We start from the raw sequence: 205,843 nt of genomic DNA, 5'->3' as shown, positions 1-205,843 counted from the left end.
TAAAGCAGGTCTAGGTTCTATATTAATACTGTGAAAGTATAAAAGTGCTCAGTCCACAGAGAAAGGCATACAGCCTGTACTCAGAAACTGTGACTCAAAACAAGATGTCAGGACTTCTGTAACATTATGATGTCACAACAAAGTCATCGCTCTTAGCCATGACCACCATCCAGCCCTGGAGGATTTGGTTTCTCTGAGTGTTTACCTAAAATCTGCAATATTTTTATTTGATCACTCAGATCAACAGCCAGCCAATCAGAAGAGAGGCTCAGAGCCTCATAACCAAAGCACCATAACCAAGTAAATTAATGACTCACCAAGAACTCACCAGAACTGGCAGCCTCTACGACCTCAAAACTGTGTTTAGGCTCCTCATAAATGCAATTATGTGATTCTACTTGTTCTAGGGTTCCCAAAAATAAAAGCACTGAGAGGCAATTTGCCTTCAAGCGGTTGAAGGGGTGAACATTTTAATTAAGCAAGAATTAACACAGTAGATGTGAGATAGAGACTAAATCATTGATCTCCCCTGTTTACCATAAATATAGAGAGGTCGTGTAACTGATATGGGGATGAGATACAGATGCTCAACTTTTATCTAACACAACAGCGACGGAGGACAGAAGCAGTGCGGATGTTGCCATCAGTGACTGGCTTTGCAGCCTCTTGTTGTTGCATCACAGCTTCAAAACACAGCCGTGTGTAATTCAGTCGTAGCTTGTGCTCACAGTCCTGTGTTCGTTTACTGTCCCTGAGCTGGGACACATGAAAGTGGGGGTGACCGGGTCTTTGGCCGTGACCCTGGCGACAACACTCCTGCCTCTCTTTCACTCCTGCACACATACACAAACACACACACACACACACACACACAACTGTGCCCTGTTCTTTCGCCTCAGGATGGGAGTCACGGGACTATGCTTTGAAGAAGCGCACAGCACGGCCACATTCAGACCAGTGAGAGTGGAGACAGTGCTCTCTGTGTGAGTAATGATTGACAGCATGTTGGATTACTCACACAGGCATTAGTCACGGTGAATTTGTTACATGTTCTTGTCCTCTATTCTGTTAGTGTGAACAGGTCTGTCTGTCTCTCAGGTTCATGGATTTGGTCGTTTGCTGGTGTCAAACCTGGTCATCTTCAAAATGTTTGGCAAAAAAAAAAGTCTTCTTCAGTTTATAATATTCATTCATAATCATGGTAAACAAGTGAAATAAATACACATCTGACGATCACTTGTTTTAAAAAAAAAAAAGCTTCACTAGAAGACTTTGGAAAAGAATTCATTTTCATGCAGGAATTTAAAAAAGGGCAAAGAGTTTTTCATGTGAGACTAAAATCCAACAACAACACAGGATAAATCTGGTCATTAGTGACACAATTCGGAAATTACTGAACGTGCTTGTGTTTGGCCCAGGACTCTGTACAAAGTGTTCATACCAGCAAAAGCAAACATGTTTCTGCTGGGAGGAAAAGCTTACACAATGAAGTATTGCAGCCACACGCAATACTGTACCAGCATTCTGGGGCACCATCGGGGGGTCCAACCTTTTCCAACAGTGTGAGGGCAAAGCAGCTCCATCATTGGCTAATCTTTGGCCGGAGAGAGCCAGTAATGTCTGTGCGCTCCTCTCATCCCACAACTATCCAAACACTGTGTTGATAGCGTCTCTGCTATGCTTGGTTTATCAGGCCACCTGGATGTACATCTGGTCAGCCAGGGAGTATGCCTGTCAACAGCAGTGTCAGATGGACGTGCATTCACAACTGTGCCTTACAGGATGTGTCAAAAATCACGAGCAGCAAATGCTGCATTTTTTTTTTTTGTTTTTTTTTTTGAGGCGGTTTCGAAGTTTCTGAAGCCCTGTGTTGTGTGTCGGGTGCACCGAATGAAATGCTGATTAGGATGATGGGAACAGCAGAGAATCAGAAAGGAAAATTAATTACTGTGCACTTGTGTTTCAGGTCAGTACTTCACAGTGTCTCCCTTCCTGTGCTAATAGACAAATTACATAATAGCCGTCAAAGAGAGAAGGGTTTGACATGAGGTAACCTCTCCAAATAACAAAAGCAATGTGGAGAAAATAATTACGAGCTGCTCTGATATGAGGCAGGAGATGTTTGAGCTTCATAATAAGATGGATAGAGCTTAAATAATGTCTAATTTTTCTAATGGGCCTAATAAGAAATATGAGGCGTGAGAGAGATGAGTGGCTTAATTAAACCAAGAATTTGGCTGAGGTGTTGAAATCCAGAAACAAAGTGTTGTCTAAAGACCACATAATGACAACAACTCGATTTCCAGGGATAAACACATCTCCTCTTGCGGAAAGATTGCGTTCAATGTTTAACAAGGGGGCAGGGCGTGAAGCAGATGTTCATGATCGGCACAGTACAGCACAGTTTGTGAAATGAAGAGCCTAATCAAAACAGATAACACATTAACACTGCACGCCTTAGAGTGTTCTTACTTTGCCCTTTAGTGGCACAAAGTCCATTATCTCGTCACTGATTTCCTAACTTGCTATCGGACAGGACGTTATCTGTGTGGGAAGATTACTGCTGGAAAGTAGAAGTAGGCATTTAGCCTCAGCCACAGCATTCCTGGTAAAGAAATATACCTGTAGTTATAAAGATTTTTGTTTTTTTTTAAAGCTCAGAGTGTTTTAAAGTCCCCCGAGGCTGCTGTTTTGTCATTTTAGATCATCTGCGGTAACCAGTGTGGATGGTTGAGTTGTCCTACTCACTATATAAATCTCCCGTCCTTCCTCCTCCATACACAGTGTTTTGCTATTCATAGATGTGAATTGTTCGAGTGGAAGTTGACAGCAGTGACAGTAGACCTGAGATCTTCACAGAAAACTGAACTAACCCGATGTCAGGATTTGTCACTTAATAAAGCAAGTTTCCCATATGTATGCAGACGACAGCGTTTTATCCGCGTATTTCCTCTTTTTCCACACAATCATCTGGAGTAATAATCTGTAACTGCAAAGCTAGAAAAAACTCATGTCTACGGCAGCACAAGATTTTATAACTGTGAAAACATGCTTTTGATCCAGAAGCTTGCCAGATGCTTGCCAGAAGCTGATAAAATCAAATTTAAAAGTTAACAGACAGTCGGTCTTGTGCTTGTGGTCTTGTGCTTGACTACCATTCAAAATTTAGTTAGATGTTAGATATCTACATTTAGACTTGATCAGAAACACCTCCCCAACCACTTCACACTGTGAAATACACCAGGTAACGTGCAACTTCATGACCTCACAGCAGTTTCTACAATTCACACTGAAGCCAGGAAGATATCGTCACATGCGCTACAGAAATCAAATATTTGGAGTTGTTTTCATGATCTAAATGAATCAGTAAAAACGCATCACTATGTTGTAGCCAAAAAAACCTTCTCTTCCTAGTTACCAAGTCCTGCTTCGAGGAGAAGATGAGTCATGTCCAAGTCAGGAAGCAGCACATGACATTTCTAAGTAAAAACGTGAAGAAAGAGCAACATTATTGCAATAAGCATGCAGTAAGACGTGTGATTACCACAGCGCATTCGTTTGAGTCATTCTTTCTTTCTAATTTTCTGCTGAGGCAATACATAAGACTCAAGTTGTCAGCTGTGGATTGCCATTTACCGCCAGCCAGTGGAGTGCAAGATGCAAAAAAAAAAAAAAACCCAAAAAAAACTCAATATTGCTGCTATTATCCTTTAACCCAGATTCCTGCTGGTCTCATGCTTCAGCAGGCAAAAGCCTGACGACCGCTGTCATGTGGAGCAAATGATGGGACGAATGTTTGCCACCCTGCTCACCACTACCTGCCTCTAAGTGGTGACTCCATCACCTCTCACATCTGCTAACTCATTAATACGACCACTGGCAGGAAAAAGCCCTCATGTGCTGAGCTGTGCAGACCCACATGTATCCACGCACAACTGATGTGCTGGTCAGTTTGTGAGGGTGCGCCCTGTGTGTTGTTATTCAATAATCTTGCTTTTCAAACATCATCCCACTTTATGCCAGAGAGTGCTGAGTAAAAACACTCAAGAATCCAGCTTGTATCAGACCGGAGCCAAGCAGAACTGGAAGAGAGAGCCGGTCTATTTAAAGGACTTAAGAGTGCCGTCCAGATGCTGAACTTTGTGGAATTCCATTTATTCCCAGTACTCAATGTCCTGGCCAACGATATCCGAGTAACATCCGGTGAGCTGGGGAAATCCTGGGACTCAGTGCTGGCAGTGCTGCCAAGATCAGGCCTGCTGCCATGAACCTTGATGTCAGATAGCAGAAATGAAATGCTGCCTCAGGCCTGAGACCATTACAACAGACAGGATCAATGTTCACTTTATCTCCACTGTTTCGGCAGTGTTTTAGCAGGGATTACGTGGGCTGGGTCGTGTCAGATTTTCAGATATTATACACACACCATGATGTCGCTTGTGTCCAATACTTTGGGAAGGCTGTGGTTCAGGAGGTAGAGCAGGTCGTCCACCAATCAGAAGGTGGGTGGTTTCATCTCCGGCTCCTCTAGTCGAGTGTTGAAATGTCCACGGGCAAGATACTGAACCCAAAATTTTTGGATTCTGTAGATCTCAATTTATAAAAGCTGAAGATTATCTTTGTGAAACCTTTTAAGTTTTTTAAGGAGTGTGTCAACAGTCAGCGCTACATTACTTTGTCCCAGTCACCACTGAATTACCTAGAGAAACATTTTCATGAACTAACACATCACAAGACAAGGTGTATTATGTGTAAAAGACAACACATGGTGAGAAAGGTTAGCTCATAATGGGTTTAATGCTGTGGCAATAGAGAAGAAAAACATTTACCCCTCCTGACAACACCATAATGACTTTTAAATGGCCAAAGATTCATTTAAAGGTAGAATTTATGGTAAATGACTAAATCCGGTCTCATTATAGTCTTGTTTTCATATCTTAGTCAGCATGGCAGACATTGTTTGAAAAGCCAAACGAGATGGTAAGACAGACTTTCCATTTTATCCCGACAGCTCAAAACAGTTGAGATTAAAATAAACACAGCGTTTGTGCTGAAGCCTCTGAGGTTCTTCTTGTGGCTGAATTTTTCCCAACCACTTTTAAGTGTGGAAAAATAAGACAAGCATCATTAATTTAGTGTATCCCTTTTGTTTTATACAATGGTCAGTGTTTTCAATAAAAAGACATTGTTTTTTACAATTATGGACACCAAACAGAGCACATGGTGTGAAAGCAGACAAAGAAGGAGACACGTGAGCTTTACAGAGAGAAGAACAAGTCTTCCGCCTGCAGCAGTGAAAGTAAAAGGATCATATACATATAATGTTTGTTCCTCCCTGTGCACAGGAAGCTCTATATACAGACATGTCTCTCTCTGAGGTCAGTGACCCACATCCCACATTTCCCACAAAGAACCCCACCTTAACAACTACTTTTATATACATTTGTGTTATTATACTGTACAAATTACACAGCTCTTTAAATAACCTGCAGGCTGTGGCACGCTGGGTGCTTTGGAGATCGACCAGGTGTGACAAAAGTGTCTCTCAGGACAGCAAGGTCTGAACCTGCTGAGGGGATCTGGGCAGCAGGTTCTCTGGGTCTTTGTAGCCGTTAGCTGGGTTGGTCAGCGCTGTGTAAACCTCTCCATAGGCTCTGCACACCAGCTCTGTCGACTGACGGAAAATCTGCTCCCTGCACAGACAGATAAAATGCTTCAGGTTTTTATATTCAAAAGACAAAAAGGCAGAAGTGAACCAGTGGCCTTTTAAGTTTCAGCATTTCTAACCTAAATCAGACACCCAGGGCTATACTGTAATTAGTCACCGCTCAAGAGCTGAAATAAATCAGCCATGAGTAAGGATTTGTCCTAATTACTTTTTTTTTTGTTCAGTGACCATTGTGTGCCCCTGCTGAGTGAAAACAAAGAGTGGCAGTATGTGGTGCACACTGCCATCTATGGATACATATTACAGCATTAATGCCCCAGCATCAGGTGTCAGCCTCAGCAACACATTTGGCAAAGAAAAGACTCTTTAAATGACACACTTGTAAACATCTGTCAACCATCTGGAACATGTGAAGTGCTCTTCTTCTAATTTTACTTTCTGAGGATATTTATGCAATAAAGATACGTCTTTGTTTTCATCTGGATTTTTGTTGTTTTCTTTTGGAGCTGCGACGATTAGTTGATTAACAGATTAGTCAGCTGAAACAAAATTGCAGCTACTTTGATAATACATGAATTATTTAAGTCATACCACATATTTAACGGTTTGAAGATCTCAAATATGAGAACTTGCTGCATTGCTTGGTCTTTCGCTGTATTAAATTGAATTGAATATTTGGGTGTTTTGGACTATTGGTCGAAAAAAAACATGACATTTTATATCGAGGGTCTGGCAACGATTACATATACTTCCAGTTTTGAATATACACATAACTGTTTTTGAACTTCCTTAACAAGATGTACAAACAGCAGGAGTCACAACTTTACAAACACGATACAAAACACATACACACATAAACACACAGACAGACAAACACACAGACAGACAAACACAGAACCAGGCTGACATAAACACTCAATTTACTAGGGTATGCTGTAGTCAGATCCAAAGTTGTTAATCAGGTAGAATGAAGTCCACTCCAGAGGGGTCCACTATGTCCAAGACTAGTTACCATATCTTCATAAATCCCTCGACAAGTGTGTAGGGAGTATTCTCCCTACCTCCTTCTGGTCCAGAGCAGTTATGTGCTTAGAGAACTAGTCGTTCTGACTATATATTTTAATAAATATAATGCTCTGGTTGCACTGGCCAAAACACACTGAAGAGGTGATAGCTCCAAGTCACATCCAATCCAGGTGCCACTTCATCTTTCACTTCTCTCCAAAACAAGTCTGAGGCCACTTCCCTGAAGTGATCTCAGACTGATGGACCCCACTGTATCAACATATGTGACAATTACTGAATTGCATTTATTACATCTAGAGCTCAGACCAAGCCTGCCTCTCAATGTCAGTGTGCAATGAAGGTTGTGTAATATTTTCAGTTGTATCTCTTTATCAGATCACAGCTCAGAACAGTAAAATGTATTTTCTATAGCTGATCCTTAAATATGTTCTTTTACCTGCCATTCTCCATCCATGTGCTGCTGCTGCTGCTGTCGGATGTGATCAGCAGATTTAAACCAAAGGTTTCATAAAGGTTTCAGTGGGAATGGTTCGTTTAGGAGAAGAAGAAACACACATTTGGAGCATGTATGTTTTTTGGTTTATAATGTCTTTGAAATGCTTGGTGCTCTAAGATACTGTGATGGCCACTGTTTTCTGACAATTTAAACTGATTACAATTTGAAAAAAAATATTCACATTTTATTTCAGTTTATTTCTGTTTTCTTTGACATTTACTTTTAGGCAAGACTGATTTATAAAGTAAAAAAAAAACTTCATCAGAAACATCTCTTGTTCTGCTTCTTTTGATTTCATTTATCATTGTGGTTTCAAAGTATGATGTATGTATATACTGTTTTATCATAGAAAAACCAAACATATGAAGTTGAAGAGAAGGATATAGTGTGACTCATATTTCTTGCAGTGGAGTATGAATGGAGGATGCAGCAGTTGGACCAGAGGAGCCCAGTGAGAGGACTCAACGACACAGTGGGAGCACCTCAGTTGAATCCCACTCAGGCTCTTGAGATCCATATTTTTAATTGGCCCACAGAGAGCACAGAACCACAGTGCTGTGTATAACACCTCACTCCACACCAAGTGCACTAACATGAAATTTGAAACGAAGGGAATCTAAGAGCACATTCCCATTATTTGTGCACTCCAAGAGTGTTTTCAGAGTGCTGGCGGGTGTTTTTTGTGTATCTAGGTGAGCAGAGAAGCAGACGTGAGAGATAGTGGGAGAGAGAGAGAGAGAAAAAGACAAAGAGGAGAAATGATTTCAGGGAATGAGTGTGAGTGAGAAATGGACCAGAAGCTAATTAATGGCGTCCTGCCCATCAGTCCTCCCATGTCCATTAATAGGGAACATTAACCTGAGGTACAGAGTGCTCCTCAAGCCTGCTGCACTTCCCAGTAAACGTGACTCATAGAAAGAGCCCTCAAATGTAGCAGCTGGATTGAGCTAAAAGCATGTGCATTTTCTGATCAGTAAGACAAACATAGGCAGTCCCGTGGACCACTCTCTCGCTGTGTTGGTGGCTTCAGCAATTTAGCATCCAAACTCGCTGTGCATTTAGTCGAGTGTTTTGTTTGGAATGCAGTAATGATCATATTACATCGGGGAAACTAATGAATGTTGAACATTATTCGGTCAGAGCTCCCGTTCTATTTTTATCACTCTGAATATGCTCTTTACCCTGCGATGATGATGGTAAACATTTAACTAGATGCCTGACTACATGCAAGACTCAGAGAGAGCTACTCTCATGATTAGGGACAGGAACTCACTTGATGGCCGCACTGAGCAGGAAGTTGAGCTGCGGCACCACAAGAGTGTCTGGCGACGACAAATACCGATCAAACTGGACCTGGTGTTTGTGGGAGAGAGTTTCACAGCAGGTGATAAGTCACACAGAAACACCATAATTAAATGACAGTTTATTATTCCCTGCAGGAAGATAAGGTGTACAAACACATGAGGTGTAACTCACCATTGCTGCTTTAACAGAAGAGCTGTCCATGCTGGGGAGGAGGGACAGAGCACCCTGAGACAGACAAGTGAACATCAGCTTAGAATCCAACTCAAGGTCACAGTGTTTGAACAGCGGCAATGTTGAATCTCAGACCTGAGCAAAGGTCAGGTAACTGTGGACCTTCATTAATTCATGTCTGCACACAGCAGGTTTCTTCCTGTGTTATCTGTATACATTACTCTCAGCAGATGCTAAAAATGGATGAAGGGAGGGACACAGTGATGCCTGAGTGAGTGATGTTACTCCGGCCACCTTAGCCTATAACAAGGATCATTTCTTTTTCTTTGGTTTAGGAGGAAGTTTATGAGAAGGTTTATTAAAAAAAACAAACAAAAAAAACCAAAGCACACATCATCATGTGCGCGGCTTACTCCTTTCTACTTCTAATGAAACAAAAAGATGGTTTACATGAGGGCTGGAAAATATGATCTATGATCTGTATGATAATAAAACGCCACATGTTTCTTGATAACTACAAAACACTTCCCTTCTCATGCTGGCTCACTCTTCAAATATCTGATTGGTTCAACATCGCTTTGATGTCATGGGCTGTTGTCGATCTACGGTTTAATCATGTGAGATTCAGACTACTCATATACTGAAAAGTGTGAAAACAGTACATTTAACAGATTCATAATGTTTGTGATTTGATAGCTGTGGTTTATAATTCAGCACTAATTAATGCCACTGAAGAGACTTAGTGAGAATCTAATTTAATTCAGCATTTTTAGAAAACTGAACTTGGCCATGTGAGCGTTAACTGTGAACAGGAGACGTTCCCTCCCTAAATCTTGGCGTTAACTAGACAGAGTAAATACATGAGTGACTTTGAGAACACTACAGCAGGTACCTTTAAGGCAATTAGCCCACACTGATTATCCAGAATGACAACATTAAGTAAAGCTTAAACGCCTAAATTGCTAACATTAAAAGCAGCAAACAGAAGGCAGTGCAAGGGTCAAAGCAACTTTGCAGTGCCTGGAGTGATTTTATGGGGATGTGGGCACATTAACCAACACGCCATGAGCCTACAAACTCGCTAGCTGCTAGCCTGTGAACAGTGTTGCTTTAATCACTGTTTTCTAGCTTCTGACTTGTTCATCTGATGTATCACAGAAAATTACAGGGATAAAATGTTAAACAGATAGTAAAAGTAAACCTGAAGAGTCTAAAATAAACTTGGGGATTCTTGTCAGTCATTGACATCTGGGATGCTGTTGAGTGTAGACAGCCAGACTTAATCTTTTCAAACAGAGGACTATTTAAGGAAAAACCAAGACAGGCCACCCGAGGAGAGACGTAGTCTGCAGAAGAATGACAGCTCTTGATTGAGCTTCGCACTGAGCTGCAGCAGCAGCAGGGTGTGGTGTGTCCTGACATGACCCAGGGTTTCAAGACTCACATGCTAAACCACAACTATGGGTCTCAGTCAGGCCAGTGGCAAAGTGTGTTAGAAAGACGGAGGAAGGCTCCAGGGCATCAGCTCTCTCATCTGCACAGGACACTTCTGCACAAGGTAATATATTCTAATAGAGCATAATATGATCTTCCTCTGTCTGCCCTTTCCTCATCTGAAAATCTGACAGAAATGCTATTATAGCTAATAAAGACATTGGTCATGTGGTAACCATAGCGATAGCTATTGTAAAGCCCAATTAGGTAGTGTAAACAATACTGTTATGGCCTGTATAATATAAAAAGAGGACCATTAGGGAGTGTAACAGCAGGGATGTGAGAATTACAAAAAAAAAAAAAAATCCAGTGTTCTATAACTTCACGAGTGAGTGCATGTGAGAGTGTGGTTGAATGCTCCATGTGAGACCTGTTCAGCACTGTGCTGCTGGACACAGTTGTAGATATAACTCAGTCCGGCTCTGGTCAGCACATAGGACGCCTGCTCGTTGATCAGAGTGTCAAGGTGAGCCTCGATCTAGAAAATGTGGGAGAGAGTGATTTAAAATCCAGCCCGAGCCTGCATTGTGAGCCAGTGGTACTTGTGGTTAATGGAGAATCACTGTGCTATTGATAATGAAACTTCTACAGGAGCTCTTGTGGTGCTCGATTACAAAAGATGTGCTAAAAATAGAGGGATAGATGGCGCACTGAACAACAATACATGACGCACACCCTTCTATGAGACAGCAAATTAAATCTTTTTAATAAAAGATTTGGGCTCTATGGGTTTTAATGAAAGAAAAAAAGAATAATTAACTGTTTTTTAAATGAACAATACCCTGATGCACAGACAATGTGGTGACTGTAAGCTGAGCAATCACGATGGATAATATTTATGTTTCATGACTCAGTTTGTCTTGTGCCACTAAGGTGTGTTATGTTGTCATGACCTTGACTAATTGTAATTAAATACAAACAGGCATTTAAGACATGACACATATTGTAATTTGTTGATAACTGTTTATAATGAAGGCAAACCTGGAACTCGAGCATCTCAAGTCTCTTGTCAGTAAACTCAAAGAGAGCCAGCGTTGTCTTCATGACATACAGTGAGTTGACCATGTAGGTGGCCATGTCAGCTGTGCCGAGGTTACTGGCCGACACAGTGCACAACTGTAGGAGAGGATCCAAGATGCAAGAGAGCACCTGGGGGAGAGAAGGTAAGACAGATCCTTATAAGATGACTGAATAGAAGCGGCTTTTATGAACAGGCGATAGAACAAATATTGACACGTTTAAAGCTCATAGACTGAACTGAAACAGCAACAGATCGGCCTTTCTCTCAATCTGATCATATTGTAGAAATGTGTTCTTACCTGGGCAAAGTCAGCCTGGCGGGCATCCAGAGGAACCACTGAGGAGTCGTGGGAGGCCAGCACCTCCCTGAGGAGGGACAGCGTTTGAGTGAGGGAGGCTGTAGGTCCCAGGTCTGCAGGAGGCAGCTCCACCTGTAAGAAGACAAAGCGTAGTAGAGGGAGCAAAGGAGCAAAGTAATTCTCGCAGAGGTTAGCTGTGTGTGGGCTGCAGCTTTCACAAAGACAAGTGGTCCTCACAGCATTATCAAAGCATTTAACATCCCTGATGAGCAACACGAGACACTGAATATACAACTGCTCCCTGCTGCTGCTCTGAGCCTCCACTTGTTCAGATTCAGTACAGCTTTTTAATGAAGAGGGTTTTGATTTCATTGGCCTCTGGATATACAACACAGAACTGAGCCTGGTCACCTTTGTCCACCTAATCGAGCAAATTATGAGAAGGCTGTGTTCATGGCATTAGCTGGAATTGACACCAAAACCCTGAGGGCCTCCAATTTGATTAACACCAAGCTACAGGGACAATTCTTGTAACTGCTATTGATCACTCAACAGCGAGCATGTAATGTGGAAGAGCTCCTGCTCGTGCTGAGGTATATTTGGATGCCAATTTAACTAAACAGTAACAAGTTTGGTGTTTTTTGGCAGCGAGCGCCATTTCGATGCTGCGGCCGGCAGCTTGAAACTGTTTACAAGCATAAGTGCTTCAGAAATAGCCTTGTTGTCTTTGAGGGTTTCGACGCAGAGCTGAAATACACAGTGTGTGTCCGCAGGGTGTAAAACTGAACTTCTGCACTGGCATTTAAGCGTTTTTATGAAAGAACATTGCGAACTGTCTCTATTTTAAAAAACAAGGCTTCTTCCTCTATCTCTTTCCTTAGGTGATGGTAATGTCTGCAGTCACTTACTCTGACGTGATCTCTCGCCATTTATGGAGATTTTGTTATGGCCACTCAACTTGGACGCGATTTGTTCTCATTTTTGATTATTAAGGATTTAGAGAATTTTTGCTGAAAGATAAACTTAATTTTTTTTTTTTTACACGTAAACGGTACAACAACCGACTCAAAATACATCACACATGCAAATGACATCAGGTGGACAGCAGAGAAGAAACTAGAACAATATTGTGGAATATCCTCTTACTCTACCTTGTCCATGAGTCTGCTTGCATGAAGGCTCAGGCTGTTGAAAAACATCTTTTTGCTGAGGATGTGCATTTCCTCCATAGTGATGAGCAATGAGGCCACACTGGTCCCGATAATAGAGCTGGACAAAGATCAGACAAGTCAATAAGGCTGCATACTGTGATCATTTAGATAATCAATTCTCTTTTTTTTTTTTTCAAATTCATTGTCTAATTGAATTTTAAAATGTCAAAATATAGCAAAAACTGCTCATCACGAGCTTCAATAGCCCAAATTGGCTTCTTGAAATTCCTTGTTTTGTCCAACCGACAGTGCAAAACACAAAGCTACTCTGTTTACAATAAAACATAGAAATCTGAAATTTACAGAAATGGAGCCTAGGTATGTTTTGCTCTACAAATGACTTTCAGCTGTTAACTCATTGCGAATTATTGCCACGCTGCTGAGTGAGCTAAAATACCTGATGGTGTGGTGGTAAAACTTCAGCAGGTTGGACAGTTTGTAAAGCAGCACGGCTCCTGGCTCAGCCACAATGACCTGTTCTATCCGAACCTGAGGGACAGATTCACAGCACATGATACATTCAACACAGCTGATTAGTAATTTTTTTGATTGATTTGATTGCTTCTTGAACTGTTTTGGTTGCTCACTTTCAGCGGCCTGCAGACTCCCTCTGTGATGTGTCCCACCACCTCCTGCATGTTCTCCTCCACACCTGACAAAAGAGGAACACACACACAAATAACAGTCAGGACTATTTGGGATCATATCAGCTGTTTGGAGGGTATCGTGAATATTAGCACAGTAGTAATGAATACAGCACTGGGATAAATCTGCAGCTAACTGAGAGTAACATAGGGACACAACAATCCTAATTCATCCCTGTGTTAGACTGAGCATACATTCACACATTCGTGCTCACTTAAACTTTTACATTTATTTTCACTGGTCACTGTGTTTAGGCAGGTTACAAGTGACACAACATAACCACGCTGACAACAGCCGGAAAATGCTGAAACTTTTTCCAAGTCGGCTCTCATGTGATTTGTTAGGAGTGAGATGACAATCACAATTAGCAGAAAACTACTACAAAGGAGATAAATGTTGACATCTGACGGCCTGGACGTATCTTCGCCTAACAAAATGGACTTAAAGCAAACCCCCTGTCTCCACTGCCGCTGGGCTGTCATCATTCTTCACTGCTATAAGAACCAAAGAAGTCAAATTAGGGAAACAAGCACAGGATTAGTTCATCAGGCTGAACAAAATGTACAAGAATTTGATTTGTTCATACTCTCTAACTGTTGCCAACATATTCAACCTCATTGAATGGCTGATTTCACAAACTCTGTCCAATAAACAACAACTTGTGAGTCCATGTGACATTTGTTTACAGACCCTGGTTTACTTGTAAAATGCACCACATAAAAAAAACAAACAAAGCAGACTTTTCCAATAAGCATAAGATTAAAATGTATGTGATTGTTTCTAATTTTAAAGTGCGGCATGAACCGGAGATGATGGAGCCTTGCACACTGTGTAATTAGCATTAAGGAGGCATCATACCTTGCAGAGTGACTTGTTTCAGCAGAGCTTCTAGATGCTCTTTCTCTGAAGCTGTGGCTTGGTGCAGCCAGGCCAGCATGTCCCCAACATACCTGAAAGAGCGACAAAACAGGCTGTATTAACCAGCACGCCACTGAGGGGCCACCCGAGGGCTAATCTTACCCCGCCACGACCACAGCTACAACGAGGCACAGGTCATCGTGTTTCACTCCCCTCACACACACACACACAAACACACGCAGCTTTTGGTGTTACATAACAGGGGAAAACAGCAAGGTTAAACTTGAATTATTATGTGTAAGCCTGTGTGTGCGCGTGTGTTTGTGAGCGTGTGACAGAGTGTGAGGACATAGGGAGGTGAGAAAGAACTTGATGTTCTCAGAATTGCTGATGCCTCCTATAAAGTGGAGGTGATTTTGTGTTCCACATGGCTTGTATTCTGAGAAAATCTCCCATTTAGCTCCTGGGCACTGGAGGAAGAGGGACGAGAATGTGGCACAGCAGGAAACACAGACACACTCACACACTACTTGACAAAATAGACATTTAACATCATTTTGAATTTGGGATCATGATAATCAGCGCATGAAATGTGATCTTTACAACCGTACAACACAAACACTGTAGAATATTTATTTTAGTTTTCCCGGTAGTATCCATTTGAATGTTTGTGTGTAGTTTCAAGTTCTGCTAAATAGCGAGTTTAGCCTGGAAAAATTCGGACAGTTTAAATTTGCAATCACTAGAAATGTTTTGACGAGTTCATGCAAAATCCTAATAACTGCAAACCAGCTGGAACTACTTTTTTTTCTTTTCTACAAAATATATATATAAATAAAGTACTACTATTCATCAGCTCTGGGTATGAGCACAAACAGGAAAAAGGTTTGATAGAATCTAATTTCTTAGATAAAAGTGAATGAAATACATAAATTAAAACTTGTGGTTCAGTTCGACAAGCCTTTCATCTTTTGAGATGCATAAATGTACGTGTTCATATTTTTAAGGGGAGATTTTCTTTGATTCTGCAGATGTCCTTTAATTGAGCTAAGCTACACTGAACTCATTACTCAGCACACCTTCGAAATTAATGCAGAGTTTCTCCAACCCTGGGTATACGGAAAAATAGCTAAATTCCCATCAGAAGTGAAGTTTCCTTTTGGTTTTTGACAATATTGAGCTCTTAAATGGGATTTGAGAAAGCAGCGTCATATTGCAACAGGGTTGATTACCTCATGGGGTCATGTGAATGCATCTCTATGGGGCGGGGAGTTCCTCCTGGCCCGCCACGGGTGAGAGCGTCGATGAAGCCTCGGACCACCGCACACCTGCGAGCGGTCCCAAACTCATCCAGAGTGTACCTGACCAAACGGAGGAGAGAGAGAGAGAGAGTGGGCAACGTTCAACATCCAAAACCTCATGTGAGAAGACGGTGGTCACAGTGTTTTTTCGTGCAGACTGTGCGTTGGAGGTCAGTCGCTGAAATGCATCAACAATGCAGGCAGCTTTTCCAGAAGGAAAGAGTTTGAGGTTGTTTTGATTACTTGGCGGTGGCAGACTCTGTGACAGACTAAACACAAGATAGCGCTGAATTAAGATTCCGGGAACATCGGTCTCCGCTCTCTCAGCCTAAACATCCCCAGCCAGTGCACGACCTTGGACACTTTCTGGGCACCGAGACAGGTGCATTTCCGAGAATGCAGAGTGACAGGAGGAGGGTCAGCCATGAAAACATATCTCGGGCTAACGTGTGAAATGTTCCATTGTGTTGTTTTGTTTTTTGGGTACAAAGTTAAACTCAGGAAGCTTTGGGAAATCTGCAACATGTAGAGCATGAGAAACAATAAAAAAATAAAACTTAAAATTATTCAAATCAGTCTTTTTTGAGCATTTTTATAAAACTCAGAGGGAATATATTTGCATTAATTCATGCTAAATATACACATAAAAGTTGTAATCCTTACACAGTGTTTGCCAGAAACAGTTGGCCGTAGCTTGTTATAATGCTGATTGTTCATGATGAATCTTGACAGTGATTGATTTTGTGGATCTGTCATTTGTACTGCTGGCTGGATGGCGTTGACATTTTCTGCTGCTTCAGGCTGTTTGTTCTGTTGCTTTCTAATCAAGAACCTCTTTGTTTGAGACAAGAATCTCCTCAGCCATAAACTCACAATTCACCTGCGAGTGCCCACTGAAGACAGCAGCGGAGTGAAACACGAAGCCTTATAACTGCCACATCATTCTGAATTTAACAAGCATGTTAGATTCAAACAGCCCCTTTGATATCAGACACTACACAAGCTGCACAAGCTGACTTCTACTTGTGGTTAGCGCTCTTACTAAACACTGCCTGGAATGGAAAGACAGATGAAGGGACAGAGCTTATGGTAATTTATTCAGATAAATACATTTCTGTTTGTGAGCGTGTGTTTAAATGTTACTTGTAAAGGACGGGTCGGTCCTGTAGGGCCTCCATGGCTTGAGTCAGCACGGGACTGATATCACACGTCTCCTGGGTCAGTCCCCTGCATTCATCTATGTAGAAAGAGGGAAAACAGGACAAGAAATATAGTCTATATAACATGTATATGAGTAAGACACCATCATCTGATGGCTGTCTTTGTGTTACGATCCATTCATTGTTGCTAAATGTTTTTGACCATGGCAACCCTGTCAGCAAGAAGAAAATCAGAGCACCAAGAAAATTCATATTTTCCCATGAGCTTTTACTAAGAAGTCAGTTGGTTCGCTTATGCTTCAGACAATACAAACAATGAACAGGCAGTGGCCAATCTTCCACACTATGGAGAAAATGGGCCAACACACTCCACTTTTGTTGGACCTTATGACAAGTGCATGTCTTCTTCACAGAATGGGCAATAATATTTTTGCTAAAATGTAATCCCCCCCTCCCACAAATGTCTGACTAATGCATGTAAAGAAAGAGACCATTCACAAAATAAACAAACTTCTGCAACATGCAGAGAAATTGCAAAACATCATAAGAACTTAGAGCTCTTTCATTTGACCAATACCAAACTTCCACTTGCCAAATTTATGGAATTGGTTCTTTTGGCAAATCTAAACCACAGCAAAATAAGAATCTGTAGAGCAACTCACAATTTTGTTACTGTATAATTACACAAATTAGGTCTCTATGATCTAAATAGTATATTTCCATTTCCATTTTCAATGACAAAACACTGACAAAAACTTAGCATTCATCAGAGGTTATGAGTCACATGTATTCTCAAATGACTCCTCCATTACTGGATATTTATGGTGACAGTTTTGTCTTTTGCTATATCCAATAAAAATAAAGACTAAAAACTAAAAGATCCATCCCACAGGAGCAACTGTTTGGAAACACATGGAAGTAAACTTTACAAAATACACTGGCTTAATTGTCTGTCTTTGACAGCACAACACCAAAGTTCAGTATGGAGGCCGTGTGCAAGGAGAGTCATGGTCATTCAGTTTTATCCCTCGGTGCGCTTGTGGTATTAACTCTGTGTACTGTACTCACTCTGAGCCCAGCGGTAGAGCTGCTCATATGATGTCTCCTGTAACACGGCCATCTGCTCCATGATCTCTAACCTGGAACAAGCACACAAACCAAGACCACACATTACATACTCATGACCTGCAGCATAGTGTCAGATCCCTGACAGTGACATAAATACCCGACCTGGATGTTTTTCTCCTACTTAACTGTTCCACCTCTCCGGCTCAAAATAAAGGCCATGAATTTAAAAAGGAGAATAAAATCACCATAAAAGACACTCTTGTGTTTTTTTTTTTGTTCTCATTCTGTCAGAGGACGTGGAGCACAGACTAACACTATGAAGTCAGATGTGAACCTTACCCTGCAGTTTGCTGGTTGGTTCGCAAGAGGATTTTCACATCCTCGTGGATGTGCTTCACTCGGCTGAGCGCTCTGAAGAAATCCTGGGAAAATGAACGACACATAAATGGATAAAGTGGGGTATAGGTGACAGATTTCATCAAATAAGTCAATATACATTCATGGAAAAAGACCAAAAAATTACAGCTTTGGTAAAAAAACAAAAAAGTTTACTGGTGTGAACAAGGAATACTGAAAGAATGAATCTGACAGATGTACGGTGGTATTTGACATGCAAAATTATGTATGTGCATATCATAACCATGTAATAAAAGAGTGGTTTTTTTCTTTAGATCATTTAGATTTATTTTTAACATGCTTAAAAGTTGGTACACAGTACAAAGTCATGGGGAGGTCATAAAAGGTAAAAATCAGCTAAAAATCACTTTAGTTAATGGATCTAATATCTTTATAATATTAGATCTAGATATTATCACATCTTACAACTTATTAGTTACTGTGGCAGCAGAGTCAGTGGATGGGTCACCCTTCAACTAAGGGATCGAGATAATGGAGCATCTCAAGCAAAAAACTGACGATAAAAGCAACAAGTCAGCAAGAAACATACAGTACGTGTATGCCCCTTTTAGACAGCCTGTTCAAGGCGGGTGTGTTGCACCGTTATTCCACCTCTGTGTAAAAGGTATGAACATGGAAGTTGTTGTTTTGCCTTTAAGCTGGTAGTGGAGGTAGTCACAGAGCCAAAGTGACACCAATGCAGTAGTGTTACACATCACACCTGTGATTCCAGACCCCAACATGCTATCTAAACATCACACATGGGGGCGGCTTTATTCGATTTAGTGAAAACAAGCAAAGGAGGTATAATGAAGGGTCTTCTTAACAGCAATAAGCGGGACATTTTTTTTTTTTTTTTAACATGATTTCATTCATTAGCATAGATTATGATTTAAATTACCTCAGTAATGGGTGCATCCCGAGCCCTTCGCAGTGTGGCCATCTCATCATGAGATAGCTGGAACTTGGCAAGGAACGCCTGAGCAACCTGTGCTCTCACCTCCAGGCGGTGACTGAGGGGAAAGAGATAAATGGTAATTTCCTTCACTTGTCATTGTTGCCCTTTAATATATATATGTGTGTGTGTGTGTGTGTGTATATATATATATATATCTATCATAAAGAATTACTTTCTTTTCATAATTCTTTGTTAATTAGTTTTTTTGTTAGTTCGGCTGTCATCATGATTTCTTTTCTCTGTCTTCAGGGCCCTTGAGGACTTTTATCTCACAACAGTGTTCATATTTTTCCTTCTGTCTTTCATCATGTAGTTTTATCACAATATTTTGTCATCCCCTTGTGTTTTCTCACTGTGCAGATAAAAAGAACTGTCAGTGTTGACTGCAACAATACGTTATTCCCTTATTTCACTTTAAAAATAATGCATGCTGTCAACAAGCTGTAATGTTCAAAGTCCTACAGCAGATGGCAGTCATACTCCTCTCACACAAGCGCACACACACACACACACACACATGCGCACACACACAGACACACACCTTTGCACACAGTGAGACAACAGGGTGGGACGCAGAGTAAAGATATCATGTGCAGCATTCAGAAAAGAAAGACAGGAAGACAAGAGAAACAAAGAACACGGAGCCGGATACTGGCCAGGTTTTGTCACTATCAATAACAGCAGAGTGATCTCTATCCGTGTCACTATAAATGTCTCAACACAATAGTGACCATGGCAACCGCCCCAGTCAAACAGGGAACTCTGTCATGGGATAGCAGAACAACAGCGAGTCCTCCCTCTGTCCCCGTCTGATCCGTCCAAACCACCTCATCTATATTCGCTCCCTCTATGTGGAGGCGAGGCAGGATCAGTAAATCACCAGGTTGTTTTGGTGGAGCAGAGGAACACAACATTATCTGACCATTGTCACTCACACAGCTATTACCAGAGCTCAGTCAGCTGAAAGTAAAGGGCTGTAAATCTGTTACAGGATTCTATGATTTAGCATTTCTCTGTGCTGAGCCTCACACACACACACACACACACACACAGGACCTCGAGGTGTCTTTGCCCTTTACGTGTTTTGTGAAGTCAGATTTTGTTGCAACACACGAAGAGGACAACTTGGCTGCACCACAGCCTTGAATTCCTCACACAGAAAGGCTTGGGTGGCATACTTTAAAAATTTAATTTGAGCAATCTGGCAATATCGTCGAAATCCTACACAGTGGCAATTAAGACAATACATTTTTCATTTGACAAAGACACAACAACCTCAGCTTTACCTAAAAAACACCTTTCGGGGTTCATGCTTTCAGTGGGAGATTCTCAAAAGCAATCTTTTAGTCAGTCATAAAATCAGCAGATTATTTAATTAATATAGCAGAAGTCAGTGATATTTGTGTATTAGAAGTATTTTGTCGCTGCCAAGTCCTGAACATGCCTGTACAGAAACACACTGAACTTCAAAAATAGAGAAAACTGAATGAGAATTGGTTGGAGAAAGAGAGAACACATCACGCTACCGAGGGATAACAAATTAAAACAACAGGCGCTCGGGCCACCTGACATCCCAACACAATTACAATGATATATATAAAACAACAAGCTATGCTAATGAGATCATCAATTAAACTGAACGATGCATAAATTAGAGAAACTATTTCCACTGGAACATGCGTGTAATTCACACAAACATGAGGGACATTAATATGAAGTCTGTGAACTCTTGTGGAGGGATGAGCTACAGTCGTCTCAAGAAAGACGATTTTATCACTAATATGCAAATCTATGCAGCAAGCTTTTACAAAAATCTAATTGGATCATCTGTTCTGTAGAGAGACACTGTGGATCATTAAATGTTGTTGTGTTACTATCTTACTAAGAGGAAAGAAATTTTTTTTTTTAAAAAAAGGCGCACAAACACACACAATATTGAATCTTGGAAAATCAATGTCCCACATACCAATCTGATAGGACAAAAAACTGATTGGCCACCCGATGATCCTAATTTTCTTATTTCATCGGTCACATTTTACATCCCACATGTTGGAATCTGATTCATGAAGCAGTTAAGCTGCAGACTGCGTGTCTACCAACAGCCAGTGGATTCAAATGAAGCCGTGGTCAATGAAGCAAGTTGACTAAATGACCCACTCACAAATTTATAAGAGAGGCCGAAAGTTAAACCATGCGACTGGCTATTATATCATTTTACTTACTTCCCATGTCAAAAATATGACCTCATGAGATTCATTTTAAGGCAGCAATTGCTCTCAGTCCCTCGCTGATTAAGGTTTCTGTCTATGGACATGTTGAACTCCACAACATGAGAGAGAGAAGAAGAAGAGAGAAAAGAGTTCTCACATGGAAAACTCTGAAACAGATTAACCTGTAGAAGATAAGAAATGCCCCCAATTTTTCATGTCCACGCCAAGAGTGACAGAATTTTTTCCTCCAGAATGTAAATCACAACAAAGACACGGGCTGCACGCGCCCGCACAGGCTGAGCACTGCAGGTTTTCTGGGAGCCGTGGCAGCAGAGCAAAGGAGAGCAGGGGAACAATGGAGCAGCAGGTTCGTTGTCTACAGCGCTGTCAGGACATGACACATTCTTCTCCAGACTGCAATTACCGAATACCAGAGAGAGGCAACATATTTGAGTGTGTGTGGCAGTGTCACACTGTAGAAGCAAAAGTGTGCAGAGACTCCGGTTGTGTGGTTCCAAGGAAAATGAACTCGACGACGGAAGGCTTTTCTAAATCCAAACAAAAAGCGCAATGTTAAATTAGATCCGGGTCACATAATGATAGGTGATGGGATGGAGACAAGTTACAGTGTCAGCAGTGCGTCTCTTTGTTTGTGTCTGTTTGTGTGCGTGCTCAGATTTCTCAACAAGGCCCAAATGATTTTGTCTGTTCGAGCACAAAAATCATTTGAGCAACATAACACAGCACAATCTCATAAACAGCTTCGTCAAACTGAAACACTGGAATTACCAGCACCTACTCAATTACCTCAAAGAGCCGGGCCAATAGTGCAGCACAATGTTTGGGAAACTGAGAGTGACCCACAGTGACCAACATTCATCTAGCTCTCTATCCAGTGTAAAAGTAGCAGACTTAAATATGTTACTTCTATGAGGAGATTTGCATCTTTCATCGTTTTATTTTGAAAACTGACCGGTGATCATGCAGAATGAATGGCAAGGAGATCAACAAGCGAACGTCCAACCCCCTCCTGCGTTGTAAACCATGTGGGTCGATTATCCATTAAAATCTATTAGGGGCCATTTCAAAGGCTTGTGTGGAAATTTGGCATTCACAAAGCTGTTAGTTAGCCACGTGCCAGTGATCACAGAGCGCAGTCTCAGCCAGTCACATCAGACAACACAAAGGCAAATTCACAGCCATACCCTCATTAGCAGCCAGCTGAGCATTAATAAGGCTCAAGTGTCATTTTACACAGGTTGTCATCTACACACTGATGTTCCTTATTGTTCTTGTAAGGGTTTCAGAGCTCTTGATTTATTAATGACCTACATAGAAGTCCTACTGAGAACATTTTCTTTACTTTCAGGACACAAAACTGAATGAATCACAGAGCTTCGTGTCTGATTATGCATTATGTGCTGTAGGAAATTACTGTGGGAAATGAGTGGCTGCCAGAAGCCAAATGCAGGCAAATTTTGGTTGTGGTTACTAAATTTAAATACGTCGCACTTTGGCGTGCAGCCATGTAGGCCTGCTGTAGCTGCCTGAGCGGCTCAGAAATAGCTGGGGGAACTGAACAGTCTAGCCCCCTTTCAGCTCCAGCTGCTCATGAGGTCAAAGTCCACACAAACATCCGTTCGTGAGGTGTCTCAACTTGTTCGGCGTGATAACACGTCACGCTAATGCAAAGATCACACGGCGCAGGACAGGTGGGCAGCGTACCGTTTCATTACGGAACAACACACAACACCCATTTAAGTGCTCTTGCTGACAATGCCTTTGAAAAGCACCAGCCCAGAACAAAAGAGCAGCGTGTCTGAAAGCCGGCGGACAAATACAGGTCGCCTGCTCTCATTGGCTCAGGCCTCCAACCTTTGCTTCTGCACACTGTAAGCAATCCGCTGTTCCTTTCAGTTTCATTAACGCTGACAAATGACACAGTGCCAGTGGCAGATAACATAGCAAACAGTTCAGGACAGGTCCACTGTGGCGGGTAAATACACATCAGGAGCATCAGCAGAGCTTTGACTCTACTCTCTCAGCAGAGCTGCCCTGCAAGCACAAAATGTGAGATTATGCTGCAAATCTTTGCCTGGCTATAATAAGTGTCAACACGAGACACATGCAAAAAAAAAAAAAGACAGTGGCCTGGGACCGCAGAGGATTGTGTGACCTGAAATAGATCTGACTGAGAAGACTGGAGTGGTGTGGTGTGCAGTGGGCTGACTGGTGGGTGGCTGAAGGAGGACAGCTTGCGTGCACACTTTCCTTGGCAGCTCTTCTAAGACAAAATTGCTATAGACAAGGTCAAAGCCCAGCGTGCAGACACTTTCCCATCTGGCTGTGGGGTCATTGTGGTTCTGCGAATGAAAATGTCACACAGACGGACAGCAGGTCCCAATGGGACCACTATGCAAGGCAAAAAAAAAAAGACAAGGCACGAGGCCACTCAGAAGGGCATTCATGTAAAACCTCTGACCACTTACCTTCAACAAGGCCCCTGCACAAAGCGTTACGACTTTTATTAATTCATTGCCTGCACATGTTCACTGGTGGCTTTATCCCCACTGGTGTCTTTCACTGCTCTCACATTCAGAACTGTACAATCTCACTGTCTCCTGTCACCTTTTTGTCAAGCAGGTCCTGAAGCTGTGCCAGTGGAGCATGGAATTGCGGCGGTACATCACAGCTGTCAGCAGTGTCTTTTGCCAGAAATCTACATTATCTTTGCCCGTGCCCCTGCCTCCGTGTCAACTCACAAGGTCACCGAGCACCGAGGTCACAGCCGCCACAAATGCTAATGAACCCCCACTCCAACCCCCCAAGCTATCAGCAAACAGGAACGGGTGTTTTATTTTCACACCCCTGTCAACACTCTGCCAGCCAAATTCATAGATACCTTGATTAATTTTAGTGGCAGGCTTACAACCAAAAAAAAAAAAAAAAAAACAAACAACAAACATCCATCAGTGTTCCAAGAGTGGGAGAGAACCCAAGAAACATCTGAAAGACCTGACTCCACTCATTATTTCATGTCATGGTGAGCTGTATGTACTGGATCTGCATATCTGAAGGCTCTTAATATGTGTTGTCAGCAAATCTCAATGCATGCATTCAAATATAAGAACACCCTGATGGGCTTCTCTCCAGTTGTAATAGTGTGGCCTAATAAGATCAGGGAGTCGTGCAGCATAAACAGGAAACACTTTGATGTGTATCTTCCCAGGACACGACGAATAAAACAAATAAAGCTCCGTTAAAGATGATTGCTGCCCTCCTTATGCAAATAGACAACTGCAAGAGAAATATTCATCAACCACATGAATCATTCATCTCTCCTCATCAAAAATGTGCTTGCCAGGTCCTCCTGCACCAAATCTCTCCAACTTCTGACAGTAAAGAGAAGCAGCATTTCACCGCCGCAGAAAGCTACTCTTCAAAGTATTAATGTTTTAACTTGGCAGGTCATGTCTTTATTTGTACAAATATTTTTAAATTATCAGTGTGTAGTTTTTAATTCAGTGGCTCAGTTCTAATTGAACTGAAAAATCTCCTTTGACTGACAAATAAGGAAGTGCTAGCATATTTAGCCAGGCCTTGATTTCCATACACCATGTACTCAGTAAAAGCTTAAGACTTGCAAAGTGGACCATGTTGTTCCTGCCTTGTGCTTTGATTGAAGTGCTATTTGCCCGGGGACTTGCCTGAACAGAAAAAAAAATGTAATTTCTCAGTGGAAATGAAACACCAGGGAGAGTGAAATTATGGTGTCTAACTTTGGACTGATGAAGATGCCTATCAGCTACGTATGTGACAAGTTTCCAAAATGACTTGTAGCTTCTGAGCAGATAAGGGTAGAAATGGCGGTGGGAAATTTCTGCAGATAATTCAGAGTAAAGTTGCCATCCTATCTCCATGATCTTCCTGACATTCTGAGATGGCAGTTTAAAAGTTCAGCGTGGCAGCCTCGTCATATGGCCTTACTTTACAGTTTGGTGACAATTTAGTTACATTCAGGTTGAGAAACAACTTGTGGTAGGAACAGCAGTTTATGGTTGATCTTACAGACTGACGTTCACTGCAACACTTGTATTAGACTAAACAATGATCAGTACAACACTTGTTTGATGTAATGCATTGTAACAGCTTGATAATAAACAGACATAAAAGGTTTTTGTTTTCTGGGTGTTCACTTATTTCAACAAGGTATAGTGTTATAGTAAAAGAAATAACATGTTGTCCACCAGATTTATGGAGTGAACTATCATAAAAATCTTACAGTATAATGCAGTCAAATACGAAAATACCTTATGTTTCAGTAGACATGAATAAAAACCTTTCTGATGCCCAGTCTACCACCGTTTAACAATTAGAATGATGTGTTTCCCAAAGGCAGTAATAATTAGTGTGTAGTGGATTACATTACACTGGGCAGTTACTACTTTTCTGGTCACTCTGGGTATCTGACTCTGGAAAAAAGTCACAGTGAATATGTAAACTATTAACTGCAACATATTATTTATTTTAGAAATGTCCATGAAGTTTCTAAGTCAGAGAGTTTGTGGGATTCCAAGACATTCAAAGAAAAAGGTAACTGAAACTGCTACTGTTATTCTTCAGGACATTTATGTCAGCCTTATTTCAAATATACATGTATATGTTAACTTACACACACACACGCACACACTTTTCATTTTTCAGATTGAACTCACTTTTCTCCCTGCAGCTTGTTGGTTTTTACTATGAGGTCTTGAGTTTGCGCCTTGGCAGCCTGTTGAAGAAAAGTTACTGTTTTTGAAAATATTACCAGCAACCATTACATTCTCTAAAAACTTTTAATAAAATCACTCAAATGAAGTGATTAACGGTGAACATTTGTTCCACACCAACTCTAATACCAACTCTACACTGATACATTCTTAAAGTTTAGCTTTATGTAATAATTGTATGTACAGGATACGTGACATATATGGCCATATGGAGATGATCATCGTACCTTTAATCTGTTGGTCATTTCTTCACAACATGTGCTCATGGCCTGGACATCCTCATGAACACTTTCAAGCTCCTGTGGAGAATGTGGATTCACAGTTAAAGCGCCACCGAGGCAGATCTGGAGAGGCATGTCTGTATGTTAAAGATGCTCATGACAGAATTTTGAAACAGTAATGATACAGTTTGTGTTAAAGTATTCTAATGTTTCAAACAAATGTTGAGAAGTGGCCTACTTGAATCACAGATTTTCCACTACAGTCTTTGTAACTGGGATTGCTAATGCAATTTGATGTTGCAAGAATCCCACACACCCCACCCTAAAAACTTACACTAATGTGGATCAAAGCATTTTTATCTCACTCCCTGCAATTAAATATGCATTTTTACTAGATGAGATCTGCTGAACCAGCTCCCAGATCTGCCTCTGGGAGCTGTAAAACCTTTCATTTCATTTTTTTTAAATTCATTTTTTTATTTTTTTTTAAAGAAACCGCAAACTTTAAAGTAACGAAGGTTCTTCATCAATCTGCTTCAAAGGTGCACCTGTTTAACAGTCTGGAAATGTTTTCTCACCCAAAATCACTGCCTCGTCTTGCCTAGGTCGGTTTTTCCATCTGTACAATTTAGTTGTGTTTTAAATAATCGGTAGTAATCGGTTATTGCAACACTGCATCTTACCTCTTTTACTTCTTTAAATATCTGTGCGAACTCCTCGTTGATTGCCAAGCTCCGTCTCTCTATGTCACCGCGAAGATTTCTCCTGCTGCGCAAACTGTTTTCAGTGAAGAACACGGACAGAGCCTTCAGAGCCTCCAGCATCTCCTGAAACCACGAAAAGGACATTATAATGTTAGTGGATTTTTTCATAGCTTGCATTTCTCAATTGCAGAGCAGGCAAGGTAAACTGCTCCTGATGGGAGCTACAAATAAGACTCAACACCGGAGTCTACGCAACACTCACTTCACGACGGCAGCAGTCTGCTAACTATTAAATACATATTATAAATTTACAATATTTTTGTTGGCGTTGTTACGGTGTCTTTCTTTTTTTCTAGCTGGAACGCGGCTAGCTTGCAGATTTAGCAACAGTTAGCTAGCTAGCAAGAAGCTAACCTCTTCCAACTTACCTTGTCATTGTCAAGCCTCGTCTCCAGTATTTTGTTCAGCTTCCTTGACAGCGGGTTATTGGGTTGAGAAGGCGCATTTGGATTCTGGATCACGGCGGAGCTATCGGCGGATATTTCTACTTTAATTTCAGCCATTGTAGACAGACACCTCCACGTCAACTTTTCTTGAAAGATGTTTTGGTCCGTCTGAAATCAACGTCCGGCCGGCGTGAAGATTACCGAGAAGGAACGATACAAGGTTCCGCTATGGGGTTATTTACTTCTGCTCTTGAAGTTGTCAGTTTTTTGTTGCTTTCACACAAATATAATAATTGCTCACAGTCTAGACTACTCATTTCTTCATTTAACTAGAAAGCCATTAGGCAAAACATTAAAATTGTGTTGTTGCATTGAGTAATTATAAGTTTCTGAATAACACACGTCCTGAAACATGTTAATGGGTTTGCAGGTCATATGCTGTATGCAGAGCTCAGGTGGGCTCAAGCGGCTTATTTCATTCCAGTTTATTGGTTCTGCATGTGCGTCAGATTGATTTTTAAAAGAGAATAGAGACCATTAATGTAAAGTGATCTCCAGGCAGCACTTCCAATACAGGCTGACTAATTTCCTCTATCTATCTCTGTCCTCACCACTTTATATCCAGTCTATGATCATCACACACTAACACAGGAAAATATTTAACATAGAGAGAGAGAGAAAAAGAGAGCAGAGAACAATGCTGCGTTTCAGTGCCGTTGGAAATATTCCATTTTTAAATTATTCCAGCAGCTAAAGCATGTAGGTCTTTGAAATTTATCAGCTGAAATCAACAGTACACACTATTGCTCACTTGAAGCTGTAACTTAGTAACAAAGTTCATGACTGCATCTTTTTTTTTAATTTTTAAATGATTTGTTTCTACATAATTGAACCCAACTATTTTCATGCAATCCCTATGTTCTATACAACACCTATCTAAGCATGACTGATAAGCAGAAACAGAAACTGACCTGACCATGGGAATCTATATAAAAAAACCTCACAAAAACATTTTCAAAGATAGCACATTTTTGATAGACATTTTTGACCAAACACTCAAAATGTAAAGGATTTAGGTCACTCAGCGAAGGGTAAAAACAATAACAACTTGCATTGGAAAAAGAAAGGAACAACATGAACAGCTGATAATGTATTCAAATCCATCAGCTTTTTGTTGCCATTTTACTCTTTACTTTTTTGCATGGGGCTTCGTACAGGCAAATGTAAATGTACATAGGTGTATGCATAGTGTTAAGCATTGAATCCAACACACATTTCCAACGCTGTCTCGAGAGGACAGATAACATACAATAACATTAGAGAAAAAAGTCTTAAAACCCCAAATTTCATCAGCACAAAACTAACCCCCAGTGCAAATATGTGTGAAAATGTTAAATTACAGCAATACCAAGCATTTAGTCACTCAAAAAAACCATTGCAGTCTATCAATGAAAAAACATGCATTAACATCTCATCGCCTTGCACTGCAAAAAAGCCCCGGCTTAGTCTCTAAATGTCCCTCTTGAATTGGATTTTCAAAATTGAAATAAAGACCTTATTAATATGTATTAGAGTCATCGTAATGATCTCTAATAAGCCTAAAAGACTGAATGATAGTTATGTCGACCATATGCTAATACCACAGTAGATTAATGACTTCATCACTTTTAATGTCCCTCACTGTCACCGAACCTCAACTGAGGTTTACTAGACTCAGGATTATTATCAAAAGCGTTTTAGCAGTTTCCGAGGCATCCATGAATGCACCGGGAACATGTAGGGAACGATAGTAGCGGTGAGTCCAGCCCCTGGGTGGGGATTTGTGTGATTGATGGTCACCTCCCGAGAGTGTTTCATGGACTCGCCCCCTCTCTCTCCCTCTCTCTCTCTCTCTGAGCAGGAATGTGAAAACAGGACTCCAGGCAGGCAGCGCCGCATGTCTCTGCGCCGCACGGGAGTGAATAATCGATCATCGCCTCGGTTAAATGCATTGATTGGGAGGAAGTGATTGGTGTGCGGAGTCTGCAGTCACTTTTTGGATTTACACTCTGAGGTCGATCGCATTTCTTTTCTGTTTCCCCTCGACTGAAGAAAAGTTTGCTTGGAGAGCCAACATAGCTGGAGTCCGCGGATGGAAATAAGCTCTCAGTGTACTACACCGAGCGCACCTCATTCCGGGGCTCCCTCAACATGTAAGCCTTCTTCTTCTTTTTCATTTTCTGTATTCACAATCCCGACAGTGGGAGCACTGCGATAATACGACGTGTTTCTTGAGGTCACCCCTAACGAAATACCACTGTCTGTTCCTGGAGTGATTGTTTCTGCGGGGACTTGAAGTGTGTCTCCTCAACTCAATGTCCAGTGTAGTGGTACTTCATGGGTATTTCATCATAGTCTCATAACATGTCATAACCTGTGTTGTTTGTAGTTATGCTGTGGTCATTTTAAAGTTCCTTATATGATTGATATTGCTGATGTCTTGAAGGACTAACACTGCCTAATGTTAAATTCGCAGCAGCTATACTTAATAATACTACTTCTTCCAGTAAAAGGCTGCTTGTAAAGGATTACTAGTTCTTGTTATGCATATTCACTGCTGCCTTAAAGGTGGTGAATTTTTTAACCCAATGACTTATATATAAATATATATTTTATCATTGCCTAACATTTCTATATGATAATGGATTTGTTTACTATTATTTAGTAATCAAATCATAATGGTTCTGTATCTATATTAAAAAATTATGTCTGTTATTGAACCATGACCACTTTTGCTTGTTTGTTATTCTGCTTCTTTCATCATTTAAGAAAAGTCTAACTAATCAGCAATCACTCACAAAACCACATAAGGCCACACTTGACTGATCATGATATTACTGAAGGTCTGTTAATGAGTAATACGCTCTTACTTGGATACTTTCATACCTATGATCCTTGTTATCGAGTTATTGTGTTTATGCTGCATCAATAAGGATGGGTGACAGGTTTATGGTTTCGAACTGTGATTTTTCACATTATTCCAAAAGCAAACAACTTGTTCCTGTGTAGGATTTCTCTGTCAGTGCTCAGTCTGGATGTTTCTCTTCCTTTTGACAGGGACCCGGAATCACTGAGAAGGTGAAGACTGCAAGTGTTAAATGCTCACTGCAAGGCTTCCCACAACACAGCGACTACTCATATAACTGCTGTCAGTTCAGGGACTGTGTGAACCATTAGCAGACTGTTTACAATGGCGTCTAGTCTGACGTGCACAGGTGTTATCTGGGCCCTGCTGTCCCTGCTGTGTGCTGCAGCCTCCTGCGTTGGCTTCTTCATGCCCTACTGGCTGCTGGGGACACAGATGGACAAGCCCGTGTCCTTTGGCACGTTTCGGCGGTGCTCCTACCCGGTGAGGGATGAAGAGAGGCAGGCCACGGTGATGCTGGAGCAGTGTGGGCGCTACGCCTCCTTCAACGGCATCCCAAGTCTGGAGTGGAGGATCTGCACGGTGGTGACGGGCGTGGGATGCGGCCTCCTCCTGCTGGTGGCGCTCACAGCTCTGATGGGCTGCTGCATCTCTGACCTCATCTCACGTACTATTGGCCGTGTGGCCGGTGGCATCCAGTTTGTTGGAGGTAAGATCACGTTTTTCAGTTTTTCTGTGCATGTTTGTGTATCCAAGCAGCCCTGACACTTGCTTCACGGTGTGGTCAGTGGGTGGATTTCATCTGACTGAGGGAGTACAGTACAGAGGCTGTGATTACAATCATGATGAGCTCTGGGAATATGAAGTTTTTAACAGTCAGGTCACATACTCCTTATGCTTTGCTTTGCATTTAAAGACTACCGATTCTCTCTAACCCCTATGATATAGATGTTTGTATAGATTTGGGAGGTTTTAATGTATGTAATTAACTTTTCATCCAATTAGTTTGGAACACTTCTACTCTTTGTGTCGTTTATGAAACAAAATTACATTGCCGGGGGAAATAAAAAGACACAGAATTCCTGATAATCTTGATAAATTTTACCTCTGTCCAACTTCTGCCGTCGGCCCTGTAAAGCCATAATTTCCTCAGATATCCAGGCTACACAGGAAATGAAAACTCTTCCAGTAAGACGCTGGTCGTCTTACTCACTTAATGATATTGGGTCAGTTTACATTTTTTTCTGTAACTCATGACCACATTTTTAAAGCAGCATCCACAGTGCTACAAGCTACAAAACTTGGTACAGTCACAAACTGAATTGTTGATTTCACATCAAGTGTGCAGGTATTCTGTGAATGGCGTCTGTTTAATTAAGGCTAATAAAGACAGATGGGCTCACATACTCTAAATATAGTGGAACATATCATTTGTTGAGGAAGATCTCTTCAGAGCAGAGCCTCAGAGCTTCTTAGTACCTTCCTGCAGTCTCTTTCTTATGTCCTGCAGACTTTTGGCATAAATCCATATCTTTTGTTTTTAGTTTGACTGATGACACGATGGAAAATCGAGCTTCATTTGTGCTACAAGCATTCCCAAAGCCAGTCAGTGTGTTTTTCTACTCTGGGTTTGATCCAGAATGTGCCTCTTAAAGTTGAAAAAGAACCCACGCCCTTTCTCTTTGTGAAAATAGACTTCTGTCGACGCTGCAGCTCTGGCCATGGAAATGTCTTTTTCTTTGTTTGTTTGATTATAATAACTGGACACAGCTCTGCAGGGTGCAAGCTTTGTTTATGTGTACTCTTGGTTTTTGCACATGTGTTCTCCTGGGACACGAGGTCTGAGGGAAAGCGTCCACTGAAGCTCCCAAGTTTCTCTGCCCTAGTTTAAGAAGCTGCGGCGCTCCAGCCCTCTCATTAACTCAGAAACGTTTGCTTGCATACTGTGGCTCACCACTCTGCTATTTACAATCCCCCCCCATCACTTCAGTTTGGCTTTAAAAAGTGATGTGACAGGAAAGCAGGTTGCAGGCAGATTTGACAGAGCTGCCAGGTTTTTCAGAAGGATAAATCTTCAGAGGACCACCACAACGCGCCATGTCCTAGTTCTAAAAGGCTTAGCTACTTAGGAACATCAGTATTAATGATGTATAATATGGAGGATGATTAAGGTGAAGTGTGGCTGGTTTATTCAGAAATGTGCACTTCTATGTAAGGAGAGCTCCTTTTAAGCTCACAGCAGCCATATACATAGAGCATTACAGCAAGCCTCTATTTTTGGTTATAGGATTAAAAAATCCTTGTCTGTCTTTCTTGCGATTTCGCTCTTTCATAGACTCACAATTCCAGACCCACAGGCATTTAGATCGAGGGAAGGCAGGGTCCAAAATACAAGGGGCACCGCTCAGATCTTTAAAGTTGAATGCTGGTGAGCCAAAGGGCAGAGATGTCTCAGATGGGCTAATTGGAAGTGACACAATTGGTAAGCTGAGTGGACTGCTCCATGTATTCTTCTTCTATCATTTACAAAGAGAGAGGAAATGTCGAGGCAGGCAGGGGGAAGTTGGGAGAGAAGAGAAAAAAAAAAAACCCAACTAAAAAAAACTACCTGATGATTGAAACGTTCAGTATTCTCTTCTTATTAACCGAGAACTTCACAGAGAAATAAGGATCCACAGGGGGAGAACCGAAATGTGTGCCCAGAGATACGATCACATCTCAGCGATTAGCAGGAACAGGGAGTGGGAGCAAATGAGGTGTACAATTGGTGAGACGCCGCACGCAAGTTCACCAGATGCAAAGGAGCCTCATGGTTCAACGTCTGATGCCCGTGTCATCCTCCTTTTGTGTTTCCTCCTCTCCTATTGTTGTCCACTAATGAAGAGTGTCTTGCCAGAGAGGCCAGGGCTTCTGAACTGTCACAAATAAAACATGCACTTTATGCCTCCCGGTAATTTATCTCCATCCCATGAAATAGATTAAAGCTGAAAGGCTTTATCAGCACTTTATCTCATTAGCTGCAAACCTGACTCAAAGAATAAGTTTTAACATTGACTATTATTGTTGTTGTTGGTGTTGTTGTTTACCTCTTATAATTCTGTTCTCTCCCCTGTTTACTGCCGGTAAGTTGTTCTAGAGCTGGTTAATTGCTAATGGCAAAGGCCCAGCTTTTCCTCTACAGTTCCAGAGAGTTAGAGTCTGAGTATGAGGGTATGAGACTGTTCTGGCTCATAAATCAAAGGCCCGGGATCTCTGTGCTGCTTACATTAAACAACTGCCTTCGCTGTAGTTCCTTGTGTTGGTTATGCAGCGGCGCAGATTCTGAGCGGCTGTGGCACAGACGGGAGGTTCACACATTGAAAGATTCTTGACTTGGATTTGGTTGTTAGGGATTTTGACTCCCCCACTCCACCCCGCTTCCCCACCGCACTCCTCCCTCCTCTCCACTCCTCCCTCCTCCCTCCTCCTGCAGAAGCATTACCATGTCTCTCTATGGGTGCCCACAAGCAGAGCTGCACACAGCAGGAAGAAAGCTATTTAACATTTGTTTTCAAACCTTTTGTACCGCTTTACATATGTGGGTTTCCCGTCAGCACAATAACCCACCTTAAATTTATGCTTTCTCTTTCCTCACTGCATCTGACAGGCAGTTATGTTTTGACATTTGTCTTGACAGGCTCCCGTCACTGGATGACTGGTCTGCTCCACCACCAGCTAAATATTAGGGACAGTGATGGGAGCCTGGGGCCTCTTGCATTCAGTTTCTAATGGACTTTTTTCAGACTGAGACACCCCTGCTTATAAAAGTGAGACGCCTGATGTGCTTATGGGGCGCTTCAGGAAATCTTCGGTTATATCTCACAGACACAAACCTAAAACGTAGCTTTCTCATGTCACGGTGGTGCAGGTGGAGCTTGAGAAAGAAGATGAGATCCCAGCAGTCTAGCTCTGATTGAGTTTGTCAATCAGAGCTAGATGCCAAGTTTGGAAGAGAGAGTGGTCAGGAAATGCAGGTTGCAATGGTTGCGCTTCCTACAAAGGAAGCCAGAGATGAATTATAAAGGCCCACTGTAGCTATACCCAGATTGTGTACTATTTGATGTTCTTAGTTTATATGTATATATATATATATATATATATATATATATATACACACACACACACACACACACACACACACACACACACAGTATATTATTGTCTAGGTAGAACTATTACATAACCTGAACTCTCTAAACATTGACTTTCTGCCTTTTCTGCTTGATTTTCTTGGCAGGAGTCACTGGCTTTGCTCATTGTTCTCCAAACTTGCCTTATATCTCATTCTCATACTACAAAAGTTGTGATGATTCTGCGCTGAACTTCAAACACATTTGAAATCTGCGGATGTCTGAGAGGGCTCAGGTCCTGGCTCAGGCTGTCTCGCTGATCTGATTGAATTTACAGGTCTCAGTGATGGCTGCGAGCGGCAAGTTGGCTCTGACACCAGGATTTTGTTTCAGATCTTAAAACCTTGTCTGAGATGGTCTAATTCAGACACAGTGCGACTGACTTTAAGGGATTAATAGGCTTATGCCAAGCCCAACCATAGCTTTAAAATGAAACCACTAAATCATTTAAAATCTGGAAGAAAAACAATGCAAAGATGCCAAAAGCAGACTAGTGTGATCTAATTCTACTCATACCTGATACAAACCTTGGCGCTCTGTCTTCCAAGACAATAAAAGATGAATCTTTTTCCACAACCAAAGAGCAGCTGGATTTCAGAGATGCCTTTGTTGTGGAATAAAAGCTGGAAAAGGAGGTTGTTTTTTGAAGAATCAGATTCAACACATTGTTAAGGCCAAACACACTGAATAGTAAACTGTTAATTTTTTTTCATTTAGTAACATGAATTGCAAATGTGGAGCCAGTTCATTTCACTGCCAACTGTACCCTGTTCTTGCCCTTTCAAGACAATCAATCAATTTAAGACTGTTGTGATCCAAAAAAAACAAAAAAAACAAAGGTCCTTAAGATTGATTTGCATCATTTGAAGCCAAAATAACACCACTAGTCACATTAGAGAAGCAGTCATAAAGCATTGTTCCGAAACATACCGGAAATCTTTCAAACGTATTGCTTTGACCTGCGGAGAATGTCAGCTGGATTGAAATAATTTTAACGCTTGATAAAAATGTCACGAGATGTAGCTGCTCAAGGCCGCAGCATATAGGCTGTTTTTTATTGAGAAGGCGTTGAACTGCCTTTGTCCTTGAAACTGAAGGCTAAATAACAAGACAAACAATATGATGCACTACGGGCCTTTTTCGGGGAGTTTGTTGGGACGGTATGTAGGGTACAAGCAAGAGGACTTGATATAGTAGTAAGCTGCTGCTGTTTCAGAGGAGGTGTAGACCTATGTGGTGTACTGTCCCATAGGGATGTGAAAAAAAAAAAAAAACACTTTGAAACCGCTCAACGCAGCATATTTCTCTGCCATAAGGGAAGGTTATGGTCAACAGGGAATCTATGGAGTCTAATTTTGTCTGTCATTGTTGGGAGAAGTACCAAGGACTCTTTACAGTTTTTGGAGGGAGATTAGATGCCATCAGTGCGTGATGGGCTAAGAGCAGTTACTATTGATTAGAGACATTTAATGTCTATTACATTAAATATTACCCCACGGTTCTGACAGTTTTTGATGAAATGAGATCAGACAACTATGGGTTTTGACATGAATCTCTGCTTTATGACGCTCCCCTGTGAGGTCTTTTAGAGAGAAATGACAAACTTTAAATGTATTTGACATACATTTTTCTTTTGACCTGTTGCAAATCTTGTGGTTTTGATTTTTTTTTATTTCTTCAAAGCAGAATAGAAGAAATAGCTAAAGCTTTAAAGACAGTGAAAGCAGAAACACAATTGATGTAGATGAAACTGTATTATGATGCTTTGTCTGAAAATAAAGGACGTGTTTGTGGGGGGAAACAGTAAGAATGCGACACATTGGCTCAAGCCTCCGCAGTGTACACCAGCGTGCTGGCCACGCTGCTTGAATACTTCCCACACCAGCCTCTGCTAAAGCTGCAGTTGATCTGAAATATCAAATAATTGGCTGTGTTGCCTTCTGGGAAAGCTTCTCCGTTTCGTTTTCTGGTTGATTGGCTCTGTTTACACCTCTGTGCCAGCATCTCGTTTGCCAACTCTGGTGTGGAATGTCAGTAAATGAACAATATGAAGCCACAGACAAGATACACACATAAAATACGTTCAACTCTGGGCTTATATCCGTTACGTTTGCCTCCATTGTAAGTGTTTCACTTCTTTGAGTAACTAGAGTTCCCCCAGAGGTAGAACCTGAAATACAGTATCCAGGTCATCCAGGCCAAATGAAATTCAATTTACCACATCTGTCTGCACTACTCTATAGCTGAAAGTGTAGGTCAAAGGCATGAGCATGAACAATACATTTAAAGACATGTAAATAAATTACAAATGGGCCGCCATTGTGACTTCCAAAATATTGCCAAAGGCCATTTGGCACAGGAGTGTGTTGTCCTGTTTCAGAGCCATACCAGCACAGCCAGGAGCTTTGTCCTTGTGTCAGCTTTGCAAGTTCTTGCCAGCTGGATCCCACCCAGTCCCAGAATGTGTGCTTCCACTCCCCTCTCACCACCAGCACTCATTTTCAAGAGGTACAACAAAATGAAATCACATCCATATGAGGAAGGCTTTGGGATGAAGAGCTCATGTTTCCACGGGAGTATTCTGTCTGGAACAGTGTCTCGTGACAGTCATTGTTTAATGGTGTCGGATCACAAGACATTTCCGGGGCGATGGGTAAATATTCCCTGACGTGCCGTGTTATCCCTTCTACTTCCAAAACCCTATCTGTATTCCTTCCTCCTCGAAGGCCTGCCAGGTTGATGTGATGATGATGAACTGCACTGTCTCATCTGCCATGTAGGCATTGCATAAAACTAATGAGATAGCACCGGCCCATATGTTTGAGAGAAAGCCAGGCCTTTTCACTATGGACAGGAGCCTTGTGTAATGGTTTTTAGAACGTTATCTTGCTCTTCATTGCTTACATTTCCGGCCACTGATGGTTAGAAAGCGAACATCTTTTCCTCTGGGTTGATTGATCACCTAAAGTGCAGACCACTCTTGCAACTCTGTAATGCGCTATTTTTGCTCAGCATACAGTTCCGTCAAACCCCCACAACCACCACCACCACCACGAGGGTGTTTGGAGTCAGAGAGCAGCGAAACGTAGCCTTTGCACCGTAGGCAGTCGTTTTTTTTTCTCCAACACTCTGGTCTATCTTTGTCCTTCACCCTTCACTCACTTCTCCTTTCCTGACCATCATTTTTCAGTTACTTCAGGTTACCACTCTTTAACTCTCTATTTCTGACTTGTTTCACCTTTCCCCTAATTTTGATTTCTGTGCATCCCCCTCTGTGTCCTTCCCCTCTCCTTCTCAATCTCTTTCTATTGCTCTCCTCCTCATGGTGCCTGTTCACATTGCTGTCTGCAACAAACAGAAAAAAGTGTGGATTGGGCCAGTACCCAGTGACCCGAGGAGTGGACGTGGGCTCGGCCAGAAAGACAGAAAGAAAGAACAGATGAAAAAGAGTGAGACAGAAACGGAGAGAAACAGGGCGGAAAGCCCAGCATCAACAGGGATTTAGTTTTTGTCAAACAGGAAGTCTGGGAAACCAAAGGACAGACAGAAAGGTTATTTCAGTCTGTTCCTCTGTTAAGTCATTGTTTTCACTGCCATAGTAGCAGGCGTGCTGCATATTGTGTTGTTTTTGTCACTGGGAACAGAACTGTTCCAGAAAACGTGTCTGGTGTATCTGCAGTTGTGTCTGGCATTAATGCAGCCAGAGCAAGGGAGCCTGCAAGTTGAGGGGAATGAACACATTTGGGAAATTAATTTGGTATTGCTGGAACTATTGATGATTAAATGCTTAGTCAATTGATAGAGAATGAAACAGCCCCAATTTTGATAGTCAACTAATTGCTGATTTGTAGGTAATTTAACAAACAAAAATGTCAAACATTTGCTGTTTCCAGCTACTGAAATGTGGATATTCTGTGTTTTTTATAATTATAACTGAAGTCGATTTTGTTTTGGAGGCTGATGGTCAGACGGAGCAAACAATTTGATTGTGGCCTCTGGGAAATCAGAATTATTCAACAAGAATCAGCCATGCTATTTGCTCTGAGATGCTTTGCTGAGCCACAGCAGTACTTTGAGAAAATGCTAACCTCAGCATGCTGACATGATCACAATGACAATGCAAAGATGCTGATGTTCAGCAGGTGTAATGCTTATGTGTGTTGGCCATCTCAGTTTAGAGTGTTAGCATACTAATTTTTGCTAATTAGAACACAACACAAAATGCAGCTGACCCTGATAGGAATATCATTAATTTTACAGAATTGAAATTTTGACTTTTTTTTTTTGTGCTAGATGAATCAGTTAATCTTCTCAACCAAATTTCATGATAGTCCATCCAATAGTTGTTGGATCACAAATGTGAACCTGCTTTTGGCTCAAGAGGAAAAGCCAGGGGATCAATGAAGTCATTAGGATTCAGCTTCTAGGTAACGTGAATGTCTGTGTGAAATTTAACATCAATCTATTCAATAGTTGTTCAGATATTTCATTGTTGACCAACGCGGTGGACAGCCTGAGTGATGCTGCCAGGCTGCTAGCGTGGCCGCAAACATAACTGACACATGCACTGATTATGAAAAGAATAGTTAATTGTAGCCCTCGACCTCAGGAATTTCATTAATGTCTTTGTGAAGGGTTTTAGTTCCTGAGATGATTACTTTAACAGAAGGAGCGAAGCAGACAGAGAAGTAATTGTTAACGCTCATCACGTCTTTGCCGCTGACATCTATAACATTGAATATGTGTGAATGCATGAATCACGGCTCAGACAGATGCTTAACAGATGGCGGGGGCTCTGCTGCTCTGTATCACTGGTGACACACATTGCGGAGGGCATGTTTGATGTCAGCGCCCCAGCCTGTACTTACAGTGAGCAATACTTTAGTCACAGGTAAGGAAACAAAAATAAACCTCCTTCGTTCAGTTTGTGTCGTCTCAGTCCTTGTTTCCGTGGCAGAGAAACACAAAGAGAGAACAAAGGAAAGAAAAAAAACTGTTTTCCTGAACCTCACCACATGTTATGGCTAATTGGGAATGAAGAAGATGGAAAGCCCACATTTGACCCATTAGACATCTCTGACAGAGTCAGAGGCCATGAGTTGGCTGAATAAATGAATAAGTATGGATTGGATAGATTGGGTCTGAGCCCTGTGGGATAAAGCAGTTTGCTCAGTATTCATGCCCTGTTTTACAGTCTCAGAGGCGCCGAGCCTTTAACACTACAGTTAATTATAGCCTGTTCTTCCTAGTGAGGGGGAATGTGGGGTCAGTACTCCTTTTGTGCTGCCTTTTCGTAGGTCAAATAGCAGGCCGGCAAGGAAATATAATATGGGCTGAATGTATGGAAACCAATCTTCAAATAAAATGACAGCATGGAACAGCCGAGCGAGGAGTCTATACTTGGTAAAGGAATCCACAATAATTGCTTGTCTTAAGTCTCTTTACCCTCAAACCAAATATACAATATGCTGCAAACATATTCCATATTCCAAAGAGGCAACATGAACATCCATTTGGTAGTATGTTATTTATGTCCTTTTCACCACTTAGACTCGTGGATGTCTCATTTAATTTGTCTCAGCGGGTCCAAGTATCTCTGTGCGTCTTATTTCCCAAAAGGCCAGGAATAGCTGTAAGAGCTGCATGAGGAGACGGAGCTCTCATGATAAGTAATGTGTGGAAAAGAGTGGCCTCTGTCTCTGGGACAATTAGATCAGGGTTGGCGTTCCGCTCTGGGAGAGAAGCTTCGTCCCTCAGTGGGTCACTCGAACACATATGGACGGCAGGGACAGGTGATGGTGGTGTAAAAGGCAGCTGAAGGCCAGATCAGAGGAGGACAGGGGTCACCTGCGCACATGCATTTGTCCGTCATGTCTGTTAATGACATGATGGCGGCAGTTGAGTGTGTGAAAGGGACATGTGCTCTGGTAAAGTGTGAATTCGTTGCTCCTTGCATCTCTTTGTGTTTTCTCCGAGAGTGCCCGTAGCTTAGCCTGAATGTGGCTGAGTGTATTAGTGTCCTGTGTGCTGAGGCCAGAGCCTGCGTTTGCTGTCTGCCTTAAGGAATGCTGGGAATTTGGGGTAAATATATTCCCTTGCCCCCTCCCCTCCCCTCTCTCAACTTCCCGATCTCAAGCACCACTACATGTTTAATATGAGGGGCTTTTAATGAGCATGTGTTGCACAATAGAAAGTGTTTGAGCTGAATAAACTGTACAGCTTTCCTTTTGTTGTCTTTACGGCACTGGGCTAAAATCTATATTTAGCCTGGGATTGTGAATGATAACAGAGTCAAGGATTTTTCTGTTATGAATTCAGCTTATATAAATTAGAGGCGGCAAAAACCCTCGAGAGAACGAGTGTTTGTGTGTTTAGTGATCAATACAATTATGACTTCATTTGAAGGAGTGGTGTGGGCTTTTTTTTTTTTATTTTTTTTTTTAAGCCTTGCAGAAAATGCACCTTCAAAGGCACCTTGGTGTAGTAATAAGCAAAATGTCACTCCTGTCATTATCATAAAATGACAACCCTGTAATTGTGCTGGATGAAATTATGTCTCAGGGAAAAAAAAAAAAATTGTGCCATGCTTGAGTTTCTATAACGCTGTGACAAGCTGAACAATAATCTCTATTTTGTGGCCCACAGCCGTACTTGTGGAGACTGGGAAAGGGTTTAATGTTTGGGTGGAAGGCGTCGCAGTGTGAGTCCAGTTTTGCTTTGCTTCCCAGACTCTCATTCCAGCTGGTCAGCAGCAGTTGGGTGGGCTCTTCCCATTATAGGATCTGGTTTCCACAGCAGCAGGGGGTGCAGACCCAAAGGAGAGGCATGGAGAGACAGAGAGAGAGAGACAGAGAGAGAGGGAGGGAGAGAAAGAGGAGGGAAGGTCAACATTTGGAGAAATCCCTGGAGTCTTGTCAAAGTCACTGGTGTGTTGCTTAAGATGAACAAGTTAAGTTCATCTTTAGGTTCAAGAAACAACACACCACCAATCTGCTGAGAGCCAGTTCATCTCCCAAAGTCTATTTTTACCCTCCACGAGCGTAAGAAATGACTGTAGTCAAGCATCAACAGTAAAAAGGCACTTTGTTGACTGGCCTTCCCCTGAACCCGAAAGGGAAAAACAATCAGCGACAACAGCGACAACTGCAAGATGTAAACAAAGAAAGAGCTTAAAGTCAAGCATTTACCTGATCTAGCCAGCGGGCGAAGGCTGTGAGATTGTTCTGGAATAAGAGGCCCCAAGATGGGACGCCCATTCAATCCGGTGTAAGACAGAGTGTCTGGATGTATTTCGAGCCGGTCCAAAATGCAGCTCCTTGAAACCATAACACAAGGTCTCTGGAATGCACAAAGTGAGCCTCATCCCAGGGAAAGCTAGAGGAGGCTATAAACAGGACAGAAGAAGTGCTCTATCCATATTTGTATGTGTTTATGAAGATGGGCAAGAGCCGCTGGCCATATATAGGATTGTTGTTGGAAAACAGCGTGGTGGAAGAGCTGCACGGAGCTGCCCGAGGCTTGGAAGCTATTATTGAATGCCTCGCAAAGACAACAGTTATCATAAATAAATTGGGAGTGGAATAATGTTGGAATCTAAATCAGAGGAGCCTGTTTTAACAAGCTGGGTCAGGTGCGGTTAACAAATAGGTGTATGCTAGGTGGGGATAATGATATCAGCAGTGATACCTTATCTCGTTCCTTACCTGTTATAAGAGCGGAGAAACATTAGCAAGACAGTCTGCCCTCCATGCCCGTGCCGCCTCTTCCTCTGCTGCTTTCATGCACTTTATTACCATTAGTCACATATTCTCTTTTCTGTTTTCGTTTCCTTCTTGCTTGACTCATGTGTATGTTCTTTTTTGCTCGAACAGAAACAAAATGTCATGGAGAGCTCAAAGGAAAAGCGAAAGCTGAGAGTTCTGCTCCCTTCCAAAGGCAGCACAGGAACAAAGGTAGTCTTTGATCCAGCACACTGACTTTGCTCTCTGCTCTAATTCTGCTTCTGGACCAGTCTGAGCCCCGTGTTGTTGTCCTCCCAGGCCTGACAAGCCAGCTACACCCAGCTCTTGGTCCCTAGGCTTGCCATGGGTCCCCATGGTGACAGCGACCTGGCTCTTGTTAGTTAGACCATAATATTACAAAAAAAGTTCTTCCGGGCGTGATTTAGAGTCGTGCTGTGACTGAACCCGGGGCTTCTTAATCACACACTCCCGCTATTGCTGGAGCTGGCTCATGAGTTGACGTCTCTAGCGGGTGGTGTTGTGGATGAATCGAAATGATTAGATATGAGTTATTCTCTGGCTTTATAGACTCGCAAACATAATGAAAACACCAATCTTCAGTGAATAGCTCAAAGATAATGCAAACACTGACCACCATCATTTGTCTGCTTTGTGTCGGTGCTTTCATTTTACATAAATCGTCGCTAGACAAAGCAATCTAAATCCATTCAATAGCAAAAATGGGATCAATTTATAATTTTTTTCTGGCAGCATCTGAACCGTTTTAGTATCCCAGATCTGGAAAAAAATATTGATTTTTCTATGAAACACATGAACCCCATTACAGTGTTCACACTCTGGTGTTATATAGTCTAACTGTAGGCACCATTACTTGGGCAAATTGGAAGGAAACCAGAGAGGGTGTTACCTGTTAAGGTGAAGCAGAATGGAGGATTTGTAATAACAGAGTGATTATATGTGGAGCCAAGCCCTGAGGAGCTGAAGAGTATTGCTCTGCTGCCATTGATATCATTCACATCTAGTTATCTCCTGCACCGCCAGCTAAGAATTGATAATTAGTGAACGTGTCGCTATCATGACTCTTCTGATAGTGCTACTCCAGTGCTGGTCCTTTGTTGGCATTCCCCTCAGGGAAACTCCTTTTCCCTGCTTCCTGATGCCTCCCCGTCTCTCTGCTGGAGCACGTAAACACAAGAAAAGTGAAGATACGGCTTTCATTAGAAAATTGTCAGAATGGCTTTTCAAATTGAATTTGGCTCATTCACAAGGCAGGCATTTGATGTGACTATTTCAGGGTAAAATTATACAAATAAAAAGGAGATTCAGCTGATTGCCTGTCATAACAACACAGTTTCAGTGGCTGGCTGGTGGAGCTGTCCTGATAAAGTGAGAGCAGGTTAGAAGTCGACGTTGCTGAATATCTGTGAGAGCTGCTGGATCTGAAAGTGAAGTCCTCCAGAGCCGTTCTGCCCGACGCGTTTCAGCCTGACCATGATGTGCCTCGCCATCTGACATTTGAAGATAACCACAAAGTAAATGGCTAGCTGGTATGTGTGTGTGTGTTTGTGAGTGTTTTTCAAACAGAGAGCATAGATGCTGAATGGCTCATCATGTGCAAAGAGGGAGATAATAGAAGCCAAGAAGTCACAGGCACTCAGGCCTGCTGATAATCCAGTGCAGGCTGTCAGTCACACAGCAGAGTGGACAAAGCGTAGGTTGTACTATGCTGATTGCCTGCTTGATATCTGATGTGTGCTTTGATGTTATACCCATGTCTTTCTCCGACAGTTGACTGGGCCTGAAATAAATTGTTGGCCATTATTGTTTTTTCCACCTCTGTAACAGCTCTCTGGTGTGAGGTGGCAGAGGTGGCTATTACAGAGGTAGGTGGGTTTGACATCCGTCACTCAGCGGTCACACCGAACATCAAACGCAAACAGCAGTGACATCAAGGTTAGTCTTGAAGCCATCCGGCAAACTGACCCATGCTGCATGTAGACAGTGTCAATAAAAGCACAGAGACTCTGCAGTACCCTGCTGGGTTTTGAGCAGTAAATGTCCATTATTATCTCAGCATCTTCCCCCTCCAGCCTCCACTGTGTCTGGAGCTCTGCGATCATTTAGCTTCCGCTTCCTCAGGCAATGCAGTTGAAGATGAGTTATCCATTATTTTGCCTGTCAAAAAAGTAGAGAAACAGCCGAAAAGCATGTGGACTCACCGGCTGCTGATCTGTGCTAGAAATGTCCTCCAGGAAATGAGCAGGGTTTTATTATCTATCTGCAGCGGATGCTTCCAGTATGATTAAACCAACTTTTGGATCCGACTGCAAAGCAAGCGCTGCACCCCTTAATGAAAATCAAGTGGCTGCTCCGTTGGAGAAACGAGCACATCTGTCTGTTCTACAATGGTTTTCTGTGTGTCTGTAGAAGTGCTGCATGCTGGTGCAAAATGTCCAGACAGGAGCTCTTCATCTTACACTGTTGTGCCTGGAACCAAAACCCAGATGTTTACCGTGGATGTTTACATTACTGAGGACTTTTCTGCTCTCAGCATAACTGCACTGAATGTACCTTCATGTGCTGATCGCTAGTTATCTGCAGGAAAAAAAATGACGCCACCTGAGCTCAACTGAAAATAGTTTTTTTTTTTTTAATTTCTTTACAGCAGCTACTGTAAAGTCTTTCTCTGGGGAGGTTTCCCCTTAAATCTGCCAGCAGTCATATAACTGAGTTAAGTATTAATATGACTGTATTCACAGTGAATTCATGATTACAAATCCGTGGTTTAGAGAGACAGAAAAACAGTGTGAAATGAAACCTCTAGGGTTTTAAAGGAAATCGGACAGCTTATTATTTTAAAGGTCTGCGTTCCCGAGGGTTGTGCTGATGTGAATCTCACACACTCTGCCTCTTCTTCGTGCTCTCAGTCCAGAGGAAAGATGAAAGAAAAATGGCAAATATATGGCTAGTTGGTCAATCCACAACTTTGTTCTCTACTCTCCAGAGATAGTTACAGTGAAAGACTTGAGAGGAGCTAAGCACTTATTCCTGAGCAGCTGTTGGCCAGCTACAGGCAACTGGTGCATGGAGATCCCCCCCTCCCCTCCGGTGGCATTGCATTCAGTTTGAAAAGGCGCATTCATACTACACACACACTACTCCAACAAAAAAGGCACTGGTGTTTTACAATTACTTTCAGCATAGTCATGGTGAAACAGTTTTCGCTTCTGAAAGATGGGATAGAGGGATAACCAACAAAGCCAAATGTAAAAACTTGTGTAGTTTGATAAGAAAACCAGATACATAAATGGGACGAAGTAAGTGGGGTGTGGTTCCTATAAACTCTGTTGGGCAAGACTGTATGATTTCCTTTATAGAGAGAAAGAGTTTCCTTTCTGAAATCCAGTCAGAAGCTCCCCTGGGTTTTCACAAACATCCTCTTTCTTGGAAAGCAACTGAACAAAACAACAATTCAAAGCAGACAGCTTGTACAGAGGTATCACGGGGATTTAAAGGTGTGTTGTCGTTGAGACAAAGTATTCAAACAGCCATCCTTCCCACTGCTTATTGATGGGCTCTCAGCAGGGCGTCGTGAGTCAGGAAGACACCTGCCCCGAGCCACATTAATCTGTAATCACGATCAAAGCTCAGATCCATCAGCTGGAAACCTGCTATAGTGTCCTTGCTCTAAGCTTTGTTGTTTTCAGCATGCTCTCCTCCCCTTGGTGAGCCCTGCAGGCAGTTACATAGACGGCAAGTGGTCATCGTGGGGGCGCAGGGTGGAGACGCAGACAAAAGCAAGCATCAGGCCCGGGCTTGTGACAGGGGCGTCTGCAGGACTTATTGATCTTTGAAAAGAGATCTTCATCCTCTCTTGAGCTACCGTCTGAACACAGTTTGTCTCTAGTGATGGTGAGCTGCGCACTCTGGATGTGTTTGATACTGTTTCTCCACAATCTGCATTCTTCATATACACCACTTAATCATTCTCTCTCTGACATCCAGCCATTGACCTTCTTTTGTCTTCTCTCTTAAAAACCCACCAAATGATTGAGCCCACACCATGTGCCTGGCAATTAAGGAAACCCCCCCCCCCCCCCCCCCCCCTCCCACACACACACACACACACACACACACTCTCACTCACACACATCTCGCACCTTGGCTAAACATATCCTCTAACATCCTCTTCTATCTCAGTGCCTTGTGATAATTACCCCGCTGTTAGACCTTGAGCTTGAGAAGTAACACCTAACCAAGGGCAACGTGTCACGTGCAGAGCAGGGCTGTGATTCATTGGCATGTATATGGCTGGCTGTATATCTTCAAGGAAGCAGTAATAGGTGGGGGCGGTGAGGTGAACCTGGGGAAAATGGGCTGCTGTTGCTTGAGTGGCTGCTAATGTGAATCTTTCCAGTGATACTATTAAACAGCTAGAGAGACGATCTGTTATTATTATGTTCTAATGGCCTGAGCAATACAAATGAAAAGCCTAAAGCTGTACATGGGTTTTTCATGCTCAATACTGACGTGTGTAGGGGCACAGCTCATTTCACAGAGGCCAAGGTGACACCTTCAAATTGCTTGTTTTTGTCCAACCACCAGTCTAATACCGGAGGATATTTAATTTACGATGATACAGAGCAGAGAAAAGTGGCAAATCCTCACATTTAAAAACCGGAACTAGTGAATGTTTGCTTAACAAATGACTTAAACAATTCAATTTGAGTCACTATGGGATAGCTGATTTTTTGTTTCAGCAGTAGATGTGCATGTCCTCTATCTCAGACGCTGGCTCTCATGTTGGCTGCTCCACTTTTGAACTAGAGGAAAATACTCCACGCTCTCTCTCAACCCTTCCTTTCTGCCGTGGCATGTCAACTGTGATCCAAACCTAATCTACCAGCCCAATAGTGAGGTCCCTGCAGGGAGCCCGGGGGCCCCAGGCCCAGCAACATTGCATCATTCGTCTTCAAGACAGGCAACAGGCAGGGGCCAAGCCTCGCGCCATTCCTGTGGTGCTCGAATATGCAGAGCAACGAGGGGACGCTGAACCCCGAAGCCTTCATCTGGTGACCAGGTGGGCATCGGCGCAGTGGCCTGTCTCTTCCCCCGCACACTGTCACTGAGCCTGGAAATGAAGAGCAGTGAAGACGACCCTTTTTTCCCCGCGGGGGAGTCTCAAGCCTCCTCAGAGGCGACAAGCAGGCGTGACCGTACTCGCCCGCTGAGGTGCCGATGAGCAAATAGCATGGGAAGCTAGTTTTAATAGCTGTGCTGTTTGTGCAGTTTCCTGTTTCCTCATCTGGCCCCGTGCTGTTTTGGAAGCTTCTCACATATCGCACCAAGATGTTTGCTGGAATAACATTTGATATTATTGTTTTCTTCCTGTCAAAAGCTTCAGTCGTAGCTTTGTCACATCATCAGGTTTGAACAAACAATCAGTCTCGCTGTTATGCAAACACATGCACATGGTGCTGAAGCAGCCAACAGCGCTCCCCATCAGCGTGTTTGTTCTCCATTACGCCAAGATTTGAGGAGGACAAAGAACTGTTTGTGAGTCATTTGTGTGCTTGTTTGCTTGTGTTTTGTCACACGATGCAGCAATCCAGCTGTAGTCCAGAGGCTTTACAGCCGAGTCTTTCATTTTCTATATTGAAAGTTCTTTTTTTTGTGCAGAAAATGTACTATAAGCATCAGTTTTACAGAAATCTCAGTGAATAAAATTGAGTCCGATCCTGTTGACATTCAGCATTAAAGCTCCACCATCCTGCAGCAGACAGACAGCCTTATGGTGAGTTGTTTACTCTGGCAAGTACACTCAGAAAGTCTTGCAATTGCGGCAAAGTGAATGACACGTCGCCCCTGACAAAGCTGCCGGAGGCTGAGCTCCTCGTTTGTTCCTTTGGAGAGGAAGTCAAATACAGCTTCAGCAAACTTCATCTTAACATTGACGTGAAGGAGACAAACGACCTGTTTCAGCTGAGGCCAGATGATGATTAATCATGATATTAGAAATTACCCAATTTTAACTTTTTTTTTTTTTTTTTCCCAGCAGAAAAATAACCCATGAAATGAGGCATTTTAGATAGCAGCTCATCTTTACCCATCCCTTCCCTCATCTCTCCCCACTTCTCTCTGCACCAGCACACTGAGTAAAGAATACATTAGGGGGTAATGAAATAAAGGCATTTAAAGAAAGATTTGAATTGAGTGTCAGTCATGGGTAGGCGATCACATTACCAGTTGTCCGTTGCACTGACTTTCCTTCCCATTTAGAGGTATTATGAAAGCCTCTAAAATGTAATTACAGTGAAAATGGGCTCATGTCTGTGCTGCTGAAATGTTCAGGAATATACAGAGATTTTTATTTTGCTGTTCTTTTTCTTGTTGTCAGTGCCCGTACACCGGCATTTGGAGACTTCATTAGACTAGAAAATCAATCCCTTGGCAGCTCGGCTATCCTGCCCTACATTTCCTGTGGAGTGCATTTACATGAATTGAATCAAACAGCACCCTACACTTGGTCCATTTGTAGGTACAAATCCTTTATATTGAGGTAAAAGGAGATTCAGACGTGGAAGTCAGATGGTTTTTGATCAGCCTCTTCCTCCTCTGTGCCCCCCCCCCAAACCCCAGATCTGTTACCTCCACTTTTCTCCACCTCACTCTCAGGGGCTGCTGAAGGTTGATGGGGGTAGGGTTGTGGAAGGAAAGGGGCTCTGGAGGCCGCCGCGGAATCTCTGCATACCACCATAGGAAGTGGGGGGGATTTTTATACCTCTGCAGGCTCCAGACCCCCCCTTCTCCCAGTGCCTCCCAGTCAGCATCATAAACTGCAGCAGCAGCTGGTGTCACAGAGAAAGATGGAGACACAGGAGTGACGCCCTGCTATCTCACTTACCATCTTCTTTAAATAAAGGCCAGTAAGCAGGGTGTGTATTTGTGTGTGTGTGTGTGTGTGTGTATGTTGGGGAGGGGGGGTTTCAAACAGAAGAGCGGAAGATGTGGCACCCATCCCTACAGCGAATCACCAGATGGAGCAGATCTAAATCAAGTTTCCCCCTGCTATAAATACAATGGAAAACAGGCAGACACCGGGAAATAATAAGTGGCAGCATATGCCGTGGTCAACCTCTGTGGGTAGAAAGGAGTGCTATTCCTCCATGCTTTGCATTTCTCCCCTGAATTCATCCATGAAGGCGCTCAGTTTAGCACGCACCACAGCAGAAGAAGCCCTGGCAGCAGGACATGTCAGTCACACCAGCGGCTCCATTTCCATGTTTTCTCTGCTGAGGACATACAAGTTGTATCCAGGGAAAAATGAATTGAATGTGATAAAACACAGCATTCCCCTTCACGGGCCGGCAACTGTTTAATATTACAGGAGACACGGTGCCTTACAGCTCTGTAATTAAATGCTGAACAAGGTGCTAGCTGGGTTAAAAGTGGTTGTGGTGGTTGGTTTTTTTTTTCTCCCTCCTATTGGGTATCATAATCTTTGGATAGGTGGAGGAGGGTTATCTTTGTTGGCCCGTGAGGATCAATTAAGCCATCAGGAGGGAGAGACAGCAATAAGACATGTAATGGAAGGTCTGTGTTCCTCGGGGAACAGTGTTAAATTCATCACCGCCTCGTGTTCACACATTTATCACTGGCACATTACAACTTGTAATCAGTCACAGATGTCAGGGGTGGTGCTGACTTCTCTGTCACCGATCACATCTAGACACCAGCATCAGCTACCATATAATGCATTAAATGTATGTTCCTTCAAATTGTAAAGGATCTCATGTGGGTAGATTAGATTAATTAGGTAATAAATTACAATACTGGAAGCATAAAATCTTTATGGTATCTTTGATTCATAGGTGGAAGATTTTCATCACAAAAATTGCAGTGGTAACAACTTCCCATTTGAAATTGAGCTTCCAGTTGAGAGTAACGCACTCCACACATGAAGTGTGATCCCGGGGTATGAATGTTTCATCTCCACCCTTATAACACGTCTGTCTGGCAGGCAGAGTTGGCTAAATCTATTTGCAGCTTTCTCTCCAGACTTGGATTCACACTTCCTTCCACAAGTTGGTTTGATCCTAACACTGCCGGTGCCAAAATGGGGGGTGGGGAATAGTGGAAAGGTATTTGTCAGACTAAGGTGCTTGATGTGTGTATTCCTCCCAGCCAATCAGACTTCCACGCTGTGGAAGCCGATGGGTGAGTTTCACATGTTCCGTTGCCAAGGTATAGTGCAACAACAGCCTCAGTCCGTCGGTTCAGTGCGTACTGACAAAAATACTGCACCTTGTAATTTCTGTGTTGTTTTGGAATAAAACTGGTTGCACAGCCAGTCCGCAAAATTTAACTTTTGCTCTTTGTGGTCTGGCAGGAATTTCTACCACGCTGTGCAACAGTTGAGTGACAGCCCTCTGCTTCGCTCAAGCATCGTTAAAAACTCTTTCTGGGCCTGACTGCATGAACACACCACTCAGTTTGGCTGTCATGGGTCTTTCCATCTGATTTACATATGAACTTCACACTGTTCAAAAGTTCAAAACTGTTCAAAAACAGTTTTTTGTCATCGTTGTCAACTTTCTCAAATATTAACCACCAAAACTGGTCAGAAGTGGGCAAAGAATCACACTTCAGTTTGTATCCGCTAAAACCTGGCTGAAGTAGTTATTCCCCAGGTTTTGGAGTTTAGACAGTTCAGAGTCACGTCGTCTAAACTGCTTCCCACAGTTCAGTGATTGGTTTGCCAGCTGTCAGGCTCAGTCCGTTCTCAGTGGATGTTTTCTGAGTTTACAAGCTGTATGGTGGTGTCAGGATGACATGATATGTTGATGGGTCATGTACCACCCCAGTTTTCCTGTCTGAGTAGAAAATGGATATTAAAGATACAGTTTCACAGGCCCTTAGGTCTCCCATGATATTCCCAGCCCCATGATACTTTGCATGAATCTTGAGCATGACCTCTTCTTACCAACACCTCTAAATCTCACAAAATAAATCCTTATATCTCATTTATTAAATATGTATGTATATGTATGTATATGTGTATATAATATGTATTTGATAGGTAAAGCATTGTGCCAGGATATAGCATGGATACATGATACCTATTCTTGTTTTTGATCTGTATGCAGATTTTTAGAGGGATGAGCAGTCCTGATAGGCCGAGCCCAGACATCAAATACTTTAAGTTGCAGCATATTTCAGTGAGACTCTTACCTAAAAACTTTCCTGAGCTCAGAGGCTGAGTCCATACTATGTATACACTCTGTTCTAGTAATTGCATCCCTGCCTTGCTGAGTTCACGTTGTTTAAGAGTTAGCAGGTATCTGTATTTTCATTAATAAGGCCCTCTGTAAGCAAAGAAAACATGGAGACTGGAGACGCTGTGAGAGTCTTGCAGAGCACTGCCTGCCTAGTTGGACTTTGCCATATGGTGTTGGTGGAGGAGCCAGCGCCTGGGGAGGATGCGGCCGTATGGTGGCAGGAAATACACAGACACAGCAGTATGGCAAAACAAGACAGCAGAGGAATGCAATTCTCTTTGCTGCAATGCAAACAGCAGACCGAACATGAGTACATGCAGGATGACAGAGACAAATGAATGAGAGGATGACAATGGAAAGGGTCAAAAATGACCTTCAAACTAAATTTACAGCAATTCATCTGTTCTCAGCGAAGCCATGAAGACTAATGTGTTTTACTGCATCACTCTGCATCTGTGTCTTTTCCCCCTCTTTCCTCCTGTCGTGTTTAACATCTTCACAAAAGAGCTCAGATGAAATGTGTTGTCCTCCAAGGCACTGCAAGTTTCTTATTAAATTCAGCCTTTGACACGATCTCATCAGTGACACGGCGAGTCCGGTCCGCTGCCGTTTGACATTTTAAAGGCCCTTCTGTTCCGCTCTCTGTTACACACTTGAAAAGAACGATTGTGGAGCATTCAGAGGATTGATGAGGAACTAAAAGGGCTAAAAACCGGCCCGATGAATCAGTTAGCGGCGGTGAATGGGCGGGTGAGTTGGTGGGGGTGGCTCTCCTGTATTTTGTGTGACCTTTTCAGAACGACTCAGAGGATTTCGGTGCCATCTGTACCCTCCGGGTACCAATAATCCCATTGCTGCTACACTCAGCAGTAATGTGTATCTTAAACCTTTGCAACATGCCCCTAATATTAGTCTCACACACACACTCACAGGACCACACTCCTTTCTTTGTTGCAGTTTCCACTGAAATACATCTCATATATCTCCCTCTGTATTTTTGTTCCTCCTCTTGCATTAGTGTCATTGTGTTCTGTTGTGATTAATAGTTAATGCTTACCCTCTGCATTTCTGTGAATATTTTGTCAAACCAAAATAGTGTTGTTTTTTTTTTATGAGGGAATCTGCCAGAAATAATATATATCACTTTGCTATTCAGAAATACCTACTGCTCAAATACTGAAACGAAAACACTCAAATTTAATTAACATAGATGCTCAATTTAGACACACCAAAAACAGCAAATAGGTTTTTTTCTCCTTTTGACCTGAGCTTGAATGCACTACTAGATGTATTTATTGTAGTTATTGCCGGTGCCCTATCAGGTTTTCTCCATCTTAAAATGCAATTTCAGCCAGCGCAGATTGCTCTTTATTCTTCCACATTCTCTCTTAACCCCATCACCTGAACTTTGAAGTGGTCCTAAATGAAAGCGCACTGTGTGGCTGTGTTTATTGACTCGGTTGTTCTGTCTCTTTTATGCTTATGTGCCTGCTATGCCTGGGCTGTGAAAGCAAAAAAAAAAAAAAAAAAAAGCATCTTTTGAGACTGAATACTGTGGTCTCTGCTGAGAGGAAGCCTATTTTAGCTTTGGCTTCATGACAAAAACTGAACATGTTGCAAAAAATATCAAGAATTCCAGTCCTGCTGTGGACGAAGGAACTGCAGAAAAAAAAGCCAAGGATTTATGAATTAATTCTCAGATGTGAACTGAATCCTCGTGAGCTCACTCATGCACACACCTCACCACTGCCTCCAAAGTCAGCATTATTCTCAATGCTGGTGATCTATCCTTGGCATCTTCTGTCTCTGGCAACTTAATTTCCACTCTTGTCGTGACAGTCTGGAGACTGCGCCGTGTGTCAGAAAAGGTTTAGCAATTTGTTTTTGTTTGACACTTGCTTCAGCTGCTTGGTTTCCTGTCAGATGTGTTGCAGCTGCTGGAGGTTCTCTGCTTTTCTTTTCATGACTGTTCACCTCATTTTCCTCTGCTCTGCATTCCCCTGTGTGGAAAACCCGAATCTTATGCCCTGACTCTGTTTTCCTGAACTCCTGGTGAGTGAGATACAGTGAATGATCAAAGTTTTTCTTCCTCATTGTGGTGGAAAACAGAAAGAAGCTTCTGGATATGGCACAGATTTCTCTCAGGGATATACGCTGTAGACTGCCAGAGCAGCTCTTCATATTATTTTTCTTTTTTTTTTAAGGGTAATTAGTCTCACTGTGAACACCTCAAAATTGGTGCGGCCTAAAGATCTTTCCTCAGTCATCAAGAGACCACTTCAAGAAAAACAGAGATGCATAAGTTGCAATATTAAACCCAGGGGAAAATGTTTTTGCCTCTTGTTTAATAATCTTCTCATAACTTGAAATCATTGTCAGAAGTAGGAGGTGATGATGAAGAGATGCTGTAAGTCAAAGAGAGAGCAAAACTGCAGGATGGAAGAAGCACACATGACTGACAGTCCAGCAGTAAGACCAGGGCAAAATTGGATTTGTGCATCGTGGCCGCGTGCAAAATTTTGTCCTTGCCTATGATTTATTATCGTGAAGCTTTCATGCAGGACAGGTTTTTTTTTTTTTTGGTGTGTTTTTTATTAAACTGGGTGAAGTGTGTAAAGTGCTTCCATGAGGAATGATTCATCACTGGTTTGCAGGGACGCAACCAAAGCTCACCTCCCCCAAACATATGAACCACTGGAGCAGCTGGAGGAGTTTTCTGCCCGGTGTCCCCCTGGTGTCTGCTGTTCATTCATCTCAACATTGATTTTAATAGTTGGCGAGGTGCGGGTGTGGGGTGCAACTTTTGAGGGATGGATGGTCTGTGGGCTGCGAAGTCTGATCTCATTTATATTTTTTTTTCATAGCTTACAAGCAAAAACACTATATTATAACGCAGCACAACAACCCTCCCTCCTGGGTGATGAATTGCAGATGATTGCCTTTGGGGACAATCGAGCCAAAAGTCTCATGTTTACCTTTTTTTTTTTCTATCACAGCCAGTGCAGATCTTTGCAATGCTGGCAGAAACACAGTGTGTGCAAATAAAGATCTTAACCCCCCCCCCCCTCACAACCGCTGTTTGCCTGTGATCATCAGATCAGTTGCAGAGTAGGGACATGGTGACCTTCAGGTTTGGGGGATGGGGCATTTTTCCTGTTGGGACTTACCCAGTGGGCTGAACTCAACCTCTCCTCCATCGAGAGTTCCCATGTTCCCAGACACCAGCGATTGTGTCTTAATGAATTCGCTGAATACTAATCAGGCAGCCTAAGTCCAGGGGGTGGGGCAGGGCTTGACACAGACTAGGTCCTTTATAAATATACAGAGGAATTTTTTCTCCCGCTGTCATCACGTTCCTTCTTATTTAGAAAACTGCAAAAATGAAATTGGAGTTGTTCCCTTAGAGATATCTCTTTTAGTCTGGTCTGTTTTGTCACTTGCGTTGCTGTCCCACTTCATCTGTCAGTTAATATGCTTGTTTGTCTCATTATGGAGTTGTGACAATTTCGCTTTGATTACACTTGTGTCCCGGGGATACCGTGTGATTGTTTCGTCCTCGCTGACTTCAACTCGCTCCACTTCAGCATGCGTATATTTCTCTGGCGAGGCCCTGTTTATATAAATCTTTCAGCACCACTGGCCAGAGGTTATATCCTCCAACATTAATCAAGACTCAACAGACTCCTAATCTTTTATCCAAGTCCTGTTAGCCCCATGGACAAACTCTTTATGGCTCAATCAATCAGACTGACTAGCTCTGAAATGTCCAGTGGTTCATTCTCGGCAGCCCTTGGCAGGGTATTCCGTCACTGTGAGGCTACCATAACAGAGCTACAGTAATCAACATGAAAAAAAAAAAAAAGATACACGAAAAAAGAGTTCACGCATGCAGTGGCCCATGATCTTGGACAATCCAGTCGTGATTTGTGAGCAGGAACAAGCCCCTCTAAGAGCCACAGGCACTCAAATTGATTCAATCAGGAGACCTATTGTGGACGAGAGCTTTTGACAGTGAATGGGAGTCTTTGTGGACACATGACATTACAGAGGAGAACTTTTCTGCCTCGTCACTGAGAGCGCTGTAATGACACAAAGTTAATTTCGCTGTGAAGTTTCACAGTTTCATCCTACAAAGTTGATCTCAAATATGTCGTCAGTGCAGCAGACCCAAGTTTTATCTCGCATTTTAAGCTTCTGAGGAGGCTCGTTCATGTTCATGAATACTGATGAAATTTATAAATTGTTATCTGCATGGAACTAATACAACCTGAGGTTGGAAAGTGATTTGTATAATTGAGGGGGATCACTGATGATTTTAATCCCGGCGCGAGTCTGCCATGGTCATAATTTAAGTGAAATTTTTTAGAGCAAATTATCTGCCCCATCTTGGTGGAGTCAGAGGTCCCAGGGTAATGCTTACTAATCCTATGTAAACTGAATTTGTTTCTGGGATCCAGTGGTGTCTTCGTCTTTTATATGTAATATTTTGTTCTTTGTTGTAAAACTGGAGGCAGCAGTGGAAACTGTAGAGAAATGGCTTTTGGGGCAGTTTGAAGCTTTAGTTTTGCTTAGTGGCAACTCTAAAATCTTTGACTTTACCAAATTATATCCAATACAATGCAGAAAACACAGAGATAAGGAGCTAATTGGTGCTGTGCCATAAGTCTTGTGTCATCGGAGCATAGAGCAATAAGAGCTGAAATTCACTCTTCACACTGTTGGAGGAAACCTCTGAGCATTGTTCTCTCATCTTATTGCATCTATTTTTCTTTGGATTTTTTTTCTCTTTGAAACATCTTGGTGAGAGGCAGTTTTGCGACGACTCGGGGAACTATTGATTTTCATTCGTTCTTGCTCCCCTGCTATAATCTGTGGATTCATGCGATCCATTGACTCTTATGACATGAATGCCTGCAGCTTGATTGAAGCCATATGTTTGTGGGAGGCAGTAGTGTAATAGAGGTGTTAAGTCTGGATTGTCTGAAGCATAGTAAAAAGAAACTTGGCCAGGGCACCATCCTGTTTTAAAGTCTCTCAGGTTACTGGAAACACACGCTGAATGACTGCTCCATTGTTCATACTGCTTTGCGTCATGGTTTTTCACATTTTCCTAAATGGACACAGCAGTAAATAAAGGAAAGCATTGGATTTATTTCAGATGATTATGGATGTTTTTTTCTACTCTCCATAATTACCCATATAAACAGTTTCATTCTCAGCCCACCTGCTAGTGCTCAGCGCTTTGGGTTTTCATTTTGTCTGGGGTCACACTCATCCAGCTGGTTTAATATCTTCACCTTAAATGTTTTTGATTTAGTCTGCTTCAGGGCTTAACAGACACAACACTAAGTGTTTATCAAGATGAAGATTTAATGAACGTGCCTGTCAAAACAACCAAGTCGTCACATTTAACCAGCGCTCCGACCAAGAAGCAACAATAATCAGTGGTTTGGGAAAAGCCCTCAGGCGCTCCGCATATTTCATCATGTTTTACCACACCAGACATTTTTTTTTAACACCAAAGTGAAATAAGCAAGTGTCACTGTCATGTCTCTTTTCCACACAATCAGCATGAGGAAAGTGCAGTTTATTCAAGATCTTATTTTATTACCCATGGGTTCAAAGGAGTCCCTACAGCGTTGTTAAGAAGAACAGGCTTCACTGACAGGCTGCAGTTTCATCACTAACATTTATCTCAACATAATAGTATCTGCCTCAATTTACCTCAGTACTTTTTACTATCCTGTCAGAGATGCCCCGGCAACATAAAAAGCAAGATAATAGTAAATCTTCATATGAAATGGAATTGGTAGCCTTTGCTTGACATCTGTTTGGTTTCAATCTGCGGAATCATCGAAGCAGAAATAGCTTTTCATCCTTGAGCGGACAGGATAGACCAGATATTATACGATTATGTAGGATCACAATACCAATTCAGTGTCATACAAAATGTCAGGGGCGCACACACAGTCCTGCACAGCCTCTCCATTGTATTGCCCTATTGTATTGCTCGCAGATTTCTTGACGTGTTACATCATGTGTTCTCATTTCGGCTATTTCCCCTTTCCTGAGGGGCACTCAGATGTCATGATAACAGTGTGTGATGAAAGAGGAAAGACACTTGTGCATCCTCACCTAACCTTTATCTGTCAATCTCTACAAAAGTAAGAAAGAAAACTTTACTAAGAAAAGCTGAACTTCCATGGGCTTCACCATTTTTCAAAGCATCACCACGCACTACAGCCAGCAGCTGCTTATCTTAGCTTAGCATAAAGACTGGAGAAAGGTGGAAACAGCTTGCTTGACTGTGTCCATCTTGTATCTGTTTGTTTACTTATGAAAACTTGAATGAAATGTCCTCATAATGTAGACACATACTTTCTAACAGTGTTTTGGTTTTATGCTTTGATTTGAGTGTTTGTAAAAGTTATATTCTGGTGTCATTACAACCTCCCTGGGCTTTAAATTGGGCCTCATGTCCTCCTCAGATTTCCACTCTCACTGAATGGTTTTTACATCACACCCACACAATGAAATGCTGGGAGCAAAAATGGCCTGTTAGTTTAGGGAATATTTGATTTTTGCAAATTAGGAAAGGCTACTTAAACTTCATCCCCAAGGGTAATAAGCTAGCTTGGTGTGTGTCCCAGAAGACAGCATGAATGCAGTGGGATGGCACTTTAATATGGAGTACTTTGTACACTTGCCAGTGAGAGTCAGTTTTTCCTCAATCCCTGAAGCGTTGCATTGTCTTTTGAAAGGAGGCTCTTTGTGTTTGCAGTATGGAGCTGCTCACATGATGAGCCCCAGTACTGTCAGCGAGGCATTTTGATGTCTGGCACTGTCTGTGTGGAGGATACTAAAACATTCATTGCATATTTGGATGCTATTAACATAAATATTAAAGAGTAGATAGCAGTGTCTTTGATTTCCCTCTCCCCAGAAGGCCTTGCGTTAGCATGTTTACTGCTCATTGTAAAGGGTAATTAAGGCAGGAATGCATTGCTGTAGGTATAGGTTGACTTTTGGACACGTGGCTTACTGTCATGCCTCTCTGTCAGTGGGAGGAGGGTGCTGCTCAACACATCAGACATGACCCAGTTAGAAGAGCTACACTTGTAGGACCCTATAAAGTAGATCCTACCCTGAGGAGGATTTCCTTACCCTTTGGCTTTGTTGTTCTCCTCACACGTTTTCTTCTTCACTCGACTCTCCACTCTGATGGATGGAACAGCCATCACTTTTTAAATTGAAATTCCAGCATAGCATACTAATAGACATTTGTATAATGGTTTGTGGAAGATGCTCGCATTCCTTTTAGCATGTTTTTTTCCTCCTACTTTGATTTTTTTCTGAATTGCTAAAATTTCAGTGAAAAAAGGCTGAAAAACATTAATCTGGCTTTGACTCTATCTTTGTCATGTGCAAGTAAAGTAGCTTATTGTCAGCACCCTTCCACCAAGCCCCACAATGATAATACAGTAAGTCATTAAAATATTGCAAGATATTGCAAAAGCTAATCTTCCCTTTGACTTTGGTGAAAAAACTGTGGCAGCAAATAAATACCAGTGCAGCATTTTAGCAGTCAGGTGATCTTGACATGGCAGGTTTCTTCAGATACTACGATACTCCAAGCTCATTGTCTCTGCTTTTCCTCATGATTCAGATTCATGGCATGGTTTATCACAAGAATGACTACATTTGCAAGAGAAGGTTAAAATTGTGCAACATTTTAGAAACGCTAGAAGAGGAATTTCTCTCGGATACTGCTGAATTATTTCCCTTGTGCTTTTTGCCTGCTTGTTATTTGACTTCTTCTCTTCTCTGCAAGAAGGGGGAAGAATGTCCAATTTGCAATGTGAGATCAGAGGAGACATGGCTGAGGTCGCAAGGAGGCGTGGGTTTGTTGCTGGAAAGAGTGAGACATACAGAAAATATCTGCGCCCCCATGTGAAAAGCTCATTCTCCGCACACACCCAGAAGATGTTCTCTCTTTTGAAAGTGATTTGCTACATATTCAACACACTCCAGCTTCATCTTGTGCACATTATATGCACTGTGTTGTGTTCCTCAGCTGTCGACCCAATACTGTTTTTTTTTTCTACTTAATACATGACCACTGCGTAATGAACCAGAGGTTCATTTTGCTCTTGTAATTGGTGAGTTTATTAATTACCGGTTGTAGTCGGAAACTGTGTGACAAATGAATGGTGTGATTAGATAAGACCAGCTCTTGACAGAATGCCTGTAGGAAAAGCACTGAAACAGATCAATATAACACAAGCTGCTCTTTCTGCTCAGGGCCAGTGATGGTGACTGATGGGTGGAAAGAAATGAGACAGAGTAACAGGAGAGTGGCACAAACCAACAAGCCAGCGCATACTATACATTATTATTTTTGGCCTGTTCCTCAGGAGCATGTCATTTAAACTGACAATGTAACAGTGAAAGTAGACCCACTTTGACAGTTTAGCATTACCGCAACCTGAACCTCTCCGTACTTGTTAAGTCCTTGTTAGGCTTTGATGCACACAAACTGAGAAGGTGGTTCCAAAAACAGCATCCAGCATGTTGTGTTGCATCATGTTTTGCAGTTTGCTTGTACCTGCTCGTACCTGCAACCCCTGCAACTTTTAGCATTCACTTTTGATTGACCAGTAACAGTTAACAGTACTGCTTACTCTACCTGAAAGCACCTGGATTTAAGAAACATTCCATCAGATAGTTAGTTCCAGGAAGCTCTCTCCAAATTATGCGCATAACAACTGCAATAAAAACAGAATGAATGACAACAGCTACTTTACATTCTCCTGTAGTGGAAATGAGCAGCAGTCAGACCTATATTATATAGCAAGAGAAAAGACTATTATTATCTGGTTTCTTTCCAATTAAAGTTGTGGCATTAACATCAAGATACAGCTCGAAACCATTTCCCAACCTAAACCTCACTGAGAAGAGGCACCATCATGTGATTCAGGTAAGTTTTCCCGCAAAGGGTTTTCATCAGCATAAGCCAGTTCTTGAATAGAGAGCTGTGCCTCAGTGAAGATGATCCAGGGTGGGAAGAAGAAAGAGGAGAGGGAGTGGCCAGCCGCTGCTGACATATATCTCATGTCCTGCACGACCATTCATTTCTTCTTCTGGGCCTTCTCTGCAACCTTGGTTGTCTTTTTTGGAAACTTCCTTGGTCTCGACAGCCTTGACGTTACTGACTGCCGCTGTCTGCCTCATGTCACGTTGAGGAACTTAGGGTGGTTCTCAAGCTTCTTGCTGGAACAATGGTCGATCTTCTTGATGAGCTCTTTGAACTTGGAGGCAATGTGTGCAATATCAGCAAAGCAAAAACCTACAGCAAAACATCTTAATTTCAGATCAAGATGTAAAGACCTTGACGGACCTCTACTTAATGGTGTTGATGGATGTTTAAGGAACTGTGGTTCACTTTATAAAACAAATTAGTCCCAAAGGGAACTCATAGCAAAAAGCCAATACATGACAAAATAATAAGTAGAGGTAAATTAAAAAATTGTCAACGCTTGTAGGTTTGAAGGCTGGCATGCAAAAATAACCATGCAGACCTCACATGATCCCCAGAGAACAATGTCTCTTATTAAGTCATTAGAAGGGTGATGGGATAAAGGAGTGTTTGCAAATGTTTGATGTATTTTTGGGCCGGCAGTGGCAAGCACCGGAGGGCAAAGGGAGAAATTCATCATGGAGTGTTTGGTCACACTCTGAATAAAGTCCAATCTGATGTAGAGCTTGTTTGTCACAGAGCTCTGATCTTATTGGTCTGGTCAACAGTTTCCTGTGTTTGATATTCACGTTGTTGTAAGCCATCAAAACTCACAGAAACTGAATCAATGCAAGACTGTAAGACTGGAAGATCTTCTGTGCAGCCACCCGTCACACAGGAGAGGGGAGGAAACATATTGTTCAACCAGAAAAACATCTTCACCATGAACACACCTCTTGTCTAACTGGATGATTGAGGTAAGTGAAACAACAACTGTAGTGTTTCACACAGGAATATTAATCAAATTGGAGACTGGTGTAGCTTTCTAAACAAGTACAACAGCAATGAGGAGACTGTTGGCTAAGTAACGCTTGAATGCCAGCCATGGCAGCAGCGAGTATTTGTATGCTTCACTGTGCACATCACATATCAGCCTTATACTTCACAAATCCCTCCTTTCTTTGCATCTCCCTCATCCTCCATCTCTCACTGCTCCAGAATCGAAACGTTTCAACTGAATCTCCAGATCCTTCTCTCACTCTCATATAAAAAAATAAAAAAAAACACCAGCTTCGCCAATGAAAACGCTCACACAGGAGTAAGCCCTCTGAAAACGACTGTGTCGATCTGACTTGAATGACAAGAGAATCAAAACGCCATACGAAAAGCAGGCATGCAAGGTGTACATGTTGATGTGTGCCTTGGGTTTCAAGTGAAGGGAAAAAAACATGCCTCAGCATGCAGGGATGGGTCTGTTGACAGTGTAGTCACACGGGCTGTTGAGGCTGAAGGTACACTGGGAACCTGTCATTGGCTGTGCTTGAAGCTCAGAAAATTAAACGGCTGCACATTAACATGTTAAGAAAATCATCTTAATTAGACTGAAGGCGAATCTGTTTATCAATCCGATAAACTAGCCTGAGCGTATAAGATATGACGTTTTGTTTAACGGAGGACAATTGTGCACAGATTTTAACAGCGAGGCGACACTGCATGAAGTGTTTTTATCTTTACCATTCATCTATTATCAAATCTTAAAAATCTTGTCTTTTCTCAAGAATTAAAGCGAGATAAAACAAGATAATTGCCCCTTTTTTGCTGATTGTTTCATACATTTTCTGGAGTAATGAAGCATTTTATTGATCCCGATGCTGGCTTATTCTTAAAAAAAACAAAAAACAAAACAAAAAAAAAACATAGTGTATGCTATACTTGACCCCTTTGGTGTTTTTTTTTTTCATCTCTTTAAAGACAGGATTTTAAAACAGAAGACGATATTATTATTGGCTCTGCACAGGCCAGCTTCACCAGGTGTGGTTGCTCTTACATTTCCTTCCCTCTTTCAGATGATCCTCCAAGCCCAAAAGGGAATGTCTTACATTAAGCCGGCCCATTCAGGCACATCCCCACTCCAATTCCCTAGCCACTAAAATTCTCTCCAGCTTAGCAGCAGCCTTTTCTCCTTGTCCTCTTTGGCCTTTTGAATGATAACCTTGAATAGTATTGTCTGGGGGCATGAGGGAGGGTAAAGAAATTCCTTGGTTCTTGACAGAGAGCAGGAAGGCTTGACAAAAGGCATCAGCACTCCCTAAATCAGAGAATGTGGAGGATATGAAAAGGGGGCAGTTTTTCTTTCAGGTAAAAAGCGTTGACAGAAAAGGATGGGGAACAATAGCGCTGCTCTGATGGAATAAAGCACTTCTCTGTGTGCGTCCTTAAAGCACTGAAAATGTGATTTCAAAAGTGAGCTCAGCTACGATGATGAAATCTGAGGCAAGGATATGCAGAAGGAGATCACTATATTAGAGCAGATTTTATGGATTGGACGCTGACATGTTGGACTGATTGTATTTGATTAAGCCCATTTAACTGAACTCTTTCCCAGTTCATAGAATACCCTTTCAGAGAAGCCATTAGGCCTGAGATAGTCATTGTGATAACGACCACATGGAGATCAATTGAAACTCGATCTGTGAATAAGTTGTCTGGCCTCTTATATTCTGCACTGCTCGCTCTCTCCGACCCTTTCCCCTTCCTCCTCACCTCCTCCGCCAGAGAAGACGATTAGGCATCGGCTTGCTGCCATGGCAACTGAAACAAGACTCCACAATGTGATAAGGTTTTACAAACAGTGGTAGCTGGCAAAAAGCAGTAAGGTAAACAAACAAACCTCCCAGGCCTTTGCGGATAGAGCAGCACTTGAACCTCTCCTGATCTGCCAGAGCGATGGGGGCATCTTTAAGTTTGACCTGAGGGACCCGACTGATGCCGCTGAAGGGAAACTTGTTATTTTGATTCTTAATAACCTCTGTTAGAGGCACACAGAGTGACTGTGGATGTGGTGGTGACTCCAGATTTCACACAGATTTTACGATCTTTTCCACCCATCTGTCCTACCATGTCATGCAGTCGCTTGCGTAGCTGCTGTAACAGCCTTCTGGTGACTTCCACCAACTACCCTCATGGCAGCTTGGTGGAGTCCTACAACGATTTCATCATGGGACGGCCACCTGCTCACATCAAAATGAGTCGCTTGTTGAAGATGATCATGTTGCCTGTAAGAGAAATAGACCTTTTTGTGGTTTGGGGAAAGAAATGAAAAGACCTCATCAGAACTGAAGCGACTCAATTCACAGAAGATTTTTTTAAGAGTTTGAATTTAAGGAACACACTGGCTGCACGGCGTGTGTGTGGCGGCTGCGGAACATTTTGGTTTTCATTACGGCGCCCATGTCAACTTGTCTCACACCTCACAGCTTTGTCTCGGGATTTGCCAAAGCAAACAACCAGTTGATGGTCAAATTTACACCATAGACTGCATATAAAAATGGACGTAGACTCCGGGTCTGAAAAGTGAAGCCAATGCAGAAGTGCCTTAAACTTGCAATATATCTATTGACCATCAGGGGGCGACCCCACTGGTTGCAAAAACTGGTTGCAAATATATTGAAGTCTATGGGAAAATGACCCTACTTCTCATTTGATTTATTACCTCAGTAAATGGTTTCCTAACGTGTTTACGGTCTCAAGCTCTAGTTTCAAGTCTTCTTCAATACAACATGATGTTCATTTTTTAAGTTGTGGTCCCGTTTAGAGGAAAATAGACAATAAAGCAGGATATGCATTAAGGCGTGGCTACTGTGTGATTGACAGACTGCACCACACACAGCGACCTGCCTGACAATCAGGATAGAGTACAGAGCAGGTGAGATCAACCCCCACTCTTCCTCAGCTCAACCTTCTCGTCCAAATATGGTTTCTTCTAATTTCAAAAAACCAAGATGGTGACGGCCAAATTACAAACTCAAAATTACAAACACAAACCACTTGGTGTGAACACAATGACCTACAGCAAGTCAGCAACGCAGCCACTTAGCACACCCAATGCAGGCAATGTGTTCCCGGCATTAGTCTAAATGCATCACCTTGTTTTAATCCAGTAAAATGGTATTTATTATTTATTGAACATTCTATTATGCTGTAATTCATATTTTCCATAGAAAACAACATTGAAGAGTTAAATCTATTAAATTCCTTTTGTAGTGTTCTTATTAACTTTAGTGAACCCATTTTCCCCAGGGAATAATTCCGTTTTAACTTATCCAATGAAGCATGTGGTTTATTGCTTGTGATTGGAGCGTGTGCACTAGCTCAGCTGTTCTCAAGCCAGCGGCCAGGACTTCCAATTTAGGTCAAGAAATTTGGAGGAATTCACAAGATGATTTTTTTAGAAAAAACAGATAACACAGAACGACTTCATATGCAGGCTGAGAGAGGAGGTCACGAGAAGGCCTTGCTTCAGTTTAAGACGGTCACAGTTCAAAAAGTTGAAGCACTGCTGTAGCTGACAACCACATGCTAAACGGCACAAATCCCCAGCTGTGTGTTTGTGCAGATCGGGGAGCATCGGTGTCAGGAAAACAAGAAGGACAGGAAGTATCTGTCTTCAGCAGCACGCGTGGAGAATCAGAGCCTGAGGTAGTTTCCTCTCACAAGTCCACACTTATTTCAAGCAGCTCGGCTCATGAACGTTATGTGAAAAAAAAGGGTTTTTCATTCTTGGTAATCTTTCTCCCACATCCCAGTCACCAGCTTCCCTACCTCTACTTCTCAATAACCCACATAGTGAGTGTGGAGGATGGGATTTGATGGAATTAACTATCCTGGGAAAAAATAAATAAATCAAATAAATAAAAGCAAAAGAGAAATGTTGGACCACATACTGTATGATACAGAACTGAATTACACCTCGGTTTTGTGTTGATATTTTTGTTCACCTGCTCCCACAGCGATTTGTTTTCACAGTATCCGCTTTAATGGTAACGTGTGAGTGCTCAGACTGATTTCACCCACTGCTGCAGTGTTGCAGGCTCAGTGAGTTTATCCCCAAAACCAACAGAAAACACTGACAGTTCACCCAGAAACCTTTTAATTTTTTTTTCGTTGTTGGTTACACAATGGAACTGAGCTCTTGTCTTTCTCGTGGCAATAACTTCCCTCCTCCCTGCACTCTAGAGCAATTTTCAGCGCTCATGTCATCATCATCATCATCATCTGACCTGATGTGGAAACTATGCACTGAAATCTTTCTTTGCTCATTCTTCTCTCTGAGGTGCCTGCCACAAAGCAGCAGCAGTTTACGGTTTTTGGCCATTTTAACAAACGTGTTAATCAAAGCGTGATCGAGAATCCCCATAAACCTTGATTTTTCTCTAATGCAAATTGTACAGTTTGCTAGATAGAATAACAATGTCTTTGTGAAACAAAACCACATTTTGCCTATATTTTTTTTTTTTTTTGTTCCCTTCTGCTGCAAGGAAATTCAATTTGATTACATGCTGCTGTATCTCGCTGCATTACACAACACTTGAAAGAGAATTTCTGATTTTGTTAAATATTAATCATGAATACATTATCATGCTGGCATGCTTTACAGTCTTTACTGTTACAAATCTGAATCAAAACACATTTAATAACATTATATAGCAGAATATTTTTAATGACTGTGTGCATGCTCACTTGCTTCTGAACGCGTTTTTGTACCTTGTAGAATAGTGGGTTTTATGTTCATCAGGGGTCCACAGTGGCTGCTTGTACAGGGATTCACATCAAATTCTCCTATGTTTCTTTTGCTGCACTGCCTCGCTGAAGGTAGTAATTTTAGGTTTGAAGCAGAAACTCGTCTGAAGTTCTCTTAAGGGTCTGAAGAAGAAACGGCTGAGTTGTTATGTATGAAAATCCCTGGATCCCCTCTGATCCTGAGCTGTAATGACACAGACTTGGTCAGAGCCTTTTTATATCCCTTCATTCTCATCAACATGCCAGAGTTTCACTGAATTGATTTTCTAGCACAGGTGCCATAATCAGCCAGTCTATTTTCCTCCCAGAACCAAGCCGATGACATTCACCGTCCTTTTCGCCTGCGACTGGGGAAAACACACACACGCACACATCTTTTTCACTTCTCCTGTTCCACCTTAGATGTTAGCCAGTTTGTCTAGCCTATCTGCATTAGCATGTGGATTAATTCCTGCTTGTTATCTGGCCTAGATGTAATAAGGCGGTCCTGGATGGCAGGGGTAATCAGGTTGGAAGGCAGAGCTTTCTTGCCTTCTCTTCCTCTGCTGCCATCCTCACATCCCAAAACTGATAGCAGGGCAGACATATTGGAGGGGATTAAGCTAATGTGATGGCAGAGCCACCTACCAGGGGCCCCCACAGGGTAATTTCAAGAGACAGGCCTTGGCATCCAGGGAATAACTTGTCAAGACCTGGCTACAGGCAAATATTGAGGATATTAATCCTTAATGTAATGGCCTTGACTAGATTTTACTCTTGTCTCTGTGTGCAGCTTTAAGCACAGTCATAAGTCTCTTTAATCACTGACATAAAGCAGTCCCTCAAGGATTTTCCAGAGTTTTACAGTAATTATTGCGTACCAAAAAATGCTGGGTTTTTTTTTTTTTCGCTGTTGCTCTCTGTGAGAAATTGCCAAGCTATTTGCATATGTTCGTTGTTCATTTGCTGTGGTTTTATGAGCTGCTGGCAGAGGAGTGCTTTGTTTTGTTGCAGTTAAAAAAAAAGTGTTAAAGTCAAAATCCGTGTCATTTTACAAAGGGCTGTGAGAGTTGTTCAGAGGTAAAACTGCAGGAACAGGTCAGAGCCGCCTGCCCGCCAGTATCTGCTGCAAATGGTTGATAAGGTGAAAAAAAAAATCACTCAAGTAAGGTCACACACATCACTCTATTGGAGAGCAGCAGCTTATTGTCTTTTTTTTTTTTTTTTCTTTTTAGGTCATTTTAATTAAAACATAAATGAAAGAATGAGGGGAAAGCCACACAAAAGTTTGGAATGATTTCACCTTGCTGGATATCTGGATGCAAAAAAGAAAAAAAAAAAAACAAAAACACTGCTTTGGATTTTTCTTCCTCATTAATGAAAAGATTTTTAAATTATGAAAACCCACAGAGGCGAGGTCTCAAGAAACAATGCAGACCTTCCTCAAAGAGCTGAGTGAACACCTTCATAATGAGAGTTTGTCCTTGCTGCAGTTTCCCCCTCAGAGACGGTGTCTTGTCAGCCGTCAGCCATGTTTGGTGATATTTTTTGAACCCCCCCCAGTGATTCCTACCCCAAGTCTGACTCTCCTTCTCTTCTCCTTCTTCTCAGGTCTGCTCATAGGGTCGGGCTGCGCACTCTATCCACTGGGATGGGACAGTGAGGAAGTGCAACAGACCTGCAACAACAGCTCAGACCAGTTTAAACTAGGTAAGATGTCTATCAGGAAGATCCATCACATGCACCTACAGCCTGTGCCTAAATTACACACAGACGCTCCAACCTTGACTGTGTAAATTTGTCTCGTGTTTGCTGAATGTTCTGCTCTCAGAACAGATAAATCTGTGAAAAAGTTGGAAACTGAGAACAGACTTTATTATTTGGCCTTTGACATTCAGCTTTTTTTAGGCACCAAGCAGACACAAGTCTCTGGTACTGTTATATACCATAGAGACATTATCCGTTGGTATTTAAAATGTGTAATAAAAAGTCAACAGAACCTCCAGTTGCTGTCAATTTCTGAAGTATTTTATATCTATAAATATGTGCTGAGAATAAGTAGGAGCTCAATTTGTGCTCTGTATTCTGCTGGCATTATCAGGGCTATCTCATAGACAGTAATATGCTACTGTATCAGACACCAGGTGGATGGAGAAGCTATTCATACTGCAGCTTCTCTTTTATTTGTTACCAATCAAATACTGTTTGATTGGTAACAAATCACATAAATTGATTTTTTTTACTTAATGTAAAAGATTTTTTTGGAAGCTCAAATTAATATTATTAACAAATATTAGAGCAGCATGTGAAGAAATCCATTTGGTGTTATTGGAATATTTTAATTTAATGTCACCGGTGGAATTTTGATAACCTCAATAATCAGGTGACAACGGGTACACTTTGCTCACTCTTTTAATTTACATCAATGTCCAACCGTGCTAAAGGTTCTGCCACATGCTATTGTTTTTGACAAGGACTTATGTTTTTTCTACTTTCTTCCTCCCACGTTAAGATGCGCAGGGCTTTGATGTGCTCATTGAACTGAATCACTATAATATCTAATAACTCCTGAGTGAAAAGCTGTGTCTTGTCACAAAACAACTTGTTAAGTCCTGCAAGAGTCCCATTTAGGATGTGATTTTCATTACACCTCATAATTACACAAGGAAAGGTTTTGACCTGACAGTGGCACCAGAGCATTCCTAGTTAATGAATATTCATATCATATTTCATGACAATCTAATCAGTACCTGTTGAGATATATTATTCTGGACACATGGATGGATCTCGATCTCTGAAATACCAACACCTCCATCCTCAGAAACCATCACCAACAAGGCAAAAATAACAACTGTCAACCAAGCCCAAGTGTACATCTATGTATTATTTTGAAGTTTGGAAATGCAAGTTAATGATCCCATATTGTATAAAGTCAGATTTGCATGTCTTTTTTGATTATAAAGCAGGCCTAGGTTCTACATTAATACTGTGAAAGTATTAAAGTGCTCAGTCCACAGAGAAATGCACACAGCCTGTATTCAGAAACTGAGGCTTAAAACAAGTCATCAGGACTTTCGAAACTTTGTGATGTCACAAACAAAGCTGTCATCATCCCACCTGGACCCACCATCCAACCTTGCAGGATTTGGTTTCTCTTTGTGTTAACCTGAAATCTGCTATATTTTTGTTTAATCACTGAGAAAACAGTCAGCCAATCAGAGGAGAGGCTCAGAGTCTCTCTTCTGATTGGCTGACTGTTTTCTGACCTGTTGTTAAAAGAGCTGCAGAGAGAAGCCTGAGAGAGGAGATGTAAAACTATATTGAGATGGTTTTGGAACTTAAAACCACAAATATATCCTCTAGTGGATATCAAAACTTCAAAGAAAACACAGAAAATGTGTAAAATATAGGAACCTTTAATATACGTGAAACAGCCATATGCTATAAAGGTTAAGAACTTTGTAACTCTACTGACATCAAAGAACAACAAAAGCTTTCAAAATGCAGCCAACACCAAAACACTTGCAGTCATGGAAGTAATGGATTCATAATACAGCTGATGCTATGTTAGCAAAGAGATGTGTGTATTTTAACAGCATCTAAATCTAAACCATCTCCATATAATGCAAACATACAGGAATCTGACTGATGTAATATCTTAAATACTGACATTTCAGACCAAGCCATCAGAAGTAATTGTGTTGAATGTCAAGTTTTCATCTTGTGAATTTCTCAGAACAGGCTCTTAATACATTGTTAACAAGTGCGTTTGCATCAGTGTGCTGTTCAGTGCTGCTGGCATGTTATGTTTGCTGACAAGGCTGTGATGTTCTCTCAAGAGAACAGTGGGTTTCACACAAATCATGCACTCACCATGACAAGGACTTTGAATCCCTCCTTCATAGACTCATTCATTAATCAGGAAGAAAAGAGTCAGTCCTTTAGTAATTCAAAGATAACCTTGAATGCAGCTGCAGGAGACATTAGGCTTTTCAAACTGAATATTTCCTCATCATGTTAATGGGTAAACTGCAGCCATGTTATAAAATGAGGGAAAGATCATTTTCATTAAATTTGACTCCAGAACAGAGACATACTATGCTGCATAAAATTAGTATTTTCAGTTTTGGCTGTTGAATCAGGTTTTCTTGCTGAGAAGACAGCTTGTTGTTTGTTGATTGTTGGCTGATTTGGTAATGAGATGCCTCCTCATCTTCCCACCCAGCTCATAATTAGATAACTATATTCAGTCAGATATTCTCCCAAAATGCAATGTGATGTTTAAAATGAGAAGTCTTGATGGTCATCAACAACATTTTCCAAAATTTAGAATCAGATGTAGGTCTTATCCTTGTTTAATAATGCACATAATCTCCTTTGAGGATTATAGAAGATGCATCTGAAGGGGCCACTTAATGTTTTAATTTGTGTTGGCTTTCAGCTCTTGGCTCAGTGTCTTTTTTTGCCACTGGTGGGCTTTCCAACAGTCTGCATTGTGAGAGTGCATTTGCCACATACCAGACTGTCTGTTGGCAAGTGAAGTCAAACTATGTTCAGTGCATTTGTTTCAACAACGCTGACTCTTTTTCTCAAGAGGAAGGGAAATGTAGTGGCTTGGGCAAAAATGTTAAGCAGTTCACAACATTTTCTGCTCTTAACACAAACATGTTAACCCTAAGACAAGAACAGTGTTGTATGATGCTGGACACACAAATAGATTATGAATGCAAATGTATTTTAAATGAATCACAACTGATCACAACAGTTATATTACCAGCATGCTGTCAACTTCATAGTCTTTACTACACTCATGCTCACTAATCCACAGTAAGCATTCAACTATAAACCCCTTTTCCACGGGTCGCAAAACCTGCTAAGATCCACTTTTGTCGGCAGTGGAAAAGGGAATAATCTGCATTCACACCTGGGTCAAATGAGTAGATGCAAGTCTATTATCAGCTCTGGCTCTGATCGGCGCTGATGTAAACACAACACACAGGTGAACCCACTAATTTTCACCCCCACAGACACCGTAGACAAACCTCTCACCTGCTCAGCACGGTGCTGTTAAACCAGGAACACTGGGGCTACAGCACACTCGAGGATGAAGCAGAGAGCTGCAGCCCCGAAATAAGTTTTAAAAACACACAATCACCAATTGAAGTGTCTCACACGGAGACAGATTCATTTTACCAGTTTCCACGGCAGCTAGCAGCTCACTCTATCTCCACTGCTTCTGTGTGTGTGTGTGCTCTGTAACTGCACGTGATGACATCACTCCTTGCAGTTGTGTCCTCAGTCTGAACAGAAATGCAAACTCGACTGGCGGTGAAAAAGGGTCAATTGGCTTTTATTAGCGGGTTTGCTGCGTATAAAAAAAAAAAAAAACTGCTTATAGTACCCACTAATTTTAGTGGAAAAGGGGTAAGATACTGCAAATATGTATTAACACTGAATAGTTGTGTAGCATTGTGTTATGACCAGAAACATTGTTCCTAGTAAGTTAAACAGATTTTTTAATTCTGCAAAGACACCCTTAAAAACTTGGAACCTTCTCATGACTACAAACACCTTGATCATCATTCATTCAGTGACAGTCTTGATTTGTACACAGGACAACAAAAGTATAGATATAATATTTTGAAACCGTGAGCACAAACAAGATAAGAACAATGTAGCTGCAATGTAAAATATAAACTAAACAGCAAAAGAGTATAGAGTATTAAAAGTAAATATTAACATAGCAGGGCTTGAATGCATTCAATTTTATATCCCTCTGCAGTCTATTTAATCTCAATAGAGTACACTGTTGTAAAATTCAAGTTTTTTCCCTTTATTGTGGAAGTGGATCTATGAATGTAGAGTAAACAGAGTGTGCCTCTTCTGATGCTCAATATTCCAGTTTAGACAAAACAAATCAGTTGTTCCTTGGCCAACGGCTTATCTGCCCTGATTTCACTGAAATCCTTTCATGGGTTTTTGGAGTTATCCTGCTGACAGACGGACAGACAGATAAACTAAAGGGTGAAAAATCATCATCCTGAATCCTCTGCTCTCCTCCGCAGGTTCCTGCCAGATCGGCTGGGCGTATTACTGCACAGGGGCCGGGGCAGCAGCTGCCATGCTGCTCTGCACCTGGCTGTCCTGTTTCGCAGGGAAGAAGCAGAAGCAGTACCCGTACTGAAGAGAGCATCAGAGAGACGGGGGACAGGCAGAGACCTCCGGCGGTACGACTAAAGGGAGAGGACTCTGTGGACTCACAGCGGTACAGCACACCAGGCACCAAAGACACCAAGTCATTCTGGTGCTCTGCACATCATGGGACTCTACTCATCTGACAACTGCAGGGACTGTTTCATAATGCACACACACATGGCTTTGAAAACTGGTTCGTCTCTTAAAGGCTGTTCTTAAATGAAAAATATATGGACCAATCTTATTTGTAAAATTGTTACATAACTATTTCTTTAACAAAAAGAGTATTCTCTTTTTTTTTTTTATTCATCTTCTTCTCCTTTGGTCATTGATGTTAATGTAATAGTGTGCCCTGTGATTAAGAGAAAAGTAATATTGCTTCATTGTTCCGTGAAGTGTTTCTGTCTCCTCTTCATATCTCATCCTTGCCTTAAACACAAACTGAAATGCAATAATCCCTATAACGTAAAGCAATCCAACACTGGCTGCCTGCTTCCTCAACTCAGCCTTCTCAGATTCCAAAAATCTAAGCATAGTTTATTTAACACATTCATAAGATGTATGTTGTGTATGATAATGTATTTTATCATATTAGCACATGTTTTGTATTCACTGTTCAAATTGTTCCTTGTCCTTATTTTTGTTTTGTAAATAAATGTTTATTGAAATTAATAGCTGTCAAGTGTTATTTCAGTCACAGAACACACCCCATGGGTAAACTGAACAAACCTGCACTCGCATTCCTAAAAAGCTTTTCCCATGACCTCTTGATCTCCGTGGTGTTCACTACATGTGGTGCAGTCCTTTCTTTCCCCCCACAATCGATAAAGAGGATAAGGATAGGCAGTGCTGTGAATTTAACTTTTCCCTCTTATTGATGAGGTAAATCCCGTGACTTCTAGTCAGATTATTTGCCTTTTGATCAGGTTACCCAGCGTCAAAGCTTCAGAGTCTTCCAGACAATGCCCGAGATGCAATCACACCCTGGGACACCGACTAGCTGTGCATCCATCAGCTTAATGTCAAGGAGTATCTCATAGTTCCTCACACCTGCCTTCATAGTGTGAATAACAATAACAGTAACCTTTTCATAGCAATTATCACAGCTGTATGTGTGTCGTCAGAGGCGTGAGCGGCACCCAGCTTCTCAGTTACTATTTTTAGCCGTTTTTTCCCTCTCTGTTTTTCCTCCTTTTGATTAACAAACAACACTTCAGAGATTCAACCAAGCCCAAGTGTACAAAGTCAGCTCATTTACAATGCAGCTGTTCTCGATGTATTTGGCCCTCATTAGCATGCCTATTTTCCTACAATGCTCGGCATCCCCCAGATAACGGCAACCCCCACTCCTCTCCATACTCACTTGAGAAATCTCTCTCAGTGCTTGCTCTGTTTAATGTGTTGGAATGGCTCCTCTGCATTCTGCTCTCGCTCTCTGATCCGCTGAGCTGATTGATATCACCAGTGATTGTTACAGTGTCAACCAGATGCCTCATCAGCAGACGCTGACACATTGGGGTCAAGTTGGAGCATTCCCTCCTTTTATATCAGTCCCCATACCTCAAACTGACAGAGTGCACCATGAAATCTGAAGTCCTGTTACTCGTGGGCGGCCAGTTGTCTTAAAACATGCAAAATGTGTGGTGCCGGGAAGTATGGCTGCTCTCATCAGCTGCTGAGTAAAGGGAAATCACTACTATTGGAAATTATGTGAATTTAGAACGGCCAGAAGGACTGTTTGCTGTGACCACACTTAAGTCTAATTTTTTAAAATGCTGTGAGGACCAGAAACTGATTTATACTCACCTCTGTTGTACTGGGGTAGAGGCAGGACTCTCTGACAGATATATCAATACCTGGGAAGATAAAGCCAAAACTGTCAGTGTGATCAGATAGCGATAAAGAAATGTGCTTTTTGCAATTTGGATGAACTGACCCTTTAGGAACACCTTTCGAAATTTCAATGGTTGGGCGTTTGACACAAAACCATTTCGGGTGGAGTATTACTTCATTTGGTCGAGCTAAGAAACAGCCAAAACTATACCAGTCAATATATATATATATATATATATATATATATATATATATATATATATATATATATATATATATATATATATATATATATATATATATATATATATATATATATATATATATATATATATTAATATATATTAGAAAATGACAAGGATTGACTTTTCTTTTTCATTTATGAACATAAATAAACCATTTAGGATTTGGGAAGACCAGCAGATGTATAATTTGATCTTGGAAGGTCAGCTAAAGTTGGGCTAACACATGGCTTCACAAGAGTGCATGGGCTGAATCCAAACAGTAATCAACAAAATATATATTTTTCTTTCTTTCATTGTTCATTTTCTTTAACCATGAAGGAAAATCCACAAGAGGAAGAAAACATGAGGGGAAATCAACAAAAACAATAAAACCACTGAGTGAATGCTGCTGACGTTCTAGGATGGCATCGGTTGACAACACCCAAATTGTGCACTGAATTTTTTAATATAGTTGGAGCAGGGATTATTTAAGGGAGAAAGAATCCAATCACCTTTGGAAAGTTCAGCCTTGGCAGCCAGTTTGAGACTTCTACAGCAATTAATTCTTTCTAATTAATTTTTTTTCCCGACACTACTCTAGTGAGATAATTACTGCCCTTAAGACCAACTCTTAAAAAGGGTTTTGTGCTACTATAACACCAATCTCCATAAAGATATTGCATAATTGATATTGCTGCGGGACAGGATGATAGGGAGCCATATCAAACCTGTAGAGCAAAATAAGAATCTGTCACCCTGGTAACCCATAGAAATAATCAGTAGCGGTTATTTTGTTGTGTAATACATGTGAAAGCACTGGCAGTGGAGTAGATAATGCTAGAATGAAAAAACTTCAAGTACTAAGGTATCAGCAGAAAAATAAGTAAGACACAGACATTTCACATTAACTAAAATACAAACAGTGTAGCCTTACTGATTAAAAAATAAAATCCCATCCACATTTTTTGTTCTTTATGTCCCACTGCGCTTAAAGGAACTGCCAATTAACCATATATGTCTATACTTTAGGAAGTCTGACCATTGCCAGGTCTTCACAGACAGAGAAATAAAGGGAATTCATGATAACAAACACCAGACAATCTGCATCAGCAGAGAGGATCAGAGACCGCTGCTCAAAAGCTCCCACACAGGAATAGACAGATTACAGCTAAAGGCTCAGTGGTTCACCTGCAGGGATACAGAGAGGCTGCGGTTAGCTGAGTTTTTGAAGTTAGCAGTTTGTTTGAACTCAGGAAATGTAATCCCCATACTGGGAGGGCATATTTGAATAAGGAAAAATGTCATAATCCCCTCAGTATTGATAGTGTCACTGTTTACCTTTTGAAGCCCATTCACACCAGCACAGATGTTTCCAGTCCTGGCTGAACACACCTCTACTCAGGTTTGAGAGTGGGTGGAGCTATCTTGGGAATTACACCTGATTCAGAAGCTTTTTCACTGCAGACATTGTAGGAAAAGCACAGGTGATACCAACAACATTCAAGTATCCCAGTAAGTATGAGAGCAATACCAGAACCCTGAAACCAAATGGAATTCAGACAGACTTCAGAAAATTATTTTATTATTTACATGTGCTTTTCCTACTGTAGCATGGCAAAATGGCTTCTGTGAAAAAAGGGGCTATGACAAAGGTGTAATGTGTCTTGTGCAACATGGAGAAAATATGAGAGATGTTGATCAATCATGATCTGCATGTGCTCACACAGTCCTAATCAGTCCAAATCATTCAAATTGCATCTGTGGGTTTAACATGGGTGTGTAAAATGTGATTCACAAACATCAGATAAAGACAGAAAAACTGGAGGGTGTAGCTCAAGTTTATATGTCATCTGCATGCAATAAACCTGCGGGCTACTGTAAATGTCTGGACCACTGCATTAATAACAGATGTCAGTTTTGCAGGCTAGAAAATGGATAAACATTAAAATCCCAAATGGCCTCCTCCTTCCCTCTCTCCTCCTCCTCCTCACCACTTTATTCAATCACCTCCTTCAGGTTATTTCCTGCTAATATAAGAGTAGCACTGAGGGATGACAGGAAAGTAGCAGAAGTTTAAAAAAAAAGCTTTGGTTTCCTCCCACAGATGTCTTCCTTGTGTGCAGTTAGCAACAACAACTGTAGGATGCAAGCCTTTCAAGCTACTCAAGCAGCAGGATTATTTCCAAGCCTGGGTGAGACCTGGCTACAGTAACTTTATAGTTTCTAAAGACCAAAAGTACTGCCTCACAAATTTCTAGAGAACTGAAATCATACCTCTGGGCACAGACTCAAAAAGAAAAAAAAAAACCATTGTGAGCTTCTCAAAGGTTGTGCAGATGGCAGTTTCCATTCAATGCTGACTGGGGTTCTTGAATGCAGTTCTTTTGCATGGTCAAACTTCACAGCCCTCTCTTTACTTGGGGAACATAAACCCCTGTAGAGATTGAGTATACCAGACAACCAACAGAGTGCAAATATTTGAAGACCCCATGGAAGACCCACTGCAATGAGAGATATATGCTAGGAAGATGCAAGAGCAGCTCCTATCTAAAAACTGTCACAACACTGAGGTACTGTTCAGTGTAATAAACTCTGCAATCAACCCTCTGCATTAGAGAAACCTCCCACGAGAAGCATACTGATTCTTTTATCCTTCACCAAAAGCTTGTGAGCACTAGACTCCCAGTCTGCTGCTGTTTTAATGTTGTTTTAAGTGGTTTTCTATCATGTTTTTTTGTTGTTGTTTTTTTTCAATAAATTAGTACATCACCTGTCCCCAAAATGTTGTCTCAGCTGAGCTCTTCTAGGAGGTCTTTGATAAAGTTAATCCCAACATCTTATCAGTCATAAACAGCTCTGTGGCCACTGGTATTTACCCAGTTTCAAGCGATCTGTAGCTCAGCTCCTATTTAAGAATCCAGCATCGATCCTTTAATCCTCACTAACTGTAGGTTTAACTTTAAACCGCTGCTTCTGTTGAGGTAGTTTGAGCCAAATGAGAAACCTTGTAAACTAAGACAGATGAAGATTGTTTTATTACTTTGAGTCAAAAATGTATTCGTAAGGGTTTTAAGTTGCAATATGTTTCATAACAACACTGAATCAAATATGCGATGTTAAAAAGATTGCTCATAGTGATTCACTCACAGATAATGATCACTAGCTCTGCTAAATCCACTGTGTCCTAACTGCCCAGCCTGGTGAGTGAAAATAAGTTAAAAATCAAGCAGCTAAAGAGCTTGATATTTTTCTGAAGAGTGAGTGAAGTCTAAAACACCCTTGCAAAAATTCCTCATGGTAAAATACCAACTCCTTTGTGGTTCTGCTACCTCAAGTTTTTGAGGTAACTTCCTCTGGCACTTTTTGTGTTCCTTTGGCATTTTCCTATGATATTTCTATGGTACTAAAGAGACTTGTGTGGTATTCTGGGACATCTACCACAAGATTTTACCACAGGTTCTGCTATAATTTACCATGTTTGCACATGTCTCTGAGCACTGGAATAGTTGCCTACCCCAAGATGGACACAGTAAGTATAGGAATTGTGGTACATAGGGTTACCTGCATATGATATTTTATCACATGGAATTTTTTAGAGGGAGGAACTAAAAGAATTGTGTGTGGCCAGAAATGTGACCACAACGGGATAATGCATATTACATCTTCATGAAGTCAGCTTGATTTTGTGCTCTTCTGCCGTCTAGTGGCCAAATTTGATGAATGCAGCTTTAAGATGCCTCCTTGTGAAAACATTAAATAAATAAATAAATAATAATAATGAAAATAATAAATGTTTTGGTTTTTTTTTATCCTCACCTAAATCAGAAAATCATTAATTGTTTCATATAATCTTGTTAAGTGTTGTAACCCTCTATCACAAACTGAAGTCCTGTCTTTAGATGTTGATTTCTGTGTACACTGAGGATTTGTTCAAATCATGTTTATTCTTCAAATCACATATCTATTATGTAAGCTTTTAAAGAAGCAGTCCATATTAAATTTCCCTCATCATGCCTCAAATAATCAGAGGCCTTCATTTTTGAAGAGCAGTCCAGTATCCAGCCACAAACAAGTCCAGACTTTGATGCATTCCAGGAGGGATTGAAGCTGCTTGACATTATTGGGTAACTGATAATCATATTGTGAGGCCTTTTTGTTTTTCATCTTTCTGTAGGTCTTATATTTGCTGCTAAGGCTATAGAAACTCTCACCCGGTAACATCCATGTCATTGTTGTCTTTAAAAGAAAGAAGTAAAGCCAGGCTGATCCATCCCCAAAGCCTATGAAGGATAAACCGATAAACAGCGTTGAAGACAATGAAGCGAAAAATAGAGGCAAGGTGACAGTATCCAAGATCATTATCCCAAGATCAACATATGCTCTGATGATAAAACCTTTATTTATGATGCTCAAAGGGACCTTAAAGTTCAGATTAACTTTTGGATCGTCCAACAAAGTGATCTTCACTGTCCACAAAGCAGCTTCTCTGACACAACACAACAGATTGATTGTTTCTTTGATGTCCAACTTTAACAGCCTGCTAATCAGGACCGAGTGCTGTTTCGTTTCAGTTCATTCATTCGTTCTATTTGAATCACTGAACAATGGAGAAATGTGGGCAGTGATTCAGAAGTTTGGAAGCAGGTTACAACTTTAATGTTTCCTCTAATAGCTTGTTTATTATATCAGTAGCAAAACGCTGAACTCAAAGTCTAATTTCTCACAGAGTATATTCATTTGAAGATTTAACACTGAAGTCCTAATTTTACTAAAATGTGTCGCCTGAATAATGATATATTGTTACAGTATATTCCAGCAGGATCCCATAGACCTACATATTATGTAAGTATTCACCCTCTCAGAGAGTGTATTTCCAACCATTCCCATGAAGCACCATTTGATGGCTTTTAATGTTAAGTTCAGATGATGTGTGGTATTTCACTGATAACATCAAACATAAAAATGTAAGTGAAGCTTAAAAATTAGCAGATCTTATGACATGGGCAACTTTCTCTGAAAACATCCGGACATCACAGAAGGTCATTCATGGAGGGTTTTGCTGCCTTTTTGGGTACTTGCCCCAGTTTTCTGCTCCCGAACTTCTCATTTGAGACTTAGCAAGCTGCCATGTGAATAAGGCATAGACCTACTTTTGTATTCTCTTTCAAGAACATGACTGGAGTTCAGATTGTATTATATAGAAGCGGTGATATCATTAAAACTGGAGTAAATTCAAACACATATCAATAAATAAGGCTCAGAAATTTCCCATGATGCCATCTGTATGTCAGCCAGATCCACATATGAGCCTGTCCCTGGATTGAGAAACCTTGACACTAGAGGCTCTTATTGTCATTCAGTTTGAATTTTTATTGCCCCCCAGCTGCTGCATGTCGGTCATATGTCATTTTTAAAGCAGCACAAACCAGAAAAGATGCATCACAGCATGTAGCTGATGCCACGTTATGATTCTGCATTTAAATGCCCTCTCAGCAGCACAATCACCTACAGCAATCTGCGTTCTGATATCAACACGATCTTCTCCTCATTCCTATCACTTCACAATTTATTTTACATTTGTTTGGTTAAAGCTCTCTCTCTCTCTCTCTCTCACACACACACACACACATACTTGCACAGCTCTGTCCTTTGGTGTCTGTCTTTAATAATCTGTGTTTAATGATTAGCTAGTTGGCCATGTGAAAATTCCTCTGTTATCAACTGAGCAGAGTGGGCCAGAACTAACAGCCCGACACTGTTGTACTGTAGCCATAAACTCTGTCTTGTACAACTTCACAGGAGGGCTGAGCTGCTGTTTGGGCTTAAAAAATGTGATCTATCGCATTGTGATAGGATGTAAGAAACAGAACATGCCTCCGCCCCCAGTTTACTGATGTATACTGGAATAGGTGAGGTCTAGTTGTATGCAGCTCTTTGTGGGTCTTCTTATTAACAAAACGTGTATTCTTAAAACTTTAAAAGTACAATTTTGTGTCTTTGTACAAATGACTTTGCCTCATGAAAATCGACAGCTGTAGGTTGTAGTTGGCCCACTTTTGGATTTATCTCTAGATTAGTATTAAAGAGCTTGTTGCTGTCTTGTCTCATGGAAAAGTTCACCCACACTGTATGAAAATACAGTCGACATCCATTTGTCAGTAGAAGCTCAGCTGAGGTTTGATGCGGGGCTTCTTCTCAAACTAAATTAACCAAGATGTCTTTTTTACAGTTCCAAGAAAAGGAAAAAATATCCATATTTCCCCAAACAGCTTGTGCAGCATAATCCAGGAGCTGTGTACAAACTGTTGCACCATGCCCAATATTTACCTCATTATTGCCTTTATTTTCCTCCTGTGGAAGTACTATACTTGCTGATAGGTGCAACCAGAACACTGCCAGGGAGCAAAAAACAGGAGGTAATGAGGCAAATAGTAGACATTTGGACCCACTATGCAGTAATTTGACCACGAAGCACTTAGTTGATGTTGCACAAGATGTTAGGAGAATTCTGCTGAACATTAAAGGAGCATACCGGAGTGCTTTCAAGTTTCATCTCCTTAACTACAAATCACATTCAATTTGCATTTTGCTGACTGTTAACAGATGCATGTTTTACATTTTTGGCTGGACCGCAGCAGGGCCAGCCCTATAATCATGAATGTCCCTGACTGACTGACTGACTGACTGACTATATTTCCAGCACTGGTCAGCCGAGTGCTATGTCACTGAGTTGGAGTTTCTGGTGCAAACAGGTCCTAGTAGGTGGTGTTTTGCACATTGTTGCTAGATTTAGAGATTTTTTTTCTAACAAACTCTGTATAAACCCAATATATGGCTGGACCGTGTTGCCAACCGGGAGCTTAAGGCTACACCTCTTGTTACAGGCAAGCTACGGAGCCACTCTGGTTTCCTGGCTGCTGGGCACTGAGGGGACGCAGAGGAGCGCTTCCAATACACACTGAGCCTTGCCTTGAGTTTGTTTTAACACATAATGCAATAACTTTAAAGCAAACAGGGGCAACTGAAATACAGCTAGGACCAATTCTATATATCAAACCAATGGACTTAGAAATAAAGACATGCTTCTAATAAAAACCTGTTCTGTTCTGGAGTTGGAAGTAAATAAAGACTAAACTATGGTGGATCCCAGAGGGAAGGTGTGTGAGAGACAAATTAGGAAAGATAGTCCGTCTCGGAAGCCTTCGAGTCCAACCTGTTTTATGATTTGTTTACCTTTGTAAGACGAAATTGGTTTTTTGGGGGGTTGTATTTAATTGTGTATTGTTTCATATTACTATTATTTTGAAGGCTTGAGGTTGCAAACGAAATAATGTCAGAGTGCTTTGGCGTGACTCACTGACAAGCAGCAAGCATGGACGTTGCTTTGAGCCAGTTAATAGACTTTAATGTGAATATTTACAAGAAAGACACAAAGACTTAGTCTCTCCTTTTGCAAAGTGCATCCAACAAGGTATTTGTTTTCTTTTGCTTTATTTTACTTTAGTGAAATGTCATCCCACATGCTGTGCATGTTAATGTTTATGTTGAGCTAATATGCTTATCCCATGGCCAGTTTTCCAAATATATCAGTAGCAAGAAACCCACTTGCGACTGAATTACATAGGGAATTACACAGCCTCTGGCCCTTTGCTGGTGTCATCCGCTCTCTCTCTCTCTCTCTCTCTCATTCTCACACACACTCAGTCACTATGAGTGTAAAGGCAAAAGATCTTTCTCTAACTTTCTCAATGGCTGATCATTTTAGAAGTAAATAGAGCCTAAATTGCAGCACAGTTTTTGTCTTTAATCTATGTGTTTGGTGATTTTGTCAGACGACGTCGCGGTTATAAAATCAGGGTTTCACCATAGGTGGTCCAGCCACATTCTAGGGTTTGACCCAGTCTTGTTTGGATGTATTTTTCCTGCTGTTCCAGTCAGCCAGTGGTCTCCATTCAGTGCTTTAAGCAATGAAAATCTATACATGGTCTTTAAACATTTATATTGAAACTGTATATATTACAATATAATTGCCATATTCATGCCACACCGATTTCAGACACTGCTAAAGTAGTGCCTGCTCTGCCTGCCTCACTCCATCTTTAGCTCACGTCCTCAAGCCCATGCAAGCAAATTGAGTCATGAGCATTGAGACAATGGAGAATTATTTGTTGTAGAGATGAGTTTTGACATCAATATAGAATTTATTACTTAATTTTAAGTCTTTTGTGTGGTTGTGGTGGTTTACCTCTTTTATTCTTCTAAAATTAGCTTTTAGGCACCTCCTTTGTTGGGTAGATGAACAATATTAAACTACATGTGTGCTGATAGCTAAGTAATTGTGTTACCGGTGGTAGAAAGTAATTAAGTGTATTTACTCTACATACTGTACTTAAGTACAATTTTGAGGTACTTGTACTTTATTTGAGTAATTCCATTTTATGCTATACATCTACTCCAGTACATTTCAGAGGGAAATTTGGTATACCACTACATTTATTCGACATCCTTAGTCACTAGTTAGGCTACTTTCAAAATGAAGATAGTGATAGTGATATTTCGCCTCTAAACTTATCTTCTAAACTTCTAAATCATTGACAGATATTCCGTTAAATAAGCAGGATACTGTGAGGACTGTACCATTGCAGTTCACTGAAGCACACACCTGCACTGTACTCAGTTCCCTTTCACCCTGGAGAATTAGTTGACCCCCTGATAGTCATTGTATAATTCACACTCTGAATAAATGTAGCACTTTGTACTTAGACTAAGATCTCCTACTGCACTTTGCTTGAATGTATGTTGCTTTGGATAAAAGTTTCTGCCAGAGCAGTAAATGTACTGACATGCAACTGTTTATGTTCATTAGATTTCTATGAGGCTCACACACTTTACCTACACAGTCATAGGGACCCGTCACTTTGCACCAGCGCCACCCACAGATCATACTCGGTTATTGTATAAGGGTTTCTTGTACCAGGGTGTTACTGTGCTTTGGGCTGGGTTAATGTGCTCAACTCCAGTAATAGTTTAATTTAGATGTCGCATTTAAGTGTCACCATTTCATTTTGCTCAAAAGTACTATCGCCCGAACAGGGACTTGAACCCTGGACCCTCAGATTAAAAGTCTGATGCTCTACCGACTGAGCTATCCGGGCTCTTGCAGAAGTCTCTAGTGGGTGCTTTACACAGCTACATCGCACACAGTGCTCGGGTCCTACAGAAGCATGAGAGGAGACATTTCATCTGTGTCACGCTGCTCGATTACTTTTCCATCATTTCCACAATTTTACCTCATGCTCCGCCATGCCGCGACCCGGCTGGCAGACACAATTCCCCCACTTCAGCTTGTTGTGTGTGATTTGTAGCCCTGTCAGAAAAAAAGCATCTCTCAGCTCGCATCCAGGTCAGCACCGTTCCACATCACCAGCACTGACCCGGACCACTGCGGGTCAGCTTTTCAATTTCCCTGGCAGCAGATTAGGTCAGCAGGCGAGGGAGGGACCCGGTGCTTGTCCGTACAGCCCGGGCCCTGTTCCTTCTACTGGGTTAACATTAGGCGAAGTTTGGGCTGTCCGAACTCAAGAGATTATTATTTAATCTTTTGAGCAGATTAGTCGAAGAGAAAGATCAAGGGGGAAAAAACAGCAACATCATGACTAGAGCCTGCAGTATATTGTAGATATCATGACATTATATAATAAACCGAAAACAGATGCAACAAATTAAGGAGGCAACTGTGAAATTTAATATATAAGCACTTAAACAACCAAACACTGCAATATGAAACCATTAGATTAACACGGCAAATTATTATGACTTTATGATCGTTAGGGACATTTCTGAGTCTCTCGAGCTGAGATTTACAGATTACAGTCTACCGTCATCTAGCGGCGACATCGCGCGGCACAGGTGTGCCTGATCTACGTCATGCAACAATAAGGAAGTAGCGGCCAAACAAACAGCACGGGTGTAGGTGTATTAGTTTTGTCTCATTGAAGAGTAAAGTGAGAAAGTCTTGATGTAAAGTGTCGCCTCCGCTCGGATGTCTCAGTCACGGGTGGTGTCTCTTTGTGTTGTGTAAAGGTGATCCATGGAGACATATTCACTCCTGAGAGTGATCGGTGAAGGATCTTTCGGCCGGGCTTTGTTAGTCCAGTGTAAAACCAGTCAGGAGAAGTATGTGGTCAAGGAAATCCAGCTGCCAAAGGTTTGTGCAAACACATGTAGTGATGTGCTATGAAGACTGTAGCTTTATGTTCACCCTTTCGTCGATATTTCTCTTTGGTAAATTACATTGTTTTTGATTTTTTTTTTTTTTAAATATCCTGTACGTGCTTTTATTGTGAAGCACTTAGTAACTTTTATTTTGATGAGTGATATGTAAATAAACCTTTGTTTACCTGTGTGGTGGAACAGGATTTGCCTTGGATCACCTGAACGCATCCAGCCGTTCTGGGAAAACAACAATCGTCATAATAATAAGACATTAAAATGCTGGATTTCTACTCCCACATATATGGAGAAACCAACATGTTGCAGAAGAGATTTGAATCCAGACTTTTATGTTATTGTCAGGGGTGGGATGTGGAAATGCATTCACGCTGTGCAGATACCCTACCAGACAGCAGCCTCTACAGATATGCGGAGGATGTTTGCTTGGAATAGTAAGAAATACATTCATGCTTGTATTTGCATTTTTATAGAATCCGTCCAAATTGGAGAAATCAAGGAGAGAAGCCATCCTGCTGTCCAGAATGAAACATCCTAATATTGTGGCCTTCAGGGAGGCATTCGAAGGTATTCACAGACGTGACCCTTCTTTCAAAAGCTATTACAAGACATTTTGGACTCTTGTGACATACAGTTATTATTATTTAGATTGCGGAATAGTCACTGTGATTGTGTTTGTTCAGCTGATGGCCTCCTGTGTATTGTTATGGAGTACTGCAGTGGAGGAGACCTGCTCCAGAGGATCCGACAACAGAAAACGACACAGTTTTGTGTTGATGATGTAGGCCTCCACTACCTGCAACTATTCTCACATTTTTATGTTTTTTTTTCCCCCCTTTTTTAAATTTTGTTTCACTGAAATCTTTTTTTTCTTCCAGGTCTTGAGGTGGTTTGCTCAAATGTGTGCAGGTGCAAAGCATATCCATGATAAACGGGTTTTGCACAGAGATCTGAAGTCCAAGGTACAGTAGTGTCTAGAGACGGTGTAGTTTATAATTACTATGGGTTTTACTTGATGCGATACATAGAACAGGTATTATGGACTCGTGGGGAAGATGAGATTTTTTATGTTTTCTGTCTGATTTAGAAGAAGTCAATATTTTGGTTTATTGGTTGGTTGCGTGTTGATAGAATCTCATCAGTGTGAGCGCTGTGGAGCGAAAGGAACAATGATGAAATTGCTGATGGAGATTCGATCACAACATTATCTCCCACTTAAAGCTTAATGTCATCATTTTGCCATGCTTGGGTGCTCTTATTCTGGCTTCATGTTAAATCGTCACCTCTCTGTCATTTCCTTACCCAGAACATTTTCCTCACAGAAAATGGGACAATCAAGCTCGGGGACTTTGGCTCAGCATGTATTCTGAACAGGTGGAGGAAGAGAGCATTTATAGCAGTTTGTCGTTTGCCTTTTTTAAATTTTTATTAGATTTGCTGCTGTTACATTTTAACTTCCACCCATTTTTGTTATTGTGTTGCAGCTCAAAGGCTTACGCTCATACTTATGTTGGGACACCATATTATGTGGCTCCAGAAATCTGGGACAACAAGCCATACAACAATAAGAGGTACGTTATCATGTGTGCGAGGTGGGTCCTTGTTTTGACACAAGGCACAAGATAAAATAAAAATAAACTGAAAGCTTAATAACTATGTATCAGTGTCCATGTGGGGAAATTGGGTCATTGCAACAGGAAGTGTTAAATTGATAAAGCAAAGAATATACACCCTCCCAGTCAACACAAACAGTGTATGAGTATATATGAATATATATTATATAAGAATACATGTAATTATATACATTGAGAAAAGCTATGTATACAAATTTTACACTTGTTAATATTTACAAATGTACAAAAACCTGTTAACCTGCAGTTTCCCTTCAGGCCTGATTTTATGACAGCACAGCTTGTGAACAGTGTTTTTTCTTAGGAGGTTGGAGTGACAGTCAATTCACCAACAATGAGGATTTTTCAAAACAGTCTGTGTTCTCACCTCAGCAGCGATTATGTAACTCGTGCGTGGGTTAACCAGCCTTGTATGTCTTTGACGATGCCGGTGCATGACGAATGTCTAGTGTGAATGAATAACAGCCTCTTGTGTTCCTGTGTTCTGCAGCGACGTGTGGTCTCTGGGCTGTGTTCTGTACGAGCTCTGCACCCTGCAACACCCGGTACTTCCCCTCCCTTCTCTCTCTCACGTACCACTGGTTTGAATGTCAGCGAGTCATTGTATGAAATTACTTTTGCTGTGATCTTACTGCACAGCAAGGGGCTGCGGGGCATTGTTGTGGAGAGATTAAAGCCGCGTATCTTCAGCTGAGTTTGATCATCTCGTGTGTATTTTTTGTGGCTCAGATGTTGCAGTGCAGTTTGTTGTCTCAGAGATCCTCACACCTACATCTTGTGTCCAGTTCCAGGCATCCAGCTGGAAGAGCCTGATTTTTAAGGTGTGTCGGGGCGCGTACCCTCCCCTCCCCAACCACCTGCCCTACGAGCTGCAGTATCTGGTCAAGCAGATGTTTAAGACAAACCCAAAAGACAGGCCGTCCCTGCGCACCATCCTGACCTCTCACCGGGTTTCCAAACTCCTGCGTTCACACGCTCCCTCCCAGGTAAAAACACTTGAGCTTCCTGTGTGGTGACAGTCACTTAAGTGGTTTTATGGCTGCCCCATCCATCAGAACAACATACTGTCAGGCCATGGTGTCAGAGTGAGAATTTAAACTCTTGCACAACTTCCCCAGCTGTGGTGACCCTATGTGGAATCTGACCTTTGACAAGCTGCTGTTAGTTCAGATGTCTGCAGAGCTCGTGTTATGCGTTTGATTTACTGCACTGCTTTAAATCTTTTACAGGTTATAGAGACGGAGGAACAGGGGAGGCGTGCGGGTCGATGGAACAGGGAGGAGGGGAAGAAGGTGGCTGATCTACTGGGAGAGAAGAGTTTAATAAAAACGTCAACATTTGAAGGTAGAGTCCACATTAAAGTCGACATCATGAATGAAGGATATATTGCTGCCATTCTGGGAGAACCGCAGCACTTGCATGTGGTTGTCAGTGAGAAAATAAGCACAGTTTTCAATGTTTTCACTTGTTTCAAACAGAAAATGACCTAAATAACTGTTCACCCCAGGCACAGAGTTAGCTGAGGGTCACTGTGAAGGCAGAGAGCCCGGCCATCGAAAGCAGTGGGCCGCTGCACCATCAGACACTGTGCTGCAAGTGTTGGCCAACGCCAGCCTCGTCTCATCTGACAGCATGGCATCAGCCAGCCAGGCCCTCACAGGTTCTACTCTTGGAAGTATGATATGCAGTGTCAACATTTTCATTTTCTAAAATATATATATATTTTTTTTTAAGTTAAATTTGAAGAAATGCAGTATCAGAGTTTTGTATCCCTGTTTTTTTTCAGGCGTGTCCGAGCAGCCAGAGGACAGCAGGCAGAGGAGACAATGGGAGAGGGATCCTCCCGAGAGGCTGCTGAGTCTGCTGGAGAAGGCTCAGCTGAGCAGAGCCTTCAGCACCTTTGTAATAAACAGAGGAGGTCTGTTGAAATAGCTGAATTCGTCCCATGTTATTTTAACATAAGAAGCTTGGCTGTAGAGCACAACAAATACACTGAAATTAGAGGATGAGTTTGTTTAATTTCCTGAAAGCGTCTTTTCAGTCATGATAGAATTATGTCAGTCACATACAGTAAACAGTCATCTGTGGTGTTGTGGTTTCCATTTATAGATGACAACCTGCTGGTGGGACCTCTCTCCCAGCCGCAGGGTGACGACACTGACGGTCCTGAGCCAGAAGTGGTTATAGACAAGGACCGGCTGGAGCCACGATCTGATGACGAGGATACGTAAGTCTGAAAGATAGTGATTTTTCTCATTTTATTTTTAACACTGAATGATTCCTAATGTAGCTTTAAAGGGCCAAGTACTCGTTTTGCTTTGGGTTAACCTTCTTTGTAAAAATCATGTAAAGATGCACAGGGCTGATGTGTTGGTTTAAAGTTTTTACAGAGTGTGAAGGGGTTTAGAAGAGAAAAAAGAACAAAAAACAAAATAACAATAAAATGCTTTGTGTGTCTAAAGCAAAAACCAAATATGACAAAATGAGCACTACTCACACTAAAGCTCACATTGAATATTAATGTGTAAAGAGAGTGCTGCAAGGATCTCTTATGAAGGTACAGCATGTAATGTGGATTTGTATGATGTGTGTGTGTGTGTGTGTGTGTGTGTGAGAGAGAGAGACCTCTTGTATGAAAACAGAGATAAAATATGTTGTACTGTATGTTCTCTCTTCACAGAGACTTTGAAGAAGAGTCTCCATGTGACTGGATGGATGAAGTAGAACAAATGTTCTCAGAACACTAAAGCCTCATTCCTCCTCAGCCTGCACAACCACAAGGCTGCCGTTGTTAATGTATACATTGTGCTTCAAGTGACTTTCACTTGAAGCATGAAAGTCAATGGTCTTTTTAATGAGGACCATTTTTTTTAATAACAGGTTATATCCAAGTTTACAAGCGTCCGGTTAAGCTCACGGAGTAAAAATGAGACACTACGTTTTTTAAAATTTTGTTTTATATTGTTTCAACCTCTGTGCTGATCTTTGGTGAACTTGATCACACTGCTGCAACAAAACACTAAAAGTTAAACTGAATGTTGTTCAACTTCTTGCTATTATTTATTTTTGTACATAAAGATGCTGGAGATGTGTCTGTGCTGTGTCTCTCATTTGATTTGAACATTGCTGGGTACTGTTCAGGTTCCCAGTGATAACATTCCCATTCGCTGGAGGCTGTCTGGAAGCTCCTGTTTGGCTTGTCGGGGAGGCAGGAAATATTATAGACTCAGAGCAGCTGAGTCTTCATGGGGTCACACCATTTTGAGCCCACCCCTCACCCCCCCACCTTTTGATGTCCATTTCCTGTGCAATATCAAAAGTAGACTAAACATGTTCAGTCACTGGTATTCTTTGTGTTTTATTCTTTTGGCGAGACACTGACAAAGCACACATCTGGCCCCTTTAGCTATTGAGTTATTTTTAATTTGCTGTGACCTCAACAGTGCAGACACAGAGAGACCACGGCACCGGTCTGTCCTACAGTGGATCTTCATTAGATACCACTAGGTGGAGTTGAAAACACTGGTGTGAACCTTGCAGAGTTGGGAGGAATGAGAAAAGCTCCATTCTGGTTTAGATAAAATTAAACCTAAAGCTGAGTATCTTTTTACTTTGAAACGTCAGCTGTAGTCAGATAAATCTGTGCCTGCCTATATGTCAATATAAGAGGCTATTCTTAGTTGTGGTTGCCCCAAAGAGTATAAAGACATTTAGTATAAGGGAACAAGTAGAGCCTGTTACGCTCTTTGTTTTTCCAAATGAAAACTTTGATATTATTATGAAATAAGCAGAAAAGAGCTTAAACTCGAGTGACAAAAGAGAGACCAAAACCAGGCCTCACCCATGACAGTTTGAGCTCAACAGGATACAGATACAAACCCTTGAGTCAACAAAACAATAATGGTGCTGATTCACCAACAGTCACACCAGGGATGGATTATCCTGCTGCCAACGGTCCTCCAGTACAGGACGCCTCCCATTGGCTGACAGGAGGACTCTCCACTATATGAGAGTCTTTTGCCAGATATCTGCCCATGATGTGTTTTATTGAGGAAGCTCGGGGCTGCAGCTCGCCCCTTATCTTGAGGCCACACTGACTCCCCCCTCCAGGGTTCATACTCCATCCCTTTTTTTTATTATTATTATTATTACTATCTTTCCCCTTGTACCTCCATGTCCATGTTCAGGAAAGATACAGATATAGTTGTGTAGCATAGCTGGGCTATAGTGATAGGAGGGTCTCCCATCTGTGTCCATGATGAACAACATGAACAACGTTGTTCAACGTTGAACAAAGTGTCTTTATAGCTGTTGTCTGATGTAAACTGGAGGAGTGTGTTATTTGGTGCTGTAAATAAATGTGTACATGGGCTTATGCCTCAAAAAGGGTTACGTATTATAAGTTGGAAGTTTGTTTATTTACTCTTTGAGCAGATATTTCCCAATTGGGATCAGGACACTTTTTATTTAGATTTAATTCTTTGGCACTCATGTATTGAGTAATTGGGCATATTTTATTAAAGTTGAAAAAAGAGGTTGAGACATGTTCATAACCCAGCCCTAATTCCAGGTGTGGGTGGCAGTTTTTTAATGACTGTTTTCTGTCTAATCTAAATGTAATGTTGGCTTTATTCTTTTTGTCCAGAAATGAAAAACCCTGTGCAGGTAGGCAACAGCCAACATACACAGCTGATGTACAGAAGGTGGTAAAAATAACAGAATATTATTTTATGCATAGTTTATATTTTCACTTTTTGTACTTTCTCCCTTCTTTCTGATTTCCATTAATACTTAATCGATGCTTAGTGGCACTTATATAGCGAGGCGGTAAATGGAGCAGCCTTGAGTTATGACTTCTCTTTTATTTCATTTATTTAGGATCACCTTGTTCTGTTTTTTTTAATGTTTTTCTTCACTGGCACAAACTTTTGATATATATACTTATATATTTATAAGCTTCTGAAAGATAAGATTCATTTCATGGTTGTGGGTTAGGGTTAAACTGTGCAGCTGTTCCTGTGACTACTAGGTCAAAGGTGAAGCCTGACTCGAAAAAAAAAAAAATCCTGACTGAACAGTTTTATGCAGTTGTATTTGAGAAATTGTAGAGGCAAACACGCAGATGAACTGGGGCTTCCTCTTGCAGGAAGGATGTGAAGTCGTGTCTGTTGTATCTCAATGGCTATTAATGAGTCAAGAGAGAAATTTCTCTTTGAATGAATGACCCTCTCTCTCACATTGTGCGTTAACAGCAGGGTCAAGAGGAGGGAGAAAATTCATTTTGAATCTTGATGTAACTCTTTGATTTAACCTTGACTGGTGAGAAAAGCGAGGTACGAGAAACACCACAGTGTCACGCTCAGAGGTGTTAAGTCCTCTGTGACCACGGTGTGAAGTTTTTTGTTGACAGGTACAAGCAGAACCACAACGCTTTGGTGTTCCTGTGCCTCCGCTGTGTGTGGAGCAGCTCACGCTAGAGAGAATCTGTAGAGCTCAGACACATCAGTGTAGCATTTCCTCTGTGTTTCACTGCGTATCTTACTTCAACCCTCTTCGTCTTAAAACATCCTGTATTTCAGCATACGCTCCAAGTCACAGTGAGGTTGCATCTTCAACCTCTGCTCGGACATCTAATCTGAAGTGCTTCATTGATTTTCTTCCTGCTCATCCTGGTGACCTGATAGCAAACAATCAAGTGACTTCCCCTCTTATCAAACTGATGCACAAAAGGCCTTTCATTTTGTGTCTTTGGAGGGGATTGTCCGCACACCTCGACCCTCAGCTGCTGTCATCACCCTTGATGAAATATTGACGCTTGTTAATCTCTGTTCCCCTTTTGTCTGTGTCACAGTGGCTGTTTTTGTGGCCTGCTTTCTGAGCTTCCCCCACTTCACTCAGGAAGAGCTCTGCAGATGCAAGATGACCCAGTGATCCCTGTCTGGCTACTGATGACGATACCGATCTTTCACTTTTCTTATTCAGGACAATTGGAGGGAGCCTTCACAATCCTATTGTGTTTTTTGGGGTTTTTTTAACGTTCAGCTACATTAGTTTCTGTACTATATTTGAGTTTCAGTGGGCATTTATAGCCACAGTGGTCTCTACCACACAATAAAGAAAACAATGAAACCTGTTACCATGACTCACCCACTAAAGAGAAGTGTTTCACAGGGAGCAGCTCTTCCCGTTAATAACAACGCACTTAGGCGCTGCAGTTGGGAGTCTCTCTGCTGCTATAAATATGGGAGCTGTCATTGTTATGATTATTTCAAGCCCTCTGTAGTGACCCTCCATTGTCTGCTGCCAGTGTTTTGTTGCTCTGTATTAGACAATAGAGGCTGGTGTGGCCATGCAGGGTTTGTCGTGGAACCGCGCAATTCATCAGCTGCTCAAAGTAAGAAAAAGGTCAGGAACAGTTAATTTTGGATCCCGGTTCACGCAGGACAGTGCCAGCCCTGTGCGTGCATGTTGCCGGGCCATTTACACTTTTAATCGCTCCCATTGTTTGTGGCTCACATGCCTGTTGACTCCTGATGGGCCGGTCCACCTTTAGGCAGGCCCCCTCGCCACCTTTTAGTCTGAGATCAATAGCAGATGAGAGTTTGAACAGAGATTTTAAGAGAGAGTTTTTCTTCCTGTAGCTTACACAGTAAGCTGCTTTACTTTTTTTTTGATTGAAGTAAACATGACATTGATCCATTTAAGTGTATTTAAGTGCAATGTGTATTTTGTTTTTAAGTTGTTTTAACTGTTGTGAGGTTGAACTTGTGCCGATTTCTTTATCCTCTATAGTGCACGCACTGATGTAATACAGGCTTTAACACCTCACCCTGTCAACTCATCGCTGTTTATATTCTACGCTAAGTTGCAGTTTTGAAATGAGTGTGATTTGTCTCACAGGAGCTTCACACTTGATGCAGAGAGAAACTCCTGAAATGAAAGCACATGCAACGAAGCGTGCTGCAGGCCTACGGCTTCGCTCTGTAGTTAGAAAAAGAATAGCAGTGACAGGTCGTATGTAACAGGTAATGCACACAAAAAAATAACTGTTGTAACCTTAAACTGAGTAGTGCTTCAGCTAAAGGCAGCATTTTCCATCTGCCTTTAAATCAGAATGTGTGAAGTGTGTTTCATATGAAAGGTGTTGGTGAAAGGTGAAATTGGTTCAGAGGAAAATAAAGCTTCATTAATTCACACTATGAGTTTGACATTGATTCATTCAAGCTCGACAAAGATACTGTAATAGTCCAGTCCCCAGCATGAATGAAGTCATTCAGTCTTGTGATTCTGTGCAGTTGCACAGTTAGTGTTTATATCTCATTGATCCACACACTGCACAAGTTCAGACAAGAAGGAAAGATCAATGAAAAGTTAATGGTTAGTGCATTTATCAGTCATGGCACTTGGACTTTCCGAACACACACATGCTGTCCAGTGTTAGTGTGTGCTGAAAAAGAATGGAGCGTTTGAGATGCTCATGATATCTCATGTTTTGGACCATTTACTTAATCACACATACTTTATATTTTTATTGGCCGCAATTTTGCCAACAGAGCTCCAGTGTTTCAGATTTTCTATATTTGTAAAAGGCAGCCGTCGCCTCCCATTTATTACCCTGTGGCACGGAAAACACTTTGTACCCTCTTGACGGTTATGATGTTATTTGAAAACAAGTAAGTCAATATACTGTATGATTATAAGATATCACACTGACTGATTAGCATGCATCTCTTGCTTGATGGCGCTTCTGATGGAAGTGAAATTATCTCGGCCTTATCTGCCTGCTACATGGAGCTAATTGTGTGGTTGGTTTTAGGAAGATGCAGATAACCTCGGGGGTATCAATGAGCTGTGTCCTTCACACCCTGAGGCGGCAGTTTCAATAAATGAGGTGTCTCTCCAAGACATGATCTAAAAGGATGTGGAGGTCGTATTTAAGTGTCCACTCTTTAAGCTTGAATAACAACTTGCAATGTTCTTTCGAGGGAGATAACTCCCTCTTCGTAAACAGGAACTTCTTGAGTAAACAACAAGCATGATTAAATTCTACTAAGAGCTGTGGTTTTGGGACAAGGGTTTGGCTTGAGCAGATGCTGACATCACCTCCCTCTAAACAGTTATTTTCTCTGGTTGAAGAAGACTGAATTCTGCTGAGAAAGAGAAGCAGAAGAAGAGGAGAAGTACTGTGTGGTCTGTGGAAATTCCTGACGGGGAACATGCTGACCTAAAGGCTGACCTGTAAGCGTCAGCTTTTATGTGTGGTTGTGCTGTAGAGTGTGCTACGGGCATTTGTTTATGAGTTTCTGCTGCAGCATTAGCGGGGGCCCGGGTATCACTAATCCTGCCATGTGTTTGGTGGAGCCGCCGTATAAAACTCGATAGGTGAATTTCAGACTTCAGTACGACTTGTCCTCATCAGCTCTTTACAGTACGACTTGTCCTCATCAGCTCTTTACAGTACGACTTGTCCTCATCAGCTCTTTAGTGACTTTACAGTTTAGTTTCAGTTTCAGGTCTTATTTTTACACTTCAGCACGGCTGCATGCAGGGAACACGCAGATAAATTGAGCATTGCACAAGAATTGTAGGAAGAGATAGGGGGTCTGATAGGGTAGTGACCTTAATGTGCCCCTCTGACTTGAAGTGAACTTTCTATTGTAATAAACTCAACCCAATTGCAACATTATTTGGTTAATTTCTTCTACAAAAGCACTTTACTAACGAATTCATTGTAATATAAACTAATAAAGTAGTAACTGAACTTATGAGAAACTTCTAGGTGCTCAGTTGCACATACTTCCTTAATCAGATTAAAGTATTTTACATCAATAATGATGCTACACACATTTTAGTGATATAAAAGGTTTTATCAGGTTTATATTATCATTCACTGCACAGATGCTGTGACAGGATATGTGGGAGATGTGGCTGCTCTGGGGTTTGACCCAGTGACCTTTCCTTTCTCTCAAGAGACTGTCAGTCGCACCACTGGGCTGTCCTCTCTGGTTAGAAGCTGAAGCTACAACAGAGGATTAATGTGTTCACATTGGCTGCTCGGACATTGTTTAAACCCCCCCAGGAGTCTTCAATGGGAGAACTCCCAGCTAAGGAAACCCCAACCGGTCCCTTCAAGCAGAACGCACCTAATCATAATGTTTTTTTTCTCCAACAGACTGTAACACTATGTTCAGCCAGGCCGAAACACAAAGGCAGAAGAGTGGAGGTACTGTTATATCTCACGTGGATGTACAGTGAATGTATTGGGGGGGTAGAGACAGCCTGCAGTGTACAGTGCTTTAATGATCAGAGGTGTGTCCAGGAAATAAATCTGTCAACCCCAAAAACATGAGTGCAACAGTGTGCGTCGATGTGTGTGAGCATGTGTGTGTTTATGGGAATTCCCTGTGGGATTCGCAGAAGGGATTTAGTCAGCACTTCTCTTCCCACAAGTCCCATTTCATGCTGGGACATGTGGTTTCTTGGTTTAACATGAAGACTTCTAAGGTATTTCAACATATTCAGGGATGTCATCATACCCCACACACTCACAGACCCACCCGCACATACACAAAGTGAAAGAGGTTAATCGCTCAATTTTCCCTTTGTTATCGATTAAAATCAGAGCAAACCGCACTCTTCTGAGTTTGAGCCTCAGTCTTGCTGCATGTATCATATTATCAGATCATATCAGATCTGTGCAGGTTTTTGCAGGAAGTTCTGAGCTGGTAAACCAATGACACATATGCTCCAGCCACTATCTTAATTCTTCCCTGAAGGTCAAGGCTCATCTGGTTGATGAAGAGAGGAACAGTGATGGGCACTGCCCACACACTCAGTCAATAAGTGGTTGAAAATGTCCCAGTTTCATTTCATGGCTGCATTGTTGAAATATATATGAATCCAGCATGGCCTCTGCTGTTCTTGACAGGCTGGGCACTTTCTGCATACGTGTTTTTGTAAATGTGATGGTAGCTCAGTGAAGGGAGTGTTTTATCAACATGCTGCTGATACTTTCTGTTTCATTCTGCAGATTATTTATGCAACCGAGAGTTAATCTGGTCAAATACCCCCTCCAGGAGCTGATAAGGCCTGTTTGTGGCTTGAGGCGACGGAGAGTTAAGGAGGATTACATGTGACTGTTGGTGCTGTTATTTAGTTTACCTCCCTCCTTGCAAACACTGAGCTCATTCCATCGCTGGTTATTAGCTCAGTGCTGCCTCTGATTTTAGAATAAGTGAGGCTGTTGTGCTAGCTCAGACAAGATGCTGCTTTTTTTGTCAAACCACTTCCTGATGAATGATTACTTAACGCAATGTTCTGTCTCCTGCATTGTGTGCTTTTTTTTTTAAATTGTCTTCTCCTTCCCAGTCACGAAGGTTGTCTTGCAAGCAACTACTCTTTGCCCCAGGAGAGTGGCAAACTTTTTATAGAACAATAATAATACCTGTTTTCCCTAAACACCAAGGTGGGACTGTAAAAACCAGAAATGTGGAATGTGGTTTTGGTGTTACTGTGGGAAAGTGGTGCAGATATCTAAATGGGCACTGGCTACATTAGTGTAATAACAGCTATTTCCTGATGAATTTATCCTGTGAGCCATGCAGGGAAAATGGCTGATTAGCCTCTGCAGAGACCCCCTTCCTCCCCAGATCCATTTAGTAGCACAGGCACTTCCCTTGTCATGTGATCCAGAGCTGTGGAGTGAGTCTGAGGATGTGCGCCTCACTCCCTTCACCCTGAAAGTGCACACACACTGAGGTCCCTGTCAGTGCCCCGGCAGAAATTACACCTGACACCAGTTCTCAACACACCAGAGGGTTTCTGTTCATTTGGGACTGACAGAACTTCAAAGCAGCCATTAAAAGGTTGTATGTAACACGGGGGGACAAGGAACCTAACGCTGTAAGTTAGAGGCTGGATCCAGGCTTGTTATTGTCTCCACTAAGACATGGAGGATGGTACTGACTGTGACGACCCTGATCTCAGACAAAACACTGGTGTTGTGTTGTGTTGTGTTGTGTTGTGTTGTGTTGTGTGACCTTGGAGGGCTCCAGCAGTCACTTAAAATGATGTACTGTATTTATACTATTTGTCCCCAGAGGCAGATTTTGTGGAAATGAAGTAGATAAAACCCCTGGAAAACTATTGTCAAACCCTCTTAGAAGTAGAGAAGTCTACTTGTGTGAAATTGCTACATTTTCTTCGCATCACTTGCACAATAAAATGTCACAGATCCTCGGTCCATCTCACACTGTACAAGAATGCTTTGATGCATCTAAAATTACCGGAGCGATGCAGAACAGAACGTATGTGATGACAACCAGTGCAGCATCTGTGTTTTCTCACCCTGCAGTCTGCTGGGAAGGAGAGGTCAGGCTGATTAGATAACTGTTGTGTACGCAGAGGAGCCTGCTGGGCTCACGTGAGGGGTCCGGGCCCTGATACATGTTTGCTTATACAACCATAAGACTTCAGCGGTGTACGCACAGCTCCATGTTCTTGACATGAAGCAACATCTTTATTGGAAAATGGGAACTATTGAGCAACTACCAGAAGTTACATCAGGGGGTTGTATAAGACGAAGGCACTGGTTCATTTTACAAAGAAATATGCAAATATTCAGTGAGAACAGTTTTTACATATTTCATTTATTTGCTCTTGGTTTAAAATTACAGTTAAGAACTTGAGATAATCAATGTATGTATCCTAACTGTGGTTAAACTGTTAATTAAGCTGTGATTTCTCATGTTTTTGCCCCTCTCTGCCTGACCTTTGGCCCAGATGACAACAGCCATGAATACCTGGTGATCAGATAAGGGTTATGTTGAATACACAGCCTGTATATTGACTGACTCATTGATCCAGTTGTGCATAATGATCAGTGGTGCGTGGTTACCTTCTTGACATGGCTCGTTAGGATTGGCCCTGAACAGGTTCTAGTTCACGGTGCTTCGTAAGCTGGTTGTCATGTTGCAGCTGCTCAGATGACGAAGATGAAGATGACGTGAACTCCCTCAGTGTCAAATTGTCCATGTTTGTTTTCACAACAGCCCAGGTCTTTCACCCTGTCCTTGGCTCGCCCGAACAGCCTCGCAGCCTCAGCATTCTTGGTGGGGCAGGAGTAAAGCGCCACTCACTGACTTTCAGGTTATGTCAATAAAGTTAGAGCACCATGTGCTTTCTGTTATTCACTCTCACGCTGTGCCGAGTCGCCTCTGATGCTATATCACTTTTTAATTTGTCCACAGCAGGACAAATATTTCACACTTTTTTTTTTCAGTAAACTGCAAACAGGACTTTTTTTTAAAAATTAGACTGTGATGTTGTTGTTGTTTTTTTTAAAACATATAAAGGTGTGAACAATTAAAATTATGCCGCATGACTGTTAGAATGGTATGACTTTGTGGTTCAGAGGCATCCTGATTAATTGTTTAGCTGTACTGACTGTTCTGCCCTGTTCTGGTGCAGAGGATCAGCCTTATCAGTTACCATATTAATGAAAACACCATGTCCTTGAGGGGGAGGAAAAACAAAATTTAACAGGATGATAAAATGGAATTCCTATCTAGGTCAAGTTAAACATAAAAGACACTTCACTGTTTCAGCTCCTGTCTTGTACCAACTCATTCACTCACTATGTTGTGGCACTGAGTCAGTGGTTCTTACACCACATTTACATACTTCATCTAAAATGTTTTTTTGTCAGTTTTATTTATAAAGACTTCCTCTTCTCCATCACTGGTTGCCACACAGGAAGTTGCCACAACACACCCCAGTGGGAGTAAGAGAGACTCCATCAAACACTCTACTTCCACTTGTTTACCCCCTCATTTGCATTCAGGACAAACATCAGAGAAGTTCAGCAGTGAAAACTGTTTGCTGTCGTGTGTCGCAGCACAGTCCTCAGCCTCATTTGGTTTAATGTTGTAAATATATAGGTGCTATGCCAAAATGTTGAGTGTTGCGTTCAAGTTCAACATTTTAAAATGAATTACATTGTCAAAAGAGCACTTTCCTAATTTAAAAGACAAAAGATTTCACTTGTTTTAGGCAGTACATGTCTTTTATTCATTACTGTGGCATGAGTGCAGTATCCGAAATTCCATGTCAGTGCATTTAATGGCAATTAACACTATTTAATACAGTCTACAATGAAATGCCACCAGAACAAAAAAACAGAAAAGGCACTTCTGTGACCTAGTTCACAATTTAAAAAAAACAAAGCCTGTACAATTTATAGCTTGATATAACTTTATGTTAATTTAATAGATTACTATTTTAAAGTTAGCACCACAACTTACCACAGAAATGTCCAGACATACAGGCACATGTAGCATTCAATATCATGGCTGTCCTGCTGTTCAGTGATCACATTCCCTTCCAGGTCACTGGGAGAGTAATTGTGCTTAACACAATTTCCACAGGAAAGGGAAATTAATAAGTAGTAATAAATAAAGCAATAAATCCACAGATGTGAACAAAGGGTCATGTAGCAGTAATACTGCAGAGCAGAGTCTGTCAATGACAGGTCCAAACATTTGCCCTGAGATCAAGACTAAGAACAGATAATATTTCTTTGGCAGGTGCTTCATCAAGCACTCCAAAAAAAAAGGTGGATTTTAAGAAAACCTCACAGTCTCCGTCACACTGAGGATTCATTGTGGAATACTTTAGCTTTCAGGTTCCTCAGGCTGCACTGCAGGTTGGAGCTGGTTTCTGACTGCAGGGCCTCGGAGAACTTCACATCACTTCTGACCGTGGACTTCCTCTTGATGGAGTTCTGGATGGTCTCTGAGGTGAAATAGTAAACAATGGGATCAAAGCAGCAGTTGGATACAGCAATGCAGAGGGCTACTGGGTAGATGGTTCGGACCACAGACTCCACATAGCAGCCTTTTAAAATTTTGGTGCGGACCAGAGAATAGAAAACCAAGTTTACATTGTAGGGGATGAAGCAAAAACAAAAAATAAAGAGGTGCACAATTATCATGCGCAGGATCTTTGTCTTGTTCAGCTTCCCCCCGCGGCTGATAGTCTGGGGGCGACGCAGGGTCTGCAACACCATTATGGAGCAAAATACGTTTAGTAGCAGCGGGATGATGAAGCCCACTGTCTCTATGAATATCACCACCTTGGACAGGTGAGCCTTCCACTGCTTGGAGGAGAAGTTCTCGAAGCAGAAGATGGCATTTGTCTTGTTGTTCTCTTTTGAGGTGGTCTCCAACATGAACCCTGTGGGGAGGCTCCCTGACAGCACCAGCACCCACACAGCAACGCACACTATCTTGGCATTGCGTTTAGTCCTAAGCGTCCTCGAGCGAAAAGGGTGAACAATGGCTAAGAAGCGATCCACGCTGATGCAGGTGAGAAAGAGGATGCTGCCGTACATGTTGGTGTAGAACAATGAGACGGAGACCTTGCACAGCGTGCTGCCAAAGGGCCAGTTCTGGTTGATGAAGTAGAAGACCCTCAGAGGCAGAGTAAATACAAACAGCAGGTCAGACACCACCAGGTTCATCATGTAAGTGGTGGTCTCGTTCCTCAGCTTCAGACTGCAGGTGAAGATGTAAATGGCCACGACATTGGTGATGAGCCCCACAACAAACACAATGCTGAAGACAGTGCTGTACAAAGGGTATTTGAACCCATCGTTCTTGGTGCAGTTAGAGCTGTTCGCTGTGATATTGTCCGCCAATGGTGTGGTTAAACCGTAAATCGAGGGGGTAGTGTTGTACATTCTGAGAGACAAAGAGTGGAGGGATGAGGGGTGTGTGTTATGTAACAGCTTTATAATGAAAGGGCTGCCCTGCACAACAAATCCACCATGAATGGAGAGAAAAGCACAGAACAGGATGCACTGAAAGGCAACTCAGGCCATTCGCACAAAGATTTCTTCCCAACACCACTGTCCACGTTAGAGAGGACTGCTGCACAGGATTCACTCCTGTGTCTTGATGTAAGTTGTTTTGGGGGGTTACCTCATGTTGAAAAGACCCCTCACAGAGCACAGAGATTCAGGCTGGAGCGTCCTCCCCTCCCCCTGCTCTATCTCTCTACCAGGCTGCACCCCACGAGTTGCAGACTGAGTTTACTTACTCAGATAAATCAGTCACGCAAATGTGTCCCCCTTTTCACTCAGGAAGTCCCCAACCACCACAAGCTGCTGGGTCCACAAAAGGAATGACGACATATCCACATTGATGTCTGTTAGAAATTGTCCTCATGGCATAATCCCTCCACTTTGTCAAAACTCAATCCGGTGTTTTTGTCCTTTTCAGCTCCACAGCAGCAAAGTTGTCTTCAGCTTTGTACTTCTCACAAGGTCCTGACCACAAACCACAAGGCTTCTCCCCAGGAGCAGAACTGAAGCTGAAGTTGAGCTCCCGCTCTCAGTGTGTGTGTGTGTCACAATGTGAGTGTGCTCCACTGTTTGTCCCCAGGGTCTGTTTCCTGCCCCCCCACCCCCTCTTTCTTTCTGTGGTGAAGTGACTGAGTCACTCAGTATCTACTTCTCTCTCACTCTACTTGTCTCTCTCGCTGACAGCCTCAGGGGTTTTGCTCAGCACGCATCATCCTCAGACAGAGTGCCTGCTTCTCCTTTGTGCCTGTATGGCAGACAGTTTTTGTACTTTGAGTGGTAGTAACTCCTCCCACTGCCTCCAGCCCAGCTCCTCCCACTCCTTTGTCTGCTCTTACAGTTGAGGAATCAGCCAGAACAGTGGTTTGGTGAGGGAATTCATCAAGACTTCATCATGTGCTCAACATGACAAAATCCTGATGCATGGATACATGTTGAAAAGAAATGTTTTGTGTTTTAAAATGCAATGAATTAATATTAAAACTGGAGCTTATTTTAAAGCAGCTTTCCATATCAACTTTAAAAACGGATGCCTTTATAAGACCAAAGACTACACTTCATTGTTAGATATTAAAGAAAAGAAAATGAAGGAAGAAAAAAAAAGTGCCTCAGGCTGCATTATGAGTAAAATATGAGTAAAGATCACAGGCCTTAAAATGTATTTTTGTGTTGTACAACCTCTCACAGCATCAGTGGTGGAATATAACTGCACACATTTACTCAGAAACCTTTTTATACTTCATTACATTTATTTAGCAGCTCTAGTTACTTTGCAGATCAAGTGACAAACATATGATGATCTCACTAATAATAGTACAATAATGTAATACTTGGTAACTTTATAAAACTGAAGCCATTTTTCTGCATTACAGTTACTTTTGCATCTGATATTTTAAATTTACATTTTTACCAGTAATTCTTATGTGCTTTCCCTTATGTAACTTTTTGAATGCAGGGCTTGTAAAGCAGCATAATGTTGTTTTATTGATACTTTTACAAAAGTAAGGAATCAGTATATTGACTAGGGAGAAATCTTGAAAACCAGATAATCTTGCTGGTGTTTGATTTGTTATTATCTTCATCAGTCGAGCTGTTACTAAAGACATGGGGTCAAAAGTGCCTGTGAAGGGGTCAGTAAAGCCCTGAGGTGACTGCCTCCACAGGTCTGATGGGAGGTCACAAGAAAACTCAACTGTCTCCTTGTTGTTTTTTTGTGCCTGCGTGGGCAGCAGCTCTGCTGAAGAAGAACAGTGTTTTATTCTGAGGGGGGACTGTGGAACAGAGAGCTTTCTCTATGCAGTGGTTTTTCAGCTGCCTTTGTCAGTCGTTGCCCACTGCTTTCTGTTCTCAGCGCTCTCTGTGAAACTAGCATTCAAGCTCTGCTTAAACAGAAGCTCTCAACTTGGCAGTCGGTGGAAACACTAGGGTTTTTGTAGCGAGTGAAGTAGCTTAGCAGGGAGGAATCTGAAGTTTATAAATGATTAGTCTCAGACAACTTAAAAGCGCTCTCAGCTCCTTGATCGGCAGCATGGTGAGTGACTACTGTAAAGCGTCTGAATGTCATTGTGTTGGATGGTTGCTACTGTTTCAGCTAGGAAGTACACTACCTTATTGGGTTTCCCGTCACTGAACAAATGCTTGTGTGGCAGATCAAACAAGGGTTTTTCTGCCAAATCTATGCTTTGTACTTCACATTCGCACAGAATCGTGCAAACAAAGATAACTTGTTCAGCTGCTTTTTATTGCTTCCAATAATATTTTCTCATGTGGGAGCAACTCCAGTGATACAAACGTGTGCTTTTAGTTTAGTAACACGACACTAATCCAGAGGCAGTTCATTTTGACTTCACAGAGTTACCAACAATAGCCAAACAAATGAAGGAAAAATCTTGCTGAGAATCAAAGAGACAGTGGGTGTTTTGCGGCCAGTGCGCCTCTCTTTGTCAGTCCGCCGCAAAATAAACACCATCAAGGCTGGAGTGAAATGTTCAAGAAAATAGAAAAACCTGTACTATTGTCTTTGACCCGCAAAATAGTTCCACCCAGCACATAAAAACAAGCTCTTCTGATGCAAGTATGTGGTTGCTAAACAAAAACGATCCTGGAATCCCTCAACTGTTAAATTGCTCACAATGCCAGGAAGTAGTCTGGCACCCTCAAGGCCAAGACTTGAATGCCTTGAAATGCAAGAGAAAAATGCCTGAGAAAGATAGTAGGTGACATAATGTTGTTGTGTAATGACTGTCAGCGTGTGGTGACGGTTTCCAAATCTGATGACGACTGCAGACTTTACAAACTGAGAACTAAAAGGAGAGTTGCAACATGAATTCAACTTTAACACTAAGTGTTTGTGACTCAACACGGATGTAAATTTACTTAATGTTTCTTTGAATCGATGCACACCTCAAACCCAAAGCAGAAGAGCTTTGTCTGGTGTAAGAGACACAGAGTGGGTAAACTGCACTAAGCTAGTGACATCCAACCAGCCTGGGGCACATTTTGGTCATGAGACCAATACAGCTAATTAAATCTGACTTAATGACTTGATCCCTCAGCATCAAACCTCATTGTGTTTGATCAGTGCAACATGAAAAACAAGCAGCTCAAATGAAAGCTGCTCAAGAAATGTCTAACTTGGCAAAAAGGACATTCTGGATTCACTGCGACTCAAAGGGCCTTCGGCTGATTCTCTCATGCTCGCCTTGGAAACGGAGGCTGCACCAAGGTTGTGTTGGCGTCTGCAGACAAACAAACGACGAATGGACCCAGCACAACCCAACACAACCGCGGGTCATACACAACCCCCCCCCCCCCCGAGGCCAAGGAAGCGCTCCAGCACTGCCACAGCAACAGAAACTCTTCAGGGAGTGTGGACCAGGCCTGACACGAATCACACACACAAAAAAAACCCGTCACACAAGAGGAGAGATTTATCCATCGTTCAAATTCATTCACAGTGAGGGAAAGCACACATGAAAATAAAAACTTTATTATCTTTGCCTTCATCTTTACTCGGAAAGCCAACTTGCACTTACAGTTTCATTGAGGTCAAAATCGAAACTGAAAGAGAGTCTTGACATTTGGAAAACACAAGAAAGAAAGAAAGAAAAAGAAAAAAAGAGTCTGCTGTGGGTCTTTGAAGGGCACAGTGCCCCCCCACAAGCCTTATCAACCCGAGGCTTTTGACTGCTTCGTAAAACAAACACTCCCCACCCACCCACCCACCCACAAACACTTCAACCTCCCCACTGGTACAAATGACTGAGCGTACCTTAGTTTAAAAAGCCCTTTTACTTGCATGTCTTATCAACTTTATGAGTCAGTCTCTGCAGAGCCAACTCCCCAACACCCCCTTCAGTCAGGGAGATTATCACAGGCTTTTTGGGTGCACCGGATCAGAGGGCTTTCCTATGAACCACTAAGCTACCAACTCATCTTCAGGCTTCTTTAACTAAGTGTCAAACTCCGACAAAGTAAAACACTTATTAATGATTATATTAATGATCCTTGATCCCATGTAAGTTGATGTATCATGGTATCTACGGCATCCGTGCCCAAGATTCAGCATGCAGTGTCGCATGGAAGTAAATGTTGTGCTTAAAATGTCAAAACTCTTACATGAAGCTCTACTTGAATGCAGTCGTCCAGTTTTCTGGCTCAGGAAAACTGTTTTAAAACCACCGCTGTCCTCCCCTTTTTCTAACACTTGGTTTATATTTATTGTGTCATTCATCACTTACCTGAAATAGTTATGCAGATGGTTTCTTTTCTGGCTTCACCGTTCATTTACATGTTTCAAAGCAGACTATGGTGAGCTGTCTGGTAGACCACTGATCTAGTTCTTTCTTGAGGGTACAAAAAGACGTCTCTGCTGCACACTTGAATAACTGTGCAGGTACTGAAGTTGTTTCTGAGGGAAAGACAAACCAGCTAATGTTTGTTTACTGGTTTCACAGAGACTGGGGCAGGAAACTCAAAAAAAACTGAACTAACATATTTTCTGTGCCAGAGTCTGTTGTGTCAGAGGGCTGTGGTATCATCACTCTGAGCTGATCTAGGACGAGTGAGTGAAGCCAACCACAGGGGCCACAAGCTAGTACTGTAAGAGCAACTTGTCAAAGCCATCTCTAGAACACATGTGCATCAAGGTTATTTTTAGTCTAAAAAATTATTCTTTATCTCAAATTACAGACAATAAAGTTGGTGGAAAGTATCGTAGGTGTCTTTTGTCATGATTTAAAATTGCTTTAGGATGTTTGCAGATTAAGATTTTACATATGTATAATGTACATACCCCCCCGCACCAACAACATTTAAATATTTCTTACGCATTAATGCATGTTGCTGTGAAGACTTTTCAACTTTTACTCAAGCTACATTTTGAAAGGAGAACAAGTGTTTTTACATTGTCACACGACTTCATTAAGCGTTCCTAATGAAATGATCACAATATTTCTTTCACCACATCTTTTTTTTTTAATCATTCAAGCAACAAGCATCATTGTGACCAAGGTGAATCCATAACTTGGAGGATATTTGTGTCACAGTGTAGTGAGGGTTGAATGGCAGAGTGCCAGTAACCGTTGCAGAGGTGTGTAGTTCCTCATTGCCATGTAACTTGTGTGTCAACTGTGTTGAGTAATTTTGTGCGACTGTGTGTTTAGTCTGATGTTATATCTAAATCGTAGTGCCTAATCTGCACACTACACTATTTAAAGGCTCCAAGAGAAACCTAATAAGGTGAAATGAAATGTACTTGTTCTATTACATTGTCTACAGTGTATTGTATTTGTGTCATGTAAACTTAAAGTTAATAAAAAAGCGAGTAATCTCTTTCTTGCAGTATTGTGGATGCAACAAGTAAGTGTAAAAGATGTTGCCCTTTCCACAAACACCAGAGAAATTTACACCTAATAGTCGTCTACACTTTACATAATAATGGTCCTTATCCTCAAAGCCACATGCACATAAATTTAACATCATTTGTTTTGGGAGTGGCCATTCACTGGAAGCAACTAACTGAATTATCGTCTGTGAGCTGCTGATCTGGTTTTCATCACAAAATGCCCAAACATACGGTCTGCCAGGACTTGGCATACTAACAGGCTTGTAATGTTTGGTTTTAGTTGAGACTGTATCCGAAACAAAATCACCACTCTTTGACAGAAAGCTTATCTTGAAGGTGTCCCTGTTATTCTGACCACATCCTGGCCAGTAAAATTTCACTGATGAGACATCGTACTGTTGCACATGAGGGAACAAACAGGTATACACGCAATATATCAAGAGCTTCCTCTTGCAGGAAGACTCAGAAACTGTAGCTGTTACATCTAATTTTGCAAACATGAGTCATATTATATCATGTTGGACGTATGTTCAAATCATCTTCATTTCCTGTTTAAATGACACAAGCAATGTTACCGGTTGTATGTCTCTTATGACGTGATTTTCCCTGTTTCGTTTGTTGCAATTCAGCCAGTTTAAAATCAAATGTTGCTTGGGATATTTTAAGAGGAAACACACGCATGAGTTATAGCAACACTTTATTTGCGAGTAAGTGAGGAGTTCATCTTTGGGTAAAAGCATTTGATAACAGGGGGAGGCAGGAAAAAAAAAAAAAACACAGCGTGCATTCTGGGTACTCAGCAGGCATTTAGCACAGAAAAGGAAGCGTATCCGAGTTCTACACACTGTGTTTTGATGGCTTAGATGTGCAATTAGAAAAACACAGAGTTATCGCGGTTTATGTGACGTGTAACTAGTAGCAAACTGAACATTTGAGCTGGATGTTTTCTTCACTATTTTACATGGATGTCAAAGTTGTTAATTATTCCACAGCAGACCTCCAATCACAGCAACAACACATCCCTCAAACTACGCAGTTAATCATTTTATTACATTTTAGATTGTCACTGTCAGCAGTGTGCAGCATTTTCCATACAAAATGAGAACGCACAGGCATTTTAAGTGATTATCAAAATGTTCCAAAAAAAAAAAAACAATAATAATTGGCTTGTTAAAGTAAAAGCATTTTTTTACATTCTATTTAGACAGATTTAATGTGGAATCATCTGGTAACTACATTTAAAGACTGCGTGGTCCTATACTGTATGAGGCTTGGGCTATATTCAACACGGTCACAGTTGGCATTTACACGAAGCTAGTACTGTTTAATTACCATGAAGTGCTACCAGGGGAAAGACAAAAATAAACACTTGTAAAAAGAAGCAGAAGTTTGCTGCCAACATATTAATAATAAAAAATAAAAAAAAACAACACAATGTCCAATCAAACTTGTGTAAACATACCAAACTGCAATGAAACACAACTGAAAAAAAACAAAATCAACATCATCCACAGGAATCAGTATGCTGAGAGAGACACTGTTTTCAGCTGCACAGAGAGGGTTATTCTGAACACAAGTAAACACGCAGTAGGATGTGTCCTCATCGCTCAGAGTGTAACTGCAACTTTTTTTTTCTTTTTTTTTTTTTTTCTCCATCAGTCTGTTGACGGTGGCCAGAGCAACTGTCTACACCAAAACAGTGCAAATGTTCAGTCAATACAAACATCAAACGGCAACCATAACTTTGGTTGGCAATGGTGAACAACCGCAATATAAAAACACAAGGTGGCAAAAAAAACAAAAAAAAAAGTAACAATGACTTACACAAGAGAACAGATATTATTATCAGATCAGATATCAACTAGATTTGTTCAGAAAAAGGTTAAGTTGCAGATTCATAAAAACAGGAGAACAGCTTGTGTGTTTTTCCTCATTAAATACTACTTCTCAATCCAGACAGTTTGAGAATCAAGGCTTCAAAGAAAAGCAGCACAACGTGAAAGGTCAATTCATGGCTGACTTGTTTGTGGCTGATCACTTCCTGTCACTACTGATCAGACATAATGTGCTATTCTTTTATGTACTGATAAAGGGCAGTGCTTTAAAAAAAAAACAAAAACCAAACACTTTAGCGTGCAGTATTTTCAGGTGTCCTCTTTGAGATGGTTGCTGCCCTGCACCACATCCGTCTGGTGACAGACTTGATCAGACACCAACCTCAGCCAAGCATACAGTCCATATCGCACAGACGACCACCGTGGCGCATCTTTCTATTCGGCCTCTGCACTGTCTGCTTGTGTCTGGACTAGTGGTGTAATCCAATATTTACCCCCCCCCCCCCCCCCCCCCAAGCAACTGATGTGTTTGGGTAAGGTTTAGGGCAGCAGCACAGAGGCATCACTTAGAAGGTGAAACCTTAAACCCTTCGCCTCTCCAGTGTTTACATCGCCAGTGACACGTCTTTGAAGTGCTGAGCAGCCTCGTGTTTACTTTGGTCTAGGGTCGACACTCAGCACCTCAGTGAGCTTAAAGCTCATTGTGTTGGATCCATCACCACTGAGGCGCTCTAGTCAGTTTTTGAAGGCCCCGTAGCGGCTGGCTTTGCTAATGAAGTTCTTGAGCAGGTCGTGGTCCATGTCTGCAAAGGCCTGGGTCTGCGTGACAGCTGTTAGGTGGTTGACGCAAAACTTGAAGCAGAACTCCTCCAGGTCCTAAAAATGAAGAGGGCTGTCTGGTCAGTGCTGAGGAGTATAACTGACTAGCTACTGTGAAGGCACCCACCACCACCACCACCACAGTGTCTGACTGTGTGTCAGGGGCTATAAGCTTACCCGCGCCTCATACTTGACAGCAGCAGAGAGCAGAGTGATGGCGTTCTCCTCAGAGATGCCTCTCTTGATCGTTTCCTGGCACAGCCTCTTCAGCCTCGTCTCCCGGTAGAAAGTGGCCAAATCCAGCAACCCTACACACACAGATACAGAAACACACACACACACACACAAACAACACACACAGGAGAGTGTGTTTAAGTCTTATGCACTGACTCTGAGTGCTCTGAGTGTGTAAAAGACTGTGCTTCATCCTTGGCCTTACCAATAGCATCCTCTGGTGGCAGGTTAATAGTGTCTGTGTAGAGGTACTCCAGAAAGGCTCTGTACACCAGGTACGAGAACTGGTGGATTTCTATGGCGTCATCATCCGTTTCGTTCAGCAGTGCACGGAAATGCTCGCACCTGAAGAGGAAGAAAAGGTCACCAACGTCACTTCCTGTTTTCACCTACTCATTGCACACTACTGCTATTTTGCTCATCATGTGGTAGTGATTCAAAAACAATCTGCCACTTTCCAAGAACTGAAACAGAGGTTTGCATGAATTTGTTGTCAGAGAGAGATTATCACTGTGAGGCAAAGCAGAGCAAACTGCATCACCACCCAATGAATGTGTCAGCAGCCAGTTATCCGATTTTCATACTGAATGGAAATCAGTGCCGATAAAGAAGTAAAAAGCATCTTTTTAAAACATTCAGCTTCAATATTAATTACTGTGTATATGATCAGTAGTCAAGTAGCCAAAAATCTGGCCATAATGTTCCTTCATTTCTATTCTATCTATCTGTTATATAAAGTATGTATGTTTGGCTGTTGTAGCCCACCGTGTTAATTATCATTAGTGTTCACTGACTGTGTTTTCTTCCCCATGTGTGATTCATCTGAATTCCATCACTACGTAATTTCCCCCAAGATTAATAGCCCTTATCAAGTATTATAGTAACAGCTATGGTTCTTTTTTTCAAGATACTGTAATAATTATTGTTACAGTGCATCAAACTGAAAAAACACATTTTACAAATTCATGCACTGTTAACTCAAGACTCAATCTTCAGGCCATTATACACTTCCTGAGGGAAAGTGGAGGCACTCTGCCAACAACTATAAACCACAGGCTTTTTTCATATTTGTTCCTTATGGCTTTCTGCATTTTAAATACTGATTGCCTTTTTTCTTTTTCTTGTTTTTCTACAAATTTCCCTTCACTGCTAATGTCCATCCATCCATTATCTATACTGCTGGGGGGGGGGGGGGGGGGGGGGAGCCAATCCCAGCTGACATACTAATGTGTACTGGCTCAAAACACTGCCTGTCTATCATTTGATTTCACGTCATGGCTGAACAAACAACCGAGTGGCTCATCCTTTAACTGCAACCTCAAACATATCATTGGCATGCAACCTCGCCAAAGCAGGCGATTTTGGCCGCTACATATCCGTGTGAACATGTGCACTAAAGGTTGATGTCGCAGACAGTCTGGCTCCTTCCTACTGACAGTGCAAAAGAGCAGGGGACCGGAACGCAGATACTTTGTGTCCAAGTGTGGTTATAAAAAGAAAAACGGGAAACAATAGGTCTGTCTTTGCTTCCCCGTGACATTAACAGGAAAGATGAGGAAACGCTGTTCAACAGATGGTGTTTAAATATGGGAAATGCAGCATAGTAGGTATTTAACATATATGCATCTTAAATTCACTATCAAAGAAAGACGGCTCAGTGCATTGTGGCCGTCATGAGGGCTGCTCAACTAACAAAATGATTTGTTTGTCTTGACGTCCTGTTTCTATAATTAACAATCACACAAGCGTGCAACATCAAAGTGTGTTTCTGTTCCCCTAAAAATCCCAGTGTGGCAGAGCCAGCACCTTCATCACTCATGACCAAGCACAACCTCTGAATGTGAAAAAAAAAAAAACACTCATGTGACTAAAATGAAAGTCTGGATGGAGAAGCTGAAGGAAGAAAGGGAAAAAACATCTCTTAAAAAAAAAAAAAAACACAAGTCAAGCAAAGATGAAAAGAGATGGCCGATCATCAGAGGAGAGGAAAACCTGGAGATTCGGTTTAAGAATCATCACGTGCACCCAAAAGAAATTTTTCATTTAGTCACTGTAAGGAAGAACCACAATGAGCCAAGACGGAAATCCTAAACAAGGCAAGTGCAGCTCAAAATGTTTGCACACACTGTCCACCTCTCCAGACACACTAGCTTCTCTAATGTCATGTGACTGAATTTGAACTGTGTGGTTTTTCTAAAGAGTCTATGCACTGAAATGTATTTCAAAAAGTTAATATTAAGGGTCAAAAACTAAAGGTGAGAAAATAATCATAGAGATGTGTAAACATTGTGATTTTTGCCAATATGCAAAATAATTACACTAACCAAGCAGCACATTTTCATTTTCAACTTGATGGGGCGTTTGTTTTCTGTACCTGATTTTCAGCAGCGCTTTGTGAACATGGATACACTTCCCATCAACCAAGAACTTCAGGTCTGAAATCTCGGGGCTGTCAAACTCTTTCTTCAAAGACTGGGCCACGGTCAGGTAGTCGTCGCCATCTGACAAAAATATACAACATAGGTTTTGTTAAAAGAAGAAAAAAAATAAATAACAAAATGTGTTCTGATAAATGAAGTGGTGCATGTCACTTTAAAAGGTAGAGCACCTCTGTACAGGGTACGCAAATACAGCCTTTTATTGAAATCCCAGAGATGACCATTTAAAACGATGCCTTTAGACCCTCCAGGTGTGACTCCCTCTGGTAGACATTGTAAAAAGGGAATCGCAGATCTAATTGGAATCACTACTTGTTCCTCGAGCACCACAGTTGAACAGGTAACAACAGAAGAAGACTGCATTTCTGAGAGGGCTGATGATTTCAGTTAAGAGAGGGATGTCATTAACTTTACAAAACAGAGCATAAACAATAAAACAAGATCTAAAAGTGACATGTTTATCGGATGTAGCTGAGCTCCAATAAGATCAGGAGATGTATGATTGTTTGACGTAGAGAGGAAACAGAGTTTCCTGTTTATTTCTTAGACCACTTCCAGGAATTTGTACCTTTGACACACAGACATGTGCCCACAGCATGAGATGATTACCTCTGACCAGTCACAAGATCAATGGGACAACGTGTCAAATGGTAAATTTTAAAAATCCTTGATCATTGGGGATGTCTTAGTTCTGGGGCTCTGCTTTTACAAACCTTTACATTCTTACACCACGCTTACCCACTGAGAGGAGGTGCCATGTGACTGCAGGTGTGGCGAAGCACGCAAACACGTCGTCTGTGCTGCTGAAGTGGGTGAGGTGGGGGCTGGCCACAGCCTGACCTCGACACTGACCCCACATCAGAACCTGCCCGCTCTGGGTCTTGGCAGCAGACGTGTGGCTGGTGTGACATGCAGCCACCTCCACCATCCTAGTGACACAAACGGAATTTAAACCTTGAAGTTCTACTAATGTATAGCCTCCTTATGCCCACTGCATGTTAAAATATGTTGAATATGTCTAATATAGAGGCAAAGAGGGTACTGTATTAGAGACAAAAAGAAGCAGTCTTCTCTGGAGACCACAATCAACCTCTTACTTCTCTGTGTTTTACCATATATGCTTATCTCACAGGATGTTGTCATGCAGCCCTGAGCAGAAAGCTTTCACTGCTAATTTAGGTCAGGGTAAAAATAAAATACTAACCTCTCCTTGTCTGTGTTTATTTGAGTGGGGAGAGCTTGGTTACTCTTATTGCCTGTTCCCAACTGCCCATAGGAGTTGGCTCCCCAGGCGTAAACAAAGCCCTCGTCTGTAAGTGCCAATGTATGTGCATATCCACAGGCAACCTGCATATAGAGGAGAGAGTTTAATTAAGTTGAACGTTAACTTAAATAAATAATAATAATAATAAAAAAAGACTGGGCTCCATAGGAATTCTCTTTCTCTCTAGGCTCTTACCTGGATGACGTTGACACCTTGGAGAGCAGCGATCCTGCATGGGGTCTGCTGATTTCCATTGTTGCCCAGGCCTAGCTGTCCATTGCAGTTGTAGCCCCAACCATAGATCTACAAAAGGGGGACAAATTGAGACAATGCACGCAACATATGTAGGCATTGATTCACCTTCTTTTGGTGGATGTACGTTCTGAGATGTCTGCATTGCATTACTGAAAAAATCAGAATTAGAATGAAAATACTTTATTGATCCCAAGGGGGAAATTAAGTTATATCGCAGTGGCTCCCTCAAGGAAGGAAATGTAACAGCGAAGAACGGAGAATAACATAACATTATAGAGGTAAAGATAAAATATAAATAAACATAAAATGTAAAAATATGTCCATGTACTCTAATATACAAATAAACATTATAAATATGAATGCTACAATATATTGTGTACCTGCACAGTTTAAAATTGCACTTATCAACAGAAAACAGAGGCACTGAAATATTGCACTCAAATAGCGGATACTGTCGTCTTGGTGGAGAAAACACAGCAACTTTTGCATTATATCATATTATTATTATTATAATTATTATTATTGATGACAGCATTATCATTATATCAGGGCAAAAATGAGATTTCTCCCATCTAAAGAAAAAAAGGTAAAAACCTCTATTGTACAAACTGCTTCACTCATTCAGAGTGACACACGTTTTTATTAACCTCCTCTTTAAAGAAAAAGTTACGGGCTGCTGACTGCCAAAAACTTAACCTACTGAGAGCACTAATTCACTTATTCATGTTCACATCTGCAGATTGATGTGACCCATTACCTCTCCATTGTCCAGAACAGCCATAGAACAGAGCTGACCGCAGGCTATGTTAACCACCACTTTGTTCTGCAGGCAGCTGCTGACCCGGCGCGGTGTCGGCTGGTTGGCAGTAGATCCTGAACCGACTTGGCCTGAGTTGTTGTAACCCCATGCATACACCTGAGCACAGACATTAAATGATCACCGTCTAAAGAAATATACAGCTCGAGCAGAGAGAAACTTACAGTAATTCAGAGGATAATTCACCTCTCCGTCAGTTGTGAGGGCGATGGTGTGGTGAGAGCCACAGGCCACCTCTGTCACTCTCTTGCTCAGGAGGTTGGTGGACACCAGGGCAGGGGTCAGTCCGTGGTTGGTGGTGCCGTTACCGAGTTGGCTGTAGCCATTGTGGCCCCAAGCAAACACCTCTCCATCTGCACAGCAGCAGGCAAACTTTTATTCATGTTGTCACAGTGGTTAATATTTTATAAAGAGATAAGAGGCAGTCACATCATTTACAGCACAGACTCAGGACTACTCTCATTAGAGATGACAAGGCAAATGAACATTTTTGTTTAATTGGCATTTTTGAAACTGATGACTTCAATGTATTTTCGGGAGAAGCACCATAATCACACACACACACACACACACACACACACACACACATATAAATAGAGCAGACAAATAGGTAGCATGCTAGCACAGATCACATCAGTGAGGTGGCAACTAGTATTCATCTTGTATTATCAATTGCTGCAATATTTTTGTTAAATTACTGTTATTTTTAATCTATTATTATGATATTATGTCAAACACGATGTTTTAGAAAATGGAAGCGATGGAATGAATTACTAACTGTCAGAACTGATAGGGAGTTGGTTAGGGGCTGCCCATTTTGCAACCCAGTGACAGTCCATGGAAAATGGGAGTCATCACGGGCTGCACTGTCTGCCCCATCCTGTTTATCATGGGAATGAATCTGCTCATAGCAGGGAAGGAATCCAGAGGGCTGATGACGGAGACCAGCACCCGCCAAGCTCCAATAAGAGGATATATGGATGACCTAACCATAACAACTTCCTTTCATGTACCTGAGGGCACTTGATGACTTAGCAACATGAGCAAGAGTTAAGTTCAAACAAAGGTAGTCTAGAAGCATTGTGAAATGGGAAAGTGAACAGCAAGTTCCAGGTACAGGTCCAGGTAGCGGTTGTACCATCAGCTGAGGGAAACCTAACAAAATGTCTAGAGAAGTGGTGGGGTGTCTCCCTCGTTGACAGAAGCAACGTATCCGGGCCAGTGAAACAGGTAGATGAATGGCTGTTACTGATACAGGAAACATGTTTACCAGGAAAATTCAAGGCCTGGACTTTTACAGCTACACCTATCATCAGTGGTCAAAGAGTTCAAGGTAGCAAAGTGAAGGGTTGAGATGATGTACAGCAATGAAAAGGCCAGAGGGACAAAGAGGAGCCTCCTGCAGCTGGCACACACTTGGGACATAAGGTTGGAACATGGTAGAAAACTACACTTTCCCCAGGTCGTCCAAACATCCTTGAAACCCAGTATAGGGCCTCATATGGTCTGAGGAGGCAAAGAGGATCATCACAATTGAACTGAAAGACCCATCAGAAGATGGAACAGGAGACACCTCGGTGAGGAAGGCCACCACGCGCTACGACCTGGTACAACACTGCAGGGACAAAGGGCAGCAGACCAGGCTATTTTCAGTTGAGGTCGGCTGCAAGGGTTTTCCAATGAAGTCCATGTGGAAGATCCTCAAATCTCTGGGAATAACAGGAAGGGAGAGGAATACAGCTGCTTGAAGGTTCAGGGAGGCAGCGGAAAGAACCTCTTGTTGGCTCTAGACAGGTGGGGTGAGTTGAGCTCAAAGCCAGGAAGAGATGGGCAGTGACTGGTTCAGGTTCAGTAGCATTGTTTCTACACCCTGATTGGACTCCAGTTGTACTAAATACAATCGATTGGACGTAATTTGGAGAGGCACACTCCTGTCTATGTAAGGTCTCACAGCTGACGATGCATATCAGAGCAAAAACCAAAGCATGAGGTGGAAGGAACTGCCTGCAGAACTCATCTGGGGAAGGCTGCAAAAACATTTCTGCTGCATTGAAGGTTCCCAAGAGCGTGGAAACCAGGACGCTTCCTTGAGCTGGCCGCCGGCCAAACTGAGCACTAGCTGGTCCTTAAAGGGTTATGTTAAATTCATTTTGTATTCTTTTTGATGCAAAATTTTGCTACCAGTTCACTATCAAATAAGCAGAGACACCGAACTGTTAAATGCAAGCGTACAAGCCACACACTTGTCATTTTTTTAATTTCTTAAGTAAAACTGAAAGTATCATGCTCCAATAAATATATTTATTTGACTTTTTGAAGTATTATATATTAATATGGGGATTTTTTTTGATGTAATATTTTAGCAGCAATGGTACCGCATCATCATAAACCCAGACTCTAGACATCTGCATCTGTCATCCTGTTTGTCTGTGGTGTCATTCTTCTGCCTCCTGAGGAAATGTTGCCCTTGGGGGACAAATAAAAGTTTTCTGAACTGGATTACCTGCAGTGGCGATAACCACATGTGGTCCTGTTCCATAGCTTAGGGACACAATCTTCTTTCCACACAAGACATCAATCCTGCGCGGCTCAATAGTGCTTTGAAGGTCTCCGAGCCCTAAACAGCCGCTGCAGTTTGTGCCCAGAGCAAAGACCTGCAAATACCAAACATCACTGCTGAAATGCTTCTGATATAAATAAATGAAACATAAATGCATCACTCTGGTGTTTACTGATATATGGTAAATATCTGGCGAGTAGACATGCTGGCAGCAGACTAAATAGCAACAGTCTCTGGTAGGACTACAACATAGCTTAAAAATAATGAAAAAACATATTTTCTTAATCAATTGTTGTTTGTATTATTTGTTGTCTGTTAATTCTCTAAAATGTCAGAAAATAGAGAAAATATCCCTCGTAACTTCCCAGCGCCAGTGCAGATATTTTTTGAAGATTAATTTTGTGTCGAGGGATTAACTGATTAATGGACTAATCATTCAAGCAATATTCACAGCCGAATTAAACTACATCTGCAGCCAAAGTATAATCTTTTGTGAGATTCTGTTATCAGAAACATTTAGTAGCATCTGAAGTGAAATCCATCATTACTTTTTTTTTTTTTTTACACTACATGCACTGAAACATAAACTGTTTGTGCTACAGGGACAAACGAATGAGCAAGGGTAGAAAGATGGAGGCACGCTCTCCACCTTTCCATGGGATAAAAATGGAGCTTGCTCGGGTATTAGGCCTGTATGGCTAAAGATAGCCTCATTCTATCTGCTTATCCCTGTGTCTGGAGCTGCACCTTGTATCAACCAGAGAGTGAGAGGCCTGCAGCAGTTTTCTATCAGCTTTTAAACAGAAAAAATAATCAAACCAGTATTATAAAAGGAAATTAAATCTATTGAGTCTTGCAAAACATCTTCCTGTAAACAAAAGGATTAAAGGGTCATTGCTGAAAGCCCAAGTGTTACCTCATCATTAACTGTGACATAGAGGGCTTCGTTTGCAGCACTGCCAAAGACACATGCCTGCCGGATAAGCCGTAGTTCCTCAGGAGGAAGGAGTGCAAACACTGGCCACTTCCCCACGTCCAGCATAATACTAAGCTATGAAATGAGGAGAAAACACAATTAAACTGATGTGAATGTGAGTCATTCAGATCTTTCCATTTCAAAATACAACGCACAAAAGCTGCACATATGGGAAAAGGCCTTAGTGATAAGCTCTGAATCAAAAATCTACCAGAAATGTTGTATTGTGTGTTGTCTACATTTATTCTTTTAACATGTGCATGTTCCTCATGCACCATACTTGGGTATTCTTGTAAGAATGAACTGATTCATACAGAAAAGTCAAATGCTGAGTCACAGTCAGGCACAACAGAGTTGTCATGTTAAAGCCAGTCCTGCTCCAGTTAAGAAATCCTTGACTGCATGTAAATCACACTGTTTCTTTTATATTACAGTTATTAAAATTCATCTGGCAAAATCAGAACAAAAGAAGGTCAAACTAGAGACATATTGGAAATTGGAAAGTAAGCATTGCACAGTCTGCAGCAATAAATGCATAAACTGAAACCTGAGTGGATAAATTATCCACTAGATTTTCTGCATCTCATAAGTGCCCAGGGTCACACACAGCCTCTGGGCACTCAGCCCAGAAAGATTAAAACATGTATGTGTATTGACTGAGGTAAACCCATTAACCTGTGTTTACTGACATAATGAGTGAAGTCCAGGTTATGTTGGACTCTGCTTTTTAATTTAGATCATGCTGTTTTCAAGGTGTATATATAGGGTGTAACCACACCACCCAAATGGATCTGAAATAGATGAGGTTGGCTCGGTTTTTTCCAGGATCGATACATGCTCATGAAACCTTCTTGCCTATTTGTATAATGCTGCCTCCCTCTCATCTCATCTCATATCACACTATGCAAAAAACCTATTAAGGGAATAGCACATTTAACATGACTAACACAGACACCGGGCCCGCCTGTTTGTCATAACTAATGAACTCCCAAGTTTAAAAAAAATATCTGTTTTACTTTAAGTCACAGTTGTATCTGACAAAAAAACACATTGATTGTATCTCATTGAGCAATTACATGAAGTTGCACCTGGCATGAACCCACGCCTTACAGTATGAACGCTTCCCCGCCCCAACCACTCGCGAAGCTTATATGAGATGTTTAACACTTCAGATCGACAAATGCTAATGAGGATACAAACGAACAACGCAAAAAAACTGGGCATGTTGCAGCCTGAGTTTGCAAGCTGGCCACATGAACATTAAAGAAGTACTAAAATTCGCAGTAATGATCAGCTAGAACAGTACTGTCCTGCAAAAACGCTGTCAAGCTAATTAGCCTAAGAGTGTTGCTGCTGCTAGGAGCCGCCGATGGCTCAAACTGTTGACATTACCTTGCTGTTGGTTCTAGCTAGTGTTTCGTCCGCGATGTCGTTTTCTAATTGACAGCGACACTGAGAAATTGTCAGCCAACATATTTGGCGAATCAAGTTGCTGATGAAATCATGTCGACAGTCTGATATTCTATAACTTCACATCAGTTGCTGTAGTTGCACCTTGTTATAGTTAGCTTTAATCGCTACACCACCGACTGTAAAAAAAAAAAAAAAAGAACAACACCACCTCCTTACTTCCTGTTGGTACATGGTGCGTTCACTGAAAGTCGGAACTTGCAACTTCCAATGTTTATTAGCGATTATTTATTTATTTATTATTCTTGACTTATTTCTATGCCTCTATAGACTCTTTGTATTGGACGCTGCATGGAAAACAAACTAACTAACTCAAATAGAAAAATGATAGGAGGGAAAGTAAGACACATACAGCAACCAGCTGTCATTAATCTGTCTCAAGGGCTCATTAGGAATTCATTCAGTTTTGAGGAAGAGGGCTGCTTTTCACTTCGAATACTATTGTCCACTGTGGCAAAAGAAACTTGGTACTCCTTTATGAAGTCCAGCAGGTGGAGCAATGGAGAAGCCTAGTCTTAGTATATGTCAATCCATGACACAAGCACTTGTTTGTCCCAAAGCTGCACAGACACTCATTTGCTCATACTTAAATTCAAAATAAAATCATATGTATTAATAAGTATCATTTGTGCCTTTGGAAATAAGCCTTGAAGTAATATTTCAAATACATTTCCATTTTCATGTGCACCTTTTGACGGATAAATAGTAGCTCAACCCTCAATCTGTTGTTTTGCTTATTTTCCTGTCCATATAATTGTGCATATATGAATGATTTTTGATTGGTTTAACAATTGTGATGCTAAACTGTCTATAAGTCTAAGTCAGAGTTTGGCACTGCAACATATCATGAAATGTAAAAGGATTCCCAGGACAGGGAAATGCTATAGTGGATTTGCTCAAAATTAGCTGCTGAGGTTCTGGATTGTGACTGGTGCATTCTTTGTGATGTTACCTGTCAAACCTCGGTATCAAATTCCTGAGACTTTGTAATAATTGCAAGGCAGAGCTATAGAAATTAACCATCATTCGTGTAATCAGGTTTTCCACCTTTGACTTTATACATTTCATTATACAATGTCACATATTAATGACATTAGAATTTCATATGAGACAGATGGATAGATTATTATTTTAAAAAATGTAATGTTAAAGACGGTGATAGTTTACGTATTTGCACTTATAGTAATTACATTCCCCGACAAGAAACACACTAAAAATGAATGGACAGTAATAATACCCTGTAAAAGCGATATGATGATGTTAAGGTGGACTGGAAATTTCCAAGTAGAAGCTGGCTACAGTTCAGCATTGTCTCGGTACATTTGTAACTAAAGTTCGTACTAAAATGACTCGAAAATTATTTCCCTCGATTGGCACATGGTACACATAACTCTCTGCAACTGACACCGTGGACGAACCGATCACAGACACGTCAACCTTAAGGTTTTCATGTGAGTCATGAAAATGTAGGTAGACTTATGAAGTTCATTTTAACCGTACTGGATATCGACCACGTCCCCGGTACCGACCAAATTAAACGAATGTGACAAATTAGAAATGTTTCTCCACACTATCTTGGAATTTGGGATTCGTCATGATTTGCTGTAATACGCATGCGCGCAGAGCCCTGTAAGCGATGGCGAAATTCCTGTGTTTTATGCAAGGAGTAGGGCTGGATGGAAAGTTATCTCGATAAAACTGGCAAATCGGCTGACGTTATCGATACTTAGCACCGTCACTGTCGCTCGCTACTTGCTTCTATTTGTTTTAGGTGTAGTTAAAACAAGCGATCGTCGTTCATATTACGAGAAGAGCACATCTTCATCTTGCTAACTATTAGCTGGACAGCATTAGGTAGCTAACGCTAGCATGTTACATTTTGCCTTGCCCTGTGTTTATCTGGGTAGCTAGCAAGTTATCCGTCTCAGGTGTTGCAGAAAGTAGCTGGTCACCGGAGCTCGCTGACGTTCAACATTTGGGGGAAGAGCTGCAGATCATCATCATCATCATCATCATCATCATCACTGTGCATCGGCTGTGTCAGTCCAGACTGCTGCTGCTGTGCCTACTGACTGAGTGAGTAACGTTAGCTGCGCTGTTGGTAATAACTCGCCTGTGTTGCTGACAGTCTGTCTCATAAGGAAACTCGAAATAAACGTTAAGGTTACCGTTTGTGAACGAGCTGACTGCAGTGTTATACCGCAGTTAGATAACGAGCAGCCATGATATAACGCCAAGCACACACACATGTAGCTAGAGTAAACAGTTGTCTTGGCTGCAAGGTAGCTAATCTAGTCAACTTCAGGAACATTATCTGTGAACGGTGACTTTCGTGTTAATAAAGCGACATGTTAAACACAATTGACAGAGCTGGTAACAATGATATTGAGTGACTAAGTTGAGCTACGTCAGACACATGCACTAAATGGACAGCCAGCTGTTGCTCAGTGTGACGCTGACTGACATGAGAAACATTTCTGTAGGTGTTCCAGCTGAACCCCCACATTAAAGTTTTGATAGAAAGCTGGATGCGTTTTAGGTTTTAATGCGAACTGACGACCGAAATGTCTTGCTCATCATACAGTCGAGGCCTTGTTTTTCCTCATCATTATCATTAGTTTTGTTTATACTTTTGTCTGATTCTTAACAATAGGGAATAAGCAGAAGTGTTGTCTGGACATAAAAAGCCTATTATTGTAACTATTCAGGGTGCCCCCCCCCCCCCCCCCCGTTTCACCAAAACTGTAACTGAGAAACAGCTGTTGTCAACTGCTCTCTTGGCCACAGTTAAATATTATGTAAAATCAGGGCAACAACAGATGTTGCCACAATTTCGATATAGAAGTGTTTACTGTACTGTAACAGGAGAGGCAGTGCACAGGCGTCAGTGTAATGCAACCACAGCTGGTGTTTTTCACTGGTTTTTAATAGGAGGCTTTGGTGACTTCTGATTATTCATCAACAACTTTTATAGCCACATATTTACCTAGAGGAGGCAAAGGAAAGAGAGGAAGTACCGGCACTGTGTATTCATATTTCAGTGACGGTAATGGGCACTCAGAGTATACAAACTATCTTAAAATCACCCACTCACACTCATAAAATGACATCATATTTGGGGGAAAAAAACCTCATTTCCTGTGCGAAAACCTTCATTTCCTGTGTTAGAAAGAATTACACTTTGGGCTTTACTAAAGTGTGTGAAAGGTGGGCAGTCAGGGGCAAATGGAAAGTAGAGATCTCCTTCTCTTTTGCTTCTTCTCCTTTAACTGACCCCTAGGAAGCTGCTGTGAGTGTGTTCACAGCAAACAATTTAAGACATGAACATGGATTTACTTGAAGTTGGCTTAGAGTAATATACCAAGTGATTGACTTGGAGGCCTAATGACTACAGAAGGAGGCTGCCATCATCTAAAGCCTGCAAGTAATACTGGGCTAATCTCATGTCAGCCCTCTACTGCAGCAATAGTTCCCTCAAATCCAGTTCATTGACCATCACACTGTAAACTGACTTTGTTGTTTAAGCTTAAGGAGGGGAGGGGCTAAAGCTGACAGATAAGCCAGATCACTGTCAGGTATAGGGGCGCATGCGCTAGATTGTAATTAGGTTCAAGGACACAAGTTACATTTCTCTCATGGTGTTCTGCTGTTTTTTGACCAAATTTTTCATAGCTATGTGATCCTGTTAAAACTTTTTTATCCCTGAGGGTGGCCTCCTTAGTCTTATTTCATTGCAAAGTCTTAAAAGAAACTCTATCTTCTCTGGATCTCTCACAGGGCTTGGTTTGAGCTTATGTATATCTCCCTGGCTGGTATGCACTTGTTGATTGCTTGAATTTAGTAGACATAAGCCACATGGTCAGCTTTTGGATATTCGACTAATGTGGGGAAGTTTCTTTAAGGTTGCCTCACCATGAGAGGACATGTTTGCTGATGTTCGTTGATAAACTCATCCTCTCTAGTAGGCTGCTTCAAACAAACCTCTTTTTGAGTATATCATGGCTCATGGCTTGCCATTTGATTTTGTGTTTTCATATGGACTATACAAGTACCACGTAAAGGGAGCATGCAACATGTAGCGTGGACAAGTACCCAATAGAAGTAATATACAACATAGACTCCCACGACGGCACTGATGGGACTTTCCAGTGACTTTTGCCTACATGGCATGTTTATATCCAATAAAAGAAAACACATCAACCCCCTGTTTGGGCTGTGATCAGGCCTGTTTAGTTTGGATGGAACAGCTGGACTGACCTGGCTGCTCACTGATGCCATCAGAAAATATCTTTCACAGTAAACAAGTGGGTAGCTGTGCCACAAAGTGTGCTAGTGCATGACTAGCTGTGGAAAACAATGAATGTGTTTAGAAATTAATTATGATGTGCATCAAATTCCCACTCAGTGAGATTCAGCTTGTCACTATGTTCTTACTGGAAACAACTGTGCATTTAGAGGTTTTTCACCTCATGTCTGATGGCTTTTATGCTAGAGGAGGCTGATTTTTCAATTACTAAATAGACCTTAATATCATAAAATAAAAATACAAATTTCACCAGTAATGGAGGATAGCAGATATGTTTACCCTGTCACCCACCTATCATATTCTAAAAGTATGTGTGTGTTTTTGTATCCAGTGTTTGTCACTCTGTCATATTGGTTATAATATTAACAAAAACACTTGCAGCATACTTAGAGAGCGATAGATATTTCTTAGTGATCAGTATGATCCTATCAATTTGCAACACTGAGTACAAATATCCACATCTATCCATCTCTTCATCCAGCCATAATTTCAACCATCCAGCCTTCATTTTTATAACTTGCTTAGATCCTAACAATAAGAATCCCTAGAATGTTACAGTTAAACAAAATACCTGCAAAAAATTGTTTCTCTCCAGACATGTTTTAAACTATGTAAAAAATACTATGCTATGCTATGATTAATATTTTGTTTAACATGGTTTGCCCACATAAAAACTGAAGAAGAAAAAAAAGACTGGAAAACTGGGGCTAGAAGCAAGTCCACGCTTACTTCCTCACTGAGAAATTCTGGATCAGGCCTTGTGCCCTGCCCACCACCGCTGCTTGAAACAGCAGAGTGTATCGAGATGGTTGGTGTTAGAGAAAACATTGAATCTGTGTTAGACTCAGGAGGTTGTTTAGGAGTGAGGAGTTTGTCTTGCACTAAAATCAGCAACTAGAAGATGTATTAGAACAGTAAGCATAGTTATTAGTTCATATTTGTTAGCCTGTAACTGGCAGTGGCTGACACAGTGTCAGTGGCAAACTCTTGCTCTCTGTGCTGAAAATGTTTCGGTGACCAGTGAAAGAACATTGTATATAGTTAGCAGTGGAAACATCAGAGAGACTCAGCCACATGTTTGAGCCTCAGTCAGACCCAGACTCAGAAGAGGGGTCTGTTGTGCACTAAAAGTGGTGACTAGAAGACATATTAGAACGCTTAGCGCAGTTAGCATCTTTTATTTGTTTATGTAGTTTGTTAGCCTCTAACTGGCAGTGGCTGACACAGTGTTAGCGGTTGTGCTAATGCAAACTCTTGCAATCTGAACTGACAACGTTTTGGGTTTTTTTGCCCATCCCCCCTGTCCCTGCAAGTTGGTTCTTTAGGTTATATGACATATGAAACCCTGGTTGTCTGAAACCGTTTTTATGAGACTGTCATTGGTTCACTGCAGTTTCAAAGTGGAAATGTGCAGTCATGGCGTTGACTGCTTATTTCACTCAGGATAGTTCTTGCATTATTTAAAAAAAACACCTTATGGACATGTTAACTTCATCGGAGAAAATAACCGGCAAGCATTGTTAATCATAATTTTAACACACATGTAACTGTACACATTTTTGTCTAGTTAATAAAAAAAAGCAGTCCCAATAACATACAAATACAGGTGGTCATATGTTCATAATGTACAGTGGTAGAGGAGAGAGAGAAGCCCCATCCTGTGGGCACTCTGGGTAAATGTAGGCTTCAGCACAGGTCTAATGATAAGACAATGATGCCACAAACTTTTGCAGTATACTTTGTACATTTCCACTGATCGCTGTGTCTTTGTTGCAGGAGTACCTCTTCAGTGGTGTGAATGAGGGAGACATGGCAGACCACACCCCACCTCTGGAGTCCGGCCAGCTTCTTAGCTCTGAACTCCCAATCTTGGCTTCACCACCACCCCCAGCCATGGTCAACGGGGATGGCCCCCAGCAGGTACGCTCAGACCCCTCTGCCCTTGTTGGTCACACTTGGTGCCCAAGTGTGACCAACGAAGTGTGACCCTCGTTGGTCACACTTGGGCAATCAAGTTATAGCCCAAATGGACTTTTAGCAATGCTACTACGTTCATGGACGTAATCGGTGCAAATTGGTGAGAAATTTTAGCGGGTGCACTTCAAGCACTTCAGCACTTACTCAACAAGTAACAGTAACGCTAGAGGCAATGACATAGTATATGGTTAGACCAGCACCAACAGGGAAACACTAATATGCCATTCGTCCTGATCTGTAGTCTAGCAGAGGCTGGAGCCAGGGCTCTGTGTGTCAGGCAATAATAAATCCAAAAGGTGTCTGAAACCCTGCACATAGAGTTGTGTGACTGTAGAAAAGAAACAGCACTGTGTGAATTTAAATTAAAATTTTTTTTAATTGATATTAATTTTATTAATGTCAAGATTGGAAGAATAATCAAGACTCCAATATCTTATTATCCAATATCTGTATTTTCAGAAAAAATTCTTTCACAATGTTGCGTTCCTGTAAACTCAATCTAACTTAGTCTCATAATTGCAAATCTGTTTTCTGATACATTTACATTGAGAACACTATTTCAGTATCTTCGTCTTCTGAAACCTAAACCGTTTTGTTTGTTTCAGATGCTAAACAAAGTATGCAGATATGTTTCTTACTCAGATAAGTATTGAAACAACCCCAGACACATTTGCTGTCCTTACTGCAGTTGCTCTTGGAACATATTTCATGGGCAACAGGTGCTTGTTAGTTATGAGCCACATATCTCTCAGTTTTCATAGCAGCCTTTCCTGAATGGGTACAGGATATGGAGTGATACCCCCTCCCCCCACCACCCCAATCATCTCTTGTCAGTATCAGAGTGAGGTTGAGAGGCCCTGACAAGCCTGGGTGATTTCCTTGTCATTTTGATGGTCATCAGTTCGATTTGGTTAAGTTTCCGTGACTTCCTGGGGGACTGCATGGAACCCACAGTGATATCTTTCCTGTCATTTCCTCAGTCTTATGCAGTTTATCCAGATAAGACTTGCTAATATTAGCACTGCCCTATGAATTGCCTTTCCACCCGTCTTGTCGTTTTCCACAGTGGAAAAACCCACACCTGAATCAGGCTTTGTTCACGTAGAGATCAAATTTTGCTGGTTGTGTTGGGCTGGGAGGTTGTTGTTCTCATGGAATTCAGTTACCTTACCACCTCCCACAAAGGTTACCTGATTACCTGAACATGTCCCATGTCAGTGTTTACAGTGTTTTATGAGCGCTAGAGGAATAAATCGTGGATGTTCCTTCCTGGCTTACATCATTGCCACCCTGCTGCTCTGAGCAGTTTGAGACGCTGCATGTTCATGATCACTGAAATGTACTGAAATGTGTTCCTGTGAGGAAGAATAACAAGTATCAGATAACACAGCAGTGTCTATGTTTTTCGAACCACAGCATGATGACTTTGTTTTTGTGTATCCCTCTCAGACATATCAATACCCACATGCGTGATATACAGTTAGATACAAAAACAATGGACTTCTATTGAGCTAACATTTGATCTTTTTAATTTTACATTAAATAAAATAATGGGGTTTGAATGGCAGTAGCTACAAACCAATATTATCGTAAAGAATATATTATTTTGAGCATTAAGAATCCAGAGCCAATGGAAATTATGACTGTTGTCACATTAATAGTGAACAATGGGCAGTGATACACATGACAACCTTTTGGCCGTTGTCCATTCTAATTTCTTTCACTGAAATGCTGCCAGAACCGGACGTCAGGCATTCAGTGTCATTTTCATCAATCTGTAACCATTATTTTCAACAAAGCTATATGCCCTGGCAAAAAACATGGTGTATTATTTCTATTACCATATGACCATGTTGAGGAGTGTGCAGTTGTTAATGCGTGGTTAACCTGCCTGTGCCGCCCAAACAAATACTCCATATGAACTTAGCAAAAACTGTGACTGGTTGTGACACAATTCATAAACAGAAGAGAGCATTGTGGGCGAAGTATTGGGGCGAACAGACAAACATCCGAAAGAAGCATCAAAGCGGTGGAAAGATGCAGCTTCCGGGTCGTGACTTTCACAATAAAATCAGAGCAGAAACAGGATTCAGATTGTGGATTGCAATTCTACCCAAAAAGTTTATCATATGATCTTTTGGCCAGATTGCTCTCCTCTACATATCGGTTCCTTTGTGCACCCCCAACTTCATAGTGTCTGTGATTTTGATTGTGTTAACCTTTTCATTGTACTAACATTTATGGTGTGTTAGTTTTCTCATTTGAAACTGGTGCTAAATCCCCTGCTTTCTACTGTTAAGGACGTTTTTAGTACCTTGTAGAAAGCGCAAGTAATTTAAAATGACTGCTTAAATGGTGTCAGACTCCTGATCACCTCTAATGCAAAAAAAAATCCCACTTCCCGTTTTGCATTATTCGATGCAGAGCTTTTCAAGAATTGTTGTTGTTGAGCGTTGCTGTGAGTAAGATGTAGCTCATGTGTGTTTTATGTCTGAGGAGGTGTGCAAATATCATGACAGCTGCAGAGTGAGGAGCAGGAACCACTGGAGGGGTCTAGGCCCTGACAGAGCGTGGCAGGGCTGTGGTGACAGTGAAGAGGATTCACAGCGATGGCTGACCCCTCTGCTTCTGACCTTTTAGCTGGAGAAGCTGCAAGGATACCTCGTTCTTTGTTCTTGGTTTCTTTCTCCCAGTCTTGGCTTGGTATTAACGCTCTGTTGGGCCAATTATTCTGAGTCACAGAGGAAGCTGTTGTCTTGGGGTCATTACCTGAGATGATTCCTTTTTAGAGATGACTTTGGGTACAGCATGATTCACTGCGTCTATCCATTTAAGCCCCCCCCCCCCCCCCCCCCCCAAGTTTTTTCCTGCTCTTGCAGTTTGGTTTGTAGCTAAATTGGTAACAGATGAATCAGCCTGTTTCTGTCAATGTTTAAGCCGAGCTAATGGCTTATGTACTTAGCTGTTGTCTGTGCTGATGGTTATGTATATTTTCTTTCATTTAGTTCATTAGTCTTTTTCATTAGACCTGCTGTTTAATGTCTTCATGCTCTTTGTGCTTCTGTTATGTGCCTCTGCTTTGATGGTTTTCAGCTCTGTGTTTGCAACCTGGCGGACTGTAAGTGATGAAAACACTTTTGAGAAACAACTGATGAGCTGTTAGTGGAGATGCTCGACTGGTAGTTATATTTCAGAGGCTTCTCACAGTGTCACTCCTCGGTACAGATGTCTTGCTGTGCAGCCTCTGTTAGAGAGACATCCAACCTTTTGGGAAATATGTATAATTACAAGAGCTTTCAAGACAACGTAGCACTTTTTCTATTCTGACACGCTCTTATTTAAACACAATCATGCTGGTTTTAAAGCCTCTCTGACATGAGCTGAGATTTAAAGATCAGAAACGCACTGTTTGCTCTGGTCGTGTGTGAGAACACTCTGCATTAAATAGTAACAACACTAATTGAACAGTGAGCACACAACCATGAGTGTGTGTGGTCTGCTTGTGGCGACATGCCATGCGTGGGCTAATGTTACAGTGGGATAGTGAGACCTCGCTCTCGACTCAGCCGTCTTTGGTGCTGGCCTTGTACGCTACAGCCAGACACAGGAGACAGGGCCCTGGACGTGTGCCCCCTCACAAGTTGCCAGAGGGCCTGAGATGTTGTGACAAAAATGCAACCCACTCTGCTTGTCTCCTGGTCAGCCACTGAACCATCTGTGAAAATGGAGGTGAGCCCACTATTTGTCAACTATTGTGAGGAGGTGGACAGTTCGTGACTCAGCACCGTTTAGGACACTTTCTTCTGAGCCACTGAGACAAACCATATCATTATTACTGCACCAATTTTCAGAACAGATACAAGTACTGAATATCTTATCCAGTGATTCAGTGGATCGATCTGAGCACCACTCAATGACCATTCACTTGTGACGTCTAGTACTGGTCTGTTGAAAGAGTTACAGAAACAAATACTGCGGGTGGTCAATGTGTGCACTGAAGGATTTAAGCTAACTCTGGTACAATACATCAAATATCAATATTTTGTTAGCTTAAAGGAGCTATTTGTAAATTTTGCTATTGCTACATAGCCAGCGTTAGCATTAACAGCCGTTTAATAATGATAACAATAATCTTTATTAATAGAGCACTTTTCAAAAGCAGCGTTACAAAGTGCTTGACAAAGACAGCAAAATAAAATCTTTTTAAATCAATAGATTTCAAAGGGAAGAAAAACAGATTCTTACTCAGCAGTCTAAAGGAAGCGTTGTGAGTTCAGCATCAAACATCATTCATTTACTCACCAAGAGCTGAACGTGGACTTTAAATTTAAATTTGAACGTAACTTCATTGCTTTTTCCGCGTAAAAATGACAAATCTGTATTCTTCATTTCAAATCTGAAATCTGAAATCATAATTTCCACTTTAATATTTTACTGCTAACTCTCTAAGACAAACCCTGGGAGGACACATAGGTCTGTGGAAAAGACATAAATTTGAATGAGTTGGAAGTCCAGGAGGAGCACACAAGACTTCATCATTAAAAATGGCCAAATGTGAAACTACCTGGACTTTTCCCAGAGCAGGCTGACTGACCAAATGGACAAATGCAGTGACCCAGCTAGAAGGACCTCGCCCAGGAAGGTGCACTGGAACCCAAGGACCACTCTGACAGAAGCACAAAGTGCCTTCACTATGATGAGAGATCGCTCTGGAAGGATTACACTCAGTACAGCACTTCACAAGTCTGGGCTATGTGGGAGAGGAGCCAGATGGAAGCTACTCGTGAGGAGAACAAAAGCACATGACAGCAAGTCTGGAGTTTTCAGAAATGTGAAATTTTCAGAGGGCATGAGCCAGAAGGTACTGTGGTCTGCTTTAACAAAAATGAATAGTCCAACTGAAGTGGAGATTGCCACAGCCTATCACCTATCTAACACCAGCTCCACTGTGACGCATGGGGATGTCAGTGGGTTTCTTTTTTTTTTTTCTTCTTTAATGGAAAATGTTAAAGGGAGCAGAGTATTGCCTAAAATCCTCTTGCCAGACACATCCGTATTTTTTGGGTGCTGATTTGACATTCAGGGGACAAAAATCCTAACCCAGACTTCGACTATGTGCTTAGACAATATTGTATGGTTGCTCTAACAAATACATATAACACATCTTCTCCCCTGTGAGTGAATATTGCTAAGAAAATAATGAATATTTACAAGGATGCAAGGATGTTCTAGAGCGTGATCACCTCTCAGAAAGATTTTTTTCCCCCCAGCCTGTTTCTCTCCCACTATCCCATCATTCAACGTTTCCCAGGGAACCTGGAGGGTGGAGGGTCATCAAATTGCCTTGAATTATCATTGCACACGTAAGCGTATGCCATCAGCTGCAGGGAGACTGTGTCAGTGCCTGGCTGGTTTCGACACCAGCAGGATTTTCCTTGTGTCATTTGGCTCCCGTTTCCTGTCCACCCAGCTGCTAGGTCACATCAACATCCAGTAAACAATTAAGAGGAACAAATAGTGAGAAACCTGAAGTCTGAGTCATCGGCGGCCGGAGAAACGTCAGAGCTAACAGCCATGAACGCACAGAGCAGGCCCATTCTCGCGGGTAATAAAACACAGCAGTGGCCACCTGTGTGACAGTGTGTGCTAATTGATCCTCACTCTCTTTGCATAGGGCTCCTACGTGGACGTAAATCTTTACGGCACTGGGAACGAGGCCTATTGTTTAACTTTGGGACGCACGGTTCTATAAATCTGATTTTCATTCTTCCTCTTCTGTGAATGCATGGTTTCTTACATTCAGTGCTCTGGTAAGAAGATCATCCGTGCTGTGAATGTGACCAGGAAACCTTTGCACATTGCAGTGCTTAGTCATCTGTGTGAAAAGTAACCTTTGCAGTATCCTAGCTCTGTTTCAGAGTCTATCCACTTCCAAGTCATCATACAGTTGGTCTGTCATGGCAGCTGCACACTCTGTGTGTGCGTGTGCATCTGTGTGTGTGTTCATGTGTGTTTGTGGGGTGGGGGATTCATCCAAAATGATGCTGCGGCAAAAAAGTTGAACCTGGTTCAGCTTTTGCTGCAAAGCTATGTTCTATTGTATTTTATCATGTCATAGGTACATGAACACACCCCCACTAATGCAGGCCCATGCATTGTTTTAGTGCAGGGTAAATGTCTGTGTGAATGCAGCCTCAGGCTAACTGTGACTGACAGTTGCCTCAGGCAGGTAGAGTTATCAGAGGAGCAACCTGATTAATCTAAAAAATTTTTCTTTTTATTACCAGCAATCTGTCTTTTTCTATTTTGCAAAACAATCCAAACCTGTGACAGCTGCCTCCGCTGAACGTCTGACATTGATGTAACATTATGAGGCAATTCTTTGAAATACAAAGCAAAATAGTGAGGATGAAAATGCCATACCATATCTTAGTAACCTGTCCATATTCTTAACCCAAAAACACTTACCACATCACAAAACAGCAGAATATTATGTCGCTGTAACTCTGGAAGGGAAAAAAAAAAAAAAAATTCTAACAACATTTTGGCCAAGACCTGGTTTCATTTCCAGGCTATTTATGCAAATTGTTTGAGATCATCTGCCTCCATTATTGCAGTAAATGTGGGGAAAATGGCAGTAAGTAATTAAAAAAGATGGGCTTGTTCTTGCTAAAGCACTGCATTGGGTTGCTTGTTCTGATGGAGCGGAGTCAAAGGTGTCAGGTTTATTTGATTCTGTTAGTTGCTGAGGCTGCTGGATGCTACCTTAACCATCCACAGTTGAATAAACAGAATCCTAGAAGTTGATGTGCCGATGTGTTGCTGTGTTTTTCAGTCACTATCAAATTACATAGCATTTCTCCATTGTTATTTTATAGTCTTGCTGAAGTTTTGCCAAAAACACATTGCTCAGTTTGTTGATTGCAAAAATGTATTTTAGATGTAAAGAAATAAAAAAAACTTGAATCGACCTGAAGGTGGCGCTATCCAGGTTCCACTTTGTGCCTTGGTCCATAACTCACAAATTAATTTAACTTTAACTCATCTTACTCTATAAGCCTATTATACTTGGGCCCTGATCATTTCTGTGAGCAGCTATATTTATCTAATGCCTTAAATCCAGCCTCTTTCATTCTACACAGTCAAATGAATCGGAGGATTTCATTTTGCGGAGGATTTGGATGTGCCCCTTGTGCAGCAGTATCGGTGACGCAGAGGATCTGCTAACTTGGCACATGCTGATCAAGTGATCAGCGCTGTCGCTTTAAGGAGTGATCCGTTCAGAATGAATGAGGACAGATGTTACAGAAGCAGTGAATACTTGCGAGCCCTGTTTATTGTGTCGCTGTACAAATAGTGTCTCTGTTTTGACTGTCAGTGGGCTGCTTTGTGATCTTTTGAAGACGGGAGGGAACTCGAGGCTGCAATTGTCGCCAGCGCTGGAGCTCTGCAATTGAACTCCCACAACCTCATCTCCTCTCGCATCGATCCGAGTATTAAAAGAGGCTGTACGGCATGTCGCTCTGTGAATGGGAGAGAGCGCCAGGGAGAGTATGAGGGGGAGGGAGAGGAGGGAGGGAGGGAGAGGGACTGTAGCGTAGTCGTGTATGTCAGGCTCAGAAGCTGCGTGGGTCGCTCGGCTCCCTCACGCCATTGTTGTTGTTGTGAAAAAAAAAAAAAAAAAAGGCAGAACAAAGGACTCCCCACGCTATGGAACCCTTATACCTTTGCCGGCTCAGCTGTGCTATGATCACACCCTGGTGGAATGCTTTTGAAATTAACCATATTAAGGAGCACAGCAGGCATTAACTGAGCCGGCACACAGTCAGTGACAGAGGCAAGGAGGAAACTGAACAGCAAAACTGAGGCATCATCCAGAGTCCCTTCTCATTTTTGGTCCTGATTTCTTGGGTTCATCCACCTCCTTTTCCGGAGAGTGGCCACTGCTGATAAGGTTTCAGTCCCTTCTCTGAGGGTTTGGCGCGGACGTCGCTGTGGCTTATTTGTTGAAGGGGTTGCTGTGGATACTGACGGCAGGGAGGCTGCACTGGAGCCAGAGGATAGAGTGAACGAGCCGCCTGCTGCAGAGAGTGCCGCTATGGAGCAGATGAGGCTGAACCGAGGCGAAGCAAACGCGAGATTCACGCCGCACTTTCTGTGAAGGCTACATCCAGCGCAAAGAGACTCAGCCCCATCTGCTTGCATAGCTCCCGCTGCACTCCACGCCTCTTGCCAGTTTCCTGCTGGATTTTCTGTGCAGGAGTTGGATGGAAGTGGAGGGTGTAAAGGATCAGATCAGCCAGATGTGTTAGCATCGCAGGTCATGTGATTTCTCATGAGGGTTGGGTGAAGTGGTGGAGGGTCCGGCAGACCCTTGAGCATCTTTTCCTCTTTCTCTGTAACTGCGTGAATAGCGGCGCCTGAATGAGAAAAAGCAATGCGGGCAACAGTAAGTAGCAGTCAGATCTTTTGCAAGCAAGATTTCTTTCTTTCTTTCTTCCTTTTTTGATTTCATTAACATGCAGTGAATGTCACGGGGTAGATATCAAATGTAACTTCCAGTGTAAAGATTAAATAGGAAAAAGAGAGAAATCATCCTGGGAGGGCTGTTTTCTTCACCACAAACATATACAGGCACCCGACTGTGAAGTGCCTAGACTTTGATTCAATCAGACCTCCCTTTGCCCCTGCACCCCCCCCCCTCTCCCTCTACCGTCCTCTCCCCTCCCCTCCCCTCCCCTCCCCTGCTTCCCACTCCCACTCCCACCCACCACCACCACCACCACCACCATCCACACTTGCTGCTGACGCTGCTTGTGTGGGTGTGTATGAACATATGAGCGTCTGTGTGTGGCAGTCAAAGGGCTCTTTCCTCTCCCTTCTGAGCACATGAATGGGAGCAGTGTCAGAGATGGAGGTGCTGATGATTTCTGTGCTTGAAGAGAACCATAGCCAAAGCCCTTTGCCAGGGGAGTGTAGATTCTATGACAACGACTTCCACAAGAGTGAGGTAACTAGCGCCCACACACTGTGCCGGGCAACAAAAAAACCTAGTTGTGTGTGTTGTTGTGGCATTGATAAGGTTAAGAGAATGATGAATGGGTGGGTTAAGTTTCAGGCTGTTAGGGTTTTTTTTATTAACATAATCTGACCTGTTGAGTAAGTGAATGGAAAAAGAAAATGTTTGTCTTCAGTTCTGTGAATAATTTTAACCTTACTGAGTTGTTAGTTATCAGAAGAAGGTCATGTTGTAGGAGATGTTAAACCGGTTTGAAAAGTTTGGGTCTTTTTTTGGGGCAGAAACACACCTTTTTTTTCTTTGTCTTGTGAGGCTTCTTCATCTTCAATTCTGATGCTCACATCTGTAATGACAGAAGAAGCATGACTCAGTGCAGAGTGGCAGTGTGTACCTGATATTTCCATCAGTCATGGTGAAGTCTGTGCTTGGTGAGAGATAAAGAGTTTTTAATTTGAAGTAATGATACAGTCAATACTTTTAGACATAGACGCTAATTGTTATTTTTAATTAAATAAATGAAGGTTGAAATAAAAATAAAAAATTCAGCCTGCATTTTTACTTGTTTCATCTGTTGCCAACGTCCTGTCAAACCTTCCTGAAATATACAGGTTATTGTTGTTTTGTAAAAGATAACTTTTGTATCACTTTTGGAAAAGAGGTAAATTTCCATTGAATTAACACAGACTTTGAAAGTTATCGCGCGGTTATTAAATTAAAACTGTGCACCTGTTTTGAAAAACATCGTTGTGGAAGACAGCCAAACCATCATTTCATGGGTTTAAGTTTTAGAGTGTTTCTTTTTTTTTTTTTAAATCATTGATAATGATTAGCTGTGGGCGGGGGTTGCCTACCAAACTGATCATTTTGTTGTCTTGCTCCAGTTATTGCTGCGGTTCAGTCATCCACCAAGTCTGTAATATGATTTGTACAACGATAAGAGACTGATAATACATATTTGGTGTAGAATTGAAACTGTATTTATTATGCCATACGTCTTCTTAACAATCAGTCTGAGATACGCAGGATTGTTTTGCCTGAAATTGGCACTGAAAGTTGATAACGACTGGGTAGAATCTGAGCTTGTGTATTGAATGTGTGTGTTACATTAAACGCTCCCTCTCACGTGTGTATTCAATTGTCCAGGTATGACAGTGGTTATTATTGTTATTTACATTTAGTCTCCCATATGAAAAAATTAATCTGTTGAAAAATGTGTAATTTTTCCTTTTTTTTTTTTTTTTTTTTTTTGTTGCTGTTTAATACTTGTTTATCCCCCGAGCTAAACCGAAGACCACAGTCTGGAGAAAGGCTTGCCACCACCTCAGCACAGCCCCCGGTCTTTTGCTCTCACTTAATTACCCGTGATGGATTTTTGTCCAGAAAACAATTGGTATGAAAGTTAAAGGTAATAAATGAATGCTGCACATATTTAAAGGCACCATAGCGGCAGGCTTTGTGTATTCTTTGTGTTGTTTGTTGCCTCGGTATCACAGACATATCAGGAATTGCAGAAACATAATGAGAGATGGGATTTGAAGTTTTCCCACTATGATGACTGTATTGCCAGTGTTAACACCGAACGCCATCAGTGTAACACCAAACACTGTCAGTGTTAAGACCGTTGTGTGTTTTTCGCAGGAATATTGCTGAATGAGCCACAGAGGAAAAAATTAACACAAATCTCGAGTGTGTGCAAACCAGAGCGACTTGTACAAAAACTTGACTGTGACTTCTGTTTACACATGCCAAGATGCAATGCTGTAATGAGCAAGTGGCTGTAGATCAAGTGTAAAATGTAACTTTCATTTAACGGACCAATGAAACGTGTCTTTGTTTCTCCACAGGTAATCCTGGTGCAGGTAAACCCAGGTGAGGCCTTCACTATTCGACGAGAGGATGGTCAGTTTCAGTGTATCACAGGTGAGAAAGCTGCTCTGTTATTGCATGAGTAACTGTTCAGTGTGATGAAGACAAGACTGTAGATGTCTCCCTTGTGGCACAAAATGTGATTCAGCCAGTCATATACTATGAGCATGTGTTTTAATAGAGTTAAACCATATACATGTGGGCCAATCCCAGGAGCAACAAGCTAGCTTCATTCAAGGCCATTTCCTAAACATGAAGGCTGTGAAAATGAATAACAGTATATTCAAAGTGCTACTGCAAAGCAGAGAGTGCTTCAGTGGGAGCAGACATGCATATATTTTCACTGTGTGAGGCTCAGGGCGTTGTGACGGCCAGACAAATGCCTTGTTGGCTATGCTCTTCACAGGGCTGCTGCAAAAATCTCCAGGAAATGTATGGCTTATTTCAAATGCTTGGTATTCTGCTTGTCCCCTGACGTCTATGGAAAGCTATGGGACCTGTCTAAATGAATTAATACAGTAAATATGGAAATTATCCAGGTAGAGCTGGGTAATGCAGTTGAAATGAATATCACAATTTGAATAATATTTTCCTAATACTGATGTATATCACAATGACATGCATATAAGGAAGAATGCAATCACATTAAAAGATTATCAAACAGATTTTTAGTGCAATGAATCATTTGTTTGGACAGTTCATTGGGTCACCTGTAAGAACACACAACCATACAAAGACATTGCCTCTAAATAAACCATTTCACTTTTTCGAGAACAAACACAGGCTCTGAAAAACAAGAGAAGAGGTTTTTGCTTTACATTTGGGTTTGGCAGATTAATCAAAATCGTATTAGCACATTTTTTTTCTTCCTCGAAAATGTACCCGCCTGTAAAAGGCAAAAAAAAATCAACCAAAGCTCAGAATCTCTGCACCTGTACATGCAGGAGACAATTATGACGAACCAGGAAGCAGGAAATTTAATGTAAATAAGTCTGTTATAAGTGAATAGGATTATAATAGGTCAAAGCATAATCTGATGGACAGAGCTGGATTTTTGTTTAGCCCCATCTCCCAAATTTATTCAGCTTCTTTCAGTGTGCAGTGGAGTAGGAAAGGGGGATTTGGCCAGGATGCACACTTACTCACACATATTTTTACAGAAATGACAACAGGATGGTCTCATAGCTTCCTGGTTATTTCAGTGACATAATTGCATCATATGGTTCCAGCCCATACAGAGGATAGTACAGCTAGAAAGACTGTCTGTCTGTATTTAAGTGCATCAATACGTTTTAGCGAAATTCGATGTAGCTGATGCATTTCGAGCCTAACAACAGACACAGAACATGTCGCAGGACCTCGGATGATTTACCATCAGTAACTGTGATGTTTATTGGTTTTTATTACAACACTTCCAGCACAGAATGTGTCATTACATTTTTTTTCCTGCACAAAGACTCAATCATTTTTTTTCCCTCCTCTGCTCTTCCTGTTTAATTTGACAGCTGATAAAATGAACTATGCACCGATAGACTATCATAGTGTAAAATAAACATATGGTATAATGGCAGTGTGTTGGTAGAGGAGTTAGGGCAGACCGGCAGTGTTGGAGTAGGATGTGTTACACATTCTTATTTGTCCCGATGGCTGTCATTTCCTTTTCCTCAATTGTTTGTGATTGCGTTGGCTTTGTGACAGCAACAATGCAGTCTGGCTCCAACACGTCGCTGACATTGTGAACGGAAGACAGCTGGAGTAGTTGTAGGAGGTAGAGCTGGGGGCTCGTAATTGTAAACGATTATGAAAAAAATGTAGTTGCCCGGGGGAAAACATTGATCTGAAAATGATTTGCTTTGTTTTGGCCTGCTCCGCAGACACCCCCACCGTGTATTGACATTTCTGTGAGCTCACAGCTGCTCTTCTTTTTGTTGTTGTTGTTATTGTTGTTTTTTCTCTTAAATTTTCACTATAATTTCATAAAGAAAAATAAAGGATATCAGCATGAATGTTTACTACCCTTCACAACAGGCAGGCATAAATCTAATGACCCATGTATAGACTAGAACTCACAGTTGAAAGAAATTTCATGTCTGTAGCCTTTGACTAAGCCTTGTGACGTGTGTGAATAACAATGGGACAATAGGCCTGTGCAATGGGCCTGAGGCATCTAGGTTTAGATGACAAAGGAGCAAAAGCAGTGATATAAAGTGATTCTGCCCAGGAAGGAAACCATCACACAGTTTGCTCATGCATAGGCTCTTCTCCCTACTCCTGTCTGACTGAGCTCCCACACTGGCCCCCCCATTATGAGCTGAGTAAACCTTCCTAAAAGGCAGCGAGCATACATAGTGTCTCCATCAGAGGAGAAACAAAGAGCTGAGAGGTGCCACATAGATCAGTGTGACTGCTACTAACTGGCCTGTCACAGGGTGCGCTCATCTCTCGGTGACGTGAATAGAGGGATGACTCACCGCTTGCGGTGCAAGGAGGGAGGAAGAGGAATGTTTGTGTGTGTTTGTACGTGCGGGACTGCATGTATGTATGTGCATGTGGTCGGTCAGGTTGATTTGCCGTGTGTTCACAACAACAGACTATCCGTGTTCACCTAAGGGCCTGCTGTGCATATGCCTGCTTTCACCTCTAACCCCAGTGTGTGCTGACAGGGACAGCGTGACACAGTTACGAAGCCAGGATGATCTGGTTCACGTGTGTTTTTTCAATCCTGCACCCATTTGTGTATTCAATCATGTATTTTTAGCAGCTGGATGTGCGTAATTGCTACGTGTTAGCTCATGACAGCCTGTTTAAATGCAAACAGACAATCTTGTAAAATGCAGTTTACAGAAGACATTTGCCTTTTTTGATATCTGCCTTTGAGGAGGTGCCTCTAGCAAGTGCAGCTAATTAGAGGGGCCATTCAGCATCTTCCTGCTCGCCATCATCCTCGCCATCACGACAGTACTGTTCGCGAGTGGACATGCCGTCATAGTCATCATAACCAGGACCCCCAGAGATCCCAGGGGTCATCCTTTCTCGGCGTCTGCCACTGTGGATTTGAAGACTGTATCTCCAGCACCAAGTGACAGACAAGTCGGCATCAGGACCATTATGTTGATTAGATCCACTTCTTTATCTGACTTTGGCTGTTGGTGAGTCACATCACATTGGATTATTCAGTCGCTGGTTGATGGCTGGAAGCACAGTCTGGTTCATCTGGGTTTATTGAGCCTGATAGAGATGGGCCTTCTCCCACAGAAGACAAGACAGCCCGGCATCTCAACAGGGAGCTAAAGAGAGAGAGAGAGAGAGAGAGAGAGAGAGTGAGTGTGTGTGTGCATGTGTGCATGTTAGTATGAGCCTGCCTACACTTGGCTCAGGTTGTGGCCATGTTGCCATTGTCCTCTGCCTTGTGAGACTCTGGTTGGTCAGCCGGCCCATGTGTCTACTTGTCCCTTATCTCTGATGCCGTAGCTGTGAAACTCCTCACATCGTTCCTGATGGTGCTGCAGATGTGCTTAGTCTATTTTCTATCAGGCAGACTTGAGGCTGTCACGTCCCCTGTGCCTAAAACTGAGCAGCCAGGATGTGCAGTGTTGAACATCTGATCTGACACTGTGGCGAGGGGGTATCCATATTGGCAATACACTGGTGTAGTCTGTCTTGGGGAAATTCCCCTGGAATTTACTGTTGGGAAGCTTTCAATTGATATTTTCCATCTTTTGTCTGTTCAAGACAAGTTAGAATTTTTAGGACTGAGTGAAAACAGTGCAAGTGGTATCATCAAGTCGATCTGCTTGAGACTTTTAGGGTCTGGTTTTGCTCAAGTAGCTCATACTTTGTTTTGTCCAACTACGCTGTGAGGCAAAAATCAGGTGGGAGATGCAATATTGTTTAAATATGAGGATAACATATTTCATATTATTACACTCAGTTTTACACATGGAAAAGAGACGTGAAAGAGAAGTTTATTCTCACCTCCGCACAGCTAGGCAGTCACAGCGTGAAGTGTTTGGGATTGTCGGCTTGGGAAAGTTGCAGACATGGCTGGACACCCACCCAAGCAGTTTTACTGGACTGGACTGCCGCCTTTAGAAGTAAATCATGTGCACAGTGCTGTGTCAGTGATGGAAATATCTTCTTAATAATTCTCAATTGGTGTAGTAAAGTGCCAAATCGCCCCTACCTGAGACATCATGTACCAGAATGCATTTGGCACATTTTTGGATAAATGATGTCATCTGTAAATGCTCAATATCTGGTCATTGTTTACTGACATTTCAGGAGCCTTTTTAAATAATGGAAAAAGAGAGATTTTATTTCCCCAGATGAGCAAAAATCCAGTCAGGAATTTGTACTTTATTTACAATTTATTTCTAGTTAAATGGTTATAGGTAAAGTTGGTAAATATTGACAGAAAATGCATCAAGATCAGCTTCCCTAAACCACATCCCTCCTTTATTCATCCTTTCACTCTTTTCTTTGATACTCTGTCCCTCCTCCTACCTGTTCTCATTGCCCACCCCTGTGTTTATCTATTTTACATAGTAGCTGGTGAGTGGACAGCAAGGACTCAAAGCCATTATGGAACAGTGGGCTTGTATTGGGGGACTAGTGGCACAGGTACTGTGCTCCCAGTGGTCAGTCCATTATTTTAACTGCGAATACAGCAGATAAAATTGCATGGGCTTGCATGATCATATCCATCAAGATTAAAGCCATGTGCACGATAGTGGTATTTCTGCATTTCTCACCCACCCCCTCCTCCAGCACCCTCGCCCCAACAAAACCCTATCACATATGGTCTGCATAATTGGGCCGCAAACATCAGACACATTAGCCATATTAGCACTTTATTTTTTTATACTCACAGCCCCCCCAACCTCACTAACAAGACATGTACACAAACATGCGAGTGTGGACGCACACAGGTGCGGTTCATTCACAGGTTCTGCAGTGAGTAGCTTTGAGAATGACTGAGCTTGTGACTCATTCTCCTGTTGCTGCGTTTGATACCAAGGGAGAGGGAGACGGGCTGAAAAGGATGATAGAAGATGATGTGAGGGAGGGGTGTTCCAGCTAACCTTTTGTTTTTTAATTTTTTTCTAAGTTCAGTCAGGGGTGTGATGTCCGGGGAGCGGTGATTTCATGTCCACTCAGCTGTTTTTGTCTTTGTTAAATTATCAACATCACTGGGTTTGTGAGGTTAGCTTCTTGTAACAGGAGGAGACAGTGGTTTTAGAGTGGAATCATCATTTCCTGAACGGAGCCAAATAATTCATTACTGAAGAAAAAAAAAGAGAAAGAAAATCCGGCCCCTGTGGTCATGGCCCCTCTCTTGTTCTGGGTTGGTCTGTCTGAGAGAAGCAGCAGCAGCAGCAGCAGCAGCAGCGGTGGTGTGTGATGTTCTGTAATAAGCACAGGCATGAAGGTTACTGATTCCCTCCCCTCCTGTAAACGTCACTCATGCCGGTGGGGTTGCGGATCCATGCGGAAGCCTTGAAATATCAGGAATTCAGAAGTTTGCTAAAACCTAAAAAAAAAATGTTCTAATTAAATCGTACCATTGTTTACTGTCCAGCTTCCTCCCTCTGGCTCTGGTTCGCACACTGATCAACAGAGACTGCCCTTTCCCTCTTTCTTCCTCTTGCCTCCCCTCCTCTATCTGCCTGGATGGGTGGCGTTTGGATGCTGACAGGCATGTTTGTGGAGTGGCACCCTGGCCGTGGTTCCTGTAATCTACTAATTGCAAATCATTGCAAATTACTACCCTCTTAATTGATGGAAGATCTTTCCTGCATGCTCAAAAAAAAGTGCCACGCCATGCAAAAAGAGAGAACCATTTGCCACAGTGTCATCACTAAAAATTAAGTTGAGGGTTTTAATGTAATTGCAGTTGTTATTATTATTTTTTTTTTTGTTTGTTTTATTGACAGTTCACCTCTTTGCCTTGCTTGGTTGTAATAATTAACTCCTACCAGTTAATGTGCTTCCCTTCCTTTGCCCATCCTCTCTATTTGTGGATGAAGACAGTTTATTAGCTGTGATTAATAATCAAGCCCGCTCCATCTTTATAGGCTCACATTTAATCATGTTACCATTGAGAGCTTATTGAGAGCTCCCATATGAAACCACACTGTCTCTTTCTACCTGTCTCACTCTTGCCCTCTCCGACACTGTGTGCCCGTCTTGATTTTTTTTTTTTTTTTTTTAAAACGCCCTCGTCTTAACCCAGCCAGCGTCTCTCTCGCCTGTCTTCTCTGCTTCTCTTTATTCTCCGGATCTAATTGAGGGTTCATTTGTACATCCGATTAAACCTGACAGTTTTGCTTGGATTGTTGCCCTTATTTCAGAGCCACGTCTGCCAAGTTTCCTCTGTTTGCTCTGAGCCTCGAAGACCTGTGCGAAGTCCCACTTGAGTTTCTTTGTTATGATCTCTATCCATTTTCAGAGGAGACAGGTGGGTGTTCAAAGTGGCCTTATCACCCCTTTGCACATCTGTGTATGTATGTGCGTGGACATGCGTTCTGGCCTTTAATAAGTTCTCTCCCTCTGCTTTTTCACCCAACCTCAACAGTTATCCTCGTCTCCCTATCACAACCTCCAGCTGCACCGGTTAAGGCCATGTCAGCCTGCCACAGGAAGCAGGGAGGTGAATACGGCTTATGTGATGTTGACAGGAGATGATGGTGCTCCCAAAGTGTTGCCTAGCCTCTGTTTACACAGCCAGAATGGGCAGCTTGTTTGTGGCTATTCTTGGCCCAGTGGCAGCCTGCCGTTTTGTGGAGGAGGACTGATGTTTTTCCCGTGGCTGCTTCCTCTGGAAGGCTGGCACTCTACAGCCACGTCAGCACAACTGATGCTCCAGTTGACTCAGGGGAGGGGAGGGGGGGGATGTGGCCTTTTCTATCTGATCTCTGTCAGCACTCGTGCGTCAGTCTGATGTAAAAGAGTGGGTGTCCCCCCCTTCTCTTCTCTCCCTTTCTCTCTCTTTCTCACTCCCTTAGATGTGTGTGGCTCCCTCGTCCCACCTCCCCTCACCCTATGCTTTCTGCTGGTCCTCTTCTCCCCTGCGCTCTCCCAAGTCGGTACACACAAAGCCTTTCACTCTAAATGGACAAACAATGGCATACAGACCGCTAATGTGATTCATTAGGTTTCCTGTTAGTCAGCATCAGCGGCTCTAACTGGAATTGCCTTCATCAGTCGTCACACAGGTGCGCAGCAGCTCCTGGCATAAACATAAAATAATTCATCAGCCTTAAAAGTGAGTGGAGTTAACGGTACACACTTTGAACTCCCACTCAAACGATGTTGAAATCTGAAATCAATGGGGGCTGAGCCAGGGTGGCTGCTTTCATTCAGGTTGAGCTTTCCCATGCTCCCTGGATTGAGATTTTTGTCCTTGCACACAAGGTGCTGGAGGACAAAAAAGGTAGGGAAATGACTCACTTCCTATCCCTCTGCTGGCTCTTTGCCCTTTTGCTTTCAGGATATGAGCCCTACTTGCTATCTGTCTTGTCAAGTGAAGTTTATTAGCAGGTAGAATAAAGTGGTAAGTTCCCAATGATTTTCACACCTACAGAAAGTAATAAATTGCGAACACTGTCTGCCATTAGATTGTAACAATTGGTGAGTAAGTTTGAAGAAGAGTGCATCTTCTATCCCACAGTAGACATTAACTTGAGTGCTCCGATGACAGTTTTGACAAATAACTCCCTGGCTAATGTATTTTGAAATGTACACATAGTTTTTATGTGTTTTTAAATGTGATCCGGTTTTAATATCTAATCCGGGGGTGGCTTGCGGGCTACCAGTAGCTCAACCAAAGGTTCAGAGAATATAGTCTGTGCAAATCCTGGATGAACTTTAAGCAACACAACTTCACTCAGTAACTCAACTCCAAATGCAACTAAATCACATACACAAACAGAACGGACAGAACCACCCCTTTTCAACATCAAATAATTATTTGTCAGTTGTCAGTCAAATGAGTTGCGCTGTCAAGTTTGTTCACATCAGATATGCCGTAGGCGACATGCAGCGATAGCAACACTTCTGGATGGCAGAGCAGTTATAAACTAAGCTTTTCCAAGAAACAGGAAACATGTTGTCATGGATGAAGGGAGCTAAGCTGTGGGCTTCATGTTAAGCCCTGTTTATTGTATTTTTTTTAGCCCATGTTTGTTTACATTTTGGAAAATGAAGTGTCCTGAATTAGCTATTTAAAGTTCCTGTTTGTTATGTACCTTTGGATGTACTGGCAACTGTCATTGGATTACTGTCTAAGGAGCTTTGTCAGTTTTAGATGTTCTTGGTACAGAATGTGAGTTTTGGATATTGGATATATCTTGTGTGATATGTGAATAAATGTAAGCAGTAATATAAGACACGAGGAGCTCTCATCCCCTTTTTATTTTGTCAAAGTAGTTCTTTCATTCAATTGATGCTATTTTTTGAAAAACTGAAAAGATAGTATAATGGTAACTTTACTGGTTCTTACAAATACATTACATTATAATGACAGAACATCAGATCAAATATTTCATCTGTATTTCCTTCAAGTCATCTCTGTCAAACTAATTCACTTATTCACCAATGGCAACCACTGAGCCACGAATCTAGGAAATGATAAATTGTGGACATTTAGCTCAATAATGGCTTTGTTTGTATGAAACCATGAAGTGAGCAGCGGCTTGAATAATGGCATTTGGTGCCTACCTGGGAGACTAATACTATATTTCCTGTAGCTCCTTCACAATAAAATCCTTATTGGTGGAAAATTTTAATATTATACAACAGACGTAAGCAGTGTTCCGTTTACGTCAGCGGTAACTCAACACAGTTGGTACATTTTTGATAGGATAACAGCACGGTGGCTGAAAGTAACAACAGGAATGCGAGAGTGGAGGAAAACTGCAAACCACAGATACTCCTACATTACACAAGAGGTACAAAAATACTTAGCAAAACAAGATGACTCGACTGAGAGTGGAAAGTGGCATCGTTTAGCCTGACAGTATTGGTGGTCAAGATAGTTACGCCCTGGTGTGAGGCCGCTGTCAAACCATATGGTCGTGGCAGTTAAAGCATGGTACGCTGGGCCAGTGGGATAAGGCCATAATATGCAATATTTTGCTCAGTGCTTGACAGCATTAAAGCAAATAAAGAAATCCAGGTTTTAACATGACAAATAAATATCATGGCATATTCATCAGCTGACAAAGGGTTGCTTGCCCCTCCAATAATAATGTCATGTTAAAAGACTCTATGTCCAATATTATATTTATGCAAGAGCTGATTTTTTGGGTTTTTTTTATTGTTGTATCTGACCCAACCTCCAGTACTGGGGGCAAACCATAATAAAAAATTTGATCAAAAAAAGAATTCCAGGTTTTGATTTGAGTGCAGTACATCACAACTTTAACTACAAAAGCAGCTGGAGCTATACTGCCTTGCAAACATAGCTTGTCCAGTCCAGCAGTAAATTCTGGGCCAGAGTCATTTTGTGTTGAGGTGTGCACTCAGCTGTTAGTTTATTACACCTAGAGAAAATGAATGCAGTCTAATCCACCAGCGCTTCAATAAATCCTCCCTTCATGGAGGTTACAAAGCAAGTGTTTTAGGAAGGTGTTGATTCAACTATATGATCATTCTGAAGCTTGTAGTTTATGTTGCTGTGAAAGGAACTGTGTAACCCTGAGAGGTGTTTCTGATACTTAGTCCACCTTAATGTAATAAAATTGGGGGTGGACAAAATTTTAAATGGGGTTTAATATTTGGATCTCTCAGTCTAACACAATACAGGACAACAGCACCATAAACATCAACCTCCAGAAAGATCATAAAGTTGAATCAACAAAGTTTCTACAATAACTCAACTTTATAACCTCAACAGAGGTGCAATTTAATGCAAGGCTATTGAGACTGCATTAGTTTTAGCTAGGTGTACATAACAAACTGGTAGCTGTCCATATATCAACACTCACTTACTGTAACTCTCCACTGAGAGGAGGACCCTGGACTTTAGCACCTGAAGGGGTGGTGCCAGGGGTTAGAAGTGGGAGGTTTCAACATATCACCACACAGGCCAGCCTCTGTAGACGTGGGCCCATTATGGCTGGTCATTTAGAAGAGCTGCCTCTCTGCTTCCGCCAGCCCTGACAAAATGAAGGAAAACTCTTCCTCAGACAGGCTGCTGGGAGGTCAGTGTGTGTTGTGGATCTTTTTTTTGCTCTCCTGCATGACATCTGGTGTTGGGGCCCTAGTGTTGATGTCTTAGGTTTGTAAGAAGAGAAATGTGCGAATATGCAAACTTGGCACAGAGGTCCCTCTCTCTTTCGCTCTCCCAAGCTTTCTGCTGAGCTGTCAGTTCTCTGAGCTGAGCTAAGCCGCTGCACTGGCCCTTACAACAGACGACGCAGGAAACTTTGTCGTTTCTCAGCACTTTTGTAAAGTGGTCCTCTTGCATTTGCCAGTATTTAAAAAAATGCATTTCTCTGCCTTTTCTTACTCATAGATATTAAAAAAATAAGTAGTCATAAAAAATGCAGCTGGATGATGAGATTCCCTCCCTGCAGAGACAATATTTTAGGGCCAAGTCTCATATGCCATAGGTGGCAAATGGGAGGAGTTATTACCGTTGTCTTGGTTACAGAAGTAAAAGTCGATTTATGATCTGGGTAGAAGGTTTAAGGTGACTGACAGTCACTGTCATGGCTTGGAAGGACAGTACAATAATACAAAAGATGCGCAATTGCACTTAAATAAATCTCTTTAATTAAAAAGTCAAAAGTTCTGTCAGATGACTGTGCACATAAAAACATAATGAGAGAAATCAATGTTAAATGAAGAAGTGTAGTTGTTTATAATTCTGCACATTTGGGATTCTGGATCAATTCATCAGCTATTATGTGGTGTTTTCATATGGTCCGAATTTGCTACAGTTCTGGTTTGTGCATCTGGCTGTCATCTTCTCCATAGCAACAGCCACTGAGGCTCCTGGGTACTTTACTGTTCAGAGTCAGCTGCTACACCAAACTGACGGAAAAGCTTTAACATAAAACTTCTTGCAGCAGTTATTACTACTAATGTTGAGCCACATTTAGGTTATCATATATAAAAAAAAAAACTCAGTTGATGTTAATGCGTGTGCGTGTGTGTGTGTGTGTGAGTGAGACATTTGTTGGCGTATGAAAACATTTTTTAGCTGTTGAGCTCAGGCGAGAGCTTGAATGAATGTGGTCAGAGTGGGGCTGAAATTTCAGTGCACTACTGTATTACTCTCTTACACATTACCCACAGATGAAATGGCTGTTTGCACTGAGGGAAAGCGTTTGATCCTGCTTCTTCCTTCTCCACAGGTCCTGCTCAGGTTCCCATGATGTCTCCAAATGGTTCAGTGCCTCCAATCTATGTGCCTCCTGGATACGTTTCACAGGTATTCATTCTGCACTCTGTCCACTCCAGTGTCTCTGATCGGCATCTTGTCGAACTTGGAGCAGCTTTGATGTATTTGCTTTCTGTGCTTTTTTTCCTCTTAGATCATAGAGGAGAACGGAGTGCGGCGGGTTCTGGTTTTACCTCAGCAACCAGAGTTCCACCCAGGGGGGCACTCCCCTCTCCACCACCCTCCACCTCCACCCCACGCCCACCTGCCTGCCTTCATCCCACACCCTGCCATGATGCCCCCGCCACCCCACCTGTACACAGGCATGGCGGGGGGCGTGGGCGACATGAGTTCTCAGTACATCTCCCAGTACCATCCGGCCCATATCTACTCAGAGCAGGGTGAGTCGGAGCTAGCGGTGTAACCTGTTGGCCATTTCCGGCCTGCTTCTCTGGCTGTTTGCGTCAGCACAAACTCAAGAGCATCGCCTTTTCGTTCCCTCAGTCTCTGCAGATTCTCACACCCAACATGGACGCCCGCCGTTTGTCCACAGAGACGACAGAACAAGCAAAACATACGAGCGTCTGCAGAAGAAACTGAAGGAGCGTCAGGGAGGCGGAGGAGGAGGGCAGGTGAAGGATAGCCCTCCCCTTTCGCCACAGAAGACTTGCAGTAGCCCCCCGACGGTGGACATTCACAATGGCGTCGGAGGGAAAGGGCTGGAGGCGGAGCAGGCGCAGCTGAGCCAAGCGGTGGCCGGCCCTGACAAGCAGGCAGGCAGGGGGAAAAATGGAGAGTCGGGAGGTAAGGAGGGGAAAAGGTGGAGGTTTGTCAAAATTTACAGTTGGGCTGACACGCAGCAGTTTCCGGATGTGAGGAGCGCGCTGTGTTGTGTTTAGGTGCTGAGAATAGAGCCTCATTAGCTGCAGCAGCTGGTGGCAGTGAGGGATCAGCAACACGGCCGACATTACTCTTGATTACATGAACTCTGACTGCTCATTAATCATGGAGTTTAACACTGCTCCTTGGTGACACCAGTGCATAATTAAGGAATTACTGTAAATTTTGAAAGTGAAGGAAAAAATAATTTCACCTTATGACCTCATGAAAATTGCAGGAATCTAAGAACACTGAAATATGAGCAATCTACTTTAACACATAATGGGGTGTTTAATTTAAAAAAAAAAAAAAAAAAAACACCAATCATTTTATTAAAGGGGGGCAGCAAGCATACGAAGGCTGATAGTGAGTAAACAAACTTTGAAATGTCCATGAGTGAGGCTGCACCCCATTTCTGTTAGCCACAATGCACTGGATTCAGGTCTATTGAGGCTAATGTCCTAACGGTGAATTTATACAGAAATTTCACATCTTTTGAAATTGAAAAGCTGCCACTAAAACATTAGATAGGTGATCTTTATTTTTGTGCTGTGGCCAGAGGCATTATGTTTTCAGTTTGCATGTCCATCTGTTCCATTCTCATGAACATGATGTCTCAGTAGCCTTGAGGGAATTCAAATTTGGTACAAACATTCACTTGGACTCGAGGATGAACTGATTCTGGTGGTCAAAGGTCAAAGGTCAAGGTCACTGTGACTTCACAAAACATGTTTTTGGCTACAGCTCAAAAATTAATCTGCTAATTATGACAGAATTTCACAAATGTCACAAACACTTCTTTGGCCATTATTCAGCGCTGTAACTCAGGAACAGAAGATCATGACCATATTTCACATTTGGTCAGATACTGAACCGGTGATACTAATCTCGGGTGCCCAGCTTGCAGCTGTGGTGACTCTATAGATCATTTGTGCTGCTGGGTTGAAAATGTGTGTGATGCATATATGAGTCTGGACAAACTTGCGTCTAAACTGCAGCTGGACCAGGTGTGAGAGGTGGAGCCACATGAGTCATTGCACTGTAGATGCACTGAAATTCAGTATAATGTCAGTGTTAGTTCAGCTTGCAAAAAGTAGTTATACCATGTCACATATTGCATAGATGGTGCCTTACTGTCCAGGAAGCAGACAGATATGATAAGTCAGATATTACAGTGCACACAAAGTCCAGCAGAAACAACTGCAGGCAGAGAATAAGTCAGTATTACTTTCAACCGGCTCGTTGTTTGTTACACACCTTAATTAATTATTAACTCTCAGTTTTGTCATCATTTCATAAAGATGGTGCTGTTTTCTGTCCATATTTACCTTGGTTTCTCTCCTCAGAGCTGGATGAGGAAGCTCAGGCCCTGCAAGCACTATTGAGCACCATCAGTAAACCAGTGGTTAGTATTCACTTCTGCTGTCTCTCTTTTTTTTTTTTTCCTTATCTAATTTATACAATTTGCATGATTTTATGTGACTCTATTAGCGCTGTGTTCATGAAAACTTGTAATGATGCAAATGTGTTGCGTCATTAAACATTCTATTAACATCCATGATGAATTCTTGCTGACATCTTGCTAATGGAGTCAGACCTGCTGACTAGCATCCATGTGGGGATTTGTATTCCCAAATGTGCCACTAAACAACTGTGCTTGCAGCTATTAAACGGTTTGAGCTTTGCTTTAAAAGGAGGACTGAATTTTAACTTAACAGTTACAAATCCATCACGTCTTCATTGTACTGTGCTTGGTGGCACAATTATTTGAATCCCAAAATATAAGATTACACATTAGATTTAGGATTAAAATCTCAGGTGTTTATTCTTTGAAATAATCCCAGTTTAATGGCGCCAGGTTCACAGCAGCATTATAGATATACGACAAGGGGAACTGCTGTTTTACCAGCAGCTGGTTGGGAATCAGTAGAACTAGAAATAGAATTTCCTTGACCTCATATAAAATGGGATTTGTCACACACACACTGTCGCTAAGCTCCTTGTAAAACTAGCAAAACAAGTCTATCGGAGAGAAGATGGATACAGTTAAGAGAGGGTGTCTAATACAGGAGAGGTTCATCTTCAGTGGACAGTTTTTTTTTTTTTTTTACTGGTTTGTGAAAGGACGGGGAATCGAACTGTGGGAAGTAAAGTGGTAAGGCCGCAGCTCCTCCCTTCTCACCAGGGCAGAGGGGGGAACTGCAGACTTGACCTGATTGAGTTCTTCCACACATGAATCCCCCTAACAGTGTAGCTCACGCTATTTTTAAACCTCCTCAGAACAGAAAGAAAAATCCTTTACCCAAAGTGGCCTCAGTTTGAATGACCCTCTTTGGACTTGGGTTTAAGGTAGTAAGATTCAGAAAAGTGACTGTGTCATGAGATTTGGCAGCTCGGGTGGGTAGAGGAAGAAAAGCTTTCTTTTCATGTCCATGTTTGATGATGTTATGAAGACCTGAGATTGACCCATGAAACTTTCATGATAGGTGTCAGACATCCAGGCCAGAGGAGTGGTGGTGAGCTGGAGTGCGCCCACCAGGCCAGAGAGTGAAAGCAGCAGTGTGGAGGAGGAGTGCAGCCCCCCGGAGCCCCTCAGCTACGAGGTCTCCATCTCATTCAGCGGCAAAGATGGGAAGTACAAGAGCATGTACTGGTGAGCACAAGCAGCAAGATGCCATGAGGCTCAACACCAACTGTTGGTGGAGATTTTAACATAGACATTTATTTTAAACAACACTCAGGGATGTGTTTTTTTTCCCTTTGATGCAGTGGGGAAGAACTAAGTGCTACTTTAGAAGACCTTCGACCAGCAACGGACTATCACGTCAGGTTGGCATAACCCACCGACTGCTTTTGTTTTGACCACAGTGTTAATGCACAGAGGAACATCTTTTTTGTAACTACTTTGTTCTCCTTTCCTCAGGGTCCAGGCCATGTGTAACTGTTTACAGGGAAGCCCGTCGGAGGCTGTGAGCTTCACCACTTTAAGCTGTGAGCCGGATCCTCCCAATCCTCCCAGGAAGGCCAGCGGGACCAAGAACACACTCGTACTCCAGTGGAAGGTAAAAAAAAAAATGATTGATGGAGTTATGGATTTAGGGCAGAGGTGAGGAGCAAGTGGCAACAGCATCTGTGTGACAGAAATAAAAGATTTACTACATGAAACCTACCTTGGCACAACAGTTAATTTAGTTGTAAGTGGTAACTATAACATATTTAATACAGGTGTAAAACCCTTAAACCAGCTGGGAGAAGGAGAAAAAGTGATTCAGAAACAGCCCCCCCCTCCTCCCGCCACCATCCTCATCCTTCCTCAACAACTGCTGCTGAGATCCCCTTCAGTGTGGAGCTTTATCTCCTGTGGCTTCATTAAAGTTGCTCAATTGCTTGCAATAAAACATAGTGGTTTCACAGATCATCTCCCAGGTGTGGGTGTAAATGTGCGACACATGCTCAGCAAACACTGAATTAATGACACCTTTAAAAAGTTTGCACATTTGGATGCACCTTATTTGTCATTGGTAGTGCTACAGATCGCATCTTTGTAGTTGCCGGCAGTTGCAGGAAGTGTTTAGTATTAGATTTGGAATGAAACATTGGTGGCACTTGAGTCATCAAAAAAAACTTCCTGCATTTATTTCACCATGTTTCCTGCCTCAGTATGCATCCGTTTTAAAGGTCAAAACAAATCAATAACTGGGAATTGGTGCATATATTATTAAAATGTGTAGTTATGTATTTATCTGAATGAAATATAATAATCAAACGATGTATGCTTTATTCACAGGCTCCATGTGACAACGGTTCCAAAATCCAAAACTACATTCTTCAATGGGATGAGGTCTTTTTTTTTTTTTATTTATCCTGAAAGAAATGTCAAACATTGCACCACACGCTCATGTTTTATGTGCAGGTGAGATTTCTTAACGACTTGTTCTCAAAACTGAAAACCTTGCTCTGTGCAGGGGAAGGGCACTGGAGTTTATGAACAGTGCTACTACGGACCTCAGAAGCAGTACAGAGTGACCAAGCTTTCACCAGCTTCAAGATACTCCTTCCGCCTCGCAGCCAAAAATGACATGGGCGTAAGGTAGGCGTCTCGACATGCTCGACTATTTCCTGGATGGCGCCCTCCCCGTTGTCCGTTTTTATGTCACTGTTTCCTCCATTCGCTGTCTCCATCCGTGTGCGCACGTGTCTCTCAATCTGTCTCTCGTGTCTCTTTCTCCCATCCTCTCCCATCCTCTGTCTCTCTCTCTCTTTCTCTCTCTCTCTCTCTCTCTCTCTCTCTCTCTCTCTCTCTCTCTCTCTCTCTCTCTGTCCTCCCCAGCGAGTTCAGTGAAGTGGTGGACCTGTTCACCTCATGCAGTGTGCCATTGCCACCCTTCCCTCCAGAGTTGGAGATGGCGGGGGTGACCTGGCTGTGTCTGAAGTGGCAGAGACCCACTAGTTCTCCAAAGGAGGATGACATCTACTATATTTTGGAGATGGAGGAGGAAGGCTCGGTATGTCTCTCTTAGTCTTTTTTTTTTTTTTTTTTTTTTTTTTTTAAATTTAAGCTGAAACATGAATGACTCAGCAATATCTGCATCAACTTCTGCATATTGTTTCCCCTCTATGTAAAGTGCTTGCTGCAGTTGGAAGGCCAGTACTCCTTAGAAGCCAGTGCTGCCAAGTGCATCTCTTTGACAGACAGCATTAAATACGACAGCATTAACAAAGCACACTTACACTTTTCACAGTTATAATCAATGAACGATAGACATCCATTTTCCTGATTGATATGCATCCTGTCACGGCTACTCAGAAGGAAAAATCAAATTCACATCTTATTTTGTGCGATGCACTTAATGGGACATGTATAGCTCCTGTCGCCTCTGCCTGCACCACCTCAAGCAGCTAGCTGCAGACAGCGGGCCTGCCAGGAGAAACACAAAAAAATTCCTTTATCTGCCTGTAGCTGTTTGTCTCCTGCAGACTGCTTTGTTTTCTGTGCCACAATGGTTGTCTTGTAAGTCATTGCTCACCTGGTTGTTTCCTTTCTCCCTTTGTCATTTGTCTGTGTCCCAGGGATATGGCTTCCAGCCAAGCTACGACGGCGATGAGCTCTCCTGCACCGTCAGGAATCTCCACAGGAGTACCAAATACAAGTTTAGGGTATGTTTGCCGTCAAAGATGGTGATCCATGGGTTTAATTTGGGCCGCAGCAGAGTGTATATGTGTGTGTGGGGGGGGGTGGGGGGGACAGGCTTTAGGCGGGGAGGCTGCAGAGGCCCACAGTGGCCCTATGACTCATCTGTTTGCAGGATTCTGCCAGCAGGGCGGTGGGCAACTGACAGCATAAACAGGAGGGACTCCACAGCTCAACACATGTGGGGCTCCAGTGAGAAACTAGTCAAGCAAAGCGTCTAAGCCACAGTGGCTTTTTTGGCTGACAGTAACATGACCGTGTTACAGGCAGACGAGTGTGTTTCTCCCACCCTCTCTCTCTCATTTCCTGCCTCTTCTCTGCTAAGACCTGACTGTTGACTGTTTATTAAATGACTCTGATGAATGACAAATGACCGTTGCAAGAAAGACACATGATCCTCGTAATAATAAGCAGATAATAAGTGGCACTCCAGTGAGATGAGCGGGCATTGAACAGTGACAAACTATCTACAGTAAATTGAAGTCTGTGTTGCATCTGCATGTGAATTTTTAAAGGCAGGGTCAGTGTAAAATGCCTGAATTTGTTGGAGACGGAATCAAATCATTATATTTGTATTTAATTTTCTTTTTTTTCTTTTTTTTTTCCTGACACCATCAGTTTTTCTTTCTCACTGCTTTCATTAGCAATGTTCAAACACACGTCAGCCTGTTTTGACAGGTTTGCTCCTGAAACCAGTCATTGTATACGCTCCAGACAGATCTATAAAGGTGTCGAAAGTCTTAAATTTGACTTTGCGAAAGCTGCACATAGCCATCTAACGTTAGAAGCTTGCAAATTTCAGATCTTCTCTTAGAAATGGGATTCTGACTCTGCTGGGGTTAGTGGTTCAGCTCCCACTATTCATGCTAAATTCATATACAATCATAACACTCAAAGGCACTTAAGATAAAAGTACCTTGAGGTTTTCAACTCTGCCTGCAGCTGGCACATTGGAGGCCCTGACATATTCAGATTCCAAGCCAACGTGTTCATACCAGGGCCTGTAATATAATTATTATGTGTTACAACTGGAAAAAAAAAAGCATGAAACATTATTGCCTTTTGGTAATTTTCTCTGTTTTTCTTATTGTCAGCAAATCCCATGGAAAGAGGAAAACAAACAATAAATTGATCTAATTAACAAATATTCCCTGGGTGTAGCGTCTTACAACTTCTCTGTTGTATTTAAAACATTTCAATGAGCCACACTGTTGCTCTGGGTGGCATGCTCCTTTGTTATGACGAACTCCACCGCTGGGTTTGAAGATGATCTCACATTTACCACATCCTACTTCCATAAATACTCACTCGTGTGTATTAATGCAGGGAAAATAGTCCCCAAACAAATGTACTGTTAACTCCTGAGTAGCAGCAGTAAATACAGTGCCCAGCCCTTTTCATGACATTTCATGACATTTCATAGCCCTTTTTAAAAATTGAAATTATATATTTGTAATCATTTTTAAAGATTAAATGTCTTCGGCAGGAACCAGTAAGCTTTGGGCTGAGTGGTACAGAGGGCATAGGAAAGTCAGAGAGTATGCAGGGACGGTCTAATTCTTTGTAGGTTTTGGTCTTTTTATGGGATATGTTGATAATAATAGAGATGTAGAATCACATAGGGGCGGCACGGTGGTGCAGCAGTTAGCACTGTCAGACTCACAGCCAGTAGATATTCGGTCCGAACCTGCCGGCTCGCTGGGCCCTCTCTGTGTGTGGAGTTTTCATCTTCACTCCATGTCTGCGTGGGTTTCCTCTGGGTACTTTGGCTTCCTCCCACAATCCAAAGGGCATGCAGGTTTAAATTAACTGGCAACTCTAAATTGCCTGTAGGTGTGAATGTCAGCCCTCTTATAGCCTGGTGACCTGTCCAGGGTGTACCCAACCCTTGCATAATGTCGGCGGCGGTATGGTTACTGAATGAATGAACATTATAACACCGGTGTCCTTTTTCTAATTTAGAGCAGAGTTGTTTTAATGCACAACTTATCTGCAGCTATTATATTTCACAAATTGGTCAGTTTGGCTAAATGGCTGTGTTGTACTGTTATACTGTTTTACTCTTAGCTGAAGCTGGGAGCTGCTTCACTGGCATTCAGAGTGGTCCTCTCCTCAATACTTATTTGTCTGCAGCAACAAGTGATCTGTCCAGCACTTCAGTACATGAAATCACACAAACATGCTGATAGAATTAGGAAGCTTAAAAATCCTCACCACAGCTTTCTTAAACATGATACTGGCAGAGAGGTGTTGTGTTATCCAAACAAACCACCATATGCCCAAATGAAATGTTCATTAGTCACTCGCAAGACTCCCTCCCCTCGTTTTCAATTATCCAGCTGCGCTGTGTGAGGGGAGGCGGGCTGCTGTGCAGGTTTGTCTCGGTACAGTATGTGGATCAGCAGCAGCAGCAGCAGCAGCATCAGCACAGTGATCATCACATAACTGCAGATGTGCCACACTGAAATGCAAACGCCACTAAAGCTTATTGCCCCATTGTTGTTGATCGCAGTGCCTGCGGTGTCTAAAGCGTTTTGTCGAAATGTATCTGCAGCTATAAGGGGCTGAATCTTTTTGATGATGTGGTATTTGTCTGAGGCCATTTTGGTCGTTACACTCACTGTCTCTCTCAAATCCCTTCATTACCCTTCTCTGATTCTAGTTTCTGCTTGTTATCAGGAAACATGATGACCTTTATACACTTGCCCTGACTGACTGACAAGGAATAATATGACTTCTCATTGCTTGCATTTGTGCACTTTCTCCAGGTGGCGGCATACAACTCAGAGGGGAAGAGTAACCCCAGCCAGGTGGTCGAGTTCATCACGAACCCCGACAGACCCGGCAGTCCCTGCAGGCCTGTCATCAGAGGAAGAGTCCTGCCCAACAGCTTCAAGATGGCCTGGGGTGAGCATTTCCTCCCAGTCACCCTTCCTCTTATAAAAAAATGAATAGATAAAACAGCTTGAGTCTCCCATGTGGTTGACAACCTGGCAAAGCAAGTTTACAATGTCACATTTTTCATCGAGCTCTGCCTGAGAGCAGATGAATCAGCTGGAGACAGATGATGTCCTGAGTAGTCTGTACAATAGATGACTGACAGTTCTCTCCTTCATTCAGACATCAGCATGAGTGCTTCCTGCACCTCACCAGACAAACACATTGCTCACTGCTGTGCTTCAGTTTTCAGAATGGGGGGGGGGGGGGGGGGGGGGGGGGGGGGGGGGGCATGTCTGCAGACCTGAAAACAATATCAAATTTCTGTTTCCACTAAAAATTAGTTTCTGAGGACATTTAGGGGTTGAAAAGGGCCACGTCATAAATCATGCTTCATCTACATTTATATTTACTACGAAGTGTATAATATTGAGGAGTTTGGGGAATTAACAGAGGCTGCTATCATGAGATCACTCTCCATATTTCATAGTTTGATGATTTGATTTCCAGTCATAACACAGTGAGAACTGGGCTTACTGGCACTGGCAGGCTGCCCAGGTCAAGAGCTCAGTTAGTGCAGGTTTACAATCATTTTTCTTCGTTTGTTTGTTGTGAAATTTAGAGCCCCCAAAAGATAACGGTGGAGCAGAAGTCACCAAGTATGTTGTGGAGCTGTCTGAAGGCTTAAGCGGTGAGTTATAAATGGCGACAGTAAGAATGTTCAAGTGAAAATTATGGGGTTTTTTTTTTGGTCGCTGAAAACATGAGTTTCTGGAAATAATTATTTGAAATGTTTTTGTACTTAGGCTTGTCATGGGAACTGGTGTACTCAGGGCCAGCTATGGAGCATGTGTGTGAAGGCTTGAAGCCCGGCTGCTCCTACCAGACGCGAGTTTACTGCATGAGCGAGGGGGGGCAGAGCCCGGTGAGTCATTCAGCATCAGCACACGTGCACACACACAGCCGCGCACATTGCCCTGTGTTTCGCCAACAGTTTGCTGATCAGTTCCGATTTCATTTAGGTAGAAAGAGATCATGAAATATATATCTGGTTATTAATAGACAGACACACGTGCTAAGATTACTTTTGAAATCAGAAACTGATAGATTTTATTAGCTACACTTCCAATATCTAACTTAAACCTGCAAAGCCAAGACTTCCAGCATGTAAACAGACTCCCCCTGTATTGGCTCCTGCAGTCTACTCAGTAAATAAACCTGATTATCATGTGCTGTTTGACTTATTATTGATGCATTTCTTGGCTGTTAGATATACAGTAATTGTTAAGCGAGGCATGAATCTCACCACATCCCGTGGTTGCTCTGATAAATTTTACATGACTAATTCTTGATGTGCGCTCTATTTATGGTGAGTTTTAATAGGAAATTGTCATTCACCCAGTCTCCTATGCTGGGAGATTAGACCGTGCTTCCTGGTGTGCAAGTACAAGGCAAAGCCTGCTAATCGATTAACCCTCCTCGCATGTGTCAGAGGATGTTTTTCTTAATTAGTTCAGTTCACAGACGCTCTTCATTAATTTCTGCGTCAGCTGTTAGTGCATGCATTTATTCATGATGGGGCTTGTAAAGAAACATGACTCATGGTGGCGAGCCCCTGCCTTTCGGTGCAGCACAATGTGACATAACACTCACATGTTTGCCTTTTGTCACGGAAGCTGAGTTTGAAAAAGATCTATTTTTCCCTCGCCAGACAATCTGTCTAACTTTATCCACGGATTTGTAAGGAACACAAAATATTTCTCTGCACGCTGGTGGAGCTTTGAACGATGCCTTCACATTTGTCTCCCTCCTGCTCTGTTGTAGCCTGAATCAGCCTGATAAGCTGGTGAAAATGACAATCTGCATCCAGTGTGTTTGTGCTGCGTGAGGGAGAAAGCGAGGCGGGGTGTGAGATTGTCAATTTGATATTTTCTCTGGGTTTTAATTGGTGTGTTGTTTTCCCTTGCAAGCTGTCGGAGACCCTGCAGGTCCAGACTCCCGCAGTGCCCCCAGGGCCCTGCCAGCCCCCTCGGCTGGTGGGCAAGCCCAAAGCCAGGGAGGTGCAACTGCGCTGGGGTGAGTCATTCTTCTCCAACTCAGATCTGTGTGGGATGTATTCAAGCTTCTGTTGATGCATTTATTTGTCTAGCAAAGTACCTCAAAGCAGTGAGCTTTCATTATGAAGTTTGTATTGTTTGTACATTCATCTGTGTAAATGTACTGCATTATTTATTTCTTGGACAACCCTTTTTAAAGTATATAGATTGTATAAACACTGGTTGCACAAATGTCCCAGGTCCGCCCCAGGTAGACGGAGGCAGCCCAGTGTCCTGCTACAGTGTAGAAGTGAGTGGGCCACAGTCTGAGGAGAGCAGGGAGGTTTACCAAGGCCCGGAGCTGGACTGCTCTGTGGGAGGCTTAATGCCTGGCAAAACCTACAGCTTCCGGCTCAAGGCAGCGAACAAGGCTGGGGTGAGAAAGACAGTTAAAACTGATCAACCAATAACAGCAGAAGGACTTTTTCCTTTAAAATGATGCAAGCTTTCAGCCCTCTCCTGCTAAATTTGATTCAGGAAGTTTAATTTTAGATTTTTCTTGTGTGCGGATAGTTTGGGCCTCTTTCGGAGCGCTGTGAGGTTACAACCGGCCCCGGGGCCCCTGAGCAGTGCAAGACTCCTTCCACCACATGCAAATCCCCCAGCTGTGTTGTTGTGACCTGGGAGGTAAGGCCGACTCCACTTCTGTTCCTCCATCGATCCACACAAACTAAAACATCACATGCATTGTTTTGAGAATGTATCAGATATTATGAAAGAAAACCACACAGTCTTCCTCTGTGTTAGTGCTGATGGGCTCTATTGGTGGCGTTTGTCTTCTAGGCTCCTCCTTGCAATGGAGCTCCGGTGACAGAGTTTCGTCTGGAGTGGGGCGCTGCTGAGGGCAGCATGCAGATGTGTTACAGCGGACCAGGACTCAGCCATGAAATGAAGGGGCTGCTGCCTGCAACCAACTACTTCTGCCGTGTACAGGTGAGCATTAACAAACACTTCATTTAATGAAGCCTATTCTAATTTCCCACTGTTAAAAACACAACCTGAAAACAGAATCATATCTCACCTTACAAACCACGTGTGAGAAACTTCAGGGTGATTAGTTTTATGATAGGCTTCTTAAGAATCCATTGGCGTCCAAATTTCACAGTAAAATCACTCAAAGAACAAAAATTTTCCCACGTGGGTCTGTGGAAATTTATCTGATCGAATGAGTGGGTTTGAGGTGAATTTTAAGGGAAACGTTATATGCAAATTCCACCCTTCTTGTACTCACCTTTTTTTAAAGGAAAAAAGTCTTATTCAGTATATTTTTTACTTCACTTTCCTAAATGTGTCATCACTGATGCTGCCAGTTTTGTTTTACAGCTTTGATCAGCAATGATTAAAAAAATGATCAAAAATCAGACTTTAAATTGGTCATGGCATTATAGGCCAAAGACATTGTAACCTAGGTAAATTACATCATACCAACAGGTTGCAGCTGGATTTTGGATGCTGATTATGATTTTAAAAAAAATAGGTAAGAGACAAGCTTCAAGTCTCCAGGTCGTGTGTTTCGGAGATTCCTCCTCTATGGTTTCAATTGGTTGGCAGTGATTTGCAGAACTATTGTGGACTGTGAATTGATTTTTGACACAATGTTCTCACATCAGCGCAAAGTGTTGACTCAGTTTTAATTTGTTAAGCAACTGTGCAGCAAAAGCTGTTTAGTTTTCAGAGGTTTTTGATTTTGTGTGCCTGACTGGTTTTAAAGGGCTATCCAATGCTTGTTAAGAGCTACAATTACCAGTGTTTATATCGGAAATACAGTTGGTTCACTAGTTACTTCATCATGATGAATAGACTGATACAGCAGCAGGTTAGACCATGTCTCTATTGTGCTGTCGCACTGAATGCATTTCTGGACTGTCACCGATGAAGCCAGCGTTTGTCCGACAGGAGAGAGAGAGTCTGGCATTGAAACACTGCCTTTGTCCTTTGGATCTGGTTCAGGCTGAAATTTCAGGCTGTGCTGTACTCTTATAGCCTCTTTTGTGGTTCAGCAGGGGAGGAAGGGAGGAACAGTGGCTGCTTATGGGTCCTCACTCACAGTGTGTTTTTTTTTTTTTTTTTTATTCGTTCTTCACTGCCGCTAAATATTACAATCTGGTCAGGCTGTAAACCAGACTTTTGTTATAATAGTTGATTAAAACCTAACTCACATAGTCCTGGTTTTTCAAATATGTGATTTTATTTATTTCTCCACTCTCTGGGACCTGGCAGGAAAATAAACCCACACTATCAGGACTTGTTGAAACCCTGACCAGCTATGTTTACATTGGTACTCCACCTTGTGGCCAAATATGGATGTTGCACGTGGCCGTTCACATCAAAGGTGAGAGTTGACGTCGACTTGATCAGCTGACTCTCGTGTCTTGCTGTCGCACAGGCTGTGAATGTGGCTGGCGTGGGGCCCTTCAGCGAGGCAGTGTTGTGTCAGACGCCCTGCTCTGTGCCTGCAGCCGTCAGCAACATCTACACACTGAAGGAGTCTGAGCTGCAGAGGTACGAGGCTCCGGTGGATGCAGACGAAGATGAGGAAGAGGAGGACAGCAGTTCCCGGCCGCCACCGCTCTACTCTCCATCCACCTGCCTGGGCATTTGCTGGGACCCCCCGTGTGATCACGGCTCTGAGATCACTTCCTACCTGATTGACCTTGGAGAGCGCCAGCCCATCGTCATTGGTCCCGTCACCAAACACATCATCCAGCATCTGCAGCCTGACACCAGCTACAGGTGGGTTCTCTCAGATGTAGGGGAGACAGGTTTTCAACTGTCAGATCTCTCAGCGCTCACAAGTCACAGAGTGTGGCACAAATCAATTACACACCCAGCACACTTGTGCATTAACTTGGCCTGTGATACTTTGTACCCAAGGGAACAAACTGAACCAAATATGATTAGTCACATTTGTAAATCCAGGTTTTTCTGGACATGGATGGCAGCTGTTTAGGAAACAGATGGGGTGTCCAGACCTGACATTAGTTTTGTTTTCAGAAAGCTTACATGGCTCAACTGATATCAGCTGGTTGTCTGGCAGCACTCATATAGCGCTTTTCTAGTCTTATCAACCTCTCCAAGTGTTTTACAATACATGCCACATTCACCCATTCACACACACATTCATACATCCCATCCTTACACTCATACACTGATGGAGCAGCCATCAGGAGGAGGAGGCGGGGATGGACAACCAGCTGTCTGATTAGTGGACGACCTGCTCTCCGTCCTGAGCCACAGCCAACAGAACAGGTGTATCTTTACAGGAAACTTGAGTCAGGCAGAGTTACATAAAATAAATACTCTTTCATGGGTTCATATTTTATGAAAGTCTTATTTATCTGAAATGTCATCTGCACAGGACGTGTTTTACACTGGATTGAACACATGCTGTTGCTATTTTAAACCCATGCAGCACTATTCAAGTTCCACAGTGCAGTCTGGAAGCTGTGGGACATTGACATATGTTTCACTGTTTTGGCTCAACGCAGTAGACGTGAAACAAAGACAGAGGTTGAATTAAAGTGCTGACTTTCAGCTTTAGTGCAAGGTGAGTTTGTTCAGAACCAGATTCAGAGCCAAAACATCTTAAATGTATCAGTCTCGGGCTACTTACAGACTGTACATTAACAGAGGCCGAACATAAACATCTGTCAGCAAGATAAACTACTGTTAAAGCCACTTCGAAACCCACTGCAGGCTTTCTGCTCAGGTCAGCTCAGTCCCTGCAGCTCTCTGATGTCGATATCTCTTTTGTTACCCTCAGGATCCGCATCCAAGCCCTGAATAGCCTGGGAGCAGGCCCCTTTAGTCACACCTTTAAGCTGAAGACAAAACCCCTGCCCCCGCAGCCACCCCGCCTGGAGTGCACTGCCTTCAGCCATCAGACCCTCAGGCTCAAGTGGGGCGACGGCCCAGCAAAAGCCGCCACCTCAGACGCCCTCCAGTATCAGCTGCAGATGGGGGACAAGAGCGGCAGGTCAGTGGCCCATTAGTCAGGCGACGGGAAGCAACCTGACAAGAGATAAACTGTTACAGAGAGGAGGCTGGTGTTTGGGCACAAGCTTCATATGACTGTATCAAGGAGGGTGGGGTAGAGAGGAAGTAATGCACCAGACAGAGTGCCCTTATAAGGAGACAGGAAGTGATGATGTGTTTTATGCCACTGTGTATTTCCTGACAGAGGAGTCGCCCATCTTGTTCGCTTTTTGACATCTTTACCCTTTTGCTCATTATGTCCTCTCTCTCTCCCCCTCTCTCTCCCTCGCTCTCTCTCTCTCTCTTATTTCATGTTCCTGTCATTGCAGATTTATATCCTTGTATAAAGGACCATGCCACACACACAAAGTCCAGAGGCTTAATGAGTCTACCTCTTACATGTTCCGCATCCAGGCCTTTAACGAGGCGGGCGAAGGGCCCTTCTCCAATGTTTACACATTCACCACCCCACGCTCCCCTCCGGCCCCTGTGAAAGGTACAGCAGCAGCTCTTTCTTTCTTTCCTTCTTTCCTTTTTCTTTCGTTTCCTCTCTCATTTACTTACACTTTACCTGCTGTGGATCAGCTCTTGTTATCTTTACAAACTCTCTGCTGACATACAGACAGCCGGCGTGCCCAGCTTTTAACCTCAGTTGACCCAGCTTTGACTTGCATTTGATTAAGAGCCGGCAGGCAGGGATTCACTTGTCGGCTGTCATCACGAGTCGGGTCGCTCAGCACCGTGGCGTGGTCTCAGCCAGCCTCTGCAAAACCCTCTTTTGATCCTACGTGTTGAAGTCAGTAATGAGGACGTGGGTTTTTATTCACAGTGAAGCACCCTCTGTTGAAGCAGGCTGTCATGTGCCAGTTTGTCAGTGTTACTCAGCGCTGTTTGTCTCCCCACACAGTGAAGTGGACTCTCGAATATAAACAGTTTGAATTCAGACTAACCGTTTCAACATGAAGTCTAAAGCCTAATATCACAATGCCACAAAGAATTAAAACCTTCCTTGCTCCTGAGCTTTTTTTTTTTTTTCATGTGCTAAAACCACGTATTGTTTCTACTTAAAATTCCACCTACCTAAACAAGAGCATGACTCATACTTATGGCACTCTGATGGGGAAAAGATACATCAAGTTGTCTAGATTTCACTTTTAATTCATTTTTTTTTTAAGTTTGATGTTTATTTTATTTTTTTAATTTTCCTTTTTAATGTCAAAGAATTCAAATGTGGTTGGTCTAAATTCTGTCCCTGAGGTTTTGTAGGTTACGTTGAATGTCAGACTGGGTCTTTCACAAATCTCAGCAACAGTCATGTGCCGCTGCCCTTCAGTTCGGTTTCCCTGTGTTTAGGATTATATGTTAGTCTGAGAAATGGGTAGAAGACCACCTCCATTTATACCATGTCATTCTTTTGTTGGTGTTGGCAGAGCTGTTGGTGTTGTTTCCATTTCCATGTGTTAATATTGATACATGAAGTAAAAGCTGCTCTTAGAAATCGCCCCTTCCTTGATCTGACTGTCCTCTTGTTTTAAATCTGGACATCCAGCTTCAGGAGTTAAGGTATCGCGGACGTCGCACACCCTCAGTCTACTTTTTTATAACATCTGCTCTCTCTCTTCCTCTCACTCACGCCACCTTCACCCTCCAGCCCCGAAAGTGGAGCGTCTAGATGACAACTCGTGCGAGGTCACATGGGAGGCCCTGCCGCCCATGAAGGGGGACCCGATCACCTACACCTTGCAGTGCATGATGGGCAACTCTGAGTTTAAACAGGTACTGACGTTGCTGCGTGAAGGTTCTGTGCGCTCGCTCTCTGTGTTTTTTTTTGTCCTTCGCTTGTCACCTACAAGTGACCTGCCATTCATCACAGTGGCCTTTCTGATGCAGATCAGGATGCAGATGGGTGCGGGGCCTTAATCTTTTCAGCGTGGTGTTTCCGCGTCCGGTGTTAGTCACCGCTGGCTTCAAATTGTCCATTATGCAAAGGTCATTGATCCATGAGGTATCCCAGGTGTCTCGCCCCTGCCGGCACATTCATCCCTCTCAGCGGCCACCAGCCACGTTAACGTGGAATAATGGCCACTGCAGGCTTATGCTAATCTCACCACATCATACACGGCAATTGAATCAGGGAGTTGAAATATGTGGCTGCCATGCTGCATGAGTTTGTTTCCATCTTTGGCGGCCTGGATGTTTTAAGAAAGGTGAATTATTCATTTTCTGAATCTTTGCACCAACCAGCCACGGACAATATGATCATTTTATACTTATGCAGATTCGACTCCCAGTATAAAGCAGAAACTGCTCCTACCCTCCTCCAATAGTCTTTTACCTCTACCTTTATAATTTAAATGCAAAGTTAAATCAGTCAGTGAAGAGAAAAGTGTCACTCTAGCAACCAAACAGAAGAGGGTCACAAGGTTCTCTAAAAACTCGTGGGTGCGTCAGCTGAGTAAACGGCAAAGGCAGATGGCTTCCCACTTCATCCAAGGCGACAAACAGCAAAACTCTAACAAATAAATCACAAACTAGTCTGTGAATTGAAAAATAGTCGCAGCTAAAAGAGGAATCCGTTACTGTTTTTCCCATGATGCCTGACACGGAGCTGAAAAGTGACTCCATCCAGTTTGTCAGAAACGGTAGCATGAGATAAATTCTGTCTGTACAAGTTCAGTACAAACCAACCTAGTTTCACCAGTGTTGCTCACCAGGGTCAGTATATCAAGAAGATTCATTTACGCTGCAGAATCACAGTGTTTCCTCTGTGATATATCTTCACAAACATGATGATGAAATGGTAGGAAACGTGGAAAAGACACCAATTATTCATTTGTGTTGTTAAGAAAAAAGAAATCTGAAATATCTCACAAAAGACAAAAACAAAACAACCAGTTTTTCACACTCTGTCTTGTCTTACTTTCCAGTTTTTAATCGCTCTTCTTCTCCTCTTCCATCCTGTCCACAGGCCTACAAAGGCTCTGCCACGTCCTTCCATGTGCAGAACCTGCAGCCCAGCAGTGACTACCGTTTCCGGGTGTGCGCTATCAGGCAGTGCCAGGACGCCCCGGAGCTGAGCGGTCCCTACAGCCCCACGGTGACCCTCTCCCCTCAGCGGAATGACGTGGCGGTGGGCGGCGGCGCGGCCGGCTTGGGGTCCAGGGCCGGCACGGAGTCCAACCGACCCAGACGGAGCCTGACGGATGAGCAGTGTGCTTTCCTCCTCCTCATGGTTTTCGCCGTCATTGCCATCCTCATCGCTTTTGTTATCCAGTACTTTGTCATTAAATGAGCAGTTTGCGCCACCCAGCTGCAGGGTTATAGCTTTATTCTTTCCCTCTCTCTCTCTCTCTCTGTGGTTTTGTATTCTTCATTTTATACTTCTTGTTTTCTGTCGTCAAAACGGAGTAATCGCATTACTCGCATTGAGGTGTGAGGGGAGGACAGGCTGGTGAGCGAGAGCTGGATAGCAGTTAGAAATTTAGGATGTAACACCTTATTTGGCACCTGTGATACCTTCCTGACTCTCCTGCCTTTGTCACCCCGCCCCAGCTCTGTGGTATCTGTTGGTCAGTTCAGATTTCTGTTCCATTTTGATCAGCTTCCTGCGCATAAGGAGCTCAGAAAGAGCAGGGATATGGTTTCATTTGGGGAGGGGGTCGGGGGAAGATGCGCTTCTACTCATGTACTTGTTGATTTCAGTATTTATATATATATATATATATATATATATATATATATATATATATATATATATATATATATATATATAATATAATATAATATAATATAATATGTGTGTATAGAAATAGTCATTATTTATATTTCCATTGGTGTGTCCGTATGAAACTGTTTTTGATAGGTGTGTTCCAAAAAATAGTATGTAGGTGTGTCATTAGCCTATGTGCTATTTGATCCTGGGACCTGGTGGGCCAGTGTTTGCACAGTGAGGTGTGTGTCCAGATGTGTATACTGTATGTAGTTTGTGCCACCGAGGTACACGGCTGGGAGGGCTTCAGGGCCAGACGAAGGGACTTAAGCCCCTGCTTGAGTTTAAGGGGTCTAGTGAGAGAAGAAGAAACGGAAATGAGAAATCTTGCTCACATTATAGGACGTTCATTTAGCACTTTCCAACCTTTTTGATGTTCAGAATGTTTAAGGATGCAAAAATGACTGGAGAAATGTTAGTATATTTTTGTACAGTGAAGACACAAGGACCTGTAAGTTTGAGGAAAAAAAATGCTCAGTATAAAGTTAGAAAACAAACAAAAACCAAACTAACAGTGAATTCTAATTATTTTTACTATCATATAGTTATACTGTAGCTTGTTTTTACAATCATGCAGCTGCTTTACTCCGAAATATTGTTGTTCAGCACAAAAAATGTATGCTTAACTGTATGTTTCTGTTTTATTTTATTCTTGGTTTTTTTTTTTTTCCCCCAGTAATTGATTTTGCACCTTAGTGAAAGAAAACCTTGACTGATTGCGTCTTGGTCTTGTGATGCATTTTATAGAACACACTTTGAGATTGTGCAAGCCCTACTTGTGTTTTGGGTGTTTTAAAAGTTGTAGTACCACATAATGTGTCACTGAAACAGCTGATCTCTCTCAGCAAAAACAAACAAAAAAAATTAAAAAAGGAAAAAAAAAAAAAAAAAAAAAAACACTGAAAAAAGTATGTACCAGTTGTTTCAGAGGCCTTAATTGGAGAGGAAAAAATCTCGGGAGAATTTTCTTAATTTCTCTTAAGTTTCAATGTTTTTCTTTTAGTGTTAGAAAACACTAAAATGTGTTTTAGTTCCTTTTATTTTTGCAACAATTATTTGATGTTAGTGAACATATGTAATCGTGAGAGAAATGAAAAGTAGTTCTATGTATTACCTATGATTTGTTTTGATCTTTTTTTTGTTGTTTGTTTTGTCAGGTCATACATGTGTGAAGTATATTTTTTTATAATATTGAAGTAATATAAGTTAATACTCTCCAGAGAAAATAATAAATCCTGAGTACTCATGAATCATGGAACGCAAATGACAGATACAAAATATCATGTACTTCCTGTGAATCTAAATTTGCCTTTACTCTGTGTGTTAAGTATTCGTAACAGATTGCTAATGCTGAGTTTTCACTGGTAATCTGGCTGTAGGGTCTAGTGTTGTTTGGTTTTGGGCAGAAAACTGCTGTTGCAACTGTAAAAATGAAATACAGGTACCTTGCAAAACGTCTTGGATAATTACATGATTTGGTCTTTGGGACATTCTGCAAATGTCTTCTCTTTGTCATTTAAAGAATTCAAATTCCTATTTTTGATAGCGATTGCAACGTGTGCCATTTTAACACCTCTTCACCCGGGGCTTACTACCTTTGGCTGGGGAGATTAACAAAATGCTACAAAAATGAGTAAAATATGCACAAAAATAGAGACCATTTTTATGTAATTTTAATGTTTGCAGTTACCTCATACACCGTACATTCCAAAATGAAAATTTGTTATATTATACATACTACCAGACATATCACTTTAAAATGTTCGTTATGGGAAAATGTATAATCATAGGTATGTATCTAAAGTGTATCTGTATAGCCATGATATCTACAAAGGATCCATGCACAATAAAAGATTTATAATTCTTAATCATGTGTGAATGTTTGTCTTTGACTCAGTTATGACATGGCTATAATAACACAGGTCAGTCACCTGTTTGACATCAGTGTGTGAGGTGCATTAACCTGCAGGTATCCACAGCAGCTGCTGAGGCTTTTTCGAACTCACACCAGTGAAACTGACCACAAACAATCCTAAAAAAAGAAAAACCAAAGGGGAAACAGCCATGGTATAAGCACCACGATACACTCGGAAGACTACTGATATAGGAAATGGTGAACAAGGATCCAGTTTCTGCCTTATTTTTATATTCCTTTTTTTTTCAGAAAATTCAGTTTTATTGGTTTTGTTTTGTTTTATTGGTGAGAGAACATGATAAACAGAAAAGGACATAGAAGACATTGTGATCATAAAATAAAATAGACAAAGTATCTGTAAGATGAGATATTGTGTGTGTGTGTGCACTCATGGTAGTAGTTGATTGCATAAAATAATAACAGTAATACTGAATAATAAAGATATAATGATAATGATACTGATAATAATAATGAAAATAATAATAAATGGTAACAGCAGCAATGTTAAAAAATGTAATAATAGTAATTAAAATAATGAAATGATCTAATCACATATTTACATGCACACAGACAGTATAATAACAATAGGCAATAATAATAGTATGATAATTCTGATGTAATACAAAAATGGTGTAATAATATAATAATGATAATCACAATAATAATTATTGTATTCATGCAGTGAGGGTGGTGGAGACGCCACACCAGGGCGGAGGGACAGGCAAGAGGGCCCCACACCAACCACCCAGCGCTGCAATCAGGGGCCCATGCAACAGACAGCCGGGGTGGCCCAGCAAGGGCCCGCCTTATTTTTACATTCAACCACAATATCCTTATTATCAGTTACTGTAAATAATATTTGACAGCATGTGCTAAAATTACTGACAACACAACAGAAGAGTCTGGAAAGATAATTTTATATGGAAACACATATTTGCACTTTTTTTTTTAAACATACATTTATATTCCTTTTCATTTGTTTCCTTTATACTTCTTTTTTCTTATCTTTATTTTTTCAGCTATTTCTTCAGTGCAAGGATCAGTGCCAGACAAGTGGCCAAAATCTAAATGGAAACAGCCTCTTGTCTTTCCTTGGCTCTACTCCTCTGTCCTTCCTCGTCTCCTTTCTCACTGTGTCTCATCACAAGAAAACTTGTTTGTAAGCCTTTAGAAGAAATATGTTCAACTCCCAATATTAAGAATTCAATCTTAACGTCAGTATAAGGATACTTCTTCCCTCTGGTCTTTGTTTGTTGTGACATCGACACTCCTGCTACACTTCACAGTATTGTGTGTGAGGATGTGTGTATGTGGGAAGATGGAAGAGTTGCATAAGCACACCTAAGTGGTGTAAGCAAGAGAGCCATGATTAATGAGGGTGAAAGTGGGCTTGCTTGTCTAGTCACCAGTGTCTGTGCAACATTGGCTCTTGCTGAGAGACAGACTGGAAACCCTTTACAACACACACAGAGAGAGAGAGAGAGAGAGAGACAGAAACACACACACACACACACACACACACAGAAATGGGCAAACAAGCTCTCCTGGTCAGTGGCTTTGACAGGAGTAAACAGAGACAGAGGGGGGGGATGTTCCTGCTGCCCCTTCTCAGGTCGGAGTGGCACATCCGGCTCTGGGTCAGCCCAGTGTAAACACACAAATTCACCCCTGATGTCAGTGTGACTCTTCTTACAAAGGTTCATTGAGATCTAATGGATGTGGTGGCTCTGAACCAACAGAGCACACTGCTGGTCATCCAGCATCTCAGCCAGGCTTTGGCACAATATAGGAAAACCTGTAGATCAGGAACTGAAAACGCAACTCTGCATGCAGCAGATCTGTCACTAGTTGGGGAATGCCATCCCTGAAAAACAAATTTAAAAAAATGGAACAGTTCAATTCACACACAGAGGCAACAATTTTCCACTTTTCATTTTGATCTGCAGAGCCTGCAAGACTCTTTCCCTCCCCCCAAAACCGTTAAATCAGACTGGAAACCTCTGAATTTGTGGATTAGTGGGATGTGAAGTCAAGAACATTGTGGGCTGACTTGTTGCAGGTCTCACTCGATTAAAGCTGGTGTTCTAAGATTGAAAACCAGACTCTACACCTAAACCAGGCACCCCTTTAATTCATTGTCCGTGATCCCTGCCAGATCTTTACACTCAAGATGTCCGTGGTGTTTGACCTCTTCAGGACTCCTCTAAATACTGACCTGGCTTGATGGCATTCCTCTCTAGCAGGCATTGTTGAAGTTAAGTTTGTTATAACAAGCGTGATAGGTAACTGGAGGGTAAGGAGGAAGGGATGAGCTGGTGGGAGTGTGGAGTGATGAAGCCGAGCGCAGAGACAGATGGGGCTGGTGGACAATTAAGCAAACACAGAACTCGTTTTTCAGTGACTACTTCCAGAAGGCTCGGCAAACACGCTGGGACATCAGTGATTGATGCCTTCATTGATAGAGTTATCATCCTCTTTGCATGTATATATATATATATATCATGTATTTATGCTCAGTCCAGATTAGTGTGATCCTCAATCTGCATTTATTCTCTCAGAGGAGCAGCAGCAGTGTGTGTGTGTGTGTGTGTGTGTGTGTGTGGGGGGGGGGGGGGTTCCCCTCAAATCTTATTCCCTCTATCTTATGCCTGTTACCGTCATCCATCCCGTCATCATTTCATTACGCAGATTACTTTGACACACAACACACACACACACACACACACACACACACACACACACACACACACACGCGTGCGCGCACACAGAACACACTGCCTCCCTGTTGCTCCCCGACTCCTGAGGGTGATGTGGAGGAGGTGTTCCTTTCTTCGTCTCTCTCCAGAGCTCGACTGGCTGCTCAGCATCAGGGACCTGCTCTGCCACTTCGTGTGTGTGCCACTTCTCCTGCTGCTGCTGCTGCTGCTGCTCTCCAGCGACACAGTAACACAACAGAGACCAAGAAAAAGTTAAAAGGGTGAAAGATCCAGCTTAGTTTTAAAAGGTAATGTCACCAGCAAAGATTTTATTTTGACAGCAGGATGTTATTTTTGGGATCATACCAGTGAGTTTGCATGTTTGTTTGTTTTTTTTAGCCCTTTTACTGCAATCTGCTTTTACTTTATTTTCTATTTTCCAAAAATCATGTTGATGTTGTTCACAATTTTTAATATATTTTTCTGTAGGTTTGAAAAAAAATTAGCAGACGCTTAAACACTTATTAAGTGCATTTATCTCTGTCAGAGTTTACATTATTGCTACAAGGAAATGCAGTGCAATAATTTAAATAGATGCACAGATGTTTAAACCAGTGACAACCAAAAATATATTATAAAAGCTCCAGTAAAGTCTGCACAATTTGTAGTTAAGGAGATAAAAAAAAAAAAAAAAACACAGGTTTGATCCTTTAATGTCTCATTTTTCTCTTTTCAGCTGCCTGTTGAGTCTTGACTTCACACTTCACTGCACCAGCACTTAGCAGAGGCTGGCATGCCCTGGACCAGACCGCAGGTGGAGCTTCATGCTGGTGGAGCAGAGGCCATGGACCACTACAGCGCAGACGACCACCACTACGAGGGCTCCCTGTTCCCCACCTCCACCCTCATCCCCGTCACTGTCATCTGCATCCTCATCTTCATTGTCGGGGTGACGGGCAACACCATGACCATCCTCATCATCCAGCACTTCAAGGATATGAAGACCACCACCAACCTCTACCTGTCCAGCATGGCGGTGTCAGACCTCATCATCTTTCTCTGCCTGCCCTTTGACCTCTATCGTCTGTGGAAGTATGTGCCCTGGCTGTTTGGGGAGGCCGTGTGCCGCCTCTACCACTACATCTTTGAGGGCTGCACCTCGGCCACCATCCTCCACATCACGGCCCTGAGCATCGAGCGCTACCTGGCCATCAGCTTCCCCCTCAGGAGCAAGGTGGTGGTGACCAGACGCAGGGTCCAGTACATCATCCTCGCCCTGTGGGGTTTCGCCCTGGTTTCTGCTGCTCCTACACTCTTCCTGGTTGGGGTGGAGTACGACAATGAGACACACCCGGACTACAACACAGGGCAGTGCAAGCACACCAGCTACGCCATCAGCTCCGGGCAGCTGCACATCATGCTCTGGGTGTCCACCACCTACTTCTTCTGCCCGATGCTCTGCCTCATCTTCCTCTACGGCTCCATCGGGTGCAAGTTGTGGAAAAGCAAAAATGACCTGCAAGGGCCCTGCGCTTTGGCCCGGGAGAGGTCACACAGGCAAACAGTCAAGATACTGGGTGAGTGGGTTGCTTCTTCTCTGCAGACAGATGCATGTTTGTTTCATACTGATATCAGGCAGCAGTCATAATAGTCATAAATGGAAAGAACACATGTGAACCTCTACAACTGAGAATATCAGAAGGCAAACGAACAACTGTTGTAGCACTGTGACTCAAAATTTCACATTTGTAATTTGCAAGTGTGTCATGATCATCAGTGATTTCATGTCATCACAATTCCTCATCTGGAATTGTGCATGATTACTGCACAAATTCAAGAACAGCATGTAAAACTTTCTTTGTAGGCAAAAAGCTTAAACCAGAAATTATTTGTATTATTATACACTGCCAGTCTGCCATTTTATTATTGTTGAGGCAAAATAAATAAGTAATGGGTTTTTTTGTTGTTGTTTTTTTTGCACTGGCTCAGTTGAGCGTGTGCTTGCTGTAGCAAATTGAACTTTTGTTATCTCCTATATTTAAAGAACAGATTTGTACTGCATTTAAAATCCAATTTCACCTTGTTCAGCGTAAAAATATGTCCAGCTCTCTGTAGGTGGTTCATTGTGGTTCTTTTATCCTGCAAGTTTGAGAAATAAGAAAAAAAAGGTGCCCTGATGTTTGCTATCGTAGATGTCAGCTGGTTAATTATTCTGTTTTGTCGGAGGTTAATCATGTCCTGCCCCTGCACATACTGATTGGCTTAATTTGCAGCTCTGGCATACTGTGCAGGAAACCATGTTTTACAGTTGAAGACTGTGGCCAGGCTTATCTGCATTGACCAAATATGAATCATGATGCATCCATTAGGATATTAATGCTGTTCATTAGCTGAGCACACACACTGCACAGAGCTCATGTTGTCGGACTTGCTGCCGTTTGTATCCACATTTGTTGAATCTCAAAATGGGTGGTCGTCAGTGAGGCCTCCATAAATCAACCTAAAGGGTAACGTACATGCTCCTGCTGTGCCGGGCGCCTTTGTCTCAGGAGTCACTCAGTGATCGCTGTTCCCATACAGCGAGACACACAAAACTCTCTGTAAATCTACAATGTACTCTTCAGCTTACAGATAACTGTTTTTGTTAAATAACAAATAACTCAGTTCATGTAGGCCAGATATACCTCTCCTTTAATTATTAAATTGACATTCACTGAAATTACTGGCCCCATTAATGGTATTATTTCTGCAGGGGTTTCTTGATCAATACCAGTGACTCAGTGGTTACCTCACCCAGCGCTGAGATTTCTGGCTTTCAAAAGCTAAATAAAGCCATATTTTTTATGCTTCTTACAACAGTGGACATATGCTTTAATTAGCTCGCTATTTGCCCGTATTGTGAAAATGTGACTGCGTTGTTGGAGCCATTTACAGGCCGCCATCACTTAAGGGAACAAGAGAGGTTGTGCACGTGAGTGTGTGGTGTGCATGTGTGTGTTTGTGCGTTGGCTTAAGGAGAAGTTCTTTTGATGTCGCTGTAATTGCTGTTGGTCATTAATAAATGTCAAGGGTGGCCATAGACCATAGATCACAGGCTACTTAAAGATCCTGGAAACCAGGCTTCTTAATAAATGGGCCCCACATGAACATAGCATTATCTGTCAAAGTTAGAATAACACTGCTTATTTCCCATGGGAGATTTCTATAATTGCGTATATTGATCCTCTCACTGGTCTGCTGATAGTTGATAGAGATGCCACTGTCAATCAAATCTGATCAAACTGTTACCATGCAGCACTAATGAAGCAGAGCTCACTAATTGATGTGTCTTTTTTTGTTTAATCTAATTTCCTCCTCCAACTTCTCTTCACTCTCAGTGGTGGTGGTGCTGGCCTTCATCATCTGCTGGCTCCCATACCACATCGGCAGGAACCTCTTCGCCCAGGTGGATGACTACGAAACAGCCATGCTGAGCCAGAAGTTCAACATGGCCTCCATGGTTCTCTGCTACCTCAGCGCCTCCATCAACCCTGTGGTCTACAACCTCATGTCCCGGAAGTACAGGGCTGCAGCCAAGCGCCTCTTCCTGCTGCACCAGCGGCCCCGACAAGCCCACCGTGGCCAGAGACAGCTCTGTGTGACAGACCACATCTCCACCCTGAACGAAAGCCTGACCGGGGTCTGAAGTAGCGGTTTTCTTTTCCAGGCTGGTTTTGACTCCACCACAGAGGGAGAGTTTGCAGGTTTCTTTACAGTTCAAGAGCTGCAGCTGAAGAGGAAACTTGTTGAAGTTGTGTTGAAGAGAAATGTTTGTTCCGTTTTATCGGTGAGGAAGAATTCAGGACTGAGAGCTTTGCACTTCACTGAATAGTCAGTTCATTACCACTCAGTGGCACTTTTCTTCACAGGGACTGGGTGATGGTTTTCAGCCAGGTCAAGAAAATATTAATTCAGTGGATTCCAAGCAAAAAAGTTGTCATTTACAGTTCCCTGTCTCACGCAGAAGTATGTAACTCCACATTGTGTGTGCTGCTACATGTTTTTGTGGCTTGGTGTCAGCACTTGTTTCCAGTTCACAGTTACCATCAATCCGCAGCACAGATTAACAAGCGATTCCTCTTCGTTAATGACGGACGGCGTTTTGCCACGTGACTCTTCATTTGTAATGTTTAATTGTAGTCTCAGCTACACTCTGTTGTAAGATTGAATCTGTTTAATGTATGGTGAACAGTTGTTATCATACCGCGTGTTGTTCTCATCAATCAAGAAAAACAAAAACAAGTAAACCTATTAGCTGTGGGCCATTAGTTGTGCTGATTTGAAATTGGGTATTCCGGTGTGTGTGTGTGTGTGTGTGTGTGTGCTATCTCCCCAGTAAATAGATGGAACACGACTTGATGAAAGCAGATTAGTATGAAAATGGGAAGTTGTTGTCTGTGTGTGTGTGTGTGTGTGTGTGTGTGTGTGTGTGTGTGTGTGTGTTTGTGTGCGGCAGAGGCCACCTGAGCCCTGAGGTTTTGGGGGCTGCATACGTGCCAGCCATCACATGTAATCTGATCCGGTTATTGTATTACCTGGGCTCTGAGTTAGATTTACACTGGCAGGCAACATCCCTGCATCACCATATTCAAAGTAATGGCCGCTCTAAGTGCATTTCAAAGATGAGAAAGATATTAGGTTGTCAGCTGCGGCACAGCTTATTGCTTTTATTGCCTCCACTTGCATAACCCTGACACTGTTGTACAATCTGTCTTCGATGTTGCATTTTGAATTTGAATTTGTACACTTTTGTACCTCGTGCACTCTGACCAGAAAGGTAACATAGTACAAAGTTCTGTATTTTTAACCTGAACAATGTCTAAGCCCAAAATAAACCCAGAGTTCTCCAGGTTCTGTCTGCCATACATCTTGTTCTTTAAAAGGAACTGTCATGATTTAGCCCATGAATCATCAGGCCTTGGTTTGCACAAATACAAAGAGACAAAGTCGCTCTGGGCTGACTCATCCCCATGTCAGTATTTTATTATTTTTTTCACGGAGCCATTCATCTCTGCCAGAGGAGCTGAAGCAGTGGGTAAAAGCTCGTATCCCACAGACCATCCTGCCATCACCTGGGGAAAGATCAACAAGCAGCACGACTCCTCCGTTGCTTATTTTCTTTGCTGATAATGAAGAGAGTGTCTGCAAGCGCCTCGTCCACAGCTGTCAACACTTCCTACACGCATTCAAGTCATTCAGCATCAGAAACACACCGTTTGTTTTGCCTCTGCTTTTCAGGCCACGACTTCTACAAAACCAGCAAAACCAGCTCTGTCACACTGCTCAGCTCTGAGGGCTCTGTAATATGACGGCATTCTGAACGTCGATGAAATGTGTTCCTGAGCAAAAATACTGTTATTTTAAAAAAAAGGCAAGTAATCAAACAGTTACTACAGTGACAGTGACAAGAAGAAGTTTGCAAACCTTTTTGAATCACTCGGTTTTCTGCATTAATTTGTCAGAAAATGTGATTAGATCTTAATCTAAAGCAAACACAGTGTGCTGATTCTAATAACACACAATCAATTATTTAATGTCTTTATTGAATGCACCCATCAAACATTCATGCTGCTGCTATTTATACTGTGCAACTTATCTCAAGGGTCTTTGTAAAGATCGGTCCTGATTTTTCTGTTTCCTGTTATTAAGTTAATAGTCCATGCATAAAACATGTTTAAACTGATTTGTTAGAAAAGTGTTGGGACGGCTGTGTCTGTGTCTTGTATTGTATGGCAGCCCTGAGAGATAAAAGAACTTAATGCTGGACTACAAACAAGACAGGGACCAATCAAATGTACGGTATAGATTTACACATATCTTCCCTTGTAATGTCATGTCTTCCTGCTTTGCATGATGTTTTTTTTTTTTTTCATTTGTTTTAATCTCTTAATGAAAATTGCTGCAATTTAAGTTTGGTCTCTTCTGGGAAATGTCAGCTGTACAGACCAAAATCATTTCGGTGCAATGGTCCTTTCCACCAGAGGGGGGAGTCAAAGTGCAACTGGGATCAGGAGAGACTTAACGGCGTATGTATGGACGTGCACAGATGAATTACAGCAATATCAAACTATTCCTGGGGTGTATGTTGGCCAAACGTTGCTTTTAAACCACACAAGCACTGCTGTTGTATCTAAATGTGTATTTTTCTTTTTACTTCTCCTGTAAGAAATCTTTATCAGCTTCCCCATTTCAGCCCATTTCCACTAATTATCAGAAACACATATTCCCTTCCTGTTTGGCTCCCTGTGCCTGATGGTCTATGCATGTGGCTGCAGGAAGCTGGGCTAAAATGGAGGTTATTTAGGGGAGGGGTCTGCACAGGTTCACTATCCTCTCTGCTTGTTTCGGTTTCAAGGCCTCCTACTTCACTGACGCTTCAGTGATGTCCCTCAAGCTGCCAAATGAGTAAATGTAAATGTCAATGTAAATGTTTCTGTTGCAGCCAAACCCAAACTAACTGTGAGGCCGATCATCTGTAACACTGCAAACGTTCGCTGTGAAAGCTGTGTTGCTGGAGAGCCCAGGGAGTTTGATAACCACCTATTTAGAAGTGTGAGCTAATTTATCTTGTGCGAGCATAAAAGCCTGAGACGGTTTGTCTACTATCACCCATCATGTCTCTCTGCCACGTGTGCCAGTGCCACCTCACTTTCGCGCTGCGCTCGTCTTGTCACAGTTGGGTGACAATAAGACGACAAACTCAAATGTGCCTTTCACAAACCGCTGGGCAACTCCCACAGCGCTTTCAAACACCTCTAATGGCAGTAATAATGATAATAAGCTTCATTTATAAAGCGCTAATCACCTCGTCTTCTAAAGCTTTTAGTAAAGAGTTTCCATTGTTCAATGAACTGTGTTACACACAGAAGAGTCAATGCCCTGGTTCTTTCTCTAAATGAGTAGAGTTCCCTGCAATTTGGAGGCTAATTTATATCCACTTGGTGTCTGTGAAGTGTTTGTTCATGAACAGTGTTTGACGTTGGGTCAACTGAGGGACAAATGTCAACAAAACCCGTTTGTGTGTCAATTTCAAACCTGTCAAACTGGATCACAACTCACCTCTGTCTATTTGACAAATAAACAAAAGGAAAATATAGGTGGTGTAAAAAAAAAAAAAAAAAAAATGTACGTAACAGTAGGGTTGTGGCCTTTATTTAATGTAAGGAATAGTGTGTGGTCACTGCACCAGCAGGAGAAACAGCCTCCTCTGCAGTTGTGTGTTGTGTTGTTGGAGAAGAAGCGAGTCCATTAGACGGCTTCTCTACATTTCCACCACAAACCACTTGAGTGACTGGCTCTCCTTCCTCCTGGCCCCATGCAGGACAGCAGAGTCCCTCCCAGATCTTTCATCCCAACATGAAAACTCAAGATGAAAACACTTGACTGAAAAGCAGCTGAAAGTAATATTTACATGCCAGCTGGGAGCGCCTCCTTGTCTTGCATCACAGGAAAACCAGAGAGAACACACACAACGTAGTACAACTGGATGAGAAGCAAGCAGCATTAGAAATATACAACGGTGTTAAAGCAAACTGTTCCAAGGCTCCTGTATATGAAGTAGTTGTAGGAGGACGTGTCATGCACATTTATACTAGATCTGATTAGACTAGACCTCATTATTCAGCCTACAGACAGGTTTTCTTGAAAAAGGATTAAGCACTTATGTTTTTCATTTTTGCATTTGTGTTTTTGTTGTCACGTCTGGATGTCTGACCTCTGAACATCTTGCTTGTAGATACTAATATATGTTGACAGCATGTTTTTAAATCACTCAGATCTTTCTAATTAAGTCAACTTGTAGATACTCTGCAGAAATTGTAGGAAAAGTACAATTAAAAAGTAAGAAGTACAAAGAAATAAAGTGCTATAAACAAGGGTATCTATGAGAATATTAAAGAGATTTCTGTGGGTAGGGGGTTTCTTATGGAGAGCACAATTGTACTCAGTGTTATAGTTGGTGATGTCCACCACACACACACTTTTCAAAAAAAGTGTATACATATCCATAAACATTGAGCAAAATTCTATCTCTCTCTCTCTCTCTCTCTCTATATATATATATATATATATATATATATATATATATATATATACACACACACACACACACACACACACACACACACACACACACACACAACAACAACAACTCAACAAAGTCAGCTGGTCAGATACATACAGATATATAGATGTACATGTATTTTCCAGGTGACAGTACATTTAAGGTTTCAGAGGGTAAACAGAGTAAAGTTCGGCCAGAAACCTGCTGCTTCGCGGCTCTGTCTGACTGGATCTTTAAAATGTTGCTCATCTGGCCGCACTTCGATCCCTGATGTCACAGCAGGTGTTCTCCATCAGCTGGCAAAGGCAAATCACGTGGTGACTTCACGGATTTGTTTGCCTGCCTGAAGTCTCCCTCTGTGTCACTGTGTGGTCTGATCGTTCAACTGACTGGTAAGTTTGGTAAATGATTTGATTTGGGTAACGACCCCCCCACTATTGATGCTTTGCACTATAGCCTATGTTCACTAGCAAGGACACATATACCGATTTTTAACTGAATCTACCATCTCAATAAAACCAAAACTCAACAATAGAAAAGAACAATTACGGTTTTAACACCATCTGATGTTGAAAGAATACCAACCTGCAGGGAAAAAAATAACCTTGAGGTTTGATCACTCAGTATCAGTTTGTGTAAAAGTCTCCCAAAAAAAAAAAAAAAAAAAAAAAAAAAAAAAATTCCAAAACAACAGCAAACAATTTATTCTGAAAGTCTTCAGCAGAAGTCGTATTTCATTCTGTAACTTGACCTGTCAGTGCTGAGGAAGCCCGGTGCGCGTAACAAGTTGTCCCCTCCTCCTCCTCCCCGTCCAGGAGGCTGATTTGGCTCCAGATATAAACACAGAGCCGCTCTCTGTCCCCGCTGCGCGGCTCCGTCTCCCCGCATCCAGCAGGCGCTTCGCTCCGGGAGCCGAGGGGCAGAGAAAAGTGCAGAAGAAGAGCGGGAGGGGAAGATTTCTGGCGCATTCCCCAGGATGGAGGTAACGACAAGAAGACTGAGCGCAGTTTTCTGTTGCAGCCTGCACTTTTAAACCACTTGAGCAGATGTTTTTGACGTTTAATGCGGTTTTGCGTGGTTGAAATGAATAGATTACAGCATAGGAGCGCAGTCAGTCACTTTATAGTGTTTTAGTGTGAGGAGGGAGTGAGGGCTGTGGGTGCGACAGTTAAATGATAACGGTATGAGTGAACCTATGGGACATTATATACACATGTAGTCCTGTTGACAAGGTGATTATTGTGATTTTATTCGCATCTCTACTGTTACATTGTATGTGACACATTAGTATATAACTTAATTATATCTTACTATCTACTACATATAAAAGAGCAGCTGCATGTGATTGTTGCATAATATCATTAAGGATGACTGTACTTCTTTCTCACACACACACACACACACACACACACACACTCACACAGAGGCCACACAGGTATCTGTATGTTTGAGCTTTAGGCTGATATGGTTTCACAGTGGGTTTGTGGTAGCAACTTCATAACAAGTAACTGTGCTGTGAGAGAAAGGAAATGGAGCTGACAGAACATCTGCCGTGAGCCCGTGTTGTGTTTGAGTAAATACCATTAGTTGATTTTTTTAAACTGTCTTTAACCCACTTGCAGTGGAGCTGAGGACGAAAAGACGAGCTTCTCTATGGTATAGGGGGCCTTTCCCAGCCCTTCCACACGTGTTTTTTTTTTTTTTTCTCTGCAGGGTTTGCTCACAGGTTTCTGGCCTCCTCCCTGCAAAACAAGCTGTTCCCTCAGACGTTTAACATCATTCTGGAGTATTTAATGTCATGTGGCGAATAGGAAGAGAAACGCCCATTTTTTCCCCGCAGCACGTGAGGGAGCACATTTGTAATTGACCACAGAGCAACTCGCACATACTCATACCATCCAACTTTAGGAGTCAGACATGCTTTAGGCCAGGTCAGCTCATTCTTCTTTCCCTGAAAGCAGAATTTGGACTTCCCCCAAATCTGGAAAACATGAAAGAATGTTAAAAAGAGAGAGGGGGGCTTTCTTCTTTCTTAAGTAAACAATTTTTTTCTGATACAGAATAGTTACAGTTTCTGCGAGATAAAACTGTTTTGAGAGAAAACCCTGGACCTGCACGTAGAGGCTGAACACTGAGAGGGTGAAAGCAGGTTCAGCTATTATTGGCGAGTCCAGCTTTTTCTGAAGCTGAACCTCGCAAACCCAGCCCAGATCTCACAAGCTCAGTTTTCACTGCAAGCTGTTTGTCTATCTGGTGATTTAGAGGTCGACGACACGGAGCAGCGCTGCAATTAAAAGTTACACTAGATGCTTACTTACCGCTTCTTAACTACCTGTTCTTACCTAACCAAGGCGCTGTTATAAATGTAAACATTGCTCAGTGATTTCATGGTTGATTTATTCAGAAACATATTTCTGGGTAAAATGTGACACTTCCATGGCAGCCACCATCGATTTTCCAGTCTTAAAACTTGAAGTAAAAGCTGTCAGCGCACTCAGTGTTTCAGTCGACCACCCAACCATGTCAGTGGTATCCTGCGAGGTCGTTTTGGTTTGCATTCATTTATGACACCCAAGCTTATTGAGTCTTGCTACATCAACACAATTTGCCAGATGGTTGTGCAAGCATGTGCTGCTGCTGTTGAAATGAATTCGGGTAAAACAGGTCAGGTTTAGTCAGAAGTTGGACGTTTTTGTCAGCTGCAGCCTCAGTTTGAGTTTTTCAGGACGGTGTTTTTGCACGCTGCATTTTGCCCAAAGGGCACCCATAAACGCGCGTTAAACCGGCCTGTAAAGTCAGTCTCTCTCTCGCTGTCATTTTTTTACGGGTTCAGCTCTGCACTTTGATGACATCACATGTTAGCGATGCTGTGTGTTTGTAGCTTTAGGACAGAAATTGTTCATGTTCGCAAACGTTGATTTACCTCAGCTGCCTCAGGCAAAACCTTAACACGGGATTAATGCTTGGACAGTCTTAAAGTCTTACACTTTTTTGTTCCCCCTGTTGGAATGAGAAGAAGACAAACTGGAAATTTTGTGTATATGTGTATGTGCATGCACCTGAGGGTTGGTACTGTTATGTGTGTGTTGGGTTGTGGGGTGCAGGGCGGGTGTTTTTGGAAAAACAACACCACAGCTAAGGGAGTGAGTATTTGGGATTGGCTTGCCAACCATATGGTGAGCACATTTATTATGTAATCCATAGTAAAGTTAAGAGACCGGTCTGTACCAGCCAGACATCTGCTGATGAGTGAGGTTTCCCCCCTTTTTCTTCAAAACACTATGTTATTTAAATAGTGTCATACTGTTGTTGTTGTTGTTGTTAGTACTTTTATTAACCAATATTTCTACCCACGCTACATACACCTACTGCTCTGCTTGCACTATAGTCACTAACACTAGAACCAGTATATAATCTATTTAAGAGTCCTGCAGCCTCCTTTGAAACATTGTGATTATGATACAGAGTAAAAGCATCCTGTGGTTTCATGTGCAGAGCTTTTCAGAGCAGGACGTTATCAGTGACAGATGCAGTCTGAGGTGTTTGCTGAGGCGGTATATTAAGCTTTATGTGTTTCAGTCCAGAATGAATGGTTCACTCCGTCCCGAACATAAAACAGACACCAAACTGACCATGAAGCTCAGAGGAATGTAAAGCATCAGCATCAAGGGAACTTTAACCTGTTCACAGTCACAGTGTTGTTATGGTTGGATCTCTGTTGAGCTCACATTGTACAGCGGAGCGTGTATAAAATGTATAAATGTGTCCGGATTTTCCAGCTTATACGATTCATCAAAGTCCTGTGACTTAATGGTTTTCTGAGCACACGGTGATGACAGGACAAAAAAGCATCTCATGCGACCTTAAAAACATAGATTCCACTTATGCTTCCTGTTGTGGTTTTCTTTTTGTGCAACATCCCGAAAAACCACATCAGCTTTCTCTTGATATTGTCACTTTAGCATGTTTTCTTCCTTTTGAAGCAAGCATTGTACACTTCTGGAAATGTTGTAATCACAAAATAATATAGAAAACAGAAGCAAACAGCAGGAAGTGTATAGCTGCTTTCTGCAGAATCTTCATATTTTCAGTGTAGTCGCTGCATTTTTTTCTTCGCTGTTTCAGTGTATTTAGTTTCAGTATGAAATCACACTACCATGTGAGTTAGGCTACATTAGTTGGTCGAATGTAGTTTGTACCTCATGATCTGTCAGCACCCAGATGAGGACGCAAATGCTCCCTGAAGGGGAGTGAGGCGATATGAACTTCTGGTGACTGCAGAGGGAGTGAACGCAGATCAACCGCTGGCAGCGATAAAGTGTCGTGAAATGTGCACCGCACTGATAAAAGATGAGGAGAAAACCTGCGGTCGATGTAAACAATGCAGGTTTCAAAACATTCAAAATAAAGATTTATAGACGTCTCATAAGGCAGGAAATGCATTCAGCATGTTTGGTGTGAAGTGACACATGTTTACTTTGAATGTAAAGAAATTTATGGTAACTTTAATCTAATTCATCTGTATTATCTTAAAAAATAAGCCGCTCGCTGTCTTTGAAGGTTGCAGCGTGCACAGACTTGCTGACTGAAGCATTTCAAGTTTTTGCGGTAGATGTGTGATGAATCTCCGTCCTGTCTTAAACTGCTTAAGGTAGTTTTGTGGGAGCTTGGCTCGTTGAAGGATATTTGCACCTTTACGACCAATCAGATGGTTCGTAAAGCCTCACAATCCCCTAACTGCTGTGGCTGCTTTTTATTGCAGAGGTTGTTGTTCTTTTCCTAAACATCGTTATTATTTGCTGCCATTACTGCTACAAAAACTATACATGCAGTATATAGGGGTGGTTTCTGTTATTTTTTCCCCTGCTATCAGGGATGAGTTTGTGCCAGATCCTGCCCCTCTGAGTTTCAGCCCAAAGCATTGTGTGGGGCAGAGAGATATCCAGGTTGGGAGCTGCAGGGGAGATAGCAAGGAGGAGGTTGTGATCTGTTCAAAGAAAACACACATGCTGTTGGCTTTTAAGGAAGTTAACATCAGGAACGGATGCATATAGGATAAAGGAAATTCCTTGAAATACGGAAGGTGATTTTTTTTTTTTTTTTTTGGCAATCCACACTACACATCCCAGCTTAAGTTATTAAATACAACAAAATGGTCTTGTGGCTGCACATGTTGCTACCATCAGAGCTGGTTGGGTTTGAGCAGGTCAGAGTGGCAGGCTGTGTCAGGCTGTAAGCTGCCTCAGACATCTGCAGATTGTCAAACATGTTGAGGTTTTTTTAGCATGAACTGTATAAGCAGGAGATACATGGAGACGGGGTTTGAGCCAGGCAGAGGAAGTGGGGGGGGGGGGGGGGGGACGACAAACAAAAAAAACCAATATCATCATGTCTTTATAACTAACTTCCAAAGCTCCCTGCTGAACACTTAACCCATACTGCCTGCACCTCCTCAACCACCCTCTTCTAAATTTGGCCTCCAGCCATGCTCTTTATTTCCTTTTTTGGCAGAAAGGAGCACAAACACATTAGTGCTGCAAACCGCTTCTATTTTGCAAGTGCCTTTTTTTTTTTTCTTTTTTTTTTTCAATGTCAGCTTTTGCATTTTTACTTAAGGCTGTGTGTCAAGATTTGTCACCACCTAATCTACATAACAAATGTTTCTGATTTCCTCATCTGTGCCTGAGTTTAAGGATTTTGTAACTTAGAAGGCAGGTGTCGGCTGCAAGTTTGAGCTTGTTATTAACCCATTAATCATTTGGACCTAACAGGTATATGATAGTTGAGAAAAATCTAATTAACATGGACTGCTGGCTGAAACCAAGACATCTCGGACTCAGAATAGAGACAGGTCCCCAGTCTGAGTAGAGTGGCTTGGAAAATGGATTATGACCTGTGTGTTCTTTCCATTATAAGAATCTAACAAATCTTTGAAGTATTCAGATCCTTTACTCATGTAACAGCTGCAGCGTGATACTGCAGTTAGGTAATGCAGAGCAAAAGGACAAAAAGATAACAGCTAAATATACGGGGGGGGGGGGGTGTTTGGGAGTGACATGCAGCAAAAGGCCGCGGGTCGGATTCAAACCCTGGGCTGCTGCAGTTAGGACTAAGCATTAAAGGCACGTGCTCTACCAGGTGAGACACCGAGGCGCCCCATACTTACAGGTGCTTCTATTATTTTGCCAACTCCATTTCATTTAGTGATGGCACACATCCCTCTGTATAATGCAGTAATTATTTTTGACTGGAAGGCAACGGCAGGGCCAGATCTATAATAGCGAATATCCCTCACTGACTGACTGAGTGATCATATTTCCACCATTGGTCAGCTGAATGACACGTGACTGATTGGCCATTGCTCTTTCAAAATGCTTTGAATCAAACAGTTTTGATTTGGCTGGTGTTTCCAGCCTGCAATGCTTCCAGCATTGTGCGTTTGAAGCAAATGGTTTCAGGTCGCTTTACCTTTTGCCGCTGTATTAAAGCCCTGCCACAGATCACATTTTATTGACAGGGATGCTTAAAACATATCAAAGTGCCCATGGTTGCTGGTAATGACAACAAGACTGGTGGGCGAGGAATAATTTTGTCTGAGGCAGTAAATACTGTACTTCTCCAAATATAGAATGAACACATCAAACGGCACCTCTCTACTATGCACAGAAATGAAAGTATTCCATAAAGGTCTGAGGGTGTGAACAGGAGCACTGACTCTTTTTGAACCAAACTTGTTAAGGTACTATATTTGAGAACACTGTAGTATTCTGTCACTTCTAACTTTCTCTCAGTGATCATTTTACAAGTAAATGCGGCCAAATAACAGCACAGTCTTTGTCTTTTACTTGTGGGTTTGGTGATTTCCTCATGACATTGCAGTACTAAAATTTGGATTTTATCAGTAGAGCAGCAGCTTGGAAATGATTTGGAAGTTAACACATAGTCTTACTGGGCTGTTGCACTCGTTATTTCATACTTGTTTTGTGATCTGACAGCAGAAACAGAAACACATAATTAGAACAGCTTTATTGAGAATCCGGCTGTATTAAAATACATGTGTATATGTGACCTCAGAGAGCAAGAGAGAAAAAGGGCTGATACGTAGGTAGAATTCAAACAACCTAAGACAGGGTCCATTCATGTACAAGGTTCTGACTTAGTCTTTTTTAGTACATTTACTTACTTTAACTTAATCTGTCTACTTCACCACTGTTAATAGTCCATCTATAGCATCCTAGAGTCTATTCATGAGACTGCTCCTTCATCCCCCCTGTGTAAAGACTATGCCTCTCCATTCCCATAATGCAGCAGAATATGAATATGGTCCTAAAGTATACAGTGCCCAAGTCTCCCATGGATGAACGGATGCCAAACCTTGTGGCCCTCAGTTTCAGCAGGAGCTGCTCAACATTGTAGTAGGGAAGGTGCAAGGCTTCACTGAATGATGTCACCCCATGTCGGTGCCGCTCAGCCCCCACGTCAGCCGTCTGATCCACTGTCCAGATGGTCTCTGTGATTTCTCATCAGAGTGGATGAGAATACCAGCACACCATGTAGAATTCCCAACAGATGCTTATAGGTTCAAACATTGGAGGGAGTACTGTCTGCTGTGAGCGGTTTTTTCTTGCTCCTCGTTCACTCTCCACCACCCTGCCTTCTCATTGCACAACAGCTCAGATTTATCTTAAACAGGCTGCTGTAGTTATCATGTTGAAATATCACAGTGCATTCCATGAACAGGCCTGGCTCTGTCATCTGTTCTCATATCTTCATAATTTGTCAGTCAAATTTCAGTTCAAACTGCAGATTTTAAAAGCTTGTTGGGGTCCTGGCACGTTTATTGTAATAATCACGTTTAAGAAAAATATATTTTGGACTTTATCAGCAGCTCTCTGTTCTCAGTTCTTCTGGATTTATTTTCCTTTTCTCTGTATGCTTATTTTATTTTATACTTGTTTCTCCACCCTGCAGTGCTCGTACTTATGTCAGCAGCACCTCCCATTTCCTCTGAGGCGGCAGCAGCACAGGCTCGCAGATGAGTGCGTCCATTTACCTCATCCCTCTGATTGAGGCCCTTTTCTTGTCCACTTCCACACACACACACACACACACACACACACACACACACACACACACAACACACACACACCACGGTGCCAGTGAGGGTAGTGGAAAAGTGAGATATACGGATGAAGTCTGGTCCAAAAACACATCAAGTTTTCCTGGAAAGGCAGCGAGCGAGAAGGTGCCTGTCTGCTCTCTTAACAAGTGTAGGCAGAAGGGAGCTGCTCACTGTGGTGGTTTTCCCCCTGGCAGAACACGCTGACTTGTGAAAACAAAGTCTGCAGACTCAAAACTGAAGCCATCACGCTTGGTGAGCTTATTGAACAAGATCTTGCTGAACAGCTGTGCTTTGGTGTGCACTGTATTTATCTTCCCTTTCGCAGATTTCCACTGTGTGGGGCTCACCAGCGAGAGCTTATGAGGATTTAGAGTAAAGCAGAGAGTCATTCCCAGAGAAGGGTTAAAGATCCTGAGCCAGACATCATCTTTATCAGCTCCATGGTAGATTACATGGCCTGTTGCTCTCTGACCACTACTGTTATATCAAGCAGATATGTTAGGATTTACTAAGACTAATATCATGTGCTTCTTCTCCCCTTCCTCTAGAAATAGGAATCACAGGAACAGACAGTAGTGGGCTTTGTGTGATGTGTTTGTCTCTGTGTTCTCTTTCCACATCTGCTGGTCATACAGTAAACCTCGTGTCTACATCCACCGACTGGAAATTAAGATGTTGTTGGGATTAACCTTTACTTATCCAAACACAGCTCACTGAGGAAGTTTTCCTGCAACACTCCGCTTCTGTGTTTTTATATAGAGGGTTTACAGGTGTGGTCATGAGCGCTGCTACTCCTATTGGAGGTCATTGGCTTTTAGCAGGACTGGCTCAAACAAATGGATACTGTCACTGTCCGTGGCACCTACAGACAGCTCCATGAGTTTCTGGGCAGGAAAAACAACCCAAGACAAGATTTGTATATACAGACGTCCACACAGGAGTGTCAATGTGTTACACTGCAAATGAGGTTTTGTATGTGTATTTAACACCACTGTATTTTTCAAAGTGAAGTCCATTTTTATTTATATAGCACCAAATCATGAAAGACGTTATGTCAGGGCAGTTTTCATATGGAGCAGGTCTAAACCATACTCTTTTTTCCCAACTGGCCTGGGCATTCAAACCAAGCGGCAACCTGCAAGGATGAAAAATGAAGCCAACATGGAAAGTGCAAAAAACTGCAGTACTGCCAATGACAATCACTTGAGGCTGGCTTGAAAAAACAAAAAAAAAAAAAAAAAAAGAGTCAATCCTCACGACTGTAATGTTTAAATGTCCAACTTTACAGCAGAAATAAACATGTTTACAGCCTGGTACAAAAAACGGTTTTGGTCTCTATAGCTAATTTCATCCATCATGACCATTGTATTTATATATGCATTAACTCAACTGTTTAAATTTTATTAAGGCTTAAAGTTATGCAAACTGCTTTGAGTGACTGATGGATGAACGTATACTTGCCACAAACTGGCATTCACCAAAGTCTCAGCTCCATACATGGCCAACCTCTTTGCCCATTTTTGGGTTGGCCAGGAGTTCAGCGGAGGCGGGCACTGCCAAGATGGCGACGACAGAGCAGCCCACTCTGAGCTTCAAAACTGCTCTTCAGAAACTCATGGGTGACGTCACGTAGGCTAAGTCCGTCTTTATATACAGTCTGTCATTCAAACTAACAACTGTTTGTAACCTTTTTTTTTTATCTTGGTATTAAATAACACAAAATGTCCTTATTTTATTTTAAGTATTTTATAACAGTACATAACATCTCTACTGTACGTGGAACTGTAAAGCAGGCAACGTCTAAATCAGGGAGGTCAGGGCTCTGAAATAGTTTGTGGACCCAGGCCCGTGTTTGGAAAACCTCAATCACATGGATAAGGCTTTGCTTTAAGAAGTTTTTTTTTCCATCGTTTCCTTGTTTAGACATGCTCAATTGCTCTGTATGCAAGATTACAGTATGTTTCAGATGTGGTCTAGCATATCCAGGGACACTCTCTCTGAGGAGCTGAGGGGTTACAGAGAAGAGCCGTGATCCAGGCTGCCTGCACTGCTCTGGGGCTTTTTCCCAGGCCTAGAGCCCCAGAAATAGTTTGCCCTGCTCTTTCCTGCAGTGAATCAAAGTTTCCCACTCTTTCAGAGAGCTTGGGGTCCCAGCTGAGTTAAACATGTGTATGTATCCTGATAACCCACCAAAGGCCTTGTATGGCTCACTGAAATAATGTGCCTCTTTTGTCATCTCAGTGAAACAGCGAAATCATTTGTTTAACTGATCGCAAAAATGTTTACATTAACATTTTCAATTAAAATGCAAATAATTGAATTAAGAGTTCAAGATTAGACTATCTTATATTTTGGATAAGGCTGCTGTCAGTGCTGCTGTAAAATGTTATACAATAGAATACAACGGAATAAGCTAGGCTGTAGGATGTCTGTAATACTTTCCTTAGACATCGTTCATTTAAACGTGAATTTAAAGTAAAGTATTAACCTCATATACTGTATGCATGATCAGTGTATATTATAAGGAGGTATTTGCATTGAGTCTGTTATTTTCAGTCTGCATGAAGAAGCTCATTAAAGCTGAGGGGCCGCCGTGAGAGGACGCAGAGAGGGATATTAATGGATGTGAAATGACTTCTTCTAAAACTAGAACGTTGTTGAATAGTTAACACTGATGAGGCCTTTTGAATCTTCATTCAGCTCTCATGTTTTATTTCAGTCACTTTTGAAAGTAACTGATAAATGATAAATCTTTGCTGCACATGACCAAATTCTATTCCTAACATTTGCAGTAAAGGTGCAGAGGATGATCTCAACATGTAGATAGAAATCTGATGTTTTTACTCTGTAATCACCTTTAAAAAAAGTTATTAAACCAGAAGTAACTGAAAGAACAAAGAAATGAATGATTGTGTGTCTGAGAGGTTGAGCAGTCTCTCTGTCTGTGTGCTATTTAAATAAAGTTGGACAACCTTGATTTTTTTTTTTCTTTTCTTTTCTCACCCATCTGAGCAACAATTTAACCAAACAAAGCCCGACTTCCTTTCTCTGCACTGTTGTGACTTGAGTTTGTGCTCTGAAGGAGGCCTTTGTTTTTGAAGGACAGGAAAGAGTTAAACAATTAGAGGTTACAAAATAATGGCGTGGAGGGTGGGTGGTCCCTGGTGATTACTGTTTATCACAGATGAGAAAAGAGAGCTCAGGAAAAGGGCTGGGATGTGGATTAGGACAGAGAGGCAGCGCAGAGGAGCGTTAACAGGCAGTGCAGGGCTAACTGATGCTGTAATAGGTTTGGGTGGAGGGTGCAAGGTGGTGAGGTCATGTTGAGAACAAGAGGGGGAAAAAAAATAAAGTGTGTGATCAAAATGTGGAATGTGTGTGTCTGAGAAGCTTGCGAGATTCATGTTTCCATGGGCTACGGCTCAAACTGTGCAGAGAGAGACAGAGGGAGAGGGAGGGAACTGAGAGTGCACACCCAGGAAATGTGACAGAGTTGGCAGCTGTGAGGAGAAGCGTGAGCTTTTTAGTGGTCAATAAAAGCAGGATGGAAGTTAGATGTAGCATGAAAGCCAGAAAGAGAAAGGGAGGAGCACCACAAGCAGTGACTGTTCAATGCAAATCATTAAATCGCGACAAGATGCGTGAGAATCTGCACAGTTCTGGCCCAGCTCAGGCTGTAAACAAATGGCTTGACCCATTCACAGTCCAGATACTTGGCACAAAACGGACTAGAACCCGGTAAATGGTAATATTGGAGTGTTGTTTTCAAGGCTGACGTCGGTGCACATTCCAGCCTGCAGCCATCAGCCAACTTATCACTTAGGCCACAGATAGGTTTGAGCGAGTTAATGGTCATCAAAGGGCAGCGTGGAGGAGGGAGGTTTAGCAATCAGCTTGGGAATAGTGGGAGAGACAGAAAAAAAAAAAAAAAAGTAAAGGAGCCAAGACATGATAACAGTGTGAGGCTGCAAGGACAGGTCCCTCCTGTCACAGGCTGCAGCGTGATGTTGAACAGCTGTGGAGAGAGGGGGCTCACTTCCTGTGTCCAAACCCATAAAATACACTTTGTAGCAGGAGAAGAGACAAGTTCCTCCAAGGACAGCACTGAGCACACTGGTTCATCTTTTTTTTTTTTTTTTTTTTTTGCATATCCACCCCCCCTGCTCTGTTTCACAGCCAATATGCATTTAACTGTTGACAAGAGGGAAGTGAAACGTTCTTTATCTAAGAAGATCTCCTTGTTCAGCTGCTTTCTGCACATGCGACGCTTAATACAAATGTATTGTATAGCTGTCTTTATTACCTCCAACAAGGAGGTTATGTTTTCACCCTTTGTTGGTTGGTTGGTTTGTCAGCAGCATTATGCAAAAAGTGGTGCTGATTTGGTTAAAGGGGAAGATCCAAGAATTTTTTCACTTAACATTACTAGAAGGGGCATTTTCAACACTTTTGTTAATTTCACAGGAAATGATGTTTGGATCTTGATGTAAAAAATCTGACATATTTATGGTGTTGAGATAAATGACTTTGTACACTTTGCATATCCAGATAACAATCTGGATCTGACAGATATGTAGGCTTGTTCGACCTTGGCAGATATTTGTCCTCCACCGAGCGCCACCTTTATAATGTCATTCTAACAGGGAAAAGGTTTGCCATGCCACACTTTCTGTTTCAAAGTTTACACACTGAGGAGTAAAATCAAAGAAATTTACCAGATGTGACAAGGGAATCAAGTGATTTTCAGAAACAACTTTACAGAATATTTGAGCTGTGATCAGTTTTTATTTTGTTACATTTTAAAACCCTTTGCGACAGAGATTCATCTTGTCTGCAGCGTGTTTTTACGTTTCTGAGGAAGTTGTTTAATATCTCATCTCTCACCATCTACACAAAGCATTGATGGTGCTGATCTCAGGGTGGATTTTCAATGTGCAAGGATGAAAGCAAGGATCTTAAAGACCAAGATCATGTCTCGTCTTGAGATTAGACACCACACACTTCTTGTTTTTAATTGTTTGTTGTGTGTGATAGTTGAGGGTTAATCTTTGACATCTATTATAATGTGATTGAAATACTTCAACAAAACCACTGGCCTCATGCAGTGGATTAACATTTTCTAATGTGTAGGTCCTAATAGTGCTCAGACCTCAGGCTGTATTTCCCAGGAGTGTCACTATGAAAAAAGCAAGGTCATGCAAGGAATTCTTAACACCTGGTCCGCTTCTGTATTTCATATATTTACTAGTAATGTCCTCAGCTCATGAGAGGCATTAATTAATTTAAAAATGAGACAGGGTATCAATACTGTTGATATAAAGTGTTTTTCAGATGTTTTAATCTAATGTTTTTTTTTTTCCCCAGAAGGATTCTCCATCCAAGCCATCTGTGGCTGAGCTGGCTGGAAGGTTCAAAGGTCACATTCTACCAATGCCCACCTCAAACAACGAGGTAACGTACTTTATTTATAGCTTACGTGTCACAGTGTCCATACAAAAGTATACAAAAACAATCTGTGTGTGTTCAGATTTTTATTTACACTTCCTCTGCCTACTTTTGTCTGCAGCTGTCATTTAGAAGACGACCTCCATGTTCCCTGAAGCTGCAGCATCAAAAAGATGAGAATGAGGAATCAGATGTGAGCAATTCTGTTCCTTCACTGACCCACGTGCTACAGATCTGGCCTCTTGATATACAAAGGAAATCCCCAGAAAACACACTTGATTTGTTTATTGTGCGTTTTCTTCGCAGCCTCACCATTTCACCACAGTTGTCATTGTACTTTCCCCAAATCTGTAATTGTATCTGTTTTTCTTCTGCCTAAAACGGTGAGAAGGTGCTGCTGTTTTTCTTCCAGTGAAAATGATGATCAAACAAACCACTCAAACCTGTGTTTGCATCATAGCCAATTGAAAAGAACACAGCACAAAGTGCAAAAATGTATACAGTAAAAAACATTATTTTGTAAGTTACATTATTTATTTAATGCTATTTAATATACCTTATGTAGTCTTAACACCAGGACTGTGCCAGGATGTCCCAGTATGCTGCATAATGACAGTGCACATTATGAACACAATGTTAGCTTTTGTGAATGATTTCTGAATTCTGGTCTGACTGTGTTCCCATGCAGAAAACCGTTGTCTCCCCAAATCCCTTTAAAATCAAGATGAAGAACTCCCCTATCATTGAGAAACTGCAGGTTGGTGCATCTGGAAACATTTGAATATTTTGTGAAGGAAATGGGGAAACAAAACAACTGCTTGCCTCACCAATAATGTATTATAGGATGTTGCATGTAGACAGGAGTTTGCTCCTATCAGGGATATTTAAAGCATTACTGCCACCCACTGTTCAGTTTATACTGGTGCGTGAGCTGCTTGCATGCTGAGAAAAAGAGGAAGGGCTTGTCCCTGACGCCACAATCAGCTCAGATTAATGAGCTAATGGGATCATGGGCCACCCAGCCTCCGGTGGGGCTCTAACTTGCCACCATTATTCCTTTAGTTAGCAGTTCACACGGTGGGCAGCCATGGGACAAAAGGGCTGCCGCTTCTCCCTCTTCCTCTTCTCCCCAGTGCAGGTAGGATGCGCTCCTTCAAACTTGAACAGTGGTTGGGGGGGGGGGGGGGCTAACTCAGGGTTTTACATAGTCCACTTCTCAGACTGAAGATGACAGATGTTGTTTGTAATACTTAAAAGGGAATTTCAGGACATACTCCTGGCAGTGAGTACCTGTCACCATCCTGCTTTGAAAACTAACAGAAATGACGTACATGCATACCTGTATAATACTTGTAATAACATCCTTTATGCTTTTCAAGCAAAGCTATTACTTTTAAGGAGGAACAATGCCTACTTTGTGACTAGAAAGTCTAGTCTAGAAATTCAAAACTTTTCAATTTTTACATTAAAAAAAAATAATATACCTGTGTTTTAAGAAATGATACTGTTTAATCTTTCCTTCTCCTAATGATCCTTCTCTTAATGAGTTCCTATGTTTAGTATGGTTCAGGTTTTACTCTTGTCTTAGGTTTGTTTTATATTAGTGGTTGGTTAGTGCTGTTTGAATGAATGTAGTTCTAGTAATTAAAGTTGTTGTCTTGTAATTAAGTTTGAACAGAACACAATGTACTAAAGAGATTATAGTGTCCGGGCTTCAGGATCTTCCCTTCCCCCTGCAGGCCAACCTTGCTCTGTCACCCACTGCGCTGCTGCCTTCGCCCAAAAGCCCAGAGGTGAAGCTGCAGCCAGCACCATTGTCACCCTCCACGCCCTGCAGCCCACAGAGCCCCCTGAGCCCCACCCTGCGGCCCTCACAGCTGTCCAGTGAGGAGGAAGATCCCGTCAGCTTCGACAGTCCTCCCGAGGGCACCCCGTTGCCGAGCATCAACAAGGTAAATATATGGACTCATGCAAAGCTGCACATTAGCTTGACAACATGATGGACAAATAGATCTGGGCTATTTGTTGCAGCATCTCCGTGTAATACAGTTGGACTGGCTTTGTAGTGTTACTGCAAATATCAGGCTGTATAACATGACTTTCAGAAGGTGAAAAATGTACCCCACACCATACTATTCCAATCTGATATATTTTTTAAAGATTACAGATGGTTTGTAATTATTTTTGAATAGATAATTACTCTTATTATGTGTCTTCTACTCGTGTGGGTTTTTGCACGAGTTCTGAGTCACTAAATGACAAGCGTGAGCTGCTGTCACACTGAGGCTCCAGAAGTGTTTCTCACGCTATTCGCCAAATGAGCTGTGACATCACAGCCGGCCACATGGTCCTGGTCCTCGTTGATGTGTTTCTCAGCGGGTGTTTTGCATCTCCTGTTTAAGCAGGCCTCGGATAAGCTGGAGCAAGATGCTACTGTAGTGCATGAGTGCTGCTGCAAGAGGGATTGAAGACTTAATCCCCTTAGCCCAGTTAAAGTCCCGAGGTACTATTTTGTGCAGTGCTCTCAGGCATGTGCTGATTAGATTTAGGCAGCTGCCAGAAACCTTTTAATCATACAAATTAATTGATATTAAATATAAATTCTTCCACTTTTTTTAAATACTACACATTTGTACTGTCTTAGAGATGTTTAAAAACTTGATCTAACTAACCTGCTGGCTCGTACTTGTTGTTTCCACATAGACTCGTGTGCGGCTATCATTCAAGAGGCGCCCGCCCACGAGACAGCACAGGAGGTCAGCCGGAGAGGAGGCGGGAGCCTTCGGGAGCGGTCTGTCTACATGTGAACTGCACAGCCCAAAGGAGAATGGGGACAAGGACCAGGTTTTTGACAGCCCAGCAGAGGAAGCTGAATGTGGGCAACTGGGCAGTCTGAAAGACGGTGAAGACAGGGACTGTGGAGAGACAGAGGACAAGGTAGCAAAGAGTGACCCAGACATTAAGGGAGATCCAAAGGATGAGCAGGAAGCAGAACAAGCCCAGAGCTCAGAGGGTTCCTCAGAGGAGGAACAGCAAACTTCAGAGCCCTGCCCTGCTGTTAAGACAGAAGAGGGGCGGGAGGAGATGCCTCGGGAGCCAGGCCGAAATGATGGGGAGTGAACTGTGAATGTTTACTTTGAGAAAAAAAAAAAAAAATATATATATATATATAAATGTATAAGTTATTCAGTGGTTTGGTTAAGAAAACTCTGAAAAATACCCCTCAGAAAGAGTTCATCTATTTTAAATTTCGTGGTACCTGCTCTGTTTGAAGTCCCTCTGTCGCCCTCTCCAGGTCGTATATAGAACAGGTCTATAAACACTGGAGAGTTCAGAGACGCAGCTGTTTTCCTGCACATGGAAACGAGCATCACTGTTGATCCGGTATCCATGATCACAGGAAATATCCTTCATGTTGTACCGGGTCTGCATGACCAGACAAGTCAAAGACATTGTTAACAGTGCACTTCCAAGTCTCTGTCACACATGCAGGACTTTGAAAATACTGAATGCTGGGTTGACAACAGGCCAAAATAATATTAGATTTCATATATATGTTAGCAGATATATAAACACCCTGGCATTGTACTAAATCACTCACTTTAGGTTGAACATATATACTTTGCTTTATTTTCTTTTGGATGTATGTTGGCCAACATCTCTGCTTGTCTTCTATTTTGTATACTACAAAATATCTAAATCACAGTGCTACTGTGGAGTGGCTCAGGTCCTCAGAGATTATGCATAGAAATTTTAAGAAAATAAACAGCTTCCCTATGTAATTAAATGCTATGTTACATGTGTTTGCTCTAATTTTTGGGTTTGTTGGGTCATTATGGGTCAAAATTATCTTTATTATCTGAACATCTTAATTCTTGTGGGCTTGTTTGACATTTTGTGTATCAGCTTCAAAGACAATTGTGTGCTAAGGAGAATGCTGAATGCATTCAGTCAGATGAGGCCAGAAAAGTTAGATTGAAAGACTTAAGAGACAGAGGTTTTGCAAATGCAGATTTGCAAACCACTGCACACCTGAGGAACACCCACACAGGTGATTTCAGTTCTCGTCCGTGTCTGCACAAACTGTGCTTGATCAACAGCTTCGTTGCAGCTGTTGCTGTTGATAATTCTTGGGGCTCACATTTTCCACCCTAAGTCTAAACAGAATAACTGAAAACACCTGTGTGTGCGTGCAGGGTCTTTAAAGTCAAAGTACAGATGGTATTCTATTTAAAATTAAAACAGATGAAGTCATTTGTAAATAAAAATGTGGGCAGTTTTAACATATGATTTAGGAAACAATGTGCCTGTGCTTTTGGGCATCATTAGCATGGTGTGAAAACCATGTAAAATGTTTTTCATATGAACCTTGTCAGCCTCTACTGGTGACCATGGAGGACTGCAATGACAGAATTGCAATGACAGTGAAATGTGTCTCTGTCACCAGGAACTGTTTCCTTAAGCCTTAATGCATCTTGATTTGAATGAGTGTCTCATGTCATAAATGGCTGTTAATTGTTAATTTAAGTTAAAGCCCGCGGTTTTATATGTGCCATGCCCTGAACTGTTTTAATCAGAATAAGGTTAAAAGTGTAGCAGCAGGTGACATTTGCACTGTAAATGTGTTCTCACAGTAAAGAGTATACTTGAATCCAAGGTTCCTGTTCAATTCAGTTGACAACAACTGAAAAAAACAGAAAAAGCAGTGAGTCATTAAAGGCGACGGCAGAACATTTACTTGGATTTTCTTTATTAAATATATTTATTTTTGGCAAATGTAGCAAGAAAACAGCCCCCAAGGGTCCTTTGAATGTTCATCCGAAATATCATTTGGTTATGTAAATATTTAATATTCATAAAATCCTCAGGGCCTTTACCTGGAGGGGGGAGGAGGGGGGGGGGGGGGGGGGGGGGGGATCATGTGGACTGCATACTTCAAATACTTTCAGTCCGTTTTTTTCACGAGCATTTAAAAAAAAAAAAAGACCAAAAAGTGTTTGGACCAGATCGGGTGGCTGTGAGAAGCAGGACGCGCAGTGAAACATCTCAGAAATACCGCAGTTGTGTCTCGTTCAGCCGTCGCGACATCTTACGTTTCCTCCCCCGGTTTCTCAACTTGACGACGCCTCCCGACGTAAGCGAAACTTGTGAGGAAACTCACCTGTCTGGCTGCGAAGGACGAGCAGAGGCAGAAGAAAGTAATGGGCTCGTCTTGAAACGCAGGGAGAAACCTTCCCCTCCAGCTGTCAGGGCTGTAGCTAACTGAGACCTGTCGCTGCTTTTCAAGGAGTCGTTGACTTTTTGAACCGTGGATGGGACGTTTGCGGTGGCGCGGACAGTGTAGTTTCATTATTAAAAGTCATAACTAATAGCCACTTCCGCGTTGGGACTTCAGCTAGGCTATTTATAATAACTCCCGATCATCACTGGGTGTTGAAAACAAATAAGCATGGACAATCCACTGCCGCTGTTTACGAGCAATGGGAACGATGGAGCGTCATATTCATCTAATGAACGGGTGAGTTAATGAGATCAATAATTGTGTGTTTATTGTAATAATAATGAAAACAATGGCGAAAATGTAAAAAACAATCCTTTTGATAATTCTTAAAAGTGCACCTGTCAATATTGACCTGCTCAATAAGTACATTTAACTCTTTAACTGGGATAACATTGCAGCTATTTTGAAATATATCTGAATCTATGAAACAGGGACTTCAAAGATGGGTTTCACTGTTTGTGATGTTTTATAGGCAAAATAAGAAATCAATGAATTGAGAAAATAATCAAGTCATTGGTTGATAATGAAAATAATCTGTTGTCACAGCTCTGGGTATCATACATCACCATTTTGCACGAAAATCATCATTGTAGTGTTTAGCGTTTTACAGTAATATCCCCCAATATTTGACTGCTCCCAGGTGACAGGGAGTAATGGAGATGGTGCACCCTACCAGACCTCTGAGGCAACAGAAAGAGACGGTTTGCTTACTGTACAGGTGAGCATTAAGGTTGTGCTCTTGTTTTTATGGTATTTTGTATTGTTTCATTGTTAACGGGCAGCTCAAGGGAAGAGGACAGATGGTACATACACCATTTCCACTTCTGTGGAAAAGACAAAGAAAGAGCTGTCCTCTCCATGATGACAACTTGTGCTATTCATTGAAGAATCATTGGACGAATCAACACATTTGCTCAGATGACTAATTCCCTTCATAGTAAAAGTGACATATATGTCTTTTTGCTTTGTCAGGTTACTGGTAGAAATGGGGATACAACGCTCTCTAGTCACGCAGAAGCTCAAAGGAACCTGGGAAATAATCACACTACTCAAGAGGTACAAAGACTTAGAGAAAAAATGTGTTGTTTCTGAAGTACTTGGAAAAGGAAGTGTAACTTTTCAGTCAACCCGTGACAACTCGCTCAGTTATTTATAAATCACTCCCCTGCACATCGGAGAGGATTAAATTCAGTTAAATTTATTTTATTTATATACCGGTGATGATAACATATCATTATCTCAAGGGACTTTACAGAGTGAGGTCAAGACCCCACAATGTTAGACAATAGAGAGAAACCTCAACAACAGCTCCCACTGTGAGTAAGACCTTGGCAACAGTGGAGAGGAAAAATTCCCTTTAACAGGAAGAACCAGGGTGGGCGGCCTCAACGGGTGGGTTGAGAGGAGAGAAATGGGGAAGAAAGCCATCAAAAGACAAACCGGGAACAGTTGTATACTGTTGTATTCGAGCTCTGTCAGTCTGGTTGTTGATGATGGTAATAATGATAGTGATACGTATTATATCCACTACACCTTTAGTGATACTTATAGGTGTAATAGTGTAATTAATTAATAATTATTATTAATAACATTATCCGATAAAAACCACCCTGTGTCTGAGCCCATGAGAAGATGATTGGTGACTTTCACCAGTGCTTTTTCTGATGTCCTCTAAATCTTCAAACATAAATTCCTTTGCAAATAATCAACAGTTTTTCAAGGATTTGAGAAATAAAGGGAGGTTGGATATATGTCTCTAGTTGGCTAAAACATCTGGGTCAAGAGGAAGCTGTTTAAATAAAGGTTTAATCACTGCAACCTTTAAAGGCTGCAGTGCAAAGCCTGTCAGAGATAAACTGATCAGATCTAATGTGGAAGTGTTCATTAAAGCTTGAACAACCTAGTTGGAAAAGGATCTAAAAGACAGGTTGATGGTTTAGATGAAGACACTGTTGAGATTAGCTCAGAGAGGCAGTTGAAATACAGGCTAAACAGGCTGCTGTACTGGACAACACATCTGTGCCAGTTGTGGAAAATGAGGTGATGGTTTTTTTATCCAATAGTTTTTTATCTAATTTTACTTGTAAAGAAACTCATGAAGTCATTACTACAGAAGCTATAGGAAAATACATGGCCCATTAGAGCTAGGACCCTGTCAGCCTGGTTACAGGGTTGAAGAGAAACCTGGACTTAAATTTCTTAAATTTGGTTGCAGCCTTATCAGAGAGGTACCTACTGTAATGGGATTCTTCCCCAGATGCTGTGTAATTCATTATTGTAGAACTCCAACATTATTAAAATGGTCAGTCAAAAGAAGGTTTTGAGGAAATATTATTAAATATTCAATTTCTATGTCAGAACAGAATCAAGGATGTGATTTAAACAGTGAGTGGGTTCATTTACATTTTGAGCAAAGCCAATTCAGTCTAATAGTGAATTAAATGCAGAACTGAGGCTGTCGCTGTCAACAGCTACATGAATGTTGATCACTTATCAAATCATTGACTAATGGGGATTTAGATGAGAGTGATCTGATATTTAATAGTCCACATTTAATTGTTGTGTCTTTTGTTATAGTAGTTGTATTAATTTTTATTAGGTTTTTATGAATTACTCCTCAATTGTTGGAAATTTGATTTATTTAGCTTAGGTGGCCAGGTGCAGACACAGTCTCTTTGGGTTTTGGGGAGATTTGGGAGAGTGACGGCTCTAAGGAAACCACAGAGAGGCGTGTAGGACTGCAACTTCCTTCCTAATGTCAGATTTCTAGAGATGAGAACCGCACCATCCAAAGTGGGATGAATGCTGTCTCTCCTAATCAGATCAGGTCTTCCCCAGAAGGTTTTCCCATTATCTATGTAGCACACATCGTTTGCTGCGACTATACATGTTGTCACATGGGAGAACTACAGTCCAGCATTGTTATAGCAAGACAGTGCAGCTATAAATAACTTAACCATAGTACACAGTATTTGTCTTCTGATGTCTTGATGCTTGTCATTAAAGCAGTTTCATTCTTCTTCTAGAAAAACTCCACATCCAGGATAAAGAGAGAGATGTGTGAGATCGTCTTCTGGAGAGTCAGAATGTGGATGGTCATTTTATTCATTTTCCTCCTCATCATAGTTGTCATAATTATTTCACTGGCGGTGTGCTCAGGTAAAGTTCTGTGATGAGTGGTTTGTATGTTGAGGAGTGTTAGTTTATGCTACATTTATTAAATAATAATTTAAAGAACAGAGGATGATGTTAAGTAAAAAAATAAAAAAATAAAATCTTTAATGTTTCAAGGCCATGGCCAACTAAAGGCCAACGCCTGAGCTCATGCAAGAACATAACATCAACACTTTGTGCAATGAGCCTGTAGACTATTTCAGAAGTATAGCAATGTAAAGCTAATGATAACATCTTATGCTAAAATAATACTATTTAAATACAGCAGTTACTTTTTCAGTTTTGAGGCTTTGACCCATTTTCTCTCTGTGCAGCGATCCACGAGGATCCGGATGAGAAGTTTGACCCTTCGTTGTTTAAAGTTCCTCTGTATTTTAATGGGAGCTTCCAACTGCCCAACATTGCCTTAAGTGACTCCAGAGAAACACTGACTGCTGACCTCCAAGACAAGGTTTGACCAATTATGACCCCTATTTAAAAAAAATGTACTGTACATGTAAATTGGTTGCATATATATATAGAGAGAGACAACTCGGTATATAGTTACAAATATACAAACTGCTGACAAACATTAGAGGATATAGAGGCCTTTTATATACAGTGTTTCTTCTTTTCTTTTGCTATTGCATCAGTGGTAACCTAGCAACAACACCCATATTAACACCATGAATAGAGAATTGAGGGAACTGAAAAACTGAGGGAAAGATGCAGAGGTATTATGTACAGTATGACAGTTACGTAACAGTAACAGTAGAAGTTAATGGTTATGTTATTAAGGCAATGTGCTCACGTTTTCATTTTGTTAAAACTTCCACCTAGTCTTATTTGGTTTTGTTTTGTGACAAAGCTGCATTGCTGATTTCATCCACAACTTAAAAGGGCCAACTGTATATTATGCAGATGTAAAGGCCACCACTTCCAAATGTAAAACACCTTTGAAACTGAAACAGTAATGCAATGAAATCCTGCTCGTTGCTGCAAACGAACGAATTTAAATTGAAAGCATTCTGCAGCAGAACAGAGCTCGAGGTGAATTGAAAGTAGGCTAGTATCAGCCAAACTGTTTCATCTCATTGTTTGCCTCTGCATGTAACAACCTGCCACACCCCAGCTGGCTGACATCTACAGATCCTCCCCTGCTCTGGGACGATACTTCTCCAAAGCTGAGATACAAGTTTTACGGTAAATGCACATCACCTCCTCTGCATGTTGTCTGTGAATTTTACAGGGGGGAAAAATTGTGTGTTGTACTTCTGGACTTCTGTTTTTCTCTCCCCGCAGGAACAGCTCAGTTATTGCTGACTACCATCTGACATTTCTCATGCCTGAGGGGCAGCAGGATGAGCTGAGAAACTTTACTCTGAGCAGGGAGACGGTATACAACGTGTTCAGGCAGTTCCTGTACGACCAGGAGCCAGACAGTTCTGACCCGTTGTACATTGATCCCCCTTCCCTAAACATGTTATAAAGACTGGAAAAACCTGTGTCTTGCTGTCTTTGTCATTCAAGTGAGTCGACTCTTACCAAACACTAAACCGCCCACACGTGATTTGTCAGACTTCTGTGTGATCCTCCCATGAGATGGAGGAAATCTTGCACATCGTGCATCTTTACCACAGGAAGCTACAAAGCCACACTCGCACAAATCCACATTATTTGTGGGTTTGTATGTGCAGGTCATACAGAGGATCTCATTGTTTGTTCCGTTTAATAGGCTTTGAAGACTGTTCTTAAGTAAATCAATTAACAGTGCAGGACATCTGTCCACTGTCAACCTGAGTGCTTAACTCAGGACAGAATTTCAGCAAAAATCAGGGCTCTGCCTGGTGTAGGGAATACAGCTTTCCTAATGTATTTTACATTTGATTGTGTATTACTGTGCCTTCTTTAACTGCAAATTTATGAATTGTACAATATTGGTATAAATATCTATGCTGTAAATATTTATATCCATGCCCTGACCATCACTGTAACTTCATGTTTGACCAATTGTACATAAGAAAATTCTGTAGCCAGTTAAGTGTTTTATTTTTAGTTTATGGAAATACAAGTGTTTATATTTGCATATCTGTGCCATTATTCTTTGTCACTAGACATGATTTGCAAACCAAAACTATGGGACACTGTAAAAACATCTGCCTAGAAAGTGACAAACACTGTAGGAAAATAAGCTTTTGAGAACTGTACAGGGAAGTTACCCTGTGTGCTGGAGCTCTAACTCTGCAAGTGAAGGTCACGCATGTCCATTTAAAACCATTTTTGTTTGATATATACTGTTGGGCCCAGTTTTATTCTTTGTGGATGAACAGTAGAGGGAGTGCATGTCCCACATGCAACACCTGTTTCTGTTGGTTTTGCTCACTTGCTGTCTCTGGCTGTATTTGCAGAGGACCATCGGGAATTTACATTAATATCTTCTTGAACAGAATAAGCTGTAGGCTGTTGCAGTTAATAGCACTGATGATGTAACACACATGTATTAAGTAGTACTGTGTCACTATGTCAGATTGCATTCTGTTTCCTGGCAGTTGTCATTTCAAAATTATATCACATTACAGATTATAGCTGTGATTCATGCTTATGCCAAATTGTCTGTTCATAAACTACAAGATTTCATGAAAAGATTTTAAGCTTGACCCATATAAAACACTAATTACCATGTAGTCTTTTTAACAGTTCATTTTTATGGTAAGAACATTATAACGGTTTGATTACAATAATCATGGAAAATAAAATGTAAAATCTGCAATTTCTCTAATAAAGAATATTTTTTCATTTAAAGTATTTGTCGCTGCTGATTGTTGCATTATAATCTCAGTCAGCAAATTTATTTACTTGTACTTCTGACTCAATAATCAATAATAAACAAGTGTGTGGTTGACATGGAAATTATACTTATATGTAACTTTTGGGGGTTTATATAGAAGTAAATTATCAGTCTGATGAATGCACATAAAAACATAGTGAGTACAATTTCACTGTTCATTGAAGGCGATATAATCCAACAACATCAACTATTCTGAAAAGACAAGATTAGAATCACTTGAAAAGGAAATATTATGACCTGAATTCTCAATAATAGTTTGTATTGAAGGAAATACTGAGCATTTTTTCCCTCCTGGGCCACCTTTCCTCTTTTTTCTAACATGCAGTTCTCAAATGTCCTTGCTGCATGACAGTCACATGCTGGTCAAAAGGTCAAGTTTAAACAGCAGGACATCAGAGGGATCCAAGAGGTTTCAAAATTTTATTACTGTACATAAAGCCACATCACTCCACCTGGCTGCTCTTTGAAATCCTCAAACATTGCAAATATTGGGATAAACAAGAATAAACTTGCATGTTTCTGTTTAGACTGAATTTATTGATTCAGACTGGACAGCTTCATCTGATAAGTTGCTCTTTACTGTATTCAGGGTTAGGGAGGGTATTTCCTGCAGGTTTCTATCTCTGTTCTGTTAAAGTAAACACTTCTTAATCAGTTGGCAGCAGTGGGCGATCATGTGCCATGGCACAGGGCAGCAGCCTGGATCCTGGTTGTGTGTGCCTGATAGACTAGTAGATACTGGCTGCATGTGTCGTGTGTAATCACTGGTGGTCCGTCTTCTCAGTCCTATTTTGAGAATTGTTAATCGTCTAAAGCCAGATTTACTACAATAAGCACTCTGAACCTTGATAGACCGCTGGCTTTAAACAGCAGTCACTACTCTCAAGCCTTTGAGATGGGTCATGAAGAGCACTAATAGGTCACTAATGGGTCAACAGTGCTGGTTAAACATGTATTTATCCATTGTGAGATTTAGTGGAAGGTTTTTCATAGACTCAAACTCTGCTGCTGTTAAAATCTACTCTCAAATGTGTGAACTGCAAAACTGATCTTTATCATAAAACTTGAATTGATGTCATTATGTTCATGATTATATATATAGTATGTGAAGAAACTCTGTAATATCCTTTATCCCCTTGCTAAATCAATGTCAACACAACCACTTTTGACTTCTTAGCATTAGTAGCAAAGTGGCAAAGAGAGCTCTTTAAACGTAATACCTTCTTTGTTTGTCACTGAGAGAAGGAGCAAGCGTATGAACCTCCTCACCCTCCTGCATGTTGATATTATCACACAGAAGATGTTAAAGAAGTTTTCACCTGGTGGTGGAAAGTGGTGTTAATGCTTTGCGAATGGCACTGCACAGCAAATCCAATTATACAGACCAATTCACTACAGGTAAACTCAGTGTGCTTTACATGAAGGTGCCCACAGCAACTCATTTCATTCAGCCATGTGTGCCATGTGCTCTTCTGTCACAAAACCACACAGACAGAACACCACAGAAATCACAAGCCTTAAATAACTCACAACTTACAGCACAAACTGTATAAATCAGTGTTAGTAGCTTTTTTTTTTT

At 41.9% G+C, this 205,843-nt stretch overlaps 9 protein-coding genes and 1 non-coding gene across 16 annotated transcripts; 6 read left to right on the top strand and 4 right to left on the bottom strand.

Annotated features, from left to right (window-relative positions):
• Positions 1–4,778: 4,778 nt before the first annotated feature.
• Positions 4,779–27,617, bottom strand: cog6 (component of oligomeric golgi complex 6). Its single transcript, XM_071496623.1, has 19 exons — positions 27,412–27,617; positions 26,963–27,106; positions 26,286–26,357; positions 26,002–26,060; positions 19,020–19,131; positions 18,062–18,144; positions 17,723–17,793; positions 16,638–16,731; positions 15,426–15,554; positions 14,194–14,285; positions 13,278–13,342; positions 13,088–13,179; positions 12,631–12,748; positions 11,480–11,611; positions 11,142–11,309; positions 10,531–10,638; positions 8,667–8,720; positions 8,464–8,543; positions 4,779–5,693 (listed from the first exon to the last, which is right to left on the bottom strand). Exons 1-19 carry the CDS (start codon positions 27,544–27,546, stop codon positions 5,546–5,548), a joined length of 1,956 nt encoding a protein of 651 aa, XP_071352724.1. The 5' UTR covers positions 27,547–27,617; the 3' UTR covers positions 4,779–5,545.
• Positions 27,618–29,308: 1,691 nt separating this feature from the next.
• LOC139631960 (LHFPL tetraspan subfamily member 6 protein) lies at positions 29,309–73,184 on the top strand. 2 transcript variants are annotated; one of them, XM_071496651.1, is made up of 5 exons: positions 29,309–29,621; positions 30,526–31,043; positions 42,375–42,455; positions 67,929–68,027; positions 72,383–73,184. In XM_071496651.1, the coding sequence occupies exons 2-5, from the start codon at positions 30,659–30,661 to the stop codon at positions 72,499–72,501; spliced, it is 684 nt and encodes a 227-aa protein (XP_071352752.1). In that variant the 5' UTR covers positions 29,309–29,621; positions 30,526–30,658; the 3' UTR covers positions 72,502–73,184. The 2 variants fall into 2 exon arrangements, with proteins under 2 accessions (XP_071352752.1, XP_071352753.1); XM_071496652.1 differs by lacking the exon at positions 42,375–42,455 and having other exon boundaries at positions 29,312–29,621.
• A 10,467-nt stretch (positions 73,185–83,651) lies between these two features.
• On the bottom strand, positions 83,652–83,724 carry trnak-uuu (transfer RNA lysine (anticodon UUU)). The gene has a single exon. It is a non-coding gene; the product is annotated as a tRNA-Lys (tRNA).
• A 712-nt stretch (positions 83,725–84,436) lies between these two features.
• nek3 (NIMA related kinase 3) lies at positions 84,437–89,522 on the top strand. The gene is made up of 14 exons (XM_071497028.1): positions 84,437–84,538; positions 84,653–84,776; positions 85,273–85,366; positions 85,483–85,580; positions 85,678–85,761; positions 86,106–86,173; positions 86,284–86,370; positions 86,921–86,975; positions 87,216–87,416; positions 87,660–87,774; positions 87,938–88,105; positions 88,217–88,348; positions 88,540–88,657; positions 89,111–89,522. Exons 2-14 carry the CDS (start codon positions 84,660–84,662, stop codon positions 89,175–89,177), a joined length of 1,404 nt encoding a protein of 467 aa, XP_071353129.1. The 5' UTR covers positions 84,437–84,538; positions 84,653–84,659; the 3' UTR covers positions 89,178–89,522.
• A 9,952-nt stretch (positions 89,523–99,474) lies between these two features.
• On the bottom strand, positions 99,475–102,029 carry LOC139632042 (lysophosphatidic acid receptor 6-like). The gene has a single exon (XM_071496776.1). It carries the CDS (start codon positions 101,165–101,167, stop codon positions 100,073–100,075), a length of 1,095 nt encoding a protein of 364 aa, XP_071352877.1. The 5' UTR covers positions 101,168–102,029; the 3' UTR covers positions 99,475–100,072.
• A 5,634-nt stretch (positions 102,030–107,663) lies between these two features.
• On the bottom strand, positions 107,664–119,420 carry rcbtb2 (regulator of chromosome condensation (RCC1) and BTB (POZ) domain containing protein 2). Its single transcript, XM_071496692.1, has 12 exons — positions 119,225–119,420; positions 117,773–117,907; positions 116,800–116,950; positions 114,483–114,649; positions 114,237–114,395; positions 113,420–113,527; positions 113,165–113,307; positions 112,699–112,889; positions 111,897–112,023; positions 109,728–109,867; positions 109,466–109,596; positions 107,664–109,345 (listed from the first exon to the last, which is right to left on the bottom strand). Exons 2-12 carry the CDS (start codon positions 117,896–117,898, stop codon positions 109,205–109,207), a joined length of 1,584 nt encoding a protein of 527 aa, XP_071352793.1. The 5' UTR covers positions 117,899–117,907; positions 119,225–119,420; the 3' UTR covers positions 107,664–109,204.
• Positions 119,421–120,838: 1,418 nt separating this feature from the next.
• Positions 120,839–168,571, top strand: fndc3a (fibronectin type III domain containing 3A). Of its 5 annotated transcripts, XM_071495918.1 has the most exons (27): positions 120,839–121,156; positions 121,231–121,378; positions 125,385–125,528; positions 136,449–136,524; positions 147,831–147,907; positions 148,011–148,257; positions 148,361–148,660; positions 150,082–150,140; positions 151,222–151,388; positions 151,505–151,564; positions 151,659–151,797; positions 152,523–152,576; positions 152,701–152,825; positions 153,066–153,240; positions 153,806–153,892; positions 156,695–156,833; positions 157,486–157,554; positions 157,670–157,788; positions 158,834–158,939; positions 159,160–159,335; positions 159,473–159,586; positions 159,743–159,892; positions 161,346–161,692; positions 162,723–162,935; positions 163,264–163,430; positions 164,586–164,710; positions 165,903–168,571. In XM_071495918.1, exons 3-27 carry the CDS (start codon positions 125,418–125,420, stop codon positions 166,224–166,226), a joined length of 3,726 nt encoding a protein of 1,241 aa, XP_071352019.1. In that variant the 5' UTR covers positions 120,839–121,156; positions 121,231–121,378; positions 125,385–125,417; the 3' UTR covers positions 166,227–168,571. The 5 variants fall into 5 exon arrangements, with proteins under 5 accessions (XP_071352019.1, XP_071352018.1, XP_071352020.1 ...); XM_071495917.1 differs by having other exon boundaries at positions 120,839–121,378; XM_071495919.1 differs by lacking the exons at positions 120,839–121,156; positions 121,231–121,378; positions 125,385–125,528 and adding an exon at positions 133,244–134,034.
• A 2,921-nt stretch (positions 168,572–171,492) lies between these two features.
• On the top strand, positions 171,493–176,203 carry mlnr (motilin receptor). Its single transcript, XM_071496672.1, has 3 exons — positions 171,493–171,622; positions 172,051–172,891; positions 174,692–176,203. Exons 2-3 carry the CDS (start codon positions 172,108–172,110, stop codon positions 174,997–174,999), a joined length of 1,092 nt encoding a protein of 363 aa, XP_071352773.1. The 5' UTR covers positions 171,493–171,622; positions 172,051–172,107; the 3' UTR covers positions 175,000–176,203.
• Positions 176,204–180,184: 3,981 nt separating this feature from the next.
• Positions 180,185–196,783, top strand: LOC139631844 (capZ-interacting protein). 2 transcript variants are annotated; one of them, XM_071496451.1, is made up of 6 exons: positions 180,185–180,397; positions 192,905–192,988; positions 193,104–193,175; positions 193,671–193,739; positions 194,722–194,934; positions 195,686–196,783. In XM_071496451.1, the coding sequence occupies exons 1-6, from the start codon at positions 180,392–180,394 to the stop codon at positions 196,100–196,102; spliced, it is 861 nt and encodes a 286-aa protein (XP_071352552.1). In that variant the 5' UTR covers positions 180,185–180,391; the 3' UTR covers positions 196,103–196,783. The 2 variants fall into 2 exon arrangements, with proteins under 2 accessions (XP_071352552.1, XP_071352551.1); XM_071496450.1 differs by having other exon boundaries at positions 180,188–180,397; positions 192,902–192,988.
• A 1,167-nt stretch (positions 196,784–197,950) lies between these two features.
• Positions 197,951–204,218, top strand: LOC139631845 (TPA-induced transmembrane protein homolog). The gene is made up of 7 exons (XM_071496452.1): positions 197,951–198,500; positions 198,904–198,981; positions 199,236–199,319; positions 201,290–201,422; positions 201,752–201,888; positions 202,549–202,619; positions 202,719–204,218. Exons 1-7 carry the CDS (start codon positions 198,432–198,434, stop codon positions 202,903–202,905), a joined length of 759 nt encoding a protein of 252 aa, XP_071352553.1. The 5' UTR covers positions 197,951–198,431; the 3' UTR covers positions 202,906–204,218.
• Positions 204,219–205,843: the final 1,625 nt, after the last annotated feature.

This window comes from Trachinotus anak, unplaced genomic scaffold, assembly GCF_046630095.1.
Source record: "Trachinotus anak isolate AG129_WGS33_773 ecotype Australia unplaced genomic scaffold, CSIRO_AGI_Tana_v1 ptg000014l, whole genome shotgun sequence".
NCBI classification, from domain to species: Eukaryota; Metazoa; Chordata; class Actinopteri; order Carangiformes; family Carangidae; genus Trachinotus; species Trachinotus anak.
The sequence above is the reverse complement of the archived record's forward strand: the minus strand, read 5'-3'. Positions and strand labels throughout refer to the sequence as shown.

Excerpts from the sequence above, each read along its gene's own strand:
- LOC139631960 (XM_071496651.1), top strand. The coding sequence starts at position 30,659 with ATGGCGTCTAGTCTGACGTGCACAGGTGTTATCTGGGCCCTGCTGTCC. Across the intron at positions 31,044-42,374 it reads TGGCATCCAGTTTGTTGGAG|AAACAAAATGTCATGGAGAG; the intron begins GTAAGATCACGT and ends TTGCTCGAACAG. Across the intron at positions 42,456-67,928 it reads AAGGCAGCACAGGAACAAAG|GTCTGCTCATAGGGTCGGGC; the intron begins GTAGTCTTTGAT and ends CCTTCTTCTCAG.
- fndc3a (XM_071495916.1), top strand. The coding sequence starts at position 134,479 with ATGGGAGCAGTGTCAGAGATGGAGGTGCTGATGATTTCTGTGCTTGAA. Across the intron at positions 151,798-152,522 it reads CACTCGTACTCCAGTGGAAG|GCTCCATGTGACAACGGTTC; the intron begins GTAAAAAAAAAA and ends CTTTATTCACAG. Across the intron at positions 159,893-161,345 it reads ACTACTTCTGCCGTGTACAG|GCTGTGAATGTGGCTGGCGT; the intron begins GTGAGCATTAAC and ends GCTGTCGCACAG.
- LOC139631845 (XM_071496452.1), top strand. The coding sequence starts at position 198,432 with ATGGACAATCCACTGCCGCTGTTTACGAGCAATGGGAACGATGGAGCG. Across the intron at positions 199,320-201,289 it reads ATAATCACACTACTCAAGAG|AAAAACTCCACATCCAGGAT; the intron begins GTACAAAGACTT and ends TTCTTCTTCTAG. Across the intron at positions 202,620-202,718 it reads GCTGAGATACAAGTTTTACG|GAACAGCTCAGTTATTGCTG; the intron begins GTAAATGCACAT and ends CTCTCCCCGCAG.
- LOC139632042 (XM_071496776.1), bottom strand. The coding sequence starts at position 101,167 with ATGTACAACACTACCCCCTCGATTTACGGTTTAACCACACCATTGGCG.
- rcbtb2 (XM_071496692.1), bottom strand. The coding sequence starts at position 117,898 with ATGCTGGACGTGGGGAAGTGGCCAGTGTTTGCACTCCTTCCTCCTGAG. Across the intron at positions 114,650-116,799 it reads TGTGGTTATCGCCACTGCAG|ATGGAGAGGTGTTTGCTTGG; the intron begins GTAATCCAGTTC and ends GCTGCTGTGCAG. Across the intron at positions 113,528-114,236 it reads CTGTTCTGGACAATGGAGAG|ATCTATGGTTGGGGCTACAA; the intron begins GTAATGGGTCAC and ends CCCCTTTTGTAG.
- cog6 (XM_071496623.1), bottom strand. The coding sequence starts at position 27,546 with ATGGCTGAAATTAAAGTAGAAATATCCGCCGATAGCTCCGCCGTGATC. Across the intron at positions 17,794-18,061 it reads ACCAACCAGCAAACTGCAGG|GTTAGAGATCATGGAGCAGA; the intron begins GTAAGGTTCACA and ends TGCTTGTTCCAG. Across the intron at positions 11,310-11,479 it reads GCCAGGCTGACTTTGCCCAG|GTGCTCTCTTGCATCTTGGA; the intron begins GTAAGAACACAT and ends TCTCTCCCCCAG.
- LOC139631844 (XM_071496450.1), top strand. Across the intron at positions 192,989-193,103 it reads TGCCCACCTCAAACAACGAG|CTGTCATTTAGAAGACGACC; the intron begins GTAACGTACTTT and ends TTTTGTCTGCAG. Across the intron at positions 194,935-195,685 it reads CGTTGCCGAGCATCAACAAG|ACTCGTGTGCGGCTATCATT; the intron begins GTAAATATATGG and ends GTTTCCACATAG.
- mlnr (XM_071496672.1), top strand. The coding sequence starts at position 172,108 with ATGCCCTGGACCAGACCGCAGGTGGAGCTTCATGCTGGTGGAGCAGAG. Across the intron at positions 172,892-174,691 it reads GCAAACAGTCAAGATACTGG|TGGTGGTGGTGCTGGCCTTC; the intron begins GTGAGTGGGTTG and ends CTTCACTCTCAG.
- nek3 (XM_071497028.1), top strand. The coding sequence starts at position 84,660 with ATGGAGACATATTCACTCCTGAGAGTGATCGGTGAAGGATCTTTCGGC. Across the intron at positions 85,367-85,482 it reads CTTCAGGGAGGCATTCGAAG|CTGATGGCCTCCTGTGTATT; the intron begins GTATTCACAGAC and ends GTGTTTGTTCAG. Across the intron at positions 88,349-88,539 it reads CTTTGTAATAAACAGAGGAG|ATGACAACCTGCTGGTGGGA; the intron begins GTCTGTTGAAAT and ends TTCCATTTATAG.